General features: G+C 47.0%; 1 protein-coding gene across 7 annotated transcripts; it reads right to left on the bottom strand.

Moving 5' to 3' along the window:
• Window positions 1-35,698: 35,698 nt before the first annotated feature.
• On the bottom strand, window positions 35,699-182,430 carry LOC137562977 (RING finger protein 24). Of its 7 annotated transcripts, XM_068274867.1 has the most exons (7): window positions 182,339-182,430; window positions 143,199-143,318; window positions 62,391-62,540; window positions 57,361-57,403; window positions 54,369-54,410; window positions 42,543-42,622; window positions 35,699-38,015 (listed from the first exon to the last, which is right to left on the bottom strand). In XM_068274867.1, exons 2-7 carry the CDS (start codon window positions 143,213-143,215, stop codon window positions 37,877-37,879), a joined length of 471 nt encoding a protein of 156 aa, XP_068130968.1. In that variant the 5' UTR covers window positions 143,216-143,318; window positions 182,339-182,430; the 3' UTR covers window positions 35,699-37,876. The 7 variants fall into 7 exon arrangements, with proteins under 7 accessions (XP_068130968.1, XP_068130985.1, XP_068131002.1 ...); XM_068274884.1 differs by lacking the exon at window positions 143,199-143,318; XM_068274901.1 differs by lacking the exons at window positions 143,199-143,318; window positions 182,339-182,430 and adding an exon at window positions 157,829-157,934.
• Window positions 182,431-254,931: the final 72,501 nt, after the last annotated feature.

The raw sequence follows: 254,931 nt of genomic DNA, 5'->3' as shown, positions 1-254,931 counted from the left end.
GTGGACAGATTTGTAGCCCAGACACAGTATTGTGAATCTAATTCTGGACTGGATAGGAAGCCAGTGGATGGATGTATTCATCAAGACCTGGAGGCCTAGTTGCTGACGGGTAATGAAACCAACTGCATTCTTTTTGCAGACTGACCCTATCATCGTTTTCCCCTCTGGGGTTATAATAAACCCTCTAAAGCACTAGAAAACCCAAACCTGCTAAGCTGCCGTTGTGTTCATTATTAAAGAGTTGTGTCACAGGAGATGATTGCTTGTTATTGTTGTACGTATGTTCAAAAATCCGTCTGCACAAAGTCTTACCGGTTTTGCCCACATAGAACGCACCACAGGCACATGTGAGCAAATATACCAGCAGCATAGAACTGCAATCGGCAACATTTTTGGGTTTTATAACGTTGTGGTCTGGTAGAAAAATCTGATCACCAAGCCAAATACTGTATACCTGCATTGCGGACAAATACCCCCCCCCCCCCCCCCCAGGTGTTTGTTTGGCTATAATGGCTATGTGTAAGCATGTCGTCCAAAGAGGTCGCCCTACGGAATATTAAACGTGGGTGCTCCACCAAGGGGCGTAAATTGGAATCTTTCAACAAAATCGGCCAATTATCCTCCAATATCTTTCTCAATTGAGAATGTTGTTGACTAAACCTAGCCACTAGCCAGCAAGATACTGTCCTTATCAGAGTTCAAGCCCATGGATGACCTACGGTAGTAAGAGAGTACATCAGGTAACTAAAGCTTTAAGTCTAGACCGGATATCTCTCTTTCAACGTAGCTCAGAGTGAAACTGAGGCTTTTGTCATTGTGACTCTCCAGTCTCCGCATGCAGATGTAGATGCGATTTTTTTTTTTCAGCCTATTGGAATCAATGGGTTACATCCAAATCTGCATGTGGGGGAAAAAAACAAACAGCATAAAGCATAAAATTGGGTCACGCATGCAAACCCTATGGATGCGGGATTTCAGAGTTTTCAATTAATTATTTTTTTCATAATTGAATTGAACACACATATGTGGTACATTGGTCAGAATTTTCAAATTTTACAATCAGTCAGAAAAAAATTGGTGGATTGCCCTTGAACTTGAAAAGAAATGTAAAAAATTGTATGGTGTGGCCACCTTTAGTTTGTTTTCAGCAAGATATTTTTACGGTTATATGGATGTGTGAGGTTTGCAATTACGGAGGGAGGGAATGGGGGGGTGGGGGGTTGTTGTGCTGTCTGTGTCTAATGCTTATCTTCTTGCAGGGAACCTATTTGCTCCATAAACTAGTCCTCAGAGGGAAAAAAGCACAATTGCTCAGTTCAGCTGATGCTCCTGACAGCCTCATATTGTATTTCTTGTGGCTGCAGTACAAGTAAGCTGAAAGAAGTAGTTATTTTCTGAATTGTTGAGCAGGGTCATCTACAAGGCAACCTAGGCAGTTTCCTGCGGCCCTGTGGATGTCAAAGGGCCCAGCTACCATTTTCTCTGACCTCTCTCCCACCTCAGGTTACCTCAGGTTGCGTTTTAATGAGACGTTAAAGTCGCAACGTGTCTGCGTTTAGAGGTAGCACACTGCGAGCAGTGAGTTACCACAATGCAACATTTTTCATTGCTACACTAACGTCGCACTGTGAACGGCCTCTAGGATTATCATTGCAGTGCAGTAAGCTGCGTTATAAGAGTTCACTGTGAATGCGACCTTAGAGAATATTGCATTTTACGTGGAGTTAAGCTCCTCCCTGAGCTCAAGCTAAGGTTCCCTATTCTACACAAGTTACTACCTCAGGTGAGGAAAGGTTTAGGGTTAATGTCCATACTCATCCTTCTTGACCTGTCATCAGCATTTGATACTGTCGACCACACCTTACTCCTATAAATACTTTCAAATGTCGGAATAAAGGGCCTTGCTCTCACATGGTTATCTTCCTACCTCTCTGGTAGGTCCTTTACAGTCTCCTACTCAGATCAGATATCTTCTCCTCATGCTTTGTCTGTCGGGGTTCCCCAAGGCTCTGTCCTTGGTCCCCTCCTCTTTTCCGTCTACATGCATGGTCTTGGTGATTTAATCAACTCATTTGGGTTTCAATACTACCTCTATGCAGATGATACACAACTGTACCTCTCTGCCCCAGACCTTAACTCCCTCCTCAAACGTGTTCCTGACTGCTTGTCTGCTATATCCTCCTTCATGTCCTCTCGCTTCCTAAAACTTAATATGAGTAAAACGGAACTAATAATTTTTCCACCGTCTCTGTCCACCTCTCTGCCTGAAGTAACAATAAATGTTAATAACACTCCCATAACTTCAGTTCCCAAAGCTCGGTGCTTGGGGGTGATATTCAACTCATCTCTCGCTTTTATTCCTCATGTTCACTCCATAACCAGCTCCTGCCATCTCCAACTCAAAAACATATCTCGCATCCGTCCCTTTCTCACTCAAGACACAACTAAAATGTTAATACATGCTCTCATAATTTCTCGTCTGGACTACTGCAACGTACTACTTGTATGGTGTTGCGTTGGTGGTATAATGGTTAGGATAGCAGCCTACCATGCGGTAGGCCTGGGTTCAAATCCTGGGCCTGGCCAATATATGTGAGTTGGCTTTTAAAATCCTACAAATCCCTAAGCAAGCTCATTTTTAGGATATATCATAATGGTTCATGCTAGGCTGGCTTCAGCATGTAGTGTTGGTGGTGGTATAGTGGTGAAGAGAGCTACCTACCGAGCACTCAGACCTGGGTTCAATTCCCGGTCAAGGTATGTAAGCTGGCTTTTGAAATTCTACAATTCCCTGGAAGACGAGACCCTCCTCCCTCCGGGAGGAGGGAATGAGGGAGGAGTCTACTGAGTAAAAAGACCTCTTATTAGACAGAAATCAGTTAGGGGGGATTTGAATTCCGTAAAATTCTGCGGAAATCCGTTTTTTTCCGCGGAATTTCGAAAATCGGCTATAGCAATTCCGTTCCGTCGCTTCGGAACTGGAATCACCAAATTCTGGCCGGAATCAGAGAACTTAAAATTCCGCGGAAAGCAGCGACCATCCATATTTGCCACTTTAGTGTCGCAAGCAACTGTGCCTGCGTGGCTCTGGCCGCTTGCGTCCTTGCTCCCGCTGACATTGTCGGTGAGCTTCCTGTGCAGTAAGCTCCTGACGACATCAGCGGGAGCGAGGACGCGCAGTTGCTTGCGACATTAAAGACGCGAGTACCAGAAGCGAGCTACGGCGGGAAGCAGAGGAACGTTTTGTCCCGGTGCAAATACAAGAGATCTGCGGGGGGGCGGCAGAAGCCCGGGTAAGTTAAACTTTTTTTTTTCAGGGTACAGTACAGAAAACAACTCCTATAAATATTTTCCCTGTAAGTTCCTCCTTTATGCCACTCGAGGGCAGCAAAGTCCATCTCAATATTTAGACATACAGTATTTGTGTTGCTGCAGTCTAAGGCCTCAGGATACTCTGTCAGCATGTAAATTATATTTTCTCCTTTCATCTTGGGCAGGTCCCAATGTACCTCTCTCCTACTTTAGAAATCAAGATCTATGCCTTCTTCGGCCTGTGGGGTCCCCTTTTTCAAAGCACAAAGTGTAGACAGATACCAGTGTACAAAGACAAAGACAAACACTTATATAGCGCTTTTCTCCTGGCAGACTCAAAGCGCCAGAGCTGCAGCCACTAGGATACTATAGGCAGTAGCAGTGTTAGGGAGACTTGCCTAAGGTTTCCTACTGAATAGGTGCTGGCTTACTGAACAGGCAGAGCCAAGCTTCGAACCCTGGTCTCCCATGTCAGAGGCAGAGCCCTTAACCATTACACTATCCAGCCACACCAGTGTAGACAGATGCCACAATGTATGTCTGCATTGTGCTTTGTAAAAGGGGACCCCACAAGGCTCCAAAACAATTATCAGCTGTATTTATGGCCTGCTGATGCAATACATCCAAACCTGGACGCTTTTTGAAACATCCATGGTGTGTTGACCTGATCTTCTACTACCTTTAAATCCCAAGGTTAGTGTTAGGCAGAGGAGAGGAGAGGTTAGTGTTAGGCAGAGGAGAGGTTAGTGTTAGGCAGAGGAGAGGAGAGGTTAGTGTTAGGCAGTGGAGAGAAGAGGTTAGTGTTAGGCAGAAGAGAGGGGAGGTTAGTGTTAGGCAGAAGAGAGGGGAGGTTTAGTGTTAGGCAGAAGAGAGGGGAGGTTAGTGTTAGGCAGAGGAGTGGGGAGGTTAGTGTTAGGCACAGGAAAGGGTAGGTTGGTGTTCGGTAGAGGAGACAGTTAGTGTTAGGCAGAGGAGAGGGGGAGGTTAGTGTTAGGCAGAGAAGAGGGGAGGTTAGTGTTAGGCAGAGGAGAAGGGGAGGTTAGTGTTAGGCAGAGGAGAGGGGAGGTTAGTGTTAGGCAGAAGAGAGGGGAGGTTAGTGTGAAGGTAGCCATACTCTGTTCGATTTGCCATCAGATCGACCAACAGATAGATCCCTCTCTGATCGAATCTGATCAGAGAGGGATCGTATGGCTGCCTTTACTGCAAACAGATTGTGAATCGATTTCAGCATGAAACCGATCGCAATCTGTGAAGGTGCCGCCGCCCCCTCCTGCATACATTACCTGCTCCAGCCGGCGCGACTCCCCCGGTCTCCGCTGTCTTCTTCTCCACGCTGGTCTCCGGTCCGGCTGGTTTCACTGAACTTCCTGTCCGGGGGAAGTTTAAACAGTAGAGGGCGCTCTACTATTTAAACTTCCTGCCGGGACAGGAAGTTCAGTGAAACCAGCCGGACCGGAGACCAGCACAGAGAAGAAGACAGCGGGGACCGGGGGAGTCCCGCCGGCCGGAGCAGGTAATGTATTGCAGCTAGCGTCGGTCGTCGGGCATTCGAACGCCGCTATCGAAGCACTCCCAACCCGCCGGCGATCTAACAAAATCTTCCGCACAGACGGATTGATGGGAATCGACGGGAACAATTGATTTCAGACGGAAATCGATCGTTCTGTCAGTGTTTGCGCAACAATTTCACAGCAGATTCTATCACAGTGATCGAATCTGCTGTATATCGGCGGGAAAATCGTTAGGTGTATGGGCCCCTTTAGGCAGAGGAGAGGGGAGGTTAGTGTTAGGCAGAGGAGAGGGGGAGATTAGTGTTAGGCAGAGCAGAGGAGGAGGTTAGTGTTAGGCAGAGGAGAGGTGGAGGTTAGTGTTTGGCGAAGGAGAGGGGAGGTTAGTGTTAGGCAGAGCAGAGAAGGAAGTTAGTGTTAGGCAGAGGAGAGGGGAGGTTACTGTTAGGCAGAAGAGAGAAGATGGTTAGTGTTAGGCAGAGGAGAGGAAAGGATAGTGTTAGGCAGAGGAGATGGGAGGTTAGTGTTAGGCAGAGGAGAGGAGGAGGAGGTTAGTGTTAGGCAGAGGAGAGGGAAGGTTAGTGTTAGGCAGAGGAGAGGGGAAATTAGTGTTAGGCAGAGCAGAGGAGGAGGTTAGTGTTAGGCAGAGGAGAGGTGGAGGTTAGAGTTAGGCAGACGAGAGGAGATGGTTAGTGTTAGGCAGAAGAGAGGGGAGGTTAGTGTTAGGCAGAGGAGAGGATGAGGTTGGTGTTAGGCAGGGGAGAGGGTAGGTTAGTGCTAAGCAGAGGAGGGAGGATGTTAGTGTTAGGTAGAGGAGAAAGGGGAGGTTAGTGTTTGGCAGAGGAGAGGAGGGGTACGTATTAGGCAGAGGAGAGGAAAGGTTATGTTAGGCAGAGGAGAGGGTAGGTTTGGGTTAGACAGAGAGGAGGTTAGTGTTGGGCAGAGGAGAGGTTAGTGTTAGGCAGAAGAGAGGGTAGGTTAGTGTTAGGCAGAGGAGAGAAGAGGTTATTGTTAGGAAGAGAGGGGAGGTTAGTGTTAGGCCGAGGAGAGGTCAGTGTTAGGCAGAGGAGAGGAGAGGTAAGTGTTATGCAGAGGAGAGGGGGAGAGTTAGTTTTAGGCAAAGGAAAGGGAAGGTTAGTGTTAGGCACAGGAGACGGATGGTCAGTGTTACACAGAGGGGAGGTTAGTGTTAGGCAGAGGAGAGGGGAGGTTAGTGTTAGGCAGAGGAGAGGAAAGGTTAGTGTTAGGCAGAGGAGATGGGAGGTTATTGTTAGGCAGAGGAGAGGAGGAGGTTAGTGTTAGGCAGAGGAAAGGGAAGGTTAGTGTTAGGCACAGGAGAGGGATGGTTAGTGTTACACAGAGGGGAGGTTAGTGTTAGGCAGAGGAGAGGGGAGGTTAGTGTTAGGCAGAGGAGAGTAAAGGTTAGTGTTAGGCAGAGGAGATGGGAGGTTAGTGTTAGGCAGAGGAGAGGAGGAGGTTAGTGTTAGGCAGAGGAAAGGGAAGGTTAGTGTTAGGCACAGGAGAGGGATGGTTAGTGTTACACAGAGGGGAGGTTAGTGTTAGGCAGAGGAGAGGGGAGGTTAGTGTTAGGCAGAGGAGATGGGAGGTTAGTGTTAGACAGAGGAGAGGAGGAGGTTAGTGTTAGGCAGAGGAGAGGGAAGGTTAGTGTTAGGCCTTGTTCACACTATACGCATTGCCATGCGCATTTCGGAAATGCGTATAGTGTGCGACACAGAGAACATCAGAAATGCATTCTGTGCAGTGCAGGCTGCCCTGTCTGGGAGTACATTTAAAATCGGCGCCGGTAGACTTGGGCGCAGGATACAGCAGTATATGGCTGATCCTGCTTCTGCACAAGTCCGGGCCGATTTAATTACTATTCCCCCTCCAGGCCGCCATGAATAGTGGGGGAATGAAATAATTCGGCTTCCAGCGATTGTTGGAGGCCGATTTATTATGTTTTTAAGCAACCTCAGCTCCGTCTTCTGACAGAGCCGACGTTACTCACTGAGCGCTGCAATAGGCAGAGACGGCCTTTGGGGGTGGCAAGTGGGGCAATCGCCCCAGGCCCCGCGTCTGAGGAGGCCCCGCACCCTCTGCAGTGCTGGGGAGAGCGGGCATAGTTGTTAAAACTCACGTGTCTCCGATGCTCTCACAGCTACCATCTATTTCCTCTCCCAGCATCTGTGTATTGGTAACAGCGCCCCCTATGATGACGTGACCGCATGTCACCACAGGGGGGCACTGTTACCAATACACAGATGCTGGGAGAGGAAATAGATGGTAGCTGTGAGAGCATCGGAGACACCTGACTTTTTAACAACTCTGCCCGCTCTCCCCAGCACTGCAGCCACCTTGCTATCTAACCTGTACTGCGGGGCACCTACCTATCTAATCTATACTGCAGGGCATCTACCTATATACTCTATACTGCAGGCTGGCACATATCTAATCTATACGGCAGGCTGGCACCTATCTAACCTATACTGCAGGCACCTATCTAACCTATACTGCAGGCTGGCACCTATCTAATTATACTGCAGGCTGGCACCTATCTAATCTATACTGCAGGCTGGCACCTATCTAACCTATACTGCAGGCTGGCACCTATCTAACCTATACTGCAGGCACCTATCTAACCTATACTGCAGGCACCTACCTATCTAATCTATACTGCAGGCACCTATCTAACCTATACTGCAGGCACCTATCTAATCTATACTGCAGGCACCTATCTAATCTATACTGCAGGCACCTATCTAATCTATACTGCAGCCACCTTCCTATCTAACCTATACTGCAGCCACCTTCCTATCTAACCTATACTGCAGGCACCTTCCTATCTAATCTATACTGCAGGCACCTATCTAATCTATACTGCAGCCACCTTCCTATCTAACCTATACTGCAGCCACCTTCCTATCTAATCTATACTGCAGGCACCTACCTATCTAAACTATACTGCAGCCACCTTCCTATCTAATCTATACTGCAGACTGGCACCTATCTAATCTATACTGCAGGCACCTATCTCATCTATACTGCAGGCTGGCACCTATCTATCTAATCTATACTGCAGGCACCTATCTAATCGGTACTGCAGTGCACCACCCTACCTAATCTATACTGCAGGCACCTATCTAATATATACTGTGGGGTACCTACCTAACTAATCTATACTGCAGGCACCTTCCTATCTAATCTGTACTGCAGGGCACCTACCTACCTATCGAATCTGTACTGCAGGGCACCTACCTGTCTAATCTATACTGCAGGGCACCTATCTATGTAATCTACACGGCAGGCACCTATCTAATATATACTACGGGGTGCCTACCTAACTAATCTATACTGCAGGCACCTTCCTATCTAATCTGTACTGCAGGGTACCTACCTGTCTAATCTATACTGCAGGCACCTATCTAATCTATACTGCAGGGCACCTACCTATCTAATCTATACTGCGGGGCACCTACCTATCTAACCTATACTGGAGGCACATACCTATCTAACCTATACAGAGTGTGTGCTTCCACAACGTGTGTATCCACAGCATATATCTCTAGGCCCCGCATATGACACTCGCCCCAGGCCCCGCATGCTCTGAGGCCACCTCTGGCAATAGGAGTGATTCCTATTGTAGTCTATGGAGGCACCGGCTGCGCCCAAATCTAGCAGCGCTGAAGAGCACTGCTCCGCCTGTCTGGTGTTCAGACTACATACGCTGCAGAGCTACCGCATGTTAGAATCAGCTTTGCTGGCCGTGTTTCCCTGGACATTTGGTTGGTTTCTTATGCAGGTTGCATAATGCAGTCCAGGGAAAAGAGGCCTTTTTTGTCAGCTTGCTGCTGTGGACTGATTTGCATCCACTTGTCATGCAAATTGCTTGTCTGCTTCCTTGGAAGGTTTTCAGTATATATGTCACTTCCTCCCTGAGTTCCTTGTTAGTCATAGGTTTTTGTTTGATAGACTCACCTTGAGCCTCAGCCTGTTTGGATCGTATTGTCTATATTCTAGTGTAGTTATTCTTGGGGAGTGCATTCGGCATTCCTATTAGTGCAGTTAGTATTGTGTTATATTTGTACTGCCTAATCTTGTCTTGTCCCGAACTTGCGATTGCGCTGCCTCCAGTGGTGGCTGGTAGCGAATCGTTCTGTCAATCTTGTCTTGTCCTGAACTTGCGATTGCACTGCCTCCAGCGGTGGCTGGTAGCGAGTCGTTTCCGTCTATCTTGTCTTTTCCCGAACTTGCGATTGCGCTGCCTCCAGCGGTGGCTGGTAGCGAATTGTTCTGTCAATCTTGTCTTGTCCTGAGCTTGTGATTTGCGCTGCCTCCAGCGGTGGCTGGTAGCGAATCGTTCTGTCTAGTTTTGTCTTGTCCTGCTGCGATTGCACTACCTCCAGCGGTGGTTGGTAGTGGATCGTTCAGTCCTGTTCCTTGGTCGCACTTACTCTAGCGTTAGAGGTGGTGGACCTCCCTTGTTTGTGTCGTGGCAGCGGTTGCTACTGGTTACTCCATCTGTCTGTCTTGCAGGAAAGGAACGCTTGCTGTTGTCTGGTCTTAGACAACCAATTGGCAAGCGTTCTCACTGTCTGTTTGTCTTTGCTTTCTGTCTTCATCTGTTAGTCAGGGTTGGTACGTTTTGTCATTTTTGCGCTTATCGTGCAGTGTCCGTGACATTAACGTGTTTTGTCGCTGTTGCACATAACGTGCGGTGACCACATTCAGTTAGTGCTTTGTTATTTTCCTTGGCCTTCACATTGTACCTATTGCTGTATCTTCCTTTATGCTCTGTCTTTATTCAGCCTTGTATCTCTGATAGCAATCGCCTCTTGTGCGATTGGTCTTCACCCTCTGGTCTGTTTCATATGTCTATCGTCGCCGGGGGGTGACTAGATTGGTAGACATTCTTTGTCTGCATCTGTTCCTGTTCTCTACTATCTTGTTATCTTGTTTCTGTTTGCTCTGTTCTGTTTCAAGTCGTGCAATTCCAATCTGACATCTGTGGTTGTACAGAGAACCTGCTTCTCTGTACTCCAAAGCTCCACCTCCTGGTTGGAATTTCCCTCTGCATATGTGTTTGCACATACTGGGTACACTTCTTCTTCTTCTGCTTCAGCGCACCTGGAGTGCGCTGTCGGTGGAAATCGACCGCAGATCATTACACCGCACTGTTGTGTGCTTTTTTCCACAAAGGGCATTGTGCTTTCGAGTGTGAACGAGGCTAAAGGCAGATGGCTTGTAGTGTTAATGTGAGGAATAGAAAAGGTGGAGGTCCAAAATTCTAACAAAGATGCAATTTGTGTCACCACCAGGGCTAGCGCTACCCTACCATAGAGGCAAAGGGTACAATTGCTCCAGGGCCCCAGAGCCTTTAGGATCCCCCTCAGGGGGTCTGCCCCTTCCCCTTCAGCTATGGTGATCCCACACATGCCTGCAGGCAACGAGTAAGAGAGGAGTTGTGGGGAGAAGTCCATAGTGTAGAGCATGGTGCTGCCTCCTGTGTCCTGCCTGGATTAGGTAAGACCCCAATGTGTGTGCACTCTGGATTTGTAAGAGAAAGAAGGAGGGGACAATAGAGGGCCCCAACAATGCTTTTGAGGACATATCATGTACCCCTTATGATTTTGTGTGGCTGGGAGTGAGGTGGGTTGGGTCCCGGAAGCCGGATTGAGGGCTGCAGGGGGGTATTGCTAGGGGGGGGGGGCAATTACTTTTGCCCTGGGGCCCCATTGAAGCTAGACCCGGCCCTTGTCACCACACCGCCTGTACACCTCTAGTGTGAAGAGGCCTCGCTCTCTCTGTGTGCGCAATGTCTGTATAATTGTGTCACCGCACCACCTGTACACCTCTAGTGTGACCAGGCCTCGCTCTCTCTGTGTGCGCAATGTCTGTATAATTGTGTCACCACACCGCCTGTACACCTCTAGTGTGAAGAGGCCTCGCTCTCTCTGTGTGCGCAATGTCTGTATAATTGTGTCACCACATCACCTGTACACCTCTAGTGTGACCAGGCCTCGCTCTCTCTGTGTGCGCAATGTCTGTATAATTGTGTCACCACACCGCCTGTACACCTCTAGTGTGACCAGGCCTCGCTCTCTCTGTGTGCGCAATGTCTGTATAATTGTGTCACCACACCACCTGTACACCTCTAGTGTGACCAGGCCTCGCTCTCTCTGTGTGCGCAATGTCTGTATAATTGTGTCACTGCACCGCCTGTACACCTCTAGTGTGACCAGGCCTCGCTCTCTCTATGTGCGCAATGTCTGTATAATTGTGTCACCACACCGCCTGTACACCTCTGGTGTGAAGAGGCCTCGCTCTCTCTGTGTGCGCAATGTCTGTATAATTGTGTCACCGCACCGCCTGTACACCTCTGGTGTGAAGAGGCCTCGCTCTCTCTGTGTGCGCAATGTCTGTATAATTGCGTCACCACACCGCCTGTACACCTCTAGTGTGACCAGGCCTCGCTCTTTCTGTGTGCGCAATGCCTGTATAATTGTGTCACCTCACCGCCTGTACACCTCTAGTGTGACCAGACCTCGCTCTCTCTGTGTGCGCAATGTCTGTATAATTGTGTCACCACACAGCCTGTATACCTCTAGTGTGAAGAGGCCTCGCTCTCTCTGTGTGCGCAATGTCTGTAGAATTGTGTCACCACACCACCTGTACACCTCTAGTGTGAGGAGGCCTCGCTCTCTCTGTGTGCGCAATGTCTGTATAATTGTGTCACCGCACCGCCTGTACACCTCTAGTGTGAACATACCTCGCTCTCTCTGTGTGCGCAATGTCTGTATAATTGTGTCACCACACCACCTGTACACCTCTAGTGTGACCAGGCCTCACTCTCTCTGTGTGCGCAATGTCTGTATAATTGCGTCACCACACCGCCTGTACACCTCTAGTGTGACCAGGCCTCACTCTCTCTCTCTCTGTGCGCAATGTCTGTATAATTGTGTCACCACACCGCCTGAACGCCTCTAGTGTGGCCAGACCTCGCTCTCTCTGTGTGCGCAATGTCTGTATAATTGTGTCACCACACCGCCTGTACACCTCTAGTGTGAAGAGGCCTCGCTCTCTCTGTGTGCGCAATGTCTGTATAATTGCGTCACCACACCGCCTGTACACCTCTAGTGTGACCAGGCCTCGCTCTCTCTGTGTGCGCAATGTCTGTATAATTGCGTCACCACACCGCCTGTACACCTCTAGTGTGAAGAGGCCTCACTCTCTCTGTGTGCGCAATGTCTGTATAATTGCGTCACCACACCGCCTGTACACCTCTAGTGTGAAGAGGCCTCGCTCTCTCTGTGTGCGCAATGTCTGTATAATTGCGTCACCGCATCGCCTGTACACCTCTAGTGTGGCCAGACCTCGCTCTCTCTGTGTGCGCAATGTCTGTATAATTGTGTCACCACACCGCCTGTACACCTCTAGTGTGACCAGGCCTCGCTCTCTCTGTGTGCGCAATGTCTGTATAATTGTGTCACCACACCGCCTGTACACCTCTAGTGTGACCAGGCCTCACTCTCTCTGTGTGCGCAATGTCTGTATAATTGCGTCACCACACCGCCTGTACACCTCTAGTGTGAAGAGGCCTCGCTCTCTCTGTGTGCGCAATGTCTGTATAATTGTGTCACCACACCACCTGTACACCTCTAGTGTGACCAGGCCTCGCTCTTTCTGTGTGCGCAATGCCTGTATAATTGTGTCACCGCACCGCCTGTACACCTCTAGTGTGAAGAGGCCTCGCTCTCTCTGTGTGCGCAATGTCTGTATAATTGTGTCACCACACAGCCTGTATACCTCTAGTGTGAAGAGGCCTCGCTTTCTCTGTGTGCGCAATGTCTGTATAATTGTGTCACCGCACCACCTGTACACCTCTAGTGTGAACAGACCTCGCTCTCTCTGTGTGCGCAATGTCTGTATAATTGTGTCACCGCACCACCTGTACACCTCTAGTGTGAACAAGCATCGCTCTCTTTGTGTGCGCAATGTCTGTATAATAGTGTGACCACACCGCCTGTACACCTCTAGTGTGAACAGGCCTCGCTCTCTCTGTGTGCGCAATGTCTGTATAATTGTGTCACCACACCGCCTGTACACCTCTAGTGTGACCAGGCCTCGCTCTCTCTGTGTGCGCAATGTCTGTATAATTGCGTCACCACACCGCCTGTACACCTCTAGTGTGACCAGGCCTCGCTCTCTCTGTGTGCGCAATGTCTGTATAATTGTGTCACCACACCGCCTGTACACCTCTAGTGTGAACATACCTCGCTCTCTCTGTGTGCGCAATGTCTGTATAGTTGTGTCACCACACCACCTGTACACCTCTAGTGTGAACAGACCTCGCTCTCTCTGTGTGTGCAATGTCTGTATAATTGTGTCACCACACCACCTGTACACCTCTAGTGTGAAGAGAGGCCTCGCTCTCTATGTGTGCGCAATGTCTGTATAATTGTGTCACCACACCACCTGTACACCTCTAGTGTGACCAGGCCTCACTCTCTCTGTGTGCGCAATGTCTGTATAATTGCGTCACCACACCGCCTGTACACCTCTAGTGTGACCAGGCCTCACTCTCTCTCTCTCTGTGCGCAATGTCTGTATAATTGTGTCACCGCATCGCCTGAACACCTCTAGTGTGGCCAGACCTCGCTCTCTCTGTGTGCGCAATGTCTGTATAATTGTGTCACCACACCGCCTGTACACCTCTAGTGTGAAGAGGCCTCGCTCTCTCTGTGTGCGCAATGTCTGTATAATTGCGTCACCACACCGCCTGTACACCTCTAGTGTGACCAGGCCTCACTCTCTCTGTGTGCGCAATGTCTGTATAATTGTGTCACCACACCGCCTGTACACCTCTAGTGTGACCAGGCCTCGCTCTCTCTGTGTGCGCAATGTCTGTATAATTGTGTCACCACACTGCCTGTACACTTCTAGTGTGACAAGACCTCGCTCTCTCTGTGTGCGCAATGTCTGTATAATTGTGTCACCACACCGCCTGTACACCTCTGGTGTGAAGAGGCCTCGCTCTCTCTGTGTGCGCAATGTCTGTATAATTGTGTCACCGCACCGCCTGTACACCTCTGGTGTGAAGAGGCCTCGCTCTCTCTGTGTGCGCAATGTCTGTATAATTGTGTCACCGCACCACCTGTACGCCTCTAGTGTGAACAGACCTCGATCTCTCTGTGTGCGCAATGTCTGTATAATTGTGTCACCACACCGCCTGTACACCTCTAGTGTGACCAGGCCTCGCTCTCTCTGTGTGCGCAATGTCTGTATAATTGCGTCACCACACCGCCTGTACACCTCTAGTGTGACCAGGCCTCGCTCTCTCTGTGTGCGCAATGTCTGTATAATTGTGTCACCACACCGCCTGAACACCTCTAGTGTGAAGAGGCCTCGCTCTCTCTGTGTGCGCAATATCTGTATGATTGTGTCACCGCACCGCCTATACACCTCTAGTGTGAACAGACCTCACTCTGTGTGCGCAATGTCTGTATAATTGTGTCACCACACCGCCTGTACATCTCTAGTGTGAACAGACCTCACTCTGTGTGCGCAATGTCTGTATAATTGTGTCACCACACCGCCTGTACACCTCTAGTGTGACCAGGCCTCGCTCTTTCTGTGTGCGCAATGTCTGTATAATTGTGTCACTGCACCGCCTGTACACCTCTAGTGTGAACAGACTTCACTCTCTCTGTGTGCGCAATGTCTGTATAATTGTGTCACCACACCACCTGTACACCTCTAGTGTGACCAGGCCTCGCTCTCTCTGTGTGCGCAATGTCTGTATAATTGTGTCACCACACCGCCTGTACACCTCTAGTGTGACCAGGCCTCGCTCTCTCTGTGTGCGCAATGTCTGTATAATTGTGTCACCACACCGCCTGTACACCTCTAGTGTGACCAGGCCTCGCTCTCTCTATGTGCGCAATGTCTGTATAATTGTGTCACTGCACCGCCTGTACACCTCTAGTGTGAACAGACCTCACTCTCTCTGTGTGCGCAATGTCTGTATAATTGTACAGAAGCACATGCTGCTTTCTACATCCCAACCAACCTATACCGAATTAGCTCATTTTAGCCACTTGAGAAGCCAGACCAGCACCGACAGCACCCCACAGACTTTCTGTCTGCTCGAAGCTTGTCGGGAAACGAAAACCATTGTTATGCGGCGCTGACAAGTCAGGATTAAGGACATATCATTATAAAAGGCTTTAGGTCATTTAGATTTTATACGCAGAGTGAAAAAGTACCAAAAATCCTTCTTAATGAGGCAGCTGTAATTCCCTTAATCTTCTGCTGCTGAGGTGACATCATGAGAACTCCTAGTACGGCACTCCCTGAGAATCTAGCTACACTTTTCTTGTACTCACTGCAGAAATGTCCTTTATGCCTGGTACACACCATGCAATTTCAGCTCAGATTGATGGTCGAATCAATTTGCGATAGGTCCTATGTGGCTCCAATCGTTTTTCTGATCGATTTTTTTTTTTTTTATAGTAGTGATCATAAAATCAATCTGAAAAACAATCGAAAATCAGATCGGACCTACCGGAAATAATCGATTCGACCGTCAATCTGACAGGAAATTGCATGGTGTGTACCAAGCATTATTGAGAAGCCTCACATACAGCGGCGTAACTAGAGGAGAGCAGAGCTGTGGGGGCCCCCCCAACTACTAACCTTCCCCTCAGTGGCGTAGCTAAGGAGCTATGGCCCCCAGTGCAAGTTTTACATTGGGGCCCCCCAAGCACTCTGTACATAACAATTGATATGACGCACCAAAACCTGCCAATGACACATACAGTGTCAGAGGTGCAAGAAGGGGATGGGGAACAGCTTGTTAATGATTACCACTATTTAAAGTATCTATAGAAGGGATTATTTTGAGCACAGGACCAATAGAGAGATAATACTGTAGTTGAGGGAGGGCCCCGATGCGGTCGTAACCTCTGCACCCCCTATTGCTCCGCCCCTGCTCATCTTCTCTGATACAGGGGACTATACCACAGATCTGGTGTTTTTGTGGCTACACTTGTTATTATAGGTGTGAAGATCATGTTGGCCGCACTTGTTTATGCCCCTTGTGAGATGGGCCCCGAGGCCGTGAAGGGCCCCAAGGAAAGGGGTGTGAACATTGGGGGGGCAGGAATTGCCGATACGCCACTGCTCACATATAATAATCACCGTAAATGAAAATCTAAAGCTAATCTGGTATCTTCCTGGAAGATATAGTAAAGCAAGGAAAGGGAATACTAGTTTTTGCTCATTCACTGCAAGTTATTGTTAAAGTGGGGTTGTCAGCCACAAAAAAAAAAAAAAAAAAAAAAATCTAATTCCATTTACCCACTGCTCTGTGTTTATTATATAGTCTACATGAACTCTGCATTGCAAGCATTCTAATATAATCATAAATGTTTCTGCTGTAATGAATCTTATATCAGTCTGGATCATTTCTGGTACGTTGCCAGGGAGAGGGAAGCTTGTTATCTCCCCTCCCACATTCCTGCTCCTCACTGATTTTTTGCGTGTGGAGGGGGCCGCGTTCTACGCTGGATGTTTTCATCCAGAAGGTCCATGAGCAATGCCCACCCATTAGACTCATAGCTGATTGACCACGACAGTATTTCTTTTTTGGATGTCCGAGTTTATCGTGGAGCTGATGGAATAGCTACTGATCTTTATTCCAAACCCACAGATAGGAATTCAACATTACGTTTCTCCAGCTTTCACCCCGAGGGAGTTAAAAAGAGTATTCCCCGGAGTCAATTTATTAGGGTTAACAAAATAGTGAGTGAGCCTGAGGTGTGTGAGACACGGAAAATCCAGTTGGCGCAAAAATTTCGGACATGGGGATATCCAGAGGAGACTCTGCATACCTCAATCTCAACACGTCGGGTTAAACCTAAAAAAGTTTCACGTGTTCCATTTGTATCCACTTACAGCACGTGCAGTGACATGGTAACAAGAAGTTTACGTAAACACTGGCACATTTTACGCGACGGGTTAACTCGAGTTCCGGAGTTTCGCTATCCCCCACTAATGTCATTCCGCAGAGCACTAACGGTTCGGGATAAATTGCGCATACGACCGGCTCCCACCCCTCGGGCACACATTGGTAGAACAGGTATGTTCCCTTGCATGTCATGTCACATGTGTGGCAATTTGGCAAGGGGCAATACCTTCCAACACCCTACTTCTGGTAAGACTTACTTCATCAGGGGAAGATATACATGTGACTCTTTATTTGTAGTCTACCTATAAAGTGCCCGTGCAGTAGCATATATGTAGGCATGACTACACAAAGTTTACAAAGCCGCATATCTGCTCATAAAACAGCTATAAGACACTCTACTGAGGGACAGGCGGTGGAAGAACATTTCACTGCATGTGGCCATAGTGTCTCTCAGTTGAGGGTCACGGTAATAGATGGAGTTCCCCTGGGGTGGAAGAGGGGCGATAAAACTAAAGAACTACTACGCAGGGAGGCGGGGTGGATTAGACGCCTGGATGCAATGGGTAGAGCAGGGTTAAACAGGGAATACGACTTAGGTTTTTGCGTATGACTTATATGATTTGTTATGTTGAAGAGGAACAATACTTACTGTCAGCCTGTGCCTTGTCTGGTGCTCCTTAATGAATAATGCTAGTATTCTCTATTGCGCTATTTCTATGTTTGTTTTTAATCTTTATATGTCTGTTTTTATTTTTCAGTGGTTGTCTGGCAGCATGAGAGCAGGGGCGTAGGAATAGGCCCTGCAGCCCCTGCGCCCGCGGGGGGGCCCGGCCCCCCCCTGGGGCCCGCTCGGGGCCGTTTTGTGGGTGCTGGAGGGGTGGCAGCATGAGGGGAAAGCCTTGCCCACAGTCGGCGGGGAGAGGGGTAGTTCCCCCCTCTCCCTCACCTCGGGGCTCTCCCCTCTGCGCTCCCCTCCAGCTCGTAAGTGTGTGGGGCTGTGGTGGGCAGCGGGCAGCGGCGGGCAGATACATACCTGCTTCCGTGCGTTCCATCGGAGAGTTCTCCCTCTAGCGGCTGGCGGGCAGATACATACCTGCTTCCGTGCGTTCCATCGGAGAGTTCTCCCTCTAGCGGCTGACGTCACTTCCGGAAGTGACGTCAGCCGCTAGAGGGAGAACTCTCCGATGGAACGCACGGAAGCAGGTATGTATCTGCCCGCCGCTGCCCGCTGCCCACCACAGCCCCACACACTTACGAGCTGGAGGGGAGCGCAGAGGGGAGAGCCACGAGGTGAGGGAGAGGGGGGAACTACCCCTCTCCCCGCCGACTGTGGGCAAGGCTTTCCCCTCATGCTGCCACCCCTCCAGCACCCACAAAACGGCCACGAGCGGGCCCCAGGGGGTGAGGGGGGGAGGGGGGGCCCGCTCTGAAAATCTGCAGGGGGGGCCCGGTGGGGCCTAGTTACGCCCCTGCATGAGAGGTTAATATGTGCAGTGATGGCCTTTAATCCAGCGGGCGGTGCAGGCGTGAGTATGTGCGGTTTGTATTTATTGACATCTCGTTGGTAACCATAGTGACATTACTATGCTGCACCTCCCACCGCTATTACGCTGGAGCGGCTCTTCGTTTCCATTAGGTGGCAAACGGGTGCTGTGATTGGTGTAGCGCGGCCATGTGCTCTTTAGCATGTGACCGCGTCACGTGGCCAGGCGCTTCCGGGTATCGGAGGCGGTGGCTTCTCACTATTGAGCGTCATGCCGCCAGACGGGATAACGGTAGAGCGGCGGTTTCATCACAGCACGCCTGACTGGTGAGTTTATATTTGAAATTTTTAAATCCATTGGTCTTTTTTGACCCTTTTCAGTCTCCCATCAGGTCCGTCTCTTGTCTGCTGCCAGGATTGGTTGATACACATCCCTGAAGGGGCGTGTATATGGATATATATGTATGTGACATGTATTGTATTTTGTATGACCCTTGAGCAACTTGAGAAAGGCCTTGCGGCCGAAACAGCGTCTGTTGTTGCTGTCTTCATGGAAATAAAGTAATTGAGCTTACTTTGCCTTGTGTGGTGCCGGTCCTTGGGTTGGATGCTCCTCACTGATTGGCTAAGGGCAGCTAAGTGTGACACAAGACTAAGAAGGGAGAAGCTGCTAAAATATGCTCACGTGTTTACAAAGCAAGCTAGATAAGACAGTGCAGTTTCTAGGAGGAAAAAAAAAAGTGAGGGAGGAAATGACATCAGGATTGGCTTCATTCAGAAACAATAAAGATGGAAACTGCCTGGAACAGGTTTCTCTTTATTTACTATACAAAATTCATTGAAATCAAAACGTAGACAATATACATAACATATGTTATGTAAGTAGACCAAGTATTAGTCTACTTACATGTGTTGTTTTTTTCCTGGTATAGTATGGCTGTCCCTCCTGCCGGAGGAGGCAAACCTCGGGTATAAAAACATATATTTACCGAAGCAGAGGGAAGCCTCTGGATCCTGCAGAAGCTTTCCAAGCCATCCTCTGGTCCCCCATTGGCAAGCCCACAAAGAACTCCAACAAGTGCATGTAAGAATGAAGATAGGGCTACACTCTTCAGGCAGGAGCGCGGCTGTACAGCACCAGCATGAGTAGGGCTGTGCCTGTGCAGAAATCTACCATGCAGGTGTGTGCGTGGCCATGCTTGTGCCAGAAGAGCAGCATGGGCAGCCAGGCAACCGGTATTGCTTAAAAGGAAATAAATATGGCAGCCTCCATATGCCTCCTGCTTCAGTTCAATTCATGACATCGGAGAAGAGATGGGCGCCGGGCGTGCTGCATGAGACTGGTAAGCAGCAGCCAGGGTTACTCTCTATCCCTCCACACCAACTCCCAGTGTCACCTCCCCACCCCAAGTGTCACCATCCCACACGCCAACACCTGGGCCCATATGCTACTCAGTTTTTCACCTACATTTTCTCCTAGATCATTTTTAATCTTCTGTTTAAAATTTCTTCTCAGCAATTTGCAATTGAAAAATATCAAAAGTAGGTGGAAAAGTACCGTATATACCGGCGTATAAGACGACTTTTTAACCCTTAAAAATCTTCTGAAAAGTCGGGAGGCGTCTTATACGCCGGGTGTCAGTTTTTCAGTGCGAGGAGCTGCTGGGTGCCACGCAGAGTTTTAAATTACCTGATACTGCACTGTGCCCTGAAAAGAAACATAGATCGCGCTTTCTGTTTAAAAAAACAAACAAACCCTGTAATAGCTTATTCCGATCAGTCGTTCGTGCGGGTAGCAGCGCAGCTTCCGGGGTCACCTGACTGGTGACGTGTGCGCTCCGGCAATCTCTTCATGTGTGAGGGTCATCAGTGGAGCGCACACGTCAGTCAGGTGACGCTGGAAGCCACTCTGCTAACCGCGCGAGCGGCTGCTCGTAAGAAGATATTACACTGGGGTTTTTTTTAAACAGAGAGTGCGATCTATGTTACCTTTCAGCGTGACACATTGCAGCATCAGGTAATTTACAGCTCTGCATGACACCCGGCACCCGCACAGTGAACTGGGTAGTCTTATACGGCGAGTATATGCCAAACTCTTTAGTTGGGGGGTCGTCTTGTACGCCGGTATATACGGTACTATCAAAAGTATTAATTGGCCCATATGCAATTCACCTAAGTTTTCTCCTAGGTGATACTTTTAAACTTGTCCATAAAAGGCCTTTTAAGCCACCAGAAAGCAAGAAAATACTAAAATAATGACAGTACATTTTAGTTATTTTAAATCAAAGATGAAAAATTATCTCCTAGGAGAAAACCCAGGTGAAAATGTGAATTGCATATGGTCCCGAGTGTCAACCTCTCACCCAGCAGAATCTTCCCAATCCACCCATTAGCACCCAGTGTCATCCTCCCACCCAGCAGCACCCAGTGTCATCCTCCCACCCAGCAGCACCCAGTGTCATCCTCCCACCCAGCAGCACCCAGTGTCATCCTCCCACCCAGCAGCACCCAGTGTCATCCTCCCACCCAGCAGCACCCAGTGTCATCCTCCCACCCAGCAGCACCCAGTGTCATCCTCCCACCCAGCAGCACCCAGTGTCATCCTCCCACCCAGCAGCACCCAGTGTCATCCTCCCACCCAGCAGCACCCAGTTTCACCCTCCCGCTGCACACAGTAGCAACCCATTGTCATGCTCCTAAACTACCCAGAAGTACCCTTCTCCACCTCACCCAGCAGTCCCAGTAGCACCCTCCCACCCAGCAGAACCCAGCGTCTCCCCCCAGCTCACCCAGTAACAACCAGTGTCACCCTCCCACCCTAGCCAACAGCACCCAGTGTCACTTTCCCACCCCACCTAGCAGTACCCACCGTCACTCTCCCACATTACCCAGCAGGCAGCAGCACCCAGGTGTCACCATCCCAACCAACAGAACCTAGTGGGGAGACCTGTTAATGCATTTATGTCTGCGGTAACATGCTGAATTTCATATATGCAGGGTAATGTATGTGTATTTCACAAGAGCTGGAGGTAACGCGTGCGTGCCATATTTAACATGCTTGCTGCATTTCATGTGTGGGAGGTAACATTTGCTGCATTTTAACATGTGCGGGAGGCAATGTTTGCGGCATTTTAGTTTGCTGAATTTCATGTGTTGAAGGTAACCGTTGTAGGGCCGGATTTGTACTTTTTTTCCACCCTAGGCCCAGTATCACCAACCGCCCCATCCCCCCGCATTTTTTCCATCTACTGTCCGACCGGCGGCTTCACATAATGATGCATTAGCAGGCGCCGCCACTAGGGGGCTTCTCCTTATTGCGTCATTATGCGATGCATGTGAAGCCGCCGGGAGGACAGTGGACGGAGCGAGATGACGGGCCGTGCAGCTTCCAGGCAGCACGCTGGGACCTTCTACAGCCATGGAACAGGTGAGATGTCCTCTATTTACCTTCCACTGCACCAACTCTGCATTGAAAATGGCAACCGAACAGGTAGTCCCCGGCGGTGTGACGTCATCGAGGCGGGCGCTCGTATCGGCGGGTCGTTCGTAAGTCGGGCATTCGTAAACTAGGGACTACCTGTACCCTTCAGAGCATTTTGTGCGAGCAGTTACACAGTTAGCAAAATGGGCTGTGCAGAACATTCCCTGTCTTCACACCGCAGATATGCTGTAAAGTGCCAGACAGTGTGGGCTGGACAGGGCAGACCATTAGGGGACCACATTCAGCAAAGACAGGATGGGGGCTGGTAAGAAGCCCTCAGCATATATAATTACCTAACTACATACATTAACAAATAACATTTAGCTTCTAAAGGGGAGGGGGCCCTCCCCTCAGTAAATATCATCACCCAGGTATTGTCATTCATCATTTTACATTTGATTATCCTGTTCACAGTCAGGAACACACAGACATCATGCTGCAGGCCTGCAGCAGAAAAAAAAAAAACTTAGTCAAGTCTGCTGCTGCAGTCACAATTGCACAAATCTGCAGCCAGCCAGGGATGTGTGCAGCAGAAAATTACCGGTAGCTAAGGGGGTCTCGTTCTGCAGAGCGCCTGCGCACTGAGGCTCTCATAGATCCATCAGCCCCAGCGGCACCACCGCAAGACCTCCCCTAGACTCCTGGCCAGCGCTGTGCGTGCCTGTGAATCAGTGACATGTCACTGAGTGATTGACAGCGGGGGCGCCCTATTGAAAGATGCGCTCTCCCAGCCGCAAGTTTGAAGCTGCCTGCTGGGACTCGAGAGAGAGCGAAAGTCTGCCTTGTACTGGCCGACGGCTGGTAATGACTGCCACTGCCAGATGCAGGCAGCCGGCTCGCTCGAGTCCAGGGCAGGGGCAAGGGCGCACACCACACCATTGGCAGCCAGGCCAGCATCGCATCATTCGCATGGCTCCGAGCGAGTCACTCGGAGTCCGATCTCCTCAGTCCTCCTCCTCTGGGATCCCGCCCCCTGTGTAGCCAGGCAACCGCTTCCACCCTGCCTTGCCTCTGCTCACATCGCACACAGAGCAGAGCGGCAAGCGCGGGGCGGGCGGCTGTGGACACTAGCGGGCGGCTGAGCTGACAGTGACAGCCTATGGAGGGTGACAGGTCACAGGTGCAGTGCAGTCAGTTAGTTAGTTAACCTGTCACCCACCCATGGAAGGTAGTAAATTTAATTCGCCCTAGTCCTGTGCCTTGCGTGCCTTCCCACAAATCCGGCCCTGATACTGTTGCCACTTTTATTTGATGGTCAAAGTGGCTGCAGTTGCTACTTTGAGGTTATTGCTGCAGCACTGAGCATTTTTGTGTTTGGCGAGTCTTGTCTAATTTGAGTTATGCTGGTACATTACAGTGAGCTCCACCCACATCATGTCATGACATGGGCAGAGCTTCATGCACCCCCACCCCTCCCCCCAGCTCATTGAATAATATCTGAGAACGGATTCTGATCCCAACCCAGTGAGTTCATTGGGATGCATTTATACCAACTATTGTTTGACAAAATCTTTTGACACATGGGCCCATATTCAATTCACTTTTTCACCTGAGTTTTCTCCTAGCTCTCTTCAGGCTGGTGCTGCACGTCCCGCCCGCGGAGGTATCGGAGCCACTCACAGGAAGCGAGTGGCCGCCTCTATTCAGTAACAGCTGCAATTTTAAGTAGCCCTGGATACTGTACCAGCAATTTTTCCAGCCTGGCTATGCAGCCCTAAGGTATACTTTACCTTGTAGTCCACCACATGTGCAAGTGCTTGTACTGTACCTCCAATGGGTGGACAGTGCTGCTTCTTTACAGCAGAGAATGTACCAGGGCATGTTGGGCCATAAAGGACACATTTCTGATATAGTAAACCATTTTCCCCAGCTCCTTGGGGTTTACTATAAGATAGTATATCTGAAATACACATTTAAAAAAAAAAATAAAAAAAAAAAAAGCAAAAAATCCCCAAACATTATTTCAAAAGTTGTAATTTATTTACATTTCAAGTCAATTCACATGCAAAAACAATTTTCTATGAATATTTATTGTGGTTAGCAAAAAACACAGTTTTAATAGCAATTAAATATACAAAAATATAGCTTACAAAAACAGTGAGGTTTTTTTATTCTTAATCTTAAAAAATATCCTGCTGCAGAATTTGTATTTATTTTTCTTCTTTATTTTTTAGTGTACAAATAGGTCTATGAAACCAAGAACCTGAGGTCCCATAAACAATCGGAGATAAAACTGGCGTAAAAGCACGGAACACGCGGCGAGCGTTTGGCTGTTGGGAAGTAAGCGGCAGGGATGGACCTGGGTGCTGCGCAATAAGCGACAGAAATGTGGACCTTGATTCTTGCCGTACAGCAGACCCAACACGGGAGGAGGGGGGGGGGGACATTTGTGGGGGCTAAAGGAAGCTCAGAGAGGAAAAACTCAACTTTAAACATCATATTTGTTCTTAAAACCCATTACAACGAACCCAAGCAAGAGAAACTGGACATAAAAAAAATGCACATCAAAACAATCAGTAGGTCCAGAGTTACCAGCAGCTTAAAGGGGCATTATGGCGAAAAATTGTACAATTTAAAATATGTGCAAACATATACAAATAAGAAGTACATTTTTTCCAGAGTAAAATGAGCCATAAATTACTTTTCTCCTATGTTGCTGTCACTTACAGTAGGCAGTAGACATCTGACAGAAGTGACAGGTTTTGGACCAGTCTATCTCTTCATAGGGGATTCTCAGGGATTTATTTATTTTCAAAAGCATTTAGTGAAGGGAAGTTGCTCTGTCCAACTGCCAAACAACTGTGTAGCAGCGAGCAGGGAAGTTGTCCAGTATCATTGTTTAAATCCTTTTTAGGGAAGATCTTTATAAAGAATAAAAGCCATGCCCTATGAAGAGATGGACTAGTCCAAAACCTGCCGCTTCTGTCAAATTTCTACTGCCTACTGTAAGTGACAGCAACATAGGAGGAAAGTAATTTATGGCTCATTTTAAAAATGTACTTATTTATCCATGTTTGCACATATTTTAAAATTTTTCATCATAGTGCCACTTTAAATAAAAGACAAAGGCCAATTTAAGATTTTTTTCCTGAATTTTCTCCTGGCTGATATGCTCACACCTTATAAGTAATAGGGGCCTGATCCAATTCACTTTTTCTCCTAGGTGATATTTTTAAATCTTATCAATAAAATGCTTTTGAACCACCAGCAAGCAAGAAAATAGAGTAATTTTTACAGTACTTTACCGCCTACTTTTTGGTACCTTTTCAGTTTTAGGCTGCTGAAAAGTTATCTCCTAGGAGAAAAAAAAATTAATTGAATAAGGGCCAATGCCTTTTAAACCACCAGCAAGCAAGAACATACTCAAAATAATCTAGATAGTACCTTTTCACCTACTTTTGGGTATGTTTTTAATGAAAAAAAAAAAGCGCTGAAAAGTAATTTTAAAGAAAAGATGTAAAAACGATCTTGGAGAAAAAAATAATTTCATAAGGGCCAAAGGCCCATATACTATTAACTTTTTTCCAGGTACTTACGACAGCCAATCAAGGAGCTTCTACACAGATTTGAGTATGAACTAATTTGTGTCTGAATATGGAGCATCCAAAACTAAACAAGGTAAATTCTAAAGCAATCGTGTTCATTAGGGTGAAATGTAAATATTACGTTCAGAACTGAACTTTTCAAATGTAGAGACCTGTTGTTTGCATACTTAGCCATGCAAACGGCATTTATCTCCTTCCTGTTACAACAGCGCAACACCTACTTCCTGTGAACGGCTAGTCCCGCCTCTTTGTATACATACTAGGTTTCAACTGCAATACAGGAATGCTGGGAACTGTAGTCTTGCATGTATAGTTCTTAATATTCTAGGCGTCACATGATTGTACCCGACTGCAGTGAGGTCTGCAAAGCCAATTTGGCCCGTGAAATAAGTTTACCATCCTCCACTTCTATCCAATACTTTATACTACGCTTCTGCGACTCCGTTCATACTCACATACTTCCTGTTTGCTGTTAGAATTTGCCTTTTTCAGATTTGGTTCAGTCAAGCAACTCCGGAACTACCGAAATTCACTTTTCATTGGTGGATTCCGCACCTTCTCCTCATGACCTGTTTCTATTAGGGCCTGTTTCCACTAGTGCGACGCGATTTCGCCGGCATTCCGACGCTTGTAAAAACGCATGCGGGTGCGTTTCCGCATGCGTTTTACCCGCGATTTTGCATGGCAGGGTGCCATGCGAAATTAACCATGACACTGCCAGGGCAAAATAACATTGAGAAGGGTGCGAAATCGCACGCGAAATCGCGGGTAAAAACGCATGTAACAAACGCATGCGTTTTTACTATTAAATACATTAGCGGCGATTCGCACGGATTCCCGACGCAGGCGAAAACTGTGGGTCCCGCGTGCAGATTTGGCCCGCCGCCAAATCGCTCCCGCACGCCACACAGGTGGAAACAGTCCCATCCACTAACATTAACTATGCGAATCCGCATGCAGTGCCCGCATGCGGATTCGCCCTAGTGGAAACGAGCCCTTACAAAAGTTTGTAACAGGTTTGCTTTAAAACAAAAAAGCCGCAGCATAAATAGTTGTTATTAAAATATTAGTTCAAGAAAATGTACGCTGGGTGAGATGTCTGTAGCAAAAAGATAGAGCCCAGATAACAATCCTAATATTCCCACAGAATCCCCTGACCTGTATTCAGCACAGCGTGAGAAGCAATAGTGTCTGACCCATAACAACCAATCGAAAATCAGCTTCTGCCGGCCAATCTATTCCAATGCACATACTGTATGTAATAAGGCAATGCAGACAGCGGCAGAGATGAACAAAGTGCAGGAGCCAATACTGAAGTCTGAACAAGGAACTCTGATGTCTTGAGAGCTCACTGGGAAAAGGGGTTACCAAAAGGTTCCAACGCTGAGGAAAATATACTGATTTCACTGCACGATAAGAAGTGCACCCTATTTGTGGAATGAGGCGAAGACAGACACACACACACACACACGCCTGGGAAGAGACGAAAACACGCGTCTGGGAAGGGGTGGAGACTCACACGTCTGAAGAAGAGGAGACACACACCCAGAAAGAGGCGGAGAAACATGTCTGGGAAGAGGCAGAGGCACACGCTTGAAAAGAGGCGGAGAAACATCTTGAAGAGGCGGAGACACACTTGTCTGGAGCCGATAATTACTAATACCGCCACTGCAAGTTCTATGGAAGTGAAGTATGATTCAACCCATTGGCAAAAAGTAGCATCTGGTAAGGTTGATTGGACAGGTGGAGCTCTTTGAGAGCCTCCAGATTTTGGCACACCTGGTTCACGTGTGCGTTAGTGTGTGAGATCGTGCCGTAAGCAGACCGCATCTATCACCATATCAAAGACACAACTGTATTGAAATAGTGTGTGCATGGCCACTTAGGGCCCGTTTCCACTAGAGCGAATCCGCATGCGTTGTCTGCATGCGGATTCGCATAACCAATACAAGTGGATGGCCCTGTTTCCACTTGTCAGTTTTTTTCTGCGTTTTTCTGTGCAGGATTTTTCTGCACGGTAGAGCCTGCAGAATTCGCCTGCGTGTGGAATGCAGGCGATTCGCAGGCTATGTATTTGATAGGGAAAACGCACATGCGTTTTGTGCCGCAAATTCGCATGAAAACTAATGTAAATTGAACCAGGCAGTGACATGGTTAAATTCGCATATACCCTGCCTATGCGAAATTGCAGCAAAAAAACGCACGTGGAATCGCATCCACATGCGATTTCGTCAGCGGTGGAATCCCGGCGATTCGCACCGCACTAGTGGAAATGAGCCCTTACTGCTAGACCAGTGCTGTCCAACTTCATGGGTAGGGTGTGTGTCTAGCACTGGATTTTTCGGCTGGAGTGGGCAGAGCATCAATGTCCTGGTTTGGGGGCAGAGCCAAACACAAACAAAAAGGTGGGCCTGCAAGAGGAGGAGGCCTAACATAAAATAGTCCAGGCAAGAGCGCAGCCCGGGGGCCACATCCGGCCTGTGGGTCGGCAGTTGGACCGCCCTGTGCTAGATGAACATTGGTCATGTGACACACAGGGTAGATTTCAAGCCTTTGCGAGACGAACAGTGCATTGCACACAATATTTCTTGGCACTAGGATTTCACATTCTATCCCGGGGATTGTAACACATCACACGCTGCTTACCCAGTGATGAAGGTCTAAGCCTGTATGTTCAAAAAGGAAAACGTACTGCACAGGAAAGACAACGCATTTTGTGGGTTAACAATCCCGCTTCCTCAAGTCAACAATGTGCCTGAATCGCAAAGGGTAAGAGCTCTGCGCGCCTCTAGTAGTCAGTAGACTATTTTTAGAGAGAGGGGCCTCACCACTTAACCCGGGTGTGGGACGGGTGTTCCCCACATGCGCTGAAGGTGGTTGCTGTTAGGCTACCCTGGTTTGTGAGTGCCCCCCCCCCCTTTGTTTTTTTTTCTACCTCACACATTTGACCTACCACAGTATATTGGGCTCCTACTCTTCTTTTGTGTGTTCCTTTTCATGTAGGTCACTTGATTTACTCCCCACAGCAGCTGAGTACTGGTGAGACGCAAACCAAATATAATCAGGCGACCGCAGGGAGGACCTAAAATAGGGCCTGCCACCAGGGACATCAGTGCCATTTGTCAGGTCTTGCTTTCCGCCATTGTCTGTGTAATACACAACTCACAGGTAAGAGCATTAGTGTTTCCTAGGTAGCTGCACCCCCATCAAGCAGTGGGCAACGCAAGCACTAAAATGGGGTTCGCACTATTCACGGTCATTGTCTATACTGGTATTTTTATTTTAACCCTTTCCAATCCTATGCCTGACTTTGCCCCCCTCCGGACATCTCCCTTGCCCCATCTTTGTAGGGGCGCTGCTGCTGGGTCTGGTCTGTGTCAGCGCCCCCCTATGTGGATTAAAGGATTGGACTAAGTCTGATACTTTGATCCTCTCTAGCTGCTTGGAGCGCCGTGAAATAATGAAAGGCTGCTGGCACTTTTGCAAGGGGCGGAGCTACAGTGAGCAAACTGGTACTGGCCCCGCCCGATGCCGGGTCACTTCCTCACTGTAGTGCAAGGAGGTACAGACCCTCAGGAGAGCTGATGCCAAACCATTTTCCTGATCCTCCAAGCCCACCCAGAACCCTGGAAAAAAATGAGGTGCAGGTGGGATGTGGGTGACTGCAAAAAGGGATTGAAGAGTTGCATGAAAAAAAAAAATCCTCAAAATATATTCAGGTCAATTTTACACATTATTTCACCGCAGATGTGAGGCTTCATATGACCCAGCGCCACGGTATAGGGTCGCATGCACACTGCCTACATCACCCATTGACATGAGGTAATGTGCCGCAGCCTTTGTGCCGGCATTCTGGCGATTTGGATACTTCTGGTGCACCGCGTCGCGTAAAGTGTGCAAGTCTCCACAGACTTGCATGGCCCTTGTGGCAGGGAAGGGTAACGCGGTGTGATGCAGTGTGCAAGGGGCCTAAGTCCGGGTAGAGAGTGAGAACTTGAAACTATGAAATGTACACCCATGGTTGTCAACATTAAAGGACAGCCGAGGTGACATGTGACATGATAAGATCGAAATGTGTATGTACAGTGTCTAGCACACACATAACTAGGCTATGTACCTTTTATTTTTCTTTCTCTGCCTGAAAGAGTTAATCATCAAGTATGCAAGTAACAGTTTCTGTCCGGGTCGGGACCGGGTTGGACTGGGTCAGACTATAGTATAACCCTCATTGATAAGTAATTACAGCCATTAAACACTTCCCTCTCAGTATATGGCTTCTGAGAGCAGGAGAGAAAAAGGATCAATAATTAATAGATTTGAGCTATGACATGCGTCAATGAAGGTGTCATTGAGCAGAGACATTGAAACAGTAAAAACTAGTTTTAAATATAAAATAAAAACTGGGATGTCTAAAAAAAAGACAGAGCTAGTGAACAGGCTGCTACACTCACGTCTGTGCACATATGGGAGCAGGGAAGTTTAAGCCAAAGTGTCCAGAGAATCCAAAAAAATCCCGCTGCACCAGATGGAGGGATATAATCAAAAAAGACCTTTATTTGGAGCAACGGCTCCTTAATCGTAGCTATGATTAAGGAGCCGTTGCTCCGATACGCGTGAGCTTTTCCTTGCAAACTTTGATGTTGGATCGCAAATAAAGGTCTTTTTTGATTATATCCCTCCATCTGGTGCAGCGGGATTTTTTTGGATTCTATGTCTAAAAAAAAAAAAAAAAAAAAAAGGGCATCTTTAGGCAAACGAGGATAGATACAATTGTTTTTCTCATCCGTTTATTTTCACCTCAGAAGTCCTTTAGGTGTTTGCATTGTAATTTAGGTAGCTGTGTGACTGACTGAGGGGGGAGGGCCATGTGAGGTGTGGCCTAGCATAACTGTCTGAGCCTCCCTGACATCCTAATTAAGAATTCCAAACCAAAATGTAGATTTGACCTTTTGCTGGAAATTAGCGGCCTGGTTGTTCTTAGAAATGGTTTCACCATCTGTACAGCAGCTGTACTAGGGATGTCTATTTCCAGTCCTTGAGGGCCATATCCATTGTTTAGGATGGGCGGAGAAAGGTCTCGTTTGAACCACACCTTTCCTGATTCAGCCTCATCAATTAACTTGAGCTGTGTCAAAAATGTGTGAGGACCTCGGCCTCTGGGGACTGGAGTTGAACATCCCTGCTTGTAGCAGTCATATTGAATGTAATGAGGCGGCATTCTACTCAAAGTGGACATGAAGTGAGAGGTATATCGAGGCTGCCATATTTATTTCTTTTTAACCTTTTCACCTCCCCCAGCACGAGTATCTACGTCCCTGTATTTACACAAATATAAACAAATACAAACACTTGGTTCTGTTTCTATTTTTAGAACACGCTTACTCTGTATCCATCTTGTGGCCAAAAAGTAAAACCACATCGAAATACCCTATTATACACCTTCCCATAGAAAAAGGAAATACATTTTTATTATTTTAAAAACCCTTCGAGGTGAAATATCAGTTGCCTAGCAGTCCTGCTCATCTATTTGGCTGCAGTAGTGTCTGAAGCACACCAGAAACAAGCATGCAACTAATCTTGTCAGATCTGACAATGTCAGGAACACCTGATCTGCTGCATGCTTGTTCAGGGTCTATGGCTAAAAGTATTAGAGGCAGAGGAACAGCAGGACAGCCAGGCAACTGGTATTGCTTTAAGAAAAATAAATATGGCAGCCTCCATATCCCTCTCACTTCAGGAGTCCTTTAAGAAAAGCTACAGCACTCATACAATGGTGGGATTCATGGATTTGAGATGCTTCCTCAGAAAGATTTCAAACAAAATGGCTGCCGGACCCCACATTACTAAATTACTTCTTCCCAAAGGGAAGAGAATACTGCACAATATAATACTTCAGAGGTTAAAAAAGACCACACATTATATAAAGCCATGACCCTACATTATTATCAATTATTAGAATTCATTTTTATAAATATCCCCTTCTCCCTTGCTTGTAAGCTGCTTTGATCAATCACTGAAAACAGCCTGTATTTCTTCTGCACCTGCTCTGGATTTTTACATGATGTCAAAACACACTTAAGTGGGGGTGTGCTACTGTGCCTAGTTATAAGACATTTCTTCCAATTACAGGCCTCCCATTGCTCACTGCAGATATATTCCAGTATAAAATCTTAACCCACATTTTCAAAGACATGGAATGATTATTCTAGAGAAGCTTTAAAATTGCCATACTTAAAAGGTTTTATAATACATAATTTAAGCTATACCAACTTTGAAGTATGGCGGTGATGAAACCAATGTGGCATAATAACATACTAACACACTGAAATATGTAAAAAAGGACTCCTAGGCATGATATTCTACACATACTAAATACAGTTCTATTTCACTATTCGGCACCCTGTTTTTACTCTTGGATTTCCCAGAATTCCCTGTCTGAAAAAGCAGCCTTAACAAAAAAAGTTTCTTCTATAGTGGGGCATTAGCAGTTTGTTCCCTCAGTACTGAAGTTTAAGTTATACCAGAAATGGCAACTGTGAATTGATCTGGGAAATAATGCACACACTGGTTCTTTAAAAACAAAGGAGTGCAGCCAGTAAAAGCCAGCTGTCTGTGCATGGATCACACCACCACCACTGCCAGAGAGGTCACTATCACTACACACTGCAGTAAATGTGGTTGCTATGCTGCCAGTGAAGTCCTTGTCACTACACATTGCAGTAATTGTGGTTGCTATGCTACCAGAGAGGTCCCTGTCACTACACACTGCAGTAAATCTGGTTGCTATGCTACCAGAGCGGTCTACTGTCACTACACACTGCAGTAATTGTGGTTGCTATGCTACCAGAGGGGTCTCCTGTCACTACACACTGCAGTAATTGGGGTTGCTATGCTACCAGAGCAGTCTCCTGTCACTACACACTGCAGTAATTGTGGTTGCTATGCTACCAGAGAGGTCCCTGTCACTACACACTGCAGCAAATTTGGTTGCTATGCTGCCAGAGAGGTCTCCTGTCACTACACACTGCAGTAAATCTGGTTGCTCTGCTGCCAGAGAGGTTCCTATCATTATACAATACAGTAAATCTGTTTGCTATGCTGCCAGAGAAGTTCCTATCACTATACACTGCAGTAAATCTGGTTGCTATACTGCCATAGAGGTCCCTGTCACTACACACTGCAGTAAATCTGGTTGCTATGCTGCTGCTATACCTCACGCATGTGGCACTTGCTTATACAAGGCTTAGGTGGAAGTTATGTTACCAGCTTTAGATCTAGATAATACTTTGCAGATTTCAGCTTTGAATAAAGTTACATTAGTTTGTAAACACAATATACAGTACATGTAACAATTAATAAGCCCTAACATAAAAACATCCCACGCTGAGTGTCACTATTACACCAAACTCTGAGCACAGATCTCAATCTTGTAGCAGAGTGCCCGAAAGTTACAGCCAATGAGGCTTCAGCAGCCTCTCCCATCATCTGAAGCAGCCCAGCTTAAAGAATTGGCTCTGTGGGCTGAGCTGCTCCTTGGCAAGCTGCTAAAAAAAAGCAAGAGGGGCGGAGCACAGACAGCTATCTGAGAAGAATGCAGGCCCTAGCTGTGAAGTCTGTGCAACAGGAAGTGGTTGGCGATTAGGTAAAAGAGCTTATAGACACAAACATACAAGTATAACCAAGCTCTGCCTCTGACTGTCTACACAGCACTAAAAAAGTGACGTTTCAGTTTCAGCCTAAATTTGGAATTTGAAATGTAATGGTAGATAAAATTGAGTGTACTTAAAATACCATAAACAGAGGCGTTGCTCAATAACGCAGTATATTAGCACCAGTGATTTTAGCTGTGTTTTTAGGTATCCCAACTGGGCTGTCAACTCTATTTACAAACTCAACACAGCCAGGTCTAGAAGGCTTCATACTATGGTTTTTATAGAAAGTGTGACTTTATATCGACAATATATTGTTGCAGAAAAAAAACGTTAAGCATTACTCCTTAAATGGTTTCTCCACCCTGTATCTTGCACAATGCACTAGTAACTGTTTCTAAAAGTGCTACTGACCGAATGCCACATCCTGCTGTGCTGCGACAGCCAATCACAACACGCAAAAGAAAGGGGCAGTCTCTAAAGCACATTGTGAACAGTTTCAAAGGTCTAAATACACCTTCATCAAGAATAAGTAGGACAACCATAGACAACTGTTGACAAAGACGTAATAAATACTTTTTCTTGTTTGTGTTTTTTTTAGAAAATTAAATGATTTCACTGCCTCAAAATATAAAATTACTCAGAAGCATGAAGCTATACACTTTAAGACAAAGGACAAACAATATGAAAATAATACAATTCAATAACATGATTGCCTTCAAATGTTCCCAGAAAAACATTCATTCATTACCGTTAAGCTTCCTCCAAAACAGCTGTCAGCCAAAACAGCTGAAACTTTATCCCAGCATGCCTTGCCAGGAACAGGCGGGGATACTCAGGCATGCTGGGACATGTAGTACCATACAGCTGAAGAGGCACAGGGTGCAACGAGCCTGTCTGTGAGATTTTTAAGTGCTATGTGTTGTAGCAGAACTCTAGCTAAAATCTGTTTATCTCAGTTTTTTTGGTGGAGTGGGGGCATTTTTAAATCCACTTCCTCTCCCAGCACCAGGGCAATCGTTTGTTAGACTTTTATAGCCATCTGTGCAAATTCTCTTAAAGTGGACCTGAACTAATGCACGGGACACAAGAAAAACACAGATTAATGCACCCTGTTTGTGTTTAGAGTGAAGAGCTTATCTAATTACCTCTAAGCTGCAAGTAATCACAGTTGTAATTTGATCTTGCAGCTGCGTCAGCACAGGAATCTCGCCAGCTAATTGGTGAACGCGGGATGTTAACCCTTTGGCTGCTTCCATTAAAGCAGGAAGTAGACAATGCAGATGTATGGCAGGAAATCTGGGGGCTGTAAACAAAGACATTTTTTTCTTTAAATGTTATTATGCTGTTGCTTATCTTTTAGGGCACAGAGGAAGTTCTGAGTTCAGGTCCGCTTTAATTTCCTGTTTCAGTGTCAAATTCTCTAAAACAAGAAATTAGAGAATTCTCAACCATTGGAGACACAGATAGCAATAAAAACCTAACTTTTCCAATCCTTCCCTGTTCCATCCATATTAAGGTTTTGAATTCACACTTATATATGCAGGTTTATGCCACATTCAGTGACAGATAAGTCAGTACAGCCAGCTTAAAAACACGAGGATTCAAACCGTCCAATCACTAAGTGAATAACCGTTGCATGTGGTCAGGGTCCTGATAAACTAAAGTTTGGAGACAACCGCCTAATAGCAGACAGCTTCTAATAAAACAGGTTCAACGGCTCTTAGTAAATTAGGGCCATCCTGTCTCATATTTATATATGGATTTTGGCTCTCGTTTCCCCCACAGATTAATGTAAATTGAGTCAAGATTTCCAAAACCTTGCTTCTGCATTCTCATTCTCCTATTAGGGAATTCCGCTCCCAGATGCAGCCGGTGCTATCAGGAGATCATTTCTAAATGATTCACCTTTAGCTGGAGCAGTCAGATTTGTGTGTGGTTCTGTTTGATGGTAGTGTCAGCTTCTGCAATCGGCCTTCCGGGAAGTTGCTATACGTATCGCTGCCATAAGATAAGCCCTGTGTGGCTGCCTTCTGTCCTCTATTCTTAATTGTGATCAGTCAGGCAAAGTGGACTATAGATACAAGGGGATTCCAAACACAACAACAATGCAAGAGATGTCAGTACTGACTCCACCCTCTAAAAACAGAAACCCTCTATTGTTGCCCACGGCAACCAGCTAATAGGGGTTTAAGGAGTCAAACGTTGTATATAAATTAAATTAAACGGACATCCATATACTGACTGGGACAATGCAGTCTTCAAAATAATTTTTTGAGTCACGTTCTTTCCTAGTGTTTTGAAGACTCTGAATGTCCCAGAATGTATGGATTCACATTTGATCTTTACTTAAAGAGGCACTGTAGTGTCATATACTAGACTGTAGTATATTATTCAGGGTACCCACTTTTACGGTAATTTTCCCAATTTCAGCATCAGAAACGCTTCCTATGTCTATATATTGGTATGTAGCTCCCGCCCTTCCAGTGATGATTAGCCTAAGCTGTTTAGCTATGTGGCATTCTTCTCCCAGAGCATTCTGGGCGACCAGACATTAGTGTGATTGGAATTGTCGGAATTGTCAGAAACAAACATTCCACAGAGCTTCACCTGACAGGACTAAAGAGTTTGCTACCTGTGCTAAATTTCAGAATGCAAATCAGGGTGAGGAAAGACTAAATAACTGACTAAACACTGACTATAAAAATAGATATTGAAAAAAAAAATAAAAGTATTTAATCATTACATTATTTTCACTACAGTTCCTCTTTAATAAAAAATTACATTTTATCTTATATATACAGGTTTTGGTACTTAAACACCTAATTTGTTGGTTGCCATGAGCAACAATATAGGTACATTATGATGGATTTCCAGTTGTAGTTTTCTCAGTTGTGGGGCATAACCATAGCTATATATTTCTATGGCTGAAGAGATGCATTATTTGCATCGGTCTGTGCAATGCAATTTGGTTAATGAAGAAACCACTACCACAAAAAATAGATTATGTAACGAAAATCCCTTTGTCAAGTGGTTGTGGTAACAACAGGGATGACTAGCCAATCAGAAAGTAGTTTCCAGTCACATGGCCTACCAGGAAGAGCCACTTGGACAATGGCCAATAACACAAGGCCCGGGATTGTCTGTCCAGATTTTCTCTCATGACTTAATATCTACTAGTTTCAAATTCTACATTTACCCCCCACAATCCATGTGTTGTAAACAGTGTTATGCTGGGCATACACGGTAAGTTTTATATTACCAATCGAGCCGCTGATGGCTCGATTGATAATATTCAACCTGTCCGATACCCCGCCGGATCGACACTGCGCTCTATACCGGTGGGAAGAACAATGGCAAGAAACGAGCGGCTCATTAGCAGCGCCCGCGGGGACGAGCGGCAATCGATCCGCGCGGACAAGCGGTGATGCGCCGGCATCGAGCCGCTGGCTCAATACCGGCGCACTATCTGTAAGATAGTATGCCGTGTATGCCCAGAATTAGGCCTTAGTGCAGAGCTCATTAAGAGGGAAAAAACAAACAGGTCTACAATACATGTTAGGACCGCGACATATGCAAGATAATTAACGCAAACTCCTCTCACAGAGTGTAACAAGACCCTATGGTAAAACCCATTAGCTTTATGTAAAAATACTACTTCTTAAACTTGAAACTGGACACTGAGTGACAAAAATATTCTATTAATAAGGGGAAAAGATGCTGCCTGAAGCATCCAATCAGATTCTAATTTCTATTTCCAAACCTGTTCTAGAAGAACACATCTTATTGGTTGTTGCAACCAAGTCATACCTTTACCTTTTCATAAGGACATTTTTCAAATCTGGAGGACATTTCAATATAAGTGAATAAGGTCATCACGGAGATCAGTAAAGAAATACAAATAGAGATGGGCAAGGTTTTCCATATCCCCTACCCTTTTAAATATACATCAAAGAACCCAAAAGGTGCCAGACAGACCTTCATGGCATTGTGAAAAGACAAGTGAAATGTAGCCATTTCCCAAAAGCAGCCATTTTGTAGGCCCAACCAGTATGCACAAGACCACAGCTAACAAAATGGCCATTACCACTACGAATGAGGTGAAAGAAGGCTAGTAAACCGGTGGGCTGTCAATTTGTGCGAAGCAAGACTGTGGCCCACAAAATGGCCATCTCCAGTAAGTGTAGGATGAGACCTTTGTTCATAAAATGATTGACTCCACCATTCATCAGGCAGGAAGTAAGCTCACAAAATGTGTGCCTTCAATGCGTGTGAGAATATAGGCCGAAAGGAAATGTCCACGTCTTCCACTCTATTATAGATGATGGAATAGCACACAAAATGGCCTCCTTCACAATGAGCGAGGCAGTAGGACAGCCTATAAGATGGCCAGATCCACATGTATTAGACAACGCTCCAGTTATGTTATTCTGCTCCTGTTGTAGAGGTGACACATGGACAGATCGGTTTTCTGTCATAAGCCGATATGTGCAGCTCTGGTAAGCACTTTGCATAGTGTGGCACCATTTTATCTCCTGGGTCTTGGCCTCCATGATTTCCCCTCCCTTTATAACCTTTCAGCAGTGCTTTATGAGATCTGGCACAGTGAAGCTTCCAGTAAAGAGTTATTTAAAATAATAAAAAAGGTAATAAGTAGGAAAAAAAAGTTGCAACAGTTTCAGTGAAGTCCTGTAAAGTGCTCGTCCAAGGCCAAACACTGCTGCCATTTTCCCTTGTTGACCGTCTCTCTCCTGCGCAGAGCAGGCAACGAAAAGTGCTTTGGTTACTGTAGAGTCCACACATCCATGTCATGATCGTCATGCGTCTCCACCAGCCACCGGCGAGGATTCTGGGACCTGCCTCGAGGAAGCGTGGCAGAGACATGAGATCTGTGGCTTCTTGACTGGGTGACCCATAGGGTGTGGGATGTAAGCTATACAATGTTTTCTGCGCCGGGCAGAGGTCCTTGTGGAGGTCCATGTTCCTGGTTGCCGTGTAATTGTGCCAACTGTAAAACGGGCATGTTGCAGAGCGGGCAAACCTTCCGCACTTCCAGCCATTTGATGAGGCACCTGGAAGAAAAGAAATCCGTATTAGAGGGGCTGTGTGAGGAGAACTCCAGAATCACTCAGTCTATAGCTCAGCACCAGTGGAAATAAAAGCTTGGTGCGTTACCCAGGTGATGCAGGATGCACTACTTGCGCTGGTGTGATGTCGGGCATACACGGCACGTTTCTGGATGCAATTATGTGCCGGATCGAGCCACTGGCTTGATTCCTGCGCATCCCCGCTCATCCGCGCGGATTGATTCCCGCTCGTCCCCGCCGGTGCTCCTCATCAGCCGCTCGATTCCCTGCTATTGTCCGCCGACGGGGATCGAGCAGGGAATCTATCCGGCAGGTCACCAGACCAATCGGATATTATCAATCAAGCCCATCAGCAGCTCGATTGATAAGGAAAGAAAGTGCCGTGTATGCCCAGCATAATGCTGGGAATAAACCATTACAATTCTGTTAGATTTTTCTGTTAGATTATTTTATCTGTAGAAACTGGTCATTATCTCTGGTGCATTGTCTTCTGGTTATCTCCGGCTGAGTAACACAATGCCTAATTGCTAGGGAGATAGATGGTTAGATAGACCATTTCCAACATGTTGGAAATCATCTATCTGGCAGGAAAATCTAACAGAAAATCTAATTCTAGGAATTCACGGTACGTTTTGTACCATGTAATCGAGCCGTTGGATCAATTCCGGCGCCTCCCTGCTTGTGCCTGGATCGATTCCCGCTCGTCCCCACGGGCGCTTCTTATCTTCTGTTCGTTTTCTTACATTGTCCTGCCCGCGGAATCGATCCGGCGGGTGATCGGGCACGTCAGATTTTATCAATCGAGCCATCAGCGGCTCGATTACACGGTACAAAAACGTACCGTGTATTCCTAGCATAATGCTGGGCATACATTTGCCCACTCGATCGATTCCCCGCTCGAGTCGCTTATCTTCTGCTCGTTTTTCTTATCTTTTTGCATTGTCTTTAATAAGGAATCAAGTGGCAAAACGATTGGGCGGGAGATCGGAAATGATCTCTCAAGCCATCTAAATGGCTCAGAATCGAGCCATGTATGCCCAGCCTAACAGAAAATTGTATGGTGTATTCCCAGCATTATGCTGGGTACACACAATGTGTTTTTTCAGATGATTTTTCATCCAATCGATTTCCGATTCAATTTTCCAACTGATTTCTGATTCAATTCTGTTATCTTTTCTTATCTATTTCCATTCACTTCTATGAGAAATCTATCAGAAAAACAATCGAAAATAAGATCGGACATGTCAGAAATTATCTATCGAACCATCTATCTGATGAAAAAAACGTATGGTGCATTCCCAGCATTAGACATGGTAGAATTGCTGTGCTCTGCCTGCGCACCATGGCGACTTTACCAACAGTTAGTATATCAGGCCCATGTCTGCCAATCCCAGCTCACCCAGTTTAGCTAACACACACACACACACACACTTTTTCCAACATGTTGGGGGAAAAAAATCTGGCAGGTAAATCTAACAGAAAATTGTATGGTGTGTACCTAGCATGGCATCAATTCATCAAAGGCTGCTGGGTACACACCATACCATTTTCTGTTACTTTTACCTTATACTCTTAGCCATAAACCCTGATCAGAGATTTTCCACATGCTTGTTTTAGATGTCTGATTCAGAAACTACTGATACCAAATAGATCAGCAGGACGGCCAGGCAACTGGTATCTTTTAATAGGTAATAAATACGTCAGCCTCCATATACCTCTTGCTTTAGGATCACACACACACACACACACATATATTATTACTACGAATAATACAGGTAGTCCCCAGTTAACGAAAGAGATGGGACTGTAGGTTCGTTCTTAACCTGAATCTGTTCTTAAGTCAGAACATTGTGCCATCTCTGTCCCCTGTACCTCCTCTCTGCCTCCAGTGTCCCCTCTGCCCTCTGTACTTGCTTATACAAGTTTAACAGACTTTTTTTTTTTTTTTTTTTTTTTATTATCGATTTTCTCAAAAAGTACAAGTCCAATTTGAATTTTATTTTTAACTTGTTCCCATGGAAACAGAATCCATGCTGTTCGTATTGGCGGGTCGTTCGTAAGTCGGGGACTACCTGTAGTAATATGACTATTACTGACTATGCATTTTATTATTCGTTTGTTATTGACTAATTGTTTGTCTTCCTGAAATGGTATATGATTTTTTTAATTTCAGTATTTTAGATATTTTCTTAATCAAAGGGTTAAAACCAGTGTCCCTTGTCATGTTATCTCTGCGATTAGTCAATCTCAGTGATGAAGAGAGTTGGAGAGTGCCGATTGGCTGCTCTCCTTACAGCTGCGGGTCCCTCTAAGAGGGTAAAGACAAGTTCTGTAACGGATATATCAGGTTGGGATCACATATGCAAGCTATATTCAGGGCACTCAGTATTTAAGATCCTAGGGTCCATAGTAGATAGACCTCTTACTACAGCACTAGTGTCACAGGATCGAATCTTGGCCAGAGCACTATCTGCATTCTAGTTTAGTTCCCCCAAAACTGGTCTCAGACTATGGCTTAGGCAGGGTTTAGATTGTGAATTATTTGGAGGGACAGTCAGTGACATGACTATGTACTCTGTAAAGTGCTACAGAAGATGTCCGTAGTATATAAATACACAATAATATAGTAGGACACTAGATTGACTATGTCAGGGATTCGATTGTGAGCGCCTCTGAGGACAGTCAGTAAAAGGACTATGCACTCTGTAAAGTGCAGAAGAAAAAGTCAATGCTATATAAATACATAATAATATGGCAAGATATTAAACTATAACTATGGTAGGGAGTGTGACGCTTCTGAGGACAGTCAGTGACATGACTATGTGCTCTGTTAAGAGCTGTGGAAGAAGTCATTGCTACATAAAAACGCATACTAATATGGTAGGACACTAGACTAGGATTATGGCAGGGATTAGGTTGTGAGCTCCTCTGAGGACAGTCAGTGACATGACTATGTACTAAGATTTAAAGAGACACTGAAGCGGGAAAAAAAATATGATATAATGAATTGGTTGTGTACTATGAATAATTACTAGAAGATTAGCAGCAAAGAAAATATTCTCATATTTTTATTTTCAGGTATATGGTGTGTTTTATAACATTGCATCATTCTCTAATATGTGCAGATTACACAACACTCTGCATTCAAAATGATTCTTTCAGGCCTGGAACCCACTGAAAACCGCAAACGCAAAACGCAACCGCTAGCGTTTTCTCTGAGCGGTTTGCAAGCGGATTCATGCGCGTTTTTGGTCGGGTTTTGCAACATTGTATTTTTTTCCCCAGCGGGTGCCTAGCGTTTTGCGTTTTTATCCTGATTGGTCCTGTGAATTATTTTTCATTTTGTTACAGTGTGCTGAACCGCAAAACGCTAGCAAAACCGCTCAGTTTAGGTTTTGCTGAGCGTTTCCGCTAGCGGTTCAATACTTAACATTGAAGAGCTAACGCTCCCAAAATGCTGCATGTCCTGCGTTTGCGTTTCCGAGAAACGCAAACGCTCCTGTGGAAGTTGCCCCATCCATTAACATTAGCCCAGCGTTTTGGCAAACTGCTAGCGTATCGCAGTGCTGCCAAAACGCTGCCAAAAGCGCTCCTGTGGGTTCCAGCCCTCAGAGCAGTCTGTGAACTAATGACCTCTCCTCTGGCAGATAAAAAGACATTTGTTTACTTACAGTTGAGACAGTAAAAGTCAAAAAACAGCCCTCTCCACGACTTTGAAAGTCGTAGAGCTTAATGGCTTTTTTGCATAGAGATAACAACTGGAGTTTCTTAACTCTTCCTGTACTGGAAACAATTACACTGATGTATCTGATCTTAATGTTTTATTTCTTAGCTGTGCTACACATACAAATCATAATATCATATATTTTTTTTCGCTTCAGTGTCTCTTTAAGTGCTATATAAAGACATACTGGTACTAATAATACGCAAGAACATTAGACTATGACTATTCTAGGGATTAGATTGTGAGCTCCTTTGAGGAGAGTCAGTGACATGACTATAACCCGCGTTGGGCGTTTGACCCTTTTTTTTTTTTTTAGATTTCTGTGCGTTGGACGATTTTGTTAAGCGCTTTTGCAGAACGATTACGTTTTTTTCACTTCCTGACGTCAGTCAGCAAATGAACTCTTTAAACCAGAAAAGAATAAATACAGTGTATTTATTCTTATAAAACGCTCACGCAATCGCTGCACAAAGCAATTTTGTGAGCATTTTGCGTTTTCCTATACTTTCCCATGAGGCGGAATCGCCTCAAAAATGGCCCATGCACTGCTTTTGTGAGCGGATCGAAAACAAAACCGCTCAGATGTGAACTTTCTCATAGAGAATCATTGTATAAGCTCTTTCAGGGCGATTCTTAAAATCGCCACCTCTTAAAAAATTTCAAAAACGCCCCTAGTGTAAAAGTCCTACAGAAGAGGTCAGTGCTATACATGTACAATTTACTAAGGGGTTATTTTAACCTATGAAGTCGGAGTTCTTTTATAGCACAAGGTTATCTGCAGTACTTACTTCCTGTGAAAGGCGTGTTTACAGGGACATATTCCCAGCTCATCTTTGGGCTTGAATTCCTCTAGGCAAACCGCACAAATCTACAAAGAGAGAAGAAATAGGTCATCAGAGCCAAAAAGAGAAGCATATTCCATTGCAGTACAGGGAGTATTTTCCTGCAGTGTCCGCATGCTGTACAGTATAGGGAGTGTTTTCCTGCAGTGTCCGCATGCTGTACAGCACAGAACTGTAGCAAGACTTTACCAGCCGGACCTAATTTACTATACCAAATAAACTCAGGGCTCGTTTCCACTATCGCGAATCTGCATGCGTCCAACGCATGCAGATTCGCACATGTAATGCAAGTGGATGGGCCTGTTTCCACTGTAGCGTTGTTGAGGTGCGTTTTTTTCAGCGGTAAAAAAACGCACAAAAGAGCCAACGAATTCGCCTGCGAGTGGAATGCATGCGAATCGCCGCTAATGTATTTAATAGTAAAAACGCATGCGTTTGTTACATGCGTTTTTACCCGCGATTTCGCACCTTTTTCAATTTTATTTTGCCCTGGCAGTGTCATGGTTAATTTCGCATGGCACCCTGCCATGCGAAATCGCACGCGAAATCGCGGGTAAAAACGCATGCGGAAACGCATCCGCATGCGTTTTTACAAGCGTCGGAATGCCGGCGAAATCGCGTCGCAACAGTGGAAACAAGCCCTCAAACTGAGGGGGTAAGGGGGGGGGGGGGGAGAGGGGGATTCTACAAGTAAACATCTTTTTTTTTTTTAACCAAAACGTAGTTTATTGAGAACAGTGTAGCGATTGTTACAACATTGCCTGGTGCAAGGCAGAATGCACATATAGAAACATATACAGAACATAAGTGTAAATTAATATACAAGGTATATAATTACATAGTGGGAATAGGGAGACACATATGTCAAGTATTGTAGCTTAAAGGTTTAGATCTTTTACATGAGGGAGCAAAAGGAGAGAACGTTGTCATACAATTGAGGTATACATTTCTGATACAACTTAGATGGCACAGTGGGTCGCATTACTGAAGATCAAGTAAGGACCTGAAAAGTGAGGAGACATTGGCCTCAATTCACTAAGCTTTATCAAACACTTTATCAAACGTTTGATAATTTACCTCATGGGTAAAATCTAATTTTGAATTTACTATGGTGTTATAGATTTATTGAACGTTTTATTGATAAAACATTCAATAAATATATAACACCTAAGTGAATTCAAAATTAGATTTTACCCATGAGGTAAATTATCAAACGTTTGATAAAGTGTTTGATAAAGCTTAGTGAATTGAGGCCATTGTATGGCAGAAAAGGGCCGAGATTTAAAGGTAACTATCTCTCTATCCAGCTATCCCATATCAGGTGAAATTTATTTATGGCGTTCCTGTGAAGATAGATGAGCTTCTTGTATGAGAGAGTGCGATCTATCCTAATTATCCAGGCCTGGAGTGTGGGAGATTCGGCTGAAAGCCATTTTTGAGCTATTTCTTGTCTAGCTTGGAATAATGTTTGAGAGATAAGTATTCTGGTATTATTAGACATAGAATCATCTGTAATTAGACCTAAGATGCACATAGCAGGATCCATCTTCACGGGGCAGCCCATTTTATCATGTAAGAATTGTATTAGTTGTTTCCAGAACATTTCAATAGGGGGGCATTTCCAGATTAAGTGAAAGAAAGTGGGAGTAGTGGAGGTCCATTTAGGGCAAACGGGGGATATGTTGGGGTCAAACTTAGCTAGCTTTAATGGAGTAAGATAGGCTTGGTGGATGATGTACACCTGGGTAAGGCGCTCTCTGATAGATGGTGAAGTAAGTCTAACCGCCTGAAGAATGTCATCCCAGTCCTCATCATTGATTTCTAAGCCACATGCCACCCAGTTTCCCCTGGAAGGGGCATTATATATATCCGATTTATGTTGAATAAGAGTTGAGTATAGTTCTCTTATCATATGTTTCTGTTGACCATTATGGATCTTATCTATAATAAGGGATGTATGTGTAGGTGCTGTTAAGGTGCCAAATTGGGCTTTAAAGGCATGAGATAACTGAACATATCTAAAATAGAATTTAGGCGGGAGGTCAAATCTGGAAGAGAGTGTCTCAAATGAGAGAAGCCTGCCTTTCTCTAAGATCTGACCCAGGAAGACTATACCCTTTGACACCCAAAGATGGACATCAGGGAGGCCCTTGAGTTCAGGGAGGTGGTGGTTGTTCCAAAGGGGAGTGTGGGATTCCATTTGAGTGGTAGGGAAATACCGGAGGTTCCACTGCCACACTTTAGTTGCTTGGTCAAGGAGAGTATGTGTTTTGGGGCCTCGAGGTAAGGAACCCCTCATAAGGTCTAGAGCAAGGGAAGCGCATCTGGGGTCCCTATCATAACCATATATTTCTGGGTTATAAGCCGTGTCTGAAGAGAACCATGCTGCTATTTGCTGCAGCTGTGCCGCAATATAGTATTTTTGGAATGAAGGTAGGGCTAATCCGCCTTCACCATTGGGGTTTTGCATTAGTTTATAGCGAATTTTCGCCCGCCAATTGTTCCACACTAAACTAAGTATTAATGACCTTAGGCGTTTAAAAAAAGTGTTGAGTAATATAAACTGGGGAATGATGGAGAACATATAAAATTTTAGGAAGGAGGATAATTTTTACTAGGTTGACTCTGCCAGTCACAGAAAGGGGAAGTTTAGTCCATGATCTGCTCTTGTCTCTGACCAGCTGGAGAAGAGGATATACCTCGTTGTGTATATATTGTTTGGGATCTAGATGGATAGTAACTCCCAGATACTTAAATGATGTCACAATTTGCAATGGTGGAGCAGGTACAGACGTTTCTGGGTCGGGCTGGTCTATGAGTAAGATTACTGATTTTCCTTTATACTGAGTAATACCCAGACTCCTGGATTACATCTAGTGCTAGGTTTAACGAGGGGCCTATATCAGCCAAATATAGAATGGTGTCATCCGCATACATGGATATTTTCTCATGTGTATGAGGAGTACAAAGACCATGTATATTTGGATGATCTCTGATTCTGCATGCAAGGGGTTCAGCTGCTAGAGCATATAAAAGAGGGGACAGGGGGCACCCCTGCCTTGTACCTCTTTCAAGGGTTCAGAGACCCAGGAATTTGTGCATATGCGGGCACAGGGATTTGTATATAGTATTTGTACCCATTTCATAAACCTGTCTCCGAATCCAAACCTGGCAAGAACCGCCTGTAGATATGGCCATTCTACGGTATCAAAAGCCTTAGCCATGTCGAGCGAGGCTACCGCTCTCTGGCCTGGGTTGCTGTGTGCACATTGAAGGTTTGCCATAAGCCTCCGGATATTTATGGCTGTATTCTTGCCAGGCATAAAACCCGTCTGATCAGGATGAACTAGGTCCAAGATTACAGTGTTAAGTCTAATGGCAAGTGTTTTGGCCAAGATTTTTGCATCAACCGGAAGTAAAGATATGGGCCTATAAGATTCACACAAAAGTATATCCTTCCCAGGCTTAGGAAGCACTACTATTAAGGCCTCACTCATTGTAGTGGGTAATGTGGCATTTTCAAAGGCCTCTTCATACAGTTCTAAGAGTAAGGGCGATAGTTCCTTTGAGAACCTTTTATATATTTCAATAGGGATGCCATCCAGGCCGGGGGCTTTTTTGGAAGGGAAACTAGCTATCGCCATTTCAAGCTCAGCTATGGTAAAAGGTTTGTCCAGTAGGTCACGTTGTTCAGGGGAAAGGCGTGGAGGGTAATTTCAGTTAAGAATATCTCAGAGTCTGCTTGGGTTGCTGGCGATTTAGTTTGATGTAGGTTCTTATAGTATTCCCGAAATGTGGAGTTTACCATTTCTGGGCTCCGTACCTCCACACCTGCCTTGTCTAGGATAGATGCAATTACAGGGGGTGCTGCATAGGTACGTGAAATTTTAGCTAAAAGGGTACCAGTGCGCTCCCCCTGCTCGTAGTATGTCTGTTTTTGAAAAAAGAGGGAGGATTTGGCCTTTTCTTCGTGGTGTAGGGCCAGGCTTCTGATAGCACGCTGCCAACTCTCATAATTAATGGGCTGTGGCTCTTGGAGGTATTTCTGTTCTAAGGAGGCTACCTGTGTCTGGAGTTTTTGTTCCTCTTGCATGTTTGATATTTTATGGGAGGAGACTGCTTTAATAAGGATACCTCTTAGGTAGGCTTTAAAGGTTTCCCATACTAGCATTCTGTTTTCTTCAGCTCTATGAATGTGTATAAACTCTGTGATCTCTCTGCGTATCTTCTCATCTGCTCCAATGACATCCAACCAAAATGGGTTAAATTTCATAGTCTGGGCGGGGGGGGGGGGGGGGGGGGGGGGTTCCCCATTGTATAGAGAGCTGAATAGGGGAATGGTCAGAGACCAAGCGGGGTAATAGCTTAATTTGTGATACCAGTGGGAGCAGATGAGGTGACGCCAATACAAAGTCAATACGCGATAGGGTACGGTATGTAGCTGAGGAACAAGTATAACCTGGCTCCCCAGGGTGGAAATGGGTCCATACATCTAGCATATTTATTTCATTTAGAAATAAAGAGAAGGAGGTTTCTTTATCTATTTGTGGAGGGAACCTGTCATGTTTTGGATTTTTGACTGAGTTAAAGTCCCCCATCCATATTACGGGGATCCCAGGGTATCACATTGTGAAGGAAAGTCCCTCTTTAAGAAGGGTAACCGAGTATGGAGGGGGACATAATATACCAGTAAGAGAAGAGGCAAACACGCTATAGTGCAATTGAGAAAAATGAATCTACCCATTGGGTCAATTTGAGATGCAATAAGTTGGAACTGAAGTCTCTTATTGATTAGGATTGATACTCCCCGTGAGGTCTGAGAAAATGTAGAATGGTACACCCATCCCCTTCGAAGACTTAAAGTTTTAGTGCCTGACAAATGTGTCTCCTGAAGAGCCCCTATGTCAGGTTTTTGTTTGTAGAGATAGGATAGCAGTGTTTGTCTCTTAATCTTATCGTTCACTCCTCGTACATTCCATGTAATTAAGGTTAGCTGAGATGCCATTTGGACAGTGTATCCAAGTAATTTACAATGTTCTACATCCTTATAAAAATAACATATGTTCATTCTATAGCTACACGTATATTGCTGAATTGCACCAGTTTCAGTAGTTACTATAAGTATATCCCAATACCCACCCTGCCCTTCCTTTAAAACGAGGAGGGCTTTATCCCAAAACCCAATAACATATAACCAGCTAACATAGAAGCTATAACCTAACTCCAAGTAGTAGCTGAGGAGATAACACAACAGAAGGACAAGGTAGAAACACATTAGTGCTAAAGATGGAAGTTGCACTTGAGATCTGGGGAGAGGGGGTCCGTGCTCCAAAAGGGGAATGGCAGGGAATGGCTTATTCCGTCCGGCACCCGGCCAGTTACTAAAGTCAGTGTATGATATATACCCAAGTCCCAGAGATGTCCCGCATTCACATCCATTATGCTATGTCGCAATGCACTGACAGCAACCAGGTATTGGAAGGGGGAAAAGGGTTGAAAAGGAAAGATGAAGGGAGGGAAGTGGGAGAAAGGGATTAGGACGGGGGGTTGGGGGGGGGGGGATTGGGGATGGAAAGAAGAAGGATGGCAGGGTAAGGGGATACAGTGCAGAGATATCAGCTGTCGGTTACTGACATAATGGAGAAAAAGACGTTAACCCATGTAAAACATAATAAAGCAGCAGTAGCTGATAATGATGCGCAACATTGTGGTTGCTATTCACTGAACAGGCCTCCTTTTTGAGTCCTTGATATAGCAGGGTCTGAGGTACAGCAGTTCTGATTGCCGTAAAGTCCTCGGCATCTTCAGTAGCCTGTGTGGATATCCAGGTATGTGCATATAAGTTTACATTTCAGAAGGATGCTGCATAGGCAGATAGGTAAGGCCGCTGCTGGTATAGTAAAAGTAAGTGCGTCACTTAGCAGGACAGGCATTTTGCGGAGAGTAGTTGAGACTTTAAGGCCTTGGCCTCCATATTGGCAAGGTTCAGCAAGGCAACGCAAGTGGAAGACTAGGCCTGTTCACTACTATCAGGGCAAAGGGTCTCTTGTGAGGTGTAAAGTGAAAGTTACTCACTGTTCAGGCGATCTTGGAGGAGACTGGCGAGCGCGAGGGCTTCGCGGCCTAGCTTCGAGCCAGTTAAATACCTCTTGCGGAACTGCAAAAAACTGGGTGCGGTCTCCTTCTTCCACCCGCAGCCTGGCGGGATACATCATGGAATATGGTATGTGTAAATCTCGGAGGCGCTTTTTAGCTGCTGTAAATAATGCACGTTGCTTCTGGACTTCGAGGGAGAAGTCGGGGTAAAAGGAAATTCTGGCATTTTGATAGGTGATTTCCCCTTTGTTCCTTGCTGCCCGGAGGATGGTATCTCTGTCACGGTAGTTGAGAACTTTGAAGATAAAGTTGCGTGGTGGGGCCCCGGGTGGGGATATCTTAGGTGAGATGCGATGCGCCCGTTCTATAATGAATACAGAAGAGAAAGTGTCTCTGCCAAATATGTCGGTCAGGAGTGTTTCGGCGAACAGCTCTGGATTGGGGCCTTCTACCTTTTCGGGGAGGCCTACGATTCTGATATTGGATCTGCGGTTCCTGTTTTCGAGGTCATCTTGTCTAGAGTGCAAGGTTTTGAGTTCCCGCTGCGTAGCTTGCATTGCTGGCTGCAGAGGCCTAGTGGATTCCTCTAGCGAACTTATACGGTCTTCCGCTTGGGTGACACGCGCTCTCAGGTTCTGCATGTCTTGCCTCACTAAAGAGACATCCGTGCGGACCTCTTCCAGTTTAACAGTTATGGCAGCAAGACTCGCCTGACATGCTGAGACCCCCTCCAAGAGCTGCTCGAGCGGGCTTGATTGTGGTGGTGGTAGTGACTGGGAGGATTCATCTTCCGAAAGGTTATCAGGAGTGCCTGAGACACTGGGTGCGTCGGCGCCATCTTGGCTGGTATGCTTGAATTGGCGGAGCTTCGCCGCCGCTTCTGTGGCTCTGCGAGTCATGACCGGGGAGAAGGGCTGTGGGTTGCGGGGATTCTTAGTTGTATCCTGGGTGGTATTAAGGGCAGCCAGGGTGCCGGCGAATATCTTTAAAACGGGTTTAAGCACGGAGCCTCTCCGAAGTGCGTCTCTACCTCATGAGCTTCCGGTCACGCCCCCTACAAGTGAACATCTTGATTTGTGCTGTCACAAGTGTTGGTAACACTTAGCCGAGAAGATGAAAATTCGGCACAGCTGAGGTCTATCTGTGGAGAAGATGGCAGATCCCATACGGACTGGGGGCCATAGGAACAGCACCCCGTGGGTAAGTAATACTGATTCCCCCCCCCCCCCCCCAATGGCACACTACATTACAAACATCTCTTATGGGTAGACCATTTAAGAATAGCTCGGGCTATGCAGCGCAGCAGGATTTCTCAGGCCCTGCTGGGCCGATTTGCTAAATTTTTTTTTTATTGCCCGATCACCGATTTTTATGCCCGATCGCCGCCGCTCTGATTCGCCGCTACCTGCCGCGCACCACCCCCCCAGACCCCATGTGCAGCCTGGCCAATCAGTGCCAGGCAGCGCTGAGGGGTGGATCAGGACTCCCTCTGACGTCACGACGTCATCCCGGCCGTCGCCATGGCGATGGTGGAAGCCTAAACGGAAATCCCGTTCAGAACGGAATTTCCTGATGGGCCTGATCGCCGGAGGCAATATGAGGGGGTGGGGGGATGCCGCAGCTCAGCGGCTGTCATGTAGCTAGCGCTAGGCTAGCTACATGATTAAAAAAAAAAAATTAAAATAGTGCTGCGCTGCCCCCTGGAGGTTTTAATTGACCGCCAGGAGGTTTAAAGAGGAACTGTAGTGAAAACAATATAATTGCTTATTTTTTGCAAAATCCATTTATAGATGATTTAGTCAGTGTTTGCCCATTGTAAAATCTTTCCTCTCCCCGATTTACATTCTGAAATGTATCACAGGAAGTAACAGCTTTAGTCCTGCCAGGTGATCTAACACGGAATGTTCGTTACTGAGAGTTCTATGCACAGAGGGAGATATTGCTTGCTTGGCAGTTAGAAAAAGCTGTTATCTCCCACAATGCAACGAGGTTCACAAACAGCAACCTGTCAGGGCCATGGTAGTGACATCACACTGTGGGAGGGGTTTCACCACTATATCAGCCATGCAGATGTTCCTGATGATCAGTTTGTGAAAAGGTAACGATTTCTGGTGGGAAAGGGGGTATCAGCTATTGATTGGGATGAAGTTCAATCCTGTGATAAAGTGCCTCTTAAAATGTCTAGGCATAAAACTGTCCAGAATAACTGCACAATTCCGTGTACAGATATGCACTGAGGGGCGGAATTATAGGGGAGCAGGACCTGCAGCTGCAGAGGGACCCAGGGGTGTGGGATCCCCAACTACTAACCTACCCTCCCTCTGATGCTTCAGATCAGGTGTTGTGTGGCTACACTTGTTATGGGTGTGAAGATTACGATGCCCACACTTGTTATATGACCCTTGTAAGATGAGCCCCAAGGCTGTGAGGGTCACCAAGGGGAGGCAAGGGGAAGTTTGTGAACATTAAATGGGGCCAATCAGTGTTACAGGAGGAGGGGCCTCATGATTTGTAGTTACGTATGTACTGTTTTATTTGCTCCATTACTATCTACATTAGTGTATCTATCCTCCTTCTGCTATAAATGACTTTTTTTTTTTTAGATATCCCAGTTTTATTTTATGTTTAAACCTACTTTTTACGGTTTTATAGTTTTTGCTCAATGACACATTCATTGACGTATCCCAGAGCTAAAATCTATAAACTATTAACCCGTTTTATCCATTTCCTTCTCTCAAAAGCCATTTGCTAGAAAAATGTTTTATGGTTGTAATTCCTAACCAGTGAGGGTTACACTGTAGTCCAGATTCACACAAACTGTCATTTGCATACCTGATGATTAACCCTTTCAGACAGAGAAAGAAAAAAAAAGGAATACAGCATCGATATTCGTGTGCTAGGCACTGTACTGTACATACATATACATACATACATGTCTATCTCATGTCACCTTGGGTATCCTTTAAGAGATAGTGGGCTTGATTCACAAAAGAGTGCTAACTGTTAGCACGGCCGTTTTCGCGTGAATATTCGAACTGCGCGCGACCGCGAATTTTCGCACGAAATGATAACGTTTTCGCGCGCAAACGCGAATTTTAGCGCAAAACAATATAGATTTTGCGGGAAAATTCACGTTTGCACGCGAAAACGTTATTGTTTCGCGCGAAAACGGCCGTGCTAACAGTTAGCACTCTTTTGTGAATCAAGCCCATTGCGTGCAAGAAAGAGTTTGCATTTCCTGGCGACACAAGTATGCACCCTCCCTTAATGTCTGCAGAATGAGGGCACGGACGCTGTATTTGCCTACCCTGACTGAAGCACGATCCCCCCACAGCTAGCATGGCTGTCAGGGGTCCACACAAGCAGCCCCCTAAGCTGGAATGTGATTGTTAGCGGCAGACCTGGCAGCGCAATCTTCCCAGTCACACAGCAGACCTGCTGGAGACGGAACATGAGAAGAAAAGCCACAATAGAGAAAAAGAGGAGAAATTTCATCGCTCCAGTGCCTGCTGTGAGAACATTCTATGTGCTGTGAGGTGGCCGGAGTACAGAACAAGAGCTATTGATGTGCTGAGGCCTGCTGCACCACCGCGGACAAGATCCTTACACAGTTGGCTGGCTTCCTGGAAGGAAAGGCTAAAAGCAATATACAGTAGATTTCTGGCCAGCAGACCAGAGGCCGACAGGCTGCCAGCGGAAAACAAGAGTTATCCAATCTATGAACAGCGTACAAACCTAACATAAACCATCCCAACAACATCGTGCTGTGTGAGGAGCCGTCACATACTCAATATATACTGCTTCCACAATAATTATAAGACATTTTTAAATGGCAAAATTACAAATGATTTGAGTGCCTTTTTGAATGGCCTAGACACAGTCCTGTGACAGCAGAATACTTGGTCTACCAGCTACGGACTGTCAGCCAAGGTCAGACACACAGGTGGTCTGTGCCACGCCCCCTCCCATAAAGCCCTACGGGGTCACACTTCTCTTTTAAGCCCCATCAACACGATACGATTCTTTGTACGATTCAATTACGATTCTATTTACAATCCGATTAAATCCAACATGTCCGATCGGGATTCGATTCAATTCGATTTTGCCATTGCAAAACAATAGCAAATCGAATTGAATCGAATCCCGATCGGACATGTCGGATTTAATCGGATCGTAAATCGAATCGTACAAAGAATCGTATCGTGTAGATTGGGCTTTAGGATACAGTGGTACAGTATACTCAGATAACTCATGGTGACTCAGAACCACTAGGCGAGTATAAAAGGGCTAAGAGAGACAGAAAAGCCCTCTCTTAGGCCCGGTTCACATTAGCGGTCGCCATCCGGAATCGCCGTGCCGGAGCCGGACCGCATGCAGAACGGACGGAACCAACGCACGGCATAGCAATGAAAGCCTATGCGTCCGTTCACATGCGTCCGTTTCGTCCGGACCGGATCCGGACTCCGGCATAAGACCCAACATGCGCTATTTTTTGGTCCGGCTCCTCCGGCAGCCGTATCCGGAGCGGAGCCGGACTGCACCATCCGGCCAATACAAACCAATGAGAACCGGAGAGCGCACAACACACTGGCTAAAAATCCGGATGTTCTACCCCACTTCCTATGCGTATTGAAGCGGCGATTTTGGATGGGGACACATGGGCAAGCATTTTGGAGTGGAGCAGCAGTGACTTTAAACGTGCTGGAGATGTTGGCAGTATGTCGGAGGTGGAGGTGAGTGCTAAACAGCGGAGGGCCTGATTCCACAGGTCCACCTTCTGCTGACCTCCCAGACCCCAACATTTTTATTCTATTTCTACTATCTTTTGCCAAACGGATCCAGATCGCATCCTGATGAACACCTGATGCAACCTGACCGGATCCGAATCAGAACCATACGGTTCCGATCCGGATCCGGTCAGGTCATCCGGTCCGTTTGGCAGAGAACCGCAAGTGTGAACCGGGCCTTACTAAAGAGAAATGCTGAATATAATTTTGCCTTCTTTATTTGCAATAATTCAGCAGAACTTTATACCAAGGATTGAACTTCATCCCAATCAGTAGCCGATACCCCCTTTCCCAAGAGAAATCTTTACCCTTTCTCAAATAGATCATCTGGGGATCTGTGTGGCTGATATTGTGATGAAACCCCTCCCATAGTGTGATGTCATGGCCATGGTCCTGACAGTTTACGGTGTGTGAACCTTGTTGCACTGTGGAAAATAACGTCTTTTTTTTTAACTGCCAAGCAACATATCATGTTATTTTCACTACAGTTCCTCTCCACGTTTCCCATGATGCATCACTCCTGAATATGAAAATCATCTTTATGCCCCTAAAGGCAGGCACACATCCAGAATAGAGCCATATCAATCCATGCCATGCACTGATGAAGACCAGAAAGTCTGAAACAGGCTGCATGCATGTTGGGTTGATGTGGCTCTGTAATGTATAAGCTATAGGCTCACTATGCAGCAGCAGTTCTGGATGTGTGCCTGGCTTCAGGGCATAAAGAGATGATTTGCATATTCAGGGGTGATGCATTGTGGGAAACCACAGTTGCTCACTTACAGCTGGATTTATCGCAAACACCTGTTTTAGGAAGGCAGAATGACATTCAGTATACAGTACAGGATTTATAGGCACTCAGTAGAAAAAGTAAACACTTAACACTCACCTCATAAAGATTCAGTTCTTTTACTTTCTCTTTCAAAATGACCTGAAAGAAATAACATAGTTTATGTAGTCTGGGTTACGGCCAATGCTCTCTAATTGGCAAACAGTACAATGTAACCTGCTACACCTGCAAGAGATTTCCCTTTTACATGATGTACTCAATCGCTGTCATTTACAACAGCGGGGCCCACATGCAAGTCACTTTTTTTCCTGACTTTTCTCCTGGGTGAGATTTTTAAATTTGTCAATAAAATGCATTTTAAAGAGTCTGAAGCGAGAATAAATCTCGCTTCAGACCTCATAGATAGCAGGGGCATGTGTGCCCCTGCTAAACCGCCGCTATCCCGCGGCTTAACGGGGGTCTCTTCACCCCCAAATCCCCTCGGTGCAGCGCTTCCTGGTTGGGGCAGGGCTAACCGCCGCAGCCCTGCCCCACGCGCATCTGTCAGTGCGTATCTCCACCTCTCCCCCGCCCCTCTCAGTCTTCCTTCACTGAGAGGGGCGGGGGAGAGGCGGCGATGCGCGTCTGATAGACGGCGCTGAGAGGCAGGGCTGCAGCCGTTAGCCCTGCCTCTAGGAAGAGAAAATATACGACCAACTTTGCGACCAAGTCTTGCGGGGGTGGGTTTGGTGGTGAAGGGACCCCCGTTAAGCCGCGGGACGGGACAGCGGCGTTTTAGCAGGGGCACACATGCCCCTGCTAACTATGAGCTCTGAAGCGAGATTTATTCTCGCTTCAGAGTCTCTTTAAGCCATCAGAAGCAAGAAAATACTCAAAATGATTTTGATAGTCCTTTTTCATTTACGTTTTGGTACTTTTTTTAGTTGAAAAGTGTTGGAAAGTTATTTAGGAAAACTCAGGTGAAAAGGTGAATTGCATATGACCCTATATATGTGCTGTGGGTCGCTCACTAATCTATGAGGCCTTGCTCACATTGCATTCGGCTCGCGTGTCCGTCCGCGGAGCGTTTTTTTTCTTTTTTAGGAGTCTAAGCATGTTTTTCCCAGCGGTTTTGTAATTCGCTCCCTGAAGCAAATCAGGAAGTGAACTATTTGACCTGAAAAAGAATAAATACAATGTATTTATTCTTAAAAATGCGTTTTGCGTTTCTCCTATACCTTCCACTGAGGCGGAATTGCCTAAGAAATGGTACAGACACTGCTTTACTGAACGGACAGCGCATGACCTGTGCGGATATGAACCTTCTCATAGACATTCATTGTCCACGCGGTCGGGGGGCAATTTTAAAAATCACCCCGTGTAAAAAACAGAAAAGCCTGCAGTGTGAACAAGCCCTGAATGAGCGCAGCGTGCCAATCTGTCCTCCGCTCTCGCTTGTTTGTCGCCTGTTGCCCTCCTCATCCCCACACGCAGCATATCTGTACAGAAGTTACTTCCAGATCTGACAACCTAAAGGTACGGTAGCCATAGCGATGATGAGCAGATTCGACCAAGAGACAAAGCTCTCTCTGATCCAATGTGATTAGAGAGAGATCTGTCGGCTGTCGATACACCGCAGGCCAATTCCTGATGGATTTCAGCATGAGATCTCACAGAAATCGGCCTTGTGACACTGCATCCTTTGCTCTGATGAAGGGATTGTACTGGGGGTTTTGTTGCTTGTCCCAATAACACCCGTCCTTACTGCCGCGTCCCCGATAGATGGCAACAGCCCGACATCTTGCAGCAAGTTCGATTGACATGCTCATTACAAAATTTGATCATATAGGTTACCGGGAATTCGACCCCAATACAATCCCCCATGGCCAATAGATCGAAAATGACCATTATTGGGAACCTTTACTGTAAGTGACAACCACAAAAGGAAAAAAGAATATTTATAGTGCACTGAAATGTACATCTTATATGTATGTGTTTACATAGGTTTTAAAGGTAACCTTAACTGAGAGGGATATGGATTTTTCCTTTTAAAATAATACCAGTTGCCTGAATCTCCTGCTGATCCTGTCTCTAATACCTTTTAGCCACAGCCCCTGAACAAGCATGCACATCACTTGCTCTGACTGAAGTCAGACTGGATTAGCTGCATGCTTGTTTCAGGTGTGTCATTCAGCAACTATTGCAGCCAAAGAGATCAGCAGGACTGACAAGCAACTGACATTGTTTAAAAGGAAACATCCATATCCCTCTCAGTTAAGGTTCCCTTCAAAAGTCACCTGAAGTGAGAGGGATATGGAGGCCGCCATATTTATTTCATTTTAAAGAAAACTTGACCTGAAAATTAAAAGTCAAAAAAAGCATACACAAGTCATACTTACCTTCCATGTAGTCTACTCCTCAGTGTCTTTCTCCTGTCCCGCGTCCTGTTTGTTCACTGTGATCAAGGGAATTTTCCGTCCTCCATTTTGAAAATGGGCATTACCCATAACAGCTTTCTGGTCAGCACACAGTTAAACTGTAACATCGCCCACTTGAGCCATAGGGAAACATGGACATTACCTGGTACATCAGTTTTCCTATCAGCTATAACTGACAGCAACTGATACTTTACTGACAGCAACTGACATATTTCAGTTCAGACAAAATGTTGTCAGAACTGGAAGGGATTATTGTCAGAAGAAAATGGTGAGCTTCTGAGAGGAACTGATGGCAAGGTAACTATTTCATGTTCATTTGAAGTTACCTCATGTGTTTATTTTAAATATTTTTACTCAGTACAGGTTCTCTTTAAGCAATGCCGGTTGCCTGGCTGAACTGCTGAACCTCTGCCTCAAATACATTTAGCCATAGACCCTGAACAAGCATGAAGATCACAGGTTTCAGAATAATGTCTGACTGAATTAGCTGCAAGGTTGTTTCTGGTGCGATGCAGCCACTACTGCAGCCAAATAGACCAGCAGGATAGCCAGGCAACTGGTATTATCCAAAAGGAAATAAATATGGCAGCTTCCACATACCTCTCGCTTCTGGTTCCCTGTACATCTTACAAAATGTTTGCAATGGTCCATTAAGTCACACAGAAGGGTCTCACCTGCTTATAGGCATACAGTTCTTTCCGCGCCTGATGCCGTAACCTGCAGGGGGAGAGGAAGGAGCAGTCAGTGGCATTCAGGAAATCACAGCGTCAGTAAATACAGTTCATGAGCAAAGAGTCATAACAGAAGGACCATCAATACAGGTCAAGTGCGGCTAATAAGGCCACGGTCAGGTCATCCTCATTATCAGCTGACAGGAACGAGCGCACACTGCTGGATTATCATATCCTGTCTGAGGGGAGCTACTATGACAGGCATATATTGATTACTCATTATGTGTAATCCAATGAGGGCGTCACACATATCCACTGTCATCATGAACTCTGTGGCCTCCTCAGATTCCAGGCTAAGTTCAGTGAGAAGCATCATTGTCAATATCGGAAAACAAGAGCTCTGCAGGGAGAATACTATCAGGATACACCGCTACTGTATTAAACATCGCAAAGCCTTCACACTTCCTCTTCCTGTTGTACAGGGAACCCTGTGAGAGGGATACGGAGGCTGCTATATTTAATGCCTTTTAAACGATTCAAGTTGCCTGGCTGTCCTGTGTCTCTAGTAGGTTTAGCCATAGACCCTGAACAAGCATTCAGATCAGGTGCTCTGACTCAAGTATGACTGAATTAACCAAATGCTGATCTCAGGGTTGGGACTCGGACACTACTGATGCCAGAAGATCAACAAGACTGCCAGGCAACTGGTATTGTTTAAAAAGAAATGAATACAGCAGCCTCCACTGCCCTGGAGAAAACCTGAAAGCAGGGTCTGCAGAAAGTCACACAATAAGGTGTGTAGTAACTAGAAAATCAAGGGAGGAGGAGTTTCAGGATATGTGTCTTAGAAAGTAGAAGCTGATTGATTCGTTGATTTTTAAAAAATAATGTACTGACATAGTTCTCCTATATAAATTATCCGCATCCTGGCTGTAGATATTAAAATGCCTGTGAAGAGGCAAGCACACTCCAGGTGAAACTAGAAAAAAATTAGAATATTGTGCAAAACCAGTTATTTCAATAATTCAACTTAAAAGGTAAAATTAGTACATGAAATAGGAGCCCTTTGCAGGTGTTTTGGGTTAATTAGCTGATTAGAGTCTGACAATTTGAGCCGAGAATATTGAACATTTCACAATAGTCTAATGGTCTGAGATTTTGATGTTCCCATAAGCTGTAAGCCAGATTCATCATCATTATAACATATAAAGGCTTGAAAAATCTCACTTTGCATGTAATGACTAATTCATATATTAGTTTCACCTGTTAAGTTGAATTACTAAAATAAATGGACTTTTGCACTATATTCTAATTTTTCTAGTTTCGCCTGTAGCTTTATTTAGTACTGTAAGGACTTCCAAGGCTGGAAAACTGAAGCATTTGAGTGATCAAACTAACCAGGATTTTCTTTTCTTAATTTTCTGTTAGAGGATTTTTAGATTTCCTGTTAGGGGGTTTGCTCCTTTTGCATGGTTTGGAATAAGGCATATCTACCAACGACTGTGGGCAAGCGTGTGTATGGAGCATTTTTATCACACTACTAGGCAGAGCAGGGATGCTGTCACGAGTAGATTCGAGTGGCCTAAGCACTCGAACTCGTGATTCAAATGAGCAATAATTAATGCAGGTGAGGAGCGGGACATAAGGGGTTATTTACCCATAAGGCTGCGTGCTCCCTGCGCTCCAAATAGGATCCACACGCGTCCTATTCTTTGCGTTACAAGCCTCGCTGCAGGCACTGCGGGCACTTCCTCCTTCAAGCCGGAAGAAGTGCCTGCAGCGAGGCTTGTAACGCAAAGAATAGGACGCGTGTGGATCCTATTTGGAGCGCAGGGAGCACGCAGCCTTATGGGTAAATAACCCCTTATGTCCCGCTCCTCACCTGCATTAATTATTGCTCATTTGAATCACGAGTTCGAGTGCTTAGGCCACTCGAATCTACTCGTGACAGCATCCCTGAGGCAGAGTAGTGAGGCAGAGGCTGCAAACCAGGGGTCTCAAACTCAATTTACCTGGGGGGCCGCAGGAAGCAAAGTCAGGATGAGGCTGGGCCGCATAAGGAATTTCACAATCGCGGCGCATCGCCGCCTCTGCCCGCCCCTCTCACTCTTCCTTCACAGAGAGGGGCGGGGAGAGGCGGCGATCCGTGCAGCGATTGGCGTCAGGAGGGGCAGAGCTGAAGCTGAAAGCTCTGCCCCTTCGAGGAAATGGTGGCGGATTGCCCCCCCCGGGCGATTTGGGGGCTCTGCAGCCCTCGTTTAGCAGCAGGGATGCGGCGGATTACTTGGGAGCACTGAAGCGAACTATAAGGAAGCTTTTGCCAGCGAGGGCCACAAAATATTGTATCGAGGGCCGCAAATGGCCCGCGAGTTTGAAACCCCTGCCGTAAACAATCATGCATGGATGTTTGTGGCCGCCAGTGTGAAACCAGCCTAAATCATAACAGAAGTCACTTCTGCTGATCCCCGCAGAAAGGCAAGCTTCAGTCCGTTCTGGATTTAGGACCAGGAAGTGGCCATGCATCCCACTTTGCTTTTACTTCTGCACTGAACCTTGATTTTGACTTGTGTCTTTAGTCTGCTACCTTTTTTGATTTTTTTTAAATTATACTTTAAAGGAAACCTAATCTGAATTAAAAACAAAAAACAAAAACAAAAAAACCCCACAAGTTTAACTTACCTGAGGCCTCCAGCAGGCCCCAGCAGCTGCCCTGTGTGCCTCCAGTCCCCGGCAGGGACCCTATTCCGGCCGCATGGCGAGTTGACAGGCCACTGCACATGCCCAGCCATGGCCACGCTTGCCCTTGATCACGCTCCCATTGTCAGTAGCATTTGGCACATGCGCAGAGCGTCCATGGGAGAGCGATCAGGAGGCGCGCAGTCTGGGGTCGCGCATCAACACGAAAGTAGGGCGCTGCGGGAAACCTGAGGATCGTTCAGCGACGGCGCAGGCACAGGGTGGCTGCAGGGGTCTGGTAGAAGCCCCGGTTAAGGTCCTTTTTTAAGGTTAATGTTAAAGGGACACTTAAGTCAAACAAAAAAAATGAGTTTTACTCACCTAGGGCTTCCAATAGCCCCCTGCAGCTCTCCGGTGCCTTCGCCGTCTCCCTCCGATCCTCCTGGCCCCGCCGACAGCCACTTCCTGTTTCGGTGACAGGAGCTGACAGGCTGGGGACATGAGTGATTCTTCGCGTTCCCAGACACATTAGCACCCTCTATGCTGCTATAGGGTATATGATATATGCTATAGCAGCATAGATGGTGCTATTGTGGCCAGGAACGCGAAGAATCACTCGCGTCCCCAGCCTGTCAGCTCCTGTCACCGAAACAGGAAGTGGCTGCCGGCGGGGCCAAGAGGATCGGAGGGAGACGGGGAAGGCACCGGACAGCTGCGGGGGGCTATTGGAAGCCCCAGGTGAGTAAAACACTTTTTTTTTTTTTTTTTTTTTTTTTACTTAAGTGTCCCTTTAAGCACACCAGAACTGAGCAGAATATGGAGGCTGACATACTTCTTTCCTTTTAAACAATACAGGTTGCCTGGCTGTCTTGCTGCACCTCTACCTCTACTGCTTTTAGCCACAGACCCTGAACAACCATGTTTCTGTTCGAAGTCTGACTGAATTAGCCGCATGCTTGTTTCAGGTGTATGATTCAGACACTACTACAGCCAGAATGATCAGCAAGATAGCCAGGCAACTAGTATTGTTTAAAAGGAAACAAATATGGCAGCCACTATAAGCGTCTCAGTTCAGGTGTACTGTAAGTCATGCAAGGCTTCAATCTAATGAAAAAAGAAAACAGGCACCTGGTTTTTAAGCCTGATTAAAGAATAAAACGGTAATTAAGAGATGGGACAATGGGAACCCAAAAATCCACCCATCGATCCAACAAAGTCCCAAAACACCTGACACTGTGGTGCTTCTTTGTAAACGGCTGAAAGGGCCCTTTTCCACCAGCGCGTTTGCGCTGGCTGAATTGGAAAGACGCAAACCGCTAGCGATTTTACAATCGCTACGGTTTGCTTTTTAACATAGGAATCGCGGTAGGTCATTTCTACTACCGCGATTCGTTTTTTACGGGAACGCGAACGCGCGCCGGAGCGATATTTGCCGCGATTTTACTATGCAGTGCATAGCAAAATCGCGGCCGCAAACGTCGGGGAATCGCCGGTAATTGCGATTCAGCAATCGCTAGCGTTCAGCGTGAACGCTAGCGACTGCTAGTGGAAAAGGGCCCTGTTATCTGTATAGGAAACGTGCAACTATACCAGAATGTCTGGCTGACATGTATACGTTATAAATTCCTCAGGGCGATTCAAAGCAAACATGAAATATTGACATAATGACACACGCTCCGTCCCCTGCTGTCCACTTTCTGTTTTTGCAGCAGGTTTATTTTCTTACAGCTCAAGAGCAACAAAGCCTACAACATCTTGAAAGAAAGAGAAACTGATACAAAACATACTGTCCTGCTGGGAGTCAGCGTGAGGCCAGAGAAAATAGTTTACTAAAGGAAAAGATGGCCTCTGGGAAATGAGTGGCAGATAATCCCCTGCGCTCCTCAGCTGCGACGCCACGGGTTGTATGACGCTGTTCTGAGGTAAATATTAGGAGGTGTGTGAGAAGAGAACGAGCCACTGGACAGACCTAGCAGCCACTTGTCAGGACTACTGCAGGGCTTGGGTTACTCACCATACTGCTAGAATTTCAGCTAACCCCCCCCCCCCCCCCTAAAACAAATGTAAAGCCAGACTCCAGGCCACCTATACTGGTGGGAGGAGCCCTAGTCTCCCTACACTGGGGTCTACCTGGGTGGTACTTCTGAAGGGCTACTCAATGCTGGGAGGAGTCCCTCTGGCTACCAAAAACTGGTGTGTGGGGGGCATAAAAGGTTTTTTTTTCTGGTGGGTGGGACCAAGCCAAAACTTTGCTAAGGGGCCCCATGATTTCTATCTACACCCCTAGGTCAAGGTGCGCGGGTCACTAGACTGTGCAGCAACCTGGATAAAGAGAACCCCCCTCCACCCTGACCTACCGGATAAGATAGCAGCAGAAGAGCAGGCTCAGGATGAAGACGAAGATGGCCGTGCCAAACACCACAATGTAGATGTTGAGAGGCAGGTTCTGGAACCCGATATTAGGCATTCTGAAGCTGTAGTGCTGGAAGTCTGGGCTCATGGGTGTGCTGCAAAACAAAGACAGGGAGATGGATTAATGTATATTCCTCACAGTGTACCAAGCACTCTACATCAGCAGCTTGCTCACAATGTGCTCTCTACCCAGAGCAGGATCATCTACCAGGCAAGCTAGGCAGGTGCTTGGGGCCTAGAGGGTGTCCAGGGGCCCACCTGCCACCTTCTCTGACCTCTATTCACTTCAGCTTACTCTACTACCTTGCCTAGGGCCCTGTTACATCTTAATCTTTGACTCTGCCCTCTGTACACACACCTGAAAACAATTCATTGAAAGGGAAACTTAACTGAGAGGGATATGGATTTTTCCTTTTAAACAATACCAGTTGCCTGGCAGTCCTGCTGATCTCTTTGGCTGCAGTAGTGGCTGAATCACAGACCTGAAACAAGCATGCAGCTAATCCAGTCTGACTTCAGTCAGAGCACCTGATCTGCATGCTTGTTCAGGGGCTGTGGCTTAGAGTATTAGAGACACAGGATCAGCAGGAGAGTCAGGCAACTGGTATTATTTTAAAAGGAAAATCCACATCCTCAGTTTAGGTTCCCTTTAACAATTCCAAACATTTTTTGTTTCATTTTTAAGGACCACTATCGCGAAAAAAGTAGGCAGTTAAAATGACCGACAGAACAATTAACTGACAGAACTGGCATGTTTTGGGCCAGCCCATCTCCTCATGGTGGATTCTCAGGGCCCGTTTCCACTATCGCAAATCTGCATACGTTTTCTGCATGCAGATTCGCATAACCAATACAAGCGGATGGGCCTGAGCGTTTTTCTGTGCAGAAAAAAATCTGCACGGCAGAGCCATCAGAATTCGCATACGATTCACATACAATGTATTTAATAGGAAATTCGCATGCGGTTTTGGTATGCGAATTCGCATACGATTTCTCATAGAAACAATGGAAAAGCACACAGCCACTGCCATGGTTAAATTCATATACATAGTCATCCATGCTAAATCGTATGCAAATTTGCATACAAATTTTTTTTTTGCGGCGATCCCCATCGCACAAGTGGAATTGGGCCCTCAGGGTTTTCTTTGCTTTCAACAGCACTTCAACTGCCAAAATAGTAAGCTACCAGCCAGCCTCCCTACTCACGCCCACACTATTTTGTCAGGTAGACTTTGCAACTGCTGTTTAGGAAAAGATGTTGAAAACAAAGAAAACCCTGAGAATCCCCCATGAGGAGATGGACTGGCCCAAAACCTGTTGGTTCTGTCAGATTTTAACTACTTTTTTTCCCAATAGTGGTCCTATGGTAATGGGTTCACTTTTTTGCCTTTTTCCTCCTTAGAAAGTCAGTAATTTACCTCACAAGTCAGTCATTTCAGTTTTCCATGCGGTAACAGCCAAAGGCCTCTTTTACGCGATATGCTTAAAAAACCAATGCATTTTAACTTTCCACAGCAGTGCACTGTGAAAAAGCTTTCAGTTAAAAAGAGTGTAGTGTAAACTGAGCCATTGGGAAACATGGACATTACTTTGAAAATCAGTTGTCCTTTCAGTTATAACTGAAAGCAACTGATATAGTGTAAAAGGAACCTTAGGCCTGGTTCACCCATAAATTTGCACTATTTCCAGGCCAGTCCTGTCAGGTTTCTATGAGTTTTACCTGACTAGACAAGAAATGTACACCTTTTATGTGTAAACACACCCATGGAAACACTTGTAAGGCCTAGTGCACACCAGAGCGGTTCTGGAGCGTTTTCAAAAACCGCTGCCACCTGTGAAAACGCTTGGCTAATGTATTTCAATGGGATCGTGCACACCAGCGGTTTCAGGTTTTTAGCAAACCGCAAACGTGGCTCCTGCAGCATTTTTGCTGTTTGCAGATGCGTTTCTGCCTCAATGTGAAGTATAGGAAAAGCTCAAACCGTTCTGAAAAACGCTAGATCAGAGCAGGTTTCCAGGCGTTTTTGTTACAGAGGCTGTTCAGTAACAGCTTTACTGTAACAATATATGTAATCTGCTACACAAAAACGCTCCCAAACACCACTAGGCATGTTTAGAAAATCTCTCACAGGGCTGAACCAAACCGGAATTGTACAGATTTATGTGTGACCATAGTCATAGAAACACATACAAAACTGATGTCAACTATCAAAAACTGACAGGACAGGACTGAACACCTTTTTTTGTGTGTGAAACCAGCCTAAAGCTCAATACTCACCTGAAGATGAATCAGGGAACATCACAGAGATGGTTCCTGGTCTATCTTTCCACCCCCGGGAACATGGGATGTCGGTACGCTCGTTAGCACTGCGTATGCACCCCACATTGCGGAAACGATCGCTCGCTCAAAACAATCCCGACCGTCGGAAATATCTATGTGAAAATAGTGGTTACAGGACTTTAGTGAATCGACATGTCACTAAACGTTCGGTTTTCTGCTTTAGCGAACGCAGGAATGCTTTCTGAAATGAAGCCTTTCTGGCAGTCCTGTAAACTTTCATTTCCTGTATTATAGACTTCCAGGTGGCTGGAAATTTCCACTGGAGAGAGAAGGCTGGTAATTAGCTGAGGAAGAGGACAATGCAATCCGCCCAGGCAGCCGCTTCTCGCTCTACAGCTGGGAGTCTCTGTACAATGCACAGCAGCCCAGCCAGGAGCAATGTACAAGAGGCAGCCGCCCCAGAGAGGTGAGGAGAACCTGTATAAACACTACCAGTATTATTCAGCTTCAATACACAATACAGCCAAACTATACTGCACAGGTTTTACTAATGAGGCCCATTTCACAGCGAAGCGTTTCCATTGCATTGCCCTGCGGTAACGCTATGGCGATGAAAGTCTATGGGGCCGTAGGGTGCGTCGCAATGCACCAGAAGTGACGTTTTTTCGGCACCTTGCCAACCTAAGGGTAACAGCACGATGGGGACCAGCTTGCACAACGACGGACCGTAAACCAAGTCTATGGCACCGCGTATATTTTTAAAAATGTGTGCGGGAGCGTTGCACATTTGTGCGGCAGCGTATTTTTTCAATACATTTCCGTGCAATTTGTTTCTTTGGCCACAGGAAGTGAGCGCCTCACTTCCTGCTTGGCTTACGGCCAGAAACAGGGTTAACGAATATTAAGGCGGAAATCCCTGAAAGCTTTTATTACGTTGCGATGCAATCACCGGATTGTATTGCACCAGTAACGCAGGTCGGCAGTGTGAAACCGGCCTGATGCTGGGTAATGGCGTGAAATGCACATACTGCCGATGGGTACAACTGCCTTCCATACCATCAGAGAGACAAAAGGTCTAACAACATGGTGGTCAGTTTAAGAATTGTAAATTCCGGCATCTACGTTGCCCACTTATGACAAAGGTTCAGACTAGCGCTATAAGCTGGTGTTACCCCATTACTCTTGTTGCTGGGTGAGTAATTTAGGAACCCTTGTAAAAAATACAGAGGGTTCAATGGTGACATTCACACGAATGTTGGACGTAGTGTGATGGAAATCAGTATCGTGTTCGGGGGATACCACTGGTGGCATTTTGGGGCTGTACCACTGGGGTCTCTATACACAAAACAGCATTCTGGTAGCAGAACAGCATTCAAATAGTTAAACTCAGCTCTTCTTCAGTGGGAAGCTTATGTCGGGGGAGCTGAGGAGGGGATTACATTATCTTGTTTAGGTTTCTTTATCAGCCACAATTAGTAAACATTCCTAGCAGTGCTTCAGCTTGCAGGGATCACAGAAGGTAAAACAAGAGAGAAATCTCACTAGATACATTTTAAAATATAAATACAGCAGCTACGCAATAAAATGCAATGGCAGGTTTCAAGACAGATAAACTGTATTTTGGGAGCATGTAATTTGTAAACAGATAATATTACTTGTACACAAAACCAATATAGTAACTGTATGGGTAATAAAACGTAGGAAAACACTTTTTTATTAAATGTTTCGTGAAGAGTTTTTATCCCACTTTAGGAAGGAACTAAAATTTGTTTTCTCATTCGTCACTTATTCATGATAAAGTCGACAAAGTCTGTGTTTAACCACATCAAGTCCAGCGTTGTTAGAATAGATTGAAGTGAAACGATGCAAAAGTTTCTAGTTTTGCATAGTCTGATGTCTAAAGGTCGATCGTATCTTTTTACTTTAGCTCTGCTAATTCATTCCAACATTAGTTTCAACCGAGAAAGTAAATCGATAGAAATACGTACAATCGGACAAGTGTAAGGTATCCTTATCAATCAAAAGCATAGATTTTTTTTATGTAGACCTTGATCTATGCATCAATTGCAACAAAATAATCTTTGCCTGGTTTAATGGTGTATGGTGAGCTTTGGCAGACTAAAGTCAAAGCACAGCCACACCAGTGACTGCATGGAGTTTGTACTTACTCCTTGTCAGCGCTACAGAAACAGATGTTTATAGTTCTGGGCTTCTGGCCCTACAATTATTCTCTTCCTTTTTAGGAGAACGATACTTGCGGATACAGGCGAACGGCAGTCTCCTATGTGTTGTCACTCACGCACATTCCTATCCAGATGGAAATGTACACACACAAGACATTTGATCAGGGCTGGGGAGTTGGAGTCGAGGAGATGGATCAATTTTGGGTACCTGGAGTCGGAGGTTTCATAAAACTGAGTCAGAGTTGGACGATTTTTGTACCTACTCCACAATCCTGTACGCATTAGACTAACTTTTTCGGCCTAAGGGCCGGGTCAACATACTTCAGACTGCTGGGGGGGGGCGGAACATACATAAAATGATGTTGAAAAACATTACATTGAATCTAGGTATCGATTCCCCCCAATCATGCCCGGAGGAGAACTCCCAGCAGCAGCCATTCAGGCATGTGGCGCCCGGAGAAGGTCTTTGTGCACCAGACAGGGAAGCATACCCAGGTGACACGTCGTCCAGTTAGACAGCAGTGTCACCTGATGAACCTGATTGTAAGCCAGCGAATGACTGCTTGCCGGCTTTTACAGTATGTGGATGGGTGGTGCCAGCACTGCTATTCTATATGCGGGCCGCCAATATTTAAAAGTGTAGTGGGCCACATCTATAAGTTATACGTTTTAGGGGCCAGTGAAAAAGCCTCAGGGGGCTGCATTCAGCCCGTGGGCCGTAGTTTGAGGACCCCCAGACTAAGGAGTATGAGCAATTTTGGGTACCTGGAGTTGGAGGTTTCATAAACTGAGGAGTTGGAGTTGGATAATGTTTCTATCGACTCCACAGCCCTGCATTTGATAGGACTGAAAATCAGTCTAGCTGATCGGCAAACCAAGATATAAACAGAATGCTGGATCAATTTACCCATGCGTGATGCAAATAATTTACAGTTGATGCAGTATTATGCAAATTTTGTATGAAAACTTATGCAGTTTGAAAATGGACCAACCGAATTTTACCTCAGCAGGATTTGATTGTTTCACGTTCAAACTGCATACATTTGCATACAAAAATTGCATAATGCTTAATCAACTTGAAATTATTTGCATCTCATTGACCTCATTTACCTATACCTTAGCTGACTACCGGGATTTTGTCAAACTTGCACCTTCAGAGATCTTAGGGTGAACACACACATTCAATTTTGATTGGTTAATTTCATCCCTCCATATAGGAGGAGGGCCAACAGATTTTGGATACTATGAGCAGATTATGTAGGTACGCTCTCAGACTACATGGAATTGGTAAAATTGTCCATTAAAAGCTGAATGTGTGTACCTGGCTTTAAACTAGGCTTACAAACCGATATGCCAAACCAACCAATCACTCTGATTGATCAGATAGTGAACATTTTCCACCGCACTCAATCTCAGCTGAAATCTATGGAGCGTAGAACAATCTGCAAGCACAATATTGCTAGATGAAGTACAACACTAGTACAGCCATTGATCCCCTACTGCTCCTGACCCCCCCTCCACACACACACAGACAGACACACACACACACACACACACACACACACACACATTTTTCAGTGTGTGTCCGATCACACTTTTAGTGAATGGATTGGATTTGCTGGAGGTAACAAATCAAAGTGATCAAACCAATAAGACCAATTGATATGCGTGTGCCTATTATTAGGATGCACACAGATATCCATCAGAAATAAGATTTGACATGTCAGAAATTATCTATCGTACCATCTATTTGCCAAAATATTTAATGGTGTATTCCCAGCATTAGATTTTCAGAGATATCTGGAAGTATCTTATTTGCTCGAGCTTCTGTTTCTCAGACCAGGTCACAATAAACAAGTCTCTTCTGACTGCTGCCCTCCACACATATGTGCAATTTTACAAAGAATCGTCAACTGTCAACACACGTCTCCGCACTTTGATGCAGACATTTTCCCCGATACAATCTTACAGAGCAACAGTCAGACCTACACACAACTAATGTCTCCTCCGATACAATCTCACACAGCAACAGTCAGACCTACACACAGCTAATGTCTCCTCCAATACAATCTTACAGAGCAACAGTCAGACCTACACACAGCTAATGTCTCTTCCGATACAATCTCACACAGCAACAGTCAGACCTACACACAGCTAATGTCTCTTCCGATACAATCTTACAGAGCAACAGTCAGACCTACACACAACTAATGTCTCCTCCGATACAATCTCACACAGCAACAGTCAGACCTACACACAGCTAATGTCTCCTCCAATACAATCTTACAGAGCAACAGTCAGACCTACACACAGCTAATGTCTCCTCCGATACAATCTTACAGAGCAACAGTCAGACCTACACACAACTAATGTCTCCTCCGATACAATCTTACAGAGCAACAGTCAGACCTACACACAACCGCTCAATTACAAGAAAATGTATGCGTGCTCTACGCCAAGCTTAACCCTTTCAAGTCTAGCTGTGCAAATCTGGCTAAAATGGCTTATCATGAGACATGCTCATGCAGAAATGCATCTGCTTTCGCATGCCAAACTTTGCAGGGTCAAAAACCAATACCGCGAAGCGGTTGCCCTGCGGGAATTAGTTCATGCTATACAGCACTATCCAGGAGCGCCTCGGGGAGGCTTCCCATTGCCCCCATACAACCGGGGGGGCTGTGGGGCCCCAGGCTCTCTCACTGCCTAGGGACCACAGCAACACCCCGGAGGTGGAGGCTGGGTAGCGCAGACGACCCCCTCAAGCGTGGCCGGCGCCGGGGGGGGCCATCCGCACCCATCTCCCAAAAATTTAAAAACAGGCACTTACCTGAACGTCCATTGCGTTCTGCTGCTGCGCATCGACTCGGGGCACTGCATGGGAAAGGAGTGACGCATGGGTCACCCCGAGCTGTGGGGCTCAGGGCTGGCTCACACACATCACTCCAGAAGGGGGGGGAGGACAGGCACAGACAGCCCACTTATAGAGCAAGCCATCCACCACCTGCCTCCAAAGGACAGAATGCAAATATGCTCAATTACAAGAAAATGTATGCGTGCTCTACGCCAAGCTTAACCCTTTCAAGTCTAGCTGTGCAAATCTGGCTAAAATGGCTTATCATGAGACATGCTCATGCAGAAATGCATCTGCTTTCGCATGCCAAACTTTGCAGGGTCAAAAACCAATACCGCGAAGCGGTTGCCCTGCGGGAATTAGTTCATGCTATACAGCACTATCCAGGAGCGCCTCGGGGAGGCTTCCCATTGCCCCCATACAACCGGGGGGGCTGTGGGGCCCCAGGCTCTCTCACTGCCTAGGGACCACAGCAACACCCCGGAGGTGGAGGCTGGGTAGCGCAGACGACCCCCTCAAGCGTGGCCGGCGCCGGGGGGGGCCATCCGCACCCATCTCCCAAAAATTTAAAAACAGGCACTTACCTGAACGTCCATTGCGTTCTGCTGCTGCGCATCGACTCGGGGCACTGCATGGGAAAGGAGTGACGCATGGGTCACCCCGAGCTGTGGGGCTCAGGGCTGGCTCACACACATCACTCCAGAAGGGGGGGGAGGACAGGCACAGACAGCCCACTTATAGAGCAAGCCATCCACCACCTGCCTCCAAAGGACAGAATGCAAATATGCTCAATTACAAGAAAATGTATGCGTGCTCTACGCCAAGCTTAACCCTTTCAAGTCTAGCTGTGCAAATCTGGCTAAAATGGCTTATCATGAGACATGCTCATGCAGAAATGCATCTGCTTTCGCATGCCAAACTTTGCAGGGTCAAAAACCAATACCGCGAAGCGGTTGCCCTGCGGGAATTAGTTCATGCTATACAGCACTATCCAGGAGCGCCTCGGGGAGGCTTCCCATTGCCCCCATACAACCGGGGGGGCTGTGGGGCCCCAGGCTCTCTCACTGCCTAGGGACCACAGCAACACCCCGGAGGTGGAGGCTGGGTAGCGCAGACGACCCCCTCAAGCGTGGCCGGCGCCGGGGGGGGCCATCCGCACCCATCTCCCAAAAATTTAAAAACAGGCACTTACCTGAACGTCCATTGCGTTCTGCTGCTGCGCATCGACTCGGGGCACTGCATGGGAAAGGAGTGACGCATGGGTCACCCCGAGCTGTGGGGCTCAGGGCTGGCTCACACACATCACTCCAGAAGGGGGGGGAGGACAGGCACAGACAGCCCACTTATAGAGCAAGCCATCCACCACCTGCCTCCAAAGGACAGAATGCAAATATGCTCAATTACAAGAAAATGTATGCGTGCTCTACGCCAAGCTTAACCCTTTCAAGTCTAGCTGTGCAAATCTGGCTAAAATGGCTTATCATGAGACATGCTCATGCAGAAATGCATCTGCTTTCGCATGCCAAACTTTGCAGGGTCAAAAACCAATACCGCGAAGCGGTTGCCCTGCGGGAATTAGTTCATGCTATACAGCACTATCCAGGAGCGCCTCGGGGAGGCTTCCCATTGACCTACACACAACTAATGTCTCCTCCGATACAATCTTACAGAGCAACAGTCAGACCTACACACAACTAATGTCTCCTCCGATACAATCTTACAGAGCAACAGTCAGACCTACACACAACTAATGTCTCCTCCGATACAATCTTACAGAGCAACAGTCAGACCTACACACAGCTAATGTCTCCTCCAATACAATCTTACAGAGCAACAGTCAGACCTACACACAGCTAATGTCTCCTCCGATACAATTTTACAGAGCAACAGTCAGACCTACACACAACTAATGTCTCCTCCGATACAATCTTACAGAGCAACAGTCAGACCTACACACAACTAATGTCTCCTCCGATACAATCTTACAGAGCAACAGTCAGACCTACACACAACTAATGTCTCCTCCGATACAATCTTACAGAGCAACAGTCAGACCTACACACAGCTAATGTCTCCTCCAATACAATCTTACAGAGCAACAGTCAGACCTACACACAGCTAATGTCTCCTCCGATACAATCTTACAGAGCAACAGTCAGATCTACACACAACTAATGTCTCCTCCGATACAATCTTACAGAGCAACAGTCAGACCTACACACAGCTAATGTCTCCTCCAATACAATCTTACAGAGCAACAGTCAGACCTACACACAGCTAATGTCTCCTCCGATACAATCTTACAGAGCAACAGTCAGACCTACACACAGCTAATGTCTCCTCCGATACAATCTTACAGAGCAACAGTCAGACCTACACACAGCTAATGTCTCCTCCGATACAATCTCACAGAGCAACAGTCAGACCTACACACAACTAATGTCTCCTCCGATACAATCTTACAGAGCAACAGTCAGACCTACACACAGCTAATGTCTCCTCCAATACAATCTCACACAGCAACAGTCAGACCTACACACAGCTAATGTCTCCTCCGATACAATCTTACAGAGCAACAGTCAGACCTACACACAACTAATGTCTCCTCCGATACAATCTTACAGAGCAACAGTCAGACCTACACACAACTAATGTCTCCTCCGATACAATCTTACAGAGCAACAGTCAGACCTACACACAGCTAATGTCTCCTCCGATACAATCTCACACAGCAACAGTCAGACCTACACACAACTAATGTCTCCTCCGATACAATCTTACAGAGCAACAGTCAGACCTACACACAACTAATGTCTCCTCCGATACAATCTTACAGAGCAACAGTCAGACCTACACACAACTAATGTCTCCTCCGATACAATCTCACACAGCAACAGTCAGACCTACACACAGCTAATGTCTCCTCCAATACAATCTTACAGAGCAACAGTCAGACCTACACACAACTAATGTCTCCTCCAATACAATCTCACACAGCAACAGTCAGACCTACACACAGCTAATGTCTCCTCCAATACAATCTTACAGAGCAACAGTCAGACCTACACACAACTAATGTCTCCTCCGATACAATCTCACACAGCAACAGTCAGACCTACACACAACTAATGTCTCCTCCAATACAATCTCACACAGCAACAGTCAGACCTACACACAACTAATGTCTCCTCCAATACAATCTCACACAGCAACAGTCAGACCTACACACAGCTAATGTCTCCTCCGATACAATCTTACAGAGCAACAGTCAGACCTACACACAGCTAATGTCTCCTCCAATACAATCTTACAGAGCAACAGTCAGACCTACACACAACTAATGTCTCCTCCAATACAATCTCACACAGCAACAGTCAGACCTACACACAACTAATGTCTCCTCCAATACAATCTCACACAGCAACAGTCAGACCTACACACAACTAATGTCTCCTCCGATACAATCTCACACAGCAACAGTCAGATCTACACACAGCTAATGTCTCCTCCGATACAATCTCACACAGCAACAGTCAGACCTACACACAGCTAATGTCTCCTCCGATACAATCTCACACAGCAACAGTCAGACCTACACACAACTAATGTCTCCTCCGATACAATCTCACTCTAAATCACATTAGAATAATGTTTTAACTATAATTAAATTCAGATGCAACGTGTAATATACATTTTTTTTTAAGTTAATATAAAGTCAAATTTTAAAATTGATTTTTGCTGCGCACTTGTCTCAAGGCTGCCATGACAACAGCAAAAATAATGCACTTATTTTCTTTAAGTACCAGAAATAAATACGTAAGCTTTACAATAGCGGTCTTCTGGAATTTCCCCGTTTCCAATAAAAAAAATTGTTTGGCATGGCTCCGAAATTCCAAAGTTCCATCAGAGAATGTTTCAATTGTTAGCAGGGGGGGTGGGGGGAGAGACAAACTTACCCACTGCCATTGTATTTGTGCAGATGGATGTGTATGGGAGGAAAGAACTGCATTCTGTAGCTCTGGGAGATGTGCAGGGCGACCACTGCTGCCAGCTCTGGATACAAGGCACCCGGGCTCACAGCCAAGCTCTTATACCACAGGGGGGAGGAGGAGGAGAGATGGTCACATGCTCCCAAGGGGGGGAAAGGAATATACAGGGGGTTTTCTGCAGAAGACAGTCACAGGACAGACAGCACTGGGCGGCTGAGTGACTGGCAGGACTCTGTATAATCTGCTGGTTTCACGCTCCACCCTGAGATAATGCTCTGCAGGTGACAGCTTGCTCCTTCCCCTACAAGGTAGAAATAATCCTCCAGCATCTAAATCCTGCTAATGCTCAGATCCTCTGCTGCATGCTCCGATATGTCCCCTGAAGACTGCTGTCACTCAGGGGGATCTGAAGTCAGGCACAGACAGAGCTACGCAGACACACTGGATTTCTGTCACCTAAAGGTGGCTACTAAAACTACAACAACAAATAACATTTGTAAAGTGATTTTCTCCCAAAGGACTCAAAGCACATAAGCATGGCTCAGAGCAATAATTGGTTGATTGGTAAATCATGGTACAGAGCAAGAATTCTATAAGTCTGGAAATGCCAGGTTAAACATGTGGCTTCTTCAGTCCAATTTCTAGCGAAAAATCATTCGAGCGATCAGATAATTCTGATCAGAAGAAAAATTGTTCACTATACCATCAACTAAGCAATCTTTGCTTCTTATTTATCACAACCAACTAGAAAATACAATTTTTAATGCAGATATTTACCTAAAGAGAGGGAAGGCTCGGTCCTAATGAGCCTTCCCTCTCCTCTCCCGGTGTCCTCCGCGCTGTGCTGTCTCCCCCGTTCGCATCCGCAACGACTTCGGAAGTCTTTGGGAGTCCTCCCGAAGACAGGCGGCGCACACGCAAGTGCGTCATAGAGAGCGTGCACGTGTGCGCAGTGTAGAGCGTCCTGTCTTCGGGAGCACTCGGGCTCCCGAAGCATTTCCAAAGCCTCCCTTTGGCCGGGAGACAGCGGTATTTGACCGAAATGGTCGAATACCGCTACGGGGGAGCCAGGACAACAGCGGGCACCGGGAGAGGAGAGGGAGAGCTCTATGGGACCCAGAGCCTCCCTCTCCTTAGGCGAGTATCTGACTTTTTTTTTTTTAAACGGGTTCCCATCAGCTTTAAAGCAATCATTCCTGATCGTCTTCAGTGGCAATTTGGCTTCAGCGTAGAGCACATTATTGTTTAGAGTTGCTCATTTATAACTGAACTTCACCACTTCAGTACCAGCAGTCTCTGGCTCCTTAAAGGGAACCTGAGATTGGGGGGGTATAAGAAATGTGTAGACACCTGGGGCTTCCTTCAGGCCCATCCGGCCTGATTGCTTCTACAACACCGTCCTCCGCGTTCTGGATCCTCGGTAACAGGTTCCCGTAAGTTTTGCCAGTCGGGGCTTACTGCGCATGCGCAGTGCCGCTGCCCGTCGTGCTCCCTCGGCAGGGAGCGTTCTGCACCTGCACAGTACTACTGGGCAGGCCCCGAAAGCTCCTAGCTACGGAAGCGAGACAGGTGAGCGCGTGCAGCCGCACTGCGCATGCACCGACTGGCTGAACTTACAGGACCGGTTACCGAGGACCCAGAAGACGGAGTACAGTGGCATGGGCGCGACCAGGCCGGATGGGGCTGGAGGAAGCCTCAGGTGTGTATACATTTTTACTATCCCCCCCGTCTCTGGTACACTTTCAGGATCAGAGACTGCTGGTATAAAAAACAGGTCTCACAGATGTCGCCCCGCACAGACCCGCTGCTACCGCCACTCTCCTGTTGCTGAAGATGTTTTTTCTTTTTGCCTTGTGTTACCCTTTCTGCAGGCAAGGTAAATGCTTGGGGCCCTAGTAAACTAACAGTTGATCCATGCAAAGTCAAGAGCGTGTTACCACACAGTGATGCAATGGTGTTGGAATGCATGGAGGTCAATGCGGGATGCAGAAATTTTACATTTGTTTGCACAAAAATGATGAGGAAGTTGGGAATCTCGACAGCGACATGCATATGACACTGTGGCACACTCTGCCGTAGGGTCATATGAATAGTTATTTTGGCGTTGTGACGCAAGGGGGGTGGAGCATAACACCACAATGCTCACCACAGGTCTAAAGCCAACGGCCTTAAAGGAGACCAGAGCCCAAACCAAAATATAAAAAAAAGACATAGTATGATGACAGCAGGGTGTGAGCCCTCTCTTACCGTGCCCTTGTTTGCAACCTGTGTGCCTCTGTCCCCCCATGCTAGACCCCATTAGTGGCTCCCGACCCCAGCGCCCACTGTGCATATGCAGTATTTCCTTCCTTCTTCCCCTGTGCCCGCGGCTACGTCATGGCCAGATGGGCATGTCTAGCGATGACGCAGCCGCGAGAATAGGGGTAGAAGGAAGGAAATACTGCGCATGTGCGGCACAGTATTTCCATAGTGGACACTGGTGTCGGGAGCCGCTAACGGGGTCTAGAACGGGGGGAACATAGGCACACAGGTTGCAAACAAGGGCACAGTAAGAGAGGGCTCACACCCTCCTGACAGCATACCAGGTCTTTTTTCATATTGTGGTTTGGGCTCTGGTCTCCTTTAAAGAGGAACTCCAGTAAAAAATAAGGTAATAAAAAAGTGCTTCATTTTTACAATAAATTATGTATAAATGATTTAGTCAGTGTTTGCCCATTGTAAAATCTTTCCTCTCCCTGATTTACATTCTGACATTTATTACATGGTGACATTTTTACTGTTGGCAGGTGATGTAGCTGCTGCATGGTTTTTTGGCAGTTGGAGACTGCCCACAATGCAGCAAGGTACACAGACAGGAAACTGCCAGGAGTACGTACTCAGAATTTCTTTATGGGAGGGGTTACACCACAATATCAGCCATACAGCGCCCCCTGATGGTCTGTTTGTGAAAGGGAATAGATTTCTCATGTAAAAGTGGGGTATCAGCTACTGATTGTGATAAAGTTCAATTCTTGGTCGGAGTTTCTCTTTAAGTTATTTTTTTAAAAGTTATACAAGCTTCAATGCAAATTTAGATCCTGCAATTTGCTTCACTCAACACCATTTTCCACCTCAACGGATTCTGGCACAAAAACACTATTTCGCTCTGTTGACATGCAAACAAGCTGTGCCTGAACATAGGCCTAATTTTCCTAGGAGTGCATCGTGTAAAACAAGCTCAGCAGCCGGTCTTCTGCAAAGGCTTGTCCAGGCACTTTATTATAAGGCCGGGACTGTTTTACTGTCAGAAGTAAGAGTCTCGGTGTGATGAAAGGACGGATCTGTACTTTAGTGGATGACTCCTCAAACTGTGACTCCATATCACCCACAGGCTCATGTAGGGGCTTGTGAAAGGAGAAATGAGCCTTGTTGCATTTGCCTGGCTGTCCTGCTGATCATCTACCTCTACTTCTTTTAGTTACTTTTTTAGTTGTAGCCCCTGAACGAGCATGCAGATCACGTTTTGACAGAAGTCTGAATGCACTTACCACATGCTTGTTACAGGTGTGTGATTCAGACACTACTGGTGCATAAAAGATCAGCAGGACGGCCAGGCAATCTGCATTGTGTAAAAGGAAATAAATATGGCAGCCTCCATATCTCTCTCACTTCAACTGTCCTTTAGGGCCCATTTCCAGTAGACGCGGTGCGATGCAGCTGCATCGCCGCATCGCACCGCGGCTGTCCTAAAACACATGCAAAGCAATGGAATAGTTTCTATTGCATGCATGTTGTACAGAACGATCTGGAGCAATCTGAGAATCTGCAGCATTGGGAAATGCGGAGGTGACGCGGCCAGCAGCGGAAGTGATGCGATGTGGCTACGTAGCCGCATTCGCATCACTTTATGAATGGAAAAGGGCCCTTAGGCCTTTTTTCCACGTACAGTTGAACTGTGTGCTCAGCAAGCAGTTACCAGGCAGCAGTGAGCAGTTGTGAGAGTTTGAGAGGCATTTCACTGCCTAACAACTGTCCTTGGAAAAGAGGCCTGCAAAATTAAATTAAAAATGGTTTCATGTAGCTAAAGTGAACCATCAGACTAAAAATCTACTCAGCAGCACTGAAAAGGCTTGGTGTTTCTTTAACAGTTTCACAGCATCAGAGCTTTGTTTTTCTTACCCAAGCCTCATTTTTAGCTGCACAGAAGAAAACTGCCAGGGCATTTTCCCCTGATGATGTACAAAGCATGATGGGATTTCTGATGTTGTTGTTCTCCTTCTGCTGTTTTGGCACAATTTTTTTTTTTTTTAATTTGAGATTTGAAGCCTAGTGCGCGCAGCTGGGAGGGGTGATCAGGACACAGGACGGTTGGAACTGTGTCGCATGGTCCCTGTCACCTCATTTCAACCAAAAAGATGGCTGCCCCCATGAAATCACAAACATGTGCCTGTTCTTTTAAAGCAGGGTGGGTAAGAGATTGTATTACCTATCTATTTTAATTAACATAACTAATGTAACTTAAAACTTAATGACAGTATGTTTATTTAAGTTGAAGTTCCCCTTTGAGGGCTCTTTTCCCCTATGAAAGGCGATCCCAATCGCGTTTCAATTTCCACCATGCGATTGCGATTGAGCTACCATACTCAGTATAGTAAAGCTCAATCACATACAAAAAAGCGGCAGGACGACGATTGTGACAAAATCACATCGCAATCGGATCGCACTAATGGAAATTGCTGCTGCAGTTTCCATTAGTTTAATGTACCTTGCGAGTGGAATCAAATCGCAAGGTAGTGGAAAAAGGCCCTTAAGGATACCTTGGCGCAGTTCAAAATTTAAAAACGGGGAGCAGGCATGTGTAGGAAGCCCTCCTCATGCCCACCACTCCCCCAATTCTCCTCTATACCCCTCTAGTATGTTCTAATGTCCCCCTGAATCTACTACTGGATCGGGGGGGGGGGGGTCGGTGAGCAGTGCGCAGGCGCTGCCGGCGACATGCATCCTTGATCACGCACCCGCAAGTGCTCTGCGTATGTGCAGATCGCTCCCAGTCACAGGCGCGCAATCAAGGACGTGTGTTACCGGGCAGCCAGTATGATCACCGACCCTCCCAAACTGGAAGTAGCTTTGGGGAGCCATTAGAACATAACGGAGGGTGACGGAGGAGTCTGGGGGGGGGGGGGGGGGGAGCGTAGGGAGAGCCTCCTACACACGCCTGCTCCCTCGTTTTTAAGTTTTGAACGGCACTAAGGTATCTTTAGGGCCCATTCACACTGGGTATCGCACAACGCTAGCGATTAATGCTAGCATTTTCTCGTAGCGATTTTTTTATGTTAAATGTATATTTTTGTGCAGTGCTTTTTTTCACATTGTGATTGCTCAAAAATTGCAAAAAAGCGCTGCATACACCACGTTTGCATTTGTTGTGAATCGCTGGCGATTGCGGCAGTGAGATCACTGCCATATAGTTTACATTACACTAGAACTTAAAGCGCTAGCGATCGCTGGGGCTTAGCGGTAGTTGGCCACTAAATGCCCCAGTGTGAATGGGCCCCTAAAAGTGAAGCCACCAAAGACTAAAACAATATAAAACAAAAACAGGCAATGGAAGCAGTGGAGGTATTTAGTGTATCAGGCCCTGAGTCATGTTGTTTATACCAACCAGAAGTTCTGCTTCTGGTTACCCATGTCTGCATTATAAACATGCAATAGGGGAAAATAAACCATTTTCTGTCCGGTTACACAAACTCGCTGATGTTTCCCCACCAGCCTGAACTTCTCTTTGTGTGGTTTGGAAATCCAGCTGGCCTGAATAGCTATACTTTGCCAGCTTAAACTGTTTCACTTTTCCTTTGAAGACTTGACATTTATCAAGACACATGACACTGACAGATCTTATTTCATGATCCTCAATCTAGTAAAATAAATAAATAAGTAATCAGTGGGGGTTAATGATTCAGCCAAACCTGAAATACAACAAGACAACCTCTAATAGCAATCAGCACGATAAAGCAGTGAATAAAGGCAACGGTGCGGACAGAATAGCACTTATGTGAGCCAAATTCACTGATGTACTTTATCATGTTTTTGTTTTCTTAAAGGCAGGGCCCAGGGGTCACATTTGTCTGCTTTCGTGCATGTTTACTGCACAGAAAAACTGATTTCAACTGAGAACTCATGTCAATCAATGGTTTTGGTCAAACTTGAATGCAGATTTTGCGTGCAGAAAAAAAAACTGACATCCTGCTGCATCATTCTGCTCATTTTGTCAGTTCTCTATCAATTAGATTAGCTGCTGTGAAAAAAAAAACAAAAACACTTTTTTTCTGCACACAAACGCAACGAAAACGGCAGGGGTCACACTTGTCTTTCAGTTTTCTACACTTTTCAGAAAACTGAAAGACAACTGTGGCCCCTGCCAAAAAGTTAGGCCTGAGACACACTGTGAGCACATTCTGAGCACTTTTCTGACCATCAGCACGGTCTGAGCATTTTTTTTTTTTTAAATAAAACACTCCCATTGGCTTGCATTAAAATCGCTGTAAAATTGTCAATGGGAGAGTTTTTTTGAAAACACTCAGAAAGCGCTCACAGTGTGTCTCAGGCCTTAAGGCCCTGTTTAGACGTCAGCGTTTGTAGAACGCGTATAAATTCAAAGAAACGCAAGTTGAAATACGCATGCGTTTTTCTTGCGTTTGAATGATTTTCTATTGCGTTTTGCACACACACGTGACCCGGGAAAAAGAAAAGAATTATGGGAAACGCAGAGGGATGAGGGAAACGTACGCTAAAATGCAATAGTACGCGTTTTTGATACGCGTCCATAGACTTTCATTACGTCTGTTTCTGTGCGTGACGCACAGAACTGCGTGCAGCAATGCGGATGAGAAACGAACGAGGCCATTAGAAAACATTAGTAGCAGTTTCTATGCATAAAATCTTTCTGTATGCGTTCTGTAAAAACGGCTAGGAATGCACATAGTCTGAACAGGGCCTAAAGGTGCGTACACACATGCGACTATAGTCGTTTGAAACGATCGTTCCCCGATCCTTTCAAACGACGATCGTTTAAAAAAAAGCAGCCAACGACCATGAAGTCTAACGACGGACGAGCTAGATCGTTCAAAACGAATGATCTAGCTTGGCGGATTTTTCTCAACGACGATCGTTTGCAAAAGTAGTACATCGTTGGAAACGGTCGTTCGTACTCGGCTTGACATGCGCATTTCACTATTTCTCCATGGAACTTTTCATTTTTATGCGCAGGCGCAATAGTTACTTTTACGTGATGTAACGTTCGTTCTAACGATCTGATCGTTACACACCTTTTAAAACTAACTATACTTAGGTCGTTCTTTCATCAATTAAAAGTCTGTTCGTCGTTGACAACGAACGATCGTTGTCGCATGTGTGTACGTAGCTTAAGTCAAAAACAACAAGCAGTTTAACCACTTCAGCCCACGGGTTTTTTACCTTAAACACCTCAGGCTTTACCCCACTGAAGACCACGCCATTTTTCACAAAAAGGGCCACTGCAGCTTTAAGGCCTCACTGCAGGGCCGCACAACTCAGCACACAAGTGATTCCCATTCCCCCCCCACCAACAAATATATATTTATTTGATTTATTTCATAATATTTTTCCCTATTTTAATTTATTTTGTAATCCCCTCCCTCAGCCAGCCAATCAGTGTGATCGACTGTCATAGGTTTCAGCCCATGAGAGCCGATCATTTTTGTGCCATTCGGGGGGACAGCCGTGTCACACGACTGTCCCCTGTACAGCGTTGCCATAGATCGCAGCGCTGTACCCTGTTAAAAGACGGCGGTTTCGCCGTCTAACAGTCTCCTAGCGGTGATCTTTGTCACAGATTCTCATTCAGAACAAAAGCATTTTCCAGTGTCTGAGCTTCTCCCATTCATTCGCCAATAACTTTATAACTACTTATCACACCTAAATGAACTACAGCTTGTTTTTTTTCGTCCACAAATTAGGCTATTTGGGGGTGATACTTGTTTTCAGTAATTACTTTATTTTTTATGCATTTTATATGGAAATACAAGAAAAAAATCTATTTCTCCAATTCTATCCCCTTTAGTTTTAAAATAAACTATCGATAAAACCCACCTATCTTATTTGCTTAGTTGTCCCGGCTATCACAACATTTAAATTATGTTCCTAGTTTATTGTATGATGACCATATATTATTTGGAGATAAAGGTGTATTTTTTTTATGTTTGTACCCTATCAATAATTAAAAAGCTTCATTTGCTAAAATAACAGTTATATACCTTATTATGTACATATTAAAACAGCTCAGACCATAAAGGTAACTATTAATGCATTTTTTTTTTAAACGGTCACTTTTTTTTTGCACTTGTTTATGTTTAGTAGCTACTGGGGGGTTAATATGGTTTTAATAAATAATGAATTTATATATTTTTTTTACTTTTTGGCCACTAGATGCCACTATACACTTTACTACTTTTATGATTTCACTTTTATGAATCAACATGCCTCCTGATTCAAGGCATGTTGATTCATTCACGGGGGCTTCAGTTGGCTCAGGGAACACATGTTCCCCTTCACCAAATCAATCCCCTGTAAGTGCCCCCGTAAACAAGCACAGGAATAACGCTGGTCCACTTTACTGTGCCTGTGTGCATGTGCCATAAAGCTTGTTGACGTATTTTTTTGGGGGGGTGAGAAGGCAGTTTTTTTCATTACAGGTACAGTAAATGACAGCCCGATCAATAGCGAGTCAATGAGATGTAAATAACTCCAGTTTGCATGCAAATATGATCCTACTTAAAGTAGATCTTGTCAGTAGAGGGAAGCCTAGATGGATAACCTAGATGTTGCCCCGTCTCCCTCGGCACCACTGATCTAGCACTGGAACTCTCTGAAGATCATGGCCGCTCCCATCCATTAACAAGCGAGGTCGCACTTCTGATTGGTGTGACAGAGTAACCAATCAGCTTGGGGTGACCCAAACCACTAGGAATGTATAGGGGGATAAAAGACTGAAAAGCTCTCCTACTAATAAGCAAAGCTTGGTGTAATTTGCCTTCTTAAAACAGAAGAAAACTTGCAATAATTCAGCTAAAAGTAAACATTTGTGGTTACTGATTGGTATGAGAGACTGATATCCTTTAGTTATACTGTAATGAACATTGATAGGAATAGGCAGACCTGATGTGCAGAATAGGAGCAGCCAGACCTGATGTGTAGAATAGGAGCAGCCAGACCAGTTACAGGGGTGCCAAGCATAGTCTGGACCCCTAACTGTGTGTTGCTCCTGTTGTTTTGTTGCCTGATGAAGCGGGAATTGTGCCCGTGAAACGCGTTGCCAGTTATCACTAGGCGTATGTGAATAAATTGTATTAACTATATCGACAGCATCGTGTCTTTTTGGAGTGGCTGGTCCACCACCGCCTCCTGAACGTTTTTAGATGGTTTTAGCATATTTTACTCTTTTGGTGCCTCTGTACGTCTCTACAAAGACCTGATGTGTAGAATAGGAGCAGCCAGACCTGATGTGTAGAAAAGGAGCAGCCAGACCTGATGTGTAGAATAGGAGCAGCCAGATCTGATGTGTAGAATAGGAGCAGCCAGACCTGATGTGCAGAATAGGAGAAGCCAGACCTGATGTGTAGAATAGGAGCAGCCAGACCTGATGTGTAGAATAGGAGCAGCCAGACCTGATGTGTAGAATAGGAGCAGCCAGACCTGATGTGTAGAATAGGAGCAGCCAGACCTGATTTGCAGAATAGGAGCAGCCAGACCTGATGTGCAGAATAGGAGCGGCCAGACCTGAGGTGTAGAATAGGAGCAGCCAGATCTGATGTGCAGAATAGAAGCAGCCAGACCTGATGTGCAGAATAGGAGCAGACAGACCTGATGTGCAGAATAGAAACAGCCAGACTTGATGTGCAGAATAGGAGGAGCCAGACCTGATGTGCAGAATAGGAGCAGCCAGATCTGATGTGCAGAACAGGAGCAGCCAGACCTGATGTGCAGATTGACGGTAGATATGCAAATTGAGCTACTGCACACTGATATGGAGGTTGCAGAGAGAAACCTAAGGAAACTGTCAGATTAGCTGTCAGTGCTACAGCAATGTATGGTGTACAGACCACCAGGAAAGTGGAGTAAATATAAATAAGAGACATTTGGGAGGTTCACACATCTCTACACAGGGGTTAAAAAAACATTACAGCTGCATTATGAGCAACCAGGGGCTGGAGAAGCATATTTGTGCTACAAGGAAACTTATATTTTAAAAAGCATGCCACTTTCTATCATCTTGTATACAGGACATATGGGGTTCAGAGAACAGGGTCGTTTCTAGCCTTTTTTTTTTAACCCCAGGCAAGACCTCCTGTGTCCCACCCCCAATAAAAAAGAAAAACATAAAAAACGCATAAACACACACTAGAGAATATAAACCATGTGCTGTACAGGGTGGATGCAAAATACAGGGAGGTACTCACATACTCACATACAACCAGCTGATCCTGTCACATTATGATACACCCCCCCCCCCTTCCTGCACTCCCCCGCTGGACTCCTGGGGGGGGGGGAGGTGAGAGTACAGCTTCTGATGCGCTATACTCTGCAGTTACACACTGGGGTGGGGGAGGACAGGAGGGGGATGGGGAATTATTGTGGCACAAGGGAACAGAAGGAGGCATATGGGGACAGAGGGAGTTACAGTGAGACAGAAGGAGGCACAGTGGGGCAGAAGGATGCACATGGGGGCAGAGATAGCATAGGAGGAAGCTCAGGGACCACAAGGAGTCACAATTGGGGACAGAAGGAGGCACAAGGGACAGAAGGAATAACAAGGTGGGACAGAAGAAGACACAGAAGGAGGCACAAAGGGGGACTGAAGGAGGCACAGCGGGACAGAGGAATACACAGGGGAGCAAAGGTAGCGCAAGGGGACAGAAGGGGGCCAAGGAGACAGAGGGAGGCACAAAGGGGGACAGGAGGCACAGGTGGACAGAGGGATACACAGGGGGACAGATGAGGCAAAGAGGGAAACAGTGGAGGCTGCCTGCAACTTAGAGCTTAGTCCCAGAGGGGACGAAGGTCCCACCAGTTTCCAATGCCCTGGGGTCACTGAAGGTGCCTACAGAAATGAGACGATGGACAGCTGCACAGAGCACCTTCTGAATATGTATCTTCACGTGAGCCAAAAACTATTTATAATACAGCACAGTAGAATCTTGTTATAGTAAACTCTGATAGAGTAAACCTCTGTATATCGCATTGTTCTCCCCAGGCTCTTTTGGCCGGTTGCGTCACACGGCTAGTTTTGGTGAGCACCCGGCTGTCATCGGCTCACTTCCTCCTCTGCTATAAGCAGACTTGTGCAGAGAAGCACTGGCCCTGCATTCCCTCATATTGCCCCACCCGGCTACTTTCTCATGCTACCCGGGTGGAAAAAAATTCTGGGTATAACACTGTATAGTAAACTCAGTCCTCAGGTCCCATCAATAGAGTCTGTATAAATATACAACGTATGACCAATTCTGATGTATTAAACTTCTTGAAAAGTAAACTACTTTTCCTGGTCCCTTGCAGTGTACAGTACTATAAAGGGATTCTACTGTATAACTTCGCTCCCCACATCCAAAACCTCTCAAAGTCCTGCAGCTTCCACCTTCGTAACATCTGTAAGATTCGCCCTTTCCTGACCTCTGCCACCACCAAACTCCTCATCCATGCCCTCATAATTTCCTACCTTGACTACTGCAATGCCCTTCTGTCTGGTCTCCCTATGACCCGAACAGCCCCACTGCAGTCCATCATGAATGCGGCAGCCAGAATTATCCACTGCTCCCATCGCTCCACCACGGTGGATCCCCTCCTTGAATCCCTCCACTGGCTTCCTATCCAGTCCAGAATCAGATTCAAGATACTGTGTCTGACCTACAAATCTGTCCACAAAACCTGTCCAACCTACATTTCCGATCTTACTCAGAGGTACACACCTAGCTGCTCATCCGCTCTTCACCTAACCGCCCCCCGCATCACCCAGTCTCATGCACGCCTCCAGGACTTCTGAAGAGCTGCTCCAACACTATAGAACTCCCTACCTCCACTCATTAAGGCAGCCCCCTCCTTCAACACCTTCAAGAAGGCCCTCAAAACTCACCTTTTCACTCTGGCCTACCACCCCTCACAGGTGCTCTAAACCCGCAGCTGAACTCTGGTCCCCTACCTCTCGTGTCCTTACCTCTCCCTCTAGATTGTAAGCCTTTGGGCAGGGTCCTCCTCCTTTTGTTTCCTAGCTGATCATGCACCTCCATTACTGTGCACCCATGCTATGCATCTGTGTGAACCTAGCTTGCCTAATCTCCATGCTCCATCCAGTCACTGACTAAGCATTACCTTATGCTCATACTGTGCTGTGTGATCTGGTTTTCTTGTATTCCTGTATTGTCATATTGCTGTATGTCACCCCTAAATATTGTCTGTAACCTAAACTAATGTCCAGCGCTGCGTAATATGTTGGCGCTTTATAAATACAATAAATAAATAAGTAGCATGCAAAACACAACTGCATAACAATAGGACATTTACACAAATGGTACATACATCAATATCACCAACAAGTGCAAGTTAAAGCACACCTGAATCTTCAGGAATATGGAGGCTGCCATATGCATTTTCCATTAAACAATGCAGATTTCCTGAATGTCCTGCTGATCCTCTGCCTCTAATACGTTTAAACAAGACCCTAAACAAACATGCAGCAGATCAGGTGCTTCTGACTGGATTAACTTCATGCTTGTTTCTCAACCATTACGATTTTACCTAAGGAAGGCCGCGATACAACACTATGTAAGAATTACAGGCCCATATCACTGATTAATGTAGACCATAAAATAATTACTAAAATATTAGCCTTGAGACTGAACGGAATAATACCCTTACTAATCAAAAATGATCAGGTGGGCTTTGTAAAGGGCAGACAAGGAACGGACAACATCCGTAAGATCTGTAATCTTATCCTTCACTCACAGGCGAATGCCTCCCCCCTACTGCTTCTGGCAGTTGACATAGAAAAGGCATTCGACTCACTTTCCTGGAGATATTTGTACGAAGTCCTAAACAAATTTGGTTTCTCAGGCCCCCTTATAACCATCCTGAAGAATCTATACTCTAACCCCACTGCATCAATCCTCACGGCCGGTTTTGAATCAGATAGGTTTGAAATAAAAAAAAGAGGATCCAGGCAAGGATGCCCTTTGTCACCAGCCTTATTTATAATGGCATTTGAACCCCTTTTGGAATCCATCAGGAATAATCCCGATATTAAAGGACCAACTATAGGTAAATCTATGTACAAATGTAGCGCATTCGCGGATGATCTATTACTGACGATCACCGAGCCACATATATCCCTGCCTAATGTTCTGGAACTTCTTAGAATCTTTGACTCCATCTCAGGCCTTAAAGGTAACCCAGATAAAACAGAAGCATTACTTCTTCAGACTAAACCTGAGAAGGAAAGGACTCTTAAGAGTAATTTTCAATTTATTTGGCAAGAAAAGTCTCTAAAATATCTAGGCATTAAAATCCCTTCAAGCATAAATAACATACTAGACTACAACTATGTACCATTAATAAAGCACCTTAAGGCTAAAATGTTGATGTGGGGGAGACTACGGTTATCCTGGATGGGCAGAATTGCATCGACCAAAATGATGATATTACCAAAATTACTGTATCTTTTTAGGTCTATACCATTATCCCTACCAAAACACCACCTAATAGATCTCCAAAAAACCATGATGAGATATATTTGGGGGAAAAAGAAACCTACGATAAAATTAAATATAATGTACAGACATAAAGATATGGGGGGACTGGGGGTACCCAATTTACTCAAGTTTCACAACGCAGCAAGATGTGCACAAATACTTAGTTCAGCCTTTAATTCTCATTCATCAAAATGGAGCTCAATAGAGAACGCCCAAATAACCCCCCTCAGTGTCCAAGCTTTATTATGGTCAAACCCTTCCCCAACCCAGAGCTACAAAGTTAAAAACCCTCTGACGAAAGATTCCTTTAAACTTTGGAACACACTGAGATTTGAATACAAACTCACTTCATCTCCCTCCTCCCTAGCCCCGATCTCCAATAACCCGGATTTCCCGCCAGGTATGGAGGCACAGAATTTTGAATGGTGGCACAGAAAAGGCCTCTACAAAATACACAATTTAATAAAGAATGGGAAAATGGTCTCATTTGAGGAGCTTCGAGAGGAGCTTAATATCCCTCTAAGAGAATACCTTAGATACGCTCAGCTATCTCACTTCATTACCCACAACTGGCCTAAATTATCTTCCCACAAAGAATCAGAAATAGAAAGTCAGATAATAAATAAAGGAGAAATACCTAAAAATATATCCATTCTGTACAAGCTTCTATCTACTCCTGATTCGAAAGAAAAACATAAATACCAGAAGGCTTGGGACGAGGACTTAGGGGCACCTATCCCTATTAATCTCTGGACCCAAATTTGGAATAACACAGCCAAAAGCTCTCCAAATACATCCCTTAGAGAAACAGCAACTAAAATAATATTTAGGGCCTACTATACCCCATCCAGACTAGGAAAATTTAGCACAAATTCCAGCTTATGCTTTCGTGGTTGCCAAACGGAGGGCACATTCTTCCATACATGGTGGCTATGTCCCAAAGCATTCGGGATATGGGAAAGGGTCATGAAACTCTTTGCAGAACTCACAAACAAAGTATTTCTCCCATCTCCATTGAATTGCTTACTTAACGTCCACATAGACAGATTATCCAAGATAGAAAACAAATTACTCTATAAACTAACAGCAGCATGCAAAATACAAATGGCACAGTCATGGCTCACACCAGACATCAGCTGGGACAGAATCATAGAGAGGGTCAATAATGCATGCCTGAACGAGTACCTACATGGGCTAACTGTAGATGACACTCAAGCTTTTTTCCGGGTATGGAACCCATGGTTAAACTCCCCTTATGGGACACATCTAAACCTATCAGGACGCCAAAACTACTAACTGGAAAGACTGATAAACCCATACTACACACCGGACCATACACAGGAATAACTGGATACCTAGTTTATTAAGGTTCTGTTCATATAATTTTATCTTTTATTTTACTGTTGAAGCTTTCAATGTTATCAACATCAGTATCAAGAAATAGATCTGGAAGGTAACACTTCCTAAATCGGTATTATGTAGTGTCTTTTCTAATAATACGGTTAACAACATGCATCACTCCAATTGGAAAACCACTATTGATCTGTCTTTATTATGTAATGCATGATTCTCTCAATAAAGATACTTTGAAAGTTAACTTCATGCTTGTTTCTGGTGTTATTAAGACACTACTGCAGCCACTTAGATCAGCAGGGCTGCCAGGCAACTGGTATTGTTTAAAAGGAAATATATATGACAGCCCCCATATCCCTTTGACTACAGATGTCCTTTAACACCACTTCATATGATTCTGTAGACCAAGCCATGTTTCAGAGAGGAAGACCCACAGAAAACACAAACACTCCCAGGCCCCAACCCAAAGTGAGAGAGCAGAACCTTACCAAACACCCCCCTCCCCCCCAATTTCCCTCAGAACCCACCGGTGCATCCATGTCTGTGCCGAGCATGATGTGAGTGAGGCATCGCCTGACTCCCTGCAGGCATGTTATAAACACCTCAATAACAAGACTGGTGAGGTAAAAAATCAATGATGTAAATGTTTATTCTTCTCACAGTTCATAGAAAAGAAACGGACAGCTAGTGCTGTAATAGGACATGCTCTGGGCTGAGGGAGGTCATCGTCCGAACGAGTCCTCATCACCGCCAACCTAAGTGATAGGTTTTGCTTATACTGGCGTGTTTCCCTCAGTCCAGCGGCACTGTGGGTAAATAGCAGAACAGTGACCCTGTACACTGAGAAATGTCCTAAACTGTATCCCTTCAGTGCAACAACACTCACAAAACTGGCTATGATATGTATCAGTGGGGGAAAAGTCATTTTATCATTTACACTTATTAAAAAATGATCTATTTCTGCATATCCAGATCCGGATTACCCACCAGGCAACACAAGCAGTTGATTAGGACTCCAGTCAGGGTATAACGGCCCCCATCAGCACGTAATTCAGCCCTGACGTTATCACCTGCTGCGGTATGAATTTCCAAAATTGCGAGCAAGCAGCGTTCGTTACCATGGTGATGGTGCTGTGCTCGTATGTTCATTTTAGTGCACTCTGTAAAGTACTGATTGCTCAGTAAGCATTAATGTATTACAGCATAGGCAAACCAGGCAGATGTATAGGTTGACACTTGCAGGAGGAGGCAGCACAAAGCTATTCTTGGCACATTGTTCTTTACTGAATTTTTGCACACAACTGCTGGTTCCATTAAAATGTAACTGTCGGGCACACAAAAAAAAAAAAAAAAAAAAATTCTTTATTTTTATCTGGTAAACAAGTAACAAGTTAAAATCACTATTACTTTTCTTGTTGATAAATGATCATTCCCCAGTTTACCTGACTCATTTGGTACACACAAAATTTGGTATGCAAAAAGGAAGTTGCAGCCAGGACATGCTGGGTTGTCCTTTTTTGCTTCTCTACTCTCCCCTCAGATTTAACTAATGCAGCCGGATTGGCTGAAGCCTCTTTCCCTCCTGTTTTCCCATCCCAAACCTCTGTTGCTTTCTGATTGGCCAATATTTCTCATGCTGAGACAATGCACTTTGTATTGCAGAGCTGGGTGGGAGTGCTCAAGACTGGTAGGACGGCGGGCAATGCATACACAATCAGGCAGAGGAAAGTAAGGGAGGAAATGACATCAGAATTGGCTTCAAGATAGACATGTTAAAATGGAGAATCCTAGGAAGGATTTTCTCTTTTTTTACCATAGAAAAATCACTAAAATCAAAACGTGGACAGTGCAATACATATGTTATGTAAGTAGAGCAAGTATTTATCTACTTATACATGTGGTTTTTTTCTGAGATTTTCTGATAACTCCTCTTTAAAGTGAACCTTAAAGAGAATCTGTATTGTTAAAATCGCACAAAAGTAAACATACCAGTGCGTTAGGGGACATCTATTACCCTCTGTCACAATTTCGCCGCTCCTCGCCGCATTAAAAGTGGTTAAAAACAGTTTTAAAAAGTTTGTTTATAAACAAACAAAATGGCCACCAAAACAGGAAGTAGGTTGATGTACAGCATGTCCACACATAGAAAATACATCCATACACAAGCAGGCTGTATGCAGCCTTCCTTTTGTATCTCAAGAGATCATTTGTGTGTTTCTTTCCCCCTGCAGCTATCTTCCACTGAAGTGTCAGGCTGTTTCTTCCTGCAGAGTGCAGACAGCTGTGCCTGTATGTAATTCCTCAGTATGTGAAAGCCCAGCCAGCTCAGAAGAGGATTTATCCAGCTTGTAAAAGATAATAGAGCAGAGAGAAGCTGCACTAATCTAAATAATACACAGGCAGTGTGCAGAGAGGGGCCTGGAGGGGGGAGATACATCACAGAACCACAACACTGAAGGACTTGGCAGCCTTCCAGACACAGGCCTGACAAGTCTGACAAGAGAGAGATAAGTTGATTTATTACAGAGATGGTGATAGTAGAAAGTGCTGCAGTAAGCCAGAACACATTAGAATAGCTTTTGGAACTTGTAGGATGATAAAAAACAGGATGCAATTTTTGTTACGGAGTCTCTTTAAGGCTGGTTTCACACATGGAGCAGTGCAATTGTCCTTCCACAGGGGAGCCTGCCGCAGAACAATTGCACCACACTATTTCGCAAATAAAACAACCTGCAGCAAAGTGGGCCGACATGGTGATCTTTGTAGGTCTGCCCCCACGGGCTCCCTGCTGGATAGGAAGTCACACCACTACCACAACAAAATAAATAGCTTGTGTAAGGGGCTAAAAAGGACCAAAAAGCCCTCTGACTAAAATGATATGCAAAACTGAAATTTGCCTTCTTAAAACAGAAGTTATTTGCTATTATTTAGGTTGGAGTAAATATATGATATCTCCCACAATGCATCACTTCTGAGTATGCAAAACATCCCTTGGATGTCCCTGAAAGCTAGACACACCTCCAGAACCGCTGGAATGCAGTGATATGTCTGCTTGTTAGTTGCACAGAGTCACAATAACCGACATGCGTACAGACTGTTTCAGACTGGTTGGTCCTCATCAGTGCATGACTTGCATTACTATGGCTCTATGACGTAAGACTTGAAACACCCAGAGCTACAGGTTGCCCAGCAAGTGTAAGGTGAACCAGAATGCCTAGGAGTGTCTAAGGGGCTAAAAAGGTTCAAAAAAGGCTTTTTACGGTGGCCACTAACGATCCAATTTCTAGCAAAAAATCTTTAAGTGATCAGATAATTCTGATTGGAAGTGAAATTGTTCACTATACCCTCAACGAACCAATCTTTGCTTCCTATCTATCACAACCAACAAGAAAAATCAATCAGACGACTATTTTTATAATCATTCATAATCGATTACCCATCAACGAAGATTATTTACAACCAATCCGATCAGAATTTCTGATCGCTCAAACTGGAAAATCGGATCATTAGTGGCCACCTTTACTACAATGCTATGCAAAACAAAAAAGTTTGCCTTGTAAAAACAGAAGGTATTTGCGATTGCTCTTATCCATACATGATAGGACTATGGAACTGTATTGATTTCTCAGAGCTACTGTGGAAACTCGCAAAGATAAAGCAAAGCAGAGAGGGAAAAAAAACATATGCTGTATTACAGGTTAGTGTGGTTGCTTGACCTTAAAAGGTAACAGAACAAATAATCTGTGGGCTGACTCCTGCCGTGTTCCATCTTAACAGAAAACGTGCATGTTTTTTATTATAGCCATGCAATTAGCATTTTTAAAAAGGACATAAGACAAGGCAGCCTGCCTACCTTGCTATAACTCCCTGTTTAAAGGGAGATTTCTCTACAATTACACTTGTATTCCTGCGTATAACGCACAAACATTTCACAGCATTTCTGGCAGAAAGAACAATCACAACTAACTGCCAGCCAATGGAGTAGTGCAGCTGTTGAAAATAACACTTTGCACAGCTATGTGCATGGGCAGCAAGGTGGGTTTTTTTTAGAGTACTGTTGCTGTGGTGACCCGCCCAAAAAATGTAATTCGAGTTCATGGTCTGTTGTGGAAATATACATCTTGATAAAAATGTGATATATAAAGATGCAGTGTGTATGAAACTACAAAAAGACCTGAGCTCCACAGAAACAGGATTGTGTAATTGCATTTTAACCTAAGCAGAATCTGCTTTAAAAGCAGGAACTGGAGGCGTTTTTATTAGTTCTTAGCACAGGAATGAACTTGATGGACTAATGTCTTTTTTCAACCAAACTAATTGTGTAACTATGAAAGGGTACTGCTTAGCACAGGCAGGGGTGGTGCTTAGTACAGGAAATACTAGTACTTGGCACAGGAAGGGGTTGTACTTATCACAAGCAGGGGTGGTGCTTTTAATGGAAGGCCTAGTGCACACCAAAAACCGCTAGCAGATCCGCAAAATGCTAGCAGATTTTGAAACACTTTTTCTTATTTTTCTGCAGCGTTTCAGCTAGCGTTTTGCGGTTTTGTGTAGCGGTTTTGGTATAGTAGATTTCATGTATTGTTACAGTAAAGCTGTTACTGAACAGCTACTGTAACAAAAAACGCCTGGCAAACCGATCTGAAGTGCCGTTTTTCAGAGCGGTTTGCGTTTTTCCTATACTTAACATTGAGGCAGAAACGCATCCGCAATCCAAAATCTGCAGCAGCCCGGGAGTATGCGTTTCTGCAAAACGCCTCCCGCTCTGGTGTGCACCAGCCCATTGAAATACATTACCCTAGCGGATCCGCACCCGCAAGCAGATCGCAAACCGCAGCGGAAACGCTCCGGTGTGCACTAGGCCGAAGTGTTTCTGCTCAGCAAAGGGAGGGGTGGTGCTTGGCACAAGCAGAGGTGGTGCTTAGCACATGAAAGATTAGAGCTCAGCAAAGATAGGGGTAGAACTTATCACAAACGAGGATGGTTCTTGGCACAGGCAGGGATGGTGCTTTGTACAGGAAATATTACTTCTTAGCACAGGAAGGGGTAGTGCCTAGTACAGGAAATATTAGTGCTTGGCACAGGAAGGGGTAATGCTTATCACAAGCAGGGGTGGAGCTTTTCAGAGGAAGGGTTTGTGCTCAGAACAGGCAGGGGTGGGGCTTAGCACAAGCAGAGGTGGTGCTTAGCACAGAAAAGATTAATTCTTTGCAAAGGTTACATAGTTGCATAGTTATTTGGGTTGAAAAAAGACATACGTCCATCGAGTTCAGAGAACAAAGTACAACACCAGCCTGCTCCCTCACATATACCTGTTGAGCCAGAGAAAGGCGAAAAAAACCCTTACAAGGCATGGTCCAATTAGCCCCAAAAGGGAAAAATTCCTTCCCGACTCCAGATGGCAATCAGATAAAATGCCTGGATCAACATCATTAGGCATTACCTAGTAATTGTAGCCATGGATGTCTTTCAACGCAAGGAAAGCATCTAAGCCCCCTTTTAATGCAGGTATAGAGTTTGCCATAACTACATCCTGTGGCAATGCATTCCACATCTTAATCACTCTTACTGTAAAGAACCCTTTCCTAAATCAATGGCTAAAATGTTTTTCCTCCATGCGCAGATCATGTCCTCTAGTCCTTTGAGAAGGCCAAGCGGGGAAGAACTCATCACAGACAGGATTAGTGCTTGGCACAGGAAGGGGTGGGGTTTTAAAATGGAGGCTAATGGTATGCCTTAGAGGCTCTCCAGGTGGACCTCTCCACCAGTGTAATGTCAGCGCCTCACAGCACTGAGGTACTGACATCACACTGTGGGAGCCTTGTTGCATTGTGGGAAATAACAGCTGTTTCCAACTTCCAAAAAAGCAACCAGCATCTCCTTCCAGTGACATCACCTGCCAGCAGTGAAAATGTCAGAATGTAAATCAGGGAGAGGAAAGATTTTACAATGGGCAAACCCTGACTAAATCCTTTATACATAATTATCGTAAAAATGTAGCACTTTATTACGTTATTTTCACTGGAGCTCCTCTTTAAGTGTGTGTGTGTGTGTGTGTGGGGGGGGGGGGGGGGATTTGTTTGGTTGTGCGGGGAAACACCTCCACCCTGCCCCAGGAATGCTGGCCTGTGGTGAAGTGTGGAATTCATGCCAGGATACAGTAGCTCACATGCTCACACAGATCACTGCAGTATGACCTTGCAGGCTCACTCTGTCATCCCTAATGCGATAATGTGATTACACAGTGGATGCGCGAAGCACTGCACGCCTGGGACTTCTACGATAAATCACACTACAGGGACTCTAATAGGTTCAGGAATGTGATAATGGGAGGAAACATTAAACACTTCCTCGTCAGAACGATCACATTGTTACAAACGAGAAGTGCGACAAAAATATCTCATTCCAAGGTGTTTATCCTTCATAATAACGATGGAAAAAAAGATTACTAAATGAGGCACAGAGTATACCAGCAGGGAAACGTTTCATGAAAAGTTTCAAAAGACAACTGAAGTGAGCGGGATACGGAGGCTGCCATATTTATTTCCTTTTTAAACAATACAGATTGCCTGGCTGTCCTGATCCTCTGCCTCTAGACTTAGACCCTTAAAAAAAAAATCATAAAGATCACATTTATCTATGGGCCCGTTCACACTTAGAATCGCAGAACGCCGGCGATTACCACCGGCGTTTTGCGGGAGTGATTTTCCCGCGATTAGCGTGGAAAAATCACTGGACACTGCAGCGGTTTTGGAGCGATCGCGATTAGCGTGCTTTGCACTCTAATCACGACCGCTAATCGTGGAACGCTCGTCGCCGGCAAACCGCTGCATGCAGTGCGGTTGCGGTTATCCCTACATTGTGTAGCGGTTTTTGCAGAACCGCTAGCGGTTTGCCGTGAGAGGGAATCGCGCGATTCCCGCTCAGGTGAGAACGGGCCCTAACTGTAGTGGAAATAACAATTTATAAATGAATATCATAAAACAATAAGCAATTTTATTAATTATTTGTATTTATTATTTCCTCTCCCTGATTTACCTTCTGAAATGTATCACTGGTGTCGACATCTTTAGTTCTGCCAGGTGATCTGTACGGAATGTCCATTTAGGGCCGGTGCACAACAAGAACGCTTCTGAGCGCTTTCTAAAATGCTTGCGCTTCAAAAAGCGTTTGGCTAATGTATTTAGATGGGATAGAGCACACCAAAGCGATGTGCTTTTTCCCCCGAACGCAAACGTGGGTCCTGCAGCATTTTTGCTGATTTCTGAGGCGATTCAGCCTCAATGTTAAGTACAGGGAAGTGGAAAATATCTCTTAAAAGCGCTAGATCAGAGTGATTTTCCAAGCGTTTTTGTTACAGAAGCCGTTCAGTTAAAGCTCTACTGTAACAAAATATAAAAAACGCTACACCAAAACGCTCCATAAATCGCTAGGCATGCTTAGAAAATCGCTTAGCACATGCCTATAATTGCCTTAAAAAAATCACTTCAAAAAGGGCTAAGCGTTTGCTTTTATGCTAGCGCCTTTTGGCGTGCACTGGCCCTTACTGAGAGTTCTATGCACAGAGGGAGATAATGCTTGCTTGGCAATTAGAAAAACTATTATTTCCCACAAAGCAACAAGCTTCACAGACAGCAAACTGTCAGGACCATGGTCATGACATCACACTGCGAGAGGGTTTTCATCACATTATCAGCCATGGAGAAAAAGGGTTGCTTTTATGGCAATGTTGCGGTGCAATTGAAGAGCACCGGTAATTGCACGGCAATGGATTATACATAGGTCCTACGCCCTCAGCTTTCATTTCTACACAAAGAATTGAAAGTCGGTGATGCTTGAGCCTGTGTTCTCATAAAACACCTGACCCTGTGCTGGTCAAGTAGAGACATGAGCACTATTTACTCACTCCAGGATAAGGAAATCATCCAGACAGCCAGGAGGACAAATGTACTTTTAGCACCTTTCAAATAGGCAAGCAAGTAAAGCAAACTGACAAACATAACCTTCCTCTTTGCGATGCAGGGTTGGGCTGGACAAAGAGATTTTGTCTGTTTACACATAGCCTCTTGCAAACATTAAAAAAACCCTGCAGGGATCGCCTGATGATACATGTACTTGTCGGTTGCTTAAGCAAATGGCCGAAATAGCACAAACCCCTCCCCCCAAATACTTACGCCTCTTTCACATTAGACAACGTGTGCAGGAGCAGTTTCCTGCACGCATTGAATAGGCTGCGGCGTGTCGTCGGTATGTTGCGGTGCAACGCTGAGTAGCGGCTATAGCAATTCATTAACTTGACGGGAAAATGCTGATTCCCGACGATAAAAAGCTCCCGGGTGCGTCATACCGCAACGCATCTAAATGCAGTGTTGGGTGTGAAAGGTAAAATCAAAGAGCCCTTACCGAGCCTCCAGCGGTGTCTGGCAGTCACTGGCCCTTACTGAGAGTATCCCCTCGTGGGCTCTGAGCGGCTTTCTGGCTTCCCCAGTGCACGGAAGCCGGAGTGTCAGCTGACCCGCATCAGGTCATGTGACACATCGGCTCCCGTACACAGATGCCGGAAGCCTCTCAGAGCTCGCGGGGAGATAGAGGGAGACTGCCAGACATCGCTGGAGGCTCGGTAAGTATTTTCCTGTCTGCCAGCACCCACAGAACAGCGTTATCCCTCAGGCATGCCGGTCAGTTGAGACTTCCGCTTGTCTGAGTTCCAGATAACGGAAACTTTGCCATATAACACATTACATTCTGTGACGCCCCTGAAGGCTCGTACACACGCTTGACTAAAGTTGGCTGAGATGGCAGATAGCAACCGCTTCAGCTGATAATCTAGGGTGTGTGCTATAGCCCCGGACCCCCGAGCGATCCGTCTGGGGACGGTCAACTCCTTTGTGCATGCCGCTCCCCAGAGGTGGTACAGAGGGGGACGCTGAGGGAACTAGAGGTGACACAAGGGGGTGGGGGGGTCTGGGGCACAGAGGGGACACAGAAGGGGAATCTTGTCAGATCTGACAATAATATCAGAAACATTTATTCGGCTGCATGCTTGTTCAGGGTCAGCAGGATAGCCAGGCAACTACGATTGCTTAAAATGAATTAAATATGGCAACCTCCATATTCTTATCACTTCAGGTGTCCTTTAAAGGGAAACTGAAGTAAGAGGTATACGGAGGCTGCCATATTTATTTTATTTTAATCAATACCAGTTGCCTGGCAGCCCTGCTGATCTTCTGCCTCTAATACTATTCGCCATAGCCCCTGAACAAGCATGCAGCAGATCAGGTGTTTCTGACATTAATGTCAGATCTGACAAGACTAGCTGCATGCTTGTTTCTGGTGTTATTCAGATACTACTGCAGAGAAATAGATCAGCAGGGCTGCCAGGCAACTGGTATTGATTAAAAGGAAATAAATATGGCAGCCTCCGTATACCTCTTACTTCAGTTCCCCTTTAACTACTTTAGGACCACGCTAGTTGAAATTTATGCCCTGTTTTGATGGCCATCTGACTGGCAGGGCGTAGATTTCAACTCACCGCCTCTGCGAGTATCCGCCGTTTTCTACGCTCCCGCTGATCTTGCAGCTGAATCTCCGCCGTCTCCTGCCACAGCTCACTCGTTCCGCCTGTCTCTATGACGGCAGAGCCCTGTGAGCGGGTCAGGAGGAGATTTCATTGGCGCCCTGTCTTTCAATGTAAGCAGCTCCCATTGGCTTACAATGATAGGCAGGGTCAGGAGCCAATGAAAGCAGCTTCTGACCGGCTCACAGGAACTCTGTTGTCATAGAGACGGCAGAGTGGGTGGCCCAGGTTCCAGACATGCGGCCGTGACGGCGGTTCCGGCATGTATGTGCGGCGATCGTCGGGATTCCACCATTTCTGTATCAGCGGTCTCTGGTACTTAAAGTGAACCAGAGACGAAGCACCCTCATGTATTTTACCATATAGATCAGTGGGAACATTAGAGAAAACACCTACCCTGCTCTCTGTTTCATTCTGCACTGCACAGCTTGTTTCTAACAGCCCTGATAAATTACCCGACTGAGCATTCAGTCTGGCTTTGCTATAATGACTCAGCTATAATGATTCCTGAGCAGAGCCACAAGGGGGCAGGCTTGGGCTTAAAAAGACATGAGAGAACACAGACTGAGCTATAAATATTCCTGAGCAAAGCCAGACTGAATGCTCAGTCAGGGATTTTATCAGGGCTGATAAGAAACAAGCTGTGCAGTGCAGAATGAAACAGAAAGCAAGGTAGGTATTTTCTCTAATGTTCCCACTGATATATATGGTAAAATACATGAGGGTGCTTCGTCTCTGGTTCCCTTTAAGTGGTTAAGAATGGATTCAGGTTAAGAATGAACCTACAGTCCCTATCTCCTTTGTTAACTGGGGATTACCTGTACATGTATATTGTTTTGTAATGTTGTAATGTAGGACTGCCTCCCTGCTGTACCTCTCCACAGGAGATGCAAGGAATGACTTGTGCGCTACCACCCCCCAGTGAGCAAACACATAATGACAGGTGTTAACAGCTCATCTACACAGGTAGAACCAAAGCATTTAAAGTGTGTTGACAGGTTACTTGCACATCTTTTCTGCTACATAAATAAAGAAACTAAAATAACACTTATTTTTTTCTTTTTAACCCAAAACACTGCTTATCAGACCTGGTGCTAGCGGTCAACTGGGACTCAACCAACCAGCAAAAAAAGGGGGCCTGCCTCTGTCCCTCTCCTTCATTAAAGGGAACCTGAAGTGAGAGGAATATGGAGGCTGTCATAGTTCTTTATAATGTTTGGAAGAAGAAAGGGTAGGGGTTATTGTTCGATTTGGAATGTGAAAGTTAGTGTGGTGTGAGTGAGCCTAGAGTGCAGCTGTGTGTACAGTCCGTAGCTGCCAGATTTTGAAGGATAAAGAAAACTTCATTCTAAATGAGGGACTATTTCCTGCTGCGACTTATGTCATTCCTGACTTCCTGCATGACGAAGCCCAGTGCACGGCACAACGCGTGGAGACGCCACAGAACCAAAACATCCGCTAACACCGGCAGATGTCATCATAGCGGAAAATCGAACCAGCTGGAATGTGAAAGGCAGAAATGCCAGCATTCCGATTATACTTAAAGGGTACCTGAAGCCATTTAAAGAGCATCTGTAATTTAGAAAAATCCATTTGGGGGATACTTACCTCGGGAAGGGGAAGCCTCTGGATCCTAACTAGGCTCCCCCCCCCTCCTTCAATCCCTCTGTTAGCCTGCCTGGGTCCACTAAAGTGTGGCAAGGTAAATATTTACGTACTGCGATCCTGCGCAGCCGCACTAGTCGCTCTTCCTTCGGGTTAAGGCAGAAATAGCTGAGTCCAATCAATCCGCTCTACTGCGCAGGCGTGAGTCCTTTTGAACCTGCACAATAGAGCGGATACGATCGGGCTCGGCTATCTAACGAAGAGCCCCTTCTGCGCCTGTGCTGGATCCCGGAGAGGTAAATAAATCCTCTCTTGTCACGCTTGTTTGGGGAGGATTGCGGCAGGCTTCGGGGGAGCCAGCGCTGGATTGCCTGCAGCTACAGGGGAAGCCTCATTGAGACTCCGAGGCTTCCCCCTCCCGAGGTGAGTACCCCCCAGGGGAGGTTTTTTTATATACAGTCTCTTTAAAGTGCACCTCCAGACTAAAAATCTACTCAGCAGCACTGAAAAGGCTTGGTGTTTCTTTAACAGTTTCACAGCATCAGAACTTTGTTTTTCTTACCCGAGCCTAATTTTTATCTGCACAGAAGAAAACTGCCCGGGCATTTTTCCCCTGATGCTGTGCAAAGCATGATGGGATTTCTGATGTTGGTGTTCTCCTTCTGCTGTTTTTGGTGCAACTTTTTTTAAATTTTATTTTGAATATGAGATTTGAAGCCTAGCGTGCGCAGCTGGGAGGGGTGATCAGGACACAGGACAGTTGGAACTGTGTCTCATGCTCCCTGCCACCTCCTTTCAATCAAAAAGATGACTGCCCCCATGAAAAAGATGGCAGCCCCCATGAAATGACAAACATTTGCCTGTTCTTCTTTTAAAACAGGGTGGGCAAGAGATTATATTACCTATTTTAATTAACATAACTAATGTAACTTAATGACAGTATGTTTGTTTAGGCTGAAGTCCCCCTTTAAACTACATCTACTATAAATGGGGGAATACAGCAGCAGTCCGTTTATATATTTCCTCCTATAAGGGGACTAGAAGAGCAGCCAGTGACAATGGGTTACTATTCCTATGCTCCAAAAATACAAAAGAAACTTCCCCGTTATTCCTTTATGCTGATGAAGGGTTTTCAGGAGAACAGCGTTAAAGCGAGACAATAGAAATGTTCACGCCATTTCTGCTTCTCGCCTGTCTACCGCGGGGCACCGCTGTGCAGCAACAACGCAGAACACAAAAGCTGAAAGAACGCCCGCCGTACGCAGTGCAGCTGGAAGAAAGGCTTCCTCGCGCTTTCCCTGCTCCTGTCCCAAAATAAATGCTCATATTTTATATTACATTCCGTGCTAGAAAATGTGATTATTTTGTTATTAACGGACCACTATTGCAAAAAAAAAAAATTTAAAAAATTAAATAGAAGTGTATTTCTTTCATCGTAAAATGAGTTATACAATTACTTCTCTCCTACGTTGCTGTTACTTAAAGTAGGTAGTAGAACTCTGACAGAACTGACAGGTTTTGAACTAGTCCATTTTTTCATGGGGGATTTTCAGTATTTTGTTTATTCTTTTCAAAAGCCATGGAAAGGATCAACCTGTAAACAAAGATGTCAGCCAGCCAGCCTATTCATTAGCACACTATTTTGGCATTTTAGTTAGCACGTTTGTGCATGTGGAGCAGGCATGGGGTAAGGAAAAATGCCATGATCACTTGGGGCAGACATAAAGCAGGGGCAGGGACAAATGCCATGACCACATGGGACAGGCATAAAGCAGGGGCAGGGATAGATGCCATGACCATGTGGGGCAGGGATAGATGCCATGACCACATGGGACAGGCATAAAGCAGGGGCAGGGACAAATGCCTAACCACGTGGGGCAGGCATAAAGCAGGGACAGGGATAGATGCCATGACCACGTGGGACAGGCATAAAGCAGGGGCAGGGACAAATGCCTAAACACGTGGGGCAGGCATAAAGCAGGGGCAGGGACAAATGCCATGACCACGTGGGGGCAGGTATAAAGCAGGGGAAAGGACAAATGCTATGACCATGTGGGGAAGGCATAAAGCAGGGGCAGGGACAAATGCCATGGCCACGTGGGGGCAGGCATAAAGCAGGGGAAAGGACAAATGCCATGGCCACGTGGGGAAGGCATAAAGCAGGGGAAAGGACAAATGCTATGACCACTTGGGGCAGGCATAAAGCAGGGGCAAGGACAAATGCTATGACCACGTGGGGCAGGCATAAAGCAGGGGAAAGGACAAATGCCATGGCCACGTGGGGCAGGCATAAAGCAGGGGCAAGGACAAATGCTATGACCACGTGGGGCAGGCATACAGCAGGGGCAAGGACAAATGCTATGACCACGTGGGGCAGGCATAAAGCAGGGGAAAGGACAAATGCCATGGCCACGTGGGGCAGGCATAAAGCAGGGGAAAGGACAAATGCCATGGCCACGTGGGGCAGGCATAAAGCAGGGGAAAGGACAAATGCCATGGCCACGTGGGGCAGGTATAAAGTAGAGGCAAGGACAAATGCCATGGCCACGTGGGGCAGGCATAAAGCAGGGGCAGGGACAAATGCCATGGCCACGTGGGGCAGGCATAAAGCAGAGGCAAGGACAAATGCCATGACCACGTGGGGAAGGCATAAAGCAGGGGAAAGGACAAATGCCATGACCACGTGGGGCAGGCATAAAGCAGGGGCAAGGACAAATACCATGACCACGTGGGGCAGGCATAAAGCAGGGGAAAGGACAAATACCATGGCCACGTGGGGCAGGTATAAAGTAGAGGCAAGGACAAATGCCATGGCCACGTGGGGCAGGCATAAAGCAGGGGCAAGGACAAATGCCATGACCACGTGGGGCAGGCATAAAGCAGGGGAAAGGACAAATGCCATGGCCACGTGGGGCAGGCATAAAGCAGGGGCAGGGACAAATGCCATGGCCACGTGGGGCAGGCATAAAGTAGAGGCAAGGACAAATGTCATGGCCACGTGGGGCAGGCATAAAGCAGAGGCAAGGACAAATGCCATGACCATGTGGGGGCAGGCATAAAGCAGGGGAAAGGACAAATGCCCTGACTATGTGGGGCAGGCATAAAGCAGGGGAAAGGACAAATGCCATGGCCACGTGGGGCAGGCATAAAGCAGGGGAAAGGACACATGCCATGGCCACGTGGGGCAGGCATAAAGTAGGGGAAAGGACAAATGCTATGACCATGTGGGGAAGGCATAAAGCAGGGGAAAGGACAAATGCCATGGCCACGTGGGGCAGGCATAAAGCAGGGGAAAGGACAAATGCCATGACCACGTGGGGCAGGCATAAAGCAGGGGAAAGGACAAATGCCATGGCCACGTGGGGCAGGCATAAAGCTGGGGAAAGGACAAATGCCATGGCCACGTGGGGCAGGCATAAAGCAGGGGCAAGGACAAATACCATGGCCAGCGCTCCACACACTGAGTGGCCAGCAACACACCTCAGGGTGAGGCCTGCGCTGTGTACATTTGGTTGTGTCATTTCTCCTCTATCGGGAAGTATATGCAGGACAGAGATAAACTGCAGAAATCACCAGATTTTGTCTTTTATATAAAATAAAAATCTCTGCCAAGTTACCACGAACAAACTGTACCAGAAACGTTGCCAAAAAGTGAATCCGCCAATGACAGGCTAGCCTTCCAGAAGTGTTCCAGTCATGGCTTTTTTTTAAAGCAATGTTTCATATGAAGGGTTTATTATTCCCACAAAAAGAGATATATTTTGAAATCCAGCATAATCTCCTCTTAAGGTTTTTATTCCCATCTCTGAAATGAACACTGCATTCTGTGCAGGCCTAATGATTAATATCTCTCCAAAGTGGCACTGCGGGGCTTTGTGGAAGGATTCCAGTGACCAGACCTGGAGGGGAGAGCTTATGCACGGTCCTCGACAACCAAAGCGCTGTCCTCGGCAACCAAAGCACTGTCCTCAACAACCAATGTACTGTCCTCGGCAACCAATGGGCTGTCCTCGGCAACCAATGGGCTGTCCTCGGCAACCAATGGGCTGTCCTCGGCAACGGGCTGTCCTCGGCAACCAATGGGCTGTCCTCGGCAACCAATGGGCTGTCCTCGGCAACCAATGGGCTGTCCTCGGCAACCAATGGGCTGTCCTTGACAACCAGTGCACTGTCCTCAGCAACCAATGCACTGTCCTCAGCAACCAATGCACTGTCCTCAGCAACCAATGCACTGTCCTCGGCAACCAATGCACTGTCCTCGACAACCAGTGTACTGTCCTCGACAACCAGTGCACTGTCCTCGGTAACCAGTGCACTGTCCTCGGCAACCAAAGCACTGCCCTCAACAAACAATGCACTGTCCTCAGCAACCAATGCACTGTCCTCAACAACCAAAGCACTGTCCTCAACAACCAAAGCACTGTCCTCAACAACCAAAGCACTGTCCTCAACAACCAAAGCACTGTCCTCAACAACCAAAGCACTGTCCTCAACAACCAAAGCACTGTCCTCAACAACCAAAGCACTGTCCTCAACAACCAAAGCACTGTCCTCAACAACCAAAGCACTGTCCTCAACAACCAATGCACTGTCCTCAGCAACCAATGCACTGTCCTCAACAACCAATGCACTGCCCTCGGCAACCAATCATATCACAGAGGACAATTCTCCACAGCTCTGTCAATAATGGGAAATGCAATTTGGTTGATAAGGACAAGTAACGCCTAAAGGACTTCTAAGGCGAACAAGTATTTTTACTCATGTGGGGCTTCTTCCAGTCCCTATAAGCTGTTTCAGTCCCTCACCGCAGCTCCAGTCCGCAGGTACAGTAGGCGCCAGATGACATGGACGATCAGGCACTAGTGTAGGCGCAGAAGAGCCAACCCCGCCGGTGGGTCGCAGCTCTGTGCGGGTGGCCAGCACGACACAGGAGGATCGGAGCTGCAGCGAGGGACTGAAGCGGCTGATAGGGGTTGGAAGAAGCCCCAGGTGAGTAAAAATAGATTATACTCTTTCGCCTCGGGATTCCTTTGAAGAGGAACTGTAGTGAAAATGACATGGGCAGCACGGTGGTGCAGTGGTTAGCGCTCTTGCCTTGCAGCGCTGGGTCCCCGGTTTGAATCCCAGCCAGGTCAAAATCTGCAAGGAGTTTATATGTTCCCCCCTGTGTCTGTGCGGGTTTCCTCCGGACACTCAGGTTTCCTCCCACATTCCAAAAACATACAGATAAGTTAATTGGCTTCCCCCTAAATTGGCGCTAGACTACCATACACACACTACACGATACATACATAGACATGTGACTATGGTAGGGATTAGATTGTGAGCCCCTATGAGAGACAGTTAGTGACAAGGTAATATACTCTGTACAGCGCTGTGGAATATGTCGGCACTATATAAATACTTAAATAATAAAATTGCTTATTTTTTTACAATATTCATTTATAGATTATTTAGTCAGTTTTTGTCCATTGCAAAATCTTCCCTCTCTCGGATTTACAATCAGTTTTATGTACAGAGGGAGATACTGCTTGCTTGGTAGTTGGAAAAAGCCATTATTTCCCACAATGCAACAAGGTTGCAGTGTGACGCGACTGTAAACTGTCACTAAACTGTAACTCAAAGCGATCTTTACGGCTACGTTCTCTGTGGTGTGTTGCAAATCCTCTAAATACATGATCGCAACGCAAAGGAGAGGAAAGATGCATGTGTGCAATGTGTATGGTAAAGCATGCTGCACATACCAAGTAAGCTTCGCCAACGCAAGATACCACAGCGCCCCACTGTGGGCCTACAGATAATGTGTAATACGTATGCAGCCAGTATGAGGCCCATTGTGAGGTGTCGCCTCCGTGTGATCCGGCCCTCACTCACTCACTGGGGATCAGTTACACTGCTGCACAATGACCACATTCTACAAATCCCATGTCAGCTATCTGTGCGGACACACAAAGCACAGAGGAGAGCACTGTGCTGGCACGTGTGCCCATACATCAATGGCCGACTGACAGAGCCAGCCTCAGGCAGCAAGGCCCGCTGTGGCTGTAGCCGGGAACTCCCAGGCCCCAATTCATAATAACGCCGTGTGTCCGCCCAAAGCATTAGGTCATTTTATGTCATGCCAGTAGTTCTATCACTATGCAGTGTGCCCTAATTTCCATCTTATGCCTGGTACACACCAGGCAATTTCCCATCAGATTGATTGGTCGCATTGATAAATTTAAACTGTGGAGTCGGTACGAAAATCATCCGACTCAGACGCCTTCGTTTAATAAACCACCAACTCTGACTTCAGGTACCCAAAATTGCTCCGACTTTTTTACTCCGACTCCACAGCCCTGGTTGATTCTCAGAAGTGTAATCTGCAAACCTCTCATGCACAAACACTGACTAAATTATCCTATATAATAATATGAAATGTAAGTGTCCCTACGTCCTCCTTTGTCCCTGTGTGCGCTATTGCACATGTGCACGGACAGCCATTGGGATAGGGAGGACGGGGGCAGGGGGGCGGCCGGGCGTGCAGTGTGTGTGTGTGCATGCAACGTGTGTGCATGCGCACGCCAGGCGTGTGTGCGGGCGTGCGCGCTGACATGTGGCGGTGACAGACTTAGAGCCTGTTTTTAAACGGGGTTAAAGAGACACTGAAGCGAAAAAAAACTATGATATTATGATTTTTATGTGTAGTACAGCTAAGAAATAAAACATTAAGATCAGATACATCAGTCTAATTGTTTCCAGTACAGGAAGAGCTAGGAAACTCCAGTTGTTATCTCTATACAAAAAAAGCCATTATCTCTACGACTTTTAAAGTCGGAGGGCTGTTTTCTGACTTTTATTATCTCAACTGTTCCTTAACTATTTACTTTTTCTCTGCCAGAGGAGAGGTCATTAGTTCACAGACTGCTCTGAAAGAATCATTTTGAATGCTGAGTGTTGTGTAATCTGCACATATTATAGAATGATGCAATGTTAGAAAACACACTATATACCTGAAAATAAAAATATGAGAATATTTTCTTTGCTGCTAATCTTCTAGTAATTATTCATAGTACACAACCAATTCATTATATCATATTTTTTTTCGCTTCAGTGTCTCTTTAAGTCTCCTTGTCTATAAATAAATATTGTAAAAAATAAGCAATTTTATTCACTATGTTATTTTTACTGCAGTTCTTCTTTAACCCAACATATGACTGTTTTGAAAAGTCTGTAGCAACCAATCACATCTGAACAGTCTGCAGGAACCAATCACAAGGGTACAGTCTGCACTAACCAATCACTTATGTACCATCCGCAGCAACCAATCAACAACCACCTCTCTTTATTCTGGCTTTACCAAGCCAAAATGTAGCAGGGTGCAGTGTGCTATATGTATTACAGTAAGCAGCATTACTGAATATAACGCTTAGGAGTCCTGTCACTGTAATCCTATTTTATTGCAGGTCCCATTTAATTTACTCACTTAGTAAATGAGGCCAGTAAGTAGATGCTTTATAAAGTGTATGCAATGGTTTTATGACTTCGTATGCTGGTTAAATCGGTACTAATGATCTTAAACCTGCTCTAATGGCACGCTAATCTCTCCACGATAGAATCTCAGGTTCCAAAGTGCCCTCAGCAGCCACGGCTGTTACACACAGAAGGCTTTTATAGTCTCGTTTAAAGCAAACCCCAAACGCAAACTTTTAAAGCCCAAATTCCCACCAAACCATTTTTTTTGTTCATTTCGGAATACCGACACCCGTCACATTCATATAGGAGTTTGCAGTTAAAATGTTACTGTCTGGCATAAAATCAAACATCAATTCTTTACTTTTCTTGTTGATAAATGATCATTCCCCAGTTTACTCGACTCTTATTTGGTTCACACAAAATTTGGTACGCACAAAGGAAGTTGCAGGGCATGCTGGGTTGTCCTTTTTTGCTTCTCTACTTTCCCCTCAGACTTAACTAATGCATTTTGATTGGCTGAAGCCTCTTTCCTTCATGTTTTCCCCTCCCACACTTCTGTTCCTCTCTGATTGGCCAATATTTCTCATGCTGAGACAATGCACTTTCTATAGTGGAGGGCGGGCAATGCATGCATAATCAGGCAGAAGAGAGTAAGGGAGGAAATGACATCAGGATTGGCTTCAAAATAGCCACAGTTAAAATGGGAAATGCTAAAAAAGATTTTCTCTTCTTTTACTGTAGAAAAATCACTAAAATGAAAATGTGGACAGTGCAATACATATGTTATGTAAGTATAGCAAATATTTATCTACTTATATGTGTTTTTTTTCTGAGATAGTATGGATGACAGCTCCTCTTTAATACGCATACAGGTGAAATTGCAGAAAATGCCTCTCTACCGCCACGTCACAGCACTAGGTGGTTTAACCACTTGCCGACCGCACGCTTATACCGCGTGTCGGCAAAGTTGCAGCTGCAGGACCAGCGACGCAGTACTGCGTCGCCAGCTGCAGGCTGATTAATCAGGCTCATAGGCTAAATGTAAACACAAGCGGAAATAATCCGCTTTGTTTACATTTGTACGGCGCTGCTGTGCAGCAGCGCCGTAAGGCAGATCGGCGATCCCCGGCCAATCAGCGGCCGGGGATCGCCGCCATGTGACAGGGGACGTTCTGTCACTGGCTGCACAGGACGAATAGCGTCCTGTGCAGCCTCGATCACCGGGGGGGGGGGGGGGGGGGGGGGGGGAACAGGTAGGAGAGGGAGGGGGGAATTTCGCCGCGGAGGGGGGCTTTGAGGTGCCCCCCCCCGCCAGCCACACGCAGGCAGCAGAGATCAGACCCCCCCTGCACATCATCCCCATAGGGGGGGAAAAAGGGGGGCAATCTGATCTCTCTGCCTGCACCCTGATCTGTACTGGGGGCTGTAGTGCCCACCCAGCACAGATCACTAAAAACCACACTGGTCCTTAAGGGGGGGGTAAAGGGTGGGTCATCAAGTGGTTAAAGGGAACCTGAAGTGAGAGGTATATGGTGGCTGCCATATTAATTTCCTTTTAAACCATACCAGTTGCCCAGCAGTCCTGTTGGCCTCCTTGGTTGCAGAAGTGTCTGAATTGCACACATGAAACAAGCATGCAGCTTATCCAATCAGACTTTAGGCTAGGAACACACTAGGAGCTTTTGCTGCTAATGCATGTCTATAGGCAGCATGTAAAAATGCATGCGTTTGTTTTAGAGTATGCATTTTTGAAAACGCACAACTTGCGCATAAGGACCCTTTTAGAGACACAGGATGAGCAGGAGATAAAAACAAGGAACACCAAGAGCCCCAATAGTGTAATATGTACTGGTAAATGGTTACTAGATAGAGTAAATATTAATACTCACAAACCAGGGTTACCATTAGGCAACCACTGTAAAGGCAGGTGGGGAGATTTTCCTGACCCCACTCAGGAATAAGAAGTCGCTCTCTGTAGATGAGAAAAAGGGGGTTCAACCCTCCACCCAGGGTGGACTCAATATTATGCAGGAGAACAGAGGCGCCAAAAGGATAAAAGGAAGCTAAATGAGCTTAAAAACCAAATTCTTGGTAAATAGAGGAGGTAGTGGTGGACTTACCTCCTCCAAGTAGACACACAACGACTGTAGTAAAGACAGTCAATATATTTTATTTATGAACTCCAAATATGCAACGCGTTTCGCAGGTTTGATCCCGCTTCATCAGGCAATAACAACGGAGCAATAGCATATGTGGTCAGTAGAAGAGCCAGGCACCTCTGTGAAGAGGTGCCTGGCTCTTCTACTGACCACATATGCTATTGCTCCGTTGTTATTGCCTGATGAAGCGGGATCAAACCTGCGAAACGCGTTGCATATTTGGAGTTCATAAATAAAATATATTGACTGTCTTTACTACAGTCGTTGTGTGTCTACTTGGAGGAGGTAAGTCCACCACTACCTCCTCTATTTACCAAGAATTTGGTTTTTAAGCTCATTTAGCTTCCTTTTATCCTTTTGACGCCTCTGTTCTCCTGCATAAGGATGAGCAGGAGAGTCAGGCAACTGGTATTATTTTAAAAGGAAAAATCCATATCCTTAACAGTTTAGGTTCCCTTTAAACAGCAGACCAGAAAGCAGAACGGATACTGTACAAACGGAACATATGTGAACGGATCCAATGTTAACCAATGGAACCGTTCACATCCGTCCGCTCGAACAGATCTGTTCCGTCAGTTCTATTGGATGGCACGCAACTTTGCTACAACACCTATTTTTCCGGACTGCTGAAGCCAGCAGACCGGAAACAGAAGATGAAGCCCTGCATTGGGGGCAATAGGAGAATGGAACGTTTCTTCACACTAGTGAAGAAACGGACCGTTCTGAGGGCTAATCCACTGGGGGGGGGGGGGGGGGGGAATGAGGGGACGCTCCACTAGGAGTGGGGGTCTGTGGGGGATGTGTGAATGCTCCATTGGTGGTGTTGGTATGGAGGGACGCTCCACTGGGGGTCTGTGGGAATGTAAGTGAGAGCGGGCAGGTGAGGGTGGGTTTCTTACCAGGCTTCCGTCTCTTACCCTATTGTCCCACGTCGTGTCATGTGACTACCAAACTTCCTGTTTCCGGGTTGAAGCAGGAAGTGTGGTAGTCATGTAACGTGAGACGCAAGGAGGAAGACAGAAGCCTGGTAAGTTAACCCTCCCTCACCCGCCTGCTCAGGTGCACGGATCGAAGTGAAAAAGGATCCTATCGACCGGTGATCAGATCCGTTTTCACTGATCCTATAGCCAGTGTGAATGAAGCCTTACAGATCCGGTGAAGTGGAAACTGGATCCCCATTACTGGATCTGTTTGGCTTTAAAATGCAATGTGAACTGAGCCTAGAAGATTGCCTGGGAAAGATGATCTGGTTTTGCACAAAGTATTATGCTGTGAAGAGGAATAAGTCTCACAGAGGGGCATCCCATTATCAGCAATGGGGAGGCAGTTAAGCCCACCTGCTGCAGCCTTCACTCTGACCACACAAACACAAGATGTCCCAGCCCTGAGCGTAGCACAGGTGGCCTTGCTTGTAATGCAGGCCTCAGAAGCCTGTGAGTAGTGAAAACACATCAATATTGGCATCACTATGACATCATTCCCTTCACAGCTGTCAGGTTATGACCTCAACAGTCATACAAGCTGCAATAAAGAGCAACTGAGAGGAACCTGATACTGCATGGACTGTGTAACTCCTATACTGTCCCCTATACCCTTCTCAGCCCTACGAACTCTATACTGTTACTGCAACCCCCTATATCCTCCTCACCCCTATGAACTGTATACACCAAACCCCTATACTGTCCATTTTGTCCTCACCACTCCTATGAACTGTATACCCACCATACTGTCCCCTATATTATAATTATTCACCTATATAGCGCCAACCCCTCATGTTAACGCTAGTGATTTGCTTTGGTAACGATAAACGTATTTGGTCCTGCCATTAAAGCTGATTTGGAATGCCTTCAGCTTAAAGGACAACTGATATGGAGGCTGCCATATTTAATTCCTTTTAAACAATACCAGTTGCCTCTGAGCCCTGCTGATCTACCGTATTTTCTGCCGTATAAGACGCTCTGGAGTATAAGATGCACCTAGGTTTAGAGGGCACAAAATATATATATACAGTGGGTTGCAAAAGTATTCGGCCCCCTTGAAGTTTTCCACATTTTGTCACATTACTGCCACAAACATGCATCAATTTTATTGGAATTCCACGTGAAAGACCAATACAAAGTGGTGTACACTTGAGAAGTGGAACGAAAATCGTACATCATTCCAAACATTTTTTACAAGTCAATAACTGCAAAGTGGGGTGTGCGTAATTATTCAGCCCCGAGTCAATACTTTGTAGAACCACCTTTTGCTGCAATTACAGCTGCCAGTCTTTTAGGGTATGTCTCTACCAGCTTTGCACATCTAGGGCTCGATTCACAAAGCCAAAGATAACCATTTTTATCATGCCTAAACTCAGTTTAGGCATGATAAGTTTAGGCATGATAAGTTAAAGCATGATAAGTTTAGGCATGATAAGTTTAGGCATGATAAGTTTAGATAAGTTTAGATCGCATGCAAAGTCCAGCACGCAAAGCTCTAAACTCTATGCAAAGTGCACCAGACTTTGCTAGCGCAAAACTTTTGATCAGCTGTGCACTGCGGTGCTAACCAAGTTGGTTCTTAAACTTATCACGCCTAAAAACTTATCACACCTAAACTTATCATGCCTAAACAGAGTTTAGGCGTGATAAAGGGCTTTTCACCACGGTGCTAACTGTTAGCACCGCTTTGTGAATCAGGCCCCTAGAGACTGAAATCCTTGCCCATTCTTCTTTGCAAAACAGCTCCAGCTCAGTCAGATTAGATGGACAGCGTTTGTGAACAGCAGTTTTCAGATCTTGCCACAGATTCTCGATTGGATTTAGATCTGGACTTTGACTGGGTCATTCTAACACATAGAAATGTTTTGTTTTAAACCATTCCATTGTTGCCCTGGCTTTATGTTTAGGGTCATTGCCCTGCTGGAAGGTGAACCTCCCCCCCCAGTCTCAAGTCTTTTGCAGTCTCCAAGAGGTTTTCTTCCAAGATTGCCCTGTATTTGGCTCCATCCATGTTCCCATCAACTCTGACCAGCTTCCCTGTCCCTGCTGAAGAGATGCACCCCCCGAGCATGATGCTGCCACCACCATATTTGACAGTGGGGATGGTGTGTTCAGAGTGATGTGCAGTGTTCGTTTTCTACCACACATAGCGTTTTGCATTTTGGCCAAAAAGTTCCATTTTGGTCTCATCTGACCAGAGTATCTTCTTCCACATGGTTGCTGTGTCCCCCACATGGCTTGTGGCAAACTGCAAACGGGACTTCTTATGCTTTCTGTTAACAATGCCTTCCTTCTTGCCACTCTTCCATAGGCCAACTTTGTACAGTGCATGACTAATAGTTGTCCTATGGACAGAGTCTCCCACCTGAGCTGTAGATCTCTGCAGCTCGTCCAGAGTCACCATGGGCCTCTTGACTGCATTTCTGATCAGCGCTCTCCTTGTTTGGCCTGTGAGTTTAGGTGGACGGCCTTGTCTTGATAGGTTTACAGTTGTGCCATACTCCTTCCATTTCTGAATGATCGCTTGAACAGTGCTCCGTGGGATGTTCAAGGCTTTGGAAATCTTTTTGTAGCCTAAGCCTGCTTTAAATTTCTCAATAACTTTATCCCTGACCTGTCTTGTGTGTTCTTTGGACATCATGGTGTTGTTGCTCCCAATATTCTCTTAGACAACCTCTGAGGCCGTCACAGAGCAGCTGTATTTGTACCGACATTAGATTTCACACAGGTGCACTCTATTTAGTCATTAGCACTCATCAGGCAATGTCTATAGGCAACTGACTGCACTCAGATCAAAGGGGGCCGAATAATTATGCACACACCACTTTGCAGTTATTTATTTGTAAAACAAATGTTTGGAATCATGTATGATTTTCGTTCCACTTCTCACGTGTGCACCACTTTGTATTGGTCTTTCATGTGGAATTCCAATAAAATTGATTCATGTTTGTGGCAGTAATGTGACAAAAGCTGGAAAACTTCAAGGGGGCTGAATACTTTTGCAACCCACTGTATATACCAAATCTGGTGTGTCCATATTTCAGGAGCGTCTTGTAGATGTTCTCCCCATTTGGTGTCCTCCTGTGTCCCCTTCCATCCCAAGTGTGTCCCCGGCTTCCCCTGTGCAGTCCACCCCCTGCCCGCGTGTGTTTGTGCGTCTCTCTCCCCCCCTCCCCCAGTGTAATTTGCAGTGCCTACTCCCTGTCTGAACCCTCCCCCCCCCCCCCATCTGTCTCCTCCATCCTTGTGTCTTCCCCCCAGTGTAATTGGCAGTGTAGTGGCAGTGCTCTCCGCCGCCATCCCGGTCTCCGTACTCAGTGCAGAAGCAGACCCCGAGGTCGTCCTTACTGCGCCTGCGCGTACCGCCGCTGTCAGGTGCAGGCGCAGAACTACGCAGTAAGCCGCGTACAACGTGGGCTTGATTGACAGCGGTGGTTCGCCTCGGGGGTCGGTTTCCGCACCGAGTATGGAGAACGGCAGGCGGCGGAGAGGTCGGCGTGGGGCAGTTGGCTGCTAGGGACTGGAGAAAGCCCAAGGTGAGTAAAGCTCATTTTTCTCATTTTAGCGGATAACTCCTTTAAGGTGCCCACTAATGATACAATCTTGATTGTGCAATCTTACCACTTCAATGTAATATGAGGGGCTACGTAAAGTATCCATTTAAAGTATAATCACTCTCTTTACCCTTCTACTACATAGATCTAATAGTGTTCTTCCATTTTCCATTGTATTTCAGTGACTTGGGGTCCCCAGAGCCTGGCCTGTGAAACATGAGCAATGCAGCAGATGTTCCAGTGCTGGCTGGAAGCAGAGAGGGAGGCTACAGGGTCAGCCAGCTGCTGCACATTACAGAGAGAGAGAGATATATAGACATACAGGGAGAGACACATTCGCAGGGAGAGAAACAGACAGCCACGCAGAGAGACACACGCATGTAGACAGAGAGAGAGAGAGAGAGAGAGAGAGAGAGAGAGAGAGAGAGAGAGAGAGAGAGAGAGAGAGACTCACAGGGAGAGAAACAGACAGCCACGCAGAGAGACACACGCATGTAGACCGAGAGAGAGAGAGAGAGGAGAGAGAGAGAGAGAGAGAGAGAGAGAGAGAGAGAGAGAGAGAAAGGAAAGAGAGGAGAGAGAAGAGAGAGAGACTCACAGGGAGGAGAAACAGACAGCCACGCAGAGAGACACACACGCATGTAGACCGAGAGAGAGAGAGAGAGAGAGAGAGAGAGAGAGAGAGAGAGACTCACAGGGAGAGAAGAACAGACAGCCACGCAGAGAGACACACGCATGTAGACCGAGAGAGAGAGAGAGGAGGAGAGAGAGAGAGAGAGAGAGAGAGAAGACTCACAGGCAGAGAAACAGACAGCCACGCAGAGAGACACACGCATGTAGACCGAAGAGAGAGAGAGAGAGAGACTCACAGGGAGAGAAACAGACAGCCACGCAGAGAGACACACGCATGTAGACCGAGAGAGGAGAGAGAGAGAGAGAGGAGAGAGAGAGAGAGAGAGGAGAGAGAGAGAGAGAGAGAGAGAGATCCACAGGGAGAGAAACAGACAGCCACGCAGAGAGAGACACACGCATGTAGAGAGAGGAGAGGAGAGAGAGAGAGAGAGAGAGAGACTCACAGGGAGAGAAACAGACAGCCACGCAGAGAGACACACGCATGTAGACCGAGAGAGAGAGAGAGAGAGAGAGAGAGAGAGAGAGAGAGAGAGACTCACAGGCAGAGAAACAGACAGCCACGCAGAGAGACACACGCATGTAGACCGAGAGAGAGAGAGAGAGACTCACAGGGAGAGAAACAGACAGCCACGCAGAGAGACACACGCATGTAGACCGAGAGAGAGAGAGAGAGAGAGAGAGAGAGAGAGAGAGAGAGAGAGAGAGAGAGAGAGAGAGAGAGAGAGAGAGAGAGAGAGAGACTCACAGGGAGAGAAACAGACAGCCACGCAGAGAGAGACACACGCATGTAGACCGAGAGAGAGAGAGAGAGAGAGAGAGAGAGAGAGAGAGAGAGAGAGAGAGAGAGAGAGAGAGAGAGAGAGAGAGACTCACAGGGAGAGAAACAGACAGCCACGCAGAGAGACACACGCATGTAGACCGAGAGAGAGAGAGAGAGAGAGAGAGAGAGAGAGAGAGAGAGAGAGAGACTCACAGGGAGAGAAACAGACAGCCACGCAGAGAGAGACACACGCATGTAGAGAGAAAGAGAGAGAGAGAGAGAGAGAGAGAGAGAGAGAGAGAGAGAGGGGGAGAGAGAGAGAGAGAGAGAGAGAGAGAGAGAGAGAGAGAGAGAGAGAGAGAGAGATATTCACAGACATACAGGGAAAGAAACAGACAGCCACGTAGAGAGAGACAGACATGAAGAAGAATAGAGAGACAGACATGAAGGATGGAGAGACAGGCAGAGTGACAGATAAACAAAGAAAGAGACAGGCATTCAGAAAGAGAGAGAAATACAGCAGAATCTCTGCAATCTGGCACCAGCGGGAATTGCCTGATGCTGAATACATGTGCTTGCCCCGGTTGCTGGAGCAACTGGCCTAAATAGCATAACCCTTTAAACCCTAAATACTCTAGCAGCCTTCCTGCAGCACCAGCGGGCTCCTAGCGCTTTCTGGCTTCCCCCCTGCATGCAAGCTGACGTGTCACCTGACCCGCATCGTGTCAGGTGACTCATCATCTTGCGTGCGCAGACGCCGAAGCCTCTAGGAGCCTGCCAGGAGTTGCTGGTGGCTTGGTAATTATTTTAAAAGTCTCAAAAACGAAGTTCCATTATCACTCAGGCATACCAGTTGGTTGAGACTTCCAGTTGCTCGAGTTCTGGATAATGGGAACTTTGCTGTACATAGTAAGAGAAAGATAGAAGCCTGAAGATAGAGACACGGAGGCTAGGTTCCCACTTGAGCCAGACCATGACTGGCCAGCAGGAGTGGACAGTGTAATGTCCGCTCGATGCTCTGTTGTAGACCGGTTGAAGCCGGGGGCAGATGCATTTCAACCACAGGCTACAAGGGAAACATATCCACTGTGTCGGTGTCAGACTCTAAGCTGTTTTCATTTTATAAATTAAAGAAAGAAAAATAGAAAAAAAAACAATTTTTGTTAACATTTCCCCTACAAAACAAAATAAAAAAATATCCATGTTTAGAAAACGTAATTGCTATCTAGTAGTAACTTTAGCCATCGCTTCCATGTGTATCATCCATGTATGCAGCCCTTCCATTATAGCAGCCCTTCCATTCCATGTGCACTCATCTCTTCCATGTGTAACATCAAGTACTGCAGCCCCTCCCATTATAGCGCCCTCCCATTCCATGTGCAGCCCCCTCTTCCATGTGTAACATCCATGTACTGCTGCCCCTCCCATTATAGCAGCCCTCCCCATTCCATGTGCAGCCCCCTCTTCCATGTGTACCATCCATGTACTGCAGCCCCTCCCATTATAGCGGCCCTCTCATTCCATGTGCAGCCCCCTCTTCCATGTTTAACATCCAAGTACTGCAGCCCCTCCCATTATAGCGGCCCTCCCATTCCATGTGCAGCCCCCTCTTCCATGTGTAACATCCATGTACTGCAGCCCTCCCATTATAGCGGCCCTCCCATTCCATGTGCAGCCCCCTCTTCCATGTGTAACATCCATGTACTGCTGCCCCTCCCATTATAATGGCCCTCCCATTCCATGTGCAGCCCCCTCTTCCATGTGTAACACCCATGTACTGCAGCCCCTCCCATTATAGCAGCCCTCCCATTCCATGTGCAGTCCCCTCTTCCATGTGTAACCATGTACTGCAGCCCTCCCATTATAGCGACCCTCCCATTCCATGTGTAGCCTCATCTTCCATGTGTAACATCCATGCACTGCAGCCCCTCCCATTATAGCGGCCTTTCCATTCCATGGGGGGGGGGGGGGGATTAACCATGCAGCTGCCATCTTGTGTAGGAATCCAGGCCAAGTATGTTGTGGCTCCCCATCTATGTGCAGCAGTGCCCCTCCCATTCCATGTGCACTCCCCTCTTCCATGTGTAACATCTATGTACTGCAGCCCCTCCTATTATAATGGCCCTCCCATTCCATGTGTAACATCCATGTACTGCTGCCCCTCCCATTATAATGGCCCTCCCATTCCATGTGCAGTCCCCTCTACCAAGTGTAACATCCATGTACTGCAGCCCCTCCCATTATAATGGCCCTCCCATTCCATGTGCAGTCCCCTCTTCCATGTGTAACATCCCATGTACTGCTGCCCCTCCCATTATAGCGGCCCTCCCATTCCATGTGCAGTCCCCCTCTTCCATGTGTAACATCCATGTACTGCAGGCCCCTCCCATTATAATGGCCCTCCCATTCCATGTGCAGTCCCCTCTTCCATGTGTAACATCCATGTACTGCAGCCCCTCCCATTATAATGGCCCTCCCATTCCATGTGCAGTCCCCTCTTCCATGTGTAACATCCATGTACTGCAGCCCCTCCCATTATAATGGCCCTCCCATTCCATGTGCAGTCCCCTCTTCCATGTGCAACAACCATGCACTGCAGCCCCTCCCATTCTATGTGCAGTCCCCTCTTCCATGTGTAACATCCATGTATGCAGCCCCCCTCTCTATCATGAAAAGCTTCTTGAGCATCAGTTTCCCTTTTCATGTGTTGCTCTCCATTTGCACTCTCCCCTTTCATATGTAGAAACCCCTTTTCATGTCCAGGTGCCCCCTTGGGCTGCAGCTGCCCAATGCCCGAGTTTTTGTGGCCATTGCAGAAATCCAGCCCTGGTGGGAATCGGGCCGGGCTTCTCTAGCCCACGTAGGCCTCCACATCCAGAATGACACTTCAGAGCGCAGCTGCTGAGAGTCCTTTTTAAAGAAAACAAATTGACCTAAATAATCGATGTTCTCGGCCAAAACACGTCATATAAGGAGATAAATGGTGCTTGTTCCAGTCGCGGCGGTCCTATTGCCAGCGCTTGTTCTCATTTGGCAGGCCAGACTTCCACACACGGTTAAACAAGTAATAATGATAAAAAAAAAAAATAGCAAAAGAAAAGAAAGTAGGTCATATCTAATTCCAATCTCCATTTATAGCTGGAATATGGCATTGCCAAAAAGTTCCTTGGATGGAGCCCAGGATCCGTGAGAGTAATTGCATGCAGATTCGCTACTGAAATATGATCGGTATAGATCCGTAGCCCAGCGATGGGACGGAGAACTACACAGGCAGGAGCGGCCAGGGGCCCAAATGTACTATTTAAAGGAGAATGCAAGTCACATAAAAGACAGTAGCCCAAACACACAGCAAAGTCCCACACGTGTCAATGTTGAAGGCTGTTCCTTACAGACGATATTCATTTTGTGGCAGCATTTCCATCCCTCAGAAAAGCTCACAATCTATTCCCTACCGATGTCCAACCCAACTACACCCGATTCTCAGGGGGAAGGCAATTTACTTATCTGTATATTTTTCAGGCTATAAGACGCTCCGGGGCTGTAAAAGACGCACCTAGTCAGCCCCTCTCAACCATCTTGAAGAGTTCAGGAACCCCTGCAAAATTTCTCAGGTCTCAGGGAACCCCCTGCATAAAATTGTGCCAATTTTATGAGTTTTGCTTTCTACTTAATATCATACACCTCTTGGTTAACTATGGTAACATTGTCATATTACATATGCAGCAATCATACCCACGTTACAAATGCAGCAATCACACCCACATATGAAATGCAACAACTTCTCCACATATGACGTGCAGCAATCCTTCCACATAAGAAGGGCAACAATTACCCTACAAAAGAATGAAAACAATTATCCCACAGTGCACCAAAATGTCCCCACATGTAAAATGCAATAATCACCCCACAGTGCAGCAAACACCCAACATAAAAATGGCAACAGTGACCCCACAGTGTAGCAATCACTGCACATAAAAATGGCAACAATTACCCCACGGTGTAGCAATCACTGCACATAAAAATGGCAACAATTACCCCCACAGTGTAGCAATTACCTCACATAGGAATGGCAACAATTACCCCCACAGTGTAGCAATTACCTCACATAGGAATGGCAACAATTACCTCATAGTGTAGCAATCACTGCATATAAAAATGGCAACAATTACCACACAGTGTAGCAACCACCCAACATAAAAATGGCAACAATTACCCCACAGTGCAGGAATCACATGCCCATCCATCATTGGGCTTTGATTGGACACTTTACCCAAATGCCCCCAGGTCACTGATGTTCAGTAAGCTTCAGACTGCCCCCCCCCCCCCCCCCCCCCCCCAATACTGGACAACAACTTGCTTGGCAAGTTTGAGATAATTGGAATCCCACCAGCTCCATGTAGTGTTCCTCAGATTGAGGTTACATTTAATATTGATGCCAAATGTATTCTGAATGTGCCTGCTGTGGAAAAGAGCACCGGCAAAGAGAACAAGATCACAATCATGAACAACAAAGGTCCTCTACGCAAGTTGCCCAAGTATCATCCCACAAAATCATTGGTGATCAGTGTGGGGAATGCTTCAGTCTCCAGCAGAACCCTGGTTGAGAATGGTTGGTTTAGAAGGGAAAAAATACTAAATCTGGTGAGTCTATGGTGCAGGGGCATCTTATGGCCCTTTTCCCCACAATCTGTCTCTAAGCTACACTGCCCAGTTACACTACACTAACCCCTGCTGCCCTTACCAGTTACACTGCATAAACCCCTGCTGCCCTTACTAGTTACACTGCATAAACCCCTGCTGCCCTTACTAGTTACACTGCATAAACCCCTGCTGCCCTTACCAGTTACACTGCATAAACCCCTGCTGCCCTTACCAGTTACACTGCATGAACCCCTGCTGCCCTTACTAGTTACACTGCATAAACCCCTGCTGCCCTTACCAGTTACACTGCATAAACCCCTGCTGCCCTTACCAGTTACACTGCATAAACCCCTGCTGCCCTTACCAGTTACACTGCATAAACCCCTGCTGCCCTTACCAGTTACATTGCCTAAACCCCTGCTGCCCTTACCAGTTACATTGCCTAAACCCCTGCTGCCCTTACCAGTTACATTGCCTAAACCCCTGCTGCCCTTACCAGTTACACTGCATAAACCCCTGCTGCCCTTACCAGTTACATTGCATAAACCCCTGCTGCCCTTACCAGTTACACTGCATAAACCTCTGCTGCCCTTACCAGTTACATTACATAAACCCCTGCTGCCCTTACCAGTTACACTGCATAAACCCCTGCTGCCCTTACTAGTTACACTGCATAAACCCCTGCTGCCCTTACCAGTTACACTGCATAAACCCCCTGCTGCCCTTACCAGTTACATTGCCTAAACCCCTGCTGCCCTTACCAGTTACATTGCCTAAACCCCTGCTGCCCTTACCAGTTACATTGCCTAAACCCCTGCTGCCCTTACCAGTTACACTGCATAAACCCCTGCTGCCCTTACCAGTTACATTGCATAAACCCCTGCTGCCCTTACCAGTTACACTGCATAAACCTCTGCTGCCCTTACCAGTTACATTACATAAACCCCTGCTGCCCTTACCAGTTACACTGCATAAACCCCTGCTGCCCTTACCAGTTACATTGCATAAACCCCTGCTGCCCTTACCAGTTATACTGCATAAACCCCTGCTGCCCTTACCAGTTACACTGCATAAACCCCTGCTGCCCTTACCAGTTACACTGCATAAACCCCTGCTGCACCCACTAGTTAAACTATACTGCCCCCTACTGCCTCACTAGCTACACTAACTTCCCTACACTAAACTAACCCCTGCTGCTCCACCAGCTAAGCTACACAGCATTGCACTACACTACACTGCAGCTCTCCTGATCCTGCGTCCGCGCCCCTCTCCTCCTGCAGCTGCTGGCGATACAGCAGTACAACATTTCATCATTAGTGGTTGTTACTGTTGCCCCAGCCGCATGTCATGCTTAACCCTGTGCACCGCTGAGGTTAGATTAACAACCACTAATGATGAAGCATGGAGCCCGGTAGTATGGAGGTTGAGGATATGTATAGCGGCAGGTGGCCGCAGTGTTCCGGGATATCGGCAGCAGCTGCAGGAGGAGAAGAGACACGTCTGTATCGACAAGACCGGAGCAAGGGGGAGAGGAGCCCAGCAAGTGCTTCCTTGTGCATTCTGCACAACTAGTTAATTTATCTTTACGGAAGATAAGACACTTTTCCCCCCAGAATAAAGAGTGTGTCTTACATTCCTAAAAATACGGCATTTAGGGTGAGTTCATAGAAATCAGAGACCGCACTCAGAAGGCTTTTTCAACCACTGTATTCACAGCAAACCAAGCATGACAAAATACACGACATGTTTCGGGCGTCGCCCTTCCTCAAGTCAAGTCCCGAAACATGTCGTGTATTTTGTCATGCTTGGTTTGCTGTGAATACAGTGGTTGAAAAAGCCTTCTGAGTACGGTCTCTGATTTCTATGATCTACAGTGTGGTTTAGCAGGAGTGGTGTACCTGCTGGGGACCTGCACCGGCCTACAGGTCAAGACTACTGACCTGGTGAGTGGTGGGTGAATCTACAAACAGGCATTTAGGGTGAGGGGGGAAACCAAAGTGCCCAGAGGAAGGGCCCTTTTTCATTGAACAGTGATGCAAATACGGCTACCTCGCCACATTGCATTGGTTCCGCTGCCATTCGCATCACTTCCGCATTGGGAGATGTGGAAGTGTATGCAGGGGACAGCAGGCAGATGCGGCTGTGCAAGAATCTGCAGCATGGAAACTGTTCCATTGCCATGCATTGATTTCAAGACACCCGCTGTGTGATGTGGCTATGTAGCCGCGTCGTACCGCATGCAACGGGCCCGTAACCCAAACTCCATGGACGCAGTGTTCGCAAGGCAAGAGTACTATCCACTACAACTGTGATCTGCAAACTTGGCTCTCCAGCTGTTAAGGAACTAGAAGTCCCACAATGCATTTCAGGAGTCTGACAGCCACATTCATGATTCATAAAGGCAAATGCATTGTGGGACTTGTAGTTCCTTAACAGCTGGAGAGCCAAGTTTGCAGATCACTGCACTACAACACCATGCTACCCACATTTGTATAGCATGATTAACTACAAACCTGTACTTTGCCTCTGTGCAGTTACCATTACTCAAATACCCCACTTCCTGCTGAAATTTTCACAAGAAGTCTACAAGCAGGAAGTAGAAGATGTGTGGAATGGGACTTCACAAAACCAAAGTAAAGGTAGCTAATCAAACTTAGTAGAGAACATAGAGTACTTTAAGATGTAATACATAGCAGCATGCTGTGATAAGGCTCACGGACTTGTACTTTCACCAGTGGTTGCTCTTGCAAAACCCCAAGTTCCCTGTGAGGTTAGCATAGCTGAGCTATTTCCATGGGGGCCGATGAAAAGGGCTATTGAGCAATGCAATGGTCATGAAGCGACCCGACGCCTCTTACTTTTCAGTCAGTCTGACAAGCGGTCTCTTGAGCAAGATTGCATGCCAAACATCGCTGGCAGCTTCCTACAGAGGGGAGAGCTTCACCTTCACGCCTTACAGACAAGACGCCAAGCAACTGGCCTGCTGCTCAACCCACCAATATCACCGAATGACCAGCAAAATAGGGCATCGTGGGTTATTTTAAAGAGGAGCTCCGGGATGTTGTAATTAGACGCATCCCCCAGGTTATAGCCTTTAGAAAGCATGAAGTTGTAGCATCCAAACATTATAAAAAAATGCCCAAAATAATGCCTCAAAAAATATGTAAGCCCCCACCCGATATATTTAAAAACAAAAACAAACAATAATAATAACAATAATAATAATAATGTCTCTATATGTCCCATATAGGTTTGGGTGCCATTGTCTAACTGCAGAAACTGGGCAGTGCCAGCGGGATTGTGGGAAGTTTTTTTTGGTTTTTTTTCCCCAGCTACAGTAACAAGTCAGCCTGCAAATAACAGAAAGCTTCCAATTTCAGATAAGATAAGGACACTATGGCCCGAAGGTAATTGAATCTCTTGAATTTGCTTGTTAAGGTAGCCATACATCTAGCGATTCTGATTCAATCAACAAAGTGATCGACTTTATTGGGAAAACTAGTGACCCACACACTTCAAGTGATTCCTATCAATCTGACCGATGTTGTGTCTCCATGCTCTGAATGCAAAAATCGGTTCAGTCGATCGAATGATATGTAAACAGCAGCCGATTCCTGTGCGATCGACCGATATCTTGCATCCTGCTCTAGTTGGTATCTATGGAAAAGAGCATCTCTGAGCTATTCAACCCATTCGGATGTGCTTCAGGGAGAGACAGCTTGAGAGAAGGTTTTACTGCAGGAAAGTTCGAAGGGTCATTATTTCTGCTTTGTTTTATAGTTTAACAGAGAGTGTGGTTCTAAAACTGCAACTGTGACAGTATGATGCAATGTTATAAAAATAAAGCTATTTAGCAAACAAAAAAAGGAGACTCTTTTCTTTGCTACTACTGTTCTATTCATTATCTGTACTACACATGCAATTCATTACATCATACTTTTTTTGTCGTTTCAGGTTTGCTTTAACCCTTTGGGGATCGGCCACCTAACCCCAAGCCCCCCCCCCCCCCTTAAGGACCAGGCATTTTTTGCTGAAGTGGGGGGGCATTTGGGGGTTCAGGCAGCCGGATCCCCAATGGGGCTTGCTGGGCACGGTGTCCCACATGTAGCTGGCAGCCATTACTCACCTCCTAGGCTCCAGCGATGAGCCGCAGTGGACTCCTCTGTTCCGGCCGTCATCTCCGCTCCTACTGCCACTCAGTTCCGGGTCGCAGCTTGATGACATCATCAAGTCGGGACTCGGCACTGATGTCAGAGAGAGCGGGGATGCCGTCCAGAGCAGTGGGAGCGTCGATAGTCGTGGGAATGTCAGGGAGATGAGTGGATCCTCTTCTACCCCACCCCCTACCACCGCAGCTGCCAATAGTGATCACGTGATCAGAAGCCATACGCAATGGCTGCTGATCACTGGGGGGGGGGGAGGTCAGCTGTCATATGACAGCTTAATCTCTCCTCTCGGGTGCACACGATTGCGTCGGGAGCGGAAACGGCGCATCAGGCTAGAACAGCCACAAGTGTGGCGTAGGATCTAATACAGGCGGTCCCCAAAAGGTTAAATTAATACTGAAGCGACTGTGAAAAGAAAAGTCAGATAATCACTTATGGAGTGGGAAGGTTCGGGATCCCATAGTGCCTTCCCGGTCTTATCTCTGTGCCCTCAGTCCACTGCTGTCCCCCCATTGAAGTTATTCAACCAACTGTTTGAGTACGCCCTCAGGAGTCCTCTTGAAAGTTTTTGAAGTCGTTGTGCCCCCGAGCACTTCCTAAGATGAGTGGGTCCACACTGCGCACGTGTGAGTCCGGGCTCTGGATGGTGCGAATGCTTCCGAAGGCTTACAAGGAATCCCGGAGATGTAAAATTTCAATGGGGGACAGCGGTGGACCGAGGGCATGGAGAGAAGACCCGGGAAGGCACTATGGCAGTCAAACTTCTTTGGGTGACGGCGCCCTTGACGGCTGTGACATTTTGTGCAAAGCATCCCCCTGCAAAAACAACTACCGGAACGCCGTCATGACCTTTATTAGGCAGCACCCTCCAAGTATCCAAATAAGTGATGCTTATTAGGCAGCGTCCCACCTCCAAGTACTCAATGACTTACCAACTCAGCCCCCCCCCCCCCATCTTTTTTCCAAATAACCAGCGACTCCTACATAAGGCAGCATTACCCCCTCTAAATGGTCACTAAATCTCCATCAGATATCAACCACATCCCTCCAACTAATCAGTGACCCTCCTTTAGGCAGCATCCCTCCATTATGCAGCATCCAACACTCCAGTTAGTCAGTGAGGCAGCATTGCCCCTATTATGCACCCCCTGGATGAACATGACAAGGATAAAGAGACAATGGCGTCAATTCACCAGAGGTTACCAACCTATTTATCTCTTGGGAGGTAATTTACCTCCTGTCATATCTCCAAATAGCAATTCTCCAGAAGTATAGGGGAAAATATCGACAGAGAGAAATTCAAGAGATAAATGTGAGATAAGTATGAGATAAATAAGTGATAGTTAGTTAGTTTTTCTCCAAATCACAATTCACCAGGGAAGAAAGGGGGTGTGGCCATTCATTATTTTTTCATCTCTTTATCCCCTGAATGAACCTGGAGATATCATGGTTTTCACACAGCAGCTGCTGCTGTGGAAGATGGAGCCTTTTGAGCTTACTTTGTTAGGCCTGGAGCACACCAAAACCCGCTAGCAGATCCGCAAAATGCTAGCAGATTTTGAAACGCTTTTTCTTATTTTTCTGTAGCGTTTCAGCTAGCATTTTGCGGTTTTGTGAAGCGTTTTTGGTGTAGTAGATTTCATGTATTGTTACAGTAAAGCTGTTACTGAACAGCTACTGTAACAAAAACCGCCTGGCAAACCGCTCTGAAGTGCCGTTTTTCAGAACGGTTTGCGTTTTTCCTATACTTAACATTGAGGCAGAAAGGCCTCCGCAATCCAAAATCTGCAGCAGCCCGGGAGTATGCGTTTCTGCAAAACGCCTCCCGCTCTGGTGTGCACCAGCCCATTGAAATACATTACCCAAGCGTATCCGCAGCCGCAAGCGGATCGCAAAATGCAGCCGAACCGCACTGGTGTGCACTAGGCCTTAGAGCTTGCTTCTATTATGAGGAGACGAAGGCGCAGGAGGAGGGTCTGTTTAATCGCCCCTCGTATTTTTCATGAGAGAACAGTTCTTGATAATTTTACTGAGACAGAGGTGGTGAAGAAATTCAGACTCACTCGGGATATGATTTATGATATGATCCGGCAGTAAAAGGCGGGAATACTCTGGTCAGGTAGTGGTAAAACTCCGCCTCCTACCCACAATGCTTCACTTTCAGGCTTACAGAGAGGAAAAGTATCCCATGTAAATCATTAATACCTATTACCTAACTCTCTGCTTTCTCACACTTTCCTCATGCATATCTCTTCATTATCCCCTGCTATCGAACACTTTTCTCTCTGTCCTCTCACACTGGTGAATTGACTCCAGAGTGTTAAAATACCTCATGAGATAAACTACCTACCTTTTTTCTCTTAGTAAATCCTCTCTGGTGAATTGACGCCAATCTTGTAGAGCACATAGACATTTCCCCACATGGGGGCTGCAGTTAGTATCACCCCCTTTCATTATGCAGCATCACCTCAGCACCCACTCCACATTGTAAGTGACCCCCATAAATTGGACAAACATTTCCTTACCTATCCAGACCAAGGTGCACTGATCATTTGCTCCGCCCCAATTCCTCTGATGTCCAACCCAACTTCAACCATGGCTGCCGGGACTAATGGTTAACCGTCGGGTAATGCAGCCACTTTGTACATCAATGTACGGTTACATTACCTCGTGGCAAAACACAAAGGATGGGGATGAACGCAGAGGCAGCCCTGGCAGGTGTTTAAAGTGCACCAGGTTGCCATGGCACCCATTTTGGGATCCAGAGACTCCCCTCTACATAGGGGAGTACTGATTTTTCAGTCACTTCAGATTTGCTATAAAAGATGAGGTGCTGACATCCTGGTACCTGAGGCCACATGACACCTCTAGAGGTCCTGTGGAGTCGACGCCTTGACGGGTCGGCGCTGCGCTAGTGCCACCTGCGAATTAGCACGACATTAGGCAGCTGGCTGTGATGTTTTGGCTGATCGGAGTACTCGCTGGCTGTTTTCATTCTGTCACCGGATCAGATGAGAGGGGTCCCCAGTGCTCCGAGTGAATGACCAATTAAGAGCACAGACATGTGTGCCAAACACAGTCTGCTGACATCATGGCTCCCGGCCATCGCTGGTGGCAGCTGGGGGTAGCGGAGGTCTGTTAGGTGGGGAGCAGATGTCATTAGTGAGCCGTTATACAGCAATAAGTACCGTCATAAAAAGTGACCCTCCTTCTGAGAGAATAAAGATCATTATTCAGCCAAAGATGCTCTGTAGTACAGCGACTAGCGAGACAGAGGAGGACAGACAGATCCGCACACCGGTACTGACAGCCTTCTTGGTAGTCCTGCAGTCATCTTGATACGTTAATTGCCTATCGCTGCCTGTGGCTAAACATAGGTCTGGAACCTGTCCAGCTTCATCTGGACAATCGTTCAAGTCCTCGTGACTGGCAGTAGTAACACGAAGCAAGCAGATGAGGCAAGCCGCTTCGAGTTTAACCCCCTCGCTGCTGGAAGGTTTCTGGGGCGGATTATTATTTTGCATTTATATAGCATCGACATTTTTCGCAGCGCTGCACAGAGTATATTGTCCTGTCACTTAACTGTCCCTCAGAGGAGCTCACAATCTAATACCATAGCCATACGTCTATGTATAATAGTCTCTGGGCCAATTAAGGGGGAAGCCAATTAACCTATTTATACTTTTTTAGAACGTGGGAGGAAACCGTAATGCCCGGAGGAAAGCCGCAGAGATTCCCGTGCAGATAGTGCCCTGGCTAGGATTAGAACCAGGTAAGAGTACAGCTGGCCATATACTGTATCTAGCAATTTTGCAGCCCGATCGACCATCCGATAAGATCATTTTATCAGATGAAAATAGGTGCTGCAACAAGCATGCCAGATCCACGATTCGACCAATTTCGGGCCAAAATCAGCTGAATGCATTGATCAAGCAAAGCTGGAATAAAACTAGGTCTGATGTAGTCGATCGGAGGTGTGGCAGTAATTGCGTGTGATATTGCGAGTGCAGCTGAAGCAGGTGAGTTTACACAGCACTGGAGTTGGGGGGGGGGGGGGGGGTACATTAACATTTGGGAAGCAATTGGGCTGCAGAATTCAGGGCTGTGGAGTCAGAGTTGGAGCAATTTTGGGTACCCGGAGTCAGAGATTTCATAAACTGAGGAGTCCGTGTCGGAGGATTTGTGTATAAAATCCACAGCCCTGGTAAGTATTAGACTAAGGAGTCTGAGTCGAAGTAAGAACAGCTGACACATTGCTGACACGCTCTGCTCCACAAGCCAGGGGTCACAGGTAGTCCTGAGCAGCGCACTCTGCACACCATGTAGCAGGGGATGGGGGGCACAGACACAGCAGAGAGCCAGCTGGCAAGAGCAGGATTACTAGTACACGATCCTTACACTCCTCTGCCAGTAATAAAACCTGCACCACCATCCGTTCTGCTCCACTGATTCGCATATAAGCCGAAGGGGTAACTTTTCAGCACATTTTTTGTGCTGTAAAAATTAGGCTTATCCGCGAGAACATACAGTAAGCAATTTTGTTCATGATGCCGTTTTCACTGCAGTTCCTCTTTAAATCATTAGGCGTGTGACTTCACAGTGATACCTCAGGAGAGCATGCAGGACAGGCCACAGTGACTCCATCTTACTTATTCCCAGAGCCACAGTGTACAGCAGTGAGGGGGATGCTTGCCCCCTGGCAGCGGTCACTGTGTGCGGGTTTTTATCCCCCCTCAGGAATACTTGGCTTTCCGCTGGCCTTGTTTATACAGAGAACTCGCCACAGCTATTTCTGGACAGTGTAAACATACAATAACACAGCAAACTTTCCTCCACTGTTCCATTTATCCGCCTCAGTGAGAGCAGATCAGCTTCCTCCATGATGAAATGCTATCCGAATAATATACAATAATGAGGCAATAACTATTCAGGATTCCTCAGAAAAAAAATAGCTGACTGAGTGTCACTCCTGCGTCAGAGGGCTCTGCCTCTGACGCAGGAGACCAGGGTTTGAATCTCGGCTCTGCCTGTTCAGTAAGCCAGCACCTATTCAGTAGGAGACCTTAGGCAAGTCTCCCTAACACTGCTACTGCCTATAGAGCGTGTCCTAGTGGCTGCAGCTCTGGTGCTTTGAGTCCGCCAGGAGAAAAGCGCGATATAAATGTTATTTGTCTTGTCTTTGTCTAATTACCTACCATGCAACCTACAAGTCATCCAAAAGCCCCTCGTAATGGAATGAAGTGGCCACTCAATATGGTTTTGTAACGCTGTATGTAGTACAAAACCCTTTATCAGAGCTCAACTCTTTATCAACTCTTGCACAAAACACAAGGAAAACCAAGGAAACCAGAGAGAAACGCACCCTGTGTATTTTGAGAGAGAAAGGCCTGCCTCATCCCCACTCATCCGTAAGTAATCACAAGTGTAATCTGAGCTCTCAGCTGTGTCAGCACAGAAATTCGGTAGTCTCAGCAGAAACAGCAAGTATGTAAACATGGGATGTTAACCCTTCGTCTGCTTTCATGAAACCAGGAAGTAGACACACTGCAGATTTATTGCAGGAGTTCTGTAAGCTGTAACAAAGAAATGTTTTTTCTTTAAAGGTTATTATGCTGCTGCTTATCTTTTAGAGCAGAGAGGGAGTTCTGAGTTCAGGCTGCTTTAAAGGGAGCATGAAGTGTGAGCAATGTGGAGGCTGCCATATTTATACCCTTTTAAACAATGCACATTGCCTGGCTGTCCTGCTAATCCTCGGCCTCTAATACTTCTAGCCATAGACGCCGCCACATGAAAATTGTGCGTTTCGCAGTTAGCCTGCAAGAGGCATGTGGAATTAGGAAACAAATGGCACTTTTAAAAAGGGATGTGATGACAAATGATCAATTAGTCTTTAAAGAACCCCCCACCCCAAAAAAACACTGCAGTGCCTTGGACATCATAAGACAGAATGAGTTGCAGCAATCTCTCGCTTACATAAGTGTGTCATTGTCTGGGTGAAAGGTCGCACCATCAGCGAACAATGTCCTGATTGTAGTGCATGCAGCCGTGCTGATAGTACAGGCTCTCCGCTGCTGCAGCTGTGTCAGGTGACCAGCCAGGCAGCGCACTGCACATAATCTAACAGCTGTTACTGAGCAAGGTCACCCAGTGCCTGGCTGAAGCACGCCGCCTCTCCCACGCATCCTGCACTGATCTCCAGCATCCTCCCACAACTGATGTGACGCTCGCATCCTGCACTGATCTCCAGTATTATCCCACAACTGATGTGACGCTCGCATCCTGCACTGATCTCCAGCATCCTCCCACAACTGATGTGACGCTTGCATCCTGCACTGATCTCCAGTATTATCCCACAACTGATGTGACGCTCGCATCCTGCACTGATCTCCAGCATCCTCCCACAACTGATGTGACGCTTGCATCCTGCACTGATCTCCAGCATCCTCCCACAACTGATGTGACGCCCGCATCCTGCACTGATCTCCAGCATCCTCCCACAACTGATGTGACGCTCGCATCCTGCACTGATCTCCAGCATCCTCCCACAACTGATGTGACGCTTGCATCCTGCACTGATCTCCAGCATCCTCCCAGCAACTGATGTGACGCTCGCATCCTGCACTGATCTCCACCATCCTCCCACAACTGATGTGACGCTCGCATCCTGCACTGACCTCCAGCATCCTCCCAGCAACTAATGTGACGCTCGCATCCTGCACTGATCTCCAGCATCCTCCCAGCAACTGATGTGACGCTCACATCCTGCACTGATCTCCAGCATCCTCCCAGCAACTGATGTGACGCTCGCATCCTGCTCTGATCTCCACCATCCTCCCACAACTGATGTGACGCTCGCATCCTGCACTGATCTCCACCATCCTCCCACAACTGATGTGACGCTCGCATCCTGCACTGACCTCCAGCATCCTCCCACAACTGATGTGACGCTTGCATCCTGCACTGATCTCCAGCATCCTCCCACAACTGATGTGACGCTCGCATCCTGCACTGATCTCCAGTATTATCCCACAACTGATGTGACGCTCGCATCCTGCACTGATCTCCAGCATCCTCCCACAACTGATGTGACGCTTGCATCCTGCACTGATCTCCAGTATTATCCCACAACTGATGTGACGCTCGCATTCTGCACTGATCTCCAGCATCCTCCCACAACTGATGTGACGCTTGCATCCTGCACTGATCTCCAGCATCCTCCCACAACTGATGTGACGCCCGCATCCTGCACTGATCTCCAGCATCCTCCCACAACTGATGTGACGCTCGCATCCTGCACTGATCTCCAGCATCCTCCCACAACTGATGTGACGCTTGCATCCTGCACTGATCTCCAGCATCCTCCCAGCAACTGATGTGACGCTCGCATCCTGCACTGATCTCCACCATCCTCCCACAACTGATGTGACGCTCGCATCCTGCACTGATCTCCAGCATCCTCCCAGCAACTGATGTGACGCTCACATCCTGCACTGATCTCCAGCATCCTCCCAGCAACTGATGTGACGCTCGCATCCTGCTCTGATCTCCACCATCCTCCCACAACTGATGTGACGCTCGCATCCTGCACTGATCTCCACCATCCTCCCACAACTGATGTGACGCTCGCATCCTGCACTGACCTCCAGCATCCTCCCACAACTGATGTGACGCTTGCATCCTGCACTGATCTCCAGCATCCTCCCACAACTGATGTGACGCTCGCATCCTGCACTGATCTCCACCATCCTCCCACAACTGATGTGACGCTCGCATCCTGCACTGATCTCCATCATCCTCCCAGCAACTGATGTGACGCTCGCATCCTGCACTGATCTCCAGCATCCTCCCACAACTGATGTGACGCTCGCAACCTGCACTGATCTCCAGAATCCTCCCAGCAACTGATGTGACGCTCGCATCCTGCACTGATCTCCAGCATCCTCCCACAACTGATGGGACGCTCGCATCCTGCACTGATCTCCAGCACCCTCCCAGCAACTGATGTGACGCTCGCATCCTGCACTGATCTCCAGCATCCTCCCAGCAAATGATGTGACGCTCGCATCCTGCACTGATCTCCACCATCCTCCCACAACTGATGTGACGCTCGCATCCTGCACTGATCTCCAGCATCCTCCCAGCAACTGATGTGACGCTCGCATCCTGCACTGATCTCCAGCATCCTCCCACAACTGATGGGACGCTCGCATCCTGCACTGATCTCCAGCATCCTCCCACAACTGATGTGACGCTCGCATCCTGCACTGATCGCCACCATCCTCCTAGCAACTGATGTGACGCTCGCATCCTGCACTGATCTCCAGCATCCTCCCACAACTGATGTGACGCTCGCATCCTGCACTGATCTCCACCATTCTCCCAGCAACTGATGTGACGCTCGCATCCTGCACTGATCTCCACCATCCTCCCACAACTGATGTGACGCTTGCATCCTGCACTGATCTCCACCATCCTCCCACAACTGATGTGACGCTTGCATCCTGCACTGATCCCCACCATTCTCCCAGCAACTGATGTGACGCTCGCATCCTGCACTGATCTCCAGCATCCTCCCAGCAACTGATGTGACGCTCGCATCCTGCACTGATCTCCAGCATCCTCCTAGCAACTGATGTGACGCTCGCATCCTGCACTGATCTCCAGCATCCTCCCACAACTGATGTGACGCTCACATCCTGCACTGATCTCCAGCATCCTCCCAGCAACTGATGTGACGCTCACATCCTGCACTGATCTCCAGCATCCTCCCAGCAACTGATGTGACGCTCGCATCCTGCACTGATCTCCACCATTCTCCCAGCAACTGATGTGACGCTCGCATCCTGCACTGATCTCCAGCATCCTCCCACAACTGATGTGACGCTCGCATCCTACACTGATCTCCAGCATCCTCCCAGCAACTGATGTGACGCTCGCATCCTGCACTGATCTCCAGCATCCTCCCAGCAACTGATGTGACGCTTGCATCCTGCACTGATCTCCACCATCCTTCCATAACTAATGTGACGCTCACATCCTGCACTGATCTCCAGCATCCTCCCAGCAGCTGATGTGACGCTCGCATCCTGCACTGATCTCCACCATCCTCCCAGCAACTGATGTGACACTCACATCCTGCACTGATCTCCAGCATCCTCTCAGCAGCTGATGTGACGCTCGCATCCTGCACTGATCTCCACCATCCTCCCAGCAGCTGATGTGACGCTCGCATCCTGCACTGATCTCCAGCATCCTCCCACAACTGATGTGACGCTTGCATCCTGCACTGATCTCCACCATCCTCCCAGCAACTGATGTGACGCTCGCATCCTGCACTGATCTCCACTATCCTCCCACAACTGATGTGACGCTCGCATCCTGCACTGATCTCCAGCATCCTCCCAGCAACTGATGTGACGCTCGCATCCTGCACTGATCTCCACCATCCTCCCAGCAACTGATGTGACGCTCGCATCCTGCACTGATCTTCACATCCTCCCACAACTGATGTGACGCTCGCATCTTGCACTGATCTCCAGCATCCTCCCACAACTTATGGGACGCTCGCATCCTGTACTGATCTCCACCATCTTCCCACAACTGATGTGACGCTCGCATTCTGCACTGATCTCCACCATCCTCCCACAACTGATGTGACGCTCGCATCCTGCACTGATCTCCAGCATCCTCCCACAACTGATGTGACGCTCGCATCCTGCACTGATCTCCAGCATCCTGCACTGATCTCCACCATCCTCCCAGCAACTGATGTGACGCTCGCATCCTGCACTGATCTCCACCATCCTCCCAGCAACTGATGTGACGCTCGCATCCTGCACTGATCTCCACCATCCTCCCAGCAACTGATGTGACGCTCGCATCCTGCACTGATCTCCAGCATCCTCCCAGCAACTGATGGAACGCTCGCATCCTGTACTGATCTCCACCATCTTCCCACAACTGATGTGACACTCGCATCCTGCACTGATCTCCAGCATCCTCCCAGCAACTGATGTGACGCTCACATCCTGCACTGATCTCCATTATCCTCCCACAACTGATGTGACGCTCGCATCCTGCACTGATCTCCAGCATCCTGCACTGATCTCCACCATCCTCCCAGCAACTGATGTGACGCTCGCATCCTGCACTGATCTCCACCATCCTCCCAGCAGCTGATGTGACGCTCACATCCTGCACTGATCTCCAGCATCCTCCCAGCAACTGATGTGACGCTCACATCCTGCACTGATCTCCATTATCCTCCCAGCAACTGATGTGACGCTCGCATCCTGCACTGATCTCCACCATCCTCCCAGCAGCTGATGTGACGCTCACATCCTGCACTGATCTCCAGCATCCTCCCAGCAACTGATGTGACGCTCACATCCTGCACTGATCTCCAGCATCCTCCCACAACTGATGTGACGCTCACATCCTGCACTGATCTCCACCATCCTCCCAGCAACTGATGTGACGCTCGCATCCTGCACTGATCTCCACCATCCTCCCAACAGCTGATGTGACGCTCGCATCCTGCACTGATCTCCAGCATCCTCCCAGCAACTGATGTGACGCTCACATCCTGCACTGATCTCCAGCATCCTCCCAGCAGCTGATGTGACGCTCGCATCCTGTACTGATCTCCAGCATCCTCCCAGCAACTGATGTGACGCTCACATCCTGCACTGATCTCCAGCATCCTCCCAGCAACTGATGCGACGCTCGCATCCTGCACTGATCTCCAGCATCCTCCCACAACTGATGTGACGCTCGCATCCTGCACTGATCTCCAGCATCCTCCCACAACTGATGTGACGCTCGCATCCTGCACTGATCTACAGCATCCTCCCACAACTGATGTGACGCTCGCATCCTGCACTGATCTCCACCATCCTCCCAGCAACTGATGTGATGCTCACATCCTGCACTGATCTCCAGCATCCTCCCACAACTGATGTGACGCTCGCATCCTGCACTGATCTACAGCATCCTCCCAGCAACTGATGTGACGCTCGCATCCTGCACTGATCTCCACCATCCTCCCACAACTGATGTGACGCTCACATCCTGCACTGATCTCCACCATCCTCCCAGCAACTGATGTGACGCTGGCATCCTGCACTGATCTCCAGCATCCTCCCACAACTAATGTGACGCTCGCATCCTGCACTGACCTCCAGCATCCTCCCAGCAACTGATGTGACGCTCGCATCCTGCACTGATCTCCAGCATCCTCTCACAACTAATGTGACGCTCACATCCTGCACTGATCTCCAGCATCCTCCCACAACTGATGTGACGCTTGCATCCTGCACTGATCTCCAGCATCCTCCCACAATTGATGTGACGCTCGCATCCTGCACTGATCTCCAGCATCCTCTCACAACTAATGTGACGCTCGCATCCTGCACTGATCTCCATCCTCCCACAACTGATGTGACGCTCGCATCCTGCACTGATCTCCAGCATCCTCCCACAACTCATGTGACGCTCGCATCCTGCACTGATCTCCAGCATCCTCCCAGCAACTGATGTGACGCTCGCATCCTGCACTGATCTCCAACATCCTCCCAGCAACTGATGTGACGCTCACATCCTGCACTGATCTCCAGCATCCTCCCACAACTGATGTGACGCTCACATCCTGCACTGATCTCCAGCATCCTCCCACAACTGATGTGACGCTTGCATCCTGCACTGATCTCCAGCATCCTCCCAGCAACTGATGTGACGCTCACATCCTGCACTGATCTCCAGCATCCTCCCACAACTGATGTGACGCTCGCATCCTGCACTGATCTCCACCATCCTCCCAGCAACTGATGTGACGCTCGCATCCTGCACTGATCTTCACATCCTCCCACAACTGATGTGACGCTCACATCCTGCACTGATCTCCAGCATCCTCCCACAACTGATGTGACGCTTGCATCCTGCACTGATCTCCAGCATCCTCCCACAACTGATGTGACGCTTGCATCCTGCACTGATCTCCACCATCCTCCCAGCAACTGATGTGACGCTCGCATCCTGCACTGATCTCCACCATCCTCCCAGCAACTGATGTGACGCTCGCATCCTGCACTGATCTTCACATCCTCCCACAACTGATGTGACGCTCACATCCTGCACTGATCTCCAGCATCCTCCCACAACTGATGTGACGCTCGCATCCTGCACTGATCTCCAGCATCCTCCCACAACTGATGTGACGCTTGCATCCTGCACTGATCTCCAGCATCCTCCCAGCAACTGATGTGACGCTCACATCCTGCACTGATCTCCAGCATCCTCCCACAACTGATGTGACGCTTGCATCCTGCACTGATCTCCATCCTCCCACAACTGATGGGACGTTCGCCAACCGGCACCAACATCAGTTTACTATCAAGCATCCTTTAAAGGAGACCTCCGCTACTGCTGAGAAAAAAAGTCAGTCCCTTCAGTGCAAATCAGTGCATTGTAAAGTGCATTGTGGGAAAAAAAAAAAAGACATAATGAACTACGTTCTGGTGTGTTACAAAAAAAAAACAACCACACGGATTGACTATAAATAGTATTGACTATATTATAGTAAACTCCCTGAAACAATTGTCGGCTACCTTGTGGCTATAATGGCTCAATAAAAGAGCGCGATTTCTGGCAAAAACTGAGTGCTGGTATACTTGAACATGGAGTGATAGTCCCCGTGGGAGTGCTGCAGCTTTACCACACGAATGTGCTTTGTGTGTGTGTCAGATTTTGCTACTCTGCTGGCTCTCTCTGTTTTATTTTGCAGGATGAAGGCCGGCTTAGATTTACCTCACACCCCTGTCGTTATGCTGGAGTATCCCTGCTGGTCCCCGATTGGCTAGCTGGTCATTTGACACCTGGCTCCTGGCCCAATCAGAATGGGCGGGCTTGCAATATAAAAGGTCCTGTCAGTTCTTCTTCACACTAGGGGCAATTTTGTTTTTTTTTAAGCGCCAGTGATTTTTTAAAAACGCCCTAAAAGCGCCCTATGAATGGTTCGATTCCAATCCGCTCACTAAAGTGCTGCCTGTTCCATTTTTTGGGCGATTTACCTATAATGGCAGGTATAGGGAAATCGCAAAACCTATAGTGATTTCCCAAGAGCTTTTTAGAATAAATACATTGTATTCATTCTTTTCCGGCTTAAAAAGAGTTCACTTCCTGTCTGACGTAAGGAAGTTAAAAAAAAAAAAGAATCGCTCTGCAAAAGCGCTTGGAAAGGGGCTTTACTAAAAATCACTAACATGCAGGTAAGCACCGGGAGGCGCAAAAAATAAATAAATAAATAAATAAATAAATAAATAAATAAAAAAAAAAAAATCACCCACAAAAATAGCAAAATGCTTGCGTCAGCGATTGCGATTTATGAGGTGAACAAGTCCTCAGAAAGCTCTTCCCGCTCACAATCCTGCACTGTCTGTCAGAGCTGTGACACCAACCCACCCTCCTTATTTAGTCGTAGGCAAGAATTACCTGGGTTTTATAGTCGCTCATTATTATGGGTGGACTATTTTTACCCATTTACATTTGCTTGAGTCCAGTGGCTGAGCTTCAGTATTTACCAGTATTTATATTTTGAAGTTTAAAGTTCATGGCTTTTGAGTTATTTCAATAAAACCCCTTCTCTTTGAGAAAACAATTGAATTTTACCCCCAAATAAAAGTTGCCTACAGCCATTAAACTACCAATTTGATGTTTGTGTCTTTATTTTAGATTTAAGTATGTAAGGGTCAATTTGGGGGTTAATAGCTGCATGCATTCCGATGCAACCCCTATTGCCACACCTCTTTACATGTAAAGTATATGCAAATGAAACTCCGTTCCTAAAACAGGAAGAGATACAGGAGTGCGCCAGCTGGCTGCCGGTCAATGGTTTAGTCAAAGTGTGGAAAGCAAGTAACATGGGCTCCTTTTGTGTCTACCTTTGATATCAGGGCTGTTTTGTGGCTCCTTTCCAATGCCGCCGGCTCCAGAGGTTGGGACAGAGACGCAGGTTGGGACTCGAGGGCAGTTATGCCGCACAGATATCGGGTTATGAAGAAATCACTGCGAGTAATTCATACAGGCACAATGCCACGAGGTTTGTAGCAAGACCTATGACACATGGCCAGCTCCTCGTTCAGCTAAGAGGAGTTGCCCAAATGTACAGTTCAACGAAAGGTCAAAAATACCTTTTAAACTCCTCTTGTATGGATGTTTTTGGGCCCCGTCGGCCCTTGGCTAGGAAGGGTGCTTTACTTCTTTCTATCTCCTTCTCCCTTCCATATTCTTTTCTCTTCCTCCTCGTCTTCTTCTCATTTACTCTTTGTTTTTCCTTTCCGTATCCTTTTTGCAACTCTCTATATATATACCTGATAGATACCTATGTTGATATTTTGCACTCTACCTGTAAATTAGGTTGAGTTTTGAGGGCCGGGGCGATTGATTCCATTGGGCACCACAGTCCCCAGTTGGAATAGCTTTCCTCTGTGTTCTTGGAGGAAAGCACGGGAGTGACTACAGAGAGTACATTTGAAATCGGCGCCGGTAGACTTGGGCGCAGGATACAGCTGGTATATGGCTGATCCTGCTTCTGCACAAGTCCGGGCCGTTTTAATTACTATTCCCCCTCCAGGCCGACATGGATAGTGGGTGAATTAAATAATTCGGCTTCCAGCGATTGCTGGAGGCCGAATTACTGTGTTTTTTTAAGCAACCTCGGCTCCGTCTTCTGACGGACCAGACGTTACTCACTGAGCGCTGCAATAGGAGTGATTCCTATTGTAGTCTATGGAGGCGCCGGCTGCGCCCAAATCTAGCAGCGCTGAAAAGCACTGCTCCGCCACAGACCCACATGGGGCAGACATGTGGGAAATAGGTGCTATGTTAAGATTAATAGAATAACATATGGGGTATGTTTAAGAGATGTGGTGTAATTGTTATACTGTCTTTTTGTGTTCGATGATCTCATGTTGTCATCACGTTCATTTCTTACTAGCGGCGCTGGTTGGCCGCTATTCTTGTATAACTACTAGCTGATGTCCCGACATTGCTTGGGGTATGTATTTGGCTGGTGTTGGCTCCGCCCACTTTTTAACAACCTTAACACACAATTACTCAATGACCTAGTTTGTGAGCTTTGCGGTCTTTTGTTTCATTTCAATGCAAATTATTGATGCCAATCTGATTGGCTGTGTCTCCACCCCCTTTTTTGAATTACGACCCCAGTCACTCAATGGCCAACTGTACCAGGTTTGAGGCTTGTGCCATTAACAGTGCAAGAATGGGAGCTATTAAATATTCCCCTTGAAAATCAATAGGTGAATTTTGATTGGCTTTTGTAGGCTCCACCCACTTTTCTGAATATTAATCCCAGTCACCCAGTGACCAACTATGCAAAGTTTGAGAACCCTACCATTAACAGTGTAAGAATGGCTGCAGTTTACAGTTTCCCAGTGAAATTTGTATTAGTCTCCGCCCACTGATGACCCGGAGTTGCTCGGGTATGTATTTGGCTGGTGTTGGCTGCGCCCACTTTTTCTAACCCAAACACACAATAGCTCAATGACCAAGTTTGTTTAGCTTTGCGGTCTTTGGTATCAATAATTTGCATTGAAATCAATAAAAAAAAAAATCTGATTGGCTGTTTGTGGCTCCACCTCTTTTCTGAATTTGAACCCCAGTTACCCAATGACCAGCTGTACCAGGTTTGAGGCTTGTGCCATTAACAGTGCAAGAATGGCAGCAATGAAATATTCCCCTTGAAAATCAATAGGTGAGTTTTGATTGGCTTTTGAAGGCTCCACCCACTATTCTGAATATTAATCCCAGTCACCCAGTGACCAACTGTGCAAAGTTTGAGAACCCTGCCATTAACAGTGTAAGAATGGCTGCAGTTTACATTTTCGCAGTGAAATTTGTCTCCGCCCACTTTTTGGTTATGGCACACACATAGTACATTACCTGGAATAACATATAGTATCCTATATGTTATTCCAGGTAATGTACTATGTGTGTGCCAAATTTCCAGGGCTGTGGAGTCAGAGTTGGAGTCGAGGAGTCGGGGCAATTTTGGGCATCCGAAGTCGGAGTTGGAGTTTCAGAAACTGAGGAGTCGGAGTCGCATGATTTTTGTACAAAATCCACAGCCCTGTTAAAGTGATCCTTAAAAGAATACTTAAGTCAAAATAAAAAAATGATTTTTACTCACCTGGGGCATCCCTCAGCCCACTGAAGCTGTATGGTGCCCTCGCAGCCTGGCTCCGATCCCCCTGTCCCCGCCGGCGGCTACTTCCGGGTTCGGCGACAGCCGCCGACAGGCTGGGAACGCGAGTGATTCTCCGCGTTCCCAGCCGCTATAATCACCCTCTATGCTGCTATAGCGTATATGTTACACGCTATAGCAACATAGAGGGTGATATAGCGGCTGGGAATCACTCGCGTTCCCAGCCTGTCGGCGGCTGTCGCTGAACCCGGAAGTAGCCGCTGGCGGGGACAGGGGTATCGGAGCCAGGCTGCGAGGGCACCATACAGCTTCAGGGGGCTGAGGGATGCCCCAGGTGAGTAAAAATCATTTTTTATTTTGACTTAACCACCCTGGCGTTCTGATTAAATCGCCAGGGTGGCTGCGGGAGGGTTTTTTTTTAAATAAAAAAAAAACTATTTCATGCAGCCAACTGAAAGTTGGCTGCATGAAAGCCCACTAGAGGGCGCTCCGGAGGCGATCTTCCGATCGCCTCCGGCGCCCAGAATAAACAAGGAAGGCCGCAATGAGCGGCCTTCCTTGTTTTGCTTATATCGTCGCCATAGCGACGAGCGGAGTGACGTCATCGACGTCAGCCGACGTCAGCCGCCTCCGATCCAGCCCTTAGCGCTGGCCGGAACTTTTTGTTCCGGCTACGCTGGACTCAGGCGGCCGGGGGGACCCTCTTTCGCCGCTGCTCGCGGCGGATCGCCGCAGAGCGGCGGCGATCAGGCAGCACACGCGGCTGGCAAAGTGCCGGCTGCGTGTGCTGCTTTTTATTTGATGTAAATCGGCCCAGCAGGGCCTGAGCGGCAGCCTCCGGCGGTGTTGGACGAGCTGAGCTCGTCCAGACCGCTCAGGTGGTTAAGTATTCTTTTAAGTCTAACCATAAAAATGAGATTTACTCACCTGGGGCTTCCCTCAGCCCCCTGCAGCCGATCGATGCCCTCGCAGCCCCGCTCAGATGCTCCTTCACCCGCCGGCGAACACTTCCGGTTTGGCCGTCACTGGCTGACAGGCATGGGAACGAGAGTGATTCTCCGCGTTCCCAGCCATAATTTCGCCCCCTATGCTGCTATTGCGGCCTCAGGAGGCCGGTGGCGGCCAAACCGGAAGTGATCGCCGGAGGGTGCAGGAGCATCTGAGCGGGGCTGCGAGGGCATCGATCGGCTGCCGGGGGCTGAGGGAAGCCCCAGGTGAGTAAATCTCATTTTTTTGGTTAGACTTAAGGATCACTTTAAAGGGATACTGTAGGGGGGTCAGGGGAAAATGAGTTGAACTTACCCGGGGCTTCTAACGGTCCCCCGCAGACATCCTGTCTTGGCGCAGCCACTCACCGATGCTCCGGCCCCGCCTCCGGTTCACTTCTGGAATTTCAGACTTTAAAGTCTGAAAACCATTGCGCCTGCGTTGCCGTGTCCTCGTTCCCGCTGATGTCATCAAGAGCGCACAGCGCAGGCCCAGTATGGTCTGTGTCTGCGCAGTACACTCCTGGTGACATCAGCGGGAGCGAGGACACGGGCGTGCAGGCGCAGTGGTTTTCTGACTTTAAAGTCAGAAATTCCAGAAGTGAACTGGAGGCGGGGCCGGAGCATCGGTGAGTGGCTGCGCCAACACAGGATGTCTGCGGGGGACCGTTAGAAGCCCCGGGTAAGTTCAGCTCATTTTCCCCCGACCCCCCTACAGTATCCCTTTAAGTATTAGACTAAGGAGTCGGAGTCTGAGCAGGAAATGCTGTATGGGGAGGGAGGAGGCCATTAGACACCAGATAAGCAATATGGGGTTGGGGATGGTAAAAGTAGCAGCCTGGGTTTCTACACTAGGTTTATACACAAGTCAAACAATTTTTCTGGTGTTTCAAGGAAAACCTTGGTTTATACTCGCATCGGTTTATGTTCTCTGCAATAAAAAGAGCCGAGATAAAAATTGCGTTTTTCTCATAGAAAGTCGAATATTTCTTCAAAGCACATCCGAGGTGAAAATAAACTGATGAGAAAAACAATGCTATCTATTCTTCTCCTATAAAGGACTATTTTTAAATATCCCACAGTTTTATATTGTAATCTAGCTTTACGTTTTTACTGTTTCATTGTCTCTGCTCAATGACACCTTTACTGAAGTATGCTAAGGCTCAAATCTATGAATTATTGACCCTTTTTATCTGTTCCCTGCTCCAGGAAGCCATATACTGACAGGAAAGTATTTTATGGCTGTAATTACTTATCAGTGGAGGGTAATGCTATAGTCTGACCTGGGCCTGACCTGGACAGAACTGTCACTTCCATACCTGACGTTTAACTCTTTCAGGCAGAGAAAGAAAAAAAAAAAAAGGAAAAAAAAAAAAAAAAAGGTAGTTATATATACATAGATATTTGTGCGCTAGGCACTGTACATACACATGTCTATGTCATCATGTCACACGTCACATCTGTTGTCCTTTAATATTGGAAACTTCCCCTAAAATTCCCCTGCAGTGACCTTCCATTCCCACAGCTACGTCAACAACAGTCACACACTAAAGACGGCATGATCTCAGAAAATACTCATTTTTGTTCTTAATTATAGCTAAATTTACCTTAGAGTCATTTTCATTAGATAAGATAATTTGGTTAGTTGAACCACAATCCACAACGATGGACGATGGATTCCTTCATCTTACTGTCAGGTTAGATTTGCGTATCCACTTTAATGTTGCCTGACGGGGAACAGAGAAAAAAGCACTTACAGATGCACTGAACGTTGGCGTGTCTAACAATCCCTGCAGGCCTTGTTCCCGCTACAGTACGTGTAGAGGTCGCTCTGGGTGGGTCTGCAGATGGCAGACTAGAGGTGACCAATTCATCTAGCGATGATGGGCAGATCGACCAAGAGACAGATCTCTCTCTGATCAAATCTGATTGGAGAGAGATCTGTCAGCTGCCCGTACACCGCAGACTGAGTCCCAATGGATTTTAGCATGAAAACTCAGGGGAATCGGCCTTGTGACGCCCCATCCACCGCCCCCCCCACCCCACGCTGCCCTCCCCACCCCCCTCCAATGTGCCCCTTGCAGTATATTTTACATGTCAATGTCCTCCGCTGGCTTCATGCTCCGCCCTCATACACGTGCCCCAAGTGGTTGCCTGCATAACGTGGGCGCTTGTGTGATGTCATACATGTCTATGTATACGCTGGCAACCCGATGAGGCGCGTGTATGTGGATTGAGGACAGAGCATGGAGCTTGCGGCGGACACAACAGGCAAAGTATACTGCATGGTAGGACTGAACGATTTTAGGAGAATATTGAATTGAGTGATTTCTGTCCGAAATTGCGATTTCGATTCACGAATTCCTTGAAATCAAGCATTTTTCCCCCTTTGTGCCAGTTTGTTCCCTGTCTCTCTTTGTGCACCCTCTGTGTCCTCATTGTCTTTCTCTGTGCCTCTATGGGAGTCTCTCTTTGTGCTCTGGGTCCCTCTCTGTGGCCCCCTCTGGGTCCCTCTCTGTGGCCCCCTCTGGGTCCCTCTCTGTGGCCCCCTCTGGGTCCCTCTCTGTGGCCCCCTCTGGGTCCCTCTCTGTGGCCCCCTCTGGGTCCCTCTCTGTGGCCCCCTCTGGGTCCCTCTCTGTGGCCCCCTCTGGGTCCCTCTCTGTGGCCCCCTCTGGGTCTCTCTCTGTGGCCCCCTCTGGGTCTCTCTCTGTGGCCCCCTCTGGGTCTCTCTCTGTGGCCCCCTCTGGGTCTCTCTCTGTGGCCCCCTCTGGGTCTCTCTCTGTGGCCCCCTCTGGGTCTCTCTCTGTGGCCCCCTCTGAGTCTCTCTCTGTGGCCCCCTCTGGGTCTCTCTCTGTGGCCCCCTCTGGGTCTCTCTCTGTGGCCCCCTCTGGGTCTCTCTCTATGGCCCCTCTATCCCTAAAGCTGCGGCAGTGCTGGACATACCTTCCAGCATGAGTCCAGCGATGCCCGTCTATCCTCTTCGACTCCTGCAGCCTCTAATGCACGGCATACTTCCTGTATGCCATGTGACACACAGGAACCAGGAAGCATGCTGTGCACAAGAGCCGGCGATAGAGGACAGACAGTGTTGGACTCGCATGGAAGGTAAAGCCCACGCTGCTGCGAGCCGCACGTGCCAGGAGTTGGGGGAAGTTTGAAACCACTTCTTCAAACTTTCCCCCATGCAGAATGATGTGATCGCAATTTCGGTTTAAATTCGATTTATCTTTCAGGCCTACTGCATAGGGCACCGGGCAGTACATTTTACCCTAGGGGGACAGCGCCATGGGTTCTACAATCATTTCCTCAGTTGCGATTTTTACGATCAAATTGTACAGAAAACCACGCAGTAAGTGGAGAAAATTGTATGAAGTTTCTGTGGTCGATTGGAATAGAAAATTTAGTTGATCAGATACGATCGCAAATTCCAACTTTCAGAAGAGAGGAAGAGCCATGATTTTGCGGTTTGTGCGAACAACTCATAATTACCTTCCGATTACTTTTGATCCTGCAAATCGAATCAAATGATTGCATCCAATGAAAATGTTGTTCTGTTAATAGGCACCATATACAGTCATCACACAGGTTGGGAACCTCTATCCTAGAGGTGACTCTACCAGCGAGCACTGGAGAAGCCTTGGTCTGAGGATGTCTATAGACGCTGTACTTTAGCCATCATATAAGTAATAAGCTGACAAGCACCTACAGCTAAGGTGGCCATGCATCAAAGACTTGGCAGCCGATCGACTATTCAATTATTATAATCGAATCAGATGAAAATCGGTGTCGCCAAGAGCATGCCCGATCGGCGATGCAACCAATGTTGGGCCGAAATTGGTTGCATGTGTTGATCGCACATGCTGCAAGATGTGGGGTAGACATGCTTGATTTGGTGCGCAGCGGTGATGGCGTGCGATATCAGGACAAGCAACAAACACGCTCCGGGCTCTATCTTCATACACACGCCCCACGTGGTTGCCGGGGTAACGTGGACGCGTGTGTGAAGTCACTCATTTTACATTGGAAGGACAGCACGGGCGGCGGCAAAGCGGAGGATGCGGCGTCACATGGCCGCTTCCTGAGAGATTCCATGGTGAAATCGATCGAGAATCGGCCTGCGGTTTATGGGCAGCCCAATGATCTCTCCAATCATATTCAATCAGAGAGAGATCTGTCTCTTGGTCAATCTGCCCATACATCACCTGATAATTATTCTTTATTTTAACAAAGTATGGAGGTCACAGAGACTTAGAAAAGTCATAAATTGAACATCTTGGGAAGAATAGCGCTGATTCTCAGAAATGTAATCGGCAAACCTTGAAGAGATTGGACAAGTAATTGTTCACCAGAGGAATAATAATCTGAGGCCAGGCCGGAGCCTCACCTGCAGGAAAGAAAGGAAATCATACAACCTTGACAGAACCCGAGATCTTTGACATTGTGCCGGAAATTGCTGTGTCACCGAATGCAAATGCCTGATCTCTGCGGTCAGCTGTTCTGCAGACAGAAGAAAGTGTTCTTCAGAGGGATTAGTGGCGGGAGTCAGCATTGTGTGTGAACACGTCTTCCGCTAGGTCAATGTCGCCAACCCCAGTATGGCAATATAATACCGCCAGTGTCCTGTCGGATTGCCGAAACTTCCCAAATTCTTCAAAACCTATTTGACTGCTAGATATTTGCCTACTCACACACAAAAGTCAATCGTTCTCTTCTGCGTACAGCGAAGGCTTAAGCTGCATAGGCGCACTCAAGTAATGTCATTAGTGATCATTTTGGTTGATGGTTTAAAGGACAACTGAAGTCAGAAGAATATGAAGGCTGCCATATGTATTTCCTTTTAAACAATACCAGTTGCCTGGCAGTCCTGTTGATCTATTTGGCTACAGTAGTGTCTACGTGGCGGTGGTGAACATAGGACAGATAATGGATGTACACATGGGGGGGGGGGCACATTTATACACTAGGGGGAACAACGACAAGGGTTTCGTCCTGTTCGTCGCTCGTCCCGATATTGCTCACCATTATTGTCGCGCACTAGATCAACCATGACAGCCCGACACTTGCAGCATGTCCAATCGATACATGCGAACAAAATCTACCAGAAATTGGTTGCATCATCAATTGAGCATACTATTTTTATTCGACTCAATATTAATTGTCAAATTGGAAGTTGAGCAGAGTATGGCCACTTTTAGAGGTTGTGCTGGGAAGACTGAGGAGGGCATTTTGGATTAGATTCCTTTTTTGATACCCTTTCATGGTTGTTCTTCTTTTCCTATGGAAACTGAGAATCTTACAGTACTGTAAGACAAGACTGAGGTGAGGGGAGGTGAGAGACACTGGGGCACATGGCGACAGGAATCAGACCGGGCGGGGCCAGCTATGGTTAGAAGCTAATGTTCTCTGAAGAAGACTGTGGAGAAGCAGATCTGAGTGATGGGCGTGTGGCCTGCTCTCTACGCCATCACACAACGCATTTCACTGATTGCCATCAGCCTCTGTGGGTTTTTCATGTGATTTTAGAGAGCGGACCTCCACATGTGACGTTAGCAGCTGGAACAACAATGCCACAGTTTACGTGCGTAACACAACCCATCACAAGGAGGTCATGTCTAGTCTGGGACAAATAAGCTCACTTTGATGGGGAACATAATAATCCCATTACTGTGTGGAACTAAAGCGTGCTACAGCCATATACTGTTATTAATCGTATTATTATAGATTCACATACAGAAGCTCCATCATCTATCATGGCTCCATATGGCGGAGAACTGGTGCCTACTGTGAGAGACAGGAAAAGGAAAGAATGTTTCCTGTTAAAGAGAACCAGAGGCATAATAAAATAAAAATATATAAAAAATACATAAATAAATCAAACAAAAGGAGAGAGAAGCCTCTAGATCCTCCCACGCTGTGCTCAGGATCCTCCCATGCTGCCTTCTGGATCCTCCTCCGCTGTCCTCTGTATCCCCCACCCCACTGCCCTCTGGATCCTCCTCCGCTGTCCTCTGTATCCCCCACCCCACTGCCCTCTGGATCCTCCTCTGCTGTCCTCTGTATCCCCCACCCCACTGCCCTCTGGATCCTCCCATGCTGTCCTCTGTATCCCCCACTCCACTGCCCTCTGGATCCTCCCCCACTACCATCTGGATCCTCCCCCACTACCCTCTGGATCCTCCCACGCAGTGCTCTGGATCCTCCCGTGCTGCCCTCTGGATCCAGCCCCGCTGCTGCTCGTCTAACAGCAGTGGGGGAGCAGTGTAATTTTATCTCTCAGCAGTGTCAGCTGGCTGCCTCGACAAAGAACCTAATTTGTAAACACAGAATGTTAACCCTATGTCCACTTCTGTGAAAGCAGGAAATATACACACTGCTGAGTCATTGCAGGATTTGTATCTTCAACCACTTCAGGACTCAGCCTTTACCCCCCCCCTTATGGACCAGCGCTGATTTAGAAGATCCGTGCTGGGTGGGCTCTACAGCCCCCAGCACAGATCAAATAGCAGGCAGAGTGACCAGATCGCCCCCCTTTTCTCCCCACTAGGGGGATGATGTGCTGGGGGGGTCTGATCGCTCCTGCCTGCGTGTGGCTGGCAGGGGGGGCACCTCAAAGCCCCCTCCACCGCAGGATTCCCCCTCTCCCTCTCCTCCCTCCCTGCCCCGGAGATCGGAGGCTGCACAGGAACGGATCTGTCCTGTGCAGCCTCTAACAGGCTCCTGCCTGTCATGTGACAGCGATCCCCGGCAGCTGATTGGCCGGGGATCGCTGATCTAGTACAACGCTGCTGCTATAGCAGCGTTGTAAAAATGTAAACAAAGCGGATTATTTCCGCTTGTGTTTACATTTAGCCTGCGAGCCGCGATCGGCGGCCCGCAGGCTATTCACGGAGCCCCCCGCTGTGAATTGACAGGAAGCAGCCGCTCCCGCGAGCGACTGTTTCCTGATTAATTAGCCTGCAGCCGGCGACGCAGATGTGCGTCGCTGGTCCTGCAGCTGCCACTTTGCCGAATGCGCGGTCGGTAAGTGGTTAAAGGTTATTGTGCTGTTGCATTTCTTTTAGAGCAAAGAGGACATTCTGAGTTTAGGTCCGCTTTGGCAGGGCTTTTCTCTGAAAGTGTTGCGTGCGGCTGCACAACAAACTTGTGTGTAAATCCCCATCTTGCTGCAGTGCAAATTAAGCCTGGCAACTCAATGTTATGAGCCCTGATTTACTGATCTGATTGTAAGAGATTAGATTTATCCCTCCAAATCATCTAATCTGCTAAATGAGAGGCAGCCGAGCAGCAGCTGTCGGAGCGATGGCAATACCACTCAACAGATTCCGCTAAGATGCTGAACTCAGCAGAATTCTGCATGGAAGGACATTCACTGGTGCAGCCTGGAATCTCAATACAGCAAGGAGGGATGCGATTGGTATCCGCAGCCGAGTCACATGATTACAGGCACCGCCCACCGCATGAGTACGAATTGCAGCGGCACTGCTTTGGTTGGGTGCCGGGTGATGCTGCAAGTAGTAAAACATTAGAAATTTACCGTATTTGCCGCTGCATAAGATGCTCTGGAATGAATATAAGACGCTCCAGAATATAAGATGCAGCGTCAACTTAAAGTAAATCTGAAGCGTAATAAACATAAAAAAAAAAACAGATACTTACCTAAGGAGAGGGAAGGCTCTGGGTCCTATACAGCCTTCCTGTTCTCCTCACGGTCCCCTCGTTCCCCCGCAGGCTCCTCTTGTTAAAGCTCCCGCTACAGGAGGTTTTCACCAGTCTTTGGTAACCCGAGTGCTCCCGAAGACTTCCGAAGCCCAACCGCAGTGGAAGAGAGCAGTGTCTGACCCATCGGACATACTGCTAACAGGGGAGCCAGTGCAGGAACGACGGGACAAGGAGAGGAATGAGAAGGCTCTATAGGACCCAGAGCCTTAACTCTCCTTAGGCAAAGTATCTTTTTTTTGTTTTGTTTTCCTTTAGTTATGCTTGAGGCCAGGTTCACAGTGGTCAGTGGCATAACTCATGCGTTATAATGACTGTGATCTGTAATGGAGACTGGCCACAGACTTTAATACAAAGCCTGCATGCAGCCAGTTAGAACAACGCGATCCTTTACTGTGAACAGGCCCAGCGACTGGTATAGGCAGTGAGTTGTGCTGCATAATTTTAGGAGAAAAAGGAGAGCTAGGCGTGTGCATCAATGAATATCACAAAAACATTCATCTATGAAAATATCAAAAAGGAATTTTATTTTTTATAGGCAGTGAGTTAACATGCAGAATTATTCCGAAACGCAACTGACCACTGTGAACAGGGCCTCAGACTCCCTTTAAAAGGTGAAACTAATGTATGAAGTGTGAATCCTCTGCAGGTGTCTTTTCATAATGTTCTAATAGTATGAGGCTAGATTCACAGTGGGACGTTGCGTTTTGATGCGACATTAAAGTCGCAACGCAAAGTTACAATGCAATGCGCCCAAAAAGTCGCAACGCAGCGTTACCATCGCATACAGCAGCGGCGATGGGCACGACTTGTGCTCCATCGTATGCTAACCTGTACCTGGGGGAGTGGGAACGTGCGTTTATTTCCCGACGATGGTCTCTCGGTGTACCTGTGCCACGTTTTGATGTGGCACAGGTACATTGACGACATCTTTATCGTCTGGATAGGCACAGCGGGCGGTCTTCGCTCGTTTGTTGATATTTTGAATTCTAATACAAAAATCTTATGGTTCACAATGTCCTTTGATTCCAGCAGGATCTCTTTTTTTTGGATATTTGGATCACAATTGATGAACAAGGCCGTTTGTCGACGGGCCTATACAGAAAGGACACTGCAACAAATGCCCTTTTACGGGCTGACAGTTTTCACCCTGAACACACCATTAAGGGTATCCCTGTAGGCCAGTACCTCCGGGTGAGGCGCAATGGTTCTTCCCCGCATACTTTCGAGGAGGAAGCTGCCAATCTAAGGTTGCGTTTTAGGGATCATGGTTACCCTGACCATCTACTGCGTAAGGCGTATAAAAGGGCCAGTGCCACTGATCGTGGTGCTCTGGTCTCGGGGACCAGGTCACGGAGGGACGGTGATGATAATGTGCGCTTGTGCTATTCTGCGCAGCACAGGGAAATTATGCGTATTCTTCAACGTCACTGGTACATTTTAACTAATGACCCTAAAATTGAGATGTATGTGACACCTGAACCAAAATGAAGTGGAGGACAGAGAATTCCATTGATCACAGTGGACAAACAGGATGCAGGAGAGGAGAAAGAGATTGGTGAGTAGACTACACCGGAGGTAAGTATGACATGTTTATGTTTATTTTGACTTTTACATTTTCAGTTCAGGTTCTCTTTAAGTTGAATTACGGTATGCCTCTTTTCCATGAGCAGTTGAACTATGTGCTCAGTAAGCAGTTACCAGGCAGCAGCGAGCAGTTACCAGGCAGCAGCGAGCAGTTACCAGGCAGCAGCGAGCAGTTATGAGAGTCTGAGAGGCATTTCACTGCCTATCAACTGCCTTTGGAAAAGAGGCCTTCCTGAAATAAATAGACTTGTGCATGATATTCTCATTTTCTGAGTGTCACCTGTATATATAGATATATATGTAGCCTGCAGGCATTCCATTGACTGCAACAAGCTTAAGGCGATAGTGTACACAGTGCCCGACAGGTCACACGCAATGTTTGTCACCTAAAGCATTCCTGTTTAACAAGTTCACAGCAGGTCAGCAATGCTGCACTACAAGAGGAGGAGCTGTGACAGGTGTACTTTACATGGACACATTCCAGCTGTCACCCACCTGACCCTGTCCAGATGCAGTGGAGAAAAGGCACAACCAAATACAGAGGTGCTGGAGGGGGTAGGGGTAGGGGTAGGGGACTTGGCAAAATGGTGGCATAAAAATGTTTTTTACAGGAGCACTGGTGAGACCAAGATAAGCAAACCACTGAGATCTTTTCCAATCCAATTTCTGGATCATTTACGTACCCCACAGCACTTACCGTACTTTTTTGCGGTGTGCAGTGGGAGGGGGGGGGGGTGCTAATGGCTAATCCAGAGATTGGCGCAGGGGCATAGATCCAGCAAAAAGTCACAACAAAGCGCAATCACTATTTACAGTAGGGCCCTTTTACAGTTGCAGGTAATTCCTGCTTTGCGCTACCCTATGTTACCACAAGGGGCTGCAAAAGCAATTAAAATCTATGTAGCCCTGTCACCAGACTCTGCCGCTGGCTCATATAATTGACATTTTTTGTGTTGTGGTGGGATGCGACAGGAACATCATTTCCCACCACAATGCATAAACCGTGTTAAACCGGCCTTAAAGAAAACCTGTAACAAGAAAAAGTTCCCCTGGGGGTACTCACCACGGGTGAGGGAAGCCTCCGGATCCTATCGAGGCTTCCCCCATCCTCCTGTCTCCCACGGCGGCGGGGAAAAAGCTCCCCGAACAGCGGGGGATGTAAATATTTACCTTCCCGGCTCCAGCGCAGTATCAGCTCTCTGCCTCGGAGATAGGCGGAAATAGGCAATCGCTGTCAGTCTGTTCTACTGCGCAGGCGCAAGTCTCCTGCACCTGCGTAGTAGAGCGGGCCTGACGGAGAGCAGCTATTTCCGCCTATCTCCATCCTGAGAACCGCAACAGCGCCCCCGCTGGAGCCAGGTAAGGTTAATAAATGTAGCTTGTCGAGCGAGGATTGCGGGACGCTTCGGGGGAGCCAGCGCTGGATTGACTGCAGCTACAGGGATGGGGGAAGCCTCATTGGGAACCTGTGGCTTCCCCCTACCGAGGTAAGTACCCCCCAGGGGAACTTTTTTTTGTTACAGAGTCTCTTTAAGATCTATTAATACTTGGTCACCATACAGGTGAAACTCGAAAAAAATTTGATGAATTACTGAAATTAATGGATTTTTGCACAATATTCTTGTTTTTTCGAGTTTCACCTGTATAGTAGGTGGGTGAGGGGTTGTGGTGTGAATAGCAGGCCCTTTAAATGTCAGTGGAATAGAGGTCAGTGTTGTGTCAGAAGACCTACCAGAGACTAATACCATTTCCCTGATAATTCTCTGATATCACAGTGTATAATATTATCCCAGCCCCCGCTGCCAGAATAAAGAGCTCACCGGAGAGGAATAAATCCACAAGCTGAGCAATAAAACCACACGGAGCAGCTGTCAGACGAGCAGCAACCACATGCCGTGCCGGGGCCAGGCCAGAGCACAATACACGCTCTCACCAATCCCGTGTGTGACCACAGCGCCAGCTGAGCGCTAACAAGGCCAGAGAGGAGAGAGAAAACACCGCCTCACGTCTGTCTCCACACACAAGGCCAGTTCACTCCAATGTGAAATATTATTCCAGAGGAAAGAGAAATATCTATGTTTCAGTATCGGAGAGAACTGCATCCCCCCCATGTGGAGACATCAGTGAGATCTTCCAAAACCCACACTTCAGCCAAATGTACTGGTCAGGAGGAAATAACCCAAGAGACAGCAGGGGATAAAAAAGTTTTAGGCCGGTTTTACACCTGGCCAGCGCGATTGCGTTGCGATGCTCCGCCCCATGGAATCACAACGCAAAAATCGTGATCCATATGAGCCTGCGCATACAGGGTCATATGCACAGCGTCCCCCCCACCACCACCTTGCATGCTGGACAGGAAGTAAGTCACTGGGATTCCCGGCTTCTCTGGCGTATTTGCGTTGCTCCGGGAATGCACGCCACACTGTCGCCTCCAACCTATTAAAAATGTCTGCGTCACCTAAAGACTTCTATGCATTCCATCGCTGCTGTGTCACTGCGGGAGTCAGACAGTAACGCGTCGATGACTTTGTAGCCGGTTATTGGTGGTGCAGTTTAATCTGGTAGAAACATACAGTTATATTTATTTATTTTTTTTCCGCGATAGTGGTCGTTTAACAGGAACAGAAGGCATTTAATAATAATAATAATAATAATCTAAACATTTGCATAGTGCTTTTCCCCTGTGGGACTCAAGGCACTCAAGAGCTGCAGCCACTGGGACGCGCTCGAGAGTCCACCCTGCAGTGTTAGGAAGTCTTGCCTTGAACTCCTCACTGAATAGGTACTGACCCTATAGTCAGGATTCGAACCCTGGTTTCTGGCACAGTCATCAGCTACAAACAGCCACTATGTATGACTGGCTTGCATAGAGAGTGGGGCAGACAGAATACGGAGCTCTCCCCTGGCACACGGCATTCATCACACAGCGGGTCACACATCTGCCAGTCCTGCACCTCCTACAATGAACAATGGCTGCGGCCTCTGCTGGCCCTTTGGTCATGACTGTAATAATAATAATAAGTGCCCCAGCTTTGTCTGCAGTCACCAGGCTGTTCCATGCCAACCAGGGAAGAGATAAAAGGAGCGCACATCTGAGATACGGCTCTCATTCACGGCTAGGCCTCCTGACACTGACTCTACTCTACACCCTGTGTGGTTTTAGAGAGGAGAGCCTGTCTAATTCTACCTCATCTGTGACTAATCACGAGTTGTAATTTGATCTGGCAGCTGTGTCAGCACAGAAATTCGGTCGTCCTTGGCAGACACAACTAATACATTAACCCTTTGTCTGCTTCCATGAACGCAGGAAGTAGACACACTGCAGATTTATTGTAGGAGTTCCGTAAGCTCAATAAATGTTTTTCTTTAAAAGGTTATTATGCTGTTGCTTATCTTTTAGAGCAGAGAGGGAGTTTTGAGTTCAGGTCCACTTTAAAGCGGGATTGTCACCATAAAAATCAAATTTCAACAGAATCTGGTCTGAGTGTATTAAGTGATAAACATGCTAATCCTGCATTCAAAACTTTTTCTGCTGTTATGGTTTGGAGTTATCACATACCTTAGGGGCACTGGCCCTTTAATTACCATTGCCATCGGCTAGCAAAACAGTTGCATGCTGGGGGGGGGGGAGTGAGGGAGGGAAGAGTGAGGGAGGAAATAGCAAGAGGAGAAAACAGAGTGAGGGAGGAAATGATGTCAGGATTAGCTTCATTCAAAGGTAACCAAGATGGAAACTGTATAGAATAGGATTCTTTGCTATTAACTTTACAAAATTCACAGGAATCATTACGTGGACAGTGCAATGCATCTGTTATGTAATGAGAACTAGTATTGATCTACTTATATATGTGTTTTTTATTTCTAGGTTAGCATGGGTGTCACTTGTTCTCTGCGGATTGCGCAGGCGCAGAACTACTGCGCTTGCGCAGTCCGCTCCGGCCCACGTGGTGGTGATCGACGTCATCACCAGGGACCGAGACGGAGCTCCGGCGAACGGCTGCGGGCAGAGGTGCAGCGAGGGAGGTCCTGGGAGCTTGGGGCTGGAGGAAGCTCCCGATAAGTAGCCTTTATTTTCATTTGAAAGCCCGGATAACTCCTTTAAAGAGAACCTGAGGTGGGATTTAATTATGTTAGTGGGGCACAGAGGCTGGTTGTGCACGCTGATTGGAGGGAAGTGACGTGGGCGGGTAGCGCCGATACGGAGGAGGCAGGGGAGCGGCGCTAACAGACAAGCAGAGGTAAACATTGTGCTGGCGACCCGCTGTGTGTCGCCAGCACTGCGGGGGGTATAGCGGCGCGCAGGGGGGTCCTGGAGGCACACCATGGGACAACAGAGGCTGGTGTTAGTGTGCACAACCAGCCTCTGTGCCCCACTAACATAATGAAATCCCATCTCGGGTTCTCTTTAAGACCAGTGCCGGCTTTATTTTGTATTGTGATTACTGTGATTGGCTCAAAGCAATCAGGGGGTCAGGAGCGAATGAAATGACTGAGATAAGCAAGCTCTGCTGTCAGCGAGACATAGCAACGGGGTTGATCAAAATCTACGCCCTGGCAGGAATAACAGGAGACAAACTGGGAGTAGATTTCCATCACTAAAGTGGTATGAAACTTTCTTCTTTGATGTAAAAGATTTTTTACAGCCTAAAGCCCAATCTACACGATACGATTCTTTGTACGATTCGATTACGATTCGATTAAATCCGACATGTCCGATCGGGTTTCGATTCGATGCAATTTGATTTGCCATTGTTTTGCAATTGCAAATCGAACTGGATCGAATCCCAATCGGACATGTCGGATTTAATCGAATCATAAATAGAATCGTAATCGAATCGTACAAAGAATCGTATCGTGTAGATTGGGCTTTAAACTTAAAACAGCCTTCAAACAGTTAAACACAGCACTTTCTTCTTCAGTTGAAAGCTCCACTGAGAATCCTGCTGCATCCGAAGAGGTGATAATATTATCTTTTGTTTGCATTCCTTTGACATCTACAATTAGTGTACAGCCAGCAGTGTGCTGCTGACACTGAACTGCACACAACACATAGTAGAAGCTGAGAGAGCTGAGAAGTGATCACTATAGATTTTAATATATAAATACAGCAGCTGTGCAATAAAATGCAATGGCAGCTTTCAGAGCAGATACACTGTACTGAGGGAACTTGTATTTGTAGACAATAATACTTGTGCACAAAAGCAAATATGATAACTGTAAGAGTAATACTAATATATTATAATATTGAATATTATGTAAGAGTTTAAGCCCTCTTTTAGGTCCGGGTGTGGTTAGTATAAAATCACTAGTAGACCTAAGCCTGTTTAAAAATGGGCTCTAGGTCTGTGTCGGAAGGAGGCCCTCTCCTCTCTCCCTTGTGACCGCCGCTGCACAGTCAGCGCACATGCGTGCGCTCCTGCGTGCCACGCGCATGCACACACGCCACCGTGCGCACACGCCCGCCCTGCTCCCTGTGTCAAGGCTGTCCGTGTGCACATGCGCAGTAGAGCAAAGCACAGACACACACACACACAGGGACGCAGAGACACGGGAATTATTAAATAGGATGTGCAAGAATAAAAAAATGTTTACAAAGCTGCTGCTCTGACCAATGAGAGGTTGAGAAATATTTTTTCTATTTGCAAACATGTAGCCTAGGCCAGGAAGGCGGGAAATAAGAGATCAGCTTTCACAACACAGCGCCGTGCTGTTTCTAGAATGGAGGTGAGGAGAATCCAACCGCGGGTTACATAAAAAAAAAAGTCTACAGAATCTTGGGGGGGAGGGAGATAAGTAAACACTTCCAGTGAGAGGCGTAAATGAGACACTTGAGAATAGCCGGATCTAGCCAGGCATTTATATTTATACCGATCAGCGTTATTACCGCTATCCGGTGACATTCGTTATCTCGTTACAACATCTCCTGGCGAGGGGCGGGGCTTACTAGGCAACGAGTGAACAATTACTGCTAGAGAGCCATTTGTTGCAAGAAAGAAACATGGGTAGGCATATGGATCTGATGCTCAGTACACACCATGCAATTTTCAATTATTTACGACAGGTCCGATCTGATTCCCGATGAGGGCTTCGGGAGGACTTTGGGGGACAAAACAGCGGAGATAATTATAACTCTGCCTTACAGGAGGTACCTGCAATTTATTCCTTAAGGTGGCCACACAGGATACAATAAAATGATCCGATTTTAGTTACGGCAATTTGATAAAAATGATCGGATCTCCCGAAAAAAATCTAAAGCTTTTTTTTTCATTTGACTAAAAAATCCGATCGAATTTCCCGTTTTTTCGATTTTAATTGAACTGGAATGCCAGATATTTTTCTTCAATCTTTCTAAAGATTGTATGGTGTGTGTTAGATTGTCAGTTTATTAATATACACACCCTAGCAATTTTCTCAGAGTTTCCAATTATTGTTATCACAATTGGGAAAAAAACTGAACATATGTGTGTGGTACATTGGTCAGATTTTTGAAATGTTACAATCAGTCAGAAAAATTGATTGCAATTCTTAAATTGAACAGATATTTAAAAAATGGTATGGTGTGTGGCCACCTTTAGGCTAGATATAGGCTTTGGGGCCCATTCACACTAGAATCGCTTTTCTGAGCGTTTTGCGATTGATTAGTGTTTTGTTAAATCGCTCCCATTCACTTTCATTAAAATCGCAGTAAAAAAAAATCGCAATACGCGATTGCAAAATCGCTGCGATTTTTCCCGCGATTTTTATGAAAGTGAATGGGAGCAATTTTAAAAAACGCTAATCTACTACCGATCTCACAGCGACGAATCAGGGACACCGTACACACACTACATTCTAAGCCGAGGTGGCTCTGATTAGACACATTGGCCAAGAACCATCTTGCATGAGGCTATAGATATAATGCTCTTCACTGCCCAATCAGCACACCCCGACCTACCTGTGGGCACTAGACTGCTCAGGAGACAGGAACAGAGATCAGCCGCTGGCTATGCTGTCGCTCTGAATCCCAGGACTGGCTGAACACCCCCAGCACACTATAGATTAGCTGTGCACATACAGTAGCCATTCGCCCAGCATTCAGCATTGTGGACAAATCACACCAGATACAGGAAGGCGATCAGCGCGAGGTTCGGGATTAGCTCAGCTGTCTGGTGTCAGGCAGTATTTGTCCAGCAAATAAGCCTTCTGGAAGTGTCACTATAAATGTCAGGGGTCCCCACAGCTGTTCGGGAACTTCACACGGCCCAGCTTCACGCATGTTACCTCCCGGTGCATGCTGGGAGCACGCGCCTTCCCTGCAGAGGAAGCAGATGCAAAGCACCTGCTCTGCGCCTCTCACACTACTATAGCTGACGGGAGGGAGCATGGGACAGAAATAGCGCCTCAAGTGAGCCGAGCCACACAGTTAGTAAATAAAAGTTAGAAATGAAGTGTGTAAGGTCTACAGGGCATGCGGCAGAGAGAAAACCAGAAACCATTCCCTTAAAGCGGACCTAAACCCAGAACTTCCTCTGTGCTCTAAAAGATAAGCAACAGCATAATAAACTTTAAAACAAATCCTTGTTACAGCTTATAGAGTTCATACAGAGATCCTGCAGAGTGGTTACTTCCTGGTTTCATGGAAGCACAGAAAGAGTTAACTTCCTGTGTTAAAGGGGCACTATGGCGAAAATTTTTAAAATTAAAAATATGTGCAAACATAGACAAATACGAAGTACTTTTTTCCACAGTAAAATAAGTCATAAATTAAATTACTTTTCTCCTATGTTGCTGTCACTTACAGTAGGTATTAGAAATCTGACAGAAGGGACAGGTTTTGGACTAGACCATCTCTTCATAGGGGATTCTCAACAAGGCGTTTATTCTCTATGAAGATATTCCCTAAAAAGGATTTAAAGAGACACTGAAGCGAGAATAATTATCGCTTCAGAGCACATAGTTAGCAGGGGCACACGTGCCCCTGCTAAAACGCCGCTATCCTGCGGCTAAACGGGGGCCCCTTCACCCCCAAAACCCCCCTGCAAAATCAACGACCAAATTGGTCGTAAATTTTGCTCTTCCTGGAGGCAGGGCTAACGGCTGCAGCCCTGCCTCTCAGCGCATCTATCAGACGCGCATCGCCGCCTCTCCCCCGCCCCCCTCAGTGAAGGAAGACTGACAGGGGCGGGGGAGAGGCGGAGGTACGCGTCTGATAGATGCGCGGGAGGCAGGGCTGCGGCGGTTAGGGGATTTGGGGGTGAAGGGACCCCCGTTAAGCCGCGGGATAGCAGCGTTTTAGCAGGGGCACAAATGCCCCTGCTAACTATGAGGTCTGAAGCGAGATTTATTCTCGCTTCAGACTTTCTTTAAACAATGATGCTGGCCAGCTTTCCTGCTCGCTACACAGTTTTTTTGGCAGTTGGAGAGAGCAACTGCCATTCACTAAGTGCTTTTCAAAATAAATAAATCTCTGAGAATCCCCTATGAAGAGATGGACTAGTCCAAAACCTGCCGCTTCTGTCAGATTTCTACAACTTACTGTAAGTGACAGCAACATAGGAGAAAAGTAATTAATGGCTCATTCTACTCCGGAAAAAAATGTACTTATTTGTATATGTTTGCACATATTTTAAATTTTACAAATTTTCGCCCCTTTAAATATTAGCACAAAAGTCGGCACACCCGTAGAGCTGACAGCTCAAATTACACTTGTAATTACCGTACTTGCTGAGAAGGGAGAATTAGACAAGCTGTTCTCTACAAACACCTGTGTCTCCAGTGCAAGAATGTGGGTCCGCTTTAACCATTACCAACAATAGTGGAGAGATTACTAAAGTTCCTGATAAGTTATTACTATTATAATTATATAACATTATCCTCTTCCATGGTGCTGTAAAAAGAAAGAAAGAAACAGAAGTGCATTCTATAGGCCTAATGCACTAAATGGCGGTAAAGTTCTTAGTATTACTGTATATTCCTGCGTATAAGACTACTTTTTAACCCTTGAAAATCTTCTGAAAAGTTGGGGGTCGTCTTATACGCCGGGTGTCATTGATGCGGGGTGATACGCCCTATCCTGTTACCGCCTCTCAGATCTCCCTGCTGAGGGAGTGCAATCTATTCTTCCATACCGCTCTGATAAACAGGTAGACAAGGAGAGCTGACCAGTCTACTTAAGGAGAGTTGACCAATGTAACAAGTCAATTGACTATATACTGTTATATACTGGGTAACACATACGGTACAGCACTAGTATCTGTTCATACACGGCACCAGTACATGATTTTTTTTATTTTTATTTTAATTTGGTGTGCGTTGGAAGAGGGGTAGTCTTATACGGCGAGTATAGCCCAAACTCTATATTTTAACTGGAAAAGTTGGGGGGGTCGTCTTATACGCCCAGTCGTCTTATACGCCGGAATATACGGTAGTAAATGTTACTGGTAATAATGTCAGGGTAGTACAGTCCATTAGCTCAATCGCCCACTCGCTTTACTGGGGTAACATGCGGGTTGCTATGGTAATTAAGGCGCTACACCTGCTATTGACGAAATTCTGTTTTGTCCCCACTTTTATTGCCTGATGAAGCGGGCTGGGCCTGCGAAACGCGTTGCACTGTTTTTTGGGGTACCGTATAATAAATGTATTGATTTATATGAAGACAGGACCTCGTGTCTGCTTTTGGGAGGCAAGCCCACCACTTCCTCCAAGCAATTTTTAAAAATGTTATTGACTTTTATCCTGCCGGCGCCTCTGTTCTACATACAAATACTCTGTGTCCACTCCTGGTGGAGGGGAGTGCTACCCCCTTTCTTGTTTCTTTACTACAGAGAGTGACTTCTTAATCCTGAGTGAGGACAGGTCTAATCTCCTCACCTGCCTATTGAGTGGTTGCCAGAATGGTAACCCATGTTTGTGAGTATAAATTCTCTCACTAAACCACTTAGTGTCTTTAACATACTACACCATATTGGGCTCTCGGTTTTTTTCTATTTTATTTTCTATTTTATGGTAATTAAGTATTACATTTTAAAACAGACCTGAACTCAGAACTTCCTCTCTGCTCTAAAAGATACGCAAATGTCTTTGTTACAGCTGATACAAATCCTACAGTAAGACTGCAGTGAGTCTACTTCCTGCTTTTATGAATGCAGATATAGGGTTAACATCCCAGGTTTACAAATTAGCTGCTCTGCCGAGGCAGCAAGATAACACGGCTGAGAGATCAAATTACACGTGCGATTGGCCACAGATGAGGGTGAATTAGACAGGCTAAACTCTCTAACTACATACAGGAGGCAATTCTCTATGTTTTCCTCTTCTCTATGTCATTACAGGTTCTCTTGAAGCCTCCAATAGCAAGTGAAAGAAAGTTCTTTTTAAGATGCCCAACTTCCAATTCCTGGGCCTTAGTCCAAGGACAAGAAATAGAATATTGTAAGGTTTATATTCCTAAATCAATACGAACATATTTAGGTCTCTTTCACAGTGGGATGTTGCGTTTGATGCGACGTTACGGTCGCATAATGTGCCCCTAATGCAACACATTGAAAGACTATAACATGGACGTTATTTAGCCCTGCGTTTGGTGCGCCGTTTTCGTCGCACAGTGATGGAACGAAAACGGGGCATGCGTTACATAATAAAAAAAAACAAACAAAAAAAAAAAAAAACACAACATTACTGAGCATGTGCAACACACAACGCAACAAATGTATTGCTAAGCGCACAGCATGCAGCACTTTCTAAATATTGCTACACGTTACACACAATGCAACTTGTACACTGTGAAAGTCACACAGACTTTGTATTGCCGTGCGTTAGTCCACGTTAGAATATTTTCTAACGTGCGACTTTAAAGTCGCACTGTGAAAGAGGCCTTAAAGTTAATTCAGTAATGCAATATGGCAACCCCGCTGTGGGAGCTATAGACTAATGCTAATGGCTCTTTTATACCACTAAACGCAAACAAAATTGAAAACCCAATGCGATTTTTCAGCGAGTACGCTTTGCGATTTTGTTCGGTGATTTCAGCTCTCTGCAAATCGCATGCAATCACAAAACGCAAGCACAACACAATACAGTACTGTAAAAGACTAAAAAGTGATTTCTATAACATGTTAGGCCTCCTTTTTACACCGTACGCTGATAAACTGATGCATTTTAACTGATCAGCTGTTCCTTAGCATTGTAAAAAAAGCTTACAGTTTTTTAGCATACAGAGTGAGAGAGGCCATAGTGAAACATGGACATTACCTTGCACATCAGTTGTCCTTTCAGTTATAACTGGAAACAACACCCTAAAAGGATCCTTTCACACTGAATCAGATGATGTCGGTTATAACTGAACGGACAACTGACACATAGCCCAAGTGAAGGTAATGTCCATGTCCCCCCTATGGCTCAGTTCACATTATGGACTTGATTCACTAAACGGTGATAACTGATATCACTGTCGCGCTAGCGTTTGTTTTGCGCACGCTAACGCAAATGCCCGTTTTCGTGTGAAAATTTGCATTTTGCTCACTAAAATTCACGTTACCGCGTGCAAAACATTACGCGCATTATAACGCGGGCAAAACGCTAGCGCGACCATGATATCAGTTATCACAGTTTAGTGAATCAAACCCTATATGGTGGTTTAACTGAAAGCTGTGTCACTATGAACTGCTATGGAACAACTGATCGGTTAAAGTGCATCAGTTTTTCAGCGTACAGCAAGAGGGGCTGTTTCACACTGAAATCGCCGTCTCCATCAAAAAAAAAAAAAAAATCATAATTACGTTCTTGCTCGAGATGCTCCCAACGTGCTACATGTAGGGGTTTTGCGACTGCAAGTGCTGCAGTGTGAATGCTACCACAGGGAGGCACTGCAGTAGCGGTTTGCAGATCGCCGGCGCAAATGCCACGGAATCACCCGCGGTGTGAAACAGCCGCAACGTAGGCCTAACAAAATGAATTTACACGGCTTGTTCTGGTACCTGCTGAGAGTGTTCAGCTGGGCTGTTACTGGAAGCCACATGTCCCCTACACTCCCCAACCCCCATTACACATGCCAAACACACAAGAGGCCTGTACAGTGTATAATTATGGAAGAACTCCGTGCACAGAAGCCCCCGGCTATCCTGCTTGTGGTAACACACAGCACAGTCTCTGCTCTCACTAAGGACTGGCTGCCCCAGGTCAGTAATAAATACAAACACGCAGGTGACTAAATCTTCTCACAAAAACCTGCTACACTGCACAAGGTACATAGGTTTCCAGCTAGCTGCTTTCTATATACAATCAACAAAGGTAATGTGTAGGCCACTCCTCAATAGAACAATACATAGAGCACGAAAAACCCATAGCAAATCCCTCACAACAGGATTTATAATTATGAGCCTAAAATTAGCCAGTAGGTATAACAAATATCACAAAAGTCCCTGTGTCAACCTAATCAATAACAAACATAAGCTTGACGCGAGTTTCATGGCCTTATAACTAGCCGCTTCCTCAGAGGCTGGTTATAAATTTCAGTAGTTGTGTAATGTTTAACCAATTGAGGACCGTGGTCTTAAACAACCCTAGTGACCAGGCCTTTTTTCATAAATTAGGCCACTGCAGCTTTAAGGCCTTGCCGCAGGGCCGCACAACTCAGCACACAAGTTATCCCCCCACCAACAGAGCTCTGTTGGTGGGGTCTGATCGTTCCCCTAATGTTTATTTATTTATTTGTAAATATTTATCTTCTTTTTTTTTTTAAATAAAATGTCTTATTTTTTAGTTTGATTTTCCCTTCCACCCTCCCTCCCTCCCCCCATCAGCCTATCACAGCGATTGGCTGTGATAGGCTTCAGCCTATCACTGCTGACCGCTTCTGTGTCCTCCAGGGGGATGGCCGTGTCACACGACTGTCCCCAGTACAGCACTGCTGTAGATCGCAGCACTGTACAATGTTTATAGACATCTAACTGACGTCGACGTTTCACCGTCTACCAGTCTCCAAGCGGGGATTATCGCTGGGAGACTGGAGGCGGAGCGAAGCCTTCTATGCGGAGATGCTCTCCTGCAATCCCCATTCCAGGCCATTCACGACAATCGGCGTGGAGTGGTCCTGGGGCTCACGTCACGTTCACGCCAATTGACGTGGAGCGGTCGGCAAGCAGTTAATCAATTGTACATCCAAGATTTAATATGCATCAAACAATTCTTTTCGTCTAATCAGACCATAAGAACAGTAAATATATCCTAGACCAAAATTGGTCACTGGATATGCATTATGCTAGGCACACACGATGAGATTTTCTGGCAGATTTACTGTCAGATCGACTATTTTCAACATGTACGATCTGTTTTCTGATCGATTTTCCAATAGATTTTCGATTCAATCCCATGAAAATCGATCGTAAAATTAATCGGATATCAGATCGGACATGTTGAAAATAGTCGATCTGACAGTAAATCTGCCAAAAAATCTCATCGTGTGTGCCTAGTATTAGGCCAAAGCCTAAAATGAATATGGAGTTAGAGTGGCTGAGGACCATCAGATCACAGATGGCTGTATGGCTGGATAGTGACTTGGGAAGGGCTCTTAAACAGGAGACAAGGTTGAAATGGAATCTCGACTCTTCTTGTTCAGTAAGCCAACATCTATTCAATGAGGAGACCTTGGGCAAGACTCCCTAGCACTGCTACCATTTAGCTCTGGCACTTTGAGTCCACCAGGAGAAAAGGGTGATATAAAAGTTATTTATCTTATCTTGTCTTCTACGTGTCTGGTGTGGCCGGCTGGAGTACCGTTCTGGACTTTTATGATATTTGTTATACCTACTGGCTAATTTTAGGCTTACAATTAAAAGCTATGTTTTATAAATCCAGTTGTCGTGTATTTGCTATGGACCTGTTAATACTCTCACCCCATGTTTTTTTTCATTGAGGTTTTACATTTGAGGTGGCCCCTAACATAGCAACTCCCCAAAAAAATCAATTGATATGCAGCAGAGTGCGCTTACAGGGTCCTATGAAAAGGGCCGTATCCCTCCTCCGCTCACACGACTCCTGCATGCCCTTTGCCACGCCGCTCCCAGTGACGTACTACCTGCTGAACAGGAAGTACATCACTGGTATTTCTGGCTTCCGGCAGCACTGCCACCACCAAGAAATCTAAAATGTATGCATCGGCCATTGACTTGCATGCATTTTGCCACGCTGTGTCGCTGTGGAAGTCGCACAGTAATGCGCTGTTGACTTTGCACTGGGTCAACGGTGGTTCAAAAGCTTATGGCGCAACGCGATGCAGTTAATGAACTGGGCCCCATACACTTTTATCGCTGTTGTGTTACCCCACATGCAGAAAGGGTAACGCAACGCAAAAAAACAAAAAGTGTAAAAGGGGCCTGAGAAGAAACTGCACATCTGAATATGTATTTCCAAATAGCTGTTTCCTTCTTCCAGCAGCTGCTTCCTTTACTTGTCCCCCCATTTCCATGGCTAAATGTGACAGCCCTCTGTGTAAGGAGGGTACTGTGGCCTGTGAGCTCACTACACAATGTGCATTATTAGCACAGACAGTGTGGTCACCTACCCTGCTGTATGTCAGTCGGACCTTCCATTACATGGGGGGGGGGGGGGGGGGGGGGTCACACAATTAGGTTGAAGAGTAATTACATCATCCTTGGAGAGAAGGGATTTCCCTCCAGCCCACACAGCTGGCCTCTGCATCTGTACGGATCTCTTCAAGAGACTATTCAGTGTAAAACAAGCATGTTTCCTCTAATGCACTCCCCTAACCCTCTGTGCACCAGCTTCCGCTGCGTAGCCCCGCTCCCTGTCAGAGAAATGCTGTGGCGCTTCCGTGGCACACTATCTCAGGTAGAGAGAGTGTCATGGTACTCTTCTGAAAGGGGGCGGGGCTACTTGCAGGAAGGCGGTGCACATAGGGCTCAGGGAGAAAAAAAAAAAAAAAGACTGGGCAAGTTTAATCAGTAAAAATTTTACACTGAATAGTCTCTTTAGCCAATTCAGTACCAGTGGTCTCTGGCCCCTTAAGGACCAGAGACCGCTGGCACCAAAAACCGGGGCCGCCGACATCACACCGCATGGAATTGCCGATCACCCATCGCCCCAGTCCATTCGCTCTGCCATCGCTATGACGGCAAAGCTTTGCGAGCTGGTCAGGTACCTGCGGCGAGGGGGAGATCTGCGGTAGTGGCGAGAGCATTTAGCGGCGGTGAGTGAAATCTATGCCCTGGCAGAGATAACAGCTCCGAAACAGGGCGTAGATTTCAATTAACATTGTCTGAAAGTGGTTAAAGAGGAGCTCAGAAAAAAACAACCACCTATATAAGTAGATAAATACTTGCTCTACTTACATAACATATGTATTGCACTGTCCACATTTTGATTTTAGTGATTTTTGTACAGGAAAAAAAAAAAAGAGAGAAGAGAAAATCCTTTTTTCCCATTTTTAGTGTGGCTATTTTGAAGACAATCCTGATGTATTTACTCCCTAAAGGTGGCCATACACTGGCCATACACCCACCCAAACCCCCCCCCCCCCCCCCCCCCAGCTATACATTGCCTGCTCCGGCCGGCGCGAGTCCCCGCTGTCACCGCTGCTCCTTCTCCGCTGGGTTCCGGACCGACTGGCTTCACTTCACATCCGGGGAAGTTTAAACAGTAGAGGGCACTACCGTTTAAACTTCCTTTCCAGACAGGAAGAAGTGAAGCCAGCCGGAGCCCAGCGGAGAAGGAGCAGCTGTGACAGTGGGGATACGCGCCGGCCAGATCAGGTAATGTATTGACGCTAGCGTCGGTCGTCGGACATTCGGACGCGCTATCGACGCACTCCCGACCCGCCGGCGATTGAGCAAAATCTTCCGCACGGACCGATCGATGAGAACGATTAATTTGGGACGGAAATTGATCGTTCTGTCATCAGTTGCGCGACGATTTCACAGCAGATTTGATTACAGTGATCGAATTTGCTGTATATCGGCGGGAAAATCGTTAGGTGTATGGGCCCCTTTAATCTCCTCTGCCTGATTGTGTATGTAATGCCCGCCCTTCACTCCAGAAACTGCATTGTCTCAGAATCTATATATATAATAGAGTAAAGGCTCATACACACATCAGACTATAGTCTTTGGAAAATGAAAGATCACAGACCAATCTTACCACCCTTCATGTAGTATGAGAGCCATACTCTACACAGTCTTTTCTATGGAGCTGAACTCCACATCAGAAAAAAATCTTTGCAAGATGCTGCACACACAGATGCTGTACAGACACAAAAGATCAGTATCTGCAAAAGATCTGTTCCTGCCAAAAATCCATTCCTGCAAATTGCAATGATAGTCTATGAGATCTGCAGATCATCATACACACATGATTTAACTAACATTCATCTGCAGATCAAGCAATCATCCACAGATCTGAAAATCCATCCTGGTGGATCTGATCTGCAGATGAATGTCAGTTAAATCATGTGTGTATGCTGATCTGCAGATCTCATAGACTATCATTGCAATTTGAAGGAATGGATTTTTGGCAGGAACAGATCTTTTGCAGATACTGATCTTTTGTGTCTGTACAGCATCTGTGTGTGCAGCATCTTGCAAAGATTTTTTTCTGATGTGGAGTTCAGCTCCATAGAAAAGACTGTGTAGAGTATGGCTCTCATACTACATGAAGGGTGGTAAGATTGGTCTGTGATCTTTCATTTTCAAAAGACTATGGTCTGATGTGTGTATGGGGCCTAAGTGCCTCAACCTTCAAACAAGAAGAAGAAGTACTTTGCATGAGAAAATGTATGCGTGCTCAATCACCAAGTTTTAGGCTTCTTTTCCACGGACTGTTGAGCTGTGTGCTCAGCAAGCAGTTACCAGGGAGCAGTAAGCAGTTACCAGGCAGCAGTAAGCAGTTACCAGGAAGCAGCAAGCAGTTACCAGGAAGCAGCAAGCAGTTACCAGGAAGCAGCAAGCAGTTACCAGGAAGCAGCAAGCAGTTACCAGGAAGCAGCAAGCAATTACCAAGCAGCAGCAAGCAGTTACCAGGCAGCAGCAAGCAGTTACCAGGCAGCAGCGAGCAGTTTCCAGGCAGCAACAAGCAGTTTCCAGGCAGCAACAAGCAGTTTCCAGGCAGCAACAAGCAGTTTCCAGGCAGCAACAAGCAGTTTCCAGGCAGCAGCAAGCTGTTACCAGGCAGTAGTGAGCAGTTGTAAGAGTTTGAGAGGCATGTTACTGCTTATCAACTGTCCGTGGAAAAGAGGCCTACCCTAGCAAGTCTGGCTTTGCAAATCTGGCCTAATTGGCTATTCATGAGGCAATGCTCATGCAAATATGCATTTGCTTTTGCATGCCAAACTATGCAGGGTCAAAAAACCAATACTGCAAAGCAGTCGCCCTGCTACATGCCAGTGATGAGCGAAAATGCAAAAATTTGTTTCGATAAATTTTTACCGAATTTTCGCCTAATTTCGTTTTGACAGGCAAATTTTCCATCTAATTTTTTCACGTTAATTTTCGCCTAAGGCCAGTCATTTTCGCATTACTTGCGTATGATTGCGGACATTTTCCACATAAGGGCATTAGCGCCCGGCTGCCCGCATTCAGAGAAGTTCCTTGCGCATTATTGCGGGCATTTTTCCGTATAAACGTCCGCATAGATTGAATTTCCATGCGGATTATTGTGGACATTTTTCCGCATAAGGGCATAAGCATCCGCATACAATGAATTTTCGATGCTGGTCGAAAACGCAAATATTTCTGAAGATTTTCGTTAAAAAATTCGCCAAAAAACTAAAACGGGATTTTCGAGGCGAAAATTCGCAAGCAACACTGCTACATGCTACATTAGCACTATCCAGGAGCGCCACGGGGAGGATTCCCAATGCCCCCCTTTTATACAACCGGGGGGACCACAGGGTCCCAGGCTCTCTCACTGCCTGGGAACCACAGCGACACCCCGGAGGGGGAGGCGCAGGCGACCCCCCCCAAGCGTGGCCAGCGTCGGGGAGAGCCGTCCACACCCACCTCCCAATATTAAAAACAGGCACTTACCTTAACGTCCATTGCGTTCTGCTACATGCGCATTAACTTGGGGGCACCACATGAGAAAGGAGTGAAGCATGGGTCACCCCGAGCTTTAGAGCTCAGGGCTGGCTCACATACAGCACTCCAGAGGGGGGGGGGGGGGGGGGGGGGAGGACAGGTGCAGACAACTCACTCCAGGGCTCACACCACCGGAGCAAGCAATCCACCACCTGCCTCCAAAGGATACAAACTGCAAAAAATGCTTTCCATGAGAAAATTAATGCGCATGTAGCAGAACGCAATGGACGTTAAGGTAAGTGCCTGTTTTTAATATTGGGAGGTGGGTGCAGACGGCTCTCCCTGGCGCTGGCCACGGTTGGGGGGGGGGGGGGCGCCTGCGGCACCTAGCCTCCCCCTCCGGGGTGCCGCTGTGGTTCCCGCGGTCCCTCCGGTTGTATAAAAAGGGGGCATTGGGAATCCTCCCTGTGGCGCTCCTGGATAGTGCTAATGTAGCATGTAGCAGTGTTGCTTGCGAATTTTCGCCTAAGTCATTTTCGCATCGAAAATCCTGTTTTCTTGTTTTGGTGAATTTTCACGAAAATCTTCAGAAATATTTGTGTTTTCGACCAGCATCGAAAATTCATTGTATGCGGATGCTTATGCCCTTATGCGGAAAAATGTCCACAATAATCCGCATGGAAATATAGACTATGAATGTATTTTGTAGGTACTGATCTTTTGCAGGAACGGATCTTTTGCAGATAATGATCTTTTGAATGTGTACAGCAACTTTGTGTGCAGCATCTTGCAAATATTTCTATCTAATGGGGAGTGCAGCTCAATAGAATAGACTGTGTAGGTGTGGCTCTGATACTACATGGAAGGGAGTAAAATTGGTCTGTGATCTTTCATTTTTCCAAAGACTTTTATCTGATGTGTGTACCCACCTTTATTCTTTTTGCTTCAAGGTTGAGGCACGTACTCTATTAGATAGATAGAAGATGCGGCGTATGCTATGACGCGGGACGGCTAGTGAGAAATATTGGACAATCAGAGAGGAACAGAGGCGTGGGAGGGGAAAACAGGAGGGAAAGGGGCTTCACTCAAAAAAATAAAAATGAGTTTCACTTACCTGGGGCATCTACCAGCCCCCTGCAGCAGCCATCCTGTGACCCCTCGCAGTCACTCATGGCTCCTCCTCCCCCGCTGCCAGCTAGTTTCGTTTTTGCCAACATCGGAGTCGGCAGGCCGCCATGTATACCTTTGCATGCATTCCCGCTGGTGCAGGAAGCTATCGCGGACATTAACAAGTACATTTTTACACGTTACTGGTGTAATGCATAAAAATGTACAGGTTGCACCAGTAACAAAATGTAACAATGAAGGCGTAGAGCACCGAAACGCGTAATGATGCAATAGACCCGACATAGCGACAGAGGTACCTCCCACCCCCTTGACGGATACGGCCGGAGCACGGAGTTCCCTCTCACACTACTGGCCATAGTGTAGCAGACCCGGAGAAGAGCCAGCGTTCCCAATGGTGGAGACGTTTACTGCACTGACATGTGCCATATGCTTTTTACTGCTCTACATCTTGTAAGTGTAACTTTTAAACTTTTAAAAAGGAATTCAAGAAGTTAATGCACCGGAGAGCGCTCCTATATCTTTTTGTTTTTGCTCATAGACTTGGTTCCCACAAGCGTTTATGGAGCAGCATGATCTGGAAGCTGGACTTGATTTATACTGATTTGACTTTGGACTGAACGCAGTCATTTGGATTTATGGATCTAGAGAGTTTAGCCTGTCTAATTCCCCCCTCATCTGTGACTAATCACCACTGTAATTTGATCTCTTAGCTGTGTCAGCTCAGGAATCTCCTCTGCCACAGCAGAGAAGCTAATTTTTAAACACATGATGTTAACCCTATGGGCTTGATTCACAAAAGGGTGATAACGGAGTTATCACGCCTAAAAGCTTTGCATGTGCAAACTAGGGTGCTAAGTAGTCTGCACTGTAGTTTGCACGTGCAAAGCTTTTAGGCGTGATAACTGAGTTATGTCTGCTTCCATACAAGCAGGAAGTAGATACACTGCAGATTTATTGCAGGATTTGTATCATCTGTAACAAAGAAAAGCTGTTCTTTAAAGGTTATCAAGCTATTGCTCATCTCTTAGAGCAGAGAGGAAGTTCTGAGTTTAGGTCCGCTTTGAGGTTAGGGTGTCCTCTCTTTAGCCTTTGCTGCGATGTGACAGCATCTCATGCATCATCAGGTGTTATCAGGAAAATGTATTTTCAAGAAAGAAAATCGTCATTCACATATCCGACACTCGTAGAACGCTTTCAGTGTTTATATCTGTGAAATAAAACCAATCTCAGGAAGTGTTATAAATGGACACCGATTTTTTTTTCCTCTTTCCATCATCTATTTTTGTATATCCTCTGTATATATATTTCAAGAGAACAGGATAAGCATTAGGGGCGATCCCTCATGATATGTGGATTACCTCAACTCATACACTATGGCTGTGATACAGCGGAGATCAAAAAGCAAAACAAACAAAAGAAAAACTATCAAAAGTTCATGTCAGTATCCTCCTGCTGAGAGATATCTGCAACCTGGGCAACATGCACAGCTTAAAGGACAACTGTAACAAGAGGAATAGGGAGGTTGCCATATTTAATTCCTTTTAAAGGACTTACGAGTTAAAAAAAAAAAAAAAAAAAAGAAAGTAAGTGAAGTACCTGCTTCAAATTTGATCCCACGGAGGACGCCATCCGCGCCCTCCGTGTAGTTCCACCGGGTCGCTGCTGTTTAATCGCCCCCCCCCCGGGCCGCTTCCGACCACACAGCTCGGGTTGGGCTCTCATGCCTCACGTAAAATGGCTCCCGGAGCTGGCCGCGGCTGCGCAGTCCGCATAGACGTGAGTGCGGCTGAGCAGCTCTAGGGCCCCCCCCCCGATCCACACTACAGGCTGTCTCCTGCGCGGGGATCGAGGGGGGCAGCCATTTTACTTGAGGCATGAGAGCCTGACCCGGCCTGTGAGGGGAGGGGGGGGGGGGGGGAGGAATAAGGCGACTAAACAGCAGGGACCCGGTGGAACTACACAGAGGGCGCGGATGACGTCCTCCGTGGGATCAAATTTGAAGCAGGTGCTTCACTTTTTTTTTTTTGGACCTTGTAAGTCCTTTAAAGCAGTGTTCCCCAACCCTGTCCTCAAGGCCCACCAACAGTGCATGTTTTGTGGAAATCCACACAGGTAGACAATCTGCTCTGCTGAGACACTAATTACCTGCATGTTTGTGGTTTCCTGCAAAACATGTACTGTTGGTGGGCCCTGAGGACAGGGTTGGGGAACTGTGCTTTAAAGGATAACTGAGGTGAGATGCATATGAAGGCTGCCATATTTATTTCCTTTTGAACAATACCAGTTGCCTGGCAGTCCTCCTGACCATGTGTCTCTAATACTTTTACCCATAAACCCTGAACAAGCATGCAGCAGATCAAGTACTCTGACTCAGGTTTTACTGGATTAGCCATATGCTTGTTCCAGGGTTTTGACTCAGACACTACTTATGCCAGAAGATCAACAGGGCTTGTTTAAAAGGAAATAAATATGGCAGCCTACATATACCTCTCACTTCGGGTATCCTTTAAACAATACCAGTTGCCTGGCTGTCCTGCTGATCCTCTGCCTCTAATACTTCTAGCCATAGACCCTGAACAAGCATGCAGCAGATCAGGTGTTTCTGACATTATTGTCAGATCTGACAAGATTAGCTGCATGTTTGTTTCTGGTGTGATTCAGACACTGCTGCAGCCAAATAGATCAGGAGGACAGCCAGGCAACCAATATTGCTTAAAAGTAAATAAATATGGCAGCCTCCATAGCCTTCTTACTACAGTCCTATAAAGTGAATCAGAAGCGGGGCAAAAAAAAATTAGATACTGGCCAATGTAGAGGTAAGGCTCTGGATACCATATTAGAGCCTTCCCAGTCCTCTATATATCGCCTCATCCCACACAACTCCCAATCAAGTTATTCGACCTCCGGGTCACATACTTCTTCGGCACTCATCATGCAGGCTCTGGAAGTGCTTGCGTCCCCAGGTACTTCTGAAGACAAGAGGACCTGTACTGTGTACACACAAGCCCAGGCTCGCTTATGCCCAGTATGGATGAGCCGTCCTCAGCAGGGCAGTGGAGTCAGAGTTGGAGTCGAGGAGTTTGAGTCGGAGTAATTTTGGGGCCCTGGAGTCAGAGTCGGAGGTTTCATAAACGGAGGAGTCGGATGATTGTTGTACCGACTCCACAGCCCTGGTCTTCAGAAGCGCTATACTTGGGATGCAAGGACCTGAAGTCAGCCTGCAGAGGAGTACCAAAAACACATAAATTCAGTGGGGTCAGCGGTGGAAAGACGGGACCAGGAAGGCTCTTTAGGATTCAGAGGCTTTCTTCTACACAGGCAAGTAACTATCAAGTTTCCTCACTTCAGGTTAGATTTAAACCATGCATTATATACTGTACAAAGCTCAAATGCTGAAATTTCGGGCCAGCAGGTCCTGAGAGTCAGGCAGGCCAGTCACCCAGCAGGGGCAGCTCTGTGCCCTCCTCTTTCTCCTCTGTGAAGTGCAGCTATAGGGTGGGGACAAAGCTCCTCCTTCTAGAGATGCGAAGTTCGGATCTTTTCAATGATCCGGATGATTTTAATCGGATCATTGAAAAGATCCGGATCTTTGATCCGAATCTCTGATCATTTTACAAGGGAAGCATTCGGGGGTGAAATGACTAGCAGGACAGGAGAAGGGGAGGGGGGTGGACACACAGAGAAGGGGAGAAGATGGACAGAGGGCAGGGAGTGGACAGAGAAGGGAGGAGGGACGAGCAGAGAGCAGAAATGTTTGTTTGCACACAATACCCACATTCTGCAATCATATGCTTTACATATATTTCACCTATATGTTTATCTGTATGCTCCCAACTCCCATTCCCCAAAGCATTCCCAGAAGTAAAGTGCAGCTGTATAGAGCAGTGCAGGAGGATCATATTGCACAGCAATCACAGTGCCTGCCCTGTCCTAGCCCAGCATACTGCCTGTAACGTTACTGAGCTGTGCCAAAAGCTTCCTATGTGTTCACTGTGCACAACTACGGAACAGCCAGCCTATAATCAGCAGCACATTTCAGCCAGTATGTGTGCTCTACACATATCTGGCAGTGGCACCGATGTCCCCTCTCTCTCTCTCTCTCATCTACCTGTGGTTGTGCAAGGCTGCCTCCCCTTCAACAGAGCGATCCATCTCTGCTCTGCTTCCAGGACACCGCTGCCCGCTGAGAGGTGGCGTGTCGCTCCTGGCCCCGCCCCCTTTGCGATCCGAATCACTCATTTTGATGATTCGACTCACAAAATAGATTCGGATCAAAGATCCGAATCGTTCATGATCCGGACAACACTACCTCCTTCAGCCTTCTGACTGACAGCTCAACAGGCAAAGCCACACACACACACACACACACACACACACACACACACACACACACACACACACAATGATTGTCAGGCTATACAATCATTCCTAACGATCTCTGGTGATAGCCTACCTGTGATGTCACGCTGCTGGGGACTCTAATGCTGGGTACACACCATGCGTTTTCCCGCTCGATCCGCGGGTCGCTCGGGATCGATTCGACTATTACCGACATGCTCGATTCGGGCTTCGATCATTCCTGTCGTCGATCTGCATGTTAAGTATGCCAAATCGACGGCAGGAACGATCGAAGCTCGAATCGAGCATGTCGGAAATAGTCGAATCGATCCCGATCGACCCGCGGATCAAGCGGGAAAACGCATGGTGTGTACCCAGCATAACAAGCATACTGTCCAGCCCGGCTCCGAAGAACAAGAGAGCGGATTCCCACTGTGCACAGCTGGATCATCCACAAGACAGTACTAGGCAGTTGCCTACGGCCTGGAGAGAGAGTCGGGGCCTGGTGGATGCCAGCCCCCCCACCAAATCTAACTAAAAAAGTCAGGTGATCATCAGCAAATGGCAAAAATTTCTATCTTGCCTAGAACCCCATTTATTCTCAATCCATTTCTGCCACCTCCTACCCACAGGGGTGTAAAAGTAAGTACGGGGGTATGCAGGAGATCAGAAAATTGGTTTGAAAAAGGCAAACTTTTAGGACCATGGTCATGACATCACACTGTGGGAGGGGTTTCTCCACAATATCAGCCACACAGACCCCCTGATGAACTATTAGAGAAAAGGGAAAGATTTCTCATGGGAAAGGAGGCATAGGCTACTGATAGGGATGAAGTTCAAACCTTGGTTAAAGTACCTAAACTATACACTATTAGACATTTTTTTTTTTTTTTTTTTTTTTTTTTTTTTTATCAAAGCATCCAAACACAAAATACGTTTTACAAACCAGGACCCTTTCAATCAACTTCTGATTGAAATGCTGATTGAAGTATGGATTAGTGTGAGGTCTCTCTTGGTTTTACATGCCAAGGACAGTCGGATAGTGTAACGTCACTGCAGGCAATTGCTCATTGTGGTCACGACTGCAGCGGCCACATCATCAACGACAGTAATAAATAATAATAATGAATAAATAATCCCACAACCCTGACATGCGCTATGCGGTGCTGAAGCAGCCCTCCTCTGTCACAGGACCAGCAGTGCAGGCTGCAGACAGACGTCCTTGTCACTCCGGAGCAAACCATCTGCCACATGGCCGGGGGGAGGTCCAGTTTCCTCTGCAAAGACTGTTTCACTTCCAAGCACCACCGTATAGGAAGACAGGCATGGTAACTAGCCAGTAACACACACAGACATACACTCCTTCTGTCATTATAACCAGTGAATCTCACGATGTGTATATTCCAGCCTCTTCCACAGAGTCCACCTCCACACTCCCCCCCCCCCCCCCCCCCTCCCTGGAGAGGAAGGAATGGTACAGCCCACATTCACCTTCAGCAAACTCCACATGGGAGGCAGATAAACATAAACAGAGGGTGGGGAGAGACATGCATATTACACAGCCAGGCACACAGCAGCGCATCATCATGTCATGTGCTGTATTCATGTGGAGGAGCAGTGTGTGTACAGCACAGAGGATAACAGGAGGAATATTTAGTAAGGTGGTGCAAACAGCAGTAATGATAGTAAAATGTATCATGATTGCTATTAATAATAAATATCTTATTGAAATTCATTGAAGCATTGGTTATTAGTAGGTCCTTTTGGTCCCTTTTATCCCCCTATACATTCCGAGTGGTTTGGGTCACCCTGAGCTGCTTGGTTCCTCTGTTGTACTGGTCTAAGCCCTATCTCATACAGCCGTATCAATCCCTGCCATGTACTGATGAGGACTAAAAGCCCGGAACAGGCTGTCTACATGTGGGGTTGGTGTGGCTGTGTAATATTTAAAACTATAGGCTTGCTATACACCAGTGGTTCTGGATGCTTGCCTGGCTTACAGGGGCGAAAATAGATAATTTGCATATTCAGTAGTGGTGCATTGTGGGTAACCACAAATGTTCACTTAGGCCTGGTGCACACCAGAGGAGTTTTTCTGAGCGTTTTGAGTTTTTAAATCTGCTGCTAATGTTATCCTATGTGTCTGTGCACACTGGAGCAATGAGGTTTTGTAAAAAAAACCCATAGCATTACATTGGGAAGAGCTTTTGAAACCTCTAAAAGCTCTTCCCAATGTAATGCTATGGTTTTTTTTTACAAAACCTCATTGCTCCAGTGTGCACAGACACATAGGATAACATTAGCAGCAGATTTAAAAACTCAAAACGTTCATAAAAACTCCTCTGGTGTGCACCAGGCCTTATAGCTGAATTATTGCAGATTTCCTTCAGTTTTAAGAAGGCAAATATCACCAAGCATTGCTTATTAGTCGGAGAGCTTTACGGTCTCTTTTAGCCCCCTATACTTTCCTAGTGGTTTGGGTCACCCCGAGCTGCTTGGTTACTCTATGTTATTGAAGTGAGAGAGATATGGAGGCTGCCCTATTCATTTCCTTTTATACAATGCAGATTTCCTGGCAGCCCTGCTGATCTTTCATTCATCAGTAGTGCCCGAATCACACACACAAATAAGCATGCAGCTAATCCAGTCAGCAACATCTGATCTCCATGCTTGTTTAGGGTCTAGGACTAAAAGGATTATGCCTGGTACACACGATGCAATTTTCTGTCAGATTGACGGTCCAATTGATTACTTCCGACAGGTCTGATGGTCTTTCTGATCTATGCAAAATCAATGGTATGTACCAGCCATTAGAGGCAGATGATCAGCAGGACACCCAGGCAATTTGCATTAAAGAAAATAAATATGGCAGCCTCCATATCCCTCTCACTTCAGATTTCCTTTTAAACAATACATATTACCTGGCAGCCCTGCTGGTCTTTCATGCATCAGTACTGCCTGAATCACACACCTGTAACAAGCATGCAGTTGGTCTAGTCAGACTTCAGTCAGAAACATCTGATCTGCATGCTTGTTTAGGGTCTATGACAAAAAGCATTAGAGGAAAATGATTAGCAGGAAAGCCAGGCAATGTGCATTGTTTAAAAGGAAATAGATATGGCAGCCTCCACATCTCTCACAATTCAGGAGTGCTTTCATGTATAAAGTGCTATCATCTGTATAGAAGATGGAGTTCTGTATACGGGAAATCCAGGTATATGGGCTCAACTCAGAGATTGATTGCTCCCTAATCAAAAAACAATTATGGGGTGGAGATTGTATTACCAATTTTCAGTATTCAATTTGCATCACATTTCAGCAGAAATTTCCAGGCGCCCTTTTATTATGTACATGGGGTAGGGACCTTAAAGGATACCACAACTGAAATGTGACATAATGAGATAGACATGTGTATGTACAGTGCCTAGCACACAAATCACTATGCTGTGTTCCTTTTTTTCCTTTCTCTGCCTGAAATAGTTAAATATCAGGTATGTAAGTGGCTGACTCAGTCCTGACTCAGACAGGAAGTGACTACAGTGTGACCCTCACTGATAAGAAATTCCCGTTTTTTATCTCTTTACTGCTCTCAGAAGCCAATTTCTGCTAGGAAAGTGTTTTATAGTTGGAATTTCTTATCAGTGAGGGTCACACTGTATTCACTTCCTGTCTGAGTCAGGACTGAGTCAGCCACTTACATACCTGATATTTAACTCTTTCAGGCAGAGAAAGAAAAAAAGGAACACAGCATAGTTATCTGTGTGCTAGGCACTGTACATACACATGTCTATCTCATTATGTCACATTTCAGAAAATAAATATGGCAGCCTCCAAATCCCTATTTCCTCAGGTTCCCTTTAACTATTCACCACTCTATCCACAAAAAATAAAATGTTATTTATTACTGCCCCAATTACTATTGGGCTGATCATGGTGGCTGAGAGATACGTGCACACTGAAGGGCTACATCTCCCAGCATGCATTGCAACGGCCGGGAATAAGCGACACTGCTGCGGACACTTCAATGTGCGGCATCTGCTGGTGTGGCTGCAGAAGATGGAGGAGCACATACAGATGGGGGGAGCTAGGGAGCAGCTCTCCGAAGGTAAGTAATGCTTGTACACCCCCTGCCCACGCTATTTACCACTTGGGGAAGGTTTGTTTTACGTATTTTATTACGGGACAACTGTAGCGAGAGGTATGTGGAAGCTGCCATATTTATTTCCTTTTAAAGTGGATCCGAGATAAACTTTTACTCATTGCATAATTGTGTTCCTTTCCTATAGTTTATAGGGCATTCCTCAAGCCAAATACTTTTTTGTTTTTGTTTTGATACTCTAATTCCTTATAAACTAAACAAGTCTCACCCACAGCTTCTCCAAAACGCCAAGGCACTCAGTCCCAGCTAGCAAGGGCTCATGGGAGCTCACTCTGGGCAGAAGGAGGAGGTGTTACTAGCCAGAGATTTCAGAGGCAGAGGGGAGGAGTGAAGTTTTCACAGGCTGAGGGCTGGAGATGCAGAGCAGCTTGCCTGTGTGTAATGTGACAAACAGAACATGGCTGCCCTCATTGTATAACAGGAATAAATAATCATAAACTGTTGAAGCTGTTTGCAGCTAGAATTGCTGTGTAAACTATCTAAACTTTATATAAGATATATAGACAAGTTACTTGTTAAAGTTAGTTTTTCATCTCCGATCCGCTTCAGAAATAGCAGTTGCCTGGCTCTCCTGCTGATCCTCTGCCTCTAATACTTTTAGCTTTCTTCTATAGCTGATCAATTTCAGATCTGAATATCGATCTGATTCCTCGGTGTGTACTGGGCTTTATACTCGTACAACTGATCTAAGTTTTGCTAGCAAGCATGGCACTCCCTCTGTTTACAAAAATAATTAATCACTAGCACTCAGTGTTTGCGGAAGTGCTGGTAACAAGGGTGACGGGGAGTGGAGAGGGATGGGCGGATTGCGGGCAAAAGCACACACTGCAGTTAGTTTCCTTTCAGTATAGGCACAGAGCTTGTACTATACACAGGCCAGCTTACATCCCAATATCTTAAAGAGTAAAACCAATAATACAAGTACATTAAAAGGTCCCACCAAGATCATGCCCGATTGACGATGCGATCAGTTCCATGCAGAAATTGGTCGTATATAATCAATCGAACATGCTGCAAGATGTAAGGCAGACACGCCAGATCGGGTGCACGGCAGTAATGGCGTGATATCAGGATAAGAGACGAACACTACGGCACCCCCGGCGCTGTCCCCCGTGCAGTATACTTTACCAGTCAGTGTCCACCGCTGGCTCCGTGCACATACAAGTTGCCTGCGTGGTTGTCTGCGTATATGTGTGACGTCACCGTCGCTGCACAGGGCCCTCTGAAAGCTCGCAGCCGCATTCTTCATGTCTGAGTTCAATCACTCCTGTGTGGTAGCACGGAGCCACTCGTGAATGAGCAGCTTCGACTCGCTGCGCAGGCGCAGTATCGCCGCACTTGTGCATTTATTTGGGCTGCCTCAGGTACACTTTAAAAGAGCAATGCATTACTATTGTTATTACAGTGACTCTGCTAAACGCGGAGCCCCTTTCTGTACCTGCCAGAGGGCAGCAAGCTACAACTTTCCACTGCTAACAGAACACACTCCACAGCTCTGAGTACCAGATGTGATATTTTCATCCCGTCGTGATTGGTCCAGGCCTGCTCTCTGGCCACGATAGGCAATCGGTTCTGCTAGGAAGCAATGCCAGCAATGCACGTCGCACAGAGACTGGCACACACACACACACAGGATGCCACAGAGCTGCTCACACAAAGGCCAGATCCTACCAAGCGGATGTAACCGTCAGTACAAAGAGTACATGACCGGGCCAGGGCAATATTTAGCACAGCTCATACCAAGGAGATATTGCATTACAGGACATGAAAGGGAAAATGACACCAGGGCACACACACAAGAGTGAGTGTTGTACAAGCAGTCCTGTATCTGCATTCCACCCTGAGGCATTGTGGCGAATAACAAAGCCACACTAGACCATGTGCATGTTAGTGAGCAGCACATGTGCTGGTAAATAGCACAAAGCACTCCAAACACCCATAACACAAGTCTATTACATCATCGCATCATAGTAAGGAGCACAAGCACGATCACACATTACAACCCTGAAACCAGCCATAGAGATCATCAATAGTATAAACCATCACAGGCATAAATCAAAAATATGCAAACGCAATTGATGGCAATACGATCATTTGGGTTTTCGAACGGGAATAAAAACGGCAGATATCTGCCAACCTCAGCTTCGCTCTTGTAGTATCACCGACCGATAATGACCCTTAATGTTCCCTATCCTATTTCTTATCGCCTGATCAATAATTCTCACGGTTATAAAGAAATATCGGCCACCAGTGTACCGGCTAACGCGGTCTGTTACTTAAGTAACGGCGTCCGAACAGGAGATCGATAATGTTGTTCTGGCGGCAGATTGCGGTCTCACATCTGTGACAACCATGACTGGTGACACACATAGAGATCACTGGTTTGAGCACAACACGATCAATTCGGGAAAATACAAATCTGATGTAAACCGTGTGCACAGATTACGATTACAATCGACCCTATGCAAAAATGGATCCTTTCAGTCATTCTAGAGCTTCAGAAATACATTGATCACAAGTTATCTCATCTTCTGATTGTATCTTAAGTTGCCCATTAACTGTACAATATTTTCCTCAGATGAGATCTGATTTTTACGACAGAATTGTACAGAAATCCTTCTACAATTCTACGATCGACCAGAATACAGAGTTTTGTCAGAGTGTTGGATTTCCCAATCGTAAAGAGAGATATTGCCCTTATCGGCCCATGTCAATCGATAATTACCTTTCCGATTACTTACGATCCCGCAAACCTGATTGAATGATCGCATCTGAGAAAAATATTGTAGTGCTGATGAGCCCCTTTAATTAAATCATTTATAACATAAAAATATGGATTAACAATAGTGCCCCCCTTTTCACAGACCCCATCATTTAACAGAGATCTGTCAGATGATCTTAAAAATCTCAGTATGTATGGCTTTAGCTAGCCCAGGACTAGCAAGGACACTGCACATGCACAGTTACTGAAGGGAGATGGCAATGCAGAAATAACAGCTGATCAGGACTCCTCTGCAATCTGCAATGCAATGAATGAGAGGCCTGCCTGCCAGCCTGGCATCTAAGTGGCAAATGCCAGGAATAGATACATATGTAGCATGTAATGCATGAGCCATGATCAGCAGGAGCTATAGATACAGGGCAATGCTCTGTGAGCTTTCCTTCTATATATAGTGCATTGCAAGCATGTAGATGACATATGCAGAGCACTGCATAGAGATCTAGGTGTCTCTGGCATGCCTGGGGGTCTCTCTGGTATGTATGGGGGTCTCTCTGGTATGCTTGGGGGTCTCTCTGGCATGGATGGGGGTCTGTCTCGGGTATGGGGGTCTCTCTGGTATGTATGGGGGTCTCTCTGGTATGTATGGGGGTCTGTCTCGGGTATGGGGGTCTCTCTGGTATGTATGGGGGTCTGTCTCGGGTATGGGGGTCTCTCTGGTATGTATGGGGGTCTGTCTCGGGTATGGGGGTCTCTCTGGCATGGATGGGGATCTCTCTGTTTTGCATGGGGGTCTGTCTCTGGCATGGGATCGCTCTGCCTCTGGCATGGGGGTCTCTCTGTCTCTGGCATGAGGGGCTCTCTGTCTCTGGTATGCATGGGGTCTGTCTCTAATATGAGGGTCTCTCTGGCATGGTTGGGGGGGGGGGTCTCTCTGGCATGGATGGGGATCTCTGTCTTGCATGGGGGTCTCTGTAACACAAGGGTCTCTCTGGTATGCATGGTCTCTGATGGGGGTCCCTGCAGGCGGGGATCACATAGCAGTAGCAGCACACCCACATGTGACAGCAGCAGCATGCAGCAGGGACTCACCCGTCACCCGGGGGCTGGGCAGCTCCAGCAGCGGCTCCGGTAGATGTAGGTGGCGGGGCTGGCGGGCTCCTCTGCTCTGCGGGCTGTTCGGATCGGCCTCGGATCGCACAATGATAATTTGTCTGTATATCTTCTCACGTAGCATGGGAGAGCCAGAACCCCCCGCCTTCCTCCAATCACAGGCCGCCCCGCTGTACACAGAGGGCGGGGCTACCGGAGGGACTGGGAGAGAAAGAGCCAGACTCATCACTGTGTCTGTCTGACACTGACTGGCTGCATGGCATGGCACTAATCACATACATTGACTGCATGGCATGGCACTAATCACATACACTGACTGCATGGCAATAATCACATACATTGACTGCATGGCATGGCACTAATCACATACACTGACTGCATGGCACTAATCACATACACTGACTGCATGGCATGGCAATAATCACATACTTTGACTGCATGGCACTCATCACTGTGTCTGACACTGACTGCATGGCATGGCAATAATCACATAACACCGACTGCATGGCATGGAGGTGACACTGACTGCATGGCATGGAACTAATCACATACACTGACTGCATGGCACGGGGGATGGCTTATTAGGTGACACTGACTGCATGGCATATAGGATGACACTGACTTGCCACATGGCATGGTACAGATCATATATACTGACTGCATGGCATAGTGGACACTGAAATCACCACATGGCATGGAGGGGGACACTGATCATATATACTGACTGCATGGCATAGGGGACACTGACATCACCACATGGCATGGAGGGGGACACTGATCATATGTACTGACTGCATGGCATAGTGGACACTGAAATCACCACATGGCATGGAGGGGGACACTGATCATATATACTGACTGCATGGCATAGGGGACACTGACATCACCGCATGGAAGGGGGGAAGACACTGATCATATACACTGACTGCATGGCCTAGGGGACACTGACATCACCACATGGCATGGAGGGGTACACTGATCATATGTACTGACTGCATGGCATAGGGGACACTGACATCACCACATGGCATGGAGGGGGACACTGATCATATGTACTGACTGCATGGCATAGGGGACACTGACATCACCACATGGCATGGAGGGGGACACTGATCATATATACTGACTGCATGGCCTAGGGGACACTGACATCACCACATGGCATGGAGGGGTACACTGATCATATGTACTGACTGCATGGCATAGGGGACACTGGCATCACCACATGGCATGGAGGGGGACACTGATCATATGTACTGACTGCATGGCATAGGGGACACTGACATCACCACATGGCATGGAGGGGGACACTGATCATATATACTGACTGCATGGCATAGGGGACACTGACATCACCACATGGCATGGAGGGGGACACTGATCATATATACTGACTGCATGGCATAGGGGACACTGACATCACCACATGGCATGGAGGGGGACACTGATCATATATACTGACTGCATGGCATAGGGGACACTGACATCACCACATGGCATGGCACAGATCATATACACTGACTGCATGGCATAGGGGACACTGACATCACCACATGGCATGGACGGGGACACTGATCATATATACTGACTGCATGGCATAGGGGACACTGACATCACCACATGGCATGGAGGGGGACACTGATCATATGTACTGACTGCATGGCATAGGGGACACTGACATCACCACATGGCATGGAGGGGGACACTGATCATATATACTGACTGCATGGCATAGGGGACACTGACATCACCGCATGGAAGGGGGGAAGACACTGATCATATACACTGACTGCATGGCCTAGGGGACACTGACATCACCACATGGCATGGAGGGGTACACTGATCATATGTACTGACTGCATGGCATAGGGGACACTGACATCACCACATGGCATGGAGGGGTACACTGATCATATATACTGACTGCATGGCATAGGGGACACTGACATCACCACATGGCATGGAGGGGGACACTGATCATATATACTGACTGCATGGCATAGGGGACACTGACATCACCACATGGCATGGAGGGGGACACTGATCATATATACTGACTGCATGGCATAGGGGACACTGACATCACCACATGGCATGGAGGGGTACACTGATCATATGTACTGACTGCATGGCATAGGGGACACTGACATCACCACATGGCATGGAGGGGGACACTGATCATATATACTGACTGCATGGCATAGGGGACACTGACACCACCACATGGCATGGAGGGGGACACTGATCATATGTACTGACTGCATGGCATAGGGGACACTGACATCACCACATGGCATGGAGGGGGACACTGATCATATGTACTGACTGCATGGCCTAGGGGACACTGACATCACCACATGGCATGGAGGGGGACACTGATCATATATACTGACTGCATGGCATAGGGGACACTGACATCACCACATGGCATGGAGGGGGACACTGATCATATGTACTGACTGCATGGCATAGGGGACACTGACATCACCACATGGCATGGAAGGGGACACTGATCATATATACTGACTGCATGGCATAGGGGACACTGACATCACCACATGGCATGGAGGGGGACACTGATCATATATACTGACTGCATGGCATAGGGGACACTGACATCACCACATGGCATGGAGGGGGACACTGATCATATATACTGACTGCATGGCATAGGGGACACTGACATCACCACATGGCATGGAGGGGGACACTGATCATATGTACTGACTGCATGGCATAGGGGACACTGACATCACCACATGGCATGGACGGGGACACTGATCATATGTACTGACTGCATGGCATAGGGGACACTGACATCACCACATGGCATGGAGGGGGACACTGATCATATGTACTGACTGCATGGCCTAGGGGACACTGACATCACCACATGGCATGGAGGGGGACACTGATCATATATACTGACTGCATGGCATAGGGGACACTGACATCACCACATGGCATGGAGGGGGACACTGATCATATGTACTGACTGCATGGCCTAGGGGACACTGACATCACCACATGGCATGGAGGGGGACACTGATCATATATACTGACTGCATGGCATAGGGGACACTGACATCACCACATGGCATGGAGGGGGACACTGATCATATGAACTGACTGCATGGCATAGGGGACACTGACATCACCACATGGCATGGACGGGGACACTGATCATATATACTGACTGCATGGCCTAGGGGACACTGACATCACCACATGGCATGGAGGGGGACACTGATCATATATACTGACTGCATGGCATAGGGGACACTGACATCACCACATGGCATGGAGGGGGACACTGATCATATGTACTGACTGCATGGCATAGGGGACACTGACATCACCACATGGCATGGACGGGGACACTGATCATATATACTGACTGCATGGCCTAGGGGACACTGACATCACCACATGGCATGGAGGGGGACACTGATCATATGTACTGACTGCATGGCATAGGGGACACTGACATCACCACATGGCATGGACGGGGACACTGATCATATATACTGACTGCATGGCCTAGGGGACACTGACATCACCACATGGCATGGAGGGGGACACTGATCATATATACTGACTGCATGGCATAGGGGACACTGACATCACCGCATGGAAGGGGGGAAGACACTGATCATATACACTGACTGCATGGCATAGGGGACACTGACATCACCACATGGCATGGAGGGGGACACTGATCATATATACTGACTGCATGGCATAGGGGACACTGACATCACCACATGGCATGGAGGGGGACACTGATCATATATACTGACTGCATGGCATAGGGGACACTGACATCACCACATGGCATGGAGGGGGACACTGATCATATATACTGACTGCATGGCATAGGGGACACTGACATCACCGCATTGCATGGAGGGGGACACTGATCATATATACTGACTGCATGGCATAGGGGACACTGACATCACCACATGGCATGGAGGGGGACACTGATCATATATACTGACTGCATGGCATAGGGGACACTGACATCACCACATGGCATGGACGGGGACACTGATCATATGTACTGACTGCATGGCCTAGGGGACACTGACATCACCACATGGCATGGAGGGGGACACTGATCATATGTACTGACTGCATGGCATAGGGGACACTGACATCACCACATGGCATGGACGGGGACACTGATCATATATACTGACTGCATGGCCTAGGGGACACTGACATCACCACATGGCATGGAGGGGGACACTGATCATATATACTGACTGCATGGCATAGGGGACACTGACATCACCACATGGCATGGCACAGATCATATACACAGACTGCATGGCATAGGGGACACTGACATCACCACATGGCATGGACGGGGACACTGATCATATATACTGACTGCATGGCATAGGGGACACTGACATCACCACATGGCATGGAGGGGGACACTGATCATATATACTGACTGCATGGCATAGGGGACACTGACATCACCACATGGCATGGAGGGGGACACTGATCATATATACTGACTGCATGGCCTAGGGGACACTGACATCACCACATGGCATGGAGGGGTACACTGATCATATGTACTGACTGCATGGCATAGGGGACACTGACATCACCACATGGCATGGAGGGGGACACTGATCATATATACTGACTGCATGGCATAGGGGACACTGACATCACCACATGGCATGGAGGGGGACACTGATCATATATACTGACTGCATGGCATAGGGGACACTGACATCACCACATGGCATGGAGGGGGACACTGATCATATATACTGACTGCATGGCATAGGGGACACTGACATCACCACATGGCATGGAGGGGTACACTGATCATATGTACTGACTGCATGGCATAGGGGACACTGACATCACCACATGGCATGGAGGGGGACACTGATCATATATACTGACTGCATGGCATAGGGGACACTGACATCACCACATGGCATGGAGGGGGACACTGATCATATATACTGACTGCATGGCATAGGGGACACTGACATCACCACATGGCATGGAGGGGGACACTGATCATATATACTGACTGCATGGCATAGGGGACACTGACATTACCACATGGCATGGAGGGGTACACTGATCATATGTACTGACTGCATGGCATAGGGGACACTGACATCACCACATGGCATGGAGGGGTACACTGATCATATGTACTGACTGCATGGCATAGGGGACACTGACATCACCACATGGCATGGAGGGGGACACTGATCATATATACTGACTGCATGGCATAGGGGACACTGACATCACCACATGGCATGGTGGGGGACACTGATCATATATACTGACTGCATGGCCTAGGGGACACTGACATCACCACATGGCATGGAGGGGGACACTGATCATATATACTGACTGCATGGCATAGGGGACACTGACATCACCACATGGCATGGAATGGGACACTGATCATATGTACTGACTGCATGGCCTAGGGGACACTGACATCACCACATGGCATGGAGGGGGACACTGATCATATATACTGACTGCATGGCATAGGGGACACTGACATCACCACATGGCATGGAGGGGGACACTGATCATATGTACTGACTGCATGGCATAGGGGACACTGACATCACCACATGGCATGGACGGGGACACTGATCATATATACTGACTGCATGGCCTAGGGGACACTGACATCACCACATGGCATGGAGGGGGACACTGATCATATATACTGACTGCATGGCATAGGGGACACTGACATCACCACATGGCATGGAGGGGGACACTGATCATATGTACTGACTGCATGGCATAGGGGACACTGACATCACCACATGGCATGGACGGGGACACTGATCATATATACTGACTGCATGGCCTAGGGGACACTGACATCACCACATGGCATGGAGGGGGACACTGATCATATGTACTGACTGCATGGCATAGGGGACACTGACATCACCACATGGCATGGACGGGGACACTGATCATATATACTGACTGCATGGCCTAGGGGACACTGACATCACCACATGGCATGGAGGGGGACACTGATCATATATACTGACTGCATGGCATAGGGGACACTGACATCACCGCATGGAAGGGGGGAAGACACTGATCATATACACTGACTGCATGGCATAGGGGACACTGACATCACCACATGGCATGGAGGGGGACACTGATCATATATACTGACTGCATGGCATAGGGTACACTGACATCACCACATGGCATGGAGGGGGACACTGATCATATATACTGACTGCATGGCATAGGGGACACTGACATCACCACATGGCATGGAAGGGGACACTGATCATATATACTGACTGCATGGCATAGGGGACACTGACATCACCACATGGCATGGAGGGGGACACTGATCATATATACTGACTGCATGGCATAGGGGACACTGACATCACCACATGGCATGGAGGGGGACACTGATCATATATACTGACTGCATGGCATAGGGGACACTGACATCACCACATGGCATGGACGGGGACACTGATCATATATACTGACTGCATGGCCTAGGGGACACTGACATCACCACATGGCATGGAGGGGGACACTGATCATATATACTGACTGCATGGCATAGGGGACACTGACATCACCACATGGCATGGAGGGGGACACTGATCATATATACTGACTGCATGGCATAGGGGACACTGACATCACCACATGGCATGGAGAGGGACACTGATCATATATACTGACTGCATGGCATAGGGGACACTGACATCACCACATGGCATGGAGGGGGACACTGATCATATATACTGACTGCATGGCATAGGGGACACTGACATCACCGCATGGAAGGGGGGAAGACACTGATCATATACACTGACTGCATGGCATAGGGGACACTGACATCACCACATGGCATGGAGGGGGACACTGATCATATATACTGACTGCATGGCATAGGGGACACTGACATCACCACATGGCATGGAGGGGGACACTGATCATATATACTGACTGCATGGCATAGGGGACACTGACATCACCACATGGCATGGAGGGGTACACTGATCATATGTACTGACTGCATGGCATAGGGGACACTGACATCACCACATGGCATGGAGGGGTACACTGATCATATGTACTGACTGCATGGCATAGGGGACACTGACATCACCACATGGCATGGAGGGGGACACTGATCATATATACTGACTGCATGGCATAGGGGACACTGACATCACCACATGGCATGGAGGGGGACACTGATCATATATACTGACTGCATGGCCTAGGGGACACTGACATCACCACATGGCATGGAGGGGGACACTGATCATATATACTGACTGCATGGCCTAGGGGACACTGACATCACCACATGGCATGGAGGGGGACACTGATCATATGTACTGACTGCATGGCATAGGGGACACTGACATCACCACATGGCATGGAGGGGGACACTGATCATATGTACTGACTGCATGGCATAGGGGACACTGACATCACCACATGGCATGGAGGGGGACACTGATCATATATACTGACTGCATGGCATAGGGGACACTGACATCACCGCATGGAAGGGGGGAAGACACTGATCATATACACTGACTGCATGGCATGGCACTAATCACATACACTGACTGCATGGTGCACTGATCCTATACGCTGACTGCATGGCATAGGGGACACTGACATCACCACATGGCATGGAGGGGGACACTGATCATATATACTGACTGCATGGCATAGGGGACACTGACATCACCACATGGCATGGAGGGGGACACTGATCATATGTACTGACTGCATGGCATAGTGGACACTGACATCACCGCATGGGGAGGGGGGGAGACACTGATCATATATACTGACTGCATGGCATAGGGGACACTGACATCACCGCATGGCATGGAGGGGGACACTGATCATATGTACTGACTGCATGGCATAGTGGACACTGACATCACCGCATGGGGAGGGGGGAAGACACTGATCATATATACTGACTGCATGGCATAGGGGACACTGACATCACCGCATGGCATGGAGGGGGACACTGATCATATGTACTGACTGCATGGCATAGTGGACACTGACATCACCGCATGGGGAGGGGGGAAGACACTGATCATATACACTGACTGCATGGCATAGGGGACACTGACATCACCGCATGGAAGGGGGGAAGACACTGATCATATACACTGACTGCATGGCACTAATCACATACACTGACTGCATGGTGCACTGATCCTATACGCTGACTGCATGGCATGGGGGACACTGTCATTATCCCATGGAGGACACTGACACCATTACTGACATTGTCACATGGCATGGGTGTTTAGCACAGATCATATGCAATGACTGCATGGCATAGGGGGGCACTGACACCATCACATGGAGGACACTGACATTGTCACATGGCATGGGTGGAAGGCATTGATCATATATACTGACTCTGACTGCATGACATATATGAGGACGCCAACATTATCACATGGCATAAGGGGACACTGACATGACACCTGAGGAAGGGCTCTGCCTGAAACATGTAGTGTCCGTATGCTTCTATACATGGGAGTGCTGACATCATCACATGGCATGGGGGGAGGTGATGCTAGTGAGAAGTCTTGGATACAGGAATGAGAGGAGGTGACTAAAATAGAGGATATAATGCTCTCCTGGGAGGGGCAAATGTTCTGGGTGGAATGGTATCTGGAGATTAGTGAAGATAAGGAGGTGACAAGAGCTTTGTATGATAGGATGAGAAGTTTGAACTGGATCTTTTGGGTGATTGGTAGAGAATGGCTGCCTCAGAGGATCTAGAAGGTGGATGAGACAGGCAGCGGAGTTCAGTAGGAACTGGAAAGGTGCCGGTCTTGTTTTTGGTTGACCGTAGAGTAGGATGCTGCAGTAGTCAAGAAGGGTTATGATTAGAGTATGAACAAGCATTTTAGTTGCTTCCTTTGAAAGAAAGGGGCAAATTCTGGAATTGTTTTTGAGATTAGAAATAGCAGGAGGTAATTAATATATGGTCCAAATAAGAGTACAGAGTTACCCGCAGACAGCGAGCTTTAAAGAGACTCCGTAACAAAAATTGCATCCTGTTTTTTATCATCCTACAAGTTCCAAAAGCTATTCTAATGTGTTCTGGTTTACTGCAGCACTTTATACTATCACTGTCTCTGTAATAAATCAACTTATCTCTCTCTTGTCAGACTTGTCAGCCTGTGTCTGGAAGGCTGCCAAGTTCTTCAGTGTTGTGGTTCTGTGATGCATCTCCCCCCTCCAGGCCCCTCTCTGCACACTGCCTGTGTATTATTTAGATTAGAGCAGCTTCTCTCTTATCTTTTACAAGCTGGATAAATCGTCCTCTGAGCTGGCTGGGCTTTCACATAGTGAGGAATTACAGACAAGGACAACGCTGTTTGCAGGAAGAAAAGAGCAGCCTGAAACTTCAGTGCATGAGAACAGGGGGAAAGAAACACACAAATGATCTCTTGAGATTCAAAAGGAAGGCTGTATACAGCCTGCTTGTGTATGGATGTATTTTCTATATGTGGACATACTGTACATCAACCTACTTCCTGTTTTGGTGGCCATTTTGTTTGTTTATAAACAAACTTTTTAAAACTGTTTTTAACCACTTTTAATGCGGCGGGGAGCGGCGAAATTGTGACAGAGGGTAATAGGAGATGTCCCCTAACCAGGGCCGGCCCGCTCATGAGGCGGGGTGAAACTTTTGCCTCAGGCGGCAAATTTCCAGGGGCGGCACCCGCCCGTCCGTGGGTGCGGGGAGCCGGCCCGCCGAGCTGGAGGGGTAGCTGGCAGGACGGGGGTATTGGGCCAGCGGCGGGGAGGGGGGTCGGACCCCCCCCTCCCTCGCCTGGGTCCCCCGTCCTCCGCTCCCCTCCAGCCTAAATAGACGCAGCCGTATATGTAAGAGGCACGGGCGGGGAGACACTCACCTCCTCCTCGCTCCAGCGTGCGCTCCACTGACATCACTTCCTGCAACGCTGCAGGAAGTGATGTCAGTGGAGCGCATGCTGGGAAGAGGTGAGTGTCCTCCCCGCCCGTGCCTCTTACATATACGGCTGCGTCTATTTAGGCTGGAGGGGAGCGGAGGACGGGGGACCCAGGCGAGGGAGGGGGGGGTCCGACCCCCTCCCCGCCGCTGGCCCAATACCCCCGTCCTGCCAGCTACCCCTCCAGCTCGGCGGCCCCCCAGAGCGCCCCCCCCCCCGAGGGGGGTGGGGGAGGGGCGGCGTTGGCAATTTTTTTAAAAAAATTTGCCTCAGGCGGCAAAAAGTCTAGGGCCGGCCCTGCCCCTAACGCACTGGTATGTTTACTTTTGTGTGATTTTAACAATACAGATTCTCTTTAAGGTGCATACACACATCAGACTATAGTCTTTGGAAAATGAAAAATCACAGACCAATTTTACCCCATTCCATGTAGTATGAGAGCCATACTTACACAGTCTATTCTATGGAGCTGCACTCCCCATCAGAAAAAAATCTTTGCAAGATGCTGCACACAAACATGCTGCACACACTCAAAAGATCTGTAGCTGCAAAAGATCTGTTCCTGCCAAAAATCCATTCCTGCAAATTGCAATGATAGTCTATGAGATCTGCAGATCATCATACACACATGATTTAACTGACATTCATCTGCAGATCAGATCCACCAGGATGGATTTTCAGATCTGCGGATGATTGCTTGATCTGCAGATGAATGTCAGTTAAATCATGTGTGTATGCTGATCTGCAGATCTCATAGACTATCATTGCAATTTGCAGGAATGGATCTTTGGCAGGAACAGATCTTTTGCAGATACTGATCTTTTGTGTCTGTACAGCATCTGTGTGTGCAGCATCTTGCAAAGATTTTTTTCTGATGTGGAGTTCAGCTCCATAGAAAAGACTGTGTAGAGTATGGGTCTCATACTACATGAAGGGTGGTAAGATTGGTCTGTGATCTTTCATTTTCATTTAGTCTGATGTGTGTATGAGCCTTAGGGTACGTACAGACATACGATAACGATCGTTCGTTCTGAACGACGAACGATGTTAAAGGAGGTATCGGCCGATGATCGTTTGAAGAAAGGCTACTTTGAACATCGTTCGTGTACGAACGATCATGGAACGAGCGTTGCGTGCGCAACATAATGTATAAACTGATTTCAAACACAAGTGTCAAAAAGAACTGTTTGAGCATGTGCAAAGCTTTGAGAACGAACGATCAACGACCGATCGTTGTACAGACATTACTTTTTGAACGATGGTCGTTGGAAAAGATCTGGCAGAATGGATCGTTCTTTACCAACGACATATCTCGTTGGTCGGTCGTTTTAATGATCGTTAGTGCACTTTTTACGAACGATCGTCGGGCAATGCCGTCGGTAACGATCGTTTTAAACGACTATAGTCGCATGTCTGTACGCACCCTTAGGCCACATACACACATCAGACTATAGTCTTTGGAAAATGAAAGATCACAGACCAATCTTACCACCCTTCATGTAGTATGAGAGCCATACTCTACACAGTCTTTTCTATGGAGCTGAACTCCACATCAGAAAAAAATCTTTGCAAGATGCTGCACACAAAGATGCTGTACAGACACAGAAGATCAGTATCTGCAAAAGATCTGTTCCTGCCAAAAATCCATTCCTGCAAATTGCAATGATAGTCTATGAGATCTGCAGATCATCATACACACATGATTTAACTGACATTCATCTGCAGATCAGATCCACCAGGATGGATTTTCAGATCTGCAGATGAATGTCAGTTAAATCATGTGTGTATGATGATCTGCAGATCTCATAGACTATCATTGCAATTTGCAGGAATGGATTTTTGGCAGGAACAGATCTTTTGCAGATACTGATCTTTTGTGTCTGTACAGCATCTGTGTGTGCAGCATCTTGCAAAGATTTTTTTCTGATGTGGAGTTCAGCTCCATAGAAAAGACTGTGTAGAGTATGGCTCTCATACTACATGAAGGGTGGTAAGATTGGTCTGTGATCTTTCAGTTTCCAAAGACTATAGTCTGATGTGTGTATGTGGCCTTAAGGAGTTTAGGTTATAGGGGTATTTTCTACATTGATGGCAGATTGAGCATGCAGATCAGGTGCTGTGACTCCACTGGCTGTATGCTTACTCTGGTGTGACTCCATTGGCTGCATGCTTGCTGCAGAAGAGTGAATCAAAAATAACTGAAGCCCAAAGCTCAGCTTGACAGCCTAAAGTGGAACCGAACTCTTGCACAGCACATAATGAAAAGTCTTTGTTCCACATATAGTTGCTGAAAAAAATCCACTGCTGTGTTTCTGTGTACAGTTTATCTAGATTAAAGTGTCTAATTAATTCTTATAATTAATTCTTTTCAGCCTCTGGAAATAGACTTCAGGAGCACCAACAGCTCTCTCCCCATACAGAAAATACTTGAGGGCCCGTTTCCACTGTCGCGGAAACGGCCGCGAATCCGCAGAATTTCCCCGCAGGCAAATCGCACGGGGAAACTCTGCCATAGGGGATAACGGCGCCGCCGGCCCAATCGCTTGCAGTAGCGATTCGGCCGGAACCCCCTATAGAATTCGCGGCGGAGGCTGCTATTCCCATAGCCCTGCATGGCACGGCTCATGGGATTCGCCTGCGATCCCGCCCACCCGCTCAGTGCCGGCGTGCGTCTACAAGACACACGCCGCCCTAGTGGAAACGAGCCCTAAGGCTGTATAAGGCTTAAGCCTCATACATACTGTACAATTTTTCATCAGATCGACTGGTGATCTGATGAGAAATTGCATGGTGTGCAGACGTCCAATTTATTTCCGATCGATTTTACAATTGATTTTGCTTCGATAAGTACCCAAAATCAATTGCAAAATCATTTGGAATCCGATCGGACAGGTAAGAATTTATCTTATAGATCCGTCGATCTGATGGAAAATTGTATTGTGTGTACCCAGCTTTAGTTGTAAACTTGATTGAACTATGATTGTTTTTTGTTTATTTGCCTATAAAGATTATGCTGTGTCTAATCTTTTACAGCACAGAGGAAATGCTGAGTTCAGTTCCACCTGTACACAAACAAACGACTCAAGGCTATAAAGGATCTAGCAAAAAAGGTGTATGTGCAAGAACTTAAGCCCAATCTACATGATACGATTCTTTGTACGATTCGATTACGATTCTAATTACGATTCAATTAAATCCAACAATTATGTGAGAACGGTATGCCCACAAACACCAGAGGTAATGATACAGTACAGCTGATATCAGTTGTTTTAAAGGGAACCTGAACCAAGTAAAATTATTTAAAATAAATACACGATGTACCTGCAAATGAATATTACATACTTACCTCGGTGTCCGTTCCTCTCAGAAGCTCACCATTTGCTTCTAACAACAATTCCTTCCAGTTCTGACAAGATTTTGTCAGAACTGAAATATATCAGTCGCTGTCAGTTATATATCAGTTATATAATACAGGGGTCCTCAACCACCGGGCCGCGGCCCACTGCCGGTCTGTGGGCAGTGTCCAGCTGGGCCGCGGCGGGTCTGGCCTCTCGCCCCTCCTCCCCCCGCGGCCGCCGCTACTGTCACCTTATGAGCTGGCGGCCGCTTCCTGTCACAGATTCCCCGTAGCTGCTCTCCTCTGTGTAGCATCACCTATTACAACAGCGCTTCCTGTGCGGCTGCTGTAAGGAGGGAAGGAAGCGGGGCAGCGGCTTCCTGTAGCGGCGATCGCCGTTACCATGGGAACCGCTGCCGTGCCTCCTTCCCTCCTTACAGCAGCCGTGGGACGCGCTGCTGTAAATAGAAGATGCTGCATGGAGGAGAGTACTACGGGAATCTGCGACAGGAAGCGGCCGCCAGCTCATAAGGTGACAGGAGTGGCGGCCGCTGGGGGAGTGGGCTACACTGGGGCACTATACTAGCTATCCTGGGGCACTATACTAGCTATACTGGGGCACATGGGGCACTATACTAGCTATACTGGGGCACTATACTAGCTATACTGGGGCACACTGGGCACTATACTGGGGCACTATACTAGCTATCCTGGGGCACTATACTAGCTATACTGGGGCACTATACTAGCTATCCTGGGGCACTATACTAGCTATCCTGGGGCACACTGGGCACTATACTAGCTATACTGGGGCACTATACTAGCTATCCTGGGGCACACTGGGCACTATACTAGCTATACTGGGGCACATGGGGCACTATACTAGCTATACTGGGGCACATGGGGCACTATACTAGCTATACTGGGGCACATGGGGCACTATACTAGCTATCCTGGGGCACACTGGGCACTATACTAGCTATCCTGGGGCACACTGGGCACTATACTAGCTATACTGGGGCACACTGGGCACTATACTAGCTATCCTGGGGCACACTGGGCACTATGCTAGCTATACTGGGGCACTATACGAGCTATACTGGGGAACTATACTAGCTATACTGGGGCACTCACTATATTAGCTATACTGGGTCACTATACTAGGGCAACTATACTTGGTCACTTTGATACTAATTATACTGGGGCACTATACTAGCTGTACCGGGGTAACTAGACTCCCTATACTGGGGCAACTGTGCTTGCTGTGCCGCTGCGAATATCTCCCCCCCCCCCCCCCCCCGGGCCCCAGAGAAAATTTTAGACGGTTACCGGTCCCCGGGCCGAAAAAGGTTGGGGACCCCTGATATAATATACAATAATAATACAATAACATTTCTATAGCACTTTTCTCCCGTAGGACTCAAAGCGCTTAGGCTCTCTCAGATTCAGTAATTGGTAGTAGGATGAAGTATTTACACAACAAAAGTTTTATATTTCTGCAAATGCCAAACTGAACAGGTGGGTTTTCAGTCTGGATTTAAACACGTCCAGGGATGGAGCTGTCCTGATCTGTTGAGGTAAGGAGCTTCAAAAAGTAGGGGCAGCATGACAGAAGGCTCTGGGACCAAAAGTTTCCAAGTGGACTCTGGGTATGGCTAGATTATTAGAACCTGTTGATCTGAGAATGCGGGGATTGCTACGCAGCTGCAACATATCTTTCATGTATCCAGGGCCCAGATTATTCAGGGATTTAAATGTCAGTAGGCCGATCTTGAATAGGACTCTCCATTCTATAGGTAGCCAGTGAAGGGAGTGCAGGACTGGCGTTATGTGGCAGTGACGGGGTTGGTTGGTTAGCAGTCTGGCAGCAGTATTCTGTATCAGCTGTAGGCGGTACAAGACCTTTTTTGGAAGGCCAGTGTAGAGAGCATTGCAGTAGTCCAGTCGGGAGGTAATGAAGGCATGAACTAAAGTTGGTTGATCTTCTGGGGGGAGGAGGTGCTTGATTTTTGCGATGTTCTTAAGGTGAAAATAGGATGATTTCACCACAGCAGAGATGTGAGTTCTGAAGTTTAAATCCCCATCAATATCAGTTCCTGTCAGTTACAACTGAAAGGACAACTGATGTGCAAGGTAATGTCCTTGTTTCCCTATGGTTCATGTGGATGATATTACATTAAAACAGTGTGCTTTCCCAGAAGCTGTTATGGTGTCATCGCCATTTTTGAAATGGAGGATGGAGAATTCCATCGATCACAGTGAAAAAAACAGAACGCAGTAGAGGAGAAAGAGATTGGTAAGTAGACTACGCGGGAGGTATGTATGACGTGTGTATGTTTATTTTGAAATCCTGGAATTTCACTTAAAGCAAAACTGAACTGCAAATAAATCTGAGAGATAATTTATTGTATGATGATGAACAATGGTAAATAGAACATTAGTAACATAGAACACAGTCTCAAAGTTATAACTTTTTGAAGTTTTCAGCACTAAAACATTATCAGCATTGTTTTCGGAGGCCAGTTAAAGTGTTTTGACTTCTATCTATTTTTCAGGACACTGTTCTAGAATTGACTTTTTGTTTTTCTTTCTGTTTTACTGCCTTTGTTGCATAGATAGCTACTAGTGTTTTTTTGTTTGTTTGTTTTTAACAAGTGCTGTACAAGAAAACAGAAAGGGACTAGTACTATGTATCTTATGTCACACCATAGTTCAGGTACCCTTTAAATTTCTGACTTTGTGAAATTTTAAAAAATGCGGTGAAAGGAAGTGCTTCTGTAGCAGGTAAAGAGGAGGAGTCAAGTGGTGACATCATCACACTCTGCTCAGCTCCACAAGCCTATATGGGGAGTGTCTGAGACCAGATTTGAGATGCCTAACAATCCTGCAGAGAAATGAGTCTCCCAACAAGGAGTACCGTAGTTGCAGCACTACACACAGCACTTGGTTATGAAGAGCTGCAATAGTCCTCGGGTAATGATAACAGTCACACTTCAAAAGTAAAATAACATTTATGGGAGGAGTTCAGCTTCTGTAAACTCCTGTCATACATAATGGGCTGCGGTTGAACTGCACGGATGTATTTTGCTCATTAGAATTTGTCTTGTAATTCCTGGTATGTCTCTTAGTCTAAGTCTAAGTCTTAGTGTCTAAGAAGAATGAATATAGCATATTATTTGCCATTTTAGTTTGCCGAAGGGCAGGGCTGACGGTCTTCCGTGAGGCGAATGGAGATGTCATTAAGGCTGTTGCACAATATCACAGGATTCCAAACATTCCTGTCAGATGATCGTAGCCATAGAGTATAAATAGACGTACTTATATGAATACAGGATTCGCGGCGCTCCCCGAACCCCAACGACTTTCCGAAGGGGCTCGCGTTTCATTAAAGTGGCCAGACTACATGTTTTTATATTATATCCATGCAATGTACATTTTAGGATTTAAGAGGAAATGTATAACGTCTTTGGAATAAGGTTTGTGGGCAGAGGAATTTTCCAGGGTTTCTGGAAAATTCTTGTGGGCTGCCCTGCGATTGTGTGGCGTGTGTGTGGAGAGGGGTTTGTTGTTCCTTCTCAGCCAATCAACAGGAGTCTGAGGGGAGATGTATCAAATGAAGCTGGAAACTGGAGCATGTGTCGCGCCAGCCAGATCAAGGATCCTGATTGGTCGCTCAAAGCAAATGCTCTAAATTTTGCACCAATTTATTACTGTCATTTTCTTTTTTTCTCGTTTGATAAATCTGCCCTTTGTAGCTTAAAAAGGAGCTGTAACCCAGAATTGAACTTCATTCCAATCCGTAGCTGATACCCCCTTTCCCACAAGAAGTCTTAACGTTTCTCAATAACCGGGACAAATAGTCAAATAAAATATGTGAGTTTTAATTATGGTAGCATGTATTATTTTTAAGCTATAATGGCCGAAAACTGAGAAATAATGATTTTTTTTCTATTTTTTTCTTAATATTCCCCTTAAAATGCATTTAGAAAAAAATACTTAGCAAAATGTACCACCCAAAGAAAGTCTAATTGGTGGCAGAAAAAACAAGATATAGTTAGATCATTTTGTTGTGATAAGTAGTGATAAAGTTATTGACAAATGAATGAGAGGTGAAAATTGCTTGGATGCATAAGGTAAAAAAAAACACTGAAGGCTGAAGTTCTAGCGTTCTAAGGCCTAGTGCACACCAGAGCGTTTCGGCTGCGGTTTGCGATCCGCTTGCGGGTGCGGATCCGCTTAGGTAATGTATTTCAATGGGCTGGTGCACACCAGAGCGGGAGGCGTTTTGCAGAAACGCATACTCCCGGGCTGCTGCAGATTTTGGATTGCGGATGCGTTTCTGCCTCAATGATAAATATATGAAAAACGCAAACCGCTCTGAAAAACGGCACTTCAGAGCGGTTTGCCAGGCGTTTTTTGTTACAGTAGCTGTTCAGTAACAGCTTTACTGTAACAATACATGAAATCTACTACACCAAAACCGCTACACAAAACCGCAAAACGCTAGCTGAAATGCTACAGAAAAATAAGAAAAAGCATTTCAAAATCTGCTAGCATTTTGCGGATCTGCTAGCGGTTTTTGGTGTGCACCAGGCCTAACAGAGGAAAAAAAACACTGCAGTCTGCACCAACTTGAGGCTTCTCCTGCTATATGTGGCTAGTGCGGGGATAGAATGACACCATCTGTTGACCCTGAGAACTTGTAGCGAGTGGTACGTTACATACAGGTACTGGTGTCTCTAAGCTAAGGTGATAGTTTACAATAGTGCTGACGCTACAGATCCATGGGCCCCAGTCCACAGTTCTCCCCTTTCCCCAGCATTGTATGCATAATAATTGCATGTGCAGGCCACCAGATTTGGCTTTCCAAGGACAGACCCTCTGTGAGGCCTAGTGCACACCAGAGCGGTTCGGCTGCAGTTTGCGATCCGCTTGCGGGTGCGGATCTGCTAGGGTAATGTATTTCAATGGGCTTGTGCACACCAGAGCGGGAGGCGTTTTGCAGAAGCGCATACTCCCGGGCTGCTGCAGATTTTGGATTGCGGATGCGTTTCTGCCTCAATGTTAAGTATAGGAAAACCGCAAACCGCTCTGAAAAACGGCACTTCAGAGCGGTTTGCCAGGCGTTTTTTGTTACAGTAGCTGTTCAGTAACAGCTTTACTGTAACAATACATGAAATCTACTATACCAAAACCGCTACACAAAACCGCAAAACGCTAGCTGAAACGCTGCAGAAAAATAAGAAAAAGCGTTTCAAAATCTGCTAGCATTTTGCGGATCTGCTAGCGGTTTTTGGTGTGCACTAGGCCTGAGAGCTGTAAGCAGAGGAAAGCAGGGCTGGTGCTTCCAAATTGGCAACTGGGCAATTGCTCAGGGATCCTGAGCCAGCTGATGGGGCACCCAGGTCTGTCATCTTAGTGAATAGTGGTCCCCAGGTGTACGTATTATGATGCCGCCGGTAAGCTGGGTGCTGACTTTTGTTGATGGGAAGCTAGATTACATGTGGGATGCTGTAAACATCAGAGGTGAGCAATTCCAGGGCTGCCACCAATCACACAAAGCCAGTGGGTACACATCACTCCTCCAATCAGGTGTGTTTCAGGGCAAAGGCCAGCCAGACAGATGTCTTGGGTGCACTCTAGTGTACAGGATGCAGTATTGCATTCTCTGTAGTAATGAAAGGCAGTCTGTAGTGCGCAACACAGTATATTTCAACTTTCACAGCACCCTGTGATGTCTTGCCACTTCCCAGTGTCCACTGTAGTCCCCCTCCCCTCTCCATGGAGTGTGCACATTCAAAAGGAAGGTAGGGGGGGGGGGGGGGGGTAGTGTCACAGAATCTTTGTGCCTAAGGTACCAAATAGCTCAGAAACAGCCCCGCCTCCAGTTGTAATCATAAATTGTTAAGTAGACGCTCCAAAACCAACAACAAGACTCAGGGCCGGATTTCTGGAAAGGCCACAAAAGGCCCAAGCCTTGGGCGGATGCAGGGCAATGGGGCACCTGAACATGGAGGGGTTACTACATATGAAAGAGGAGGGTGAAATAGGAGGGGCTGCAGTACATGGATGTTACACATGGAAGAGGAGGCTACACATGGAATGGGAGAACTGCTATAATGGGAGGGCTGCAGTACATGGTTACACATGGAAGAGGAGGCTACACATGTAATGGGAGGGCTGCTATAATGGGAGGGGCTGCATACATGGATGTTACACATGGAAGAGGGGGCTGCACATGGAATGGGAGGGCCGCTATAATGGGAGTGGCTGCATACATGGATGTTACACATGAAAGAGGGGGCTGCACATGGAATGGGAAGGGCGCTATAATAGGAGGGGCTGCAGTACATGGATGGTACACATGGAAGAGGGGGCTGCACATGGAATGGGAGGGACTGCTGTAATGGGAGGGGCTGCATATATGGATGATACACATGGAAGAGGGGGCTGCACATGGAATGGGAGGGACTGCTGTAATGGGAGGGACTGCATACATGGATGATATACATGGAAGAGGAGGCTGCACATGGAATGGGAGGGCCGCTATAATGGGAGGGGCTGCAGTACACGGATGTTACACATGGAAGAGGGGGCTGCACATGGAAAGGGAAGGGCCTTGTGGCACAAGATGGGGGAGCCGCAACATACTTGGCCTAGCGGCACACAAAAAGTATAAATCCGGCCTTGCCAAGGCCAACCTCCTTCTGGGGTCTCTGAGCTATGAGTGGTCACTAATGGACTCTACACAACGGTGAGGCTTTTACATGACAGAGACATGTTCTGCAGCATGCATGTCACCCCCTCCTCTGTGCAGCAGGCCGCCCATAGCAATAAGCTGCTGATTTCTTATGAGAAAGATCACATCTCTGTGATAAGCACGCTGCAGACTCTATAATCAGAGGCTCCTCTTCCCCATTGATAAAAGCAACAATTATCTGCATGAGATCAGGTCAGGGCTTTACCTCTGTGTGATTCATCCCAAGCAGAACATTGAAGCGGAACTCAGAGTTCATTAATTATGAGCCTACTTATACAGTGATGTCACCATGTACTGTGCAATTGTTCAGAAGCCCCACAATGCCGGGAAGTCACAGCAGCCACCTCAGCTGTGCTGGCAGAAGACTGCTCATTTGCAGTATATGAGCCCAGAGCCCCTAATGACTTAAGGTGCACTTACCTCTAGTGATATACGGTATGGGCAGATCGACCATAAGACAAATCTATCTGTGATCGAATCTAATCAGAGAGAGATCTGGTGCTTGCCTATATTATTATTATTTAGTATTTATATAGTGATGACATCTTCCACAGCACTGTACAGAGTTCATTGGCTTCAATTCACTAAGATCGTGCTGGAGATAAAGGCAAGAGAAAACTTACCATCATGCCAATGGGTGTGAACGCGGTGGCAGCCCCAGGACCGCCTAACGCCAATTGGCATCAGGTCCTGGAGCCGGCTACTGAAGGAGATCGCGCGCCTCTCAGCTTGGGAGGCGGAGCTCCGCCCCGCCTTCAGTCTCCGAGCGGCGAGATTTACACAGTACAGCTGTACTGGGCCCAGCCGTGTGACAAGGCTGTCCCTCTGGGGACAAGAGAGCGATTGGCTCTCATAGGCTGAAGCCTATGACAGCTGATCGCCGTGATTGGCTGGCGGGGGGTGGGCGGGAGGGAGAGGGAAAAAAATAAATAAAAAATAGACATCCAACTAATATAATAAATGGGAAAGTTTGGATGTTTGTTACTCGATTACGCAAAAATGGCTGAACGAATTTGAATGAAATTTGGCACACACATAGTACACTACCTGGAATAAAGTATAGGATACTTTTTATTCCCATAACCAAAAAGGGGGCAGAGACAAATACAAATTTCACTGAGAAAATTTAAACTGCAGCCATTCTTACACTGTTAATGGTAGGGTTCTCAAACTTTGCATAGTTGGTCACTGGGTGACTGGGATTAATATTCAGAAAGGTGGGAGGAGCCTACAAAAGCCAATCATAATTCACCTATTGATTTTCAAGGGGAATATTTACATTGCTGCTATTCTTGCACTGTTAATGGCACAAGCCTCAAACCTGGTACAGTTGATCATTGGGTGACTGGGGTTCAATTGGAGAAAGGGTGGTGGAGTCACAAACAGCCAATTAGGTTTGTTTCATTCCCATGCAAATTATTGATGCCAAACACCGCAAAGCTCACAAACTTGGTAATTGAGTAATTGATTAATTGTGTATGACGGTTAGAAAAGTGGGCACAGCCAACACCAGCCAAATACATAAGCGGGCAACGCCGGGTCATAAGTGGGCGGAGACAAATACAAATTTTACTGGGAAAATGTAAACTGCAGCCATTCTTACACTATTAATGGTAGGGTTCTCAAACTTTGCACAGTTAATTACTGGGTGACTGGGATTAATATTCAGAAAAGTGGGTGGAGCCTACAAAAGCCAATCAAAAATTACCTATTGATTTTTCAAGGGAATATTTCATTGCTGCCATTCTTACACTGTTAATGGCACAAGCCTCAAACCTGGTACAGTTGATCATTGGGTGACTGGGATTTAAAATGATAAAAGGGGGTGGAGCCACAAACAGCCAATCTGATTTGTTTCATTGTAATGCAGGTTATTGATGCCAATAACCGCAAAGCTCACAAACTTGATCATTGAGTAACTGAGTGTGTTAAGGTTAGGAAAAGTGGGCGCAGCCAACACCAGCCAAATACATAATCGGGCAATGGCGGGTCATCAGTGGGCGGAGACAAATACACATTTCACTGAGAAAATGTAAACTGCAGCCATTCTTACACTGTTAATGGTAGGATTCTCAAACTTTGCACAATTGGTCACTGGGTGACGGGGATTAATATTCATAAAAGTGGGTGGAGCCTACAAAAGCTAATCAAAATTCACCTATTGATTTTCAAGGGGAATATGTAATTGCTGCCATTCTTGCACTGTTAATGGCACAAGCCTTAAACCTGGTACAGTTGGTCATTGGGTGACTGGGGTTCAAATTTAGAGAAAGGGGTGGAGCCACAAACAGCCAATCAGATTTGTTTAATCTCAATACAAATTATTGATGCCAAACATCGCAAAGCGCACAAACTTGGTCATTGAGTAATTGTGTGTTAGGGTTAGAAAAAGTACGCAGAGCCAACACCAGCCAAATGCATACCCGAACAATGTCAGGAAATAAGTGGGTGGAGAAAAATACAAATTTAATTGCGCAAATGTAAACTGCAGCCATTCTTACACTGTTAGTGGTCGGGTTCTCAAACTTTGCACAGTTGGTCACTGGGTGACTGGGATTAATATTCAGAAAGGTGGGTGGAGCCTACAAAAGCCAATTAAAATCTACCTATTGATTTTTAAGGGGAATATTTAATTGCTGCCATTCTTGCACAAGCCTCTTGCACTGTTAATCCCCTGTACCTGGTACACTTGGCCATTGGGTGATTGGGGTTCAAATTCAGAAAAGGGGTGGAGCCACAGCCAATCAGATTTATTTTATTTCAATGCAAATTTTTGGTGCCAAAGACCGCAAAGCTCACAAACTTGGTCATTAACCTCCTTGCCGGTTATCCCGAGCTCAGCTCGGGGTAACCTGCGTAGGAGGATTTCTCAGGCCCCGCTGGGCGGATTTTAAATTTTTTTTTTATTGCACGCAGCTAGCTGCAGGCATTTCTCGATCGCCGCCGCTCGCCGCCAATTCGCCGCTACGCGCTGCCCCTCCCCCCCCTCCAGACCCCTTGCGCAGCCTGGGCAATCAGTGCCAGGCAGCGCTGAGGGGTGGATTGGGATTCCCTCTGACGTCATGACGTCGGTGACTGCATCCCGCCCCGTCGCCATGGCGAAGGGGGAAGCCCTGCAGGAAATCCCGTTCTGAACTGGATTTCCTGCTTGCAAAGATCGCCGGCGGTGATCGCAGTGGGTAGGGGGATGCCGCTTGTCAGCGGCTATCCTGTAGCTAGCGCTAGGCTAGCTACATGAATTAAAAAAAAAAAAGTGCTGCGCCGCCCCCTTGCCGATATAATTGGACCGGCAAGGGGGTTAAGTAATTAAGAAATTGTGTGCTAGGGTTAGGAAAAATGGCGGGGCCAACACCAGCCAAATACATACCCGGGCAACGCCGGGCGTCCAGCTATTTTTTAATAAAAATAAATAGAAATAAATATTTGTTTAAAAAAAACAACTCGTGTGTTGTGCGGCCCTGCAGCTTGTCCTTAAAGCTGAAGTGGCCATTTTAGTAAAAAAAATGCCTGATCTTTAGGGGGTTTAGCACTGTGGTCCTCAAGTGGTTAAGTTACCTCCTCTGTAGTTATTTTCACACCAATTAATTAACAGCCTGTCTTTAATTTTAGAATTTTAGAGATCTCTCCTTAACTTAACCACTTCAGGATTCTGCGTACGCTTAAGTACGCCCCTGAATCCTGAAGTGTATGAGCGGCCGTTCCATGTCAGTTCACGGAGGGTGTCTCCGTGAACACCCTGCGAGCCGCCGATCACGGCTCGCATCGTAAATGTAAACACACGGGGAAGATCTTCCCCGGTGTTTACATATATACGGCGCTGCTGCGCAGCAGCGCCGTAGAGGAGATCAGCGATCCCCGGCCTCTAATTGGCCGGGGATCTCCGGGATCTGATAGGCTAAAGCCTATCCCATCAGGCGCAGGACGGAAACCCGTCCTGCGCCGCTCACAGAGGAAGGGAGAGGGAGGGAAGGGGAAGGAGGTCAGGAAGCGCTGCAGAGGGGGGCTTTGAAGAGCCCCCCCCCGCAAGCGCAAGCAGCCGGCGGCGATCAGACCCCCTCAGCAGGACATCCCCCTAGTGGGGAAAAAAGGGGGGAAGTCTGATCGGTCTGGCTATTTCCTGATCGGTGCTGCGGGCTGGAGAGCCCACGCAGCACCGATCAGCAAAAAACCACCTGGTACAGTAAGTGGTTAAAGACAGAAGAGCTAACTTTAGGTTTGCCTGAGGTAAAATGTTTCCTGAATGCGACATGCCTCATCACCATGGTGATAACTCCAGAAACGTTATTAAAGACAGGAGATAAGCTTGGTGAATTGAGGCCAATGTCTTGTCACTTAAAGAACCTAAAAAAATAGGCAATTAAAATCTGACAGAGCTGAACGATTTTGTGCTAGTCCATCTTCTTATGACGGATTCTCAGAGTTTTCTTTGTTTTCAACAGCATTTCTGATCAGCAGTTTAACTGCCAGAATAGTAAGTTACCAGCCAGCCTCCCTACTCAGTTTCACTATTTTGTCAGTTACACTGTGCAACTACTGTTCAGGAAATGCTGCTGAAAACAAAGGAAACCCTGAGAATCCCCCATGAGGAGATGGACTGGCCCAAAACCTGTCGGTTCTGTCAGATTTTAACTGCCTACTTTTTTTGCGATAGGGGTCCTTTAAAGAACAACTGTAGTGAGAAGTATATGGCTGCCATATGTATTTCCTTTTACACAATACCAGTTGCCTGGCAGCTCTCCTCATCTGTTTGGCTGCAGTAGTGTCTGAATCACACCAGAAACAAGCATGCAGCTAATCTTGTCAGATCTGACTATAATGTCAGAAACACCTGATCTGCTGCATGCTTGTTCAGGGGCTGTGGCTAGAAGTATTAAAGACAAAGGATCAGCAGGGAAGCCAGGCAACTGGTATTGCTTAAAAGGGAATAAATATTACAGCCTCCATATTATTCTCACTTCATTTGTCCTTTAAGTGTCCCTCAGAAGGGCTCTCTCTAATCCCTGCCATATGTGTATGTATCATGTAGTGCATGTATCATAGTCTGGGGCCAATTCAGGGGGAAGCCAATCAACTTATCTGTAAGTTTTTGGGATATGGGAGGAAACTGGGATCTGAACCCGGGACCCAGTGCTGCAGCATCCAAAACGCTGGTTGCTAGTGTGAAACCGGCCTGAATCGTTCTCATAAAAACAAAAAGGATTTCTAAACTGCATTTTTTGCTTTTTGTGTACAGCAAATGCAAAATGTAGGGAAATTAAAATGACTATTCCAGAAGCATCAAATGAGGTAGTAAAGCCTAAATTGCTGTCCACTAAGGCTTTCTGTTCTGCTGGAACTTCAGAGGAAGTTCCAACCGTATAGTGCAGCTTGCCCATTTCACACTTCTTTCCATATAGCAGTGCATGCTTTTCAGCAAGGAGCCAAACAGCATGTCTGTACAGATGTATAAAGATAAGTTAATTGGGTCCCCCCAGTGCTGGGCATTGATGCAATACAACAGGTGTGTTGGTTACCCCAGCAACAGCAATTCCACTCACACACTGCACTGTCTGAGAGACCTTCCTAGCTCCTCCTATTTTACAACAGTTTTAGAAGGAAACTGCATCTAGTTATTTCTTAAGATGCCTGAGACAGTTTTGCATGGACTTCTGAAAACCTACCAATATTTTGTCTCAGACACTTTTGATAAATGTCCCCCTGTGAGTTGTCCAAACTCCTCCCCATCCCATCATCACCCACAGGTAGTGGTCAAGGACAAGGAGTAGCCAGGAGAGAAAACCAGCCAATCTTTACCAGTGAGTCCTGTGCTGACACTACCCATAGAAGAGAACAGTGGGAAGGGATGGGTGGGATCAGGGGATGGTTCTGCGCATGGGCATCCGCAGAAAATTTTCCGGGGGGTGGGGGGTGTAAGTCATGCAGCGCTGGGAAATGGGCGTGGCCATGAACCACGATGTGGGTGTGGTCACAGGTGGAGCCAAATTTACATAAACTTAGCAATGGTGGGACATTAGACTAGGGCTATGGTAGGGATTCAATTGCGAGTGCCTCCGACACAGGTGCCCCCCCAGTTTAGGTAGTGACAGGGAAACTTAAGCCATGCCCCCTGTGTGGCATTAAGCCACTACACAGATTTTGCAGGAGGGTGCCAGTGGGTGGGAGAGGGTGACAATGGGCGGGAGGGGGGTGCCAGTAGGTAGGAGGGTGCCAGTGGGTGGGAGAGGGTGACAATGGGCGGGAGGGGGGTGCCAGTAGGTAGGAGGAGGGTGCCAGTGTGTGGGGAGGACAGCGGAAAGGCAGAGAGAGAGAGAGAGAGACTGCAGATAGACACACAGCTGAGAGGGAGAGAGAGAAAAACAGCAAAGAGAGAGAGAGAGCAGAAAGACAGAGAGGGACAGCAGGAAGGGACAGCAGGGAGGCAGAGAGAGAGCAAGAAAGAGACAGCAGAAAGACAGAGAGAGGGACAGCAGAATGCCGAGAGAGATAGCAGAAAGGGAGAGAGAGAGAGAGACAGCATATAAGCAAAGAGAAAGAGAGAGAGCGGAACAGAAAGGGAGAGAGAAAGGCAGAGAGAAAGAGACAGCAGAAAGAAAGAGACAGCAGAAAGGCAGAGAGAGAGTGACAGCAGAAAGGGACATCAGAAAGGCAGAGAGAGTATAGTTGCCCCCAGTATAGCTAGTATAGTTGCCCCCAGTATAGTTAGTGTACAGTGGTTTGCAAAAGTATTTGAAGTTTTCCACATTTTGTCATATTACTGCCACAAACATGAATCAATTTTATTGGACTTCCAAGTGAAAGACCAATACAAAGTGGTGTACACGTGAGAAGTGGATCAGAAATCATACATGATTCCAATTTTTTTTTTATAAATAAATAACTGCAAAGTGGGGTGTGCGTAATTATTCAGCTGACTGAGTGCAGTCAATTGCCCATAGACATTGCCTGATGAGTGCTAATGACTAAATAGAGTGCACCTGTGTGTAATGTAATGTCAGTACAAATACAGCTGCTCTGTGACGGCCGCAGAGGTTGTCTAAGAGAATATTGGGAGCAACAACACCGTGAAGTCCAAAGAACACACAAGACAGGTCAGGGATAAAGTTATTGAGAAATTTAAAACAGGCATAGGCTACAAAATGATTTCCAAAGCCTTGAACATCCCACGGAGCACCAGAGCTGGGACAAGGTTCTCCAGCACCCAAAACTGAGAAACCAAAGTGCGCCCCTCCATCCCTCCCACCCCAGCCGTCACACACTGATTGCTATTAGACTAAGAGGTTCCCCAGGGCTCCCAACACCTTAATCTCTAGTTATCTGCCATGTATCCCCTTTTCTTATTTCTTTCTGCTTCAAACACAATAGGGTAATAATTGCTAATAGTAGGGTAATAATAGAGTGTTGAGTGCCCCCTCCTACAATGGGCCCTGAGGCTGGAGCCTCTCTCGCCTCTGCCTTGGTCCGGCCCTGCGGAGCACTGTTCAAGCGATCATTCAGAAATGGAAGGAGTATGGCACAACTGTACACCTACCAAGACAAGGCCGTCCACCTAAACTCACAGGCCGAACAAGGAGAGCACTGATCAGAAATACAGTCAAGAGGCCCATGGTGACTCTGGATGAGCTGCAGAGATCTACAGCTCAGGTGGAGGAATCTGTCCATAGGACAACTATTAGTCGTGCACTGCACAAAGTTGGCTCTTATGGAAGAGTGACAAGAAGAAAGCCATTGTTAACAGAAAAGTTGCAGTTTGCCACAAGCCATGTGGGGGACACAGTAAACATGTGAAAGAAGGTTCTCTGGTCAGATGAGACCAAAATGGAACTTTTTGGCCAAAATGCAAAGCGCTATGTGTGGCGGAAAACTAACACTGCACAACAATCTGAACACACCATCCCCACGGTCAAATGTGGTGGCAACATCATGCTCTGGGGTGCTTCTCTTCAGCAGAGACAGGGAAGCTGGTCAGAGTTGATGGGAAGATGGATGGAGCCAAATACAGGGCAATCTTGGAAGAAAACCTCTTGGAGTCTGCAGAAGACTTGAGACTGGGGCAGAGGTTCACCTTCCAGCAGGACAACGACCCTAAACATAAAGCCAGGGCAACAATGGAATGGTTTACAACAAAACATATCCATGTGTTAGAATGGCCCAGTCAAAGTCCAGATCTAAATCCAATCGAGAATCTGTGGCAAGATCTGAAAACTGCTGTTCACAAACGCTGTCCATCTAACCTGACTGAGCTGGAGCTGTTTTGCAAAGAAGAATGGGCAAGAATTTCAGTCTCTAGATGTGCAAAGCTGGTAGAAGCATACCCTAAAAGACTGGCAGCTGTAATTGCAGCAAAAGGTGGTTCTACAAAATATTGACTCAGGGGGCTGAATAATTACGCACACCCCACTTTGAAGTTTTCTTGTTTTTTTTTAAATGTTTGGGATCAAGTATGATTTTCGTTACACTTCTCACGTGTACACCACTTTGTATTGGTCTTTCATGTGGAATTCCAATAAAATTGATTCATGTTTGTGGCAGTATTATAACAAAATGTGGAAAACTTCAAGGGGGACGAATACTTTTGCAAACCACTGTAGTTGCCTCCAGTATAGCTAGTATAGTTGCCCCCAGTGTAGGTAGTGCAGTTGCCCCCAGTATAGCTAGTATAGTTGCCCCCGTATTAGTATAGTTGCCCCCAGTGTAGGTAGTATAGTTGCCCCCAGTATAGCTAGTATAGTTGCCCCCGTATTAGTATAGTTGCCCCCAGTATAGCTAGTATAGTTGCCCCCGGAGAGAAATTACTCTCCTTCTTCCTGCGTTCCAGGTGATGGCACACAGCATCGTCACGTGACACTGGTCTATGACTTCTCTGCCGCTCAATATGCTTCCGCTAATCAGGAAGCACAGAGCGGTGGAGAAGGCGGTGACCAGTGTCATGTGATGATGGCGCTGCGTATAATGGCCTGGAACGCAGGAAGAAGGTGAGTAATTCCTCTCCGCCTGCTGATGCCCGCTTCTGTTTGTGGCTGCTAATTTGGAGGGGGCTAGGGGGTGGAGGGGGCGCATGCCCCATTTTGCCCAACGTGCGGACGCCCATGGTTCTGTGCATAGGTAGACACTCCCACTCTGCTGGCAGCTCTGTCCTTTGTACACACATCTCTGGGTCAAGTGACTGACCTTTCCAAAGGGAATTATTCTGGAACATCTGCATCAAATATTGAAAATGTGTGTGAGTGATGACAAAAGTTCCTTTCTTCACCTTTCCTTGTGCATGAGGTAAAGCTAGTGCTTTAAGGCTGGTTTCCCACTCGTGCAGTGATCCCACGGCATGGTAGCCCTCCATGGCATCACCGCACCGCACAAATCAGTCGTTCATATGACCCTGCGGCAAAATGCGGCAACAGGGTCATCTGCATAGGCCTGCCCTCTTTCCGCCCCCATTCAGTGACCCACTCCTTGCTGGACAGGAAGTACGTCACTGGGATTCCCGTCAATCCACGCATGCATGCCTCACCACAGCCCACTCCATCGCTCATACTCAGTGTTGCCTTAGACTTGCATTACTGCATAATCTGTGCAGTAGAAACAGATGGTTGCGACGGGATTGCGGCATTTTGACTACCTCCTGGTGCAGTGCGACGCATGCGTAAAAGTCTTCATAGACTTTCATTGCCTTTGTGACAGGGGAGCGTACCGATGTGTGACAGGACCCTAAACCCTTTATGTACTGTAATAGGCTGTCTGTCAGATCTCCTGTATATGCAGGGAAAAGTTGGGATTATTCAGATCATGTGTCGGCCGTGTTGCTGTTTTGTGGTCTGTGCAGCAGCACCATCTGTCAGATACGGAGACAGTCACTGGGGAGGTGAGGGGGATAACCAGGCCTCTGCAAGGAGAACACATGACAGCAATCACAGACGCGGTAATGCCAGGGCACACTTGTAGACGGGCGCAGTGTGTCTGTAATCCGGCGTGTTACACCAAAGCTGACCTGTCTATGCCTCTTGCAGAGCTGCTGTGCATTGAAAACTCGAGACATTTATACTGTCACACCTTGTGATATAGAGAATACATGCTACGGGTGTTTTGGTTAAAAATCTCTAATATTACTTGAGATGATTCGTTAAATGCATTCAATTGTGACTTGCATGCAGATCCCGTGCAAATTCTATGCAGTTTTAAAGGGAATCTGAAGTGAAAATAAACTTATGGTGGCCATACACTTATAGATTTGCAGCAGATTCAGCCATCAGATTTCTGGCAGATGCCGGTCAAGTCGCATCTGACAGGAATCTATCTGATGTGTGCCACACACTAGGAACAGATTTCCAATAGAATTTTAGAATAATACTGGAAATCTATTGGAAATCGATCTAAATGCATTATTGGACCATTAGATCCAATGCAACTCTATGGGACATCGATCTGCTGCCAGCAGCCGATTGACCTAGATCTTACATCCTGTCAGATAGATCAAATCGATCAAAATCGGCCACAAATCGATTGATTTGCTAATTCGATAGAATCGATTTCAATCAATCAATTCATTCCATCGATCAATGGCTGAAATCGACCGATGGCTGAAATCGACCAGTGTATGGGCCCTTTTATGATATAATGATTTATATATGTAGTACAGCTAAGAAATAAAACATTATTAGCACAGATACGAGTCTGATATTGTTTCCAGTACAGGAAGAGTTAAGGAACTTCAGTTGTTTTCTATGCAAAAGAGCTTCTTTGAGCTCTGCTCCTTTATATAGTGGTGGACAGCACTGTATTTTGAAGCTCTTATCTCATCTGTCTCTCATTGTTTCTTCTTTGTCTATGTTTTTGTCTGCAGTTCAAAGTTCAAGTTCAAAGGGTCATGGCCTGCTCTGTGAAATCATTTCAAATGCTGAGTGTTTTGTGGAAACTGCAATTAGAGAATGATGCAATGTTATAAAAAAAAGCTATATAACTGAAAATAAAAATATGACACTATTTTCTTTGCTACTAATGTTCTAGTAATTAGACGTATTACACAACCAATTCATTATATCATGAGGTTTTTTTTTTTCGTGTCAGTGTCACTTTAAAGCACACCTGAAGTGAAAGGGATATGGAGACTGACATATGTACTTCCTATTAAACAATACCAGTTCCTTGGCAGTGATGCTGATCTCTCAGTCAGACTTCAGTCAGAAACATCTGATCTGCATGCTTGTTCAGGATGTGTGGTGAAATTATTGGAGGTAGAGGATCAGCAAGACAACCAGACTATATGCATTGTTTAAAAGTGTCCTAAAGAGGAACTGTCGCGAAAATCTTAAAATTGAAATCACATACAAATAAGAAGTACATTTCTCTCAGAGTAAAATGAGCCATAAATGACTTTTCTCCTATGTTGCTGTCACTTAAAGGATACCCAAAGTGACATGTGACATGATGAGATAGACATGTGTATGTACAGTGCCCAGCACACAAATAACTATGCTGTGTTCTTTTTTTTTTCTCTGTCTAAGGGCTGGTGCACACCAAAACCCGCTAGCAGATCCGCAAAACGCTAGCAGATTTTTAAACGCTTTTTTTTATTTTTATGAGGCGTTTTGCTAGCGTTTTGCGGATTGCTGCTGCGGTTTTCAGTATAGTAGATTTCATATATTGTTACAGTAAAGCTGTTACTGAACAGCTTCTGTAACAAAAACGCCTGCAAAACCGCTCTGAAGTGCCGTTTTTCAGAGCGGTTTGCGTTTTTCCTATACTTAACATTGAGGCAGAAACGCATCCGCAATCCAAAAAATGCCTCACCCAGGCATTTTTCGTTTCTGCAAAACGCCTGCCGCTCTGGTGTGCACCACCCCATTGAGATACATTGACCAAGCAGATCCGCAGCCGCAAGCGGATCTGAAAACGCCCAAAAAGCCGCTCTGTGTGCACCAGCCCTTAAAGAGTTAAATATCAGGTATGTAAGTGGCTGACTCAGTCCTGACTCAGACAGGAAGTGACTACAGTGTGACCCCCACTGATAAGAAATTCCCCTTGTTATTTCTTTCTTGCTCTCAGAAGCCATTTTCTGCTAGGAAAGTGTTTTATAGTTGGAATTTCTTATCAGTGAGGGTCACACTGTAGTCACTTCCTGTCTGAGTCAGGACTGAGTCAGCCACTTACATACCTGATATTTAACTCTTTCAGACAGAGAAAGAAAAAAAGGAACACAGCCTAGTTATTTGTGTGCTAAGCACTGTATATACACATGTCTATCTCATCATGGCACTTTGGGTATAAGCAGTAGGTAGAAGCAATATGACTTTACCGATAGATTTTGGACTAGCCCATCTTCTCACAGGGGGGTTCTCAGAGTTTTCTTTATTTTTAAAAGCACTTAGTGAATGGCAGTTGCTCCATCCAACTGCCAAAATAGTGTGCAGCGAGCAAGTAATCTGGCCAGCATCTTTGGGTAAATCTTTTTCAGGGAATGTCTTTATAAAGAATGAAGGCCATGCTTAGAATCCCCCATGGAGAGATGGACTAGCCCAAAATCTGTCGGTAATGTCAGATTTCTACTTCCTACTGTAAGTGACAGCAACATAGGAGAAAAGTAATTTATGGCTCATTTTACTCTGGAAGAAATGTACTTCTTATTTGTATGGTTTTAAATTTTGAGATTTTCGTGTCAGTTCCTCTCTAAGTGAAAGAGCTAGCTATGCTTGTCTGAAGAGGTAAATTTTTAGGTAGCGCCTAAAAAGTGTAAGTGTGGGTGAGTGGCGGATGTGTTGAGGGAGGGAGTTCCAGAGAAGGGGAGAAGTTCAAGACAAGTCTTATAAGCGGGAGTGAGAAGAAGTGACCAGGAAGACAGGAGAATATTGTTAGTAGAGCCAAGATTTCTTGTAGAATGGTATCTGGAAATAATTGTATTGAAATCAAGGATCAGGAATGTGGAATCGTACAGTGGCACTAGAATGATGATGTCATCAGGCTATTCAAACTCTAGAGGTTCTGCAAGGTTTTTATTCTTTTTAAAAAAAAAAAAAGTCTAAAGGGAACTTTTACAAAACCCAGAGTGGGAAATTCCTGTGGAATCCACCTGTGTGGACATTCCTGGGCAGGTCAGGAGAGGTGAAACCATCTAAAGCATTCTGTAAACCACTCACATGAAACAAGCGTGCAGATTATGTATTCTAACATTCCTGATCCTCGATAATTAGCCCTGTGATAAATCTACACACCACAGCATAGCAAACAAGGCCAGGTACTGTTGGTACAGGTGCGGGGTCAGGAGGTGCTGCAGTGGTACCTGATGACAGCACACTCTCCTGATTGCTGCAGAACATTATGTCCTGTCCTCCTAAATCCTAATGTAAGTTTTACATTTGAGGGTCAGGCGGTTTGCCTTTCAGCTTTGGTACAGTACCCCACAGGCGCAGGACCCCAATATGCAACACTGGGATTATAAAGCTTGAGGCCCCTTTTATACTTTGGGCTTGCAAGTATGCTTTGTGGTACCCTTTTTTTCCCCTTTTGCTAAAGTTCCTCTTTAAAGGACAACCGAGGTGACATGTGACAGGATGAGATAGACATGGGTATGTACAGTGCCAAGCACACAAACAACTAAGCTGTGTTACTTTCTTTTTTTCTCTGCCTGAAAGAGTTAAACATCAGTTATGTAAGTGTCAGTTCCTGTCTGAGTCAGGACTGGGTCAGACTACAGTGTGACCCTCACTGATAAGAAATTACAACTATAAAACACATTCCTAGCAGAAAATGGCTTCTGAGAGCAGAAAAGAGATAAAAAGGGTCAATATTTCATAGATTTTAGCTCTGGCATACTTCAATGAATGTGTCATTGAGCAAAAAAAAATACAACAGTAACAACTTTAAAAAGTAGATTTCAATATAAAATAAAACTGTGAAATATCTTAAAAAGTCATTTTTAGGAGAAGGAGGATACATAAAATTGCTTATTTAATTACCGTAGTTTTTCACCTCAGGTGTCCTTTAAGTTGAAGGGTCTGCTAATGATGCCAGATGCATCATTAGTCATCCACATGAGAACATTAAAGGTAACCAGACATCTAGCAATGTATGGGCAGATTCGACCAAGAGACAAATCACCCTCTAATCGAATCTGATGAGAGAGAGATCTGTCAGCTGCCCATACACCACAGACCGATTCCCAATCAATTTCAGCATGAAATCTCTCGGGAATCATCCTTGTGCGCCGCATACATCCGCCTTGCCGCCCCCGCGCTGTGACCCCCAATGAAAAATGTCCCCCGTGCCCAGAGCAAGGTATACATTACCTTTCTACCGCCTCCGCTATTCTCCGCAGGCTCCAGGCGCACTCTGCTCATCATACATGTGTGCCACGTGGTTGCCTAGTAACGTGGCCGCATGTATGACATCCGACGCCGTACGCACGCCCCTTACAAGGAAACCATGTGGGAGGTGCATGTATGATGAGTGGAGTGAGTGGAGGCGGCAGAAGGGGGGGTGGAGGGGGCGGGGTTGGGGGAGAACATTTTTCATTAGGGGGGACAGCGGCGGGAGTTTAGTTACGATTGTCGAGGAAATTGCATGCCGTTACCACCGCGCACCCAATCGAGCAAGTCAGCCCAACAACTTGCAGCATGCACAATTGACTATGCGACCAATTTCGGTCGCGTTGTCGGTCAGGTATGCACTTGGCGGCACCGATTTTCAATCCGATTTGATTATAATAATTGAATCAGATGGTCGATCGGCCGCCAAGTCGCCTGATGTACGGCCACCTTAACTGGCTGCTGGGAAAATAGAAAATCAGAAAGACACATCCAGAAGATAAAAGAGATCTTACTAAAGGTGGCCACACAGGATATAATAAAATGATCCGATTTTACGGCAATTCGATAAATATGATCGGATCTCCCGGAAAAAATCGAAAGCTTTTTTTTTTCATTTGACTGTGTAAGATCAAAAACTTCCCCTGGGGGGTACTCACCTTGGGAGGGGGAAGCCTCAGGACCCTAATGAGGCTTCCCACGCCGTCCTCTGTCCCTCGGGGGGCGCTGTTGCGGCTTTCGGCTCCGAAGTAGGCGGAAATACCCGATCTCAGTCGGGTCCGCTTAGGCGCCGGAGACTTGCGCCTGCGCAGTAGAGCAGACCCGACGGCGATCGGGTATTTCCGCCTAATTCGGATCCGCCAGAGCGCCAGGAAGGTAAATATTTACATATTTACATAATTATCCCGCGAAAAGGGATAATTTGCATATTCAGTGGTAGTGCATTGTGGGTAACCACAAATGTTCACTTATAACTGAATTATTGCAAATTTCCTTTTGTTTTAAGAAGGCAATTACACCAAGCTTTGGTTTTTTAGTAGGAGGGCTTTTTGGTTCCTTTTATCCCCCTATACATTCTGAGTGGTTTGGATCACCCTGAGCTGCTTGGTTACTCGGTTATTAAAATAAAGGAAAACTACTGTTGATAGAAAGTACAGTCTGGCTTGTATGCAGAGCTGGGACAAGGTCCCCCAGCAGCACCCAAGCCTGAGACACCAAAGTGCGCCTCTCTGTCCCTCCCACCCCAGCTGTCACACACTGATTACTATTGGACTAAGAGGCGCCCCAGGGCCCCAACAATTCAATCCCTAGTTATCTGGCTTGCAGTCACTGCCATGTATCCCCTTTTCTTATTCCTCTCTGCTTCAAACATAATAGGGGAATGATAGCTGAGTGAGTTGTGCGCCCCCTCCTACACTGGAGGCTGGAGCCTGTCTCGCCTCTGCCCCAGCCCGGCATTACTTGAATGATAAAACTACAGCTTTTGCTTCTGAATGCTTTGTGATCTGTGTGGCGAGGGGTGTGGCTAGAGGCGTGGCAGGGCATGTTTTAAAGTTTCCCTCTCTCATATCTCGAAAAGTTGGGAGGTATGTAATAGCCTATAGCAATATCATATGGGAAAAAAGGCACCATCTTCATATGTAAAAATACACACTCAGGCCTAGTGCACACCAGAGCGGTTTGGCTTCATTTTGCGATCCGCTTGCGGCTGCAGATACGCTTGGGTAATGTATTTCAATGGGCTGGTGCACACCAGAGCGGGAGGCGTTTTTGCAGAAACGCATACTCCCGGGCTGCTGCAGATTTTGGATTGCGGATGCGTTTCTGCCTCAATGTTAAGTATAGGAAAAACGCAAACCGCTCTGAAAAACGCCTGTTCAGAGCGGTTTTGCCGGCGTTTTTGTTACAGAAGCTGTTCAGTAACAGCTTTACTGTAACAATATATGATATCTACTACACCAAAAACGCTACACAAAACCGCAAAACGCTAGCTGAAACGCTACAGAAAAAGAAGAAAAAGCGTTTCAAAATCTGCTAGCATTTTGCGGATCTGCTAGCGGTTTTTGGTGTGCACCAGGCCTAAGAGGTTGCCACCAAGTGAAAGCAACATGTTTAAATCTAAGGTCATTTCTTTCAAACTTTTGAAATCTGTTTAGTGGAACGCTGGGAAATTTCTGTCGAGGCTTCCCTGTTGGACCAGACCGGTGGACCAATGTGGAGCCCTGCAGGCCATTTAAAGATGCCTTTGTTAAGGCTTTGAGTCGGTACATTGTTCCGGCACTATACAGTGGTATGGAAGGTTTAGGCCCTATACACTTAATGAGTTACGATGCATTGCGTATCATTTTGGTACAAAGTCATCGAACTCCTCAGTTTATGAAACCACGCACTCTGACTTCAGGTACCTAAAATTGCGTCGACTCCTCGGCTCCGACTCCTCAGCCCTGGCAGATATTAAGCCTATGTAGGCCTTGGGACATTTCTTTTTGTTTTGAATTTTAGGGAAAGGCAGCAGAAAGACAAATCACCTTGCCTTGGGTAGGTGGCATCTCATTAGCAGGTGAACTCTAAACTCAAGCGGCGTTTGTAGCATCAGCTGTTTCCTAATGAGACGAGGAGGCCGCAGGAGTGATGTTGTGGCCAGAGGGCGATCATTCTCCCAGGCAATAGATGACTCTCCTGAATCCCCCTCGGAAGACATGAGCTTCTTCAGCACTTCTGGAGCCTCCTCAGCTTCTCATACATCTTAACAAGATCCCCGCGGCTTCCTCTCTCGACTTTAGTATCTTACAAAGGGAAAAGTTGCTGCGGAACGCAAGATACTAACAAAGTGGAAACATCACAGAGTGATAACTGAACCTGAAGAGGATTTGTGAGCTGAAATACTTTGTACAAGAACCTCTCTGTGATAAAAAAAAATGAACTGTGACGTCTCCCCTCATAATCTGTCTGACTGAAAGCAAATCTGAAGTACAAGATGGAAAAACCTCACATTTAGCTACGTCACTCTGACTCAGGGGCGTAACTACAGGGGATTGGGGAGGGGGGGGGGGGGGGGGGCAGAACTGTAAGGAGGCCCCAAATACTTCTTCACTCCCTCTGATAAAGGGGTCCATTATTCAGTTGTTTTTTTGTGGCTACACTTGTTATGGGTGTGATGATTGTGACTTGTTTTATAACCCTCGCAAGATGGGCCTCCAGGCTGTGAGGGTCACCAGGGGTAGGCAAGGGACAGGGTGTAAATATTTGGGAGCCCCGTCAAAGTTTTGCTGGGGGCCCCGTGATCTGTAGTTATGCCCCTGCTCTTGCTGCAGCATAAATTATGAAAAAAATAATAATAATAAGATTAGAAGAAAAAGGCTCATATCTTCAAAGCTAGTAGACAGGAAGTGCCTGCAGGGGCGTTGCTAGGATCCTAAGAGTTCCGGGGCACTTTTGGGCACGCCAGCTGGAAAATGGGTGTGGCCACGGACCAGAATGTGGGTGTGGTCATGGATGGAGCCAAATTTACATGAACTTAACAGCAGTCTAAGTAGGCCTGCCCATAGGCTTGCCTCCATTAATACAATCTAAAAAATAAAAATGCAGCATATCTCATAAATAGGCAGTGTTTTCTGGCTTCTGTGCTGGCTGGTCTGGCTTTCTGCTGGGTGGTCTGACCTGCTGCCAGGTTATCTGGCAGTCCCCCCATTCTTCTATGGGGGCATGCTGGGTGTTGTGGTGCCTCAATGGGAGGCCCGTGGGAGGGGGTCCACTAGAAGGTCAGTGAATGCCCTAGTGCACCCCCTCCCATGCACCCACGGGCCTCCCATTGAGGCACCACAACTCCCAGCATGCCCCCAAACGTCTCAATTTTAAATTATTGACTAAATGATATAGAACACGGGATAGGCTGGCTACAATGTTCCAGGGGGTGAGTGATAGATGCTGGAGGGGGTGTGAAGCAAAGGGGTCTTTAATGCATTTAGTATGGGAGTGTCCAGTAATATCGGGTTTTTGGAAGGGTGTGTTGGACTGTATTAAGAAATTATGGGAAGATTGTGGAGATTGGGAACCAGTAAAGGTATTGCTGCAAGGAACATCTATGTCTATTGGTAAATATAAGAGATCTCGTGTTCCTCAGCTCCTGATTGCAGCTAAAAGTTTAATCCCGGTTAAAGAGGCACTTAAGTCTACAAAAAAATGAGTTTTACTCACCTGGGGCTCCCTCAGCCCCCTGCAGCTGATTGGTGCCCTGCCGTGGCTTGCCGCAATAGCAGTATAGGGGGCGATATTGTGGCTAGGAACGCGAAGAATCACTCGTGTTCCCAGCCTGTCGGGTCCTGATGGCGAAACCGGAAGTAGCCGCCGGCGGGGACGGGAGGATCGGAGAGACACGGCGAGGGCACCGATCAGCTGCAGGGGGCTGAGGGAAGCCCCAGATGAGTAAAACTCATTTTTTTTTGTAGACTTAAGGTTCACTTTAAGTGTAGATGCCAGGGTTCTCCAACCCTGAAAGAATAGGTCGAGAGGGTTAATAAGGTGAAGAGCATGGAGAATCAGATCGCTTTGCAGCAGGATAGATTAGAAGCATTTAATGTTAAATGGGGAAAATGGAGAGAATTACTAAGGAGTATGGAGATATGGTGGAGATGTAGGGGAGGGAGCCTCCTGTAATTATAATTATAATTTTTGTAATTTTTTAGTATTGTGGGTGGTAATTGGTGGGAGAGATCTTTGAAGAGGAAATCCTAATGATGTTCAATTATTTGCAAGAGTGTTGATTGGAAGATTGAGGAGAATAGTGGGTGGTATTTCTCTCTTTTGTTTATTATGTATTTTATAATTTTGAAAATGGAAGAAGAGAATATGATGATATGTTGTATTTAATTAATATGAAATATTCCTACTTCTTCAATAAATTATATATATAAAAAAAAAGATGTATGGCAGGGGCGTCTGAGTCACTAGGCAACTATAAATTTTTGCCTATGGCGCCGTGGGTCTAAGTGGGCGCCTTCTCGCCAAGTCGCCGCTCTGTGCGTTTGTTTAATTTTTTTTTTCTTCTTTCAGCCAGCCAGGTCGGCGCCGGCTGTGACAGGCAGCTCAGCCTGTGCCCGGCGCCGCCTACTGGTCCGCCCCCTTCCTCTCCTGAGTCTCTGAGCAAGCAGCACGCACATTAGTTCATATGTGCGGTGCCGCCGCCTACTGGTCCGCCCCCTCTCCCCGCCCCCTCTCCCTCTCTGTGCAGACTAGCGTGCGGCCTCCGCACGCTAGTTCGTTTACACGTCGGCGCCGCCCCTAACTCCGCCCCCCGCCTGTCACACGTGTTGCGACGCAGGGACCAGTCACCAGTGCTACCGCCGGCCGGCTACACCTGACTGCGCAGTGTGCGCACAAACTATCAGAGGCAACACACCTCACAGTGAGTGCCAAGATCTGCAGATCTGCTGCTCATGATGATTTTTTTATATGCATCCGGATTCCTGGCTAGCCCTGATTCCGAGGGGCACCTGTCGCTATCTAACCTGGGGGGGTCCCTGTCACTATCTAACCTGGGGGGGTCCCTGTCACTATCTAACCTGGGGGGGTCCCTGTCACTATCTAACCTGGGGGTCGCTGTCTCTAACCTGGGGGATCACTGTCTCTATCTAACCTGGGGGTCCCTGTCACTATCTAACCTGGGGGGTCCCTGTCACTATCTAACCTGGGGGTTGCTGTCTCTAACCTGGGGGTCGCTGTCACTATCTAACCTGGGGGTCGCTGTCACTATCTAATCTGGGGGTCGCTGTCACTATCTAACCTGGGGGTCGCTGTCTCTAACCTGGGGGTCGCTGTCACTATCTAACCTGGGGGTCGCTGTCACTATCTAACCGGGGGGTCGCTGTCACTATCTAACCGGGGGGTCGCTGTCACTATCTAACCGGGGGGTCGCTGTCACTATCTAACCGGGGGGTCCCTGTCACTATCTAAACTGGGGGTCCCTGTCACTATCTAAACTGGGGGTTCATGTCACTACACACACTGGGGGTCGCCAGTCACTAACTGAACTGGGAGCTCCTGTCACTACCTGAACTGGGGGGCACCTGTCACTACCTTAACTGGGGGCTCCTGTCACTACCTAAACTGGGGGGCACCTGTCACTACATACACTGGGGGCTCCTGTCACTACCTAAACTGGGGGGTCCTGTCACTACCTAAACTGGGGGGCTCCTGGCACTACCTAAACTAGGGGGCACCTCTCACTACCTAAACTATCTAGGCCAACCAGCCCAGAATCACTGGCAAAAAGGCCACAGCATCACCACCAGTCAGGCCAGCATTTACTTCAACCAGCCAGCCCAGCCACAGCTTCGCCACCAGCCAGCCCAGCCACAGCATCACCGCCAGTCAGGCCACAGCAGGCCTTCCAGCCCACACATCATCCCCAATCCAGACAAAAATAGTATTGCCAGCCAGGCACAGCAGCCAGTAGAGGAGAATTCAGAAGCCAGGTGAGAGGTGTCTACCATATTAAGGGGGCATTCTGCCCATTTATGTGAAATGCTGTCTATTTATGTGCCTCATGACTGCTGAATTTGTCTTGTTGGGGGCCTCATGGTTACTGGATTTGTCTTGTTGGTGGCCTCATGATTGCTGAATTTGTCTTGTTGGGGGCCTCATGATTTGTTGGGGGCCTTAAGATTGCTGAATTTGTCTTGCTCGGGGCCTCATGATTGCTGAATTTGTCTTGTTGGGGGACTCATGATTTATTGGGGGCCTCAAGATTGCTGAATTTGTCTTGTTGGTGGCCTTATGATTGCTGAATTTGTCTTGTTGGGGGCCTCATGATTTGTTGAGGGCCTCAAGATTGCTGAATTTGTCTTGTTGGGGGCCTCATGATTGCTAACTGCGAGACTATGGGAAAAGCAGAATCATCATCATATGAGACAATAGCATTAAACCTACTTTTTTTTAGCTTTTTAAAACAGAAAATAAAACTGGGGGGTTCTAAAAAAAATACATTTTTCAGGAGTAGGATGGATGAAATTGTTTATCTTCACAGTTTATTTTCAACTTGGATTTTCCATAATGTTCATGTATGAGTTAAAATGTTTGTATTTAGTTTAAATTGCTGTTGGCACTTTGCGATTGATAAGTGACTTTTCGCCACCACTGTCCTAATCTAATGTCCCACCATTGCTAAGTTCATGTAAACTTGTCTCCACCCGTGACCACACCCACATTTTGGTCTATGACCACACACATTTTTCGCGCAACGAAGCCCCAATTATTGGGGGGGGGGGGGTGGTGACTGTGGATAATCAGCACCGGGTGCCAAATACCCTAGGTACGCCACTGCCTCATAGTGAGTGGCGTGCCCCCTCTTGATATTATATGCCCCACTCTCCCCTGGCTGGCCCTGAGATTTGAGTGTGGAGAGGGGGGGGGGGGGCGCCACAGGTTTTCTTGCCTGGAGTGACAAAGTGGCTAGAAACACCCCTGATGTATGGGCACCTTTACTGTGCTAATTACTTCTCTAGCCACTGCGATCACAGGGGGGGGGGGGGGGGGGGGGCGGAGCTGTGGGGGGCACAACTACTAACCTTCCCTTCCTCCCATACATGGGACTGTACTGCAGATCAGGTGTTTTGTGGCTACACTTGTTATGGGAGTGAAGATCACGTTGGCCACACCCTTGTGTGATGGGCCTCAAGGCCGTGAAGGACACCAAGGAGAAGCAAGGGAAGGGGTGTGAGCATTGGGGGGGCCATCACAGTTTCACTGGGAAACCCCATGTATTATAGTTACGCCACTATACAGAGGATTTGAAAACTAGAGGAACCCATCCATGGCCTAGGGAAGGATCCAGGAAGCCTCTGGCCTGACACTCCCATAGCTTCCCAATAATGAGGTAAGTATGTAACTTTTATACTTCAGGATTGCTTGTAACTTATGAGCAGGTTCCCAGTGATAATAATTTTCCATCTAATTGGCCCACCCTTGCCTTGTTATAGTCGGCCCAGCATGACTCCCCGTGTCTCCACGTATCTCATCATCGCTAGGCAAGATCCTATCTGCGCCCCTTCATAATCTCTCAGCAGCAGCGCTTGTGGCAGTGCAGGGCTGCCTCACTGTCCCCAGTATATATAGACCAGCCTGGCAGTAAGAAGACGGCCGCTCCTCTCTTGGATCAGATTCAAACTCATTATCTTACGGGTCCAGCTTCCCCTCTGTGCAATATACAGGAAATCACTCGGTGAGGAAGAAATGATATCAGCCAGAGGACATGTGCGGGCCAAATCCAGAGCGCTTTCATTTTCTCCACAACAACATAACCCCTGCTGCCCGAAGCTTGGAGGAACAGTCCATGATTTTAACAGCTGTGAGGGCCGGTTCACACTAGGGGCGTTTTCCGCCTTCAAGCACAGACGATTTTTAAAATCGCCCACAAAACGCTTGTGCAATGATTCCCTATGAGAGAGTTCACAGCAGAGTGCTTTGTTTCCGATCCGCTCAGCCAAGCGGTGCCTGTATGGGCCATTTTTGAGGTGTTTTTGATATAATGGAAGGTATAGGAAAAACGCTAAATGCTCACAAAATTGCTTCGTGCAGCGATTGCGTTCACGTTTTTAAGATTAAATACGTTGCATTTATTATTTTCCGGGTCAAAGAGTTCACTTCCTAACTTGCGACAGGGAGTGAATCTCAAAACCGCTCTGAAAAAGTGATTAGAAAAGCGCTTTTTACAAAAATGCTGCATGTAGTGGAGCGCTGGGAGGGGAAAAAAAACAGCGCACAAAAACGCAAAACGTTGGCGCTTTCGTTTTTAGGTGTGAATGGGGCCTGAGGGTCGATGCTTAGAAATGTTTGGATTTTGGTCTACTAATGGGTATGTTAAAGCAGATCTGCATTGTTGTATGCTGGGTACACACGATGCGTTTTTTCGGTTGATTTTCCGTCCGATCGATTTCCGATTTGATTCTGTTATCTTTTCTTATCTATTTCCATTCACTTCTATGAGAAATCGATCAGAAAAACAATCCAAAATAAGATCAGTCATGTCGGAAATGATCTATCGAACCATCTATCTGATGAAAAAACACATGGGCCCGTATGCAATTAATTTTTTCACCTGAATTATCTCCAAGGAGATAAATTTTCAGCATTTTACAATTGAAAATGTACCCAAAAGTTGGTGAAAAAATACTATCACATTTGTTTTGAGTATTTTCTTGCTTGCTGTTTAAATTAAAGGCATTTTATAACAAGTTGTAAAAATATCACCTAAGAGAAAACTCGGGGGGAAAAATGAATTGCATGTGGCCCAAGGTGTATTCCCAGGCTACCATTACACATTTTAACCACTTTGCGTCCAGGCCTTGTTTCTCCTTATGTAACAGAGCAGTTTTGACATTTTAGCTATGTCCAGGGGCAAACCCAGGATTTTCAGGGGGTGCTGGGTCTTAAAAGGTCTCCCTCAGCCACACACAATGCAGTATAATAATATGGTAGGACATCATGCTGGGTACACATAATGCAATTTCTCCTCCGACTGACAGGATCTGACAATTATTTCCTAAATGTTCGATCTGCTTCCGATTGACAACGGGATCGATCGGTTGCAGTTTGGATACAGATAATAATGAGGACAGCCAACATTCCTAATGAAAGAGAAAGTGAAGCATTCACACAGCAGGGCACAGGGCTAGGCTCATACCTGACTCTGTTAAATTCCTCAGAGCTGCTCCATTCTCTGTACACATACTGCTGCTCTGTGCACTGTACACACACACTGCTGCTCCATGCTCTGTATACACACTGCTGCTCCATGCTCTGTACACACTCTGCTGCTCCATGCTCTGTATACACACTGCTGCTTCATGCTCTGTACACACTCTGCTGCTCCATGCTCTGTACATACACTGCTGCTCCATGCTCTGTACACACACTGCTGCTCCATGCTCTGTACACATACTGCTGCTCTGTGCACTGTACACACACACTGCTGCTCCATGCTCTGTATACACACTGCTACTCCATGCTCTGTACACACTCTGCTGCTCCATGCTCTGTATACACACTGTTGCTCCATGCTCTGTACACACACTGCTGCTCCATGCTCTGTACACATACTGCTGCTCTATGCACTGTACACACACACTGCTGCTCCATGCTCTGTACACACTCTGCTGCTCCATGCTCTGTACACATGCAGCTGCTCCTTGCTCTGTACACACACTGCTGCTCCATGCTCTGTATACACACTGCTGCTCCATGCTCTGTACACTCACTGCTGCTCCATGCTCTGTACACATGCTGCTGCTCCTTGCTCTGTACACACGCTGCTGCTCCATGCTCTGTACACACTGCTGCTCCATGCTCTGTACACACACTGCTGCTCCATGCTCTGTATACACACTGCTGCTCTATGCACTGTACACACACACTGCTGCTCCATGCTCTGTATACACACTGCTGCTCCATGCTCTGTACACATACTGCTGCTCCATGCTCTGTACACACACTGCTGCTCCATGCTCTGTACACACACTGCTGCTCCATACTCTGTACACACACTGCTGCTCCATGCTCTGTACACACTCTGCTGCTCCATGCTCTGTACACATGCTGCTGCTCCATGCTCTGTACACATGCTGCTGCTCCTTGCTCTGTACACACGCTGCTGCTCCATGCTCTGTACACACACTGCTGCTCCATACTCTGTACACACACTGCTGCTCCATGCTCTGTACACACTCTGCTGCTCCATGCTCTGTACACATGCTGCTGCTCCATGCTCTGTACACATGCTGCTGCTCCTTGCTCTGTACACACACTGCTGCTCCATGCTCTGTATACACACTGCTGCTCCATACTCTGTACACACACTGCTGCTCCATGCTCTGTACACATGCTGCTGCTCCTTGCTCTGTACACACGCTGCTGCTCCATGCTCTGTACACACTGCTGCTCCATGCTCTGTACACACACTGCTGCTCCATGCTCTGTATACACACTGCTGCTCTATGCACTGTACACACACACTGCTGCTCCATGCTCTGTATACACACTGCTGCTCCATGCTCTGTACACATACTGCTGCTCCATGCTCTGTACACACACTGCTGCTCCATGCTCTGTATACACACTGCTGCTCTATGCACTGTACACACACACTGCTGCTCCATGCTCTGTATACACACTGCTGCTCCATGCTCTGTATACACACTGCTGCTCCATGCTCTGTACACATACTGCTGCTCCATGCTCTGTACACACACTGCTGCTCCATGCTCTGTACACACACTGCTGCTCCATACTCTGTACACACACTGCTGCTCCATGCTCTGTACACACACTGCTGCTCCATGCTCTGTACACACACTGCTGCTCCATGCTCTGTACACATAGTGCTGCTTCATGCTCTATTCACACACTGCTGCTCCATGCTCTATACACACACTGCTGCTCCATGCTCTATACACACACAGCTGCTCCATGCTCTATACACACACTGCTGCTCCATGCTCTGTACACACGCCGCTGCTCCATGCTCTATACACGCTGCTGCTCCATGCTCTGTACATACGCTGCTGCTCCAAGCTCTGTACACACGCTGCTGCTCCATTCAAAGTCAACTGTAGGGAAAGAAAGGGGTGGTGCTGTGAGCTGGAGGATGCCTGCAGATATTCTGGTGTCTTGGCTTGTGCCTGTCCCCAGACACTGCACTGGCTCTGGTCTGAGGGGGGATTTTGGGCAGCTGTAATCCCCCGCCCCCCTTGTGTTTGCCTATGATGTCCCTATTTAATCAGCAATAATGTTATCCCTACTCATGACACCTAAATGAAATATATACAGTTTTTTCAAGACTAACTAGGCTTTCATTGTATGGCATTTTTTCCCTTCAACAATTTTGTTTTCAATGTACTTTAATAGGTAAAAGTGGAAAAATAGAAAAAACACATTATTTCTCAGTTTAACCAATTCCAGTTTAAAAAAAAATGCTATTGCAGATAAAAAAACACAAATTTTGTTTGGTTATTTCTACTGTTTATCACAAAACTTAAATTACGTTCAGCCCCGTTTCTATGGGCGTGCGATACATGCAATCGCCCGGGGCGCTAGATTGTTGTGGCCTGAGGGGAGCGCTGTGGCGATGGGAGCGGGTATAATAGTAATAACTCACCTTTTTCTTCAGCAGAATAGCCGATCCCTCTCTGCTTCGATGTACTTCCTTTCCCGGAATCTGTCTCCGTAACAGCGCCCCCTGTGTTGACATGCGGAACATCATCACAGGGGGCGCTGTTACTGAGACAGATGGCGGGAAAGGAAGTACATTGAAGCAGCATGGGATCGGCTATTCTGCTGAAGATTAGAAAAAGGTGAGTTATTACTATTATGCCCGCTCCCACCACGCTGCAGCACCTACCTACCTAATCTATACTGCAGCACCTACCTACCTAATCTATACTGCAGCACCTACCTACCTACCTAACCTATACTGCAGCACCTACCTACCTAATCTATACTGCAGCACATATCTACCTACCTAATCTATACTGCAGGCACCTACCTACCTAATCTACACTGCAGGCACCTACCTACCTACCTACCTACCTACCCTATACTGCAGCACCTACCTACCTACCTAACCTATAATGTAGCACCTACCTACCTAATCTATACTGCAGGCACCTACCTACCTAATCTATACTGCAGGCACCTACCTACCTACCTACCCTATACTGCAGCACCTACCTACCTACCTAACCTATAATGTAGCACCTACCTACCTAATCTATACTGCAGCACCTACCTACCTACCTACCTAATCTATACTGCAGCACCTACCTACCTAATATATACTGCAGTCACCTACCTATCTAAGCTATACTGCAGCACCTACCTACCTAATCTATACTGCAACACCTACCTACCTACCTAACCTATACTGCAGCACCTACCTACCTACCTAACCTATACTGCATCACCTACCTACCTAACCTATACTACAGCACCTACCTACCTACCTAATCTATACTGCAGCACCTACCTACCTAATATATACTGCAGTCACCTACCTATCTAAGATATACTGCAGCACCTACCTACCTAATCTATACTGCAGCACCTACCTACCTACCTAACCTATACTGCAGCACCTACCTCCCTACCTAACCTATACTGCAGCACCTACCTACCTACCTAATCTATACTGCATCACCTACCTACCTAACCTATACTACAGCACCTACCTACCTACCTACCTAATCTATACTGCAGCACCTACCTAATCTATACTGCAGCACCTACCTACCTAATCTATACTGCAGCACCTACCTAATCTATACTGCAGCACCTACCTACCTAATCTATACTGCAGCACCTACCTAATCTATACTGCAGAACCTACCTACCTACCTAACCTATACTGCAGCACCTACCTACCTACCAAACCTATACTGCAGCACCTACCTACCTAATCTATACTGCAGTACCTACCTACCTACCTAATCTATACTGCAGCACCTACCTACCTACTTAATTTATACTGCAGCGCCTACCTACCTACCTAATCTATACTGCAGCACCTACCTAACCTACACTGCAGTCACTTACCTACCTAACCTATACTGCAGCACCTACTTACCTAACCTATACTGCAGTCACTTACCTACCTAACCTATACAGCAGTTACTTACCTACCTAACCTATACTGCAATCACTTACCTACCTAACCTATACAGCAGTCACCTACCTAACCTATACAGCAGTCACCTACCTATCTAAGCTATACTGCAGACACCTACCTTTCTAACCTATACTGGCACCTACCTATCTAAGCTATACTGCAGTCACCTTCCTAATAAGCTATACTGCAATCACTTACCTAGCTAACCTATACAGCAGTCACTTACCTTCCTAACCTATACTGCAGTCACTTACCTACCTAACCTATGCTGCAGCACCTACTTATCTAAGCTATACTGCAATCACTTACCTACTTAACCTATACTGCAGTCACCTACCTAACCTTTACTGGCACCTACCTATCTAACCTGTACAGCAATCACTTACCTGCCTAACCTATACTGCAGTCACTTACCTATCTAACCTATACTGGCACCTACCTGTCTAACCTATACAGCAGTCACTTACCTACCTAACCTATACTGCAGTCACTCACCTAACTAAAATATACTGCAGTCACCTACCTATATAACTTATACTGCAGTCACTTACCTACCTAACCTACACTGCAGTCACCTACCTATCTAACCTATACTGCAGTCACTTACCTACCTAAACTATACTGCAGTCACCTACCTATATAACATACTGCAGTCACCTACCTATCTAACCTATACTGCAGTCACTTACCTACCTAACCTATGCAGCAGACACCTACCTATCTAACCTATACTGGGGGCATCTACCTATCTAACCTATACTGCAGGCACCTAGCTAATTAACACATACTGGTGGCACCTACGTAGCTAACCTATACTGTGGGCACCTATACCTGGTGATTTTTACACCCTCGCCCTGGGTGAAATTTAGCCTAGAAACTGCCCTGATTACATTCCTGTCACAATTTATGGTGAGGATATTTGATTATGGAATAATGCTACAGTGTGTATTTTTCACTATGAACTGATAAAAAAGTATTTTCAATAGTCAAAATCAATCTTATTGGCTCAGGGAACCAATATTCACTTTCACAAATTAGTGCTGCAGCAGATAGCGCTTAAGGTTTTGCACAGGAGCATTGCCCTATCGTGCACAGCTGTGCTTCAGCTACACGACTTATATCTACATACTCGTGGCTTAGATGAAATCACAGAGGACGTAGATATACTGTAGTGGTAGAAAAAGTGGTTAACCTCCTTGGCGGTATGGACGACTACACACGTCCATCACCGCCGGAGGCTGCCGCTCAGGCCCTGCTGGGCCGATTTGAGCAAAATAAAAAGCAGCACACGCAGCCGGCACTTTGCCAGCCGCGTGTGCTGCCTGATCGCCGCCGCTCTGTGGCGATCCGCCGCGAGCAGCGGCGAAAGAGGGTCCCCCCAGCCGCCCGAGCCCTGCGCAGCCGGAACAAACAGTTCCGGCCAGCGCTAAGGGCTGGATCGGAGGCGGCTGACGTCAGGACGTCGGCTGACGTCCATGACGTCACTCCGATCGTCGCTATGGCGACGAGGGAAGCAAAACAAGGTAGGCTGCTCATTGCTGCCTTCCTTGTTTATTCTGGGCGCCGGAGGCGATCAGAATGACGCTTCCGGAGCGCCCTCTAGTGGGCTTTCATGCAGCCAACTTTCAGTTGGCTGCATGAAACAGTTTTTTTTTTTATTTAAAAAAAACCCTCCCGCAGCCTCCCTGGCAATCTCAATAGAATGCCAGGGATGTTAAAGGATACCCGAGGTGACATGTGACATGATGAGATAGACACGTCTATGTACAGAGCCAAGCACACAAATAACTATGCTGTGTTCCTTTTTTTTTCTTTCTCTGTCTGAAAGAGTTAAACATCAGCTATACAAGTGACAGCTTCTGTCCGGGTCGGACTGGGTCAGACTATAGCATAACCCTCACTGATAAGTAATTACAGCCATAAAATACTTTCCTGTCAGTAAATAGCTTCTGAGAGCAGGAAAAAGATAAAAGGGGTCAATAATTCATAGATTTGACCTCTGGCATACTTCAATGAATGTGTCATTGAGCAGAGATAATGAAACAGTAAAAACTTAAAAACTAGATTTAAAGGGACTCCGAGCTCAAAATAAAAACAAAATCGGTACTCACCTGGGGCTTTCTGCAGCCCAGTGTAGGTCGGGAGGTCCCACGGCATCCATCTGGCTCTTCTTCCAGGCCTTCGCTGAGAAATGGCTCCTCGGCGGCTCCTGGCGACATTGGGCCCGAGTGTCAGGCTCCTCTTCCTAAAACATCACGTCTGACGTCACCACGCCGGCCGCCTCGCGTCATCACGGCGGCCGGCATGACAGTACTGCGCATGCGCGGTTTATCCAGGGAGCCATTTCTCAGCGAAGGCCTGGGAGAAGAGCCAGATGGATGCCGTGGGACCTCCCGACCTACACTGGGCTGCAGAAAGCCCCAGGTGAGTACTGATTTCGTTTTTATTTTGAGCTCAGAGTCCCTTTAAATATAAAATAAAACTGTGGGATATCTAAAAGTAATTTTTATGAGAAGGACGACAGATACAATTGTTTTTCTCATCAGTTTTTTTACACCTCGAATGTCCTTTAAATATAAGCATAATACCTTAATCTGCATGTTGCTGCTATCCCATTGTACCCTATTTCGCTCCCCTTGGCTCCAGGCACTTTAAATTTCTATTTTAAAACTTGCATAAATACCCAAAATGGCCGTGACCCCGGGGGAGTACTTCCGGGGCATTGTGGCGTTATTACAGACGAGCCCAAGAGGACATCAGCCTTGGGCACACATAGGGACGTCCAAACAAAGTATAGTGCGCACATGGGGATAATGATGTCAGGGATGACGTGCAGACTTTGGGCGTAAGTGTGCAGTAGTGGTGCTCGGATACCCCTTTTTATTATTCGAGTTTGGACCGAATTCGAATAGTAAATTATTCGAATTCAGTCGAATATTCGAGTCGAATATTTTTTACTATTCGATTCGACCTCGGACTTCGAGCTCACTATTCGAGTCGGTATTCGAGCTCATTATTCGAGCTGACTATTCGAATTGGCCTTAAATAGCTTCCAACACTTGTTTTGAGGGTGAATGATGCAAGAAACATCTTTTTTTCCAAGTAACAACACCAAGTGATTATGTGGGGATGTTCCTTTAAAAAAAAAAAGGTGGAAAGAGAAGTTGTGTCCAGAATTTTGTTCAGTACTGTATATAGTTGTTGTTGTTCTTCTTCTTCTTCTTCTTCTTCTTCTTCTTCTTCTTCTTCTTCTTCTTCTTCTTCTTCTTCTTCTTCTTCTTCTTCTTCTTCAATGAGGCATGCAGCGAGACATAATAGGCTGTGTGGTACCTAGCGGTGGTACCAGGCCGTAAATACACAGCATGAGGTTCCAGACAGCGGTCGTGAAGCCCACATCATGTCCAATACACAACTGGGACAACACAGTTTTCAACCCGGACACCTCTAAAAATAATATCACACAGTATATATATATTTTTTGTTTTTTTAAAGAAATGCAGCTATTTTTGAGCGTAACAAATAGCTGGTGGCGCACGTATGTTGGAAGCGTCATTGTATGTGCTCCCTGGCAGTGGAAACACACAGACAGCAGGAGGCAAATTCAGCAGCAGGAGGAGGAGGATGAGTGTGTGGCAGCAGGCAGTCAATGAGGCAGGCAGCGTGACATAATAGCCCTGGTACCTAGCGGTGATACCAGGGCTGTAAATAAACACAGCAGGCAGGAGGTCCCAGACAGCGGTCGTGCAGCCCACATCGTGTCCAATACACAACTGGGACAACACAGTGTTCAACCCGGGCACCTCAGAAAAATTAAACCTTTTTTTTAATGTTTTTTTTGGTTTTGTTTGTAAAACAAATTACACAGATATATAGCTATTGTTTGACGTAATAGCTGGTGGCAGAGTGGCAGCAGAAGGTAAATCTGTGTACCCTGGCGTTGGGAAACACAGACAGGCAGCAGCAGCAGGAGGAATGGAGGAGTAGTGTGAGTGTGGCAGCAGGCAGGCAGCGTGACATAATAGCCCTGGTACCTAGCGGTGATACCAGGGCGTAAATAAACACAACAGGAGGTCCCAGACAGCGGTCGTGCAGCCCACATTGTGTCCAATACACAACTGGGACAACACAGTTTTCAACCCGGGCACCTCAGAAAAATCAAACCTTTTTTTTTTTTTAATGGTTTTGTAGTTTTGGTTTTACAACCAATTACACAGATATAGCTATTTTTTGACGTAATAGCTGGTGGCAGAGTGGCAGCAGAAGGTAAATCTGTGTACCCTGGCGTTGGGAAACACAGACAGACAGCAGCTGCAGCAGGAGGAATGGAGGAGTAATTATGTGAGCAGCTATTGTTTGACGTAATAGCTGGTGGCAGAGTGGCAGCAGAAGGTAATTCTGTGTACCCTGGCAGTGGGAAACACAGACAGACAGCAGCAGCAGCAGGAGGAATGGAGGAGTAGTGTGAGTGTGGCAGCAGGCAGGCAGCGTGACATAATAGCCCTGGTACCTAGCGGTGATACCAGGGCGTAAATAAACACAACAGGAGGTCCCAGACAGCGGTCGTGCAGCCCACATTGTGTCCAATACACAACTGGGACAACACAGTTTTCAACCCGGGCACCTCAGAAAAATTAAACCTTTTTTTTTATGGTTTTTTGGTTTTGTTTGTAAAACAAATTACACAGATATATAGCTATTGTTTGACTCAATAGCTGGTGGCAGAGTGGCAGCAGAAGGTAAATCTGTGTACCCTGGCGTTGGGAAACACAGACAGACAGCAGCAGCAGCAGGAGGAATGGAGGAGTAATTATGTGAGCAGCTATTGTTTGACGTAATAGCTGGTGGCAGAGTGGCAGCAGAAGGTAATTCTGTGTACCCTGGCAGTGGTAAACACAGACAGACAGCAGCAGGAGGAATGGAGGAGTAGTGTTAGTGTGGCAGCAGGCAGGCAGCGTGACATAATAGCCCTGGTACCTAGCGGTGATACCAGGGCGTAAATAAACACAACAGGAGGTCCCAGACAGCGGTCGTGCAGCCCACATTGTGTCCAATACACAACTGGGACAACACAGTTTTCAACCCGGGCACCTCAGAAAAATCAAACCTTTTTTTTTTTTAATGATTTTGTAGTTTTGGTTTTACAACCAATTACACAGATATAGCTATTTTTTGACGTAATAGCTGGTGGCAGAGTGGCAGCAGAAGGTAAATCTGTGTACCCTGGCGTTGGGAAACACAGACAGACAGCAGCAGCAGCAGGAGGAATGGAGGAGGAATTATGTGAGCAGCTATTGTTTGACGTAATAGCTGGTGGCAGAGTGGCAGCAGAAGGTAATTCTGTGTACCCTGGCAGTGGGAAACACAGACAGACAGCAGCAGCAGCAGGAGGAATGGAGGAGTAGTGTGAGTGTGGCAGCAGGCAGGCAGCGTGACATAATAGCCCTGGTACCTAGCGGTGATACCAGGGCGTAAATAAACACAACAGAAGGTCCCAGACTGCGGTCGTGCAGCCCACATTGTGTCCAATACACAACTGGGACAACACAGTTTTCAACCCGGGCACCTCAGAAAAATCAAACCTTTTTTTTTTTTAATGGTTTTGTAGTTTTGGTTTTACAACCAATTACACAGATATAGCTATTTTTTGACGTAATAGCTAGTGTTGGGCGAACAGTGTTCGCCACTGTTCGGGTTCTGCAGAACATCACCCTGTTCGGGTGATGTTCGAGTTCGGCCGAACACCTGACGGTGCTCGGCCAAACCGTTCGGCCATATGGCCGAACTAAGAGCGCATGGCCGAACGTTCCCCGAACGTTCGGCTAGCGCTGTGATTGGCCGAACGGGTCACGTGGTTCGGACCCGAACGCGCTCTGATTGGCCGAACTGTCACGTGGTTCGGGTAAATAAATACCCGAACCACGTCATATCTCCGCCATTTGTCTGTGGGTTTAGCTTTGGGTAGGCAGGCAGGGTAGTTCGCGCTCCAGCCACGCTAGCCAGGGTCCCCCCCAGTCATTGTGTGTCGCTGCTGGGAATAGTAGTACACCGCTCGCTCAGCATTCTGTTTACTGCCACTCTGTGTACCTCGCTCAGCCACACTATATAGCATTCTGTTTACTGCCACTCTGTGTCTGCTGGGAATAGTAGTACACCGCTTGCACAGCCACACTATATAGCATTCTGTTTACTGCCACTCTGTGTACCTCGCTCAGCCACACTATATAGCATTCTGTTTACTGCCACTCTGTGTCTGCTGGGAATAGTGGTACACCGCTCGCTCAGCCACACTATATAGCATTCTGTTCACTGTTCTGTGTCTGCTTGGAATAGTGGTACACCGCTCGTTCAGCCACACTATATAGCATTCTGTGTACTGTTCTGTGTCTGCTGGGAACAGTAGTACACCGCTCGTTCAGCCACACTATATAGCATTCTGTGTACTGTTCTGTGTCTGCTGGGAACAGTAGTACACCGCTCGCTCAGCCACACTATATAGCATTCTGTTCACTGTTCTGTGTCTGCTGGGAATAGTGGTACACCGCTCGCTCAGCCACACTATATAGCATTCTGTTCACTGTTCTGTGTCTGCTGGGAATAGTGGTACACCGCTCGCTCAGCCACACTATATAGCATTCTGTTTACTGTTCTGTGTCTGCTGGGAATAGTGGTACACCGCTCGCTCATCCACACTATATAGCATTCTGTTCACTGTTCTGTGTCTGCTGGGAATAGTGGTACACCGCTCGCTCAGCCACACTATATAGCATTCTGTTCACTGTTCTGTGTCTGCTGGGAATAGTGGTACACCGCTCGCTCAGCCACACTATATAGCATTCTGTTCACTGTTCTGTGTCTGCTGGGAATAGTGGTACACCGCTCGCTCAGCCACACTATATAGCATTCTGTTCACTGTTCTGTGTCTGCTGGGAATAGTGGTACACCGCTCGCTCAGCCACACTATATAGCATTCTGTTCACTGTTCTGTGTCTGCTGGGAATAGTGGTACACCGCTCGCTCAGCCACACTATATAGCATTCTGTTTACTGTTCTGTGTCTGCTGGGAATAGTGGTACACCGCTCGCTCATCCACACTATATAGCATTCTGTTCACTGTTCTGTGTCTGCTGGGAATAGTGGTACACCGCTCGCTCAGCCACACTATATAGCATTCTGTTCACTGTTCTGTGTCTGCTGGGAATAGTGGTACACCGCTCGCTCAGCCACACTATATAGCATTCTGTTCACTGTTCTGTGTCTGCTGGGAACAGTGGTACACCGCTCGTTCAGCCACACTATATAGCATTCTGTGTACTGTTCTGTGTCTGCTGGGAACAGTAGTACACCGCTCGTTCAGCCACACTATATAGCATTCTGTGTACTGTTCTGTGTCTGCTGGGAACAGTAGTACACCGCTCGTTCAGCCACACTATATAGCATTCTGTTCACTGTTCTGTGTCTGCTGGGAATAGTGGTACACCGCTCGCTCAGCCACACTATATAGCATTCTGTTCACTGTTCTGTGTCTGCTGGGAACAGTAGTACACCGCTCGTTCAGCCACACTATATAGCATTCTGTGTACTGTTCTGTGTCTGCTGGGAACAGTAGTACACCGCTCGTTCAGCCACACTATATAGCATTCTGTTCACTGTTCTGTGTCTGCTGGGAATAGTGGTACACCGCTCGCTCAGCCACACTATATAGCATTCTGTGTACTGTTCTGTGTCTGCTGGGAACAGTAGTACACCGCTCGTTCAGCCACACTATATAGCATTCTGTTCACTGTTCTGTGTCTGCTGGGAATAGTGGTACACCGCTCGCTCAGCCACACTATATAGCATTCTGTTCACTGTTCTGTGTCTGCTGGGAATAGTGGTACACCGCTCACCCGTCACTGTATAGCATTGTGCTCTGTGTCGCTGCTGGGAATAGTGGTACTGTATAGCATTTCTGTACTGCCACTGTACTGCTGCCAGTCAGCGTGTACTGTAAGGATAAGTGAAATGAGGAAGAAATCCGGTGAAAGAGGGAGGGGCAAGGGAAGAGGTGTTTCCCCTGACGGTTCACGTACAGGCCACAGGGGAGCACCCAAGAAAACCCACTCAATACCACCCATGTTGTCCAGGACAACAACCCTCACAAATCCAAAAGAACAGGACCAGATAATTACTTGGATGACCTCTCAAGCGTCCAGCAGTGGGTTAAGCAGCACCAGCACATCACGCACGAGGTCCGAGTCCTCAGCCAGTTACAAGGAGCCAGTGGGCACAAAGCTGACACAACCGGCAGCGACACCACGCACACAACTGCCAGATAACCAGTCCGATGAATTACCTCAGGACACAATGGGGTATTCGCAGGAGCTATTCCCAGCCCAACAAACTTCCACCTTTCAAAGGTCAATGGAGGAACAGCCAGAAATGTTGTGCCTGGATTCACAACCGTTAACTGTGGGAAATGTACCGCGCACTGAAATACGAGGCGAGTCCGAAGAGGACTCGGAAACCCAAATCCCAGAGCAATTTGGGCAGGAGGGGTTGCAATTGCAGGAGGTCGGCCGACAAGATCTGGAAGACGACGTTGGAGTGTGCTGCGCAGAGGTTGTTGTGGGGAGCTCTACTCCACGGCGGTGGCCCACAATGACATATGACGAGTTTGAGGAGATGGAAGAGGAGGGTATGGACAATGTGGACAGAGACCCAGATTTTGTTTGTGAACGAGAACATCGCCGTCGTAGCAGCAGCACAGATGAGTCTGTTGAAGAACACACTGCTGCACGAGTTCGCCTTGTGCCACAAGGTAGGCGGCGCGCAATTTCAGGCACCACAAGCGTGGAAGTTCAAGTGAGAGGCAAAAGAGGAGCAAACAGAAATCGCCAGCAAGGAGGCAGGTGCTCCAAAGTCTGGGCTTTCTTTGAAGACTGCACTGAGGATGTTACCATGGCGATTTGCAAGGTGTGCAAGACCCGCCTGAGCAGGGGGAAAAATATTAACAACCTCTCCACCACCAGCATGAGCCGTCACATGCTATCCAAACATCCCACTCTTTGGGCAAACGCGTCAGGACAGGGTACCAGAAACAACACTGCCTCCCTTGGGTTCACCAGACCCGCCTCAGCAGCAGCAGTAGCCCAGCCATTGCGTGGTTCACAACATTCACAAACATCAGACGACGCTGACACTGTCACTTTCCGGAGTAGTGCTCTTGAGGTCTCCCAGTGTTCATCAAACACAACAACCAACAGCCCTTCCGTGTGCAGCGCTACGGTTCAGTTGTCTGTGTCGGAGATGTTTGAGCGCAAGAGGAAATTGCCAGCAAATGACCCCCGGGCCGTGGCAGTAACAGCCAGCATAGCCAAGCTTCTGGCCTGCGAAATGCTGCCATATCGATTGGTGGAGACAAACAGCTTCAAGGGCATGATGTCAGTGGCCATCCCACGTTACGTGGTTCCCAGCCGCTACCACTTTGCACGCTCTGCAGTGCCTGAGTTGCATGAGCACGTGGTCAGCAAAATAACCCGAAGCTTGAAGAATGCCGTTGCCTGCAAGGTTCACCTCACCACTGACACCTGGACGAGTGCGTTCGGCCAGGGTAGATACATCTCCCTTACCGCGCACTGGGTGAACCTTGTGGAGCCTGGCAGCGATTCCTCACCTGCTACGGCACGGGTGTTGCCCACGCCACAAACAGCTGCACCGCCGTCCCTCCCACTGGATAACAGCAGCACCTACCTCTCTGACTCCTTCTCCTCCAACGCATCTCAAAGCTGTACCTCATCCGGAAACGCTAACCCAGCAGCAGTAGGATCGTGGAAGCAGTGCAGCACAGCTGTTGGCATGCGTCAGCAAGCGTTGCTGAAGCTAATCTGCCTTGGGGATAAGCAGCACACAGGGGAGGAAATTTGGAGGGGAATAAAGGAACAGACGGATTTGTGGCTGGCACCGCTGGACCTGAAACCGGGCATGGTTGTGTGTGATAATGGGAGTAATCTCATTCGCGCTTTAAGGTTGGCTAAGCTGACACACATCCCTTGCCTGGCGCACGTGATGAACCTAGTAGTTCAGCGGTTCCTGAGGACATACCCAGGCGTGCCCGATCTGCTGTTGAAGGTGCGTCGAGTGTCCAAACATTGTAGAAATTCCAGTACTGCTTCGGGGGCACTCGCCAAGATGCAGGAGCGCTTCAATCTCCCCCACCATCGCTTGCTGTGTGATGTCCCTACGCGCTGGAATTCTACGCTGCACATGCTAGCCCGCTTTTGCGAGCAGAAGAGTGCAGTGGTCCAGTACATGACGGCGCAGTACCGAGGCGCATCCGGCCAGCTGCCAAGCTTCTGTGGATCCGATTGGGCCAACATGTTGGACCTCTGCCAAGTCCTCCAAAATTTTGAGCAATCCACGTTGCTTGTGAGCAGTGACAACTCTTCAGTCAGCATTACCATACCACTGCTGTGTTTACTGAAGAGGTCGATGTTAAAAATCAAGGAAACAGCTGTCATGATGCAACTGGGGGAATCTGAAGGAGAAAACGATCAGCGTGATGGTACCAACATCAGGCCATCCGCCTCAGGGAACGCTGGCCCCAGCAGCTATGACGAAGAAGAGGAGGAGGAACAGCTGGAGTTGGAGCAGGAATTTCATGCCACCACTGACGAGGGCCAGAGCGGTGCACGTTGGACTTCCACAATTCAACGCGAATGGTCAGCAGAAGCAGACCAGGAGGAAGGTGACGACTATGATGCATCACAACAACTATCACAACGCTCACAAGAGGATGATGAGGATTCTGGTAGGACTCTGGCACACATGGCTCAATTCATGCTAGACTGCATTGAACGTGACCCACGCATTGTGCGCATTCTGGACAACACCAATTACTGGGTTTATACCCTTCTGGATCCACGGTACAAACACAATGTTCCAAAACTGCTTGAAGAAAGAGTCAGACAGGTCAAAATGGAAGAATACCAGCAGGCCCTTGTGGAGACTTTAGAGAGGAGATTGACATCCTCCCCCTCCTCTAGCCAGTTGTACGCAGACAGACTGACTTCCGCAAACCCAGGACGACCAGGAGGGCAGCAAACAACGCAAGCCGCAGCTAGTACCCAAAAGGGAATGGTATCGGCAGTGTCCTTGGAGTGGGAAAATTTTCTGACACCCATGCAGCCGCAGCCCACTGAACAGCAAGCGTGCAGATCCACCTCCAACACCGATCGCCTGGAGAAGATGGTCAAGGACTACATGTCAGATGGCGTAGCTGTGTCGAACCATCCATCTGCACCCTTCAACTATTGGGTATCGAAGCTAGACACCTGGCACGAACTGGCAATGTACGCAATAGAGGTGCTGGCTTGCCCGGCAGCCAGCGTTATGTCGGAACGCTGTTTCAGTGCTGCCGGAGGCATCGTCACAGATCGGCGTATCCGCCTCTCTACAGACAATGCAGACCGTCTGACTCAAATTAAAATGAATCAATCCTGGATTGGAAATGACTACGCAACACTCCAGGACCCCAACCAAGTAACATGACCAATGAACATCTGGGATGGTGTTGCGTTTCCGGGCCCTGTTTATTGAACCTCTCATCTGTATTACATTTATGACTGCATGGCGGCAAAAAGCATTGCTGCTATATCCGCACGCTTTTTGTCCACATGCAAGGCCTGGGTTGTTGTGTCTCACAAAGCGTGGCCTTCTCCTCCTGCGCCTGCTCCTGTTCCATCACGTCTGCTGCTGCTGGGTTAGCGTTGCCGCGTGGTCCCTGTTTATTGAACCACTTATCTTTATTACATTTATGACTGCATGGCGGTACAAAGCATGCTATCCGCACGCTTCTTGCCCTCATGCAAGGCCTGGGTTGTTGTGTCTCACAAAGCGTGGCCTTCTCCTCCTGCGCCTCCTCCTGTTCCATCACGTCTGCTGCTGCTGGGTTAGCGTTGCCGCGTGGTCCCTGTTTATTGAACCACTTATCTTTATTACATTTATGACTGCATGGCCGTACAAAGCCTGCTATCCGCACGCTTCTTGCCCTCATGCAAGGCCTGGGTTGTTGTGTCTCACAAAGCGTGGCCTTCTCCTCCTGCGCCTGCTCCTGTTCCATCACGTCTGCTGCTGCTGGGTTAGCGTTGCCGCGTGGTCCCTGTTTATTGAACCACTTATCTTTATTACATTTATGACTGCATGGCGGTACAAAGCCTGCTATCCGCACGCTTCTTGCCCTCATGCAAGGCCGGGGTTGTTGTGTCTCACAAAGCGTGGCCTTCTTCTCCTCCTGCGCCACCCTCCTCCTGTTCCATCACGTGTGCTGCTGCTGGGTTAGCGTTACCGGTCCCTTTTCCTGGAACCTCTTATATGTATTACATTTATGACTGCATGCCGACAAAAAACATGTTACCTGTGCAAAGAAAACAGACATTTCCCGCATTTAAAAGACAGTTTTCCCTTTGAAACTTTAAAATCGATTTTCTCAAAAACTATAAGCTCTTTTTGCTAATTTTTTTTTCCTCTTGTACCCACTCCCAAGGTGCACATACCCTGCAAATTTGGGGTATGTAGCATGTAAGGAGGCTTTACAAACCACAAAAGTTCGGGTCCCCATTGACTTCCATTATGTTCGGAGTTCGGGTCGAACACCCGAACATCGCGGCCATGTTCGGCCTGTTCGGCCCGAACCCGAACATCTAGATGTTCGCCCAACACTAGTAATAGCTGGTGGCAGAGTGGCAGCAGAAGGTAAATCTGTGTACCCTGACAGTGGGAAACACAGACAGACAGCAGAAGGGCAGTACACAGCAGCCCACTGTAGGTGTAAAATGTGTGGCTGCAGGCGACGTAATAGTCAAAGTGAACCAGGCTGGCTTAGTGAGCAGGAGCCAGGAGGTGGTAAAGGGTGGTAAGGCACATTAACGATGGTTCTTCAGTTCATGTCCCCCTCTCGCCGACAACAGGGGCCAGGAACTCGCCTTCCACCCACGCCTGGTTCATCTTGAGAAACGTCAGTCTGTCCACAGACTGTGAGACAGACGTGAGCGTTTCTCGGTGACCACGCCACCAGCTGCACTGAAGCAGCGCTCGGACAGCACGCTGGAAGGGGGACAGGACAGCACTTCCAGGGCGTACTGCGCCAGCTCGCTCCAGATCTCCAGGCGCTTGACCCAATACTCCATGGGATCAACAGGGGCATCGCTGTCAAGCCCGCTGTAGGACCCCATGTAGTCAGCCACCATTCGGGTCAGGCGCTGGCTGTGACTGGCGGAGGATGCTGCTGCATGCACCTCCTCTCTAGTCACTGCTGCCGGAGCCTCTACAGTCCTGTAGAGCTCGTTGCTGAGAGACAGCAGGTCTGTGGGGCGCTTGCTGCTGGATGCAGGCACCTGCTGCTGCCTCTGTGCTGGCTGGACAGTGGGGGTGGAAGGCTGGGGGAAGGCTTCCTCCAAGCGCTCAACAAGGGCCTGCTGCAAGCTCCTTATTTGTTGCGCTGGGTCTCCTCCTGCAGGCGGCAGGAACTGGCTCAACTTCCCCTTGAGGCGTGGGTCCAACATCATGCTGATCCAGATGTCCTCCCTCTGCTTCATCTGGATCACCCTGGGGTCCTTGCGCAGGCACGTCAGCATGTGCCCTGCCATTGGGAAGAGGCGGGCCACGTGTGCTGGCACATCAGCGGCAGTGCTGTCCTCATCCTCCTCCTCTCCCTCCTCAGCCTCATCCTCTCTCCACCCCCGCACCAACTCAGCTGCACTGTGCTGATCCCCCTCATCAGCAGCAAGGTCAGGGACCTCCACCAAGTCCTCCTCCTCCTCCCCCTCAGAGGTGGACTGTGCAGCTGCTTGCCGCTCCTGCTGGTCCAAGGCTGCCGCTCCCTGTTCCAGCAAAGCATCGAGGGCCCTGTTCAGCAGACAAACCAGGGGCACCCACTCGCAGACCATAGCATGGTCCCTGCTCACCATGTTAGTGGCCTGCAGAAAGGGAGCCAGCACTAAGCACACCTGCTGCATGTGCCTCCAGTCATCATCGGGGACGATGGACGGGATGTTGCTGGTCTTGTCCCTTCTCTGAGCGGCGGAAACAGTGGTCAGGGCAAGGTACTGGTTGACAGCGTGCTTCTGTTCAACCAGACGCTCCAACATCGCCAGGGTGGAGTTCCAGCGAGTCGGAACGTCAAGGATCAGCCGATGGCGTGGCAGCTCCAGCTCCTTTTGCACGTCTTCCAGGCTCGCACAGGCTGCAGCCGAGCGCCGGAAGTGACGCACAACGTTCCTTGCCGTTTCCAGCAGTTCGCCCATCCCCTGGTAGGTGCGCAAGAACTTCTGCACCACCAGGTTCAGCACGTGGGCAAGACAGGGGATGTGGGTCAGGTTTCCCCTGTCTATTGCGGCAACCAGATTGGCCCTATTGTCGGCCACCACCTCTCCGACTCTGAGGCCTCTGGGGGTCAGCCAAATCCTCTCCTGCTCCTGGAGTTTGGCCAACACATGGGTTGCCGTCAGCTTGGTCTTCCCAAGGCTGACCAAGTGCAGCAGCGCTTGGCAGTGGCGGGCCTTCACGCTGCTGCTGAGGCGGGGGGTTTGGCCAGGTGTGCCGGAGCATGGCAGAGGATCGGAGGAACCTGCTGCAGTTCCCCTGACCCTGGGGGGTGGCACCACCCACTGTGTTGCTGCTGCTGCTGTGCCCGCTGCTGCTCTCCCATCCTCACCCCCTTCCACCAAGCTGACCCAGTGGACAGTGAAGGACAGGTAGCGGCCTGTCCCGAAGCGGCTGCTCCAGGAGTCCATGGTGACGTGGACCCTTTCACCAACCGCGTGCTCCAGCCCTCGCTCCACATTGGCCATCACAAAGCGGTGCAGTGCAGGAATGGCCTTGCAGGCGAAGAAGTGTCTGCTGGGGAGCTGCCAGTCTGGGGCTGCACAAGCAAGCAGCGCACGCATGTCGCTCCCCTCCTGCACGAGCGTGTACGGCAGGAGTTGGGAGCACATGGCCCGTGCCAGCAAGCCGTTCAGCTGCCGCACGCGACGGCTGCTGGGAGGCAGAGCCCTAACCACCCCCTGGAAGGACTCGCTCAAAAGGCTCTGGCGTGGCCTTTTGCTGGCACGGGAATCAGCAGACACAGCAGAGGAGGCCACTGAGGACTGGCTGCCAGAACAGGCCTCAGTGTAGGCGGCAGGAGTTGCAGAGGGGGGAGGAGCAGTGCGTTTCCGCACTCCTGCTAGTGCTGCTGGAGGAGCAGGAGGGCGGGTGGCTGCTGTTGCTGCTGCTGCTGCTGCTGAAGGCTGTGCAGTGATGGGTGTGGTGCCACTGCCAGCACCAGATGCCTTCAGCCTCTGGAACTCCTCATGCTGGTGGAAATGTTTCGCAGCAAGGTGGTTGATGAGCGAGCTGGTGCTGAACTTTAAGGGGTCTGCACCTCTGCTCAACTTCCGCTGACAGTGGTTGCAAGTGGCGTACTTGCTGTCCACAGTGGGCATGGTGAAAAAGCTCCAGATTGGTGACATAAACAACCCCCTACGGCATGGAACCACTGCTGCCTGTCTCCCTGTGGTGGTTGGGGGGGGGGGGGGGGGCTTGGGTGCGGCTGGTGGTGGTACTGGCAGATGCTGCTGCTGCTGAGCCTGAGACACCAGCAGGCTGTGGGACCTGCCTACTGCTGCCAATGCTTGCAATGATGCGCCTCCTTGCAAGGCCCACAAGCGCATCCTCCTCCTCCTCCTCAGAGCTGCTGATGACGACATCCCCTGGAGCTGGTGGCACCCAGTCTCTGTCTGTCACCGTGTCATCATCATCCTCCCCCTCCTGAAACATGTCCTGCTGGGATGATGACCCCTCAAACTCCTCTCCTGATGCATGGATGGGCTGCTTGACTGTCGCCACAGTCTTGCTGTCCAATCCCTCATCCCCCAAAGTGCCCATCAGCATCTCCTCCTCCAAATCGCCAACAACAGCAGACAATTGACGCATCATGCCTGGGGTCAAAAGAGTGCTGAGTGACAGGTCGGCGACTGACGGTGAACTGGCCTCCTCCCCAGGCCCTGCTGGGCGGCTGCTGCGAACAGGATGCAGAGCTGATGGCGGGCTGCTCATCCTCCGTCATCAGTTGCACCACAGTGTCTGCATCCTTTTCCTCAATGGGACGTTTCCGACCCGGCTGGAGGAAAATCGGAGCAGGTGCTACACGCTGCTGCTGCTGTGTCTCTGCAGCGTGAGTTGCAGATGATCCTGCTGGGCGGCGCCCAAGGCGTCCACGGCCAGTGGCTATAGGAGGAATGTTAGCCACTGACGCTGCTGCTGCTGCTGCGGAACTGTGCATGGTGGCGCGGCCGCGGCTTGCCACAATGCTGCTCCCTCTCCTCCTGATTCCCTTGCTGCCCTTCCCCTTGCCCAAACCGCGCTGGCTGCCACTTCCAGACATCTTAGATGTTTTGGGCGTAAACACAAAAGATTTTTAAAACTGCGGGTGAAAAGTGGGGTACTTTAATGGAGTGGGTTGTTGGGTGAGGTGACACTAATCACTAAGTGATTAGATCGCTAAGTGATTATTACAGTACAAATACAAAATACAAAAATCGGTAATCAGTAAGTGTAAACAGTGAACAGTGAGTGTGTCCCCTAGCCTAGTACACTAACTAGAAAATACACTAATCAGTAGTAATCACAAGGAAATAGAGTGTGTGTACACTACAGACAGTGAGTGCACGCACGTGCAAACACGCGCAGGAGCTAGCCTATGAACAGTGACTGAGTGAGTGTCCCTACTACAGTAAGTAAGTAGTAACAGTCAGGAAGTACAACTAGCAGTTACAATAATCAGTAGTAATCACAAGGAAATAGAGTGTGTGTACACTACAGACAGTGAGTGCACGCACGCGCAAACACGCGCAGGAGCTAGCCTATGAACAGTGACTGAGTGAGTGTCTAGTACAGTAAGTAAGTAGTAACAGTCAGGAAGTACAACTAGCAGTTACAATAATCAGTAGTAATCACAAGGAAATAGAGTGTGTGTACACTACAGACAGTGAGTGCACGCATGCGCAAACACGCGAAGGAGCTAGCCTATGAACAGTGACTGAGTGAGTGTCTAGTACAGTAAGTAAGTAGTAACAGTCAGGAAGTACAACTAGCAGTTACAATAATCAGTAGTAATCACAAGGAAATAGAGTGTGTGTACACTACAGACAGTGAGTGCACGCACGCGCACACACGCGCAGGAGCTAGCCTATGAACAGTGACTGAGTGAGTGTCCCTACTACAGTAAGTAAGTAGTAACAGTCAGGAAGTACAACTAGCAGTTACAATAATCAGTAGTAATCACAAGGAAATAGAGTGTGTGTACACTACAGACAGTGAGTGCACGCACGCGCAAACACGCGCAGGAGCTAGCCTATGAACAGTGACTGAGTGAGTGTCTAGTACAGTAAGTAAGTATTAACAGTCAGGAAGTACAACTAGCAGTTACAATAATCAGTGGTAATCACAAGGAAATAGAGTGTGTGTACACTACAGACAGTGAGTGCACGCACGCGCACACACGCGCAGGAGCTAGCCTATGAACAGTGACTGAGTGAGTGTCCCTACTACAGTAAGTAAGTAGCAACAGTCAGGAAGTACAACTAGCAGTTACAATAATCAGTAGTAATCACAAGGAAATAGAGTGTGTGTACACTACAGACAGTGAGTGCACGCACGCGCAAACACGCGCAGGAGCTAGCCTATGAACAGTGACTGAGTGAGTGTCTAGTACAGTAAGTAAGTAGTAACAGTCAGGAAGTACAACTAGCAGTTACAATAATCAGTAGTAATCACAAGGAAATAGAGTGTGTGTACACTACAGACAGTGAGTGCACGCACACGCAGGAGCTATGAACAAACAGTGACAGTGAGTGTCCTAGTACAGTTACAGTATATAACTACAATACAAAATACAATCACTCAGTACTAAAGGACAGCAGAAATACTGGTATAGATGAGAAATAAACTAACAGAGGACAGGAGAGAACAGCTGCCCACACAGGCAGGCCCTGAGGCCTAAAGCTGTAAGCCTGCAGCAGCTGTCTCTATGTAACACAAAAGCTACTAACTAAAATACAATGTCTATCTAACTAACAACAATATAGGTGTATATAGGAGGTGTATGTGAGCAAAAACGCTAGGTGATTGACCACAATAAAGCTCTTGCTAAGCCAACGCACAAAGGAGCAGATCTCTCTCTGTACAAAGTCAGGCAAGGACGGAAACACTTAACATGGCGGCCGCTATTTATAGGGTAGGGGCTGGCCAGGGTCCCCCTCTGTGATTGGCTGCCGTCAGAGGGCCTGGGAGCCCTCTGATTGGCTCTAAGGACATCAATCTGGGCTATGACGCTATTCGAGCTCGGTATTCGAGCTCGAATAGCGCTGTTAGCTCGAATAGTGAATGGGCTATTCGAGTGTACTCGAATAGCCCATTCGAATAGCTCCAGCTATTCGGAGCTCGAATACCGAGCTCGAATAGCTGAAAAAGAGCTTGAATATTCGAGCTACTCGAATATTCGAGCTCTGCTGAGCACCACTGGTGTGCAGAGCGGGGGCGGAACAGTGGCAACAGCTATGCCTCTTCCTTTAGATTGAATATTCAACTTTTAGGATGAAAAATTAACGGAGAGGAGCCTGGACAAACCGGCAATTTAAAGAGGAGGACACCTGCACATATCGGTATGTCTGAATAAAGTGACCAAAATACCCAAATAGGAGTTTTTAAGCCCCATGAACTCTGTTGCCTCCCTCAACGTCTTCGTCAGTTGCTCCTCTGTAATAGCCCCGGAAATAGGGCTTAAGTCGTGCCAGTCAAGCCGCTCTCATGTGTGGGCCGGCCGCGTGGCCCCATCATGCACCTATCGCCGTGAGCGCTCTGCTTTGTACTGTGTCTTGCTGCACTGACACCCTTATGTGATGCACGCAGTGCAGTGGGTGCGTTGCAGTATAATGGCGTGCGGTACAACAGGTTGCAGTATGGTAACACACCGCATGCACTGCGTTACCACAAAATGCGTGCAATAACAGTGACAGTGCTTCACTGTATGCTACGCAGTGTGCAGATAACATGCGGCACAACTCTCCCACTCCATTGCGCTGTGTTCCAGCTATTACAGGAAACTAAACTCACACTTGTGAACCTAGGCTTAAAGAGAATCTGTACTGTCCGATTTGTACAATAAAAAACATACCAATCGAGTCACTGTGGTCTCCTGAGTCCCTCTGCCATTTCCACCGCGATCCTGGCTTTTAATCGCCATTCGCCTGTTTTAGGCATTGTGTACATACAAACATGGCTGCTAACCAGGAAGTGATATATGTGTAAATATATAGATATATACACACACACATACACTAATATGTGTGTATGTATGTGTGTGTATATAGATATATATCTATATCTATCATGTTACAGTATACCACAAGTTTCTGCAGTCCAGTCTAGGATTAGTCACAGTTTTTCAGCATGTGACAGGCAGCTCCCTCCCCCCTCAGCCTCACAAACTGCATCACAGACAAGCTGCAACTGAGAGCAGGGATGCGGTCTGTGAGGAATAAACAAAGCACACACATAGAGCCTGGAGGGAGCATGCAGGGGGCGTGCATAACTTGTACCTATTACAACAGAGGCAGCCCATTCCTCCCTGGGTCGACAAAGCTTGACAAGGAAAAGAAGATTAGATATATTACAGAGACAGTGCAACTAGAAAAGACTGCAATAATCCAGAGCACATTAGAACAGGCATAGGAATTTATAGGATAGAAGAAATAAGGCAGAACATTTTGTTACAGATTCAATAGAATAGTGGCCAATGCGATATACATACTGCTTTGCACCTGCTATTTGTAGCCAGGCTTTGTATAGCAGGCGGCCCCAAGACAACTTTTCTGTGGGGTGCCTAAGGTGCCCAAATTTCCCATTATATCCGCGATTAACATGGATGCTTCTGGGGCACCCAAACTTCTGCTGTCCCTACAGCAGCCAAATTTCACGGTTCGTCTTTGACTCATGGACAGGAAATGTGCAGAAAGTGTCTAATGGTGAAACGGACTATAGTAAAAACCTAAAATAAAGGTACTACCCCCATCCACAGATGCCCTTGGTGTTTTCTGAGTTTTTTGGCAGATAACCGCCCTTGCCAGATGCGAGGTCAGGCAGAACATGAGAAGCCCACATGTCTCTGCATGGTCTGATATACACTTCAGACGTCACAGTACTGGTCTCCCATGTGAACACAGCCTGACTGTCCCTGCAGAAATAACTCATGTAATGGGCTATGGAGAACTCACTGCAGTCAGTGTTATTATGACTCATTGCTGACACTTGTGGCATTTCCCCTGTGCGGTCTGTGCTATGCGAGTCTTCATTCTACAATATTCTTCGGGTTATCATTATATATTTATATAGCTCTGGCATCTTCCACAACACTTTGGAGCATAGGGCTTGATTCACAAAAGAGTGCCAACTGTTAGCACGGCTGTTTTCACACAAATTTTCGCGTTCGCGCGCAAGTAAACGTTTCCCGCAAAATCGTTATCATTTTTGCACGCAAACGCGAATTTTCACGCGAAACCGGTAAAGATTTTGCGCAAAAATTCGCATTTGCACACGAAAACGATAGGGATTTCACGCGAAACCGTTTAATTGCGCGTGAAAATGGCCGTGCTAACAGTTAGCACTTTTTTGTGAATCAAGCCCATAGAGTCATGTTGCTAACAGTGATGATCGTAATCAGTTAATTACAATTTTCACAATCACGCCAATTACAAATTGTTAGTTCAATTGATTTTGTATAATCATTCGTAATTTCGCATGAATTTTCGTGTAATTTTTGTGTAATTTCGCACCGACTTTGGCAGTGAATAGTACAGCCTCCATACAGCCTCTATACATACTATTGTCACCAAAATTGTTACATATGTTAGCCACTTGAGGACAGCAGGCTGTCCCCAATACAGGAAAAAACAAAAAGCGCTCCTATGGTGCATTAACCTTATTTACTTATCATTGCAAACACACTATTTTGCACTTACATTTAAAAAGTAGTTACAGCGCGTGTTAGAGGCCGCCCACAATCTGTTCTCCTTCCCTCGGTCTGGCCAGGACCTGGGATCGCTGCAGCTGATTCCACGTTGTTGTGCGGCGGAGCGGGAAATGAGGGGGGCGTCAACTCGTCATGCAGGTTGCCTCTCTGGATGTCGCTACCGGTTTCAGCGTGTGCCACGCCTTCATCAGGTGTCCCCAATACAGCGCTGCCGTAGATCGCAGCTCTGTATAGTGTAAACAGACGGTAAAACCATCACCGTCTAACAGTCTCCTAGTGGCGATCGCCACTGGGAGACTGATGACGGAGCGGATCTTCTGCAAAACCCCGCCCCAGGACTTGACGCCAATTGGCGTTAGGTGGTCCTGGGGCTGCCGCCGCGTTCATGCCAATATATGCAAAGAAAAATGATTTTTAAACTCAGAAAAATAACAGTTTAAAAAACATTTTTCTTTGTATTTTTCAAATCGATTTTCTCAAAAACTTCAAGGTCTTTTTAAAAAATTCTTATTTTTTTTTACTTCTACCCAGTATTCTCGTAGCAATTTTGGTACCAATAGCATGTATGGATGCTATTAACCACTAAAGTCAGCCCAAAATGGTGCGAAAATTACGCAAAATTACAAATGATTACAATTACATGCGAAATTAGTTACGATTTTCTCCAAGGCGTAGGTGTTATTTCTGCTCATAACTAGTCGCTAAACCCTCCTACACACGCTAGACTAAGGTGCATAAACACAATTTTGAATGGACAATAACTAATTAAATTTTACCACCTCCATATACAGTTGAATCTCTTTGGAGTAAACTCCATGTGACCAGGAAAAGTAGTTTACTATATCAGAAGTTTACTATATCAGCCGACTTGGGCGAGTTTCACTTAGCTTGTGTATGTAGCTTATGGGACATCGAAGCTGCCATATCTATTTATTTTTAAACAACACCAGTTGCTTGGAAGCAGGAAATTTGGGCGCATGAGGCAGGTGGACAAAAAGGGTGCCGCCATTCACTCCCATAATAAATATCGTTTATTGGGCGCCCAACAGGAAAAAAGGGCGCCGGAGAAAAATAACGTTTTAAAAGCGGCGCCCGGAGACGTTTAATGTTTTATAACTGCTTCTCATGATTACACATTATTTAATGATTTATAATTTTTTAAACATTATTTTTAAACGAAAAACAGTACAATATTTTTTAAAACATTATTTTTAAACGAAAAACAGCACAATATTTTTTTTAAAACGTTATTAATGCTTATCACAGGGGGGGGGGTCTTAGGTTTAGGCACCACCAGGGGGGTCTTAGGTTTAGGCACCACCAGAGGGGGTTAGGGGTAGGTACAGGGAGGGTTCTGTGTGAGAGTAGGGTTAGGTATAGTTTTAGTAACATTCTTATTAATCTTTTATAAAACGTTATTATAAATTTCACTTTTTAAACAGGGAAGATTAACGTTTTTACAATTGCCGATTTCATACACATTATTTAATGATTTATATCTTTATAAAACATTATTTTTAAACGAAATATAGCACAATTTTTTTAAAACGTTATTCATGCTTATTGTTTAAAACCCTGTGCCCTTTTTTACCGACGCCCTTTTTTAACATACGCCCAGTTGCCTGGCTGCCCTGGTGATCTTTATGCATCAATAGTGACTAGAGATTTTGCGAACTGTTCGCTCGGCGAACATCTCTGGGGCTTTTACTACTTCCGGGTCGCACTGACCCGGAGTAGTACGCCTGCGCTGCCCGGCGAAGCGCGTCCTAGATCGCGCTCCTGTTGCCGGGCACTCCCTGCGCATGTGCGTGACGTCGTTCATGACGTCACGCACATGCGTGTTGAAAACAAACCAACTGATCAGCATTTTAAAAGGTTTCTCTGGTAAAAGCTAAAACTGACACTTCACTGTCACTCTGACATTATTTATTCCTGCAAATGTGAAAGTAACAGGTATGCAAATAATATGGGAAATTGTCCTGGCCGGTTTTGTCAGTATGTCACCATAGATTCTCCAGCATTCAATCTATGAGGCTGCATTTCCATTTGTGCGGTGCGAATCGCCGCGGTAAAAATTTGCATGCGAATTTTCATGCGGATTCGCATGGATGACTATGTATGCGAATTTAAAGGGACTCCGAGCTCACCCAAAAAAAGAAAGTTGTACTCACCAGGGGCTTTCTCCAGCCCAGTGCTGGTCGGGAGGTCCCATGCCGGTGTCCTGGCTCCTCTCCTTCTCCCCGCTCCGGAATGGCTGACAGTCCGCAGCCCGGGCGACACTCGGCAGAGTGTCGGGCTGCAGCTTCCACGTATGACGCGGCTGACGTCACACGCCGCCCGCCTCGCGTCATCACGGCGGCCGGCGTGAAAGTACTGCGCATGCGCGATTAAAGCGCGCATGCGCAGTACTTTAACGCCGTGATGACGCAAGGCGGCCGGCGTGTGACGTAATCCGCGTCATACGCGGAAGCTGCAGCCCGACAGTCTGCCGAGTGTCGCCCGGGCTGCGGCCTGTCAGCCATTCCGGAGCGGGAAGAAGGAGAGGAGCCAGGACACCGGCGTGGGACCTCCCGACCAGCACTGGGCTGGAGAAAGCCCCTGGTGAGTACAACTTTCTTTTTTGGGTGAGCTCAGAGTCCCTTTAACCATGGCAGTGCTGGTGTGATTTTCCATTGTTTCTATGCGAATTTCATTGTTTCAGTATGCGGTATGCGAATTCTGATGGCTCTGCCATGCAAATTTTTTCTGCACAGAAAAACGCAAAGGAATCCTGACAAGTGGAAACAGTCCCATTCACTTGTATTGCTATGCAAATTTGCATGCGAAAAACGCATGCGAATTCTCGATAGTGGAAATGGGCCCTAAATCTAACTACCAGACAGAGCCAGGACAAGGTCCTCCAGCACCCAAGGCTGAGACACCAAAGTGCACCCCTCCATCCCTCCCACCCCAGCCGTCACACACTAATTGCTATTAGACTAAAGAGGTGCCCCTAACACCTTAATCTCTAGTTATCTGGCTTGCAGTCACTGCCATCTATCCCCTTTTCTTATTTCTCTCTGCTTCAAACACAATAGGGGAGTGATAGCTGAGTGAGTTGTGCGCCCTCCTCCTACACTGCGCCCCGAGGCTGGAGCCTCTCTCGCCTCTGCTTCTTACTACTACTAGGCAGCTGAGAGGGACATCATAGCAGTGTTTACTGATCCAGTAAGCCTTTTATTTTATTATATTTTTTTTTAATATTGTGCCAACATCTTTCATAGCGCTGTACAAATAGTGGGGAACATACTGTAGATACAGAGTTTCAAAACTCTGTACAGTCAGTGCATCCAGCAATACAAATACCGACATTGCTAATGAGTGGTTTGAGACATCGCCAATACTGGTACATGTTACCTACATGTTACTACATGCCGACTGATAGAAAAGAGTTAGGCCTCGTTTCCACTAAAGCGA

The sequence above is a fragment of the Hyperolius riggenbachi genome, chromosome 1, assembly GCF_040937935.1.
Source record: "Hyperolius riggenbachi isolate aHypRig1 chromosome 1, aHypRig1.pri, whole genome shotgun sequence".
In the NCBI taxonomy this organism is placed as follows: domain Eukaryota; kingdom Metazoa; phylum Chordata; class Amphibia; order Anura; family Hyperoliidae; genus Hyperolius; species Hyperolius riggenbachi.
The sequence above is the reverse complement of the archived record's forward strand: the minus strand, read 5'-3'. Positions and strand labels throughout refer to the sequence as shown.

Coding starts and splice junctions, on each gene's coding strand:
- LOC137562977 (XM_068274858.1), bottom strand. CDS start 73,769: ATGCAGTTCTTTCCTCCCATACACATCCATCTGCACAAATACAATGGC. Junction 62,541..73,716: donor CACAAATACAATGGCAGTGG/GTAAGTTTGTCT, acceptor TTTGTTTTGCAG/CACACCCATGAGCCCAGACT. Junction 38,016..42,542: donor AAACACGCCTTTCACAGGAA/GTAAGTACTGCA, acceptor CTTTTCTTCCAG/GTGCCTCATCAAATGGCTGG.